Source organism: Erythrolamprus reginae, chromosome 3 (assembly GCF_031021105.1).
Source record: "Erythrolamprus reginae isolate rEryReg1 chromosome 3, rEryReg1.hap1, whole genome shotgun sequence".
Classification (NCBI taxonomy): Eukaryota; Metazoa; Chordata; class Lepidosauria; order Squamata; family Dipsadidae; genus Erythrolamprus; species Erythrolamprus reginae.
This window is the reverse complement of record NC_091952.1, coordinates 129,235,937-129,524,294: the sequence shown is the minus strand read 5'-3', so window position 1 is coordinate 129,524,294 and position 288,358 is coordinate 129,235,937. Positions and strand designations below refer to the sequence as shown.

At 41.0% G+C, this 288,358-nt stretch overlaps 4 protein-coding genes, 1 long non-coding RNA gene and 1 pseudogene across 5 annotated transcripts; 2 read left to right on the top strand and 4 right to left on the bottom strand.

Annotated features, from left to right (window-relative positions):
- The first annotated feature begins 29,769 nt into the window (after positions 1-29,769).
- LOC139165804 (uncharacterized) lies at positions 29,770-31,401 on the top strand. The gene is made up of 3 exons (XR_011558812.1): positions 29,770-29,815; positions 31,140-31,166; positions 31,336-31,401. It is a non-coding gene; the product is annotated as an uncharacterized lncRNA (long non-coding RNA).
- A 31,591-nt stretch (positions 31,402-62,992) lies between these two features.
- LOC139165803 (mucolipin-3-like) lies at positions 62,993-73,129 on the bottom strand (annotated as a pseudogene).
- An 8,086-nt stretch (positions 73,130-81,215) lies between these two features.
- On the top strand, positions 81,216-141,554 carry DNAI3 (dynein axonemal intermediate chain 3). The gene is made up of 23 exons (XM_070746627.1): positions 81,216-81,330; positions 94,612-94,925; positions 99,610-99,651; positions 105,522-105,703; positions 106,068-106,172; positions 107,041-107,181; positions 109,937-110,136; positions 111,429-111,545; positions 113,437-113,627; positions 117,018-117,142; positions 117,267-117,356; positions 117,923-118,006; positions 119,327-119,455; positions 120,795-120,868; positions 122,235-122,382; positions 124,956-125,043; positions 126,399-126,538; positions 128,402-128,465; positions 130,721-130,851; positions 131,345-131,549; positions 133,738-133,829; positions 138,571-138,693; positions 141,131-141,554. Exons 2-23 carry the CDS (start codon positions 94,625-94,627, stop codon positions 141,278-141,280), a joined length of 2,922 nt encoding a protein of 973 aa, XP_070602728.1. The 5' UTR covers positions 81,216-81,330; positions 94,612-94,624; the 3' UTR covers positions 141,281-141,554.
- A 2,666-nt stretch (positions 141,555-144,220) lies between these two features.
- On the bottom strand, positions 144,221-208,656 carry SYDE2 (synapse defective Rho GTPase homolog 2). The gene is given in 8 exon segments (XM_070746626.1): positions 144,221-148,971; positions 154,567-154,798; positions 162,193-162,374; positions 172,453-172,579; positions 175,890-176,986; positions 194,132-194,836; positions 205,494-205,511; positions 205,514-208,656. Coding segments are annotated over 8 exon segments (4,335 nt in total). The 5' UTR covers positions 207,003-208,656; the 3' UTR covers positions 144,221-148,486.
- Positions 208,657-248,183: 39,527 nt separating this feature from the next.
- On the bottom strand, positions 248,184-255,186 carry C3H1orf52 (chromosome 3 C1orf52 homolog). Its single transcript, XM_070749036.1, is given in 5 exon segments — positions 248,184-248,755; positions 250,700-250,907; positions 254,726-255,079; positions 255,081-255,116; positions 255,118-255,186. Coding segments are annotated over 5 exon segments (750 nt in total). The 3' UTR covers positions 248,184-248,672.
- A 3,851-nt stretch (positions 255,187-259,037) lies between these two features.
- On the bottom strand, positions 259,038-267,256 carry BCL10 (BCL10 immune signaling adaptor). The gene is made up of 3 exons (XM_070746625.1): positions 267,067-267,256; positions 264,204-264,492; positions 259,038-261,962 (listed from the first exon to the last, which is right to left on the bottom strand). Exons 1-3 carry the CDS (start codon positions 267,136-267,138, stop codon positions 261,607-261,609), a joined length of 717 nt encoding a protein of 238 aa, XP_070602726.1. The 5' UTR covers positions 267,139-267,256; the 3' UTR covers positions 259,038-261,606.
- Between the last annotated feature and the right edge of the window lie 21,102 nt (positions 267,257-288,358).

Genomic DNA, 288,358 nt, shown 5'->3' with positions numbered 1-288,358 from the left:
ACTGCCTGAGCGCTTTCTATTGCTGCTTTTTTTATTTCTCTAAATTCTCCCATCGCATTACTTTTTACTAGTACTGCCATTTCCTTAGTGATTGTCCATTGTATATTTAACATTCTATTGATATCCTCTTTCACTTTTTGCCAAAATTCCTGCACTATCGGGCATTCCCAAAACATATGCATAAACACTCCTTCATCTTGACAACCATGCCAACAATTCCCCCTGACATTCTGCTGAAAATGTGCAAATTGAACGGGAGTGAAATACCACTTATGTAATATTTTCCTTCTCATTTCCCTAATTCTTGTATTTTTAATTTTCCTTATATCTTCTACTATATTTTCCATTTCTTGTACCTCTACAAATATCTCATTTTGCCACCATTTAGTCAATCCATCAATCGTGTCCCCATCTGACTGCACTAGCAGTTTGTATATATTAGTTGCTTGCGCCTTTATCCCCTCACTTTTTTCCTCTTATTATTTTCTCTAACCCTGTCTCCTCCCACCATAATACTTCTTTATTCTCCCTTTCATTTAGATATTTACATATTGCATTTATTTGTAGCTACCTTCCCTTACCTAACCACCATTCTATACGATTTCTACTTGGCCTGCCATCCTTCTCGTATAACTGTTCTATCTTAGTTATCCCTTTTCCCTTCAACTCTCCTATAACCCTATTTAAGTTAATTTCGTTTTCCTCTATTTATTACATAAAGCGATGACAGTTTAGATTTATATAATCCTATTTTCCCTTGCCATTTTTTCCAAATTTCCATAGTCCCTTTCATTGGGCCTATTAATTTACCTATATCACTCCTATTCCACTTCCTAAAAATTAATTCTCTATTGTTCATCCCGTTTATCTGTTTTTCCAATTTCGCCCATTTATTTTCACCTAATTGCAACTCCATTAACCTTTCCATTTGAAAAGCTTCCCTATACAGCTCCAAACATGGAACTCCCCATCCCCCCTCTTTTTCATTCGCAATTAACCACTTTTTTCTTAATCTTGGTCTCTTGTCTTCTTCAATCCAATAATTTAGTTTTTTGTCCCACTCTTTAACCTTACATACCGATAGCCCCCCCGACAGCACCTGAAATAGGTACATCATCTTGGGAGCTATCATCATTTTTAAAGCTCTTATTTTAGAGAGTCTCCTTAGATTTTTATCTTTCCAGCTCCTCATCTGTTTCAACATTTTCCTCCATATTAATCTATAATTAATCTCTTCAATTTTCACTGGGTTTTTCAATAACCAAATTCCCAAATATTTTATTTTTTTAAGTCCTAATTTCAACCTTGATTCTTTCCTAATTTCTATCTGTTCTCTCGGATCTATATTTAAACACATAATCTCTGATTTTTCCATATTAACCGACAGTCCTGATTCCTGCTTAAACTCTTGTAAAATATTTATTATACCTTTAATCATCTCCATCAGGGTCTGGGTCAATATAATTGCGTCATCTGCAAATAAATTTATTTTCATTTCTAATTCCCCTATTCTATATCCTGCCCAAGTGTTATCTTGTCTTATCTTATTAGCTAAGATCTCTATTGCTATTACGAATAATTTTGGAGACAAAGGGCATCCCTGCTTGGTGCCGTTTAATATTTTAATACTCTGCGTTCTTTGTCCATTCACTCTTATATATGCTTCATTTCCTTTATAAATCTCTTTTATAGTTTCACAAAAATTTCCCCCCATATTTAATTCATTACATAATTTATATAAATAACTACGGTTAACTTTATTGAACGCTTTATAAACATCTAATTTCAAAATTCCAAATTTCCTTTAGTAGCGGTAGCATGGTGCATCACATTCATTACATTTCTAATTGGTTCACTTATTTTCCTTCCCTTCACGAATCCATATTGATCCTCTTCAATTATTTTTGGTAAAATATTTTCTAATCTATTTGCCAGTATTTTCATAAATATTTTATAATCCTGATTTGCCAAACTGATCGGACGGTAAGACCCAGGCTCTCTTAAATCTCGACCCATCTTCGGAATGGTAACAATTTCTGAAAGCTTCCATGTCTGCGGGATATCACGATTTAACAATATATTATTAAACAATTTCCCCAAATGCGGCAACAACACATTCACATAAGTTTTATAGAATTCCCCTGTAAACCCATCTGGGCCCGGTGCTTTGGCTTGTTTTAACCCTTTAATTATTCTAGCAATTTCATCTTGTGTAATTTCTGCATTCAAAATTTGTTTATCTTCTTCACTTACTATTTTTCCAACCTTGAGGACTCCTATTTTCACTTGCTCCTCTTTATACAAATCTTCATAATATTTCCTCATTATCTCCTCTAACTGGTCATTACCATATCTAACCACTCCACTAGTGTCCCTCAATGCTAAAATACATGATTTTTCTTTCCTCTTCTTCAGATATCTCGCCATTTGCTGCATTGATCTTGTCCCCCAGCTCTGTATTTTTTGTCGCATCGCCATTCTCATCTTATTCCATTTAATCTCATCATACACCATCAACTGTTTCTTTTTCAATTTCAATAAACTATTGCAATCTCTACTTTTCGTTAATCTTAACTGCTCTTGTATCAAATCTATTTCCCTTATCTTCCTTTCCCTCTCTCTACCCCACCTCTTCCTAATATCTGCTTCCATACATATACATTGTCCCCTCATTAAGGCCTTACATGCATCCCATACAATTGATTGTTTAATACCACCCACATCATTAATTCTAAAATATTCTGATAACTCTGTTTGCAATTTCTCTTTATCTTGTTCCCTAGCAGTTACAACTGCATTATATCTCCAAATTCTTTGATTTCGTTCCTGACCTATTTCCAATTCTGCCAATAGTGGGGCATGATCTGATATCCATATACTTTTAATGTCTACTTTTTTAACTTGTATATTGCCTCCCCTATTCATTAATATGTAGTCTATGCAGCTAAATGTGTGATATCTTGCTGAATAATATGTAGCTCTGTTTAAAATATCTGCATGTAAATCCACCATATTAAGTCTGTTTAAATGTAACATCCTACTATTTGCAGTCCCATTTGTTAATTGCATATTAAAATCTCCTGCCAAAACAGTTGAGCCCTCCTTAAAGTTGTCTAACTTCTTCTTAGTATTTATTATAAATTGTTTTGTTTTCACATTTGGGGCATAAATTGCTGCTAATGTCAGCTTCTTTTGATTTATTTTCCCTTTAACAAATATCCACCTTCCTTCTCTGTCTTTCTGAATTCCCACCTCTTCAAAATTAACCCTCTGATGAATCAGAATCGCTGTGCCTCGACTTTTTTGTGTTCCTCTCGACTCAAACACCCATTTCCAATTTCTATCATTAATCAAGTTATCCCTTCCTTCCCTTCTTTTATGTGTTTCTGTCAAAATCATAATATCCACCTTGTATTGCTTAGCCATCCTTAATATCCTAAAACGTTTCAAATCCGATCCCAAACCATTCACATTTAAAACCATTATCTTACACTCCATCATAATATACCAAAATCACCCTTTTCCCCTCTTGTTTTGCCCTCTGTTTATTTTTCCCCCTTTCTTTACCCCTATTACCCCCCCCAACATGCCTCCCCCTGTGCTCCCCCCACTGAGAGGGGAGAAGACAAGAAAAAACCTTGCCCATACATGAGGCACATTATCTGGATTGCGTTCCCACTCAACTAGCTCCTCTTTCAACCCTTTTTAATTTTATTAAAGAGAAAATTTCTCCCCCCTCCTTTCTCCTTTAAATAATTCCTTCTTTAATTTTAAATTCTTAAACCACCTTTTTCTCCCCCTTAGACTTCCCCCACTGAATGACAGATATACAGGAATCCCAAGGCATCTCCAAGAAAAATAATAATAATAACAACAATAATAGTAATAGTAATAGTAATAATTCTTTTCCTTCCCCCCCCCCCCCCCACAACAAGACAAGGGACCAAACACCATCACTTTCTGGCTCTCTTCTCACGCAGAGCCCGTGTTCTTCTCTGCTCCTTTCTGATGGCCTCCACCTGTCCGCTTAACTCCGTCAGCTGCTCTTCCCTTCGTCTTTCCTCCTCATCTGGGGTACTCCGACCGTCAAAAGCCTCTTCTCCTTCATATGCTAGTGCTCCAGTTTCATCAAACTTAATCCCCAGTTGATCCAATAAAGCCTTTCCCTCCTCCAATGAACGTGCTCTGTACATTTTATTGTCCTGGAACACCAAGATGGCCACTGGGTAGCCCCAGCTAAATCTGGTTCCACTTTGATATAGCCGGCTTGCAATTGGTTTCAACACAGCTCTCGCTCTCAGGGTTTCCCAGGAAAGATCCCTCAGAACCCTTATCTCATTTCCATCTTGTTTAAGGCTCGTAGAAGTCTTCAAAGTTTTATAAATCATCTCTGCTTTTTTTTCACTGAGGAAAGCGATGATCACATCTCTCTGTCTGCCGTCTCTTCTGGGGGCTGCCCAGTGAACTCGCAACAACTCCTCCACGCTGACATGCACGCCTGTCTGTATATTTAACCAAGCACAGACAGCTTCTGTTAACTTTAAATCAGAGGCCGAATCCATTCTGAACCCCCGTAAACGCAAATTCCTCCTTCTCTGTCTGTCCTCCAAATTTGCGATTCTATCATTTATTTGTCTTATTTTTCCATCGTAATCCATCACTTGTTTCTCAACTTTGAGTATCTTTCCAGCAGAGGAATCTCCCTCCTTTTTAATTTGCTTTACTTCTAAGTCCAGCTGTTCCATTTTAGTCTCAACTTTATTAAATCTCTGTTCAAATCCACTGCAAATGTCCAGCAGTTTATCCAGGTTTTTTTCAATGTTTGCTAAGCTGGAAACGTCTTCTTTTTTCCCTCCCTCTGCCATTTTAAGATTTATTGTACTCACTTATCACTTCCTTGTTACAGCGAAGGCACCTCCGTCTTTGCTTGAAGTCGTAAATCTTCAAATTCTCTTTGATGCCGACGGATTCCTGTATCTCCTATTTTTTTCTAAGGAAGATTTATAGTCTTTTTAAGGGGGAGAAAACTCTTTACATTTTATATTTATTCGGAGCCAGAGGTGAAATGACTAGAAAGCAATTCGGCGCATGCGCAATCACTTCCGCTGCTTCGTTGACTGGACATGGAGATAGCTGCCTTTGGGCCAAATAAAAGGTGATTGGAAAAATGGAATTATATTTTTGTTGTTCCAAAACATAAAATGTTGGCTTCTAGCTGATGTGGAAATTAGCCAGAAGTCATGAGCTTAATGATCATGTATTTATTCAGTTTGTATAGTAGTGTAGCTCAACAAATCACTCTTAGTGGTGAACAAAATTAAAATAAAAACATTGCAAAAATTAAAATACAAAGCAGTTGAAAAACATCCAACCCAAATTATTAGTACAACAAAGAAGCTGGTTCCCTGAGCCCAGAACCAGGCCTTCATGGCTTTATGAAAGGCCAACAGGGTGTGGGGCCATCCTGATATCTGGAGGAAGAATGTCCACAAGGTGGATGCTATGGCAGAAAAGGAATGTCCTCTACGTCCAGTGGTGGGCTACGAGCCAGAATGCTAAATTGTGCTCACCGCCGCGGCTCATATGTTCTTCTACCTTTGGAGGTAGCAAAATTGTGCATAGGCCGCAGGTGTGCCTATGTTTCGGTGAGGGTTTTTTGCTTTCACGCATGCCGAAACACGGGTGCATGGGTTTCACCTAGTCTGTACTTGTACCTTTGGTTTTTTTTGTTGACATTAGCAGTGGTGGATTCTAAATGGTTTTGTTACCAGTTCACATGCTCACTCACGTGCACAATCCTGAGTGGGTGGGCGGAGTCTCCCACTGCCACTGCTACCAGTTCAGACAACCAGGCTGAACCGGGAGCAACCCACTGCTGGACATTAGACCAGTGAAGGGCCGCACTTACCTTCTTTCCCTACCGTATCAATCCCGGATGCCGATGTGGGTGCACACACTCCCGTGCAAGAATTTGCTTCTGTGCATGCGCAAAGGCAAAGAAATCGGTGAAAATTGCCAAAATCTCAGGTGAGGACATTCACATGTGAGAGATTTCAGCTATTTCTTTGCTTCCGCACATGCGCAGAAGCAAAGAAAGGTTGAAAATCGCCAAAAATCACCGATTTTTGCCAATTTATTTTGTGCTTCAATGTGACCATCTTTGGAAAAAGCAACTTTGAAAGGCAACTTTATCCTGAATAAATAAGAGTAGAAGGCAATCAAAAGAGAGATAAATATAGTCATAGAGGGGGGAAATCAACTAATGATTTATTTTTGTAATGACCACATAAAACCTCCAGGATTAGAAGAAATGGGATTTCAAATATGGGTATGGATTGCAAATATGGATTGATGGAGAATATCAGCAGATGGAACCTGTTGCTTCTGTGTGCTGCTTACAGAATACATTGAGAGGCTTCTGACTGGCCATAGTGGAAACATGATCCTGGGATAAAAGTGCTTTTAGTCTGATCAAACAGGGCTCTTACGATTCTTTTTCATTTTCTATCTGTCTGCCTCACAGTACTGTAATATAGAGCAGGTCTTCAGCCAGAGGTAGTATTCAGATGTGAGCGTTCTTCCAACATTGTTGCACATGATGGTGACTCCAGGATTGCTGGGTTTACTTTGAGACCACAAGTTGCACACAAATGCAGAGCATTATATCTGTGGAGAAAGTAGCAGATGTTTGAAAATCACATATACATGATCATATATCTTAGAGACTCCAGGTGCAGTCTATGATGTGCTTTGTGATAGGAGCAGGGCCGCCGATAGACGGGTACTACTGGGAGCGCCGTACCGAGCCCGGGCAAATTGGGGCCCGCAGTCAGCGGCTCCTTGCACATGCCCAGACTGTACCCTCCCTCTTTTGCCGGCTGCCTGCCTTTACCCCACTCACCGGCTTCCATCGATCCCACTGAAATCCCTGCCGCCGCCAGTGGCAACTTCGCCTAGCAGAACCGCTCTCCGAAGTTGACACATTTGGGGCAGGGCCCCCTAATTGGCTGGCACTTCCGTCGCTCTGACTGGCCAAGCTCCGCCTTCCTCCGCCTTGATAGACAACCCCGCCCCCTCTTCTCAGCTTTTCCCTCCTTGCCCCCTCCCACCCCCTCCACCGCCGCTGCTTGGAGTCCCCATGGGCGCTATTGCGGCTGGGCGCCTTTTTTGGGGCCATGTGCGCTACGCCCGGATGTTCGACCCACGGCCGGCCGGGAAGGGAGAACTTCTGGCAACAGGTGGGTTGAGGTAATGCCGTCAATCAGAGCTTCCCTTCGGTAAAAGAAAAATAAACCGGATGAATGGACGTGAGGGAAACTCGAGGCGCCTTCCCAAAGCAAAAGAAGGGAGGCTTGTTGTCATGTGGGGCTGGTCTTCAGAACCCGGTTGTAATTTATACAACGATAGAATCCCTGTATTATCAGAGGGTCTCCAACCTTGGTGACTTTAAGACTTGCGGACTTCAACTCCCAGAGTTCCCCAGGCAGCTTCGCTGGCTGAGGAACTCTAGGAGTTGAAGTCCGCAAATCTTAAAGTCGCCAAGATTGGAGACCTCCTGCTCTATCTACAGTGTAATCTGCCCAACGAGGTCTTTTAACCGGCCCGCCGCAGCTCACGAGATTTGAGGGACCGCTTATCCAGGTGGGCGTGGACCGGCAAGCCGCCCTCCGCTCTCTCTCTTTCTCTCTCTGTTGCTGGCATGGTGTATGAGAGAGAAAGAGAGAGAGCGGAGGGCAGCTTGCCGGTCCATGCCCACCTGGATAAGTGATTCCGCATGGCCCCAGTGCCGGACTCCGCCGTTGATCTCCGCCCCCGTTCGGCTCTGCAGCTGAGAAGCAGCAGCCACGTCCACCCCTTCGCCCTCCCCCCCGCGTCCCCGGCACCAAGCGTCTGGCCCCACACCGCCTCCACCACCCGGTAACGCGCCCGATCTCTACCTCTCTCTTTCTCTCTCTGCTGCTGGTGTGGTGCATGAGAGAGAAAGAGAAAATAAGGGAGAAAGAAAGAGAGAGAAAGGAAGAGGAGAGATAGAAAGGGGAAGAGAGAAAGAGGGAGAGAGAAAAAATAAGGGAGAATGAAAGAGAGAGAGAAAGGAAGAGGAGAGATAGAAAGGGGAACAGAGAACGAGGGAGAGATAGAGAAGGAGAGAGAGAAAGAGAGATATACAAAGAGAGTGAGAGAAGGAGAGATAAGAGAGAGAAAGAAAGAGAGGGGCAGAGAGAAAGAAAGAGGGACAGAGAAAGAGAGGGACAGAGAGAAAGAAAGAGAGGGACAGAGAGAAAGAAAGAGGGACAGAGAGAAAGAGAGGGACAGAGAGAAAGAAAGAGAGGGACAGAGAGAAAGAAAGGGGGACAGAGAGAAAGAAAGAGAGGGACAGAGAGAAAGAAAGGGGGACAGAGAGAAAGAAAGAGAGGGACAGAGAGAAAGAAAGAGAGGGACAAAGAGAAAGAAAGAGAGGGACAGAGAGAAAGAAAGAGGGACAGAGAGAAAGAAAGAGAAGAACAGAGAGAAAGAAAGAGAGGGACAGAGAAAGGGAGAGAGAGAAAGAAAGGTAGAGAGAAAGAGGGAGAGATAGAAAGAGAGTGAGAGAAAGAGAAGAGAGAGAGAAAGAAGGAGAGAGGTGGGAGAGAAAGAGGGAAAGATAGAGAGGGAGAGAGAAAGGAAGAAGAGAGATAGAAAGGGAGAAAGAGAGAGAAAGGAGGAGACAGAGAGAGGGAGAGAGAAAGGGAGAGATACAAAGACAGTGAGTGAGAGAAAGAGAGAAGAGAGAGAAAGAAAGAAAGAGAGAAAGAGAAAGAGAAGACAGAGAGAAAGAGAGAGAGAGAATTAGAAAGACAGAAGGACAGAGAGAAAGGGAGAGAGAGAGAAAGAGGAAGAATAAATATTAAATATTGTATTTGTTCCCATTTTGTTTTTTACTTTAAATAAGGTATGTGCAGTGTGCATAGGGATTTGTTCACACATTTTTTTAATAGTCCGGCCCTCCAACAGTCTGAGGGACAGTGAACTGGCCCCCTGTGTAAAAAGTTTGGAGACCCCTGATCTACACTGTTCAAAAAAATAAAGGAAACACTTAAACAACACAATATAACTCCAAGTAAATCAAACTTCTGTGAAATCAAACTGTCCACTTAGGAAGCAACGCTGATTGACAACTTGGAGTTTATATTGTGTTGTTTAAGTGTTCCCTTCACTTTTTTTTTGAGCAGTGTACTTTGAAATTAACTTGGATACCACGGGCTCGTTCAGACCTGCGTTCACCGATGGGCGTAAAAACTAGATCGAAAAGGATATTGAGATGTGAAGCAATATGAAATTGTATTTGGTTTTTTTTTAACAGCTCCTATTTTAATACCACTGATAACTACACAACCCCCTGGATAATTAGAATAGAATAACAGTGGGAAGGCACCTTGGACGTCTTCTAGTCCAACCCCCTGCTTAGACAGGAATCCTACACTACTTCAGACAGATGATTTTCTTAAAAAAAAAGTAGTTATTATGTAAACATTAAAAAAATAAGATACATAATCTATCATTTTACAATATACTTATTTGTTTGTTTAAATTTTGTATTTGCATTTTATAAGACAAGCAACAAAACAACACAACATAACAAACACCACCCCCGTCCCTTTTGAACTGTTATCCTCACAGTTCCTTCTTTATATAGTTATACGGCCTGTAACATCAGCGGTTATTATATGATTATTCTATAGTTCCAGTAAAACTAAGGTCAAGTTGTTGCTATCATAATCTTATGAATAAAGTTAATTCTGGGAACATCGGGTTTTATTTACAGCTATTTTCAGATGATTATCTAACATCTTCTTAAAAACTTAAAAAAAGTAGTTTTAAAATGGCGGGGGGGCAGACACTTAGGCTGTATGGGCCCCCAAAATTCCTGATGGCGGCCCTGGATAGGAGTACACCTATTTTTGTTAAATACGTAAGCAAAAAGTTCCAATGCAGAAAAGTAGATATATGTTGTGGCACGCACACACCCAGCAGCTTGTGCAGCTGGTAGCGGATCCCATCCGAGATGACGCCAATGAGGTGTTTGGATGACTTGATAGTGTTTGGATGACTTGATAGAAGCAATCATATTTTCCAATCTGTGGGTTATTTCAGTTCCTTATTGTCAAAACAATAATCCTTGTTTCTACAATATCCTTTTTTTAATTTTCTATTTAGGAGCATTGAGCATTCTTGTGCGTTTCTTCCATTTTCTGAAATCTGCTGTTACATCAAATTTAGTACTTACTTTGATGGGATGTCTGTCCTGTAATATGCAGTTTCAGGAATGACATCCGAGCAAACCTAAGGTCTTTTAATTAAATGAATGCTAATGCTAACCTCAAAGTAAGCTAATGTCATTCCTGGGAAACTTTGGAAAGAAAACTTGTTTTCGTCCAATTCTGCCATGTGATGTAGACCATCTCCACACGATGGTGCTACAATTATTCTTTACTCTTATTCCCCATTAATCTGGCCATTCATTTACTGAGGAACAAAACAACCATCTCAACAGACCTGTGGTTTCTGACCCTGACATTTAAATAGTATTAAATGGCTATTACGGTATGTAGGGCCACGTAAAAAAAAAAAATCCTTATCCACATAACAAATACAAGCAGGCTTCCACAGCCCCATAACTGGAGACCAAAAACGATCAAGGGTGTTTGAATCTTCATAGGAAGGCTGTTTATAAAGCAGGAATCTTGAGACAGAAAGCACACTTCCTAAATCCTATCTGTAAGCCCTGCGTGGAAACCAAAACTGATGGGACACAGAACTTATCCACCTTGCCTGATAGAATAAAATAACATTCTTGTGATCAATGTTCCCTCTAATTTTTTTTCGGTGTGGGCGGAAAAGTATAGTGTCTGAACGGCAGTCCCCTTGGGACTGGGCCGCATAGAAATAAATAAACAAACAAACAAGAAATAAATAAGAAAAAAATCCCTTCTTTTTTTATTAAAAGAAATTAATAATTTAAAAAAACCAAAATCCATTACTATTAAAACTAAAACAACTAGCAAAACCAAAAACATAACTATTAATAAAAACAGGTGAGGGCTGGGTTTTTTTCCTCTGTTATTATTTAAGTGCTTTTACCATATGCTTTAAATCAAGAGTCACTTCTCTCTCTGTTTCTCTCTCTTTCCTGTCATTCTAAGCCTCAAATATTTTCTCATTTCTCTTTTTCTCCACTTTTTTCTATAATTTCTCTTTCTCTCTCTCTTCCTTCCACTCTTCTCTCTCTCTTGCTTTCTCTGTCTGTCTCTCTCTTGCTTGCTTTCTTCCTCTCTCTCACTCTCTTCCTTCCTCTCTCATCTCTCTCTCTCTTTCTTTCCCTCCCCCTCTTGCTCCCTCTTTTTCTCACTTTCTCTCTCTTGTTTTCTTTCTCTCTCTCTCTCTTGCTTTCTCTCTCTCTCACTCTTTCTCTCTTGTTTTCTTTCTCTCACTCTTTCTCTCTCTTGTTCTCTCTCTTGCTATCTCTTTCTCTCCACCCTTTCTCTCTCTCTCTCACTTTCTCTCTATCTTGCTCTGTCGCTCTCACTATCTCTCGTTCTCTCTCCGTTCTTCTCACAGCGGAGACCGGCGAAGGTGATTTTCAATGTCGGGCGTGTGGGCGGGCGGGCGCACTCCCCATCCCCCTGCCAGTCTGCCCGGAACATTCAAAGTAAGAAAAACCTTCTTTGGAAAACGGGACTCAACCCTGACTTTCTCGTCGTTTCTTCAATATTTCAATTAGTTTTAATTTTAAACAAGTTTTACAATTTGAATAAAAAAACCTAAGGGGGCTAACTTCACTCTGCTCTTGATATTTTACAGGAAAATTAGTTCAGAGAAATAAGAGGAGATTGAAAAAATTATGAAACAAAATGAAAGTCTCAGCTCAAAAATTTAAAAATATGTCATCGAGAAAGTAGAGCTCCTCCACGAAAATATTGAATTGAAAGGACTGTATAGGTGAGAAATTTTTATTTTTATTTTATTTATTTTATTAATTGGATTTATATGCCGCCCCTCTCCAAGGACTCAGGGTGGCTTACAACATATAAAAACAAATGCAATACAAATACAATAGCAAATCCAATTAAATTAAAACTATAGAGACAATCTAAAAACCCCAATTATGTTAAAAATCAGTCATACCCATTCAAACAACAGCCATACAAACATTTGGTTGGCCAGGGGGACTGAGATATAACTGCCCCAAGCCTGGTGGCATAAATGAAGTGGGGGGGGCAGAGCAAATCTCCAGGGGGAGCTGATTCAGAAGCCACCACAGAAAAGGCTCTTCACCTACGCACCACCAAACGACATTGTCTAGTTGATGGGACCTGGAGAAGGCCAACTCTGTGGGACCTCACCAATTGCTGGGATTGATGCGGCAGAAGGCGGTCCCACAAGTACCGCCAAGTACCGATGCCATGTATGGCTTTATAGGTCATTACCAACACTTTGAATTGTGTCCAGAAACCAATCAGCAACCAATGCAATCCACGTAGTGTTGGAGAAAGAGGGGCATGTCTAGGAATGCCCATGACCGTTTGCACGGCCGCATTTTGCACAATTTTAATTTTCCAAACACTCTTCAAAGGTAGCCCCATGTAGAGAGCATTGCAGTAGTTGAATCTCAAGGTGATAAAGGCATGAGCGACTGTGAGTAGAGACTCACGGTCCATATAAGGCCGCAACTGGTGCACCAGGCAAACGTGCCCCTTGCCACAGCTGAAAGATTATGGTTTCTTCCCCCCCAGAGTAATGGACCAGCAGATGGAAGTATCCTCTGAAAGCTTTCTGGGTCCATCAGGTGCCTGGGAAGGAATCACCTAATCAGTTCCATCTCCCTGCAGAGGAGGATTGAAGCCTTGAAATCAAGCCGTAGCAGAAAATGACAAAGGCAAAATATTTAAGACCCTTAATTTCAGATCATTGCTCAACTGCTCTGTGGGGAATACCATGTCAGGAGCATGCCCCCCTCATGAGTTGCACCCTAAATTACTTCGGTCAGGTCCATGGTTGCCATGGTGGCCATAAACTCCTGCACCAATCCAGAGGATTCTCTGAGCAACAGGTTAATGTCCACCAAGACAATAAGCTTGGGGAACTCCACTGCCAGCCCAGCTACCTCCTCGAGTAGCGCAGGCAGGGCTGTTGACACGCAGCTGGGAGGCAGGTACATGAGCAACAAGCCCACCTGAACCCCTAGGTCCAAATTCACAAAGAGGGCCTCACAACCCGTAATCTCAGAAGCAGCGAGCCTGCGTAGGCTGAAGGACTTTTTCACTATAATAGCCACTCATCCCCCCACCTTCCCTGGAGTCATGGCTGGTGCCACACCTGCAACCCAGCTGGGCACATTTCAGAGAGAGGGACTCCTCCTTCTGGGCCCAGCCAGATCTCAGTCACACATGTCAGGTCAGCCTCCTCATCTAGGAGTAAATCCTGGATGAGGGGAGCTTTATTTACAATCGACCTGGCATTGAATATCAACAGCCTGAGCCTAGGGTCTGAGATTCGCTTGTCGCCAGTACCCCGGGCTAAGCTCATGGGGCCGGAACAAGGGATCGCTTTCAAGCAGCGAGCTCTTGTTCCCCGAGAGCAGCCTACCCCATGTCTCCCATCATATCTGCCTCTCCCCAGCATAACCGGGATATTCCGGCCCTGTGCCACCCTAGATATGGGCTCCTCCACTCCTCCCGCCTCTACATTGCAAGAGGGCTAATATTTCTCTGGTCCTTATATTTTACAGGAAAACATCAGTAATTGAAAAATTAACAAGAGAAAAAGAAGAAATGAAAATGGAGAAAATCACGTTCCAAAACATTGACTTAATGGATAAAAATGAGCAGCTTTGCCTAGACTATTATGAATTGAAATGGAGGTGAGAAATTTTTAGATAGACACCATAAACTTCCTGGTCCAGAATTTTGTATTAGGTTCTCCTTAACTTAGAAATTTCAGAAAAATCTCACATTCTCCTTATTTTAGAAAAAAAAAAAAGAATTATAGCTCATTATAATTTTACATCTATAAATCTAGTAGATAGCCTCATTCAACTCCCACTGCCCAACTATAGATATATACTTTAGGAATGAGAATTTCCTGACATCAAAGCAGTTCCCATTATTTTTAACTAAGAATACTTCGTTGTTGGTCCAGTTCATAGCTAACCTTCTGGTTTTTTTTGGAGAAGAACTACAGAGGAAAGGCTCTTGCCCATTAAGGAATGGAAAAACTGAAGAAAAAAGAAAGCCACATCAGCTCAATAAAAAATGGCTGAAAATGTCAGTGGATGAACTTAAAACAAAAAACCTTAAGAAATCCATTTCAAATATGCTGAACTGGCTTCAAAAAAAAAAGAGAGAGAGAATTCGTGTAAGCTGTCAGGGTACACCCTGCCCCAATGGCTTAATGAATGCCTAACCAACCTGCCAACGGAATGTGCCGAGGATGTGAAAGGTTGGTTAGGCATATCACTAAGTAATGTCCAAGAAGAAGGGCCAGAAACATGTGATTTAGATGTGCGGGGATGGCTTGAAGCATCAATTATAGGCATTCAACATCTACAAAAGTCCAAGTCAGAGTTTCAAAGAAGCCGAAAAAAGAGATGGCTTGAAATATCAGCAAAAAACCCCAAGCAGCAATGTCCTGAAGAATCTGTGAATATATCAGAATGACTTCAAGAATCCTTAGAAAGCCTCCCACTATCTGGAGAACCTACCATGTTTCCCTGAAAACAAGACCTCGCCCTAAAATTTGACTAGCAGTAATTGTGTAGAGCTGTGGAGTTTCCTGTTTCACTCAGAGATCCCGTGGAGGACTGTGATTTTTGAATTTGTGCCACCCTAGATATGGGCTCCTCCACTCCTCCCGCCTCTACATTGCAAGAGGGCTAATATCTCTCTGGTCCTTATATTTTACAGGAAAACAGCAGTAATGGAAAAATTAACAAGAGAAAAAGAAGAAATGAAAATGAAAATGGAGAAAATCACGTTCCAAAACATTGACTTAATGGATAAAAATGAGCAGCTCTGCCGAGACTATTATGAATTGAAATGGAGGTGAGAAATTTTTAGATAGCCACCATAAACTTCCTGGTCCAGAATTTTGTATTAGGTTCTCCTTAACTTAGAAAATTCAGAAAAATCTCACATTCTCCTTATTTTAGAAAAAAAAAGAATTATAGGTCATTATAATTTTACATCTATAAATCTAGTAGATAGCCTCATTCAACTCCCACTGCCCAACTATAGATATATACTTTAGGAATGAGAATTTCCTGACATCTAAGCAGTTCCCATTATTTTTAACTAAGAATACTTCGTTGTTGGTCCAGTTCATAGCTTTTCGCACGCACATTCCAAGACATTAGTTCCAGCGTTCCCACAATCAGGAATTCCTTTGACCTGCTTGAGCTCTTTTCCCCATGCAGGTAGGTAGGAAAATTTCAATTGTGGGATGAAATCCTGTCAGCTTTTAAATGGATCCTACTGATCTTTTTAGAAAAACCTTCCAGATGAAATGTTGTTTTGAGGGGTGGGATCAGATGCAGTTGTCCTTCTTTCTACATAAGGTAACTGGCATCCTGCCAAACACATTCCTTGCTATAGCTAAAGTTAATTTGACTTTCCTTTGAAAAAAAGGGGAAGTTTTTCCAGATTTATCCTGATCTGAAAATGCCCAGCATAATCGCCAGCACATTTTTGGGGGGTCCGCCCATCTGCTCTGTGCACAGGATTAATTGCCACTGTTTTGGGGTAGGACTAACTTTTCCTCCAGGGTCTTTGGTGGAGAAGAGATGTCCCAACTTGCGTGAGATCTAGCCCCACCTGGCTGGCTCTTTAAGACCAAGAAAGCGGCCCTCTTGCAGGTCTAAATTGGGGTCCCCAACGAGATGAATTCTGTTTTAGCTCAGGGGTTGGAGAGAATCCGCGCAATGGAACAAGGCAGAAATGGACCTTTTTGGGACCTTTTGGTAAGAATCTGCCTTCAAACTACTGAGTGCCACAAGATCCATCCAGGATGTGCCTTTGACTAGATTGACACAGCCACCTCACCTTCCAGCTGATAGGCCATCAGAAGTCGGGGCAGAGCCAAACTCAAACTTGGTATCTCTGAATCCCACTCACTTTCACGAGGGATCCCTCAACCTCTCACTCCTGGTTTCCACCAGGGCGCTCCTAGCAGCATTGCCAGCAGTGTCTTTCTTACAGAGAAATCATCCAGGCCACTGATTGTCCATGGGGAAGACCGGGGCACTCCGACACTTGCTTGGCATGCTGGGAAGATATCTTAAAGACAAGATTCCATCCTGAGCACCCAATTTTTCCCAAAATCACTGGATCAAGTGGAAAAGAAGCCTTAAAGGAGGGCTCTTTAAACTTAGCAACTTTAAGACTTGTGGACTTCAACTCCCAGAGTCAGCTATGCTATGTCAGATATGCTGGCTGGAGAGTTCTGGGAGTTGAAGTCCACAAGTCTTAAAGCTGCCAAGTTTGAAGACCCCTGCCTTAAAGGAAAGAAATTACTGCACTTACAGGAGATTGTGGCTAGGAGGGGAGAAGACTTCCACTCTAGCAAACCTCACCTGGACTGCGGCCCCTTTCTAAAGATCCCGACTCATTCCGAGTGTCCTGTCCCCGCCCCCCATTGTAGCCTGCTAACAGGAGGAATCTCTTTCCTTGGGATGCTGCACAGCAGCCGCCACCTAGTGGTCCCTGCCTGCTACTGCAGCCTATCCTTCAAATCGGAGGGGAGATTAAAGGAAACGTTGCCACCCACGCTCCCCAGGAATTACTATGGGAAACGTTCTCTTGCGCATGTTCCATTAGTCCTCTGACGCTACCGAGAAGGTTGGCTTCTTCTGGGCGTTCTGCGCATGATACAAGAAGACTTCCCGTTGGCTGGAGCGTGGGTGTGTCTCTGTGAGGAATATGCAATGCAAATTGGCCCGGAGCTCAATCACTGATGGGAAGCATGGCAGGATGACTTGACCCCTTCCTCTCCCTGCTTTGAACTCCTCGGATGTGTGGAGCGCCCCCTGGACGTTGCGCACAGGAATTGTCATGACTTTCAGCCGGTCCTGGGGTTGAGCGGAATCAAACAGTCTTTCTGGATTTCCTCTTTGTTAATTGGGTGGTGGGGGGGTGGAGAGTCTGCTGCTGCGTTAGTCCCCACTGAGGTGCGAAAATATGCCCCTCCCCTTGAGGAAGGAGCAGTGAATTTTCCCTTGCTGGCACAGCTGGTAGACTGGTCCTGGGGTGTGTGTGGGCATTGGTGTGGGTTTTATTAGGGATGTCTGGATTCTGTAGTGTAGTACAGGCTAGGGCGGATTGCTACTACCGGCTATTACCGGTGGGGTGTGCACGCAGCTTGGATTATCTCATTGTGCATGTGCATCCCCAGCATGATTTGGCTTCCGCGCATGGGCAGGAAGCAAAAAATGTGCTGAAATCTTGCAAGGGAACACGTGTATGTGTGTTTTTGGTGATTTTTAGATGCAAAAAATCACCAAAATCTTGCACGCATGCGCCTCTCCTCACAAGGTTTTGCTTGTCTGCACGAAGCAAAAAAAATGCAAAAAATTAAAGAAAAAAGATGGTGGTAGCCCATAGGACTGGCACCAGAGTGGTTGCCTGCAGGTTGCACAATTTGGCGGCTGCTATTGATGCGCAGTGGCAACCCATCCCTGAGTACAGGGTCTCCAACCTTGGCAACTTTTAAGACTTGTGGACTTCAACTCCTAGAACTCCTCAGTCAATTTCAACTCTGGGAGTTGAAGTCCGCAAGTCTTAAAGTTGCCAAGGTTGGAAACCTCTGGTCTAGTACAGCTGTTGGAGGTTAGGCTAACACTAATGTTCCCCTACCCTTCTCTGTCTCTGTCTGTCTCTTTCTTTCTGACTCTCTCTCTCTCACACACACACAAAATGACAAATTGTACAGTAGAATTTTAATAACTACTAAATCTAACTGGCGAGCATAGTTATGTCCTTCTTCCACATCTGCAGGAATCCCAAAGTTTCTCTTCCTAGCTAGTACTTCAGTGGGAAGGAGACAGGCAGTGAGGGGTTACCAAAATTTTTACTACCACACTGTGGGCGTGGCTTATGCATTTTGTTTCAACATATTTCAGTGCAAATTGGGTGTTCCGGGGTGGAGTTCCATTTTCGCTACCCCACTGCGTCCCACCCCCCATCCGGGCAGTAGCCCACCCCTGATTATCTACTACATAAAGTGTATGTACACACATGCACACACAGCTCTTCTAAAATTATACACATTCAACCTAATTTATTGCGACAGGAAAAACATACCCAGAGCCCAGAAGGGAAAAAAGAAAAGAAAAAAAAATCAAAATTTTGCTACCGGTACTGAGTACCTGACCATACCCGTAGGAGCCCATCACTGGAGATAGGTGAACGTTATTACAGGTAATCCTCAACTTGTTACAGTTTGTTTAGTGATCCTATGGAAAGCTAGCACCCAACCCTGTCTTAGAAGAATGAAATATTTGGAGAAATATTTAAAAGGTAGAATATTATATTTCCCTAAAGGAGAAACATGCTCTTGGAAAACAGCCCCCACCTTTCTTAATAGCCCCAGCAGGACTGGACCAGCCTATCTACAAGACAAAAGACCTTCAGCCTCAGTGATGCGATTAGCCCTCACGAAAGATCTAAACGAGGGCAAAATCATTCAGCCGCAATAGGACAAGCCCCTTCATTTCATTAGCAAGCTTCAACCATGCCTGAGACTCAGATAACTTACAAAGTTAACTATGACTGCTGCATAACCTGGGAGTCTGACAAGCCAACAGAATACATTTCTTGCACAGGAACAGGAAGCTTAAGGGCAAGGCCCAAGAGAGGGTATAAATACCTCAATCTCTCTCCTCCATATGTTGCCCAGGACCTCAAACCCATGTGGTCCTGTTCACCAATAAACCATCTTTCCAATCAGCCTCCATGTTTCCAGTGTCTTTCTCCCCACTTGGAACTGAACCATCTGGATACAGTATTTTGCAGGGGGAAAAACACGCTGGGACATGCACACCGCATGCAAGAGAACCAAAGCTGCGGGTGCAGCACTCCGGTAGCTTTGATAATCGCAATCTGGCCCTGATTATGTCCACATGCCCATCACATCCCACACTGACTTCATGTTGGGGAAGTAGGGCAGTCCATGGCTACCTGCTTATTCGAATGTAACCACATTTTGTGGGTGGGGACACGAGGTTGACATTTGAAAAACAGGCTGGTTGCAAAATATCCATTTCTGACACAGAATTCACTCTCATGTTCCGTCAGCTGCAGCAAAACATTCTTGTTTGAGGGATACATTCTCATGACATCACCTCCATCTCATTTCACTCTTTTTCTAGAAACTAAACAGACGATTTTAATCTCTTTTTACCAAGTTGGCAGGCACTGTTACCTATAAGCTGCGCGGGTGCGCGCCCGTGCAGCCATTAAAAACCCTCTGCGCAGAAACATTTGAAGTGGCGCAAAGCCACGCAGTCCCAGATCACTCACTTCTCCAGCCAGCAAAGCCGGCTGCCCGGGAAAGCGGACGCTTTTTAAACATGTGGTGGCACGTAGAACCATATCAGAAGGTACACAAGACATTGCCCTATGTCAGCTCCAGTGCGTGTGTGTGCGTTGGCCATCTGAGGCTAGGCTAGGCTAGGCTAGGGCTAGGGCTGGGCAGGGGCTCTAGGGCTGGGGCTGGGGCTGGTTTCCTGTTCTGTCCTGAGGGACTGATGTCATGTTACCTCATTACAGTTTCATATTGGTCATTTACTTTCATATTCAAAATCCATTCACACTACAAGAAGTCTTCACTTTTGTTCTTCATGTTTTACTATAGTTTTTTGATGTACCCAATTCTCAATGACTTCAACTTACTTCTATGTCTCTGACTGGCCTACTTACTTATTTATTTTTGCCCTTCTCTGCAGACTCAGGGTGGCTCACAACAAAATAGGTACAAAAATACAATGCATAAGAAATCTAAATTTAAAAATCAGATCTAAACCCCCAATACATTAAAACAAGAATACACACTCATCCCATGTAGATTCCAATCCGTTGGCCGGAGCTAGGCATCACACTCAACGGCCCCAAGCCTGCTGGCAAAGGTGAGTTTTGAAAGCCTTGCGGAAGGCCAGGAGGGTGGGGTCAGTACGAATTCCTGGAAGGAGTTGATTCCAGAGAGCCAGGGATGCCAGAGAAGGCTCGTCTAATAGGCCCTGCCAGGCGGCATTGCCTAGCTGACGGGACCTGGAGAAGGCAAACTCTGTGAGACCTAACCAGCCCCAACTCTCACTTCAACTTGGACAAAAGCATATTATTATGTCTTCTGCCGGGCTTCTCGTTGCGAGCCCCCAATTAAGTCCAAAAAGAGAAATTCAAACACAGATGTTTGTAAAGGAACTATTATTATTATATTATATTATATTATTATTATAATTATGCATACTTATTTTCTCCTCAGCCAACAACATGGCATGATTTGCATTCAAAAATACACATCTATTCATGTTGCCAATCAAACACTTTTAACATGAGAAACATTTGTTATTAAGCATTCAGGGGGATATGACGTTATTCCCTCAATGTTGAAAAATTTGCTATGGAAGAAGGTTTAAAGTATACATGAAAAGTGATATGGAGGAGATTTTGAGAAAATTGAAACATTATGATCTAATTAATTTGATGTGATTAAGAATAGTAACAGGCTAAAATGTATATTGGCTAACAGTTTTCTTTCTTTCTTGTCATATAAGGAATTGGAATAATTATTTTTTGTTCAGCTGTCAAATGGTAAGGAGGTGGCATTGGTTAATCTATGTATACCGAAATTGCAAAAATGATATACTATAATGTAACTTAAAATTAATGGTATCTTTTTTTCTATACACATGATTAGAGAAGGAAAATTTAAAAAAAATTACCCCCCCAAAAGAAAAATTTACTAGCCTTTCCATTTATTATCACGCTTATTTCCATCCTATACTGTTCTCATCGCACTCAGTAGCCAAACCTTTGCCTCTAAATGCAGTCCTCATTTAATGACCATTTATTTATTAACAGTTTAGGGTTATAATGAATAAGAGGATTTATGACTGGTCCTCAAGGTAGCAGTCATTGCAGTGTTCTTGCAATGAAATTACAATTGGGTGCTTGGCGCACAATTATGAGAGTTACAGCATCCTGCAATCCAGGGGGCGGGTTCTGAGTTTTTTTGCTGCTAGTTCACTCCTTGCTGTGCGGGCGCTTCACACACGCATGCATAGTGCTAAAAAAACCAGCTTACGCGCATGCACAGAAGCAAAAAATAAGATGACAGAACCTGTGGCACCGAGAACTGGAGAAAAGGAGAGGAGAAGAGGAGGAAAGTAGGGAGAGGAGGAAATGAAAGAGGAAAGAAGGAAGGATAGTTTTGATTGTAAACGGGGGATAAAATTAATTTTAAAAATTAATTGAGCTGGTATTTTAGAAATAGGCTAAATTCGGATCCCCCATCAGAATCAAAACTGCTGAAACCATTTCAGAGGTGGGACTTTCAGCCAAAAAGCTGATGAGGTTATCATGTATATGAGGAGCCATGGCGATTCTAGGACAAAGGTTTGCCTTAATAGGATAAGTCATGAAACACTCATTGTGATAATTGACTGCTACATACATATATATATCCAAGATCCCAATCCTTGTGCTGAGGCGTTTAGTTGAGGAGTGGAGGAGTTGAGGAGTTGAGTTGAGTTGAGTTGAGTTGAGTGGAGGAGTGGAGGAGTGGAGGAGTGGAGGAGTGGAGGAGTGGAGGAGTGGAGGAGTGGAGGAGTGGAGGAGTGGAGGAGTGGAGTGGAGGAGTGGAGGAGTGGAGGAGTGGAGGAGTGGAGGAGTGGAGGAGTGGAGGAGTGGAGGAATGGAGGAGCGGAGGAGCGGAGGAGTGGAGGGGCGGAGGGGCGGAGGGGCGGAGGAGCGGAGGGGCGGAGGAGTGGAGGGGCGGAGGAGCGGAGGGGCGGAGGGGCGGAGGAGCAGAGGAGTGGAGGAGCGGAGGAGCGGAGGGGCGGAGGGGCGGAGAGGTGGAGGGGTGGAGGGGCGGAGGGGTGGATGGGTGGAGGGGTGGAGGGGTGGACGTGCTGAGGATCTGAAGTGTGGAATTGCTGAAGTGCTAAGGCGTGAAAGACCTGAGGATCCTGGTAAGGACACGGTTTTGGAAGAATGACCCAGTGGGTCCCACTTTTAGAGAAAGCACTGAGATGTCATTTCCCATCTTGCACCAAGCCTTGATGACACGTTTGCATTCAGCATTTAGTTTTTACATCGAAACTGAGAGGCAGACTTTTTGGTGAATGTCTATAAAATTCTGTTGCTAATCCTGTTGCCAATCTCCATTTTAAAGGCAGATAAATTATAGACTAAATATAGAATACCAAAAAGACATCTGCTATTTGTTGACCTGCATTCTGATCAAACTTTGGAGAAAAAAAGCTGCATATATAAATAGTTGAGCTTGTGATTCATATGAAGCTCTCATCACTATTGCAAATTTTGTTAAGGCAATTGTGATGTCACGCAACCTCACAAAAAGGGTACTGTGAGAAAGCAGCTTGTTGGCCTACTTTGGCAGATTGGCATTTGGGAACAAAGTGAGAACTTTTCCCACACACTAAATCAAAAACATTACCTCTAGAAATTGTTTTGAATATTTCGTGTCTGTTCTGCTATGAAAGAGAAAAATATTCTTTGAATTGAAAGGCTCTTCATGGGGAACATTCACAGCCAAGTACTATGATAGATCCATGATAGTTCAGCAGGTCCATGGTTACATCCCTTACACAGAAGGATTCACATTTTTAAAACTGTTGCATGACTGTTGATGTTTCCTTTTACAATCTGTTAATGTTTTATTTCACTTAGTTACCAAGTATTGCCTTTAGATAAGGCAAGCCACATATAAATAGAAAATGTGTTTCAGCAGACACTGAAGTCTGCAGGAGATACGCAGAAACTCCGCTGCTCTTGAGACTGAACTATTAGGCCGATGGGAGATGGTCTTTTCCTGCATCATCTCCAGAGTTTACAAGGCAGTCTTGAGGCAGCTGCATTTGGCTACAGCTCTGTCTTTATAAAATCCATAGAACACTTATTTTAGTATGGTCTTTAGGGGCCCATGTTGTTATGGTTTAGATTTTAATTTACCAGTCACATTTTTCATTATTGTGTCTATTCGTCTAGATCTTTTAGGACAGAAATATTATTTATTTGCTTATCTTTTTATGTTACTTATGTTCAACACCTGTCCTAAAGGAAAGGTAGCCAGATTTTAACATTGGTAAAGCAGGACACCATTGACCGGGGGTGTTTCTTGATTAAAAATTTGGTCTATATGGAGCAACAAAAAGTTTCATAGAACACAAAAATAGTATTGCAATATATATATTTTAATTTTAAGTACAATTTACAAATATAATACATTAAAAAGTTATGCATAGTATTATTTTATTCTTTGCCATATTTAATGCCATATAATGCTCGCTACTATTTCAGCCATTATTTTCTTCTTTATTTTCCTGTATGTTCTGGAACCTCAGAAAGAAAGCAGGTTTTTCAAGTTCCGTCCTAAGTAAAACTTCTTCCATATTTTTAATAGTTGTCATCCTGTTAGTTTCTGTTTCTTGCATTTTTGCCTCCATCTTTTCACTCTTCTCTTCTATTTCTTTTATTTTTGGCTCATTCTTTGATAATGTTTATTGAATAGACTCTATTTTCCCATCCATTTTGACTACTCTATCCTCTACTCTTTTAATATTACCCCTCATATCTTCCATGTTTTCTGTCATCTTTTCATAATTTTGATTGATTGATTGCTGCATCCTTACCATGGATTGGAATGTAGTCGCTGAAGACATCGACATTTTACTACATTCCAATACAAAACTGGCAAAAAGCCAGTTTTAAATTAAATATTTTAAATATTTCCAGAATATAACTCCAATTAACCATATACTTCTATTATATTTATTTAAACTATTTCAAAAAAGAGTTGCTATGTGTCAGGTTTGTCTATTAATATCTCTGCCTCTCAAATATTGAATAGTTAATGTAATTAAAAATTAAAGATCTAATAATTAATAATAATAACAAGCAAGCAATCTATCACTATAGTAGGTAATAAAGTAAATCAATCAATGACAGTTCATTTACAAAGCAATGTTAAATAAAGTAGCCAATAAATAGTTAAGTAATTTTGATTAATCAGGTTTGATCAGTATTTATATTAATTCTATATTTAATATGGAATCAATTGTAAATGAATATCAGAAGAGGAAAGAGAGAAATAGGAATTAGGATATACCTAGACAGTTTTACATTGATTATTAAATAAGATCAGTTTTGAACTCTTAATGTTATTAAGTTAGTTAAGAACCCAATTGTCTTCTAATTAATGTATCAGTCTGACCCAATCCTAAATTAATTCAACAATGTTCCTTATTGGTCGTCAAGTTGCTTATAGTTCTAATCCGTTTATATCCAAATTAATAAACCCGCTGAGCTGGTGATACTCCCTTTATTTTCAGCGTGGGGCTTCCAGTTTGCCTAGTCACCTCTAAGTCTTCTGTTCTTTCAACTTGCACAAAACTTCATATACATTCAAAAACACCACCTTGCCCTTTGCTATTCAAACAGCTCGTCCGGAATGATTCCCAAGTAGGTCTAAATCTGGTATTAGGAGGAGGGAGTCTGTGGCTGGTCTCCTATCTCCGAGCTCTGATTTCCGATCTCCAATCACCCGTCCGCCACTTCAACTCTTTCTCCTCACCCATCTTTCAAGTCCTCACTGTTCCTGATGAAATGCAATGACTGCTGCGTTGCCCCTTGGAACTCCCGATCAAATCAAATACAATCAAATCAATCCAACCAGACAGCATCAAGGGCTCCTCTCTCCAAGTCATTCTACTATTACCACCTCTCACTCCGAACCTTCCCACAAATCTGCAATCCCCATCCGTTTTAGTCCCTTATTTGGCTTATTTTGGCTGTTATTTCTTGCTTCCCTTTTAAGTGTCAGGTAGCTGCATCAGCTGTGTTTCTGAGGGTATTTCTCGCTCTCTGGGGGATCACCTTAACGCCACAGGAAGTTCCTCTTTAAGTTGTGGAGGCTCTCCAAGCTGCAACCAAAAAAGCTCAAAAGCAGAGAACAGACCTGGAGTTCACTGGAGGCTGCCCTGCCATGATGCGATGTCAAGTTGGAAGTAAAAAAAAAATAATCAGGACTTTTTAAAAATGCTGCGGGATGTGGGACAAATTGTTAAAAATTGGGACTGTCCTGCCCAAAAGTGGGACATCTGGTCACCTTACCTAAAGGATCAGAGTAGAGGAATTAGAGGGGAAATATAATTTTAAAATTATGTGCTATTCTGGACACTGTCTCAAGTTTAGATTCCAATTTTGGAAATAAAAATGTCAAGGCTGTTCTGCATTCTCACCTATTACTTTGTCTTCTAGTTTCCATTACTGATTTTGCGATGGAAAACAATTTGTTGACAAAATTAAGAGAAAAGATGAAACGTCTCGAAAGGGAGGTAAGAGAAAACATTTGTTCATACGCTGTCACAGTAAATGTGTGATGGAACATATAGAAATTTTAGGCAGGTAGCTAGGTAGCTAGGTAGGGATAGATAGATAGTATAGAGAGAGAGAGAGAGAGAGAGAGACAGACAGACAGTCAATCAGACAGACATATAGATAGAAAGAACAGTAGGTAGTTGGAGAAACACAGATAGACAGACAGATAGAATATGAATTGTGATTTCTGTTTATCCTCAGTTGACCATTTTGGTTTTTGTTTTGACCTTTGAAATACATAGTTAGCTTGCATTAGCAACCCAAGAAAGCCAGTTTGGTATCGTGGTTAAGGCATCACCCTGCGCACCCAGTGACCGACATTCCTTGCCCCACTTTAGGCACAAAGCCAAGTGGGTGACCCTGACCCAGTCACCTTTTCTTCCCCTAGAAAGGAGGCAACATCAAACCACTTCTGAAAAATCTTGTTAGGAAAACAGCAGGAACTCATCCAACCGAGAAGAAACTGGACTTTCCCTTTCCTTTGCTTGGGTTTTTTTTGAAAATATTTAGACCATAATCCAAGAAGTTTCTTCAGTTTTGGAAGAATAGTAAAATGTTATTTTTTTCAGTAGTGGGAATTTCCAGGCATGTGTCAAAGATTAGATGGCAGAGATATAGTTGGTACCCCAGATTTGAAGAGGAAACAATGTTTAATATCATTTAGAATTGTTGATAGAAAAATTAGTGTCTTTAATCACTGTCAATTTGCTTTTTAAAAATAGGGTATTTTGTCTCCGGATGAAGAAAGTTCGAGACTTCCTCTTCTGGCACAAAGACATGCTGAGGTATATAATGTATACTTGCAGCTCACCTTAGAATATAATTATGAGAAAAATGAAAATAAATGATTTTTTCACAATTGGTAATGGTTCATAATGCATGTGCAGCATATTTTATGTAGTATATATATTTGCTTTATATTTCTATTGCATATATGAAATCCATACACACATCTATACAGACTAGTTTATTTGTAATTTCTGTAAAAGAATGGCAATTATCAGAGCTGATGCTAATTCTTGGTCGGTTCCTTCTTTGCTACATTAGCTAGTTTCCTTGGCCACATACAATACCAATAGCAGTGAAATAAAATTTAGATGATTCATAATTGTTTTGAACCACTGTGTTTTACATTTCCTAAAGAAATTAACTAAGACTACTTTTTTTTCTAGCCCACCATAAAGTTGCGTTCCCATCAGGTAAGCAATCTAGTACATAAGGAACCTGTTGAGTGTGCATGACCGAGACATAGTTCATATCATAAAAAGAGGGGGGAAAGCCCAGTGTGACTGATTGGGTAGTGAGGGGTAGCAAGTGGGCTGCTACGGAAATATATTCCTGACTTATGATCTATTTTGGCTTCTCTAGATTTTTCAGACAAAAGCGCAAAGTTCAGATGCTGATTTGACGAGAGTGAAGGAGCAGAATTATATGTAAGTTTTCACATAGTTCATCAAATCTTTGCACAATCCTATTAATTTTACCCTGTCTGTATGACATTCATAATTTCATAAGGTATTTTTAATGTGTATTTAATAAAAAATGAATAAAAAGGTTGATAATTCAAGTTAAAAAAAAACCTGGGGGCTAATTTCTCTCTGGTCTTCATTATTTGCAGCATGACAATGAAAATTTCGAAACTGTTAACGGAAAAACAAGAATTAGAAATAAAAAATAATGAACTTTTTGAGGAAAATAAGAAACTTTGCCAAGAAAAAAATGAAATTTGTGAAGACTTTGAAGAAAAGTTGAGGAGGTGAGAAAATTTTAGATAGCAACCCTGACTTTCTCGTTGTTTCTTCAATATTTCAATTAGTTTTAATTTTAAACAAGTTTTACAATTTGAGTAAAAAAAACCTAAGGGGGCTAACTTCACTCTGCTCTTGATATTTTACAGGAAAATTACTTCAGAGAAAGAAGACGAGATTCAAAAAATTATAAAAGAAAAGGAAACCCTCAGCTCAAAAATTCAAAAATGTGCCATGGAGAAAATAGACCTCCTCCATGAAAATAATGATTTAAAAGAAGAACTGCGTAGGTGAGAAATTTTTATTTTTATTTTATTTATTTTATTAATTGGATTTATATGCCGCCCCTCTCTAAGGACTCGGGGTGGCTTACAACATATAAAAACAAATACAATACAAATACAATAGCAAATCCAATTAAATTAAAACTATAGAGACAATCTAAAACCCCCAATTATATTAAAAATCAGTCATACCCATTCAAACAACAGCCATACAAACATTTGGTCGGCCAGGGGGACTGAGATCTAATTGCCCCAAGCCTGGTGGCATAAATGAAGTGGGGGGGGCAGAGCGAATCTCCAGGGGGAGCTGATTCAGGAGCCCCCACAAAAAAGGCTCTTCACCTACGCACCACCAAACGACATTGTCTAGTTGATGGGACCTGGAGAAGGCCAACTCTGTGGGATCTCACCAATTGCTGGGATTGATGCGTCAGAAGGCGGTCCCACAAGTACCGCCAAGTACCGATGCCATGTATGGCTTTATAGGTCATTACCAACACTTTGAATTGTGTCCAGAAACCAATCAGCAACCAATGCAATCCACGTAGTGTTGGAGAAAGAGGGGCATGTCTAGGAATGCCCATGACCATTTGCACGGCCACATTTTGCACAATTTTAATTTTCCAAACACTCTTCAAAGATAGCCCCATGTAGAGAGCATTGCAGTAGTTGAATCTCAAGGTGATAAAGGCATGAGCGACTGTGAGTAGAGACTCCCGGTCCAAATAAGGCCAAATAAGGAGGATTGAAGCCTTGAAATCAAGCCGTAGCAGAAAATGATCTGACCATGACAAAGGCAACATATTTAAGACCCTTAATTTCAGATCATTGCTCAACTGCTCTGTGGGGAATACCATGTCAGGAGCATGCCCCCCTCATGAGTTGCACCCTAAATTACTTCAGTCAGGTCCAACTCCTGCACCAATCCAGAGGATTCTCCGAGCAACAGGTTAATGTCCACCAAGACAATAAGCTTGGGGAACTCCACTGCCAGCCCAGCTACCTCCTTGAGTAGCGCAGGCAGGGCTGTTGACATGCAGCTGGGAGGCACATGAGCAACAAGCCCAACTGAACCCCTAGGTCCAACTTCACAAAGAGGGACTCACAATCCGTAATCTCAGGAGCAGCGAGCCTGCGTAGGCTGAAGGTCTTTTTCACTATAATAGCCACTCATCCCCCCACCTTACCTGGGGTCGTGGCTGGTGCCACACCTGCAACCCAGCTGGGCACATTTCAGAGAGAGGGACTCCTCCTTCTGGGCCCAGCCAGATCTCAGTAACACATGTCAGGTCAGCCTCCTCATCTAGGAGTAAATCCTGGATGAAGGGAGCTTTATTTACAACTGACCTGGCATTGAATATCAACAGCCTGAGCCTAGGGTCCGAGATTCGCTTGTCGCCAGTACCCCAAGCTAAGCTCATGGGGCCAGAACAAGGGATTGCTTTCAAGCAGCGAGCTCTTGTTCCCCGAGAGCCGCCTACCCCATGTCTCCCAACATATATGCCTTTCCCCAGCAAAACCGGGATATTCCGGCCCTGTGCCACCCTAGATATGGGCTCCTCCACTCCTCCCACCTCTATATTGCAAGAGGGCTAATATCTCTCTGGTCCTTATTATGTTACAGGAAAACGGTAGCATTGGAAAATTTTACAATAGAAAAAGAACAAATGAAAAGGAAAATCGAGAAACTCAAGCGTGTATGTGCTGAAGTGCTAAGGCGTGAAAGACCTGAGGATTCTGGTAAGGACACAGTTTTGGAAGAATGACCCAGTGGGTCCCACTTTTAGAGAAAGCACTGAGATGTCATTTCCCATCTTGCACCAAGCCTTGATGACACGTTTGCATTCAGTATTTAGTTTTTACATCGAAACTGAGAGGCAGACTTCTTGGTGAATGTATATAAAATTCTGTTGCTAATCCTGTTGCCAATCCCCATTTTAAAGGCAGATAAATTATAGACTAAATATAGAATACCAAAAAGACATCTGCTATATGTTGACTATTTGGAAATAAAAATGTCAAGGCTGTTCTGCATTCTCACCTATTACTTTGTCTTCTAGTTTCCATTACTGATTTTGAGATGGAAAACAATTTGTTGACAAAATCAAGAGAAAAGATGAAACATCTCCAAAAGGAGGTAAGAGAAAACATTTGTTCATACGCTGTCACAGTAAATGTGTGATGGAACATATAGAAATTTTAGGCAGGTAGTTAGGTAGCTAGGTAGGGATAGATAGGATAGATAGATAGATAGATAGATAGATAGATAGATAGATAGATAGATAGATAGATAGATAGATAGATAGATAGATAGATAGATAGATAGATAGATAGATAGATAGATAGATAGATAGATAGATAGATAGATAGATAGATAGATAGATAGAGACAGTCAGACAGACATATAGATAGAAAGAACAGTAGGTAGTTGGAGAAACACAGATAGACAGACAGATAGAATATGAATTGTGATTTCTGTTTATCCTCAGTTGACCGTTTAGGTTTTTGTTTTGACCTTTGAAATACATAGTTAGCTTGCATTAGCAACCCAAGAAAGCCAGTTTGGTATCGTGGTTAAGGCATCACCCTGCGCACGCAGAGACTGACATTCCTTGCCCCACTTTAGGCACAAAGCCAAGTGGGTGACCCTGACCCAGTCACCTTTTTCTTCCCCTAGAAAGGAGGCAACATCAAACCACTTCTGAAAAATCTTGTTAGGAAAATAGCAGGAACTCATCCAACCGAGAAGAAACTGGACTTTCCTTTTTCTTTGCTTGGTTTTTTTTTGAAAATTTTTAGACCGTAATCCAAGAAGTTTCTTCAGTTTTGGAAGAATAGTAAAATGTTATTTTTTTCAGTAGTGTGAATTTCCAGGCATGTGTCAAAGATTAGATGGCAGAGATATAGTTGGTACCCCAGATTTGAAGAGGAAACGATGTTTAACATCAACCCAAGTCATTTAGAATTGTTGATAGAAAAATTAGTTTCTTTAATCACTGTCAATTTGCTTTTTTAAAATAGGGTATTTTGTCTCCGGAAGGAGACATCGTCTTCTGGCACAAAGACATGCTGAGGTATATAATGTATACTTGCAGCTCACCTTAGAATATAACTATGAGAAAAATGAAAATAAATGATTTTTTCACAATTGGTAATGGTTAATAATGCATGTGCAGCATATTTTATGTAGTATATATGTTCGCTTTATATTTCTATTGCATATATGAAATCCATACACACATCTATACAGACTAGTTTATTTGTAATTTCTGTAAAAGAATGGCAATTATCAGAGCTGATGCTAATTCTTGGTCGGTTCCTTCTTTGCTACATTAGCTAGTTTCCTTGGCCACATACAATACCAATAGCAGTGAAATAAAATTTAGATGATTCATAATTGTTTTGAACCACTGTGTTTTACATTTCCTACAGAAATTAACTAAGACTATTTTTTTTTCTAGTCCAGCATAAAGTTGCGTTCCCATCAGGTAAGCAATCTAGTACATAAGGAACCTGTTGAGTGTGCATGACTGAGACATAGTTCATATCATAAAAAGAGGGGGGAAAGCCCAATGTGACTAATTGGGTAGTGAGGGGTAGCAAGTGGGCTGCTACGGAAATATATTCCTGACTTATGATCTATTTTGGCTTCTCTAGATTGTTCACACAAAAGCGCAAAGATCAGATGCTGATTTGAATAGAGTGAGGGAGCAGATATATATGTAAGTCTTCACATAGTTCATCAAATCTTTGCACAATCCTCTTAAGTTCACCCTGTCTGTATGACATTCATAATTTCATAAGGTATTTTTAATGTGTATTTAATAAAAATTGAATAAAAAGGTTGATAATTCAAGTTAAAAAAAACCCTGGGGGCTAATTTCTCTCTGGTCTTCATTATTTGCAGGAAGACAAAGGACATTTCTAACCTGCTGACTGAAAAAAATGAATTAAAAATAAAAATAAATGAACTTCTTAAGGAAAATAAGAAACTTTCCCAAGAAAAAAATGAAATTTGTGAAAACTTTGAAGAAAAGTTGAGGAGGTGAGAAAATTTTAGATAGCAACCCTGACTTTCTCGTCGTTTCTTTAATATTTCAATTAGTTTTAATTTTAAACAAGTTTTACAATTTGAGTAAAAAAACCTAAGGGGGCTAACTTCACTCTGCTCTTGATATTTTACAGGAAAATTACCGCCAAGTACCGATGCCATGTTTGGCTTTATAGGTCATTACCAACACTAATTGTGTCCAGAAACCAATCAGCAAACAATGCAATCCACGTAGTGTTGGAGAAAGAGGGGCATGTCTAGGAATGCCCATGACCATTTGCACGGCCACATTTTGCACAATTTTAATTTTCCAAACACTCTTTCTTCAAAGGTAGCCCCATGTAGAGAGCATTGCAGTAGTTGAATCTCAAGGTGATATAGGCATGAGCGACTGTGAGTAGCGACTCCCGGTCCAAATAAGGCCGCAACTGGTGCACCAGGCAAACGTGCCCCTTGCCACAGCTGAAAGATGATGTTCTTTCCCCCCCAGAGTAATGGACCAGCAGATGGAAGTATCCTCTGAAAGCTTTCTGGGTCCATCAGGTGCCTGGGAAGGAATCCCCTAATCAGTTCCATCTGCCTGCAGAGGAGGATTGAAGCCTTGAAATCAAGCCGTAGCAGAAAATGATCTGACCATGACAAAGGCAACATATTTAAGACCCTTAATTTCAGATCATTGCTCAACTGCTCTGTGGGGAATACCATGTGACATGAGGAGCATGCCCCCCTCATGAGTTGCACCCTAAATTACTTCGGTCAGGTCCATGGTTGCCATGGTGGCCATAAATTCCTGCACCAATCCAGAGGATTCTCCAAGCAACAGGTTAATGTCCACCAAGACAATAAGCTTGGGGAACTCCACTGCCAGCCCAGCTACCTCCTCGAGTAGCACAGGCAGGGCTGTTGACACGCAGCTGGGAGGCAGGTACATGAGCAACAAGCCCACCTGAACCCCTAGGTTCAACTTCACAAAGAGGGACTCACAACCTGTAATCTCAGGAGCAGCGAGCCTGCGTAGGCTGAAGGTCTTTTTCGCTATAATAGCCACTCATCCCACCTTCCCTGGGGTCGTGGCTGGTGCCACACCTGCAACCCAGCTGGGCACATTTCAGAGAGAGGGACTCCTCCTTCTGGGCCCAGCCAGATCTCAGTAACACATGTCAGGTCAGCCTCCTCATCTAGGAGTAAATCCTGGATGAGGGGAGCTTTATTTACAACTGACCTGGCATTGAATATCAACAGCCTGAGCCTATGGTTTGAGATTCGCTTGTCGCCAGTACCCCGAGCTAAGCTCATGGGGCCGGAACAAGGGATTGCTTTCAAGCAGCGAGCTCTTGTTCCCCGAGAGCAGCCTACCCCATGTCTCCCAACATATCTGCCTCTCCCCAGCAAAACCGGGATATTCTGGCCCTGTGCCACCCTAGATATGGGCTCCTCCACTCCTCCCGCCTCTATATTGCAAGAGGGCTAATATCTCTCTGGTCCTTATATTTTACAGGAAAATGGCAGTAATAGAAAAAATTACAACAGAAAAAGAACAAATGAAAATGGAAATGGAAAAAGCCACATTCCAAAAAATTGAAAATATTGATAAAAATGAGGAGCTCTGCCGAGAACATGACAGGTGAGAAATTTTTAGATAGCCACCAGAAACTACAGAGGAAAGGCTCGTAAGTCTTCACATAGTTCATCAAATCTTTGCACAATCCTCTTAAGTTCACCCTGTCTGTATGACATTCATAATTTCATAAGGTATTTTTAACGTGTATTTAATAAAAATTGAATAAAAAGGTTGATAATTCAAGTTTAAAAAAACCCTGGGGGCTAATTTCTCTCTGGTCTTCATGATTTGCAGGAACACAATGGAAATTTCAAAACTACAGAATGAAAAAGAAGAATTACAAATAAAAATTAATGAACTTTTTAAAGAAAATAAGAAACTTTGCAAAGAAAAAACTGAAATTTATCAGGAGCTTGAAGAAAAGTTGAGGTATTTCCGTTTGCGTCGAGGCTTGTAGACCAGTGATGGGCAACCTTTTGAGCTTATTGTGTCAAAATTCGCCAAAAAACCGAGCATAACTCGGGTGGTGTGTCACCTTGAGGAAAAAAACATAATTTTGTGCTAAAAGTGTCTGGTAACCGATTCCAGGCACTCCAAATTTCCCGTTCATAGTGGCACTCCTCTTGATTCTCCAAGCGACACCTTTCTACATTCTCAAGCTTTGACCTCAAGTCAACAAACAAGCTTCTCCAAGTCTTATTTTCACTTTGTGGAATAGTCCCCGGACTCTTTTTTTAAAAAAAAAAACTCCTGCAGGAGAGGGAGGGGCGCCCTTGCCCCAAAGACTCACTGAAACGGCGAATTCTCACGTGAATTGCAGGTTATTTCCAGAAGCCTGAGACAGATATCCTTGCAAAGGTTTGACAGAAAAAGCAAGCAAAGAGCAAACTTCAAAAGAAGGGAAATGACGGGAGGGAAGGAGGAGACGAAAGGAGGAAGGGAGGGAGCAGAGGGGAAAAGGAAGGAAGGGAGGAAGGAAGGAAGGAGAGAGAGAGAAAGAATGGTAAGAAGGAAGGAAGACAGAAAGAAAGAGGGAGAGAGAAAGAGGGAGAGAAAGAAAGGAAAGAAAGAAAGATGGTAAGAAGTTAGATAGAAAGAAAAAGAGAGAGAGATGGAAAAAATGAAGGAGGGAAGGACGGAAGAGAGAATGAAAGAGAAAAAAAGAAGTAAGGAAGGAAAGAAAGAAAAAGAAGGAAGGAAGGAGAGAGAGAAAAAAGAAAGGTAAGAAGGAAGGAAGATAGAAAGAAACAAAGTGGGAGAGAGAGAAAGAGAGAGAAACAAGGAAAGAAAGAAAGATGGTAGGAAGACAGAAAGAAAGAGACAGAGAGAGAAGGAAGGAGAGAGAGAGAGAAAGAAAGAAAGAGAAAAAGAGACAATGAAAGAAAAAAAAAGAAGAAAGAAAGATCCCATGGGCTTTGAAAAGGGGGGGCAGCCCAGCCTCTCTCTTTCCGGTGAGAAGCGGGAATAGCCCAAGGAGCAAGGCCCTCTCCAGCCTGTGCCCAGCTGAAGCTGCGGGAAGAAAGCAAAGGCCGCTCCGCCAGTTGCCTCCGTTGCCCAATTCCTGGCATAGAAAATCGAACAGAGGGAGGGGGAGCTTCATCCGGAAGAGCGAATGGAAGAGCTACGGGAACGTCCCCCCCCCCCACGCGCGGGCGCCCCAAATCCCTCCATGTTTGAAATTTCTGAACCGCAGTTGGTTCGAAGATTTAAAATCCGGTCGAGGTCGACCTGGATCTCGAGAAGTCCCACATTTTGTGCAACATCTGACGGCCCTCTTTCACCTACCCACCCCCAAACATTGGGAAGCCGCGCGTTCCCCGTAATGTCTTATGCTGGAGACTTAACGATCCCCGAGAGACAGTAAGACAAAAGGCGGCGACTTCGTTCTTAGAAGACCCATTTTCTGCGCGAGCGATGAATGGGATCGTAATGCCATCTGCTGGACAAACCGCAGTATTGCTCCCTTGGAAACGAGTAGAAAAACCCCTTCGGCCCAGCTCCGTTCCCGGAAGGGGCTCTTTGGAAGGAACAGGTTTCATTGTAATGGAAAGAATCGGCTCACTCAATGAAAGAGAACACGAAGCGACGATATTTCTTCCTCTGGAAAAATGGACACCTGACTTCCTTAGTGGCCGCATGTCACTGAAAATGGCTACGCGTGTCAGTGCTGACACGCGTGTCATAGGTTCGCCATCACTGGTGTAGACGCTCCGCTGAACTCTGAATGCTCCTCAAATGAAAAAAATAAACTTTGGATTTTAAACCCCATTGAACCTCTTGGAGTCTCAAATAAACTGGACTAAGTAAAAAGCTAAAACTTTGGAACCTGGAAGCTAGGAGCCAGATGCGTCCGATAGCAGAAGCTTTGTTTAAGGGAAACATTCGTTTCAGCTGGCAATATCCGGCAATTATAATGGTCTTTCGAGAGGGGAAAATGTACCGAGCAAAGTCGTTGGAGGAAGGGAAGGAAATGCTGGGAAAACTTGGTTTGAATCCGGATTTAAAGCAACAGGCAGAAAAAGCAACAGAGGCGATTGAAGAGGGGGCTGCAAGAGGAGGAGAGGGGGTTAAAAACCTTTTTGAACTTTTGCAATCAACATTCCCCATTAAGGAGTTCTAATTGAAAAGGCAAGCTCTTTTGGAGAAAGAGAAAGAAGCACCAGATTCTTCCAAAATGGAGGCAAGAGTTACGAGGCAAAAAAAGAAATGAAATGTTTGTAAAATATTTTTGTTTTGATTGTTTTATATATTAAGAAAAAGGTTAAGGTTTGGTCCTGATTTAATTTAATATTTGTTTTAATTTTAATCAAATTAAGGGAGACTTGGGGAGGGGAGTGTGGGGTTTTATTTCCTTTTTTAAAGAAAGGGTGTTAGGGGGAGAGTTGGTGGAATCGTGCCCCCAGTGGTGCCTGATCAAAACAGCGGATTTCCCCCCCGCTTTTCTCTCATTGTGAGAGAAATTCGGGGGGAGGCACCTGGGTGGGAAGATTCTTTTATAAAAATGAAGAATTTAATAGAACTCTGGGTTACAGGAGGGAAAAACGTTAAATGGAAATACTATGAGTGATCGAACAATTATGGCATTAAATATAAACGGTCTTGCATCGCCTCTAAAAAGGCACAGACTATTGAAATTAGTGAAAGAAAATCATGTCAATTTTTTATTTCTTACTGAAACCCATAAGAGACGGAAAAGAACGGATAAACTAATTGACAGTAATGAATGGAAAGGTATTTTCGAATCTAGAGGAAAAATAAACAGTAGGGGGGTAGCTATATTAATAAATGAAAGGAACCCATTTCAGGTGATACAAACAAAAGGGGACAAAGAAGGAAGATTATTATTTGTAAAAGGAAAAATAAACCAAATTACAATAACACTTGCGGTAATATATGCTCCAAATGTAAATGCTAACCAATTTAGTATGAATGCAAAACGTAAATTGGATTTATTTTCAGAAGGGATGGTGATATATGCTGGGGATTTCAATGTAGAAATAATGGCTAACAACAAAGAAAAGAAACAACTAAATTTAAATAGGTTAAATATGACAGACCTACATGCTGATAATTTAAATAGAGGAACATATTCTGTAAGACATAATAAGTTTAGTTGTATTGACTATATATTTATGAATAAAACAGGAAATATTCAAATAAAAAAAGCAGAAATTAAGAGTAATTGGATATCTGACCAGGCACCCATAACAGCAGTTATAAAAATAGACTCCATTAGTAGACAAAGAATTTGGAGATATAACACAATTGTTTCAATAAGTTAAAAAAATAGGGGAAAAATTCAGAGAGATATTCAGGAATTTTATAATATAAATGAAAATGGTGAAATGAGGCAATCAGTTATCTGGGACACGAAGAAAGCAGTTATTAGGGGTAATTTAATCAGTATGGAGTCTTATATTTAAAAAAGTTGGGGAATGGTAAGGGAAAAAAGAATAAGGGAAATAGAATTAATAAGAGAAGATTTAAGAATAACAAGAAATAAAGAATGGAATGATTTGTTAAAACTTACAAAGACATTTGGAGAGATTGTATAATAATGTCCTCACAACATTAGATGTTCCACAAACATGGAAGAACTCCAAAATTGTAACAATTCCTAAACCAGATCGAGATTTAAAAGAACCCGGTTCCTACTGCCCAATTAGTCTACTAAATCAGGATTATAAAATTTTGATGAAAATTTTAGCAAACAGATTGGAAAATATACTACCAAGAATAATTGGAAAGGATCAGTATGGATTTATAAAAGGAAGAAGAATATATGAACCTATTAGAAATATAGTGAATGTGCTGCACCATGCTACTAGAACTAAAAGGAAAATGGGACTATTAAAGTTAGATGTTTATAAAGCTTTTGACAAAATAAATCATGACTATTTATTTCAATTATGTAATAGCCTGAATATGGGGAAACATTTTGTCAAGTAATAAAAGAAATATATAAGGAAAATATAGCCTATGTTAGAGTGAATGGAAATAGAACGGAGAAGATAGAAATAAATAATGGAACCAAGCAAGGATGCCCCCTATCCCTGATGCTTTTCGTGATGGCAATTGAAACATTAGCTAATAAAATTAGAAAAGACAAACAATGGAAGGGATATCAAATAGGGAATATGGAATTAAAATTAAATCTATTTGCAGATGATGCTATAATTACAGAGACACCAGTAGATATGATTAAGAGAATGATTGTAATACTTCAGGAATTTAAAGACCAATCAGGGTTAAAAATAAATATGGAAAAATCAGAAATTATTTGTTTAAATACCGGGCCTAAAGAACAAATTGAAATACGGAAGGTATCAGGTTTAAAATGGGGGAATAAGAAAATGAAATATTTAGGAGTTTGATTATTAAAGAACCCAGAAAATATGGTGGAATTTAATTATAATTTAATATGGAAAAAAATTCAGAAACAAATTAAGAATTGGGGAAATAAAAATTTGAGAAGATTGGCTAGAGTAAGAGCATTAAAAATGATGATTATCTCAAAAATGTTATACATTTTACAGGTAATGCATGGAACCTTCCCAATAAGGAAATTAAAAGAATGGGATACTAAATTAAATGCTTGGAGAGAAGGTAATAAAAGACCAAGAATTTAAAAAAAAATGGCTGATAGCCACGGAAGGCGAGGGAGGTTGGGGAAATCCAAGTTTGGAGTATTACAGGGATGCATATCAAATAGATAGATTAATGGAATTACAATTATTAGAAGAGAAACCATGAGTAGAATTAGAGAAAGGAATTAATGACATTAAGAATCAAGAATTATTATTTAGGAAATGGAACAAGATAGAAATAAATAGATTAATAGATCCAACTAAAGCGATTATAGAAAGTTGGATGAAATGGCAAGGCAAATTAAAAATGACAAATTCTAAATTAGCGACGCTGCATGTGATAAATATAAAGAAAGAAAGTAACCTCACAAAGATAATATGGAAATTAAAGGAAAAAGGTATACAGAGAATTGAACAGTTATATGAAAAGGATGGAAGGATCAATAGAAATGAAATAGAGAGATGCCTTGGACAACAAAATTGGTTACAAGTTAACTCAATAAGTACGTATTTAAGTAAAAGGGAAAATAAAGAAATATTCCTCAAACAAGAAACAAATTTAGAGAAAAGAGTAAGAATATAAAAGCTGGCTTTCCGGCAAAGCAGCGTGCTTTTCAAATGCGCTGCTTTCCTGCAACTCTTTCCTGAGCAGGGGGGGGAGGAGGCCACTCCCCCCCCCAGGAAAGAGGTGCAGGAAAGCAGCGTGTTTAAAAGGCACGCTGCTTTCCTGGAAAGCTGGCTTTCCTGGCCGGCACAGGGCTTTCCCGCCACTCCCCCCCGAAAACACAACGGAGACAGGCAGGGCGAAGCGGCGTCATGAGGCTCAAGCAGGCAGCCTCCGCGCTTTTCTTGGAAGAGGAGGAGAGGGGGCGGATCGGGCGAGCGGGGGCAGCGCCAAGAGGCCAGGGGCACGCGGGGGCGGGAGGCATGATGGGGAGGCAGGGGAGGCCGCGGCTCCCTTTCCTTCTACTGTTGGCGCCTCTCCGTCCCCGCCCCCCCCCCGGCAGGCTGGCAGGGGGATGGGGAGCGTGCGCCCGTGGAAAAGGGTGTGCGGGGGTATTTTGGGGCACGCGCATGCTCACGCGCGCAGCTTACGGGGAACGGTGTCTTCTTCCCCACTTTCCTCCCTCACTTCCTTTTGCTTTCAGAGGGAGAGGGAAAACCAAATAAAAACAGGAAGGAGGCAAGGACAGAAAATGGTGCATGGCTGCAAAACAGGAGAAGGGCATTTTTCAGCTACTTTCTGGGACTGAAAAGTTGAGGGGACCCAAGCAGAGGCGGGTTCTAACTTGCCACTGGTTCGCTTCCTCGAGATGGTGACGGCATACACAGTGCTGGAAACTGGGCTTCTCCACATGCTCAGAAGAAAATAAAAATAAAAAATAAAACGAGGGCTGTGCCCATGGACCGACACTGACCAATCCGGTTCATTAACATCATCATGACATCACCAGTGGGTCGCTATCGGTTTGGGTGAACCGGTCCAAGCTAGGAGGGACCCATCCCTGCTCTGGACTCACAACTGCTGCTGGAGGAGCAGTTGTTTATCTGTGGCTAGCTGGCTTGGCACAGAGTCACCTCCTCCCATTTGTTCATGGTCCCTCACTACTTGGTCCCTTCATAATTGCACTCATGTAATGGGCTGTATATCGAGTCTTCCTTTGGCTATCATGCTGCATGGACTTTTGGGTTTTTTCTCAGGTTTAAAATAAGGTCGTCACTTTTCAAACCATGAATAGCACAGAGCCAGGATACTTGCAAGGCCTCTCTCTGTCTGAGACAGATAAGAATGGGTGTCTCCGGGTCCCCTCGCTTAGACATCACCCAGTGAGACCATAGCTGCCCCTGCCAAGTGGTAAGAGGATTTTCTATGACATTCAGCATCCCCCCTTCATCCCCTTATTGGGTGAAATGGACTCGTCAAACAGTTGGTTCTTCCTCTAACGTATAGGGTAAGTTGAGACTAGAATTCAGAAGGTGTGGAGGGAGAATGATTTTGTTGGTATGATACGCTGCACGGTTTGTGATTACTATCATTTTGTTGGCTTTTATATTTTATTCTTAAGCACTGACCCGCCCAGGAATGTTGGGCATAAGATGGGTGTCCACATTAGTCTCCTAAATAAAAAGAAGGGATTACTATGGTGTGATCTGCTGCCCAAGAACAAAATCAAGCCGATCCCAATGAATGAGGAATTTGCATTCAGCTGACTAGGAAGGGAACGGGGAATAAATCTCTTTGATTGAAACAGTTTGAGTGTAACAGAAGATGGAGGCAGTTGGGAACTTCTGGGACCTCACATCATTCAGGCAATCCAACCCTGATGTGACCTGAGTTAGATCCTCCAGAGAGATTTTCCCTCAACAATGTGGCTGTTGGGAGGAACTATGCAGATTCCCTCCTACTTGGCATGATCACCTCAGTTGTGGGCTTTTCCCTTGGGAGCAAAGAAAAAAGAAGTTGGAGGACAACACACAGTAAGGACTGAAGTCTCACTTTCTGGCATTGACATTTTGCCAGCTATGAACAAGCTGGAAGAACAGAAATTATCAGGGCAAAGCAAAGGAATGATTACCCAGAGGGAGAGACCTTTTTGTGGTGTTCTTAGAAAAGACTAGTATGGAGGCGTTTTTAAAAATAATAAATGATAAACTATTAAAACCTGTTTGAATATTTTTCACTTTCAACTCCTTGTCATCTTCCTGGCTCAGGAAACAGATCTCCACTCCACATTCTCAAATTCATCTCTGCATCACTAGGAATAGGATGGGCAGGAACTGCTACAAAACCCTCCAGTCCAGCACCTGAATTTCCAGGGTTTTTTCCTGAGTTTAGTCATTGATGTCAATGATGGTAGAGGTGGCTGCTATGTTCCCAGGACCCCTTCTGCTAGCACAACTCTCTGAAGTGGTGATGTTATAGACCAAAATATTTGATTCCTTACCTCTGGTTGTTGGTCTTGATGCTTGTCTAGAATTTCCCACAAAGCCCAAACAGAATGATTGGAATGGCTGGGAGGTTCCCACCTCTGACAGAGTGCACTATTTTATGGTGCTGAAAAGTTGCCGCAAGAAATCTCTTTGGATTTGCGCAGGGGAAAGTTCTTTCTTAAGATCAGGTATGGGGTTACGGAGGCTCGCAGCTGGCAACTGACTGCGCGTTAGTCACAAAATAAATAAATAAATAAAATAAAATAAATCCAATTGAGAGAAAAAACCTCGGACAAGAAACTTGAAAACAACTTTTTCTCCTTGGTGAGACAACCTAGATTCAATTCAGGATGACCCTTTTATTGAAAGCAGACACAGAAATGCAGGCTTCTACGATGCTACATTTCACATGGGTCTGTTACACCAATTCAAATTCATAACGTATTAAGCGTACAAAATATAACCAATAAAAATCACACAACCTGGGCTACATTTCAAAGTGCTGATTCATGAGAAAAAGAAAGCGAGAGCGAGAGAAAGGTCCCATCAGCCCACCTAGTGATATACAGTAATACCCCGGTTATTGCGTCCCCGACCATTGCGAACAGGGTAATTTGCGATTTTTCAACCCGGAAGTCAAAACACCATCTGCGCATGTGTGCCCTTTTTTTCTATGGGCACAGAAGCGTAGATGGCGCCCGGCAGATCAGCTGCTGGGCGGCTTCCCTGGGTCTTCCCCCTCTTGCTGGCAGGAGGGCGAGCAGCGGGCATCAGCAAGGAGTTTCCCCACCGCCCACGCAAACTCCTCGCTGCCGCCCGCCCTTCGCCCGCCCACGCCGTTCATTCTCGCCGCTTTCGAGCTGAGTCCTGAAGCGAATTCGCTCCAGGACTCAGCTCGAAAGCGGCGACAGCCAGCGCGGAGAAGCCGTTTGCTGGCGCTGGCTGTCGGCGCTTTTGAGCTGAGTCCTGGAGCGAATTCGCTCCAGGACTCAGCTCGAAAGCGGCGACAGCCAGCGCGGAGAAGCCGTTTGCTGGCGCTGGCTGTCGGCACTTTTGAGCTGAGTCCTGGAGCGAATTCGCTCCAGGACTCAGCTCGAAAGCGGCGAGAGCCAGCGCCAGCGAACGGCTTGTCCGCCGCCTGCCTGCCCGCTAGCGAGGAGCCGAAGATTGGGGGCGGCGCGGCTGTTTTAAAATGTCGCCGCCGGCATGGGGGGCTTGCCAGCACCCCCCGGACCCCCAACCCGGGTTTGGGGGGCTGCTAGGAAGCCCCCCATGCCGGCGGCGACGTTTTAAAACAGCCGCGCCGCCCCCAATCTTCGGCTCCTCGCTAGCGCTGCGGGAGTAAAAACACCATCTGCACATGCGCAGATGGTGTTTTTACTTCCGCAGCGCTACTTCGCGAAAACCCGCTCGTTGCGGGGGGTCCTGGAACGGAACCCTCGCAACGAGCGGGGGATCACTGTATAACGTTTGCACTTTTCTTAGGCTAGCAGCAAAGAAGGCAAGACAAGAGTGCTGGGAAGGAGAATGTTGCTAGAGAAACTGGGTCATCATACGTGTCATGCTCAAGGTCTATGCTTTTCGCACGCACATTCCAAGACACTAGGTCCCGCGTTCCCACAATCAGGAATTCCTTTGACCTGCTTGAGCTCTTTTCCCCATGCAGGTAGGTAGGAAAATTTCAATTGTGGGATGAAATCCTGTCAGCTTTTAAATGGATCCTACTGATCTTTTTAGAAAAACCTTTGATGAAATGTTGTTTTGAGGGGTGGGATCAGATAGGATGCAGTTGTCCTTCTTCCTACATAAGGTAACTGGCATCCTGCCAAACACATTCCTTGCTATAGTTAAAGTTAATTTGACTTTCCTTTGAAAAAAAGGGGAAATTTTTCCAGATTTATCCTGATCTGAAAATGCCCAGCATAATCGCCAGCACATTTTTGGGGCCCTGCCCATCTGCTCTGTGCACAGGATTAATTGCCATTGTTTTGGGGTAGGACTAACTTTTCTTCCAGGGTCTCTGGTGGAGAAGGGATGTCCCAACTGCGTGAGATCTAGCCCCACCTGGCTGGCTCTTTAAGACCAAGAAAGCGGCCCTCTTGCAGGTCTAAATTGGGGTCCCCAACGAGATGAATTCTGTTTAGCTCAGGGGTTGGAGAGAATCCGCCCAATGGAACAAGGCAGAAATGGACCTTTTGGGGGCCTTTTGGTAAGAATCTGCCTTCAAACTACTGAGTGCCACAAGATCCATCCAGGATGTGCCTTTGACTAGATTGACACAGCCACCTCACCTTCCAGCTGATAGGCCATCAGAAGTCGGGGCAGAGCCGAACTCAAACTTGGTATCTCTGAATCCCACTCACTTTCACGAGGGATCCCTCAACCTCTCACTCCTGGTTTCCACCAGAGAGCTCCTAGCAGCATTGCCAGCAGTGTCTTTCCTACAGAGAAATCATCCAGGCCACTGATTGTCCATGGGGAAGACCGGGGCACCCCCATACTTGCTTGGCATGCTGGGAAGATATCTTAAAGACAAGATTCCATTCTGAGCACCCAATTTTTCCCAAAATCACTGGATCAAGTGGAAAAGAAGCCTTAAAGGAGGGCTCTTTAAACTTAGCAACTTTAAGACTGGACTCCCCCTGGACGTTGCGCACAGGAATTGTCATGACTTTCAGCCGGTCCTGGGGCTGCTATTGATGCGCAGTGGCAACCCATCCCTGAGTACAGGGTCTCCAACCTTGGCAACTTTTAAGACTTGTGGACTTCAACTCCTAGAACTCCTCAGTCAATTTCAACTCTGGGAGTTGAAGTCCGCAAGTCTTAAAGTTGCCAAGGTTGGAAACTTCTGGTCTAGTATAGCTGTTGGAGGTTAGGCTAACTCTAATGTTCCCCTCCCATTCTCTGTCTTTGTCTCTTTCTTTCTCTCTCTCTCTCTCTCTCTCACACACACACACACACACAAAATCACAAATTGTACAGTAGAATTTTAATAACTAATAAATCTAACTGGCGAGCATAGTTATGTCCTTCTTCAACATCTGCAGGAATCCCAAAGTTTCTCTTCCTAGCTAGTACTTCAGTGGGAAGGAGATAGATGCAGTGATGGACTACCAAAATTTTTACTACCACACTGTGGTCGTGGCTTATGCATTTTGTTTCAACATCTTTCAGTGCAAATTGGGTATTCTGGGGGTGGAGTTCCATTTTTGCTACCCCACTGCCTCCCACCCCACGTCCGGGCAGTAGCCCACCCCTGATTATCTACTACATAAAGTGTATGTACACACACGCACACACAGCTCTTCTAAAATTATACCCATTCAACCTCATTTATTGCGACAGGAAAAACATACCCAGAGCCCAGAAGGGGGGAAAAAAAGGGGGAAAAAAATCAAAATTTTGCTACCGGTACTGAGTACCTGTCCATACCTGTAGGAGCCCATCACTGGAGATAGGTGAACGTTATTACAGGTAATCCTCAACTTGTTACAGTTTGTTTAGTGATCCTATGGAAAGCTAGCACACAACCCTGTCTTAGAAGAATGAAATATTTGGAGAAATATTTAAAAGGTAGAATATTATATTTCCCTAAAGGAGAAACATGCTCTTGGAAAACAGCCCCCACCTTTCTTAATAGCCCCAGCAGGACTGGACCAGCCTATCTACAAGACAAAAGACCTTCAGCCTCAGTGATGCGATTAGCCCTCACGAAAGATCTAAATGAGGGCAAAATCATTCAGCCGCAATAGGACAAGCCCCTTCATTTCATTAGCAAGCTTCAACCATGCCTGAGACTCAGATAACTTACAAAGTTAACTATGACTGCTGCATAACCTGGGAGTCTGACAAGCCAACAGAATACATTTCTTGCACGGGAACAGGAAGCTTAAGGGCAAGGCCCAAGAGAGGGTATAAATACCTCAATCTCTCTCCTCCATATGTTGCCCAGGACCTCAAACCCATGTGGTCCTGTTCACCAATAAACCATCTTTACAATCAGCCTTAAAAAAGGCATTACATAATGTATCGTACGTTTGCTTATTTTGACTGTACATGTCTTGAAGTACAGAACAACACAAACTGAGAGAACATAACCCTAATCCTCGCCCAAGTCAGTTCTTTCTTAATATGTGTTTGCGGCCTGTAACAACAGCGGTTAAGTTCTCTCTTAATATTTAAACAATATAGTGACAGTCTATCTATCTTTTATGCATGTTCAGAAAAAGAGAGATTTCCCTCAAGCAAGCGGGCATGTATATCGCCTCGCCTGAATTTCCTCCTGATTTGTTGAGAGGTTCAAAACAAAATCAGGGGCAAATGTAGTTTTTTTAGTTGTAACTGAATTTGAATTATTTGGATTTCGATATACTGTATATTGCCTTTTTTATATGTTGTAAACTGCTCTGAGTCCTCAGAGAGGGGCGGCATATAAATCCAATAAACTTAAACTTAAATTGCTATTACCGTCCGCTGCTACTGGTGTGCTGCGTATGCAGCTTTGGTTGTCTTGTGTATGTGTTATGTGTGCATGTCCCCAGCATGTTTTTGCTTCTGTACATGCACAGAAAGCAAAAATGCGGTGAATTCTTGTGAGGAGACACTCTGAGTCTCCGGAGAGACGGCATACAAATCTAAATAATAATAATAATAATGATGATGATGATGATGATGATGATGTCTGAGGGAGGGAAAAACACCTTCCCCTCTGGAGGCCGGAAATGGCCTGTTTCACAAATTCTGGTGGGCCCAATAAGCTCTTGTTTCACTCCCCAGGCTCCAAAGGCTTCCCTGGAACCGGGGAAGGGTAAAAATGCCTCCCCATCCCCCAGGAGGCTCTCTGGAAGCCAAAAACACCCTCCCAAAGCCTCTGTGTGAGCCAAAAATCAGCTGGCCAGCATACACCTGCATGTTGGAGCTCACATGCCAGCAAATATGGCTCCGCATGCCACTTGTGACACCCATGTCATAGGTTCGCCATCAATGCCTTAGACTGTCTACAGTCGACCTCACCGCATTCCTTAAAGATCTATAAGGGGGCGTGCATAAGCACACCATCGTGCCTACCATCCTTGTCTTACTGTCCTATTGTCCAAATTTACCTGTACCTACTTTGCTTTCGTTTATATTTATACCAATACCTGCTATCTTGTATGTATAGACAAATAAATAAATAAACATCTGGAAGACAGCAGTTCGGGAAATGCTGGGCTTGATCGTGATTGTAAATCTTGGGGATCTCTTTTGCGCTAAACTGATGCACAATTGCGATGTGCACACACCTGTTCCACTGTCCTTTCACAGAATAATAATAATAATAATAATAATAATAATAATTATTATTATTATTATTATTATTATTATTATTATTATTATTATTAATTCATTTATTTATAATGCCCTTTTAACAAGGGGAATGACAGCAAGCCATATACAACTAACAAGGACAGGCAGTAGGCAATACACACACTTAGCTGAAACACAACTAATAAAACCACAAAACTTATTAAAAACATTCCCAACCTCTCCAATTTCTTCCCCTCTTGCTGATCCCCAGAACAAGGCTGTTTCAATCTGTTGAATCAAAGAGGAATGTCTTTAGTGCCGTGGTGAGTGAGGCTACTCAGGGGCTTCTCAGCTCAGGATATTTTATCTCCCAGTATTACTGGCAGGAAAACATTTCTCTCCCCCTCCCCCAAGACTAGATCTACCATATTTGGGCTGTAAAAGGTTTAATTTAATTTAATTTAATTTAATTTATTTATAAGCTGCCCAAATCCTTCAGGACTCTGGGAAGTGTACAGCAATTTAAAACAATATAATAACAATTTAAAACCCCAAGAAAATAAATCATTCATCCTTTTAGCCGGAGCTAGATGGTATAACTCATTGGCCACAGGCCTGCAGGCAAAGCCAAGTTTTCACAGCCTTCAGGAAAGCCAGGAAGGTAGGAAGAGTGCGGATCACAGGGGTCAATTGATTCCAGAGAGTGGTCACTAGATGGCAGCAAAGAGACCTTTTAGTATCTTGCCTATTTTGTGGGTCTACAAAAAAAAGAAAGCTTATTGAATGATCAGGAGAACATTAAGGAAAAGTGGTTGAAGTCTTGATGGCTAACTTTATTATTTTTATTTAATATTTAGGTAAGGATTATTTTGCCTTTACGTCTGCAACAAAATAAGCAGCAAAGCTAAGAGAACTGAACCATATCTGACTGCAGAAATCTAGATTGACTACTAGATGATAGCAGAGAAATGTGAAAAGATTATTTTGTCCTGCCATGTGGATGTTTGCAGACCAGCTTACCTAATCTTAAACAAAGTAAGGGTGGGAATGATTTTGCTCCCTGTAAAAAAGACTGCTCTTCGCTGATTTAAGAGATTTTGGTAACTAGATTGAGAACAGTTGTGATTTTAAAACTGGTTCATGGGATTTGGACGGTGACAGTAGTGGATGTGAAGAAGTCAGAAGTGTCCATACACATAGTGAAGGCAGAACAAGAAACTGCCCTGAAGATCACAAACCTCTCTTGCTGTGCCTTCAACAAACTTGATTGCATGGATATATTGGCTGCAAAAATCACAAGAGTTACAGAAACCCCAAGATGTTTGCCACTACCAAATAGTCCTCTGGATATTTGCAACCTAAATATGCTTCTTGAAGCATAGGATGTGCTTATTAGGCAAAAGGAAGGAAGATGCCAGCCAGAAAAGACTGTCCCATTACAAAAGACATTTTGATGCTATGTGGTTCAAAAGCTCCAGAATCTGTCAGACAAGTCCTAGCCCTTAACTTCTCAAACTTGGAAAGCTGCTTCACAATGGGGATTAGCCAGCTTGTTTCATTTCCCCCAGTTTTTAAATGCACCCCATGCCATCTCATCCCATCGGATTACCATCTGGCAGGTTTTATCTGTGGAAGCCCTATGTGTAGCGATCATCTATCTATGTATCTACACTATGTTGTCATTATAGGTAGTACTTTCCACATGTAAATGTCATCTGAATCTCTTCAGTTGTATCCAAGATTCGTCAGGTTTTATTACACAGTGATTAGATTAGATTTAATGGATTTATATGCCGCCCCTCTCCGCAAACTCGGGGCGGCTCACAACAATAATGAAAAACAGTACATAATAAAAATCCAATGCCCACCAATCTAATTACAATTTAAAATTAGTAATTTCCTAAAACAATCCCAATATATATATAAAAAACAGGCACACAGTCAATCAATCAACAACACAACATAGGCAAGGGGGAGGTGTTTTAGTTCCCCCATGCCTGACGGCAGAGGTGGGTCTTAAGGAGTTTACGAAAGGCAGGGAGGGTGGGGGCAATCCTAATCTCAGGGGGGAGCTGGTTCCAGAGGGTCAGGGCCCCCACAGAGAAGGCTCTTCCCCTGGGTCCCGCCAGACGACATTGTTTAGTCGACGGGACCCGAAGAAGGCCGACTCTGTGGGACCTAACTGGTCGCTGGGATTCGTGCGGCAGGAGGCGGTCCCGAAGATATTCTGGTCCGGTGCCATGAAGGGCTTTATAGGTCATAACCAACACTTTGAATTGTGACCGGAAACTGATCTGCAACCAATGCAGACTGCAGAGTGTTGGAGTAATATGGGCATACTTAGAGAAGCCCATAATTGCTCTCGCAGCTGCATTCTGCACGATCTGAAGTTTCCGAACACTTTTCAAAGGTAGCCCCATGTAGAGAGCGTTACAGTAGTTGAGCCTCGAGGTGATGAGGGCATGAGTGACTGTGAGCAATGACTCCCGGTCCAAATAGGGCCGCAACTGGCGCACCAGGCAAACCTGTGCAAACGTCCCCCTCGCCACAGCTGAAAGGTGTTTCTCTAATGTGAGCTGTGGATCGAGGAGGACACCCAAGTTGCGGACCCTCTCTGAGGGGGTCAATAATTCCCCCCCCCAGGGTAATGGACGGACAGATAGAATTGTCCTTGGGAGGCAAAACCCACAGCCACTCCGTCTTGTCTGGGTTGAGTTTGAGTTTGTTGACACCCATCCAGGCCCCAACAGCCTCCAGGCACCGGCACATCACTTCCACTGCTTCGTTGACTGGACATGGGGTGGAGATGTACAACTGGGTATCATCGGCATATTGATGATACCTCACCCCATGCCCTTGGATGATCTCACCCAGCAGTTTCATGTAGATATTAAATAGCAGGGGGGAGAGGACCGACCCCTGAGGCACCCCACAAGGGAGAAACCTCGGGGTCGACCTCTGATCCCCCACTAACACCGACTGCGACCGACCGGAGAGGTAGGAGGAGAACCACTGAAGAACAGTGCCTCCCACTCCCAACCCCTCCAGCTGGCGCAGAAGGATACCATGTCGATGGTATCGAAAGCCGCTGAGAGGTCAAGGAGCACCAGGACAGAGGACAGGCCCCTGTCCCAGGCCCGCCAGAGATCATCCATCAACGCGACCAAAGCAGTTTCCGTGCTGTAGCCGGGCCTGAATCCAGACTGTTGAGGACCTAGATAATCGGCTTCTTCCAAGGACCGCTGGAGTTGAAGTGCCACCACCTTCTCAACAACCTTCCCCATGAAGGGAAGGTTGGAGACTGGACGGTAGTTATTAAGCATGGCTGGGTCCAGGGAAGGCTTCTTGAGAAGGGGGCGCACGAGTGCCTCCTTATAAAGGGGCGGAAAGGACCCCCTCCCCAAGGAGGCGTTGACAATCTCCTGGACCCAGCTCCATGTCACCCCTCGACTGGCCGAAACCAGCCAAGAAGGACACGGATCCAGTAAACAGGTGGCGGAACTCACAGCTCCAATGGCCTTGTCCACTTCATCAGGTGTCACCAAGTCAAACTCCTCCCAGACAGATGGACAAAGACGTTTAGCCCCAGTTACCTCGAATGACTCATTGTCAGTCGACTCTGTTTTACAATTGGAGTCGAGGTCCGCTCGGATCCGAGCGATTTTATCAGCGAAAAACGTGTTAAAATCCTCAGCACTACTCTGCAAGGGCTCCCCAACTCCCCTCTGATTAAGAAGGGAGCAGGTTACCCTAAACAGAGCGGCCGGGCGGGATTCCGCTGATGCAATCAAGGCGGCATGGTACACGCATCTTGCCGCCTTGAGCGCCACTTTGTAAGTCTTAATATGAGCTCTTACAAGTGTTCGATCGGATTCGGACTTACTCTTCCTCCATCGCAACTATAGGACAGGAAATGGCAAGAGACAGGTTGAATAGTAGAACTATCAATCACTAGCCAGTATGGTTGAAGAGGACAATTCTTAGGTTGTAAGATCCAGTATAATTCAACTTTATCCAGAATGGAAAGTTTCGGGATAGATAATGGTGGTATTATAGTCGCAACAATTTCCATAGGCAATTTCAACATGAGGTAAATATAGCAATGGTCTTTACTAGACTGAAGAAATGTGTTCAAATTGGATTGTACACTTTACTCTTGCACAGGGTCTTTTTGCTCTTTTTTATGTATTAAACAGAAATTTTGTTGCTAAAAAGCAACAAAAGAGAAATTAATTAGAGGTGGATATTGCCTGAAATAACTGAAGATAGTAGTTTGTGGCTCAGAAATGTTAATTCTAGCCTTCCCTGTTACCAACTTTATTAGGTAAACCTTTAAGGGGAGGCTACTTTTAACATTTAAGTTCTGAGCTTCAATATTCCATGGTTGGATTTGACACTCAGTTTAATTTGAATTGGGGAAAATACACCTCAATTTTATTTGTATTACTTTCTCATAAAACCATCACACAATGTGACATATCAATTCACTACTGCTAATTACTTAAGGTAGGACATAGATAATTGATAAAAAGACTTTTAAGTAAAGCAGAAGAAAATATAGTCTGCAACTTTATATTCTCCTTCCTTGGGGAGTTGTCTAGGCCAGTGATTTTCAACCTTTTTTTAAGCTGCGGCACATTTTTTACATCCACAAAATCCTTGGGCACACCACCAACCAAAATGACACTCTAACACAGTACATATTATACATATAGTTAATAATATACACCATCAGGATAGACATAACCATCTGAAGCTGAGGATTCATCTAGTGGTGGCAACATTTACCTCCAGTCCTGACCAGGATTAGAAATCGGGACCATGGGGAGGAGTAGCAGCTTCAACTACTCGCCATGGCCACACAATGACAAGTTCGCGGCAGCCCAAGTGGTGACCTTCCTGGGTGTAGATGAGAGGCGGCCTGCTATTGGTTCATCACTAATGATCGGGATGAATCCTAGAAGGTGATTGGTCAATGAGTGTTCCCTGTGCTTCCACTCTTCCTGTCGCTGATAGCTGGCGGGATTGTGAGGGGAAATGTTTATGATCGGATGGAGGCGGCTGGCCGGATAAATGGCCTACATGGGCTGTATCCGGCACGCGGGCTGTAGTTTGGGGACTCATGTTTAATTTCCCCACGGCACACCTGACCATGTTTCATGCATACTGGTTGAAAAACACTGGTCTAGGCCACTACTCACTCTCTCTCTCTCTCTCTCTCTCTCTCTCTCTCTCTCTCTCTCTCTCTCTCTCTCTCTCATACACACATACCACACACACACACACACACACACACACACACATCATTTTTTAAATTACACAAAGATATTACCGGATAAAGAAATATTTATTTCTAGTGTTAATATTATGTACCATTCAATATAATATTCAGATGTACATTCAAAATAATATATTATTTTCTACAGTATCGATTTACAAATGAGAACAGCGAGCATGTTTCATACTTTCCAAAAGTTTGTACACAGTACATTATAATATATTGTTTTGCCTTCTGCCAACAGTTTGTGCTGTAATTATTGCTTCTGCATCTGAAAATTTCAGTCTAAAAATAGAATTTATTTTTCAGATTTGCTTTTCAATATCACATGACAAATTAGACATCCATAAAAATCAAGTTTCATTTCAAGATTTTTTTACAATTATTTAACAGTTCTAAGACAGAAAGTTAAAAACTATAATTAAGCATATTTCATGTTATGCCCATTCTTGCTCTACTGCAAGCAGATAGCATTTACTTAATATAAAGATTTGAGAAACACATTGCACTGATGATACATTTATTATATACTATAATAAAATATTCAGTTCTCTATTACTGAATGATCTCTTTTTATCTAAGAATAGACCAAAGAATTCAAATGTGTCAATCCAATTATTTCCATCTACTGTAATTGGAAGAGCATCAAATAAAGTCAGTACTGAACTTTAATGACTGATGTGGTAGAAAACCTGTGGATCACAGGTGGTCTCCACTTTGTTTTTTCCCTCTAAGCACTGGAGCTCTCTAAAATTACTATGCTAAATCAAGAAGTGAACTACTGAATGACAGCCCTAAAAGTTTCCAGGGGAGGCATGAGAAGCAATAATTAAAAGAGTATGTTTGTCTTCAATAGTTTGATGTCATTTTTACTTTTTTGAAAAAAAAAACCTTCAGAAAGCTTCTTGAAAGGATGAAAACCCAAGCTTGGTCCCTCTAGTAACAACCTCTCCTGTGGCCTTTGCCAAAACTAGGACAGCATATTAAAGACAAGACAATAGCCATTAAAATTGGCTGTAATTGGATTAAAACATTATTTAATCACATTGGTTAATCAAAAGGAGGACACCTGCCTATAAAGATAGAAACCCAGACATTTCCTGCTTTGTTGCCTGTGGTCTGTTAGGAAATTTGTGGTCTAGAGCACAGGCACTAAATGCCAAAACCCAGCACTGTCTAACAAATACTTATTGTGAAAGTCTATGAGGGAAACGATTTCTTAGGAGCAAATACTGCAAGTTTCTTCTTTCCTCTAAGTAATTTTAAACAGAGATTAAACCAGGATAAAGCTTAGGTTTTAACGCTATGATCTAGGGCAGGTGTGTCAAACTCACGGTCCGTGGGCCAGATACGTCACACGCTGACCACGTCCACCCATGGTTTAGTGAAGGGGAGAAAAGTTGTGATACATCACGTGACGATGTGTCATTGTGAGTTTGACATCCCTGATCTAGGACGACTATAGGATTTCCGCTCTAATGCAAACTCTTCAAGATCCAGTCAGATTCTGATGTCAATGAACCTTGACTTCAGAAAGAACCAGAAGAGGGCTGGCTCATGGAAGGGCCATGGATCCAATGCTGTGTTGATTCACTAACATTTTCACTATTAACATTAACTTGTAATGTATCTATACAGGCAGTCATCAACTTACAACAGTTCACTTAGTGACTGTTTGAAATTGAAAAAAGTGACTTATTTTCACACTTAAAACCACTGTAGCATCCCCATGGATCACATAGCATCAAAGATCACGTGATCCTCTTTTGCGAACTTCTGACAAGCAAAGTCAACAGGGAAACCAGATTCCACTTAACAAGTGTGCTGCCAATTTAACAGCTGCAGAGATTCACTTAAGAAATGCTACTAGCTAACTTTTAAAACATGTCTGTGCATTTCTTAAAAGAGAAATATATTAAGTTAAGAATGTTTTTCTGGTACAAAGTACCTAGGGCATTAATAGTGGTTAAGGCACCAGGCTAGAAACTAGGGGCCTGTGAATTTTAGTCTTGCCTTAGACATGAAAGCAATGGATAAGAGACTGTTTAACTTCCAAAAAAGGAAGTTTTTCATAAAATAATTAGAATAAATAACAAAGCCAACCATCTTTATGTTGGCTGAAGAACTAACAGATTCACAAATTCAACAGATTTGACAAACAATAAACAATTGGGACTCAAAAGTCCTTTAGTGATGTCTCAAATCACAGAGAGAAGATACTGAAACCATTTGCTCTCTTTTACTTTTAAGGTAATTTAGATACCTATAAAAAACAGAGAAAATCTTGTATGATTACCGTATTTTTGGAGTATAATATGCATATTTTTCCACCCTAAAGGAGGCTGAAAATTTGGGTGCATCTTATGCTCCGAATGTAGCTTTTTCCGAAGCTTTTTTTTCAGCCCTAACAAGATGCTAATTATCTTCCCAGGTCTGACCTTGCTGGCTTTTTCATTGTTACTTTCTCTGAATAATGTTTTTTCCAGCCCTAAGTCTTTGCAGGCTTTTTTTCACTGCTCTACTTGCTCCAAATAAGTTTCTTTCCAGCACTAACGAGGCACTAATAATGTTCCGAGCTCTGACCGGCTGGCAGGTTCTTTCATTGTTACTCTTTCCCAATAAGGTTTTTTAAAGCCCCAACCAGGGGATAAAATAATGTGTGAAACCGACCAGATTAAGGACACTAGCCAGATGAATATCTGGCAGGCAGATTTCCCTCCCTTATTTTCCTCTCCAAAAACTAAGGTACATCTTATACTCCGAAAAATACAGTAATTTACGTAGAGAGTTATTCATACATTGTGCCTGTAACATAACATAGTAAGAGTAATGATAGTACATCATAATATGTTTTTCATAAAAAGTTTAAGCTGTGCATTATATGGTAATTAGGACTCAGAATTAACATAATTACCAGCACATATTTTTGAAACATAAATGTTTCAAAAACATTTATGACAATTTTGTGCCTCTTATATTTGAATTTCCTCTTTGATGATTTCTTACTGAATCTGTGATGATTGTCCAGCTCCAGAATCTCCAACTACTTTCAGCAATTTTTCCCAATGTTTTTATTAAGACCTAAAGAAGGGAAAAAGGTACAGAGATGTTATCCAGCTGCACAAAAATATAATAAAGAAATCAAAATGGTCCCATTTTATAAATCAAACAAGATCTATTGATCTAAAGAAAATAATTTTAATAAAAATAAGTCACCCTGAATAAGAAGTGCAAGGTTAGAAATCGTATTGTTATAAAAAAATCCAAAGAATTAGTGGGGATAATCACAATTGCTCACTTTAGAAAAGTATAACTAATACCAAAGTTATCTTATGCACCATTATTTAAAAGGTTCACTGATATCTTCATTCCTCAACCCTCAGAAAGTTTAAAATAAATCAGTAATTGCTTTCACTTTTAAGAATTTGCAATTCTGAAAAACGGGTATCCATCCATCCATCCATCCATCCATCCATCCATCCATCCATCCATCTATCTATCTATGACATTGGGGGTCATGGGAATCCAGAGCAGCTTTCAAACCAGTGTAGGGTCACTAGGCTTATGAGGAAGTGCCTACAGTTTCACTAGATTCAAGACTGATGTTCTGTTAACCTGCTTTCTGTTCTCTTAGCTGCCAACTTAATTTAATATTGAAGAAACCAAGCTGTCAGATGATGCAACTGTCACCCAGGCCTTTAGTCACCAACCTTTTACAACAACAGAACATATTTATAGGACTCTCCTCTTCTAATCTGTATGTTCCAGAGTTTGGCAGGTCTTTGCACTGGGCTATGAATGAATGAAGTTCTGTCTCTGGAAAGCCTTCAGGCTGGTAATGCTAAAAAAAAAAAAAAAGAGTTGTTATGTAGAACAACTCCAGTGGATATTATATGGCTATTAAATACACAATTTTTAAAGAGGGGTGAGGAAAAAAAGGAAAGGTCAGGTTTCTCCTGGTGAGTTAGAAGCCATTAAATAAGTAGAAAAGTGAGGTTCTTGCACCCTAATTTCTCATCCACTTTCCCCCAAGTTTCCACATGAGATTGGGAAATTAGGGTGGACTTGTAATCTGCATTTTATTGGTCTTTAAACCCTGGTAGAAATGACAGGGGAACACAACTTTGAGCCTCAGGATTCCAGGCAGACTCTAGTAGCCTTGGAGGAAATATTCAGATGTCTTCCAAATGATGCTGCCAAATTATAATTTTTCATATGAGACAAGAGGAAAATTCTGAAATCAAAGAGCAAAGCCATCTTCTCTGGACCCTTGTGATTTACATGGATACATCCATTCAGTTTTATTGCCCAGGAATGGTAAGAAAGTGATGTGATTCTGCCATCTTCCAGGATGGGTTTTCAACCTCCCACAGCACTAGATTTTTTTCAACTTCCAATATGAAAGCTAACCAGAGCCAAATCTGCTTTGTCAAATCATACGTTAGCTACCTGAAGATGCTGATGGCTGCTAAGGCAATAATTAAATAATAGAGAGGAAGCAAGGCCTTTGAAATATGGCACTGGAGAAGACTTCTGCGAGTCCCTTGGACTGCAAGGCGATTAAATCGGTCAGTCCTAGATATCAACCCTGACTGCCCTTTAAAAGGCCAGATGCTGCAGATAAAACTCAAATACTTTAGCCACCTAATGAGAAGGAAGGACTCACTGGAGAAGAACCTAATGCTGGCAGAGATTGAGGGCAAAGGAATAAGGGGATGATAGAGCAGTGTTTCCCAACCTTTTTTGAGCCGCGGCACATTATTCATATTTTCAAAATCCTGGGGAACACTGAACGGGGGGGCGCGGGGGGGCGCGGGGAGGCTAAAGAAAAGTTTGGACAAAAAAAAAATCTCTTCCTCCATTTCACTCTATTTCTCCCTCCCTCTTTCTCTCTCTTCCTTCCTTCCCTTCTTTCTCTCTCTCCATCCCTTTCTTTCTTCCTCTCTTTTTTGCTCTCTTTCTCTCTCCCTCCTTCCCTCCCTCTATGTCTTTCTCTCTCCATTGCTCTCTCTCTGCCTCTCTTGCTATCTCTTTCATTCTCTCTCTTTCTTTCTTTCTTTCTCTCTCTTTCTCTGTCTCTCTTTCTCTGTCTCTTTCTTTCTTTCTCTCTCTCTATCTCTTTCTCTCTCTCTTTCTCTGTCTCTCTCTCTGTCTCTCTTGCTGTCTCTTTCTCTCTCTCTCTTGCTATCTCTTTCTTTCTCTCTCTCTGTCTCTCTTTCTCTCTCTTGCTATCTTTTTCTCTCTCCTTCTGTCTCTCTTTCTATCTCTTTCTTTCTCGCTCTATCTCTTTCTCTCTCTTTCTCTCTCTCTCTCTCTGTCTCTCTTGCTATCTCTCTCTCTCTCTCTTGCTATCTCTTTCTTTCTTTCTTTCTTTCTCTCTCTCTCTGTCTCTCTCTCTTGGGCGTGGGGGGGTGTGGGGGGTCTAAAGAAAAGTTTGGACAAAAAAAATCTCTTCCGAGTGCGAACTGCGGGATGTGGCAAAGGACTCCTTGCCAACCAAAAAAGGGGTGGGGGTGGCAAAGGCAAAGCCTGGGAGGCGGGGAAGGGAAGAGCGGGAGACCCCCAGACAGAATGGCTGAGGGGAAGGAAAGACGGAAGGAGGGGGGGATTGAGAAGCGAATTCAGGGAGGGCTGAGAGAAAAGGGGAGCGGCGCGCGCACGGGAGAGGCGGGGCGGGCATTCCCGAAACGGACAGAGAAAGCCCTCTCTCGCAGCGAAAGCGCTCCCAGGCAGGGGGCTGTGAGAGAGGGCTTTCTCTGTCCGTTTCGGGAAAGCCCGCCCCGCCCCTCTCGCAGCCCCCTGGCTGAGAGTGCTTTCGTCCTGAGGAGCTGCAGCCACAGCCGCCGCGAGAGAAGTCGCGCCCCAAGGCAGGGGGCGGCGGAGGAGGAGAGGGGGCAGATCGGGCGGGCGGGGGGCAGGGCTGAGAGGCCAGGAGCGCGAGGGGGCCGGAGGCACCATGGAGAGGTAGGGGCGGCCGCAGCTCCCTTCTACTGCCCGCACCTCCCCGCCCCGCCCAGCTGGAGCTTCCCTAAGAGCTTCGCGGCACACCGGTTGGGAAACGCTGTGATAGAGAATGAGGTGGCTGGATGGAGTCACTGAAGCAGTTAGCGTGAGATTTAATGGACTTCAGGGAATTAGGAATTGTGTTGAATTAAATATCCTTGTAATTCAATATAAACATAAATTAACTTAAAATCTTGTCTTGCTCCTGGGGTCTTCTCATGTCAGTATTGCAAGAAGAGTGCTTGACGGCTTTTCATATTTTTTTTGTCTTTAGGGCCTACAGAGGACATTAGGGAGTTGGAGCACCCAAACTATCTTCTGAAGAGATTCCCTCATATTATAGGCAATGGGAAGGGAAAAACAACTGTTATCATAGTACATGTCCTCTTGCCCAAGGGAAATTAAGCATAGTAGTTCAGATTAAAGTACAGTTGGGAAATTAAGCAATAGTTTATAGCCTGAAACCTTATTCCATTAAAGAGAAATGGGCTAAAAATGTCAGGGCTGTTTCCTGGTGGACAAAGAGCACAAATGCATTGCACAGCAAATTAATAGACTTTTGATGATATGCACAGATACTGCTCATTTCTAATTTCTAATGATATTACCATGGATAGGTAAAATATACAGCTAGAAAAATGCCTTCTCTGGAGCAGCAGTTTTCTCAATGTGACCATTTTCCCCACTTGAAGACTCAAGTGAACTATACAAATAACAAAATTCAGGTTGGTCAATAAGATTTCAATTGGGACTTCCAAAACTGGAACACAGGCCATCTAATCAGCATTCAAGTCAGTTACCTTAGCTTGTATCTCTATCTTTAATGTAGAACCAACTATGGTAAGAAGGTCACTAACGATGATCATGATATACCATCCATTGAAAAATTCCATTAGATCAGAGAAAGATACTTCTTTCTTATAGTGATGTTGGAAAAAAGTCACAAATTCCTAGGATATGTGAGAGGGCAAGAAAAGAGAAATTGATATTGAAAAGCTGCAATTAAATTTATTAAGAGATACTGACAAACATAAGCTTACCCTTTGTAGATAAATTCCTTTAATTACAGATCGTGTGCAGAGAATCAGTGATGCAAGACATGTCAGTATGACAAAACCATCAAAGATCATCATATAATGGGTATTCTTCTGTACTGGGAAAAAAAGACTGATTTACTTCTCTATGCATAATAGTTAACCTGATACACTCATAGAACACATACTCATTTGTTTCTGAGGGGAAATTTTCTTCGTAAAATTGCCTTGAGAGAGTGCTAATAATGGAGAAGAGGCCTCCATCTTACTTAATTTTTCAATACAGGGAGAGGTGGATAATTAAAGGATTCAAAGCCATCAAAAAGAATGAATGCTTCACACTTTTGGTAGTCTAAAGAGGACCCCTCCTCCCTCAAGTTGTGTACTTATTTGCACTTGGGGCAAATTTCCCATTGTGGGGAATTCCCTTCTAATATACTGTAAATCAGAAGTGAAATTCAGCAGGTTCTGACAGATTCTGAAGAACCAGTAGCGGAAATTTTGACTAATTAGGAGAACCGGCAAATACCATCTCTGGCTGGCCCCAGAGTGGGGTGGGAATGAAGATTTTGCAGTATCCTTCCTTGCCACGCCCACCAAACCTCACCCACCAAACTGGTAGGGAAAATTTTTGAATTTTACCAGTACTGTAAATATTAACCATATAGAAAGAGACTTTTTTAAGGACTATAGGTGAAATGATGTAACACACATTCAAATTGCGTGCTCAGTTGACAAACATACTTTAAAAAATATAGTTACTGCAGATTATAGCAAATACTGTATTTAACTTCATGCATCACTAGGCCTTCAATAAAACCTAATAAGCACTAAATAAGTAATAACAAAAGTATGTTTTTTAAGCTTACTTGATCCAGAAACATGCCAGTCTTTACATTCCTTGATGGCAATATCATTGTCTAGGCTTATTTTAATTCTTCCACTATGAGCTTTGTTATCAAAGAGTATCTGTAGATATTGTGGAGATAGAAAAGATGCTATTATTCTTATTTCTAAACACTCGTTAGTTCAGATAAAATCTGAATAATTTATGCCAAATGCTTGGTAATAAAATCAAAATCTCTATCTATCTATCTATCTATCTATCTATCTATCTACCTACCTACCTACCTACCTACCTACCTACCATCCATCCATCTATTTATCTATCTACTATTCTTCTCAAAAAAGCCATAAAGTCTTATAGTTAGCTTGAAGTATAACTTTGAAGCAGTGATGGGATATAAAAAGCATGTTTTGTAGAAAACAGAAAATGCTTGGGGTTAGTTTAGTTCTGTCATTTTACCATTCTCCCCCAAACCTAAGCAGTTTAAAAATAAGGTGGAGAAATAGAATAAAGGAAGAATATATCTGAATAACCATCGAACAAAACTTAACAAGAGAACATGACCCAATGTCTTCATCTTTTTAATATTGTTTCAGAAATATTTCTATTCTTATCACTATTTGGGTTTTATTGCACTTTTCCATCTGAGGAGTATTCAAGTTGACCGCCAGGCACAGTCAACCAAAAATAAATAGAAACAAATTTTAAAATGTACAATACAATTACGTATAAGCAAAAGTATTAATATTATTGTTCATATTATTGTCGAAAAGCTAATACTATACAGAATTATGTTTTGAACTTAACTAAAAGGAGAATAAGTGAGTTACCGCGAGAATTAATGTGAATTGCAGGACACACACACACACACACACACACACAAAGAATAGCTGATTTACCAAATGGGTATTTGCAGCTGTGGGCAGGCAAATCTCTGGTAGCAATAAATCATTGGTGCCTGCCTCTTGATTAGCTTCAGCGTTATCATTTCACTTCATTCTCTACTTCTAAGTTGCTAATGTATATACTGCAATAGTCCACTTTAAGAAGAAGCTGACACAATCTCGACCCATTTCTCCCATCCCAAACCTGCCCTTCAGAAAATGACTAATTACAAGTCTTCATCAGTTCAATTTTTTTTACTTGCTTCCTAGTTTATCTGCACAAAAACAACCAAGCTCAGAAAGTTCCAAGGACTCCACCTCTATATTACTGTTAGTGTGAAATCATAGCAGTCTGGGAGTTCATGTTGTCGAATGGTCTGGAGATTAATGGCCTTCAGTTTGAACGTGAGTGTCAGAGTTACAAGTCTAGAACAGAGACCGGAGCTTTATTTCACCATTACCAAAAATGTTCAAGAATGCCAGCAACTTTTATTTCTCCTCACCTCTGGAAGTCCAAAGTGAAATTGAAAGGAGTCTTCCTCAGTGTCCCATTTTCCAGAGGTAGTATTGGCTCCACATAAAGACACTCTGTGGGAAGACAGATGCTTTACGGCATATAGAAAATACTCAATATTTAATAAGATGATGAAATCAGAAAATCAGTAATAAGGAAATTAAATCCAGTCTGGTCACTAGTAGTCTTATCTAAATAATACGAGATGTAAAATCTTTCTTCATACTTGCAAGAAAAAAGCAGCTATGTTTTTTCATTAATTTAATGCATATATTTACTGAACTTCTGCCTTATGGGAATTCGTATTTGATAAAGAATCCCTGGAAATATCTGCTAGTTAAAAATGAACCCAAAAAGGAAATTTTATACTTGATCCACAGATCAGTACCCTAATACCCTAATTTCTATGGTTACAGGCCCTTCTACTTATGACTGTAGAATGATGCTTCAATGCAGTCATAAATTACTTCCATTTGAATAAAATGAAGAAACAGTAATTCAGAAAGTTCTTGTACTGTAATTATTTGTATATGTTACACATCGGTTTAAGTAATTGCATACATATATCAAAAAAAGACCCTCAATCTTTCAACAGTCCTTTAATATCTTTCATACCCAAGAGGTTTAAGCTAAGATATCCAAGAGGTTTAAGCTAAGATATCCTAAGAATTCAGCTTCTGGTATTGTTTGGAAATGTTGTGCACATATGTTTACTACATTATTTCGGTAAGAGATTATTATTTATGTCACTATTTCCAAACTCTAAAAATAAGTCACAATGCTTCTGAATTCTCATAACAGACACTACCAATAATTATCTACGTTCAGTAATCAATATTCATGTTGAACAGTTAAGACTGTCCTCTCAAATTTATTCACAAAGTTTCAGTGGCCAGTAGAGTCAGCCAATATATTTCGGTATTTGCCTGAAGCACATAAACATGAATGGCTCAGGCAGGTAAGCTAACTGGATTTGTAAGTGCATTGTAAGGTGACATTTTCTTCAATACTTCAGGGCAAAAGTAAGAGCGCAAAATAATCCACACAGCAAACATTTATGTCATCCAATAGGTTACTAATGCTTTCTATCTCATGTCTGCAGTCTGAGGGCACTGCCTCACTTTTCCTAATAGTAAAGTTCACCCTGAACCTGAATCACCAATTAGTGTTGGTGATGTTTGCAATGTTGAGTTGGCAAGACACTTTTGTGGATGAGGGACATCAATTGCTTCAATTTTGATTATACTACAGTATCTTGCAAGTAGATGCACCCTTAACTCTGTTCAGTAATTACCAGTATGAAGAACCTGCTTCAGATACAATAAAGTCAACACACTGGGCTATGAGTCAGCCATTTTTATCAGCAGGGTATCAGGCCACTTGGAAACTAAACCATGTACACCCTAAAGGTGCTTTTTCAAGAGGCACCTGGACTTTCTGGTTTTTCTTTGAAGATGTTCTGTTTCTCATCCATGAAGCTTCTTCAGCTCAGAATTGAAGAAGCTTATTGGATGAGAAGCAAAACATCTTCAAAGAAAAACCAGAAAGTCCAGTTACTTCTTGAAAAAGCACCTTCAGGACAACCATAACCGAGATGACTGAGAATCTCCATAGATATAAACAATGTACATCTATATGGAATATACTAGGTCTGACGGAAGCTGACATCATTTGAGTGAAATGGGGCAAGGAATTAAATGAAGCACCACTACTGCAGTTTTCATGACTTAAACAAGACTCTAATGTACAAGTAGTCCTCCGTTACTAATCACAGTTACTAAGTGATATAGTCATAAAGTGAAACATCACACGATAGTTCCACTGCAGTCATTAACCAAATCACCTCAGGTTGTTAAGCAAAATGGCATGTGACTTTTGTGACTTCCTGCCATTTTCCACAATGATTCTGCTTGTTGGAAACAAGCTGAGAAGGTGACAATGGATGTTGCAAAAGCTGCAAGTTCAGGGATTGGTCTTAAATATACCTTTTCACTGTTGTCGTAACTCTGAACTGTTACTGAATGAAGCAATTGCTAAGTGAGGACTATCTGCAGTAGTTGAATTTCTTCCTGTACAAATAAAACATCTGAAGTGTCTACCCATTATATTGTAATGATACTGGAAATTACTATGTGTTTGCTTTTAAACACTATGACTTTGCTCAAGTTGTCTCTCTTTCTGACCTCCGCCCACCCCACTCTCATTCTCCTTTCTCTCTCACACACAGAAACAATCTATCTGATTTGAGTCGTTCAGTATATCACCAGTTTCAATTTCTGGGTCAATATCGAAAGTGTCATTTCCAGGGCTGATAATTCCTCTCTTGTAGAAGTACTGACATATTGCCATGGGCGTCTCTTCTGATCCTTTCTTTTCGTAGGCGTGATTTCCAACCGAATTAGCACGCAGCTGTAAGAACTAAGCGACAAGGTACAACCAGTTAATGGAGCTGCCTGATAATAAAAACTGAACTAATTGGAGACGCAAGAGAATGTCTGCGATGGAACATACTGCTTTTCAGATTTATTGATCTCATGAATAGAATTACAAAGACTAAGGTTCAAATAAAACTCGGTGAAATGGATTCAGTCATAGAAAACCTCATTTTTATGGGCCAATTGCCTGTGTTACCTTTATCTCATGAGGTTATTATGGAATTAAAAGGTCTGTATCTCTTGCCTCATTAGAGCCAATGCAAGCCCCATGGCAGTGTTTGCCAACCTTTTTTGAGCCGCGGCACATTATTCACATTTAGAAAATCCTGGGGACCATTGAGCGGGGGGGGGGGGCGCTAAAAAAAAGTTTGGACAAAAAAAATCTGTCTCCTCCTCCCTTTCGCTCTATTTCTCTGTCTCTCTCCCTCTTTCTCTCTCTCTCTCCCTTCCTTCCTCTTTCTTTCCCCCTCTCTCTCCATCTGTTTCTCTCTTCCTTCCTCTCTTTTGCCCTCCTTCTCTCTCCCTCCTTCCCTCCATGTCTTTCCCTCACCCTCCTTCCCCCTCTTTCTCCCTCTCTTTCTCTCTCTCCCTCTCTTGCTATCTCTTTCTCTTTCTCTCCCCCCTTTTCTCTCTTTCTCTCTCTCCCTCTCTTGCTATCTCTTTCTCTCTTCTTTCTCTCCCCCCCTCTCTCCCTCTCTCTCCCTCTCTTGCTATCTCTTTCTCTCCCCCCTTTCCCTCTCTCTTTCTCCCTCTCCCTCTCTTGCTATCTCTTTCTCTCCCCTCTCTCGCCCTCTCTCTTTCTCTCTCTCCCTCTCTTGCTATCTTTCTCTCCCCCCTCTCTCCCTCTCCCTCTCCCTCTCTTGCTATCTCTTTCTCTCCCCCCTCTCTCCCTCTCTCTTTCTCTCTCTCCCTCTCTTGCTATCTCTTTCTCTTTCTCTCCCTCTCTCTCTCCCACTCTTTCTCTCTCTCCCTCTCTTGCTATCTTTCTCTCCCCCCTCTCTCCCTCTCTCTTTCTCTCTCTCTCCCTCTCTTGCTATCTCTTTCTCTCCCCCCTCTCTCCCTCTCTCTTTCTCTCAGCAGTGGCATTGGGCAGTAGCCGTGGGGTGGCGGCAAGGTCGTCAGCTGTGAGGCGGAGCTCCGGAACGGAGGCACCGACGGCGGCGGCTAGACGTGTTGCTAGACGCCGTATATGCTGACGTTGCGCTGGGCATGGACGTGGGGCTGGAGCCTCCGTCCCGGCCCAGACAGCAGGCAAGTGCCAGCCACGCAATTCTAGCATGTCCAGCCGCCGCCGCCGGTGCCTCTGTTCCGGAGCTCCACCTCACAGCTGACCACTCTGCCGCTGCCCCATGGCTACTACCCGCTGCCGCCGCCATCACCCTCCCGCTGCTTGCCGCCCTTCCGCTGCCGCTACCCTCCCACCAGGCCCCAAAGTTCACCTGCTGCCACCGCCAGGGAAGCTCCAGCCGGGCGGGGCACTGCAGTTGCCGGAAAACTTGGAAGGCGCAAAGAAGGAAGCTCAGCTTCCGTTCTCACAACTTTCTTCTCTTCACAAAAAGTTTCGAGACCAGAAGCTGAGCTGCTTTCTTCGCGGCACACCTGACCATGTCTCGCGGCACACCGGTTGGGAAACACTGCCCTATGGTATAGGAAACCAATGTGATTTTCCTTCCATTCATATCTTTTTACATATACTGACTTGGCTTTTTTCAAGCTTAGTTTAAGTTCAATGTACAATATTTTATAAAATACTAGCTGAAAACCCAGCGCTACACAGGTATTTATAGACGTCAAAGCATTTGTCTGACAGGGAGCCATTGAGAAGGGTCTTTTTGCCCCCTATTCCCATGCCTATCACCCCTGCCCTCCCACTTCCCATGCGATCTTCTTTCCCACTCTTTCTACAATCTTGGCACTTTGCCCTAAATCCACCAGGGGGCGCCGTCTGCCTCTGACAGGGAGCCATTGAGAGGGGCCTTTCTTCCCCCTACCCCCTACCCCCATGCCCATCACCCCTGCCCTGTCCCTCCCCCCTCCAATGCACTCCTCTTTCCCACCCTTTCTACAATCATGGCACTTTGGCCCACCTTCTGTCAAGAGAAGGGAATATCAAGTGCTTTCCCATTGGTCCAGTGGAGGGCGAATGTCATGGCTGGCTTTCTAGAGGAAGCTGTGACAGAAGTGACATCACAGACAATGTCCACTCTAGGACGCTGCACTCGCTCTCATTAATGGCCCAGGTGTTTCAGAGTTATGCTGGAACACACACACACACTAAGGGGTGCTAGGGTGTCTTACTCTCACAGTATTTGTTTCCAGAGGGTAAATCATCTGTGTACCAAGTTTGTTTAAAATTGCTTGTCATTCCAGACTTATGCTGGAACATACAGCCGATGGATGGATGGATGGATGGATGGATGGATGGATGGATGGATGGATGGATGGATAGATAGATAGAGATAGATAGATAGATAGATAGATAGATAGATAGATAGATAGATAGATAGATAGATAGATAGATAGATAGATAGATAGATAGATAGATAGATATTACCTGGTTTATTGCGAAAGAGATCTGGTCATAGACCTCTGTTTGCGTGTACACTGCATAGGTGTCATCCATGCTGTCCATGGATGCTTAAAGTATACCGTGTTTTCTTCTTTAAATGTAACCACCATTTGATTGCTTAATCCAAAAACTACAAGCTGAAAATATCAAGAGAAAGGGAATTCTTCAGCTAAAATACTCAAAAAATCCATTCTGACCACAAGTACATTACATTTTTTAATTGATGGAGCATTCGTAGCTACCGTATCTTTCAGAGTATAAGACACACTGTAGTATAAGACGCACCTTAGTTTCGGTATTCATCTGGCTAGTATCAGGTATTCATCTGGTTAGTGTTCTTAGTCAGTTCAGCTTCAACATATTATTTTATCCTCTAGTTAGGGCTGAAAAAGCCTTTTTCAGAGGGGGTAGGAATGAAAGCAAGCCTGCAAAGACTTAGGGCTGGAAAAAACCTTCTTCAGAGGGCATAGGAAGCAGAGAAGATTGTCAGCACCTTGCTAGGGCTGGGGGAAAAAGCTTTGAAAAAGTAACATTCAAAGTATAAGTCACACCCAAATTTTCAGCCTCTTTTAGGGAGGAAAAGGGTACCTCTTATCTGTATAGTCCGAAAAATACAATAGTTCTGCCACCATTCCCTACTCATTCTCTTGGTAGTTTCATTTTACTCTGAGAGTGTGAAAGGTAAATAAATCAGGAATTGAACATATAGGAAAAAAGAGCTGGGTACCATCCTTCCGATTTTACAACTTTTATTTTCATTCAGTGGTCAAAGACTCCTCCTATATTTATGTAACTATATTCTTGTTACACAGTTCAATATCATGACTATTTTATTCTTTTTGATCTTGGATCTGTTTTGCTGAATAATAATAATGAATCGAGGCTGCAGTTCAGTTCCAAGTCCAGCCCCGCTCTGGCGCACGTCACATTAACGCAGTTCGCAAATGCTCCTCTTCCAGTTCTAGTTCAATATTAGTATAGTTCATATTGGACATTTTCATACTATATTCTGAACACACAGATTTCCTTATAGTTGGTGAACAATGAGCATTTAATTAGTAGAAGGCTGAAGAGTGACATATATAATACTGAAATGAAACTGCAACTATAATCTTGATATTGTTCATTGTCTCCACTTGACTAATAGCCTATTCTGTTCATTACCCCAATCCACCATCCATCAAATATTTGGACTAAAGTTCTATAATTCCTAAACGAGATAGCTATGTTAGCTGGCACTTATGAAAGTTCTTCCCCAACACAGAGGGAGAACATATGATGAAGATACATATAATATTATTAAATTTGCCAATACTAAATACAGTAATACCTCGTCTTACGAACTTCATTGGTTCCGGGAGGAGGCTCGTAAGGTGAAAAGTTCATAAGATGAAACGTTTCCCATAGGAATCAATGGAAACGCCAATAATGCGGGCAACCCCATTAGGAAAAACCAAAACATTAAGGCTTTTTTAAAAAAAATAGCTGCGGGCAAACGAAGCTGAGGCGAACGGAGTGGGGGGAGGGACAGCGAGAGGTGGCAAGAGGTGGCAGTCCCAACGAAGCAAGGCGAAAAGAGCCTCTCTTGAGCTCCATGGGTCTTTCCGTCCTGTTTTTGCCCATCCCGTTCTGCTCATTTTCCCCACACCTTTCTCCTCTTGAGCTCCATGAGTCCCTCTTGTTTTTGCCCACCCCATTCTGCTCATTTTCCCCACACCTTTCTCCTCTTGAGCTCCATGGGTCCCTCCCATTTTTTGACCACCCCGTTCTGCTCATTTTCCCTGCACCTTTCTCCTCTTGAGCTCCATGGGTCCTCCCATTTTTACCCACCCTGCCCTGCTCATTTCCCCACCTTTCTCATCTCTTGAGCTCCATGAGTCCCTCCCGTTTTTACCACCCTGTCCTGCTCATTTTCCCCACACCCTTCTCCTCTTGAGCTCCATGGGTCCCTCCCGTTTTTACCCACCCTGTCCTGCTCATTTTCCCCACACCTTTCTCCTCTTTAGCTCCATGGGTCCCTCCTGTTTTTACCCACCCTGTCCTGGTCACTTTCCCCACACCTTTCTCCTCTTGAGCTCCATGGGTCCCTCCCATTTTTACCCACCCTGTCCTGCTCATTTCCCTACCTTTCTCATCTCTTGAGCTCCATGAGTCCCTCCCGTTTTTACCCACCCCGTTCTGCTCATTTTCCCCACACCGTTCTCCTCTTGAGCTCCATGGGTCCCTCCCATTTTTACCCATCCTATCCTGCTCATTTTCCCCACACCTTTCTCCTCTTGAGCTCCATGGGTCCCTAGCGTTTTTCCCCACCCTGTCCTGCTCATTTTCCCCACACCCTTCTCCTCTTGAGCTCCATGGGTCCCTCCCGTTTTTACCCACCCTTTCCTGCTCATTTTCCCATCTTTCTCCTCTCCTGAGCTCCGTGAGTCCCTTCCGTTTGTGCCTACCCTATCCTGCTCATTTTCCCACCTTTCTCCTCTCTTGAGCTCCATGAGTCCCCCCGTTTTTACCCACCCTGTCCTGCTCATTTTCCCCACACCTTTCTCCTCTTGAGCTCCGTGGGTCCCTCCCATTTTTCCCCACCCTGTCCTGCTCATTTTCCCCACACCGTTCTCCTCTTGGGCTCCATGGGTCCCTCCCGTTTTTACCCACTTTTCCAGCTCATTTTCCCATCTTTCTCCTCTCTTGAGCTCCATGAGTCCCTCCCGTTTGTGCCCACCCTATCCTGCTCATTTTCCCACCTTTCTCCTCTCTTGAGCTCCATGAGTCCCTCCCGTTTTTACCCACCCTGTCCTGCTCATTTTCCCCACACCTTTCTCCTGTTTAGCTCCATGGGTCCCTCCTGTTTTTACCCACCCTGTCCTGGTCACTTTCCCCACACCTTTCTCCTCTTGAGCTCCATGGGTCCCTCCCATTTTTACCCACCCTGTCCTGCTCATTTCCCCACCTTTCTCATCTCTTGAGCTCCATGAGTCCCTCCCATTTTTACCACCCTGTCCTGTTCATTTTCCCCACACCTTTCTCCTCTTGAGCTCCATGGGTCCCTCCCGTTTTTACCCATCCTATCCTGCTCATTTTCCCCACACCTTTCTCCTCTTGAGCTCCATGGGTCCCTAGCGTTTTTCCCCACCCTGTCCTGCTCATTTTCCCCACACCCTTCTCCTCTTGAGCTCCATGGGTCCCTCCCGTTTTTACCCACCCTTTCCTGCTCATTTTCCCATCTTTCTCCTCTCCTGAGCTCCGTGAGTCCCTCCCGTTTGTGCCTACCCTATCCTGCTCATTTTCCCACCTTTCTCCTCTCTTGAGCTCCATGAGTCCCCCCGTTTTTACCCACCCTGTCCTGCTCATTTTCCCCACACCTTTCTCCTCTTTAGCTCCATGGGTCTCTCCCGTTTTTACCCACCCTATCCTGCTCATTTTCCCCATACCTTTCTCCTCTTGAGCTCCATGGGTCCCTCCCGTTTTTCCCCACCCTGTCCTGCTCATTTTCCCCACACCGTTCTCCTCTTGGGCTCCATGGGTCCCTCCCGTTTTTACCCACTTTTCCAGCTCATTTTCCCATCTTTCTCCTCTCTTGAGCTCCATGAGTCCCTCCCGTTTGTGCCCACCCTATCCTGCTCATTTTCCCACCTTTCTCCTCTCTTGAGCTCCATGAGTCCCTCCCGTTTTTACCCACCCTGTCCTGCTCATTTTCCCCACACCTTTCTCCTGTTTAGCTCCATGGGTCCCTCCCGTTTTTACCCACCCTGTCCTGCTCACTTTCCCCACACCTTTCTCCTCTTGAGCTCCATGGGTCCCTCCCGTTTTTACCCACCCTGTCCTGCTCATTTTCCCCACACTTTTCTCCTCTTGAGCTCCATGAGTCCCTCCCGTTTTTGCCCACCCTGTCCTGCTCATTTTCCCACCTTTCTCCTCTCTTGAGCTCCATGAGTCCCTCCCGTTTTTACCCACCCTGTCCTGCTCACTTTCCCCACACCTTTCTCCTCTTGAGCTCCATGGGTCCCTCCCGTTTTTACCCACCCTGTCCTGTTCATTTTCCCCACACCTTTCTCCTTTTGAGCTCCATTAGTCCCTCACGTTTTTACCCACCCTGTCCTGCTCATTTTCCCCACACCTTTCTCCTCTTGAGTTCCATGAGTCCCTCCCGTTTTTGCCCACCCTGTCCTGCTCATTTTCCCACCTTTCTCCTCTCTTGAGCTCCATGAGTCCCTCCCGTTTTTACCCACCCTGTCCTGCTCATTTTCCCCACACCTTTCTCCTCTTGAGTTCCATGAGTCCCTCCCGTTTTTGCCCACCCTGTCCTGCTCATTTTCCCACCTTTCTCCTCTCTTGAGCTCCATGAGTCCCTCCCGTTTTTACCCACCCTGTCCTGCTCATTTTCCCCACACCTTTCTCCTCTTGAGCTCCATGAGTCCCTCCCGTTTTTGCCCACCCTGTCCTGCTCATTTTCCCCTTTCTCCTCTTTTGAGCTCCATGAGTCTTTTCTTCCCGTTTTTTCTCACCCCACTCTCTTAATCTCCCCCACACCTTTCTCCTCCCTTGAGATCCATGAGTCTTTTCTTCCTGCTTTTGTCCCCCCAACTCTGCCCGTTTTTGCAATCCTGGGATTTCCCTACAGCATTGCGTTTTTGCGATCCTGGGATTTCCCTACAGCATCGCGTTTTTGCGGAAGTCAGGAGGTGGGGTTTCCCATGGAGGGGAGCCTCGGGGGATCCCAGGATCGCAAAAACCTGGAACAAAAGTCTGGAGGCGGGGCATCCCAGTAGCTGTGGCAGGTTCGTAAGGTGAAAAAAGTTCGTAAGAAGAGGCAAAAAAATTCCAAACCCTGGGTTCTTATCTCAAAAAGTTCGTATGACGAGGGGTTCATATCGTGAGGTACCACTGTACTTGACGAAAATATTTTCCACCAAAATATTCAGTGTGTAAGAACACAGGTCATTCAATACTTACAGATGGTACTTGATTTACAATCACAATTATGACCAAAATTTCTGTTGCTAAGCAAGGCAATTATTACATGAGTTATACCTGATTTTATTTTTAAAAATGTTGAAGGGAGGCGCATGGTTTTTAAATGAATCACTGCAGTAATTGATTGAATTATGCTAAATAAATCCAGCTTTCCCTATTGACTTTGCTTGTTGGAATGACTTTGCTTGTTGGAAGCCAGCTGGAAAGACTGCAAATGCAGGTCACATGTTTCTAGGATGCTGCAACCATCATTAGTATATGCTGGCTGTCAAGCGCCCAAATTCTAATCATATGACCATTCCCTTGTAACTTTAGACAGTTGCTAAACAAATGGTTATAAGTCGAGGACTGCCTGTATTAAGGTCTGAAAGTTTCAAATACCAACCGTACAGATGGTTCTAACAATACAAGTCTCTAAAGCAGCAGTAAATCAGAGGTTGTCACTCAAGTGGTTATAATTTCTTGAATTTCTTTAGCAGTAGCTAAAAATGTGTAAGTAAAAATTGTACTGCAGCTGTGTATCTCACCTGGATAGTGACCATAGCTATTTTCAGAATTTGTATGCCCAGCTTCCACGGTTTCCTTCCTTGGGCCCAGAATTTTTCACAGGGATTCATAAAGAAAAATTTAAGTTTTCTTCTTAACTGACCTTCCAGAAGCTGGCACATTGATGCATGATGTTTTACACTGTATAAATGTTCACCACCCTGAGTACTGCAGCTGCCTACAAGCACTTCAGGATTTTCCATTGCTGGAACAGAAAAAAACATTAGCAATATTGGAATGATTAACCAAAAATGCTATGCATGTATTTGTGAGCATATCTAAAACTCAAGGTGTGATTGTCTCCTTTAACAATGATAGTTTCAACTCTAACCTACAAGTATTACAGCACCTTCCATGCCAACTTATAGCCCATCGATGTTATTTCATCAACTAATCACAGCAGTGAAAAAGATATTAACAGTGAAGAAAAATGAGTTCTCCCACAGTTCTCATGTTCCTATCATAGAAAGCACTATTTTTGGAACCAAACATAAGGAGGTTTTTTCCATAAACACATTATTTTGTTTATCAGTTTTCCTGTTAAGATTTTACAGGATATTGTTTCAAGAGTTATTGCTCAAAAAAATCTTCCACATTTCTCCCATCCTCCCCCTCTCTTACGTGCACATTTATCCTTGGCTCTTGCTTGATTTCTGCACCATCATAAAATGGCTGAGAATCACGGCTTCTGAATGGTCTAGAAGTCCAATAATGAATAACTGTGGGTTCTTTAAGACATGTGTATTATATGGAACTCCATTCTATGTCTTACCGTCATACAGATCACACTTTCAGAGAAAAGTCACAGAACAAACCAATTTTTAAATCCAATTCCTTGAGCTAAGAAACTTTAGCACATTGAGGGAGTTCCATAAACAACTTCCTGGGGTTTTTAGTATTAGGAACCCTAGAAATTACAATATATTCTGTTTGCTCTTAGAGTACAAATGTCACAGAATCTGCTTAAACTTCCTTCTAGTTCTATTGACCCTCTAGTTCCACAGAAGTCATGTGAATTATTTAGTTCTGTATTTGCAACATTGGCCTTAATGTATTACAAATTGTTGGTAGAGGACAACAACAATGTTAAAAGCAGGTGTAGCTCCATTCCAAAATAAGTGTGCTCAGAGGCAGGTCTCTCATCTGAAAAATGGAGCTTTCTTCCATTCATGTCTGGGTAGAAAGACAATAGATAGGAAGTAGATCTACTGTGAGAATGAAGACAAGATATTATCAGCATCTTCAATACTGAAGATACCAGAAAACCAGGTTAACTAATTTCAAAGAATTTATTATTGAGAATTGTATGGTGCTCAAGAAATATAATTGCATTATTGGTATTGCTATGAAAAACAAAAGAAGCAATATTTGGGGAACAGATTCCTGCGCATATGAAGGACAAAGAAGTTAATCTATAAAGCAGTAGCTCACTTACCTTCTCTTTCCCTTCTCTTCCCTGGTCCAGGATCTATATTATATGTGGCAGATTCCTCAATTCATCTCTTTCTCTTTCAAAAAGCACCAACGCACAATTGATATATTAAGATAAATGGGAGGAAAATCATTGTTATCTCATTTGACACTGGCATTTAAACGGGAAGTGATTTTGTGCTCATTCTAAAGCAGTACAAAATATTTTCATATATTAAATTATTTTGTGGGACCTATCATATTTGTGCAAGGTGACTGTCTATTCTACAGGATTATTAATGTCATATCGATCCTGTAATACTGCCAACCCAACAGGGATGCTCATATCTCATAAAATACAGTAAAACCCATGCAAAACTGGGGCTAATTTGGGCCGATCCCAAATTATTTATATAAATGTTGCATGGGCGCGCAGTCCCCATCCCCCTGCCACCCCGCGGGGGGGCGGGGGCGGGGAGGTGCCGGCAGCAGAAGGGAAGGGATCCGCGGCCGCCCCTGCCTCCCCACGGTGCCTCCGGCCCCCTCGGCCTTTCGTCACTGCCCCCCGCCCGATCTGCCCCCTCTGCTCCTCCGCCGCCTCCTGCCTTTGGACGCGGCTCCTCCCGCACCCGGAACGCACGCCCTGCCTGTCTCACAGTCCCTTTGCCGAGAGCACTTTCATCCCGGGCTCTCAGCAAGGGGGTTGCGGGAGAGACGGGGCAGGCGTTCTCTCAGCGGAGGCTGGCGAAGGTGATATTCAATGTCGGGGGCGTGCGCGCGGTTGCGCAAGCTCCCTATCTCCATACCAGCTCACTAGGAACATTCAAAATAAGAAAAACTTTCGCCGGCCTCTGCTGAGCGAACGCCTGCCGGCGAAGGCTTTTCTTATTTTGAACATTCTGAGTGGGCTGGTATGGAGATAGGGAGCGCGTGCAACCGCCTGCGCGCCCCCGACATTGAATATCACCTTCGCCAGCCTCTGCTGAGAAGAACGGAGAGAGAAAGAGAGTGAGTGAGAGCAACAGACAGCAAGATACAGAGAAAGTGAGAAAGAGAGAGAGAAAGGGGGTAGAGAAAGAGATAGCAAAAGAGAACAAGAGAGAGAAAGAGTGTGAGAAAGAAAACAAGAAAGAGTGAGAGAGAGAGAGAAAGCAAGAGAGAGAGAAAGAAAACAAGAGAGAGAAAGTGAGAAAAAGAGAGAGAGCAAGAGGGGGAAAGAGAGAGAAAGAAAGAGAGAGATGAGAGAGGAAGGAAGAGAGTGTGAGAGAGGAAGAAAGCAAGAGAGAGAGACAAAGAAAGCAAGAGAGAGAGAGAAGAGTGGAAGGAAGAGAGAGAGAGAAATGATAGAAAAAAGGGGAGAAAAGAGAAATGAGAAAATGATTGAGGCAGAGAATGACAGGAAAGAGAGAGAAACAGAGAGAGAGAAGTGACTTGATTTAAAGCATATTGCAAAAGCACTTAAATAATAACAGAGAGAAAAAACCTAGCCCTCACCTGTTTTTATTAATAGTTATGTTTTTGGTTTTGCTGGTTGATTTAGTTTTAATAGTAATGGATTTTGGTTTTTTTAAATTATTAATTTCTTTTAATAAAAAAGGGATTTTTTTCTTTCTTATTTATTTATTTGTTTGTTTGTTTGTTTATTTATTTATTCTATTCCGCCCAGTCCCAAAGGGACTGTTGCTCAGACACTATACTTTTCCGCCCACACCGAAAAAAAATTAGAGGGTACATTGATTAGAATAATGAATATTTCCATTAAGTCAACATAGGCTTCCACTGATGAATTAAATTAGTTTTTAACAGTCGATCGCTTCTATACACATTACTATTGGAGTGAAAGTATAATTTCTGAAGGAAAAAAGGATGCCACCTTCATGTTTAGATGGCATATGCATTTACGCCCAGAGTTCTTCAGGAGTTGGGCATCATATTATTTATTTCTTATTTATTAATTGGACTTTTATGCCACCCCTCTCCGAGGACTCAGGGTGGCTCACAACACATAATGGAACAATATATAACGTCCCAAATCCAGTTAATTTAAATTATAATCTTAAAAAAACTCCAAACCATAAAAAGTCAGTCAGTCAGTCAGTCTGTTAATCAATCAATCAGCATGCAATTTTAGAAAAATCATTCCCTTCAGGTAGCAGCAAAAGTGGGAGGATGCAAACTTAAGAGTTTGTCCCAAATAAAGCATCCCTTTTGAGAAAAATGAACAAACATTATATTAAATAAATATTAAATTATTCTTATTCTTATTTTAAAAATACTCAAAAAATCACCCAATTAAGAGGGAGAAGAATTTTTTTAGTTCAGCAGAAAGGCTTAGAAAATTTAAATTCAATTCAATACCTTGTTCTCTTCCTCCTTCCAGCCACAGCTCTCAGTCCTGGAATTTTACCGCTTCGTCCTTTATCGGTCCTTCGTCGAAAGATTATCGGGGCCACCACAAAAAAGCAAGCTCCGTCGCCGGGAAGGGTCTGCCTTAAAAACACGGCCAGACCCTCTCGATGGCCTAGATCCCATCCGAAGCAGCCCCATTTTTTTCGCCTCTCTCTGTGCTCAGGAAGCCCCTTCCTCCCGCCATCCCAAGGAAGGACAGAAGCGCCCGCCGACCCCAGACTCACCTTCCCAAAAGAAAGGCCGCCCTTTGAACCCCTTGAGCCGGGCAGGGGAGGGCCTTTTTTAAAAACTCCTACTTCAGCCCCAGCAGGTGAAGCTGGTTCCTCGAAGCGAACGAGGGAGCGAGCGCCGGGGTTGCCTTACATCGCCGCCGGGCAGAAGAGTCACCTGAGCCGCGCGGCAAAGGCGAAACGACGCAAGATGTTGGCCGCTTCGGCCTGACTCTGCTGCCACAAAGCCGCGCCTGGGGAGCATCCCCAGAAAAAGCCGGGCGATGAGCAGCCGGCGGAAAATTGCAGGCGGCAGAAGCTGCTCCTCTGCGCCGGCACCACGTGACCAAGGCCGGCTTCTGCCGCCCGCCTCTTCAGCCTCCTCCTCCTCCTCCTCCTCGCCCAAAGGCAAGGAGAAATCCGAGGCCAGTCAGCCTCCCCGCCCGGGCGCAAACCGCAGCAGGCGTGACGGGTTGTTTGGAGAGAAGGCGGCATCTGAGTTCCCTCGCCCCGATTCTCAGCTGCCTTTGTCTCTCTCCAGACCAAATCTCAACCAACAAATGTTCTGTCCTACACATTGGCAAAAAGAACGAGATCACCAAATACAAGCTGAATAAACAAGACCTTGTAAACAACCGTCACTCGTTAAGAACCTTGGAATTCCAAGGCTAGTATGAAAGGCTAGTATGAAAATAAGGAACATAATATCAGTCTGTCAAATATAAATTGAGTGAGGATAGGAGCCACTCTGGAAATGGACAAAATAAATAAATAAAATAAATAAATATTAAATGGCCTAAGTGTCAAAGCCCACTGCAAGGACATCGCCAAAAAGGCTTCAAGAGTTGTTAACCTAATCCTACATAGCTTCTGCTCCGGTAATCTCACACTACTAGCCAGAGCATACAAAACTTTTGTCAGACCAATCCTTAAATACAGCTCATCTGTCTGGAACCCGCATCACATTTTGGACATAAACACTCTAGAAAATGTCCAGAAATACTTTACTAGAAGAGCCCTCCATTCCTCTACTCACAACAGAATACCCTACGCAACTAGATTTACAATCCTAGGTTTAGAAAGCTTAGATCGATGTCAGCTAAAACACGACCTAAGTATAGCCCATAAAATCATCTACTACAATGTCCTTCCTGTCAATGACTACTTCAGCTTCAAACACAACACATGAGCACATAACAGATACAAACTTAAAGTAAACTGCACCAAACTTGACTGCAGGAAATACAACTTTCATAACCGAGTAGTTAATGTATGGAACTCACTACCTGACTCTGTAGTATCATCACCTAACCCCCAAAACTTTACCCTTAGACTATCCACTGTTGACTTCTCCTGATTCCTAAGATATCAGTAAGGGGCGTGCATAAGTGCACCAGCATGCTTTCTGTCCCCTGTACTAATGTTTCTCTCTTATTAGTATCATGTATATAAACATTGTTATATCTTTGTATGCTACCAATATGTACTTGACAAAAACAAACAAATAATAGAATAGAATAGAAAAGAATAGAATAATAGAGCTCCACAAGAAATGATAATTAGTTAAAAAAATTAAGCTATAGCAATATTTTAAGAATAAAAATTGAATTAATTGGTGGTTGGCCCAGGAGACAAAACTAGGGGATTAGGTGACATTAGAGTCATGTAACATATGCCAAGGTTGTAGAAATTATAAACATAGCAATGAAACAAAAATAATAATTTGAGAAGTGGCACCGCTAGTATGAAAATAAGGAACATAATATCAGTTTGTCAAATATAAATTGAGTGAGGATAGGAGACACTCAGGGAACAGTATTAGAGGGAGGAAGAGGAAGTAGAAGGGGAAGTTAGAGGAGTGAAAAGAAGTAGAAAATATAGAGTGTTAATAGAGGATGAATGGAGGGAAGGAGAAAGGGGAGAGAAGGAGTAAGAAAGTAGGAAGGGGATGAAGGTTGAGAGAGAGGAGTGTTGGGTCAGACTGAAGAATAAGAGTTGAAAAAGGTGCAAAATAAGATATTGGTTTATGAAATATTGAAAATGTATATATCTCTTATTGATATATTTTAAGGCATATATGTTTTGTTATAAAATGGAATTTGTGAAGAGAAAAAAAATAGAATAATAGAGCTGGAAGGGATCTTGGAGGTCTTCTAGTCCAACCTCCTGCTTAGGCAGGAAAGCCAACACCACTTCAGACAAATAGTTAACAAATCTCTTCTTTAAAACTTCCAGTGTTGGAGCATTTACAACCTCTGGAGGCAGGTTGTTCCATTGATTGTTTTAGGTATCAGGAAATTTCTCCTTAGTTCTAAGTTGCTTCTCTCCTTGATTAGTTTCCACCCATTGCTTCTTGTCCTACCGTCAGGGCTTTGGAGAATAGCTTGACTCTCTCCTTTGTGACAGCCTCTGAGATATTGGAACACTGCTATCATGTCACCCCTAGTCCTTTTCATCAGACTAGACATACCCAGCTCCAGCAACCATTCTTTGTATGTTTTAGCCTCCAGTCCCCTAATCATTTTGTTGCTCTTTTTTGCACTCTTTCTAGAGTCTCAACATTTTTTTTAAATTGTGGCGACCAAAACTGAATGCAATATTCCAAGTGTGACCTTACCAAGGCATTATAAAGTGGTATTAACACTTTGTATGATCTTGATTCTATCCCTCTCTTTATGCAGCCTAGAACTATGTTGGGTTTTTTGCTCACTGTAGCACTCTGCTGGTTCATATTTAAGTGATTGATCACTAGGACTCCAAGATCCCTCTCACAGTTACTGCTGTTGAACAAGGTACCGCATGTACTATACCTGTGCATTTTATTTTACTTGTCTAAATGTAGAACCTTACTTTTTTCATCATTGAATTTCATTTAGTTAGATAATGTCCAAATTCAAGTCTATCAAGATCCTTCTATATCTTAAGCTTATCTTCTGGAGTGTTGGCTATTCCTGCTAGCTTGGTGTTGTCCGAAAATTTGATGAGTTCTTCATCTATACCCTTATCCACATCATTGATGAATATGTTGAAGAGCACTGGGCTTAAAACAGAGCCATGGGGTACCCCACTATATATTTCCCTCCATGTAGATGCAGTTCCATTGAGGACTACACGTTGAGTGTGGAGTACTGACTTGTGACTTGTCATTAAACATGCGGCTAACCCTGTTTGGCTAGCCTTACTAGTGCCCATCTGAAATTTGCCCCTGGTGTTTATGGGTTTTCTGCTCTATTGCTCAGTGTTGGTAGACTTACACAATCTAGAACAAAGGAGTACACTTTCAAGCAACTAATGAAGCCTAGGGGTTTTTTTTAGAGAAGCTGTACCCAATCTGGTGGCCTCCATGTGCACTGAACTTGTAACTCCAAGACACATCATACATGAAGGGAATTCTCCATTGTAGAAGCCTGTTCAAAAATATTGAGGACTTTCATCTTCCTGAAATGCCCAATGAGCCATTGAGGCTCTGAGCTCTTTTATGGATGAAACATCCCAAAAAGGCAGATCAGAGAAATGCAAGGTAAATAAGGCCAACAGAGTTGACTTTTTCCTGTCCTGTCCTGGATTATAATTCCCATACTCAAATGAAAATACAAATTATAAAAGTGGAATTCTTCAGGCAAAATAAATGGTTTTGGGGACTATTTAACCTGCTCATATTGCATTTTAGGAATTGAATGTTTGACTCATCGTGCACACAAAGTTCCATATAATTCCAAGAAATTTTATTTTATTTCAGATCTTTGGAGCTAGACTTCACAATGGTTATTGAATGGTAATGAAAGACACATTATATTATAATTACTATTATTTTCTTTGGATTATCACATTAAACCAAACCAATATCTGTGCCAAAGAGCTTATAAACGTTCAATCTTGAATCTTGGCAGAGTTAAAAATTGATTGATTGATTGATAGATGTGTTCAGTGAAGGGCTACCAAAATTTTTACTACCACAATATGGGCATGTCTTATGCAGAACACCCTGCATTTTCTTTCAACATCTTTCAGTGCAAATTGGGTGCTCTGGGGTGGAGCTCCATTTTCACTACCCCACTGTGTCCCTCCTCTCCCCATCTGGGCAATAGCCCACCCATGGATGTGTTGCCCATCTCCTTCCACTCCAGACTGGGGGCGCTGTTAGATTTGCTATAGCTTCTGGGTGTTCAAATGATAGCATTGTCTATTTTATATAGCAGATAACTCAACATAATCTTACACTTGAAAACTATAGTTATTGCAAGACCTGTGAATTAAAGCCATATATTGTGAACTGTAGTTTTTCCATTTTTTTCTAAATCCAATTGAGAATTCTAGTTCTTACCAATACAATTATAAATATTTTAAGACTAGAATTTCTGAAAAACTGTTTCCACACATTTGAATCTGAATGTAATTTGGAGCCCAGTTGCATACATCAATTACCAAACTGGCTAAATTGGGATTAGTGGAAAACACCTTGTTGAAATTTCTTTCTCAAGGTTGATAGATAATTAATGATAGGCAGCCCAGTTACTTCTTGGCTACATAAATTTGGTCAATCAATCAATAAAATAAATCAGCATTCTCCAAAAGGACTCTTGTATCTTGGCACTTTAATTTCTCAATTCCCAGCATCAATTTCTGACAATGTGCAATTTAGCCTTTTAAATATAGATTATTTCAAGTGCAAATTGAACAGAAAAGCAATTTTTATAACAGCTCAAACATTACAAAAGGGTTTAGAAAACAGCTTCGTTAGCATCACAAATCATCTTGTTAATAAGGGCTATGAATTTTAAGTATGGCTACTAAATGCCATAAGAAAAGTATCCTAAAATTTACTGATGTTATACAGAGGCTACATATTGCAGTGTTAAAAAAATTTAAAGAGAATTTGCCAATCTTGATTGATCATTTATCAGTGATCTCTTGTGGCTGTACTATGTTGCATAGCAATTTGTGAGTCTAATGAAATCTTGTTTTAGCACTGAGATCTACTGTACTGTTCTATCTTTGACTGTATCACTACAAGTGAAGCCAAAATAGAGCCAAACTGTACTTAAGTTATTAAAGTGATTAGATCGGTTTAAAGGAAAAAGACAGCCATGTATCTGAAGAGATTTCCCCCCAAAAGAATTATTAAAAAACTTATTATAACGTTTTTTAATAATTCTTTTTATTATAAATTATATTAAAAAAAATTTTTAAACTAAAAAACTTAAAATGTTTTTTATCCTATATCCTATATCGAGGGCTGGCAACAGAACAGAGGAAAATGATTACTGGAAAGCAACATCGGTACATTCATTTCGCACTTAACAGTGATCCAAATCTTACATGGATTCAGGATCCAACAAAAGTGAATAAGCAGAGTTCGCTCTTACACACCGACCGTTCATCTGCATGCTAAAGGCAAAAGCATGCTGGAACCTGTAGTTCGCTCTATGCTTTTGGCTCCTTTCTGCAAGAGGGGGTGGGCTAAGCTTAAAGAATGTTCATTCGTTCTTGAAGACGCCAATCTTGGGTGGCTGTTGACCCTAGCAACTGAACGACGCCTGAGCTTGAAGAGCCGAAAGAGGAAAAAGAAAAAAGAAAGAAAGAAAGAAAAGGCCAGTGTTAAAAGACGGACAATAACTTCGTAAGCGGTAAGTAGTGATCTCTGAGAGAAGGAAAAGTGGCGTACTGTGAAAGAATCCCCCTCGGGAGTTATGAAACCACAAACAAACTTGTGCAGAACTGAAGCATCCTTTCCCCTCTCGAAAACGACACGTTCACAAGCTGCCTTAACTGGGAATTGTGAGCGTTGTAGCCCTGTTCCAAAGGAAGGGACTCAAGACTGGCAAGCATGCTTTCAACATTTTATTTCCATTGTGCCAGCACTGAACCTAGATATTTATTCATGTACCCATTGCATAGATAGGGAAATGGTGACTTCCTTCCACCTTAAAACAGTGTCAAACAGCTGAATGAACCCTGAGACTCGCTGGTAGTATTTTTGCAGCATTGCTGGCTTTTTGTCAATGGGACTCTAGGGCAGTGTTTCCCAACCTTGGCAACTTGAAGATATTTGGACTTCAACTCCCAGAATTCCCCAGGAAGCGAATGCTGGCTGGGGAATTCTGGGAGTTGAAGTCCATCTATCTTCAAGTTGCCAACGTTGGGAATCACTGCCCTATGGCATATAAACTGCTCAAAAAATAAATAAATAAATAAATAAATAAATAAATAAAGGGAACACTCAAATAACACATCCTAGATCTGAATGAATGAAATATTCTCATTGAATATTTCATTTGCACAACTATTCCATTTGCACAACAGCATTTGAAATTGATTGTCAATCACTGTTGCTTCCTAAGTGGACAGTTTGATCTCACAGAAGTTTGATTTACTTGGAGTTATATTCTGTTATTTAAGTGTTCCCTTTATTTATTTATTTTTTGAGAAGTGTATAAGAAGCTGAAACAAAAGAGTTGGTTCACCTTGATCAGGACCATCCTAAGTCATTTTGCTACCTAAAGTAGAGCCTATTTGCTATCTAAAGTAGAGCCTATATGTCCTTCCTTTGCCGAAGGAAGGAAGGAAGGAAAGAAGGAAGGATGGATCATGGCATTATAAACCAGCTAATACTGTAGCTTATTAGGTAAGCCGCCTCGAGTTTTCGGAGAGGGGCGGCATACAAATCTAATAAATTATTATTATTATTATTATTATTATTATTATTATTATTATTATTATTATTAAACTGAGATTTCAAATTCCTGACTTAAAAGTGTTTCTTAACCATGGCAACTTCAAAGTAAATAAACTTCAATTCCCAGAATTCCCCAGCCAGTATATTCTGGGAACTGAAGACCATCAAGCTTAAAGTTGCAAATATTGAAAACCACTGATTTAGTGTGATGTGTGAACCCAGGTGTTATCTGGCTCTGACGGAGTTGAATAAACTGACAATCAAGTGGCAATATTTAGCTGACTTGGGGCCTGGTGCGTATTTGGATGGTAGCCCACTGGAAAATCCCAGGGCTATATGTTTTTTCTAGGAGGTGGGGAAATATCTTGGAGAAGACAGGAACAAATCACTTCTCTATTACTGATGAGACCATTATATAGACATTTTCCTGGAATCATCAGGAGTCAAATGTGACTCAAAGATGACTTTACATTTTCCTTAATCGAATGCAATTGATTGTATTAAAAGTCCTGTCAAGACCATTTCCTTCTGATTGCTTATTACCTCCAAGATGGAAAGGATTTGTGCAATTTCTAGATGTTACCTTCATCTTCTTCAGGAAATATCTGGAGACACAGATGAGGGAAGAAATATGAGGAATTGGGCAAATTCTGCAGCATTTTATAGCATATTGAAAGCTACATATAATAAGAAGGAACAGTAATTTTAAAGTAGGAGACTAGAGTAGCATCCATAGGAGGGGTGGGTTGGGAGGCGGGCTACCAAACACAGTCCTACCGGAACACGCTGGGAGTGCACCACTGCAAGCGCACCCAGCATGCACCCATGCCCGGTTCACGATTTGGCTTCTGTGCATGTGCAGAAAGTAAATATTGTGCAAAGACGTGTGCATGATTTCCCGGGTTTTTTGCTTCCACGCGTTCTCCCCTCGCTGCACCGCTCGCCCTCACTCCCCCGCTGCATTGCTCACCCTCGCTCGCTGCGCCGCTCACCCTCGCTCCCTCCGCCGTGCCCCTTGTCCTCACTCCCCTCGCCAGGCCCCTCGCCCCGCTTACCTGGATCACCTCCTGCAGGGGCTATGGCACAGGGAGCAGGGTGGGTAGCCCCAATTCTAGCCACACGGCCTGTTCTGTGCACTGCAGGCATCTCTCCTGCGGCCTGGGAGATCAAAGAGCAGGCCACGTGGCCGGAGCTGGGGCAGGACGCTTTTGCTGCTGGCCCCAGCTGCTGCTCTAGGTGTCGCAGCGAGAAATCTCTTTCTGCATGCGTGGAAGCAAAAAACCAGTTAATTTTTACCAGAATCGTGCCATTGCGCGTGCACAGCGCATGCACATCTGACGGCAATGGAGTGAGCCTACACGCTCCATTTCCGTCAAGGGAACGGCATGCCCCCCGTTCCGCCTGGGTGGGTTCTTCCCGGTTCGGACCAGATCACCCAAACCATTAGCAATCTGCTGGTAATGTAATTTAGGCATCATAGATCAGATTCTGTCTCTGCCGGTCTGTGCTTTCACCATCTCTCTTTTTTTGGAATTTTCGGTGATTTTTTTGGTTGCTGTTTGCATGGCTTCTTCTCCTCTACTGTGGAGAAAGTTCCCCCTTCTGCCCGCACGTTAATACCCACCTGTATTTCTTCATCCGAAGCACAGCTGAGTGGGTCCACAGCTGTGTTTCGGCCTGAAACCACCTTCTCAGCATGTCCGGAAGTGAAATTGCAGGAAGGGACACGCGTGTACGAGTGTGGCATCTGCATGCGTACAACATCACGATGCGCACCGGTAGCGAATGTAAGTGGAACCCGCCCCTGATCCATAGATATTCTTAGTTTTCCCTTTAAAAAATAATACAGTGGTACCTCTATTTAAGAACTTAATTCGTTCCGTGACCAGGTTCTTAAGTAGAAAAGTTTGTAAGTAGAAGCAATTTTTCCCATAGGAATCAATGTAAAAGCAAATAATGCGTGCAAACCCATTAGGAAAGAAATAAAAGCTCGGAATTTGGGTGGGAGGAGGAGGAGGAAGAAGAGGAGGAGGACAGTCACTGCCCAGAGTGAAGGGAGCATTTCTTTTCTCTGGGCGCTGGCAGAGGTTTATTCCTTGTCCAAGCGCCCAGAGAAAGGAAAATGCTTCTTTCACTCTGGACTGCCAAAGCCTCCTTAAGCGCCACCGAAAGGTTCTTCTGGCAGTCCAGAAAGCTCGAGATGGCCAGGATTAAAGGGGGAATGGCAGGAAAGTGGCCAGGCCTTCGTGCCGCTCTCAAATTTCCTGGAAAACTTTTCCGGGTTCGGGTTCTTAAGTAGAAAATGGTTCTTAAGAAGAGGCAAAAAAATCTTGAACATCCGGTTCTTATCTAGAAAAGTTCTTAAGTAGAGGCGTTCTTAAATAGAGGTACCACTGTACTTAAATGTTGGCATTTACTGAACGCCCTAGTAACCTCTACAGAACAGTTAAAGTGAACCCACTTACAAAATTGCCACCATTTAGAAACAAAGTAAAAAAGTTTTTTAAAAATGTAAATGTAACAAAAAGCAATAATTAAAAGAACTTAATACTAGACCCTTTTTAGATTTGGCCCAAGAGCAGGTGGCATCTATCCAGTGGAACAAACAGGGAACCCTAAAGGCTAAAACATCTTTTTTTTCCTGAAGTTCTGTTGTTGTTGTAACTGGCTTTTAGGGTTAAGACGGGATTTATTTTACACCTGTGTCTTTTGATTATTCAGGGGTTTTTTTGCCCCCCCCAAATTGCAATCTTTAATCTCTAATGAGTAAAGTGCCTACATGGGACATTAAAGCAGTTCAATCTCAGTGCTAATTTATCATTCTTCCTTCCTGGAACAAACAACATTCATGTCTTTGCTGTTAACTAATTAACTATCCCCATCCTTGCATACTTAGCAACATGCTGGTTCAGTTGTGTAAAGTTAAATATTTTACCTCATTAGCTAATTACAAGAATGTGCTCTTACTCTATTTCTCCCCCCTCTTTCTGGCCTAAGATAACTGTCAATTTTCTAGCACAACAACCATCTGTCAGTCATTTTTCAATACTGGAATGAGGGACGCTGAGTGCACAAATCAGTCCATACCACTTTACAAAGAAAACCAAAAAGATAGCTGCCTTTGGGCCAAATAAAAGGTGATTGGAAAAGTGGAATTATATTTTTGTTGTTCCAAAACATAAAATGTTGGCTTCTAGCTGATGTGGAAATTAGCTAGAAGCCATGAGCTTAATGATCATGTATTTATTCAGTTTGTATAGTAGTGTAGCTCAACAAATCACTCTTAATGGTGAAGAAAATTAAAATAAAAACATTGCAAAAATTAAAATACAAAGCAGTTGAAAAACATCCAACCCAAATTATTAGTACAACAAAGAAGCTGGTTCCCTGAGCCCAGAACCAGGCCTTCATGGCTTTATGAAAGGCCAACAGGGTGTGGGGCCACCCTGATATCTGGAGGAAGAATGTCCACAAGGTGGATGCTATGGCAGAAAAGGAATGTCCTCTAGGTCCAGTGGTGGGCTACGAGCCAGAATGCTAAATTGCGCTCACTGCCACGGCTCGTATGTTCTTCTACCTTTGGAGGTAGCAAAATTGTGCATGGGCCGCAGGTGTGCCTATGTTTCGGTGAGGGTTTTTTGCTTTCACGCATGCCGAAACACGGGTGCACCTGTGGCTCCATGCACGATTTCCCCTCTCACAGTTCCTGTTTTTGAGCCAGGTTTCACCTAGTCTGTACTTGCACCTTTGGGGTTTTTTGTTGACATTAGCAGTGGTGGATTCTAAATGGTTTTGTTACCAGTTCACATGCTCACACACGTGCACAATCCTGGGTGGGTGGGCAGAGTCTCCCACTGCCACTGCTACCGGTTCAGACAACCAGGCCATTAGACCAGTGAAGGGCCGCACTTACCTTCTTTCCCTACCGTATCAATCCCGGATGCCGATGTGGGTGCACACACTCCCGTGCAAGAATTTGCTTCTGTGCATGCGCAGAAGCAAAGAAATCAGTGAAAATTGCCGAAATCTCAGGTGAGGACATTCACATGTGAGAGATTTCAGCTATTTTTTTGCTTCCGCACATGCGCAGAAGCAAAGAAAGGTTGAAAATCGCCAAAACTTGCCGATTTTTGCCAATTTATTTTGTGCTTCAATGTGACCGTCTTTGGAAAAAGCAACTTTGAAAGGCAACTTCATCCTGAATAAATAAGAGTAGAAGGCAATCAAAAGAGAGATAAATATAGTCATAGAGGGGGGAAATCAACTAATGACTTATTTTTGTAATGACCACATAAAACCTCCAGGATTAGAAGAAATGGGATTTCAAACATGGGTATGGATTGCAAATATGGATTGATGGAGAATATCAGCAGATGGAACCTGTTGCTTCTGTGTGCTGCTTGCCCAATACATTGAGAGGCTTCTGACTGGCCATAATGGAAACCATGATCCTGGGATAAAAGTGCTTTTAGTCAGATCAAACAGGGCTCTTACGATTCTTTTTCATTTTCTATCTGTCTGCCTCACAGTACTGTAATATAGAGCAGGTCTTCAGCCAGAGGTAATATTCAGATGTGAGCGTTCTTCCAACATTGTTGCACATGATGGTGACTCCAGGATTGCTGGGTTTACTTTGAGACCACAAGTTGCACACAAATGCAGAGCATTATATCTGTGGAGAAAGTAGCAGATGTTTGAAAATCACATGTACATGAGCATATATCTTACAGACTCCAGGTGCAGTCTATGGTGTGCTTTGTGATAGGAGTACACCTATTTTTGTTAAATACGTAAGCAAAAAGTTCCAATGCAGAAAAGTAGATATATGTTGTGACACGCACACACCCAGCAGCTTGTGCAGCTGGTAGCGGATCCCATCCGAGATGACGCCAATGAGGTGATGCGCAAGGGGCCTGTACAGCTGGCACCCGAGTTGGATAGTGAGGAGGCTGGTAAGGATTCGGTGCCAGTGGCAGAGGTTCAGCCAGGCCTTCAGAACCTCCAGCACCTCACAGCAGTAATGAGGAAGAAGAGGAGGAATCCCTTCTTAATGCACGTGTGCTAGGTTTTCTCTGGTCTGTAGTTGAGGCGGAGCAATATAACAATTAATTGTGGCACCACAATACTTGTATTTTTAGGTTGCTAGCCAGTACAGGCCACACTGCGTACCGGTAGCGAAAAATGGGAGCTGTGCTTGCAGCTCTGTGTTGCCGGCATGTGTGCTCCCCAGTGAGATTTTGCTTCTGCGCATGCGTGGAAGGAAAAAAAAATTACTGAAATCTCACGCGCACATGCCCTTTCATGAGATTTTGCTTCCTTCCATACTCAGAAGCAAAATCTCGCTGGGGCATGCGATCGTGCACACTGGCGACGCATACCTGCACACGCATCATACCAGTAATGGCGGTAAGTACCAACCCCACCTGCACTGCAACATTGTTTGAGCTAGGAAGTAGGCAAGGTAGGACCTGGTCAATACTTGATTAAGAAATTTCTAAAAAGCTCAGGATCTAGTTTAGGATCTAGTCAGAAAAAAGATTATAATGGTAAGAATATTATAAATACATAGAGTAAATCCTATTTTCCTCTTGTTTCATTTCATTCACTAGATTTTATTATAGTCCATAATCATCTGCTACTTAGTAAGTTTATTCTAACTTGTTATCTAACTTGACTCATGTAAAAGTTTTTACGTGTAACTTAAGTTATTCTGAAAATAATTCATTTTAACTATGTGAGAGCAATCCCGTAGGAATAAGTAGGAACTTTCTGCATGGTTTTGCAAATTGCTTTCTAAAAATAGCTCGGTGATTAATCTCTGAAACTACAGTGTTGTCCATGTGACTCAAGTGTTTGGATGACTTGATAGAAGCAATCATATTTTCTAATCTGTGGGTTATTTCAGTTCCGTATTGTCAAAACAATAATCCTTGTTTCTACAATATCCGGTTTTTTATTTTCTGTTTAGGAGCATTGAGCATTCTTGTGCGTTTCTCCCATTTTCTGAAATGTGCTATTACATCAAATTTAGTACTTACTTTGATGGGATGTCTGTCCTGTAATATGCAGTTTCAGGAATGACATCCGAGCAAACCTAAGGTCTTTTAATTAAATGAATGCTAATGCTAACCTCAAAGTAAGCTAATGTCATTCCTGGGAAACTTTGGAAAGAAAACTGGTTTCCGTCCAATTCTGCCATATGATGTAGACCATCTCCACACGATGGTGCTACAATTATTCTTTACTCTTATTCCCCATTAATCTGGCCATTCATTTACTGAGGAACAAAACAACCATCTCAACAGACCTGTGATTTCTGACCTTGACATTTGAATAGTATTTAAACAACCATCTCAACAGACCTGTGATTTCTGACCCTGACATTTAAATAGTATTAAATGGCTATTACGGTATGTAGGGCCACGTAAAATAAAAAAATCCTTATCTACATAACAAATACAAGCAGGCTTCCACCGCCCCATAACTGGAGATCAAACAGGATAAAAGGGTATTTGAATCTTGATAGGAAGGTTGTTTATAAAGCAGGAATTTTGGGACAGAAAGCACACTTCCTAAATCCTATCTGTAAGCCCTGTGTGGAAACAAAAACTGATGGGACACAGAACTTATCCACCTTGCCTGATAGAATAAAATAACATTCTTGTGATCAATGTTCCCTCTAATTTTTTTTCGGTGTGGGCGGAAAAGTATAGTGTCTGAACGGCAGTCCCCTTGGGACTGGGCCGCATAGAAACAAACAAACAAACAAACAAACAAACAAACAAACAAACACCTACCTTGCCTGATAGAATAAAATAGAATTCTTGTGATTGGACACACAAGGAATTTGTCTTGGGTGCATATGCTCTCGGTGTTCATAAAAGAAAAGATACATTTGTCAAGAACCATGAGGTCATAGGGGTCAAATAAGCAATCAGGAAACAATATTAATATACAAATCGTAAGGATGCAAGCAACAAGTTACAGTCATATGTGGGAGGAGATGGGTGATAGGAATGATGAGAAAAAATAGTAGTAATAATAGTGCAGACTTTGTAAATACAGTGATCCCCCGATTATCGCGAGGGTTCCGTTCCAAGACCCCTCGCGATAATCGATTTTTCGGGATGTAGTGGTGTGGAAGTAAAAACACCATCTGCGCATGCGCGCCCCTTTTTCCGCTTGCCCGTTCGCCCGCCCGCCCGGCTGCTCGCTTGCCCGTTCACCCGCCCGCCCGGCTGCTCCACTTGCCTGTTCGCCCGGCCGGCCGGCCGCTCGCTTGCCTGTTCACCCGCCCGCCCGGCCGCTCCGCTTTCCCGTTCACCCGCCCGCCTGGCTGCTCGCTTGCCCGTTCACCCGCCCGCCCGGCCGCTCCGCTTGCCCGTTCACCCGCCCGCCCGGCTGATCGCTTGCCGCTCGAGAGCAAGAGGGGGAGAGATAGAGAAAGAGAGAGAAGGAAAGAAAGAGATGAGAGAGGGAGGAAGAGAGTGTGAGAGAGGAAGAAGCAAGATAGAGAAAGAGAGAGAGAAAGAAAGATGAGAAAGGAAGGGAGTGACGTCATCGGGTGGAAAAATCGCGATATAGCGTTTCGCAAAGATCGAGATCGCAAAACTTGGGGGATCACTGTAGTTTGATAGTGTTAAGGAAATTATTTGTTCAGCAGAGTGATGGCATTTGGGAAAAAACTGTTCTTGTGTCTAGTTGTCTTGGTGTGCGATACTCTATAGCCGTGTTGGCGAACCTTTTTTCCCTCAGGTGCCGAAAGAGCATGAACATGCACTATAGCGCATGTGTGAGTGCCCACATCCATAATTCAATGCCTGGAAAGGGTGTAAATAACTTCTCCCGTCATCCGGAGGTGGACCCAGTAAGCTCGTGCTTTGCCCTCCCCAAGCTCCAAAGGTTTCCCTGGAGCCAGGGGAGGGTAAAAACGCCCTCCTACAACTCCAGAGGCTCTCTGGAAGCCTCTGTGTCAACCAAAAATCATCTGGCCAGCACACATATGCACATTGGAGCTGAGCTAGGGCAACGGTTCATGTGCCAGCAGATATGGTTCTGCGTGCCACCTGTGGTACTTGTGCCATAGGTTCGCCATCACTGCTCTATAGCAACATTTTGAACGTAGGAATTGAAACACTTTATGTCCAAAATGCGAGGGGAAAGTCATTATTTTCACAGCCCTCTTTTTGACTTGTGCAGTATACAGGTCCTCAATGGACAGCAGGTTGGCAGCAATTGTTTTTTCTGCAGTTCTGATTATCCTCTGAAGTCTTGTTGGGTTGCAGAACCAAACCAGATAGTTATAGAGGTGCAGATAATAGACTCAATGATTCCTCTGTAGAAGTGTATCAGCAGCTCCTTGAGCAGTTTGAGTTGACATATTTTGCTAGAAAACACCCCCCCCCCCCAATTTCAGGGCTTTAATTATATGCGCAATATAGGCATGCATTGTTCTTCCAGGATCAACATGGCTACAATTTTGTGTCAAATTAGAATGCTGGTATTAGACATAAAGTTAGTATCCACATAGATGCATTGCAATGATTACCAGCATGTGGTAAAAGATATGCTCTAATAATTGCCTTTTAAAAGAAGGAACCATCCTGCTCTCCTTCAGAGAGGCATTCATGTATCAATTAAGGCATCCCCAATAACCCAATTCACTCCTTCATTTTACATAGAAGCATAGAAAGATAGAAAGATAGACCTAAACATTACCTCTAACATTTCCAAATTGTATAGTAGTTTTATTTAAAAAATGTAATTACAATAATACTAATACAAACTAGAAAAGAAAAGGAAAAAATAGGTTCAGAAAATAAAAAGGAGAAAAGCAAGAAAAATAAGAATGGAGAAAAAAAAGTACATAAATATTTAAAGGAATGACTTCCCCCTCCCTCAGAAATAGTAGTCTTTGTAAGTTAAATTTAGGTGGTTCTCCTTTAATTGAAATCTTCAGTTTCTTCTACTTCCCTCTAGTGTCCAATCTTTGCAGTGGCGCAATGGTTAGAATGTAGCACTGCAGGTTAATTCTGCTGACTGTTGGCTGCCAGCAATTCAGCAGTTCAATTCTCATTGGCTCAAGGTTGACTCATCCTTCCATCCTTCTGAGGACAATAAAATGAGCACCAAGATTGTTGGGGCAATACGCTGACTCTTAGAGAGGGCTGTAAGCAGGGATGGGCAACAGTTGGAACGGTCGGGGACACTGTTCCCGGCAGCAGCAACAGAGCGCGTAGGCCCGCTCCGTTGCTGCTGGGTGTGCACGTGCCGTGCACAGGCAGGCAGCGCAATTCCGGTTAAAATTACCAGGTTTTTGCTTCTGCACATGCAGAATTTTTATCCAAATCTCGCTGCTGCAAGAACATCAATGCGAGATTTCGTCTGCTGCACATGCGCAGCAGCCGAATCTGGCTGTGGCACCTAGAGTGGCAGCTGGGGCCAGCAAGCAACAGCTGCCTGCCTGAGTTCCAGCTGGGTGGCCTGCTCTCTGCTATCTCGTGCCGCAGGCATCTCTCGACACACGTGGGAGAGCAGAGAGCTTGGGGCCACCCTGCCTGCTCCACGCACCATGACCCATCGACCAGGAGATCGAAGGTAAGAGCCGTGGCGCGGTGGAGCGGGTAGGCTGCTCGTGGCGGTGTCAGGGGGTGAGGGGCGTCGTGGTGGTGGTGGCTGGCAATGCGGTGGGCAGATGGGAGCTGGCACCTCCCATCGCTCATGCTGGCGCAAGGGGCGGGGGGGGTTGGCAGCACGGCGGGTTGATGGGGGGCAGCGCGGTGGCTCGGGGAGCAGCGCAGCAGGCAGGGGGTGGCGCAGCACGGTGGCTCTTACATTATTTTGCCAGTCGTGAGCGACCGGCAGCTCTTGTCTCCAATTTCCACATGCACGGAAGCAACCCCCCCCCCCGGAAATCGTGCATGCATGCCTCTTCATGCACTGAGCATGGGCACACACACAGGGGTATGCTCCTGGGGCATCCCGGTAGAGCTAAAATTGGTAGCCCGCCCCTGGCTGTAAGGCACTATGAAGCAATATATACCAGTAAGTGTAAGTCAGTGGTTCTCAACCTGGGAGTCAGGATACCTTTCACGGTCAAATTATCATTTCACAAGAGTCACCTAAGACCATGGGAAAAGACAAATTTCTCATGGCGTTTAGGAACTAAAGCTTCTATTCTGGCGTCTTGGAACATATTTTTACAATCCGACCAATTAGGCGTTTACAGTGGGGGCGTTCCTCTGACCTTCCTGCCAATCAGCTTAAAGCTCTGTTGGGAGAATTGGCACTAGGCCTATGGTTGGTGGACTATATTAAGGAGTCATGGCATTAAAAAGGTTTAGAACCACTGGTCTAAGTGCTATTGCTATTGTTATCTTCAAAGTTCCAGTTAATCTTTTTTCTAAAAGAATTCAAAACAAAAGCATTTTTCCATGGGAAATCTTTTTATAATTAATTCCAAAATCGTATTTCAAATCCATTCCTATCCTTAGTTTATTTGTAACTTGTCAAAATCAAAGTTTTAATCACTTTGCTGCAATTTTTTTTTTTTTAAATATTGTTTTTAAATCCTCAACCTTGTATTTAAAACTTCTTTTGCTAAGGATCGAAGGAAATTAACCCAATGATTTCCGACTTGTTGATCCAAATGTTCCAAATAGCTACAAATCAGCTAACAAGCAATTTCCAAAAGTGATTAGAAAAGGAAATATGCGAACTTAGTTTCCCATTGAAGAGGCTGACCATAGTTTGAATAAGATTGTTATTCCTTCCTCTCCCAGAACTCTATAACCCATGGGATATCGCTGTCTTGCAGTCTTTCTATGAGGAGCAACTATCTGGAGCACTTATGGGCATTCTCAAGTCTTTCTTTGTCCAGAGAAGAATTACAAAGAGCTTGTCTCTTCATTCCACTACTCTGGACATTTCCATTTTTGTGAATCTGTCTTCAATTTATCATCCCGCCCCCAAGTTCTGGCTTTTCTAGTTTAAATTTAGATGTAAGATCATATTAACAGAGAACTGAGAATTGATAGCATTGAAGAAAAACACTGTAGAATATTTTGCACATCAGCCGCATTTTCAAGAGGAGTGTCAAAATCTGAAAGATAGCAGGCATTGTGGCATAATCAAAGCCCTTCACTTTTAGTACTTGTGCTGTCTTCACACATACAATATAAAAGGGACAGGGCTTGGGTTGTAACACTTTGCTAACCATCTTGCAGATTTTGATCCCTCTCCCTGCAGAAATCTCTGTAGAGCATGAAACTTGGGGAAACCTTTTAGCATAAAGTTTCTATACTAGTTTGAAAAATGGTTCCAGAACACAATATTCCCATAACAGCACTGGCCTTGGCAAGTTGAACCAATTTATTTCTGGTATACAGCTGAACCTGAAATGTTCAGTTAAATCCCCCCTTGTTTTCAGTTTTAGCCAAGACAAAATATTACCGGTAAGTTAATTAGTTTAATTTTCCCCTTTTGTGTGGAGTGAGAATAAAGGGACCTATAATAGTTGGGGTAGACAGTGATTTTTCTCTTTTTTCCCCCCAGGATTTTAATTCTACGGAGAGGGGCGGCATATAAATTAATAAATTATAATAATAATAATAATTATTATTATTATTATTATTATTATTATTATTAATTATTAATTCTGAAAAAAATAAATAAAAATTAAGGTAATCACAGATAACTTCCTAAAAGCTTTTGAAGACTTGGGAAATGAAAATGGTGATCATAAGACATAAATGGAGAGTGATGGTGAAGAATATATTCCATCTGTGCATTGATTAGTAGTTAGCACTACATGTCATACCTCTTTTCGTTCTCATACAACTTATTCTCTTCTGCTTTAACTTTCAGGAACAAAATGTAAAGATAAATTGGGATGAAAAGCACAAATAATTCAAACACAATTGGGCATATACTGTAGTATTTTCAAGAATCCCAACAATATTTCACTCAAGATATCTTTCAGAGTTCCAAATGAACTCTTGAATTTCTCACACCTTAGTCAACTGAATCTTTATTTTTGCAAAACCAATTCTAAGTTGATCCAAAACCACCTTCCCATTGAAAGCAATGATGAGATTATCTAGGTAACTCCTATTTAACTCCAACTTAATATAAAGTTAATCATAATCAACTAGCTTAGTTATAAATGCAGATACTGGGAGGCATCATTTCAGTTCTGTCTCTTTATCTGATTTTTATGTTGTTCACTTTTCAGAAGCATTTAAAAGATGGATGAAAGTCAAACACCTACGGAACTGGGTATCTCACCTGATAATGATGCTTCAGCCAAGAAAGGTAAAGGCAAAGGCAAAGCTAAAGGATCACCCAAAGAAAAAGGAAGCCCTAAGGGATCACCCAAAGAAAAAGGAAGCCCTAAGGGATCACCAAAAGGAAAAGGAAGCCCTAAGGAGGCGGCCAAAGGAAAAGGAAGTCCTAAGGGGTCAGCCAAAGGAAAAGGAAGCCCCAAAGGGTCAGCCAAAGGAAAAGGAAGCCCCAAAGGGTCAGCCAAAGGAAAACCTAAATCTCCTGGTAAGTGTAATATTATATAAAACTGAAGAAAGTTATTTGTCTTAATCTAAATATGAACATAAACATATTCAAGAATGGATGAATGCAACTAATACTTTGTCAATGTGTGTGTGTATTTATTCAAAGATTTTTGGATATCCTCCCTCCCTGGTATGTGTGGCGGAAGCCATGGAGCTAGCCGTTCCAGGGGAAGGAGGGATCGCTGCTTAGTAGCGATCCCTTCTTCCGGCTCCATTAGCTTAACTCAAGGCACTGGTGATGAGTGTAATTCTGGCCCTGGGCTCAAGCTGTTGCTACTCAATGCCAGGTCGGTGGTAAATAAAGCTCTCCTCATCTGGGATTTGATCCTGGATGAGGAGGCCGACCTGGCTTGTGTGACCGAAACCTGGCTGGGCCCGGAGGGAGGAGTTCCTCTCTCTGAAATTTGCCCTGCTGGGTTTCAGGTATGGCACCAACCTCGACCCCAGGGAAGGGGGGGAGGAGTGGCGATTATAGCCAGGGAGAGTCTTGGCCTGCGTAGGCTCATTGCTCCAGAGGTTGCGGGTTGCGAGTCCCTCCTGGTGAAGTTGGACTTAGGGGTTCAGGTGGGCTTGTTACTCACGTACCTGCCTCCCAGCTGCATGTCAACAGCCCTGCCTGTGCTACTCGAGGAGGTGGCCGGGTTGGCGGTGGAGTTCCCCGGACTTATCGTCCTGGGGGACTTCAATCTTCCGTCGCTCGGCGGTTCCTCTGGACTGGCACAGGAGTTCATGGCCACCATGACAGCCATGGACCTGACTCAAGTAATTCAGGGTCTGACTCACGAGGGTGGACACGCACCCGATATGATATTCCTCTCTGAGCAATTGAGTAATGATCTGAGATTTAGGGGCTTAGAAGTGTTGCCTTTGTCGTGGTCAGATCATTTCCTACTGCGGCTTAACTTCCTGGCTCCAATCCTTCCCCACAGGGAGGCGGAACCAATTAGGAGGTTCCACCCAAGATGCCTGATGGATCCAGAAGGTTTCCAGATGGCGCTTGGGGTTATTCCAGATACACTCGTCCACAGTTCGGCAGAGTCTCTTGCTGAGGCCTGGAACAAGGCTGCAGTGGAGGCTCTTGACCAGATTGCGCCATTGCAACCTCTCCGCGGCACTAGACCCCGTAGAGCTCCATGGTTCAACGAGGAGCTCCGGGTGTTGAAGCGCCAGAAGAGATGTCTGGAGAAGCGATGGAGGAAGAGTAAGTCCGAATCCGATCGAACACTTGTAAGAGCTCATATTAAGACTTACAAAGTGGCGCTCAAGGCGGCAAGATGCGCGTATCATGCCACCTTGATTGCATCAGCGGAATCCCGCCTGGCCACTCTGTTTAGGGTAACCCGCTCCCTTCTTAATCAGAGGGGAGTTGGGGAGCCCTTGCAGAGTAGTGCCGAGGATTTTAACACGTTTTTCGCTGATAAAATCGCTCGGATCCGAGCGGACCTCGACTCCAATTGTAAAACAGAGTCAACTGACAATGAGTCATTCGAGGTGACTGGGGCTAAACGTCTTTGTCCATTTGTCTGGGAGGAGTTTGACTTGGTGACACCTGATGAAGTGGACAAGGCCATTGGAGCTGTGAGTTCCACCACCTGTTTACTGGATCCGTGTCCTTCTTGGCTGGTTTCGGACAGTCGAGGGGTGACACGGAGCTGGGTCCAGGAGATTGTCAACGCCTCCTTGGGGAGGGGGTCCTTTCCGGCCCTTTACAAGGAGGCACTCGTGCGCCCCCTCCTCAAGAAGCCTTCCCTGGACCCAGCCGTGCTTAATAACTGCCGTCCAGTCTCCAACCTTCCCTTCATGGGGAAGGTTGTTGAGAAGGTGGTGGCACTTCAACTCCAGCGGTCCTTGGAAGAAGCCGATTATCTAGGTCCTCAACAGTCTGGATTCAGACCCGGCTACAGCACGGAAACTGCTTTGGTCGCATTGATGGATGATCTCTGGTGGGCCCGGGACAGGGGCCTGTCCTCTGTCCTGGTGCTCCTTGACCTCTCAGCAGCTTTCGATACCATTGACCATGGTATCCTTCTGCGCCGGCTGGAGGGGTTGGGAGTGGGAGGCACTGTTCTTCAGTGGTTCTCCTCCTACCTCTCCGGTCGGTCGCAGTCGGTGTTAGTGGGGGGTCAGAGGTCGACCCCGAGGTTTCTCCCTTGTGGGGTGCCTCAGGGGTCGGTCCTCTCCCCCCTGCTATTTCATATCTACATGAAACCGCTGGGTGAGATCATCCAAGGGCATGGGGTGAGGTATCATCAATATGCCGATGATACCCAGTTGTACATCTCCACCCCATGTCCAGTCAACGAAGCAGTGGAAGTGATGTGCCGGTGCCTGGAGGCTGTTGGGGCCTAGATGGGTGTCAACAAACTCAAACTCAACCCAGACAAGACGGAGTGGCTATGGGTTTTGCCTCCCAAGGACAATTCTATCTGTCCGTCCATTACCCTGGGGGGGGGGAATTATTGACCCCCTCAGAGAGGGTCCGCAACTTGGGCGTTCTCCTCGATCCACAGCTCACATTAGAGAAACACCTTTCAGCTGTGGTGAGGGTGGCGTTCGCCCAGGTTCACCTGGTGCGACAGTTGCAGCCCTATTTGGACCGGGAGTCATTGCTCACAGTCACTCATGCCCTCATCACCTCGAGGCTCGACTACTGTAACGCTCTCTACATGGGGCTACCTTTGAAAAGTGTTCGGAAACTTCAGATCGTGCAGAATGCAGCTACAAGAGCAATTATGGACTTCTCTAAGTATGCCCATATCACTCCAACACTCCGCAGTCTGCATTGGTTGCCGATCAGTTTCCGGTCACAATTCAAAGTGTTGGTTATGACCTATAAAGCCCTTCATGGCACCGGACCAGAATATCTTCAGGACCGCCTCCTGCCGCACGAATCCCAGCGACCGGTTATGTCCCACAGAGTCGGCCTTCTTCGGGTCCCGTCGACTAAACAATGCCGTCTGGCGGGACCCAGGGGAAGAGCCTTCTCTGTGGGGGGCCCGACCCTCTGCAACCAGCTCCCCCCCTGAGATTAGGATTGCCCCCACCCTCCCTGACTTTTGTAAACTCCTTAAGACCCACCTCTGCCATCAGGCATGGGGGAACTAAAGCATTTCCCCCTTGCCCATGTTGTTTTGCCATTTGATTGGTTGACCGTGTGCCTGTTTTTATATATTTTGGGACTGTTTTATGAATTTATTAATTTTAAATTGTAATTAGATTGGTGGGTATTGGATTTGTTATTATGTACTGTTTTTTATTATTGTTGTGAGCCGCCCCGAGTTTGCGGAGAGGGGCAGCATATAAATCCAATAAATCTAATCTAATCTAATCTAATCTAATCCCTTCCTTCCATCCATCCATCCATCCGTCCATCCTCCCTTCCTCTCCCTCTCTCCCTGATTACTTTCAGAGTGGGAGGGCAACAGTCAGAAGTTTATATGAATGGCTTTAAGGCGATCTGCACATTTGGAATCAGGACATTAACATCTTATGAGAACCGAGACCACAAACCGTAGAGACCAAATAGCAGCAGGGAATGAAAATATTATGACTGGCTCAAGTATAGATATATACAATTTTTTAAAAAGTTTTTAATTTAATTTAATTTTCCATTTCATATTCATACAAATATCAGTTTGTTGCGACTGATGTATCTGTTACTAAGACTCAGGATTTACTGGAAAGGAAACCATATCAGGCAGTAAAAATTGATTCCAGAATATATAGTGTGTGTAAGCCAAAAGTATGGTTATGTGTGTGCACACACGTATACACACACACACACACACACATACACACTTAGTATTTATTATACACATATAATTTTATTATTTTTGGGAAGAAATATGTAGCCATGAAAACAGTGATCAGAATTTTGCGAATCCGACAACAAACAAGTGTAATAAATCATCATCACATCAAGATATTTTATTTATTTTATTTATTTATTTATTTTGTCCAAAACACAATAATACACAATGAAGGTTATAGAGGATACACTCGAAGTAAAATATATCAGAGAAAGGATAGAAGAGAAAATATAGGAATAAAATATATCAATGAGAGAATAGAAGAAAAGATATAGGGATAGAAGAGAAGATATAGAAACCAACTCCCCCCGGAGATTAGAACTGCCCCTACTCTTCCTGCCTTCCGTAAACTCCTTAAGATCCACTTTTGCCGTCAGGCATGGGGAAATTAAACATCTCCCCCTGGGCACGTTTAATTTATACATGGTATGCTTGTGTGTGTGTCTGTTAGTATATGGGGTTTTTTAAATCTTTAAATATTTTAACTAATTGTATTATTATGATTTGTTTCACTTGTTGTGAGCCGCCCCGAGTCTTTGGAGAGGGGCGGCATACAAATCCAAATAATAAACAAACAAACAAACAAACAAACAAACAAATAAATAAATAAATAAGAAAGAGATACAGTACTAGGCTACCCTCTGCATAAGGAAAATTTAAAATGTTTGCAACTTTTTAGTTTTGTGATGGAGTGAGGGGGTAGTTTTTTCAGCCCATTAGCAGAGGATAATGTTCACCAATGGGCTGCCAGTCCTGCTAATTATCATTTGTAAAATGAAAGTGAAATTAAAAACACAAAACACGCCCTGCCTGATTCAGAAAGATTTACATTAAAATCTCTTTCTTTCATTTCAGTTAAAAAAGAAGAGGAGCCTGATCTATCTATGGCAAACATGGGTAAGTTCAATACTAAAGAAAAAAAATAAGCAGATACATATGCATAATCATGCCAGCATATAAACAACATGAACGATCAACAAAAAATATTTTTTATTCAGTCTTAGTGGAGCATCGAACAAAAATAATAAAATTGCTTATCTTTGCCATGACATACAGCAACCTAAGATAAGCCAAAATAAACATAGTTTTTCACAAGAAGCTATTCATTTGTATAGTTAATTCCAAAATCATATTGTAAAAGTCAATATTACAAATTTAACTTGACCCTTGACCCATTTATAATTTTCATAGTTCAAAATCTTTTTTGGCTTTTGCCAAATAATTTCTTTTTTATTTTAAATTCTTTAAGAAGGATGGAATAATCTTGCTGAAGGAATGCAAAATCCTATAAGGGAAGAAAAATGGCAATTCAGTCCCCAAAAAAAGAGATAGTGTGAGAAATAATCTCACCTTGTTTCCATCTGGTTTAAGGTAGGATAAGGGAGAGCTCTGGCTAATAGTATTCCTGTAATATTCTTGGAGATTTGGCCTACTTCAAAGGCTTAAAGTTCCCTGGGACTGAAGTAATTGAATTGATGATTTTATATCAAAATATAGTTTTCTGTAGTTTTCTGTCTAAGGACTAAGAGTGAAATAAACCCAGAGGCAGGGTTAGGTGAAAACGGTACCTTTATTCAGCTCAGAAAAGGTAAGTGACTTTCAGCTAGTACCGTCTGCTTTGCCTGGGAGAAACCGCTCCTTTTATACATTTGCGGTTCCCGCCAAAGCAAGAGCAGCCGCGTCTGAGCCAATCAGGAGCGACTTCCTGATTCTAGCTCAGACAGCGCTTTAACAAGGAACAAACTATTTACAGAGATACAAGGTAGCCATTACAGGATACAACACCCCTCCCTCCTTAGTTTGGATACATCCATCACGAAAGCCATGTGACGAAGTCGTCCAATCTGCCTGGTCTCCGCGAGGCTCGCTCCGACCTGCGCAGTTCAGTTGCGTCCTCGCTGCCGACGGTGGAGGTCGGCTCGCTGTTGCTCCCCCGGCGCGGCTGGGGCCTGTTTTGGGCTCCAGCCTGCTGATTTGGCCTGGCCGGCACAACGCTGACTTCGGAGGAGGAAGATGGTTCGGCGTCACTGGAGGATTCTCTCTGACCCGATAAGTCCATTTGGATGTCTATAAAATCGGGTTGCGGGTTAAAGTCTGTTGAATTGGGAGAGTCTGTGTCAGCGGTTTGCTCCAGGGAGTTTTCCATGCGTTTTCTTACGTGGTCAATGTGCCGCTTCCACAATCGACCATCCTCCAGTTTTACAATATATGTTTTAGGAGCAGTTTGTTTAACAATAATTCCCTTCATCCAGTTTACACCTCCATCAAAAATTTTTACAAACACATTTTGACCCAAATACATTTGTCTTTCAGGGTTTACATACATTTGATTATTTGTACAAAACCTTGGGTGTAACCTATCTAGTGGGGACCTTAGTTTTCTCCCCATTAGTAACTCAGCAGGGCTTATATGCGTGTGAGTGTTTGGGGTAATGTGCTGGGTTAGCAAAAACTGGTCCAAATTTTGTTGTACATCTCCAGGGCCTGATCTGCGCAATGCTTCCTTTGCCACGCGAATGTAGCGTTCTGCCAAACCATTAGCCCAGGGCGAGTAAGGCGAGATGAGTGCGTGTCTGACCCCAAGACTATCTAAGAACAATTCAAACTGCCTGGCCGTTAATTGTGGCCCATTGTCAGACACTAGGATATCAGGGCAACCATGGGTAGCAACCAGCCTGCGCAGCACCTTGATGGTGGCACTTGTAGTTATGTTGTTCATTGCTATGATTTCCACCCATTTGGAAAATGCATCCACTACTATTAGGAAATATTGTGACCCCACTGGCCCTGCAAAATCAATATGGACCCTGGACCATGGCCCGGCAGGTTGCTCCCACTCTGCTGGAGTTGTTTTGGGGGGGTTAGGCCGTGATTCTTGGCATGGGTCACATTTGGCTACCCAGTTTTCAATATCAGCATCCAAACCTGGCCACCATAAGTGCCCTCTGGCTAGGCCCTTCATCCTGACAATCCCAGGATGGCCCACATGTAACATTTCGAGTACTTTTACCCTTAGGCTTTTAGGAATGATCACTCTATCCCCCCACAACAGACAACCTTTTACATATGACAATTCAAGTCTTTTGGTTTTGAAGTCACACAATTCAGGTTTCACAGAGTCATTTTGCCATCCCTTAAGTACACAATTTACCACCTGTTTTGGGATTGGATCTTGCTGCGTGTGTGCAGCCACCTCCCTTGCAGTAGTTAGTGGGTTGTCTTCGAGCTCTATCATTAAGACATCAGCAGATGGGGCAGGGTCCTCCACTAACTCTGCCATGGGGCACCTACTGAGGCCATCTGCGTGGTTGATGGTTTTACCCCCTTTATGGATGAGCTCGTACTGGTATCCTGAGAGGAAAAGGGCCCATCTGATTAATCTTGGGGACATAAATGGAGGAGTAGGCTTGTTGGGGGCTAAGAGACCCAATAAGGGCTTGTGGTCGGTAACCAATTCAAAACTTCTTCCAAAAAGGTAATTATGAAACTTCTTCACCCCTGCCACTAAAGCTAGAGCCTCCTTATCTAGTTGGCTATAATTTCTTTCAGTATTGGTCATCGTTCTGGAAAAGAAAGCAATTGGGGCCTCTGTTTTGTTAGGCAAAACGTGAGCCAAGACTCCTCCCACGCCGTACGGGGAAGCGTCGCACGTAAGCCTGATAGGTAGCGAAGTACTATACTGGACTACCACACTTTTAGAAGTTAATAATTGTTTTATTTGTACAAAGGCTTCGTGTTCAGTTCTCCCCCATGTCCAAGGGGTTTCTTTCTGGAGCAAGCGGTGTAGAAGCTCTGCTGCTGTTGCCTTCTGTTTTAAAAAAACGGAGTAAAAATTAAGAAGGCCTAAAAAAGCTTGCAATTCAGTCTTATTTTGTGGCTCTGGGGCTTCTCTAATAGCTCTCAGTTTCTCAGTCGTGGGGTGGATACCTTCCTTATCGATTTTATAACTAGGAATTCTACACTGTTGGTTCCCCAGACGCATTTATCAGGCTTAATTCTCAACCCTTTGTCCTGAAGTCTCTGAAGTACTTCCCTTATCCTTTTGTTGAGCTGTTCTTGGTTTTCCCCTGCAATTAAGATGTCATCAAAATAGGAAATGGCCCCTTTAATCCCTGATAACAATCGTTCCATTATGCTTTGGAATATCCCTGGGGCTATGCTTACTCCAAACTGTAATCTGGTACATTTAAAGGCACCCCTGTGGGTCACAATTGTTTGCGCGTTTGCTGTCGGTTCATCGACAGGTAATTGTTGATAAGCTTGCGCGAGATCGATCTTTGCAAACCTTTTCCCTTCCCCCAGGGAGTGCAGGAGTTGTTGTACCACCGGAATGGGGTAAGGGTGATGTTGGAGGGCCTTATTTAGCGTGGATTTATAGTCAGCGCAAACTCTTAAGGAGCCATCCGGTTTTAGAGGCGTGACTATGGGTGTTTCCCATGGTCCCTGCTCCACAGGAACTAAAATGCCTTGGCTTATGAGCTTATCCAGCTGCAGGTCAAGTTTGGGAAGGAGCGGAAGGGGTACCCTGCGAGGTTTGAGCCGGACAGGCGGGACCTTGGGGTCAATAGAAAACGAGATAGGGGGTCCTTTATACGATCCCAGGGTGGGGCTAAACACTTCAGGGAACTCTTGTAAAAAGTTAGGCATGCTATCACAGTTAACAGTACAAATACCAGAAATTTCAATTCCCAAAGGTTCCATCCAAGCCAACCCCAGGAGAGAGTGCTTAGCCCCTGTAACAACAATCATAGGCAGGGTACATTTAAAATTCTTAAACACGATAGGTACATTCACTTTGCCCAGAACAGAGATTATCCCCCCTTGAAAATCTCTAATTACCAATGAGGTTTGCAATAGCTCAGATTTAGATAGGCTAGGCATGTACAATTTAAGCTTTTCCCACGGCATAATGGTGTATTTAGACCCCGTGTCAAGCTCCATAGAACATGGCTTGTTGTTTAGAAGTAATGAAATAACAATTTTGCCCCCATTTTTTGTTGCCGTGTTATTCACGGAAAATTGAGTGTTACCTCTTGAGTAGTCGCGGTTAGCGGCTGAGTAGTTCTTTCGGCCCGAAAAACGGAAAGGTCGGTTTTCTCGTGGTTGAGGTGTTTGATTCTGGGGTCGTTGATGGCGCGGAGTGGAGAAGGTTTCCTCCGGTGCAGATGCTCTGCAGGCTTTGGCGATGTGGCCGCATCGGTTGCAGCGGCGGCATATGGCGTCCCGGAAGGGGCATCGTTGGCGCTGATGGTTTCCTCGGCAGCCGGCGCAGGGGGCGGCGGGGTGAGGAAATCTGTGTTGTCTCGGCTGGTCTTGCAGCAGGAAACAGCTGTCCTCGTTGCGAGCTGGTGGGCTGAGGTCGTCTGGGTCCTCGGCGCGGGAAAACGTGGAGTCTATCTTGGCGATGACTTCTTTCCTTTCGTGATCCATCAGCTCTTTAGCAGCGGCGTCGGCGACCTCTGCGGTTTGTGCTAGCTTAATCACTGTTTGTAGGGTCGGTTCGTCTTCGGTGAGGAGTTTGTTCCTGACCGAGGCGTTTCTCATGCCAAAGACTAAGGCATCGGTGAGGCGAGCTTCCGGGTTGTCAAACTTGCATTTCGCAAGCACCGTTCGAAGTCGCCTTGCAAATTGGTTGATTGATTCCGCTTCGCGCTGAGCCATTCTTGAGAACTGGTGCTGGAAAACCATGGCTGGTTTTGTTGGCTTGAAATGGCTCGCGAGCTTGGCTTGCAGGACGTCCCAAGCGACGGATCTTGCTGGCAGCGGGTCGGTGAGAGTCTGGGCGAGGGCGCGGATTTCTGGACCGCAGTAGTTTAGGAAGATGGCCCGTCTCCGATTGGCGTCGGCGTCCCGTATTCCTGCTGCCTCGAGGAAGATCTCGAAGTTGGCTAAGTAGTCGTCCCAGGAAGTCTTCTCGGGATCGAAGAACTCAGGAGCCCGGCCGATTTGGAGGTTGTTCATGTTGGACGCGAGGTTTCTTCCGTCCGTCGTCGCCAGTGAAATAAACCCAGAGGCAGGGTTAGGTGAAAACGGTACCTTTATTCAGCTCAGAAAAGGTAAGTGACTTTCAGCTAGTACCGTCTGCTTTGCCTGGGAGAAACCGCTCCTTTTATACATTTGCGGTTCCCGCCAAAGCAAGAGCAGCCGCGTCTGAGCCAATCAGGAGCGACTTCCTGATTCTAGCTCAGACAGCGCTTTAACAAGGAACAAACTATTTACAGAGATACAAGGTAGCCATTACAGGATACAACAAAGAGTTTCTTAATTAATTTAGTCAACCTTTTCTAAAGAACATTCTCAGGCAGCTCTAGATTTTTATATGAAAATAATCACCCATGGGAAAGACAACATTTAGTTTCCATTGAAGTCCATGATTTTCTTAATAATACAATTAACCAGACACACACATACTGTACACATTCACACTTCAGTACAGTATAAATTTCTTCTGGAATGTAAAACACGCCTCTTCCATTTTCTTGGCAATTTTCTCTTTTTTTATAATATCAGACGACTGGCCATAATTTCATTTTGATGTGACTTCACTGAAGACAGGGTCCTTCAAAATGTAGGGAAAGTCTATATTGAACTTATTGAGAAATAACACTATCATTTTAGAATGTTTGTGACATTGTGGAACTTTAGAGCAAATACGGTAGTCAGTTTCTCTCTCTCTCTCTCTCTCTCTCTCTCTCTCTCTCTCCCTCCCTCCCTCTCTCTCTCTCTCTCTCTCACATGCTCACTGAAGAAAATTTTTGTTTTTTTAGGCCACCCAGAAATATTTCCCTTGGTCCTCACTGAAAAAACACAAGAAATATTTAATTGCTCTGCTGATGTAGATGTAACAGCTGAAAATCCTTACAAGCTCATTAAAAAGGAAGATATTATTAATGATATGAAGACAAGAGCTGCAATTTCTGACTTCCACCCTATCAAAAAAGTTATACTAGTAAGTTACCGTTCAAGGCATGTTGTATGTACAAGTCTCTGTTGGAACTTTATGCTTGACTATATCAATTATCCTACATTGCATTGGATTGGGGTTTTTTGAGATCGTTGGATTAGAAATGGTCAGCTGAAACAAGCGGGTTAAAAAAGTACACTATATTGCAGAAGAGGATATATATCTCTGTTATGCATGTGAAAAATATATATTCAAAAGCCAAAAATATTGGACAATTAAACAATGGGTAGTAACTGATATAGGGTCAAGATACAAATTCAATCTCTTGCCCCTCTTCTCTTTTCTAAGTTCTATTTGGAGGTTAGTATTTTTTCTAATTACAAAAATCCATTTATCTATATTTACACAGGATTATCCTGGCGAAGAACTCCTGCTAGTCTTTGACAAAGAATTGAAATATGGACAAGTTTTTTATCTTATTGCAACCGAAGAAGCCAAGGAAAATATTTTAAATGTAAGAGATTGTTCAGTTATTTGGCATGTACATGATAGAGGGTCAAAATAGTATTCTGAATAGAGAGTAATATATTTATGTCACAATACTCACAGTCACTCATGCCCTTGTCACCTTGAGATTCAACTACTGCAATGCTCTCTACATGGGGCTAAGTTTGAAGAATGTTTGGAAACTACAAATTGTCCAAAATACAGCTGCACGAGCGGTCATGCGCCTTCCTCAGCATGCCCATGTTTCTCCAACACTCCGCAGACTGCATTGGCTGCCAATTGATTTCTGGACACAATTCAAAGTGTTAGTAATGACCTATAAAGCCCTAGATGGCATCGGGCCAGATTACTCGTGGGACCGCCTTCTGACGTATGAGTCCCAGCAACCAGTTAGGTCCTACAGAGTTGGCCTTCTCCAGGTCCTATCAACTAGACAATGTTGCTTGGCAGAGCGTAGGGGAAGAGTCTTCTCTATGCGGGCCCCAGCTCTCTGGAATCAGCTCCCCCCTGGAGATTCGTACTGTCCCCACCCTCCTTGCCTTCCGTAACAGTCTTAAGACTCAGTTATGCCGCCAGGCTTGGGGCGATTAGACCTTAGCCCCCTGGCTCACTAATGTTATGTGTGGTTGTTGTTTGAATGGGTATGATTGATTTTTAATATAATTAAGGATTTTAGAGTAGTTTACTTAATTTTACTTAGTTAGATTTAGCCTGTTGTATTTTATTGTTTCTTTTTATATGTTGTAACCTGTCCCGAGTCCTCAGAAAGGGGCAGCATATAAATCCAATAAACAAACAAACAAACAAATAATATACTGTACATCTTTTTAAAAAATTAATACATTAAATATTAAAACCCTTACTATTTTTCTTAGCCACCAGAACCAGAGGAAGAGGAAGAAGTAAAAGAAGGGGTGCCTGAAGAAGTTTATAAACCTCCTGTGCGCAAACCTTGGGTTTCACTTGGAAGTGAAAAGGAAATTGAAGAAGAATCAGTCAGGGAATCAGTAAGAAGGGTGAGAAGACTTAATTTTATTGAGCAAAATCTAAGGGAGTAACCTTGTAATACTCTGTAGAATTAGATTCTAGCTTCAGTGGTACCTTAGTACTCAACTGCTTAGAAACTCATCACATTTGGTATTCAGTACATTTTGATATGAAAATTTTGTCCCTCATCATTCATTAATTTGTTAGAACTTATTAGTGTTAGCTTGCCTTGTGACTCACTACATTATTCCTTATGAGAAAAAAAATTGGTATTCATTGTTTTTGGTACTCATTGCAGCTCCTGGAACTAATTAACAATGAGTACCACTGTATTTATGAGGAAGTTGAATGGGCACCTTGAAAATTTCAATACATTGGTTCCATTACAAGCAAACCTTGAGGAAACTGCATTTTATCTACCATTACATATTCCATTTTCTTTCTTTCTTTCATTCATTCCTTCTTTCCTTCCTTCATTATCTATCTGCCTGTCTGCCTGTTTCTGTTTCTTTTCTTCTTTCCTGCTCTTCTCTCTTCTCTCTTTTTTCTCTCTTTCTCTCTCTCTTTCTTTTTGATAATTTTGTACAAGTATTTTTTTTTATAATTTTTTTATTAATTTTCATAAAAACAAACAAATACATACAAACAATAAACATAAAGTGGGGGTGTATTTCCCCCGCTTCTTATGAAAGTATACATTCAAATGTAGAAAAAGAATACATAATTAAATATATGTTAACTATTATAGAAAAAAAATTAATAAATTTGAGTTAAAGTTTTACAAATCTTAATTTCGATGTAGGTATCAAATAGGGTTAGTATAACATAATTGCCAAAAAATACCTTTAATATAATCGTAATTACTATAGTAAAATAATGTCAAACCTTCAATCCAAACAATTAAGCTAATTTCAACTATTATACATCAAAGATCTTAGTATGTTGCTTATACTTGTACATACACTACTATATCATAATCGTCAAAAAGTACTTTTAAACTAATATTAATATTGTTATCACCTAGGTAAAAACTAATACAAAAAAAAACAACTAAAAATCAATCTATATGTCTTATTTTTTCTTATCTATCCATTTATAAACATTGTTCCATGTTTCATAAAATTTAGTATCCTCTTGATCGTTTAATCTTCTTGTCATCATGTCCATTTCAGCGCAATCTAATATTTTGGCTATAACCTCTTCTTCCTTGGGGATTTCCTCCCCTTTCCAATTTTGCGCATATATTATTCTAGCCGCGGTTAATATGTGTATAATTAAATAAAAAATTTCTTTCTTGTAGGTCTGATTTGTAACACCTAGTAAGTAAAATTCCAGGGTATTATCTATATCTTGCTTTATTATTTCTTTTAATATTTTTTCAATCATCTTCCAATATGTTTTTGCTTTACCACATGTCCACCATTGATGATAATAAGTTCCTATATCCTTCTTACATTTCCAGCATATTGGGGATGTTTTGGGAAACATTTTTGCTATCCTATTTGGTGGGAGATGCCATCTATAAAACATTTTAATTTGATTTTCTTTTAGTGAAACTGATTTAGTCATTTTCCAATTATTAATCCACACTTTCTCCCATGTATCTATATCTATTTCCTTGCCAATATTTCTACACCATCTTATCATAGTATCTTTTAAAGTCAACTCTATATTTTTATGGATAATTTTGTACAAGTATTTATCTAGGCAAATATGGATTACTCTTCATGCCATTTTTGAAATAGTTTAATAATCAAAATCGCAAAATTCATTTCAAACTAATTTAGGAATATAGTCAATTAACGTCTGAATATCTATGCATAAACTTGCTGTTAATTGTATAGTGCATAACACAGGAAACAATGTGCAATATAATATTATAGTTAGATTTTACTTAACACAAAAAATTATCCTTATGTACATTTATTATTTAAATAGTTTTAAAGTACAAGTAGTAAATATTTCTTCTGGTATAAGAAGTTATATACACTCCTCTACTTGCAACAGAATACCCTAGGCAACTAGACTTACAATCCTAGGTTTAGAAAGCTTAGAACTATGTCGCCTTAAACACGACCTAAGCATGTCCCATAAAATCATCTGCTACAATGTCCTTCCTGTCAACGACTACTTCTGCTTCAACCACAACAACACGTGAGCACACAACAGATACAAAGTTAAAGTAAACCACTCTAAACTCGACTGCAGGAAATACGACTTTAGTAACCGAACAGTTGATGCATGGAACTCATTACCAGACTCTGTAGTATAATCACCGAACCCCTAAAACTTTACCCTTGGACTATCTACTGTTGACCTCTCCCAATTCCCAAGAGGTCAGTAAGGGGCGTACATAAGTGCACTAGAGTGCTTTCTGTCCCCTGTCCTAATGTTTATCTTTTACTAGTATCATGTATATAAATATTGTTATATCTTTCTCTACTACCAATACGTACTTGACGAAAAATAAAAATAAAGTATGTTGTCCTATATGATCTGAAAGTTCAGTTATTTTGCCCATGGGAGATAAGAAAAAAAATCATTGCAATTCTTTTTTTTAGATTCCGATCAAATAACGCTACCTTCCTGATCATATGGACTATTATAATGACCCCTTATGTCTTTTGAGCTGTCCTATCAATGCAGCATTTTAAATATAATACCAGATCAAAAGGAAGCACAAAAGGCCAAGTCATATAATGTAACCATCAGATCCTGACCCCTAGGACTGACACTGCTCCAAAGCAATCCTTTCATTAAGAAGCATTTTTATTGGACTTTCAGATTAAATATATGATTTCTCGGCCACACAAAGAATTTGGGAGTCGGATTAAATTCCAAAGCAGAAATGCGTCACTTGACAAACATGCCTATGTGGAGTGCATGCCCTATCAAGACAAGAATTTCACCATTCGGCAGCTAGAGAAACATATTGGCGTCCAGGTAGTTCCAGAAGAAGAAAATACTGGAACTCAGACAAAATGGTAAAAAACTCATAATTTAATTTTTATTTTAAAAAGGGAAGAAAATTTCTGTCCTTTTTTTGAGAGGAATTTTTTGGGCAGGGGGGAAAGATAATAACAACTTCTACTTTCTTGCACCTAGAAAGCATGTGCATGAGAGATTTTATATACTGTATATTAATTTCATTTTATTCTGTCTTTGTCTATGATAGAATTCAGAACAATGTAATGGAGTTCTGGGTGGCTCCCCATTCAGTGGTTACCGATCACACTCAGATTTATTTGAATTACAGTAATTAAGATTGCTTTATTATGGGAATTCAGGGTCTGGATCATGCCCAATAAAATAGACTATTAGTCTTTAGCTGGAGATTTTGGAAATTGAAATCTAACCTATCAGGGGAGCATCAGACAAATAGCTGTTGTTGGCTAAGCCATATACCTCCCACATTGATTTAGCACTAAAACCAACCACATGTAATCTCAAACAAAAAATAAATGAACCCACAACCATTGCGCTACAAAAAAGGCATCCATATTTCTTCTTCTTTTTCAGTTAGATTTGCCTATGTTTCCTCAATCCTACAGAATCAACCAATACCAGGGTTGGGTTTGTCAAAATTCTGCAGAATTAGTAGATGCTATAGGACTGTGATGGCGAACCTATGGCACGGGTACCACAAGTGGCACACAGAGCTGTATCTGCTGGCACGCAATCCGTTGCCCTAGCTCAGTTCCAACATGCATGTATGTGCCGGCCAGCTGATTTTTGGCTTGTACAGAGGCTTATGGAGGTCACTTTTGGCTTCCAGGGAGCCTTTGGGGGGGAAGGGTGTTTTTACCCTCCCCTGGCTTCAGGGAAGCCTTTGGAGCCTGGGGAGACCGAAACACGAGCCTACTGGGCCTACCGAAAGTTAGGAAATAGGCCATCAGAGGGCCTCTGTGGAGTGAGGGAAGCTGGTGTCACCCTCCCCAGGCATTGAATTATGAGTGTGGGCACTCAAGCATGTGTGATAGCACGCGCCCACACTCTTTCGGCACCTGAGGAAAAAAAGGTTTGCCATCACTGCTATAGGACATGTGTGTCAAACTCGCAGTGTCACATTTCCGTCATATTGTGATGTTTTTCTGCTTCGTGTTGGAGCTGGAGTGGGTGTGGCCTGCACATGATGCATCTGGCCTGTAGGCCAGCAGTTTAACACCCCAGCTATAGGACAAACATCATTTAAATTATGATAGCCAGACTTCAGTGTTGGGAAGTCCTTTTTCCTCCCACTCTCCATTTTTTAAACAACGGAATTCATGTGCTTTAGGACCTATCCCAAAAATGCAACGACACAATATTACCCGAGAGAATTTACAGAGTATGAAAAGGAGGTGTCCTTGTCATCAGAAGACCTGAAACACTTTATCGTGTCTGTGGCTTTACGGTTAGTATTGTGCTTCACTAATGTAATGTGCTGAGATATAGGCAATAATATGCAAACAAACAACTCTCCCCACACCCCAAACCACCCACATTCTACACACTGCTTTAGTGACAGATGCAACTTGTATATCTGTATGTATGTTTGGTTTTTATAATAATGGGTTTTTAACTGTTTTTAGTATTGGATTATTATTAAATGCTGTTTTATTACTGTTGTTAGCCGCCCCAAGTCTGCGGAGAGGGGCGGCATTCAAATCCAATGAATGAATGAATGAATGAATGAATGAATGAATGAATGAATGAATGAATGAATGAATAAATAAATAAATAAACAAATAAATAAACAAACTTTTCAGAATCCATTCCTTGTATTTGAGCAGTGTCAGTTGGGTGTGATTTACAGTTATTAAACTGATGAGACATCCCCTTTAAAAAAACGATTTCTACATAGCTGCCAATAAGCTGGCTGGGGTGAACCCTACCTCTGGTTTCCAGTTTATAGTAAGCATTGATGGATTCAGACCCATTACTAATGACCATTTACTAATGGAATAATTGAGAGAGAAACACCAGGTTGTCTGCTCAGATGGGGACACACCTTGCCCAGCTGCAGCCCAAAATAGGGAATTTGCAGGGTATTCACATGCTTGGCAGGATGGCCTTACCCTGGAAATTTTCCTCATAACCAGTGATGGACTCCTATGAGTATGGTCAGGTACACAGAAAACGGTAGAAAAATTTTGAATTTTTTTTCTTTTTTGGGTACGGGTATGTTTTTCCTATCGCAGCAAATGAGGTTGAATGTGTATAATTTTAGAAGAGCTCTCTGTGTGTGTGTACATACGTATACAGTTTATATAGTAGATAATGTATATTTTTGTGTGCCTGTGTGTAATATGTATGTACACATATGGCATATACAGTGGTCCCTTGACTTTCACGGGGGACACGTTCCAAGACCGTCTGCGAAAGTCAAATTTCCACGAAGTAGAGACACTCCCTTCCTTCCTCCCCCTCCCTCCTCCATTCCTGGTTTTACTTACCCCCAGAACTCGCAGGGGCAACGGGGTGGCAAGCTGGGGGCTTTGCTGCGCTCGCTGCCCATGTCTCTCATGGAAGCGGCGGCAGCATGGGTGCTCAGGGTCAGGGCAGGGGAAGAGGAAGCTCAAGGCAAGAGGAATCCAGGCCAGGACTCGAAGCCAGGCTGGTCAGCTGGGAAGTCAGACGCTACCACTAGGCTAAGGTGGGTGGGGGAAGAAGAGGTGGCGGCGGGCAGCAGTAAGCGACGGCAGCAGAAAAAGAGGCTCCGAGAATTAAAGGGGAGGGGTCAGGAAGCTGGGGAAGAAGCAGAGCTTTTATTTAAAGAAGCAGGACAGCTGGGGTGGGGAGGGGAGGAAGAGAGTTAAAACACACAGGGAAAACATTCAAATGTTAAAAAAAAAGGGGGGAAGTATTTTTTCCATTAATATTTTTTGAAAACCCTTGGTATAGCCTTTCCGTGAAAGTCAGACCCGCGAAAGTCATGGGACTAGAATTAAATAGGATGTTTTGGATGTTCAGTAATAGTAAATAGATAGGGAAATTGTATCTCTTTGAGGTAAGGAGAGGCCAGGCACATTAACCCTAACCCAAACCCTTGACGTGAGTGACATCAAGATGGCCACCTTTAAGCCAGTCACATGACCTTTAAGCCACCACAGTCACATGATCGTCAAGCCACTCCCACCTGGTCACATGACTGGCAAGCCACATCCACAAAATAAGCCATATCCACAGTGTGGTGGTAAAATGTTTTGCAGCCCTTCACTGCTCATAACCCATTGATGCCTGATGTAGATAATTCTTCAAGTATTTTAATTTCTCCCTCCCACTCTCCCTCTTCCCTGCCACAGAGTTGAAATTGCACTGCAACAAAATGAAATCATGAATGTTTTTTTTGATGACTGGAAAGCTCTTGCAGAAGAGGAAAGTGGTTTTGCAGGTAAATCTGATGTTACCATGAAGGAATATCAGTCCTTTACAGATCTGCATTATCTCAAGGACAGAACTGTTAGCTGCGTCTGCTGGCACCCGACCATTTATGGTAAGTGTTAAGTATGCTACATATGGGTTACTGGGGAGAATTCAAAAGTTCATGGTTTTGCATGATCTGTTCTGATTGGTTCATTGCTTCAGCGCCAAAATTGTAACACTGTCAAAGTTGCCTGTTGCTAGGGCTGTTTAGTATAAATACTTTGAGACGCTGCATATGTTCACTCACGCCTAGATTTGTTAATTAGAATCCGTTTAGCAATAGTCTTCCTGTCAGACAATAAACTTGAGAAACTATATCAGCCTTGTTCGAGAATCATTTCACTGGCGACGAGGAGGTCGAACCTCTGCTTTAAGTGCCATGACTACCCCTTCTGTAGTTCAACCGCTGGAGTTCTTTGATCCGGAAAAGACAACGTGGAAAGCCTATATGGCTAAATTTGATATTTTCCTAGAGGCGGCTGGAATGAAGGACTTTTGTAAGGTTTACAAAACAATGGTTCATATTTACAACAATTGTGGTGGGTATCTGGAAAAGGCAGTGGCTCTTATATTTTATTTAGTCTGTTCTCTGAAAAAAAAACAATCAATAGCAGATAATTTATAATACTGTGAAATTGGAATCGCCGTCTTAACTAGGGAGGAGTGTTGGCTGATTGGGTACACCTTTTTCTAAAACACTTGATAAATACTCAGAGCAGCTGCCATGTAAAATCTAGAGATAACCTTTTCTAAAGAGTGGAAACCATTAAATTTAGGAAATCAGCAAAAGTAACAATATTTTTGTTCTAAAAATAAAAAAACCAGAAATAGGCACTTGCGTGAAAAGAGATATGACATCGAAGCTTACAAGAAGGTCACTTCTTATGTACAAAACTCATTCCGCTTCATAGAAATCATAAAGGAACAAAACCTACAACCCAGTGACCTTCTTGTAAGCTTCGATGTCATATCTCTCTTCACCCAAGTGCCTATTAAAGAAGCCCTGACAGCCATCCAAAATAAATACAACCCCCCAAAGCACATCTTAGATCTGACCAACCACTGCCTGATGAATACATACTTCATCCACAATGGACAAAGATACAAACAGATAGAAGGAGCCCCCATGGGATCACCCCTCTCACCCGTCATCGCAAACGTATACATGGAACATTTTGAAATCAATGCCTTGGATAAATCTGAACCCAAACCCAAACTCTGGCTTAGATATGTAGATGATACCTTCGTAATTTGGCTACATGGGAAAGAAAAACTGGACAGCTTCCTCACACATCTCAAGAGCATACACCCCAAAATACAATTCACCATGGAAACAGAAACCAACAACCAACTTCCCTTTCTGGATGTCCTAATCTACAAAAAACCCAATGGCTCCCTAGGACACACCGTCTACCAAAAGAAGGCACACACCAACCACTACTTGAACACTAAATCCCACCACCACCCTGCACAGATCAATTCCGTAGCCAGGACCCTCATCTCCAGAACCACCTAGCTGACAAAGACCACGTGGAAATTGAATTACACAGTCTCACAAATGTATTAATTTCCAATGGATTCCAAAGAGAGGCAATCACCAAGCTAATCCAAAAAGAGACACCCCCCAAGAACCAAGACACAGAACAGGACAACTGTATTGTCCTCCTCCCTTACATCAAAGGCACCACAGATAAAATCAGCAAAATTCTCCGCAAACACAACATCAAGACAACCTTTGGCAACATCCTAAAAAATCCCAAGGACAAGATCCAGCTAGAAAACCAAGGAGTTTATCAAATACCATGTAAAATCTGCCCAGCCACATATATTGGACAAACTAACAGGAGAGTAAATGCATGTGTTGCAGAACATAATAATGCATTAAAGAAAAAAGAAAAAACCTCCTCCCTTTTCCAACGCTTCAAAACTACAGGACATGAAATTGATTTTGACAGTACCAAATTAATTTCCAAAACAGAACATTACAGCAAAAGAATAATCATGGAAGCCATCGAGATAGAAAAACATCCCCAAAATATGAACAAGCGGGATGATACCTCCCGTCTACCAAACATCTGGAAACCAGCCCTCAAACGTATCCCAGCCATAGAAACCAGACTCAGAACACACATTGCAAAACAATCAAGTAGCCTGCAAGCTCCAACTACTCAGGATATCACGCCTAATCTACAACCATTAACTAATCAGCATACCTCAGCTACATCAACGACCCCAGGTGTTTACCCCACTGACTCACCAGGAAGTTTCTACACAGCAGGCAATTGCTGAGCCATCAAACCACACCCAGCCACCAGTATTTATAGAAGGAAGGCAGCTCAGGTCTCCCTGTGTTTGCCCTAGAACAAGGACAGAAACACCAGCCTGAAGATGACGAGTGGGACCTCGTCGAAACGTTGCCAGAAATGTCCAAATCCTACACAGGAAGAAACCCGAATATACCAAGACCATCATATCTATATCTATATCTATATCTATATCTATCTATCTGTCTATCTATTTATGTAACATATTTTACATGTAACATGTGATACATATATATATATAACATATTTTTACATGTTATTTACATATTTGAATATACCAGGATAATTTGACAGAAAAAACATATGTGTGTGTGTGTGTGTGTAGTGTATATGTATGTGTGCATATGTTTATATATATCAGCTCCATAATCACGGCCTGTTGATGATGATGATGATGATGATAATAATAATAATAATAATAACAACAACAACAACAATTTATTAGATTTGTATGTCGCCCCTCTCTGGAGACTCGGAGCGGCTCACAACAAAAACAACAATGTGACAAATCCAATATATTAAAAGACATCTAAAAACCCATTATTAAAACCATACAACACAATCATACCATACATAAACAATATAAGCCCAGGGATACCTTAATTTCCCCATGCCTGACGACATAGGTGGGTCTTCAATAGCTTACAAAAGGCAAGGAGGGTGGGGGCGGTTCTGATCTCCAGGGGGAGTTGATTCCAGAGGGCCTGGGACGCCACAGAGAAGGCTCTTCCCCTGAGGTCCGCCAGATGACATCATTTAGTCGACGGGACCCGGAGAAGGTCAACTCTGTGGGACATTATCGGTTGCTGGGATTTGTGCGGCACAAGACGGTTCCAAAGGTATTCTGGCCCGATGCCATGTAGGGCTTTATAGGTCATTACCAACACTTTGAATTGTGACCGGAAACTAATTGGCAGCCAGTGCAGGCCGTGGAGTGTTGACGAAATGTGGGCAAATCTAGGAAGTACATGGGCAAATCTAGGAAGGATAAGAGGTGACCATGCTTGCCGCCTCCTGCATGTCAAAAAAAGGAAGACATGGTCGAAAAGAAGTCCTTGCCATTTGATCAGCGATGAAAAGAAAATACAACTGGGTCTTATTTTGGGTGAAACACGGTATATATTGTCTTCATACAGGAATAATTGTCGTAGCAGTGACAGAACGGCTCACTTATGAGGAGCGAGTAGCCCAAACTGGGAAATTGCTCTTATGGAAAGCCCCAATTCTGTTCTGGAGTTTTGCTGACCCAATTCATCCTCAGGTATTCTTTGATTTTGAAGACTTTATTATTTCTGAACTCTGCTTAACCAAAACAATCACTTTACTTGGTGAAAATTTTGTTCAAAATTGATTGAGCTCTCCCTCTCTCTTAATGTTATTTCTAGCTGATGCTGGAGTGCCCTGAAGATGTTTATTGTTTTGAGTTTTCTCCAAATGATCCCAACATCATTGTTGGAGGCTGTCTGAATGGACAGGTTAGCAATTGTATTTGTACACTTCTCTCTCCCTCCCTCCCTCTCTCTCATTTAAAGTCAGCACTGAGCTATATGTTTGTATGCATCGTGTATCTTTTTTTCATTGTGTAATAAGTTACACTCTCTTCCCCAAATTTTTCCTAATAATGTTTAATGGAATTTTAAAAAATTGAGAGAATCTGGGCTGCAGATGACCAAAATGTGCTCTCAAATTTCCAAAACACATAGTCCAGATAATAGAACTGTGAATATCCTTACTATATTTCCACATCTGGGGTTCAGTCTGCTACTTTTCAACTTTCATAACTTCTACCTTTCTGATATTGAAACAAAAAAACAATTCCTTCCTTTCTATGCTTACACATATAATCCTAGCATTGCAATTTTTCACAGAGTCAGGAAAATCTGTCTCTTAATGTCGCTTGAATTTGGGAAATTTAATAGTCTCAGTACAATTGGAGGGGAACATTCATGGGGGTTGGGTGGAGTATTAAGTAGAAGAGACGTGTTTCAAACACCTGTCCTGCACTTGATTTATCAAATCTGCTGTTCTGCTCTAATGCCAGGTTGTATTGTGGGACATTTCAGAATACGAAGAAAGGTTAAGAACTGCCAAGTCGGGTACCACTGTTGGCACAACAGTTAATCTGGTGAGCATTCCATATTTGTTATTCTTCCCTAATATCAATTACTTACTCCTAGATAAATAAATACTTCTATGTGAATAAGTTTGCAAGAGTCTAAGTTTGGTGGGTCTCCTACACCTCCGATAGGGCTAAGTAGATTTGAGAAATTTTCACTTGGACTTTCAAACAAAGGTAAGTTTCATGTTTGGACTAAAATTGGCTCACAGCTTTAATTCGACCATGGTTTCAGAATAAATTAGAAAATCAAGGGTCAGGTGTATGGTGCTATTGTTTAAACAAATCTAAGTTTGACCCGACAGAAATGTGTGGTTTATTTAAAACTAAATGTTTCAAAGCTTATGGCTATTGGACAGGAAAAGGAACCAGCTCCCCCCGGAGATTAGAATTGCCCCCACCCTCCTTGCCTTTCGTAAACTCCTTAAAATCCACCTCTGCCGTCAGGCATGGGGGAATTGAGACATCTCCCCTGGGCCTATACAGTTTATGCATGGTATGTTTGTGTGTATGTTTTGCTTTTTAATAAGGGGTTTTTAGTGACTTTTAATTATTAGATTTGTTATACATTGTTTTATTATTGTTGTGAGCTGCCCCGAGTCTGCGGAGAGGGGTGGCATACAAATCTAATTAATAATAATAATAATAATAATAATAATAATAATAATAATAATAATAATAGAAGAAAGAGAGAAGGAAATTCTGTATATCTGTGCCAGAGGTGAGTTACTCCCGGTTCCGTCCGGTTCGCCTGAGCCGGTAGCAACCCGCTGGTGACATCATGATGATGTCACAGAGCTGGTTCAGTCAGTGCCAGTCCATGAGCGCCACCATTTCTTCTTCTTTTTTTTGAATTTTTGAATTTGTCCCCCCAAATATTTCCCCTGGGGTTTTTTCTTCTTCTGTGTATGCATTGCCATCTTGTTGGCTTTTGGGAGGGATTTGGAGGGGGATTTTTTTGCACTGCGCATGCACGCATAGTTGACGCGCCCATACAGGATGGGAGGAAGCGAACCGGCAACGAGGAAAGTCAGAACCCACCCCTGATCTGTGCCCATATTACAAGAAATAATGACTTCATTACGTTTGAATGGCTCAGCCCTCCTCCCCCACTAGCTAATGTATTTTCCTTATTCCCTCCAACTGATGATGCCATATATCATTAATTTCTGTGAATATTAGAATATCATTATATTTTAAAGAGAGGATTTATTTGTTTGTTTATTAAATTTATATGCCATCTATCTTGCCTATAAGATTAGTTTTGATTTTTAAAAAGTGTGATAGCCAATTTCTTCTTAAGTGTTAACATGTCATGTTCAATTTTAGCCCAGTTTCATGCTGGAACAACAAATAGGGAAGGAGCCACACTTGGTGAGGTACTGTGCAGTCTCATCCATAGAATATGGCCATAAATCTATAATAACAGATATACACTGGCTGCCAGATTTTTTTGAGGTAAGATTCAAATATTACTTTTTCCTCTTGAGTCACTGAGGGGGGAAAAATACAAACACCACCAGATTCATTCAGTCTTCTTACTTTAAAAGGTGGCTATTGTGAAAGCAAAATGAGTGAAGATTCGGCTATATACTGTTTTGAGGAAGTATTGGATATAAATGTATTCTATATGCATATTTTTCATAGAATATTTAATGGGGTTTGCAAATCATGGGTTATGACCCCCTCAGGGGTATCATGAGCAACTTGGAGGGAGTCATATAAAAAAGTCCAAACCCTATTGGACTTATGCAGGAAATGGACCATCAAATGTGGTCTTGATTTGTTTGGAGAAGCCTAGGCTAGTTTTGAGAAAAGCTTAAAGGAATAGTACATTCACAGATTGTGGGAGTGTTTGCTTATTTTTCTTTAGGTATATGGTGTGGGATTTTCACAAATTTACTTATTACTATGGGAGTTCCAGATAATTCCTAGATTGGGGTACTAGAAGAGGTCAAAGGAACCTAACATCAGATCCATACGCAGTCATGGAAGCTCTCTTTTGTATCTTCAATGTCATCACTATCTCGCCCCTCCTCCAAACAACTTCCATGTGTTTTGAGATCAGCCAGACGACATAGTGTTCTCTCGGCTTCTTCAGATTCTTGAAACAAAAATTGGGTTATAACTTATAAACCTAACAAATAAATACTTAAAATACAGTCTGTGTGTCTCGATTTGCAATAAATAACAACCCCAGCATTATTTACTCCTGTGGAATCCAAGGGCTGATTCACAAGAACATTTCTTTCACCAGATGTGTAAGAAATTTTGTGGAAGAAAAATTACATATGTATAATTTCAGAAAAATGCTTGTAAATCATTTGGATGATTTTCATTTGTGCCCAACTACAGTGCTCATTAAGTAATATGCAAAATGTTCACTTTTTATTTTCTCAACTGGGAATTGATATTATTTTTACTGTACTTTCTACTAAAGTAATGTACGAGTGAACACTGTTTGGCTGCTTAAGAAATTAGCAAGCCTGTTAGAAAACTAGTATTTCTAAATATGCTCAATGAACATGAACATTTCTGTAATATCTGTGTAAGGGTTTTTACTTTCTTTTAATTGGAAATATTGTGCAACCTTTAATAAACCTGGGAGAATGTAACACTGGCCCAAACCCCCCCCCCCAAAACAAAACCACACACAATTTCCACATTTGGCCGCTACCTCCTCCAACTTCTGAGTTTGTCCACCCTGAAACATTTATTTCTTTGTAGTGTTTTGTAAAAAATATTGGGTTTTTTGCTGTTTCTAATAAGAAATGGTATTTTGCTTAATCTTTCTTAGGTGAACAGGATGGGTACTGTTTTTGAAAACAGAGCTGGAATCTGTGTGCAACTTATGACCTGTTCACCAGACTGGTAATATTTTATTCAAAAATTTGTTATATCAAGATCGAGTTATATGTTTGTGTGTTCCCACTTTCTATTAGTTCTGTGTGCCCAGATGAGGAAACGTATTCTAGATTCTTATATGACTGTTTCTGGTGAAAATAAATATTAATTATTTAATAATAATAATAATAATAATAATAATAATAATAATAATAATAATAATATTACAATATTTAAATCAGGATTGTAACTTATTGAAGCATGATGCCAAAATTGGGAGGCAGGATATAAATAATCTCCATTATTTCTTTGATCAGTCAAGGCACTGCTGAAAGCACCCAAAGCATCCTATTCACACTCTGGTCATCTGATACAAATGTCACCTTAATTATTAAATGTTGAAGGAACTACCAAGATGGTTGTTAAGATATGTGCAGAGTAATCCTTGAGTAAAAAGGGTATGCAGACAGAAACCTTTATGAGAGTAGTTATGAATAAATACACAGCCACACACAGACTAACTTGACTTAAAGTTTACTTTAAGAAGTAGCACAATCCGATAAATAGTCCAGGTCATACACATAATAGTCAGAGTAACTATTCTGTCCAAAGAATATTATATTACAAAGTTTCTTACCAGTTTTCTTTGACATAAACAGTAAATAGACACCAAGCTTAAACACAGTTTAGCTACAACAGAGACCAGAATGTCTAACAAAACATTTTAGAGAGAATATCAGAGAGAGCAAGCTATGATCAGAGAGAAAGAACTGTGATCTCTAGCTCCCTCTTGTGGCAATCTATATCACCATCAGTCAAGCAAACAGCATATAAATAAAGCTACATTACATACATTGTTGGTTTATATATTGCCAATCCAACTGTTTGGACAGAGTCATAACAATGATTACATGGGGCATGAGGCATGTGAAGAGCAGAGGTCCTTTCGAAAACGCCACTATTGTGCTGCCCTCTTACATAGTGCTACTAGACGTGACCTGTAAAAGTCTGGATGATTGTACATGGAACAAAAAGAAATTAAAATAGACCCCTCTTCTCTGCTGCCATCAAATGTTCATCAGAAATTTTGCAGTTCAGATTTGTTAACCCTGCTCATAATGTGAAACAGATTGAGGAGGAATCAAATTATTGGTGGTTCCAGAATCTTGAGACAACAGCCTAGAGTGCATTAAAGACTAGTTGGCAGGACATAATGAAGGCTACTAATGTCCTTTCTGACTGTCAAACAACACAGCATAATTTCCACACTGTATTTACTTAATTTGGGTACTGATTAGATATGGTAAAAACTGCTCAAATACTCAAATTTACTTTAGATACAAAAGACAACCCTGCGACTCTTCCAATTTTATTGTTATTCCCATCTACCTAGCACAATATATGTTTGGGATCTTCGAGTTTACAGGGCTACTTTACAATCTTCAGCTGAGAAGAAAAAGGAAGAGGGCATTATTAATGTTCCACCTGATGTGCCCACCACCTTCAAACACCTAGACCTTGCCTGGAAACCTATCATAAAGGTACAGCAGAGTTGTGCAGAGAATTTTAAACAATGATCAAGATGGAGGGAAGATGCATCATTAATCTTCTCATCTCCTAAAATATGGAATTTGGTTCAAATAGGAATATCTTGAAACATTGCTACAATGGAAGATCATTTGTGATCTCCAAATGCAAGAAACTGGGAAGCTGAATCTTACTTCCCCAAAAGCATCAAGGAAGAAGGCAATGCAAGTTTTGTCTTTTTTTAAAAAATTGCCAGATGGTGTAGGTTTTTTTATAAAGCAATTAAAGATATTTTAATGTAATTGTTTTATAGAACCAGGAATAACAGGTCATCCAGATAATTATGGGGTTTTGTCAATTTATATCTAGAAACAAATTGGGGGGAAAACCCCTCAATACATTCATATTGTATTATCATTATCATTATTGTTATTATTTCATATTATTCATATAAATTCAAGTAAATTCAGCCACCTCCAAATTGGAATGTTCTCCACGCATATCACCAGAAATTTAACTTAATGGAGATATGGAAACAATTTAATTTAGTTGTCAATTTAAAATATGCAAAATGATACATTTTCTGTGTCCTGTGCATGGCACTATTCTTCAAAATCTCAGTCGATGGGTATTTTGTTTGAAAAGTGCAACATTTTTTCAGTTTAAAATTATGATTATCCAATAGGAAAGGGAGAAGGAAAATTCCTATTGTTGGAAATGGTGTTTTAGCCTCCTTTTCAAAGAAAATAGCTGGACAATTCCACATTGCAGCTTTAAGCTACTTGTGTCTCATATTTGTGCCAGCTGGATTCTAAGACTGTTTAGGAGAATTCTGTCCTGCTTGGGACATTGTGGTGGTGCTATTCTCAGGCACAAAGGATCAAGATCACAGAATAAGTACTAGTCAAATTGATTTATTGTTCATGCCTATGCCCAAGAATCTAGACAACAAATAATCAGCACTAAATTGGTGCTAGAGCTGCTCTGAGTCTCCAGAGAGGGGTGGCATACAAATCTAATTAATAATAATTAATAATAATAATAATAATAATAATAATAATAATAATAATAATAATAGAAAACATTTGGACATTTGAAAACCATCGGAATTGACAAAATCTCCATCTGTCAATTGCAAAAGGCCGCTTTACTGGGATCGGCAAACATAATTCGCCGCTACATCACGCAGTCCTTGGTGCTTGGGAAGTGCCCGACTGGTGATGAAATACGAAATCCAGCATAGTGATCTCGTTTGCTGTGTTGTATTGACATAATAATAATAATAATAATAATAATAATAATAATAATAATAATAATAATAATAATAATAATAATAGACAAGATTTAACAGAATTCAAGAGAGGTTGAACTTAGATTATTTATAGGAACGTAATGACTCCCCTTTTGACACCTCCTTTAGGTTCAGCCTGCCAGATATACAAGTACTGTATTCAGTCTGGATTACCAATTCCTGTAGTCCTCATTGGACAGTTCCCCTGATGCTGTTTCTCCTACTTTCCATGCCAGGAAATGAACTAGAAAATAAATGTTGTTTATAAAATTAAAGTATCAACATGCCAACGATATACACCCAGAAATCAGCTTTATAATAAATATATTTCTTGTATTTTCCCAAAATTTGCTCTCTAATCTCAGTACAACTAGAATGAATTTCATTCTAATATAGCAGCTATAACATTTACCGAATATAGAGGGAGCTATGAATTTAAAAAAATATATTTTGGTTTGGGCTTCTTTCAATGCTATTATTCTTTCTCTGAGGTATCCTGACCACTTCTTTTTTAGAGCAGTTTTTTACACATGAAGTTAAAACCAGCTCACAATATAAAATTAATCATTAAAACATCTTGTACCATTTAATGTATTAAGAAGATTAGATAACATGTTTTGTGTATTGGTATTGCAAGAGATTTCTCTAACTCATATGGATTGGTCATCCCCTTTCAAGACTCTTTTTCAGTTTCAAGTTATTACCTATGTTAAATCTTTGTTTTGTTGAGTGTAAGTTCATGCCTTCCTTTCGAAGCCAATAATATTTTTATATGAGTTATATAATACACACACACACACACACACACACACACATACATATATATATATATTTGTGACATTTAACTAATGTAAAATATTTTTTTAAAAATAATATAATCATATCTTTAAATGCAATGCACCAAATATAGCTTTATCTTAACAGGAAATAGTCAACAAGCCCCCACCCCAAAGTACTTAAACTGATACTGATCTTAGAAGATTTAATAGCTTTAAATCCCTCTGAGTCCTTTCATATTGTTTTAAAAATGTATTGTTAAAAATAAAAACAAATCAAGCAATCAGATGTAATTACAACAATTAATAGTGTATCTATAGTTATTGTGAACTAGGACCCATAAATTATCTTAGAATAATATTGGTTGGTTTGTATTCTATATTTGCAACCCAGACACTTTGTTTTTTAAGAGAATTGTGTTAGCATAAATAGGTTTCTGGCATTATTTTTGAATGAACATACTTGTTTTTTCCCCCATTATGCATTTTGTTAAATGCCTTTTCTAAAATCCTAAACCAGATCAATCTGCCCAAGTCAGATACAAGTGCTGACTATAGTCCATTAAGATTTAGCTTCAGAGAAGAGCACCATCACACCAAAATTCAAGGTAAACAATTTTTATGTTTTGGGGAAATTTATCAACAATGAGCATAATTTAGAACTGGGTGGCAGAGTGAATAGCAAAAGAGACAAATCTTACCCAAATGATCAATATGGGTTTCTAGTAGAGACATCTGATACAACATAACTGTCAGGCCGAAGCCATCATTTGAAGTTAGAGACTTTGGCCTGCCACAAAAGAATAATATTGTGGTTACTGGGAGGGGTAATTGCATGAGAGGGAAAGTTACTAGCCACAACAAATTCCTTTCTTGGAGTCCAAGGTCATTCTTTGTTCTGTAAGGAGGAGGTTGGTGGAATCCCTGTAACCAGATTGGTCCTTGTGATGAACTGGTGGATGTGGGATGAGGGATGAGGGATGAACCTCAACCTGGGTGGGGTACTGGAAGGAAGTTAGTATCGGGATGGCTACAGTGTAACCAACATGGCTCTGTTTATCAATCGAACCTTGGATGAGAGAATTTCTCAGATGCTATTTAGAGCGCTGACCATAACAGAGGTGCAAAAGACACAGAGGTTGTGTTGCATCAGTGCAATTTCACACTCATCATTTGACCTCTTGATTCCGTCTATGGATGGTTCCATTTCTTAATAAATAATCTGAGTAGTTTTTGAACATTTGTAAGGTGTGATGGAATATATACACGCAGTAGAGATTTGGGAGACTTTTGGCATCACAGAGTTTTCCAAGATAGAGAGGCCCAGATTAAGAGACTCCACAGTCCTGAGTAGGAAATTGGTTCAGGGTAGCCATATGCTAGCATCTCTCAGAGTATATCTAGTAAGTTAGATGGTTATAGCTTGGATTTGGCAAGATTTTATCCACTAGGTCTAAGCAAATAAAGGATTGAACTCTATTGGATCTTGATTGTGAACTTTGGTTTTATTGAGCTTGTTTCTAGTAGATAATATTAAGTACAATTTATATTCCTAGAGTTTTATACCTAATAGTTAATCATTGTCCGACACCCAGAATCATTAATTGTATGTTGTCCAGAGTCACACACATCAGACATAGGTAGTTTTATAAATTTGATAAATAAATCCACAATACAGAAGTATTTTATAACTCTTCTAAACTGAAGATTGTGAAGTTTCTTAATTTCAGTTCTCTACCAGACCAGAAACCTGTGTGCTTCTCTGAAACATTCAGCTAATAAGCCCTCAGTTTATGCAGAGATATTTATGTAGTTGAATAAGAAAGTTACCATAATCAGTTTCCCATTCATTTATGTCATTTTTAAAACATCTCTCTTCCCCCAGTTATCTAACCTGCTTTGATGAATGAGAAAAATACAGTAATTCATTACTCACAGTCATTTTATTCCAATTCTTTTGTAGACAAAACAATCTTCCCCCCAAGCAAGCAAAGCAAAGAAGCACCCATAGAAAAGATTCCATATACGGAGATTCAGGGCACAACGATGAAACCTCTTAAGCTGCTGGAAAATATAAATACCAGCTTTTTTGTTGGAACTGAAGTACGTTTTTGGGGGGGGTGTCTGCAAATTAATTGCTTATCTTCAGAAAAATGGGAGAACTGGAGAATGCTGGACAAAATAATTGTAAGCTAGTCAATGAATTCCTATTAAAAAGCAGCAGCATTAGAAAAATGAGTTATAAATCTATTAAACACAAACCCGTATATGGGTTTGATTACCATTGCTAGAATTCAGCATGGGCTTAGATTCTATTTGGCTGGCTTTTTCTATAAACGGTGGAGTTACCTCTAAAAACAGTTACCCTGGATAAAAGTAATTGCTGCCTTTATAATTCTATTGGAAAATCTAAAGCAGGTGACGTTATTATTGAGCTTATAAAACAACTCCCATTTAAAGTATGCATCAACAAATACACAAATTAGCAAAGAAAGCAAGAAGACAACATAGATAGAATAAAATATAATTCTTTATTGGCAAGTGTGATTGGACACACAAGGAATTTGTCTTGGTGCAAATGTTTTCAGTATACATAAACAATATATATAGATTTGTCAAGAATCATGTGGTACAATACTTAATGATTGTCATAGGGATCAAATAAGCAATGAAGAAACAATATTAATAAAAATCTTAGGATACAAGCAACAAGTTACAGTCATACAGTCCTAACATGATGGTACATTTGGACTTTTCTGGTTAGGCCTGTACAATTGGAAATTTGTGGAAATGGTTTTTATAAGTGGTCACTAAAGATCAGCTTGTAGTCACACTAGATCTCATATTTCATGTGAAAAACGCTAGGGCAATAGTGATCCATTTCTTGGGAATGGGCACGGGATTCACCACTTTGATCTGTCAGGACATACAGTATGTCTTTGTAGCAAGTATGGTTTATCTCTCTCTTTCTGAAATACCTTTGCTGACATGTTCTCGTAGGAAACTTGGTTTAAATCTACTTTAGTTAGACTATTGTAATTAGTCTACTATTAATTTAGTAGACTAGATTGGATAGTTGGAATTCCATCTGTAGGTTCTCTGCATGAACATAGAGACTAACCATGCTAATTGTATCCACTGTGTGTAATTATAAGAAATATAGTTCAAAACGTTGTGTGAACACTCAAGTTTAAAAGCCTTTATACTTGAGCATCAAATATGTTCATATTCTGTGAAATGATATGATTTTTGCAGTATGTAGAACCTACATTTTCATTATCACAATGCAAAGAATTAATAAAGAAGAACGTTGTCTATTTTTTAAAAAGCATAAGACTAAGACAGCCCTCTCTTCTTTCAAAGCTATCCCTTCCATGAAGTCTTTGACTAACTTCTGGCTATAAATCTCACTGTATCAACCTCTGCATTTGTTTTTCACAGAACACAGTGTGATTGACTTCCATATGAACATGAAAAACATGATACAGTACTGTAAATATAAGTAAAATAGGTTATCTCATCCTGTTAATTTTTTCTCATACTGCTTCCCATTTAAACAAACAATAGCAAAAATTCACTATTCTAAAAATGTGATGTTTCAGAAATATAATGGAACACGTTAAATAGCTGGTGAGGATGTATCTAAGATGAAAAGAGCTTTTTATCAGATTTAAGAAAACTGAGTTGTTAGACAGTCTATAGAATAGATTAAATGCTTTGTTATTTTGATCATAAATACAAGTATCTTGCCAAAAAAATTCTTTTTAAAAAAGAGATTGTATTATAAAGCATATTTTTAAAGTATCGGTCCTGGTAGACTGCAAACATCCAAATGCTAAGAGAATGATGAAAATACTTTCCATTCACAAGAGTTTTATAAACTTCAAAGGCGATTACATTCTGTAACCAATATTTCATTTGAACTCCTGCTCCTCTTGCTAATTACATTTTTGTGGCATTTTGCAGGACGGTGAAGTTCTTTGTTCAGACTGGAAGATGGAAAAAGACGGTGACTCAGGAAGATTGCTTAGTATGTCTTAAATTTCTCAATAGTTCTGTAACGGCTGTAGGACCCAGATAGTGAGTTTTTCACAAGAAAATAAATTGTAAAGCACAACATATATGTTGGGTTTCTGTAGACACGGATCATCTTGTTTTGAATTAGTATTTTAAAACATGGTTGTCCAAATACACTAGTCATTGACTTAGGCCTGGTTATTTGAGGAACAACCGGTCCCTGTGATTTCTACCATCATATGATATTCAGAGAGATCAGTTGGCTAGCCACCCTTTAAGGTCTCATAAATCAAGTTGTGTCAGCTAATGGGGCCAGAAGCCAAGCTTTCCTTATGGAATGATCTCTCTCCAGGGATTCCCGTGGCTGCCCCCAATTACATTCTTTTTTGAGTGGTGGAAGTCTTCAAGATAGACATTGTTGTTGTTTTTTAACTTCTCCTAACTGGACTAGTCCTGCAGTTTACTCAGCAAAGTTTTTTTTTAATAGTTGCCATTATCGAGTCTACGGAGAGGGGCAGCGTACAAATCAAACAAACAAACAAACAAACAAACAAACAAATAAATATCTTCTAGAGTTGAGAGAGAATGACGGCCCAAGATCACTCAGCAGGCTGTAAGACTGGAACTCATAATTGTCTGGTTTCTAGGCTGGTTCCTTAACTACTATACCAAACTGGGACTCCTAGTGACATTAAAGTTATTAAAGATTGGGTTTTTCTCCCAAGCAATGAAAGTTGAAAACCATGCTGTGGGTGAACTTTCTATCTCTTTTTGCACTTGCAAGTGCCCAGAACCATAGATAGATGATTGTAATGGAATATGGGAATGCTCTAAGGCAGGGGTAGGCAAAGTGGGCTCTTCTATGACTTGTGGACTTCAACTCCCAAAATTCCTGAGCCAATCATGCTAGCTCAGGAATTCTGGGAGTGGAAATCTACATGTCATAGATGAGCCAACTTTGCCTACCCCTGCTCTAGGGAAAAAGGAGAAAGAGGTGCTGTCTAAGAAACGATCAGACAAGAGACGCAGGAACCCCCAGTGGCTTAACAGTCAGAGAATGAAACTTAGGAAAATCTACCCTAACCCATCCAGCAGTTAAAAGTGGCAATGGGAAGTCTGTATTTTCAGACTGTTAATGTATCCTTAGAATAAAATAGATTGAGCTCATCTTATTTTGTTCTCTCTCTGGTTTTACCCAGGTGGGTTCACGACAGTGATAGATAAATAATAGAATAGATATAGATGGAATAGTTAGATGACAGATAGATAGATGATAGACAGATAGGATAGATAGATGCAGTAGATAAATACAGTAGATAGATAGACAGAGAGACAGACAGACAGACACGATAGAGGATGATAGAATAAAATCAAAGGGTGATATATAGAGAGATAGAAAGAATAATAATTAAAATACTTCTTATAGCAGCTTCTCCCAGCCTGCTGTGATTTAGAAGTGGTGGATTTTCAATCCACATGATCTCACAGTCAGCATAGATTTGAAATTCAAATGGTCAAGTTTGTGAAAACTGATAATTAAATAGTTTTCAAATCACCATGGATCCTATGGAAGGACCGAAAAACAGTAGAACAAAGAACATTCAGTATAGTATCTCTTTTTAAGACCACTGCATGATCAATGTCTTTTGCTACAGTCCCAAGGAGTCTAGAGTAGAATGAATTGATAATCCATTTTTGCGTTACTTAATCATCAATTAAAATAAGTGTAATGGTACTAGAGGCTAATGTGAATGAGAAGTCCTCAACCTGATTTCTCTGGATGGGGAAATTATTTATTTATGTGGTCCATGAGCTTGGTTATTGTCTTGGAGATGTTTCATTACCCAATTAACTAACATCGCCAGTACTAGCAGCATTACATTGTTGGATAATGAAACATCTGCAAGAAAACAAGCAAGCTCAGAGAACACCAAAGACCCCATAGTTCAACCATGAACTACAACTATTTTCTTCTATTGGTACCTCAACTATGCTGAACATTTGACAACAGCCATGTGAACTTTGGAAATGAATTGAGTGAATCAGAATATAATGCTAGCTTTTAAAGGACTGAATTAGGAATAAGGAGGTAAGGGTTATCAACATTCATCCTCAGCCAGGAGACTCATTGAATAAATATGGGCCAGCTTCTTAGCCCAACTCTGTGAGAGAAAATTAGATGTAACAAGTACAATAGAAATGAAAAAAAATTGTTATTTGTGTACAAAAGCTTACCTACCCCCCCCCCCCCCCCCTTTCCTGCTTCAGGTCAGAAGCCATCTAACATACACAGCATCCATGATGGACTTGTTCACACTGTGCAAAGATCACCATTTTTCAAAGATATTATTCTCACAATTGGAGGCTGGAATTTTGCAATATGGAAAGAAGGAGTTACGGTAAAGATTTCTGGAATCAGAAATAATCTCCAAAAAGAAATTGTAGATCAGAGTTTTTAACAGAGGGCAACTCAGAGATGCACAAAAACGTTGCAGCCTCCTTCGGACTTAGGAGTAGCTCTGCACCATAAAAACATACTTAAACTTTTCACTATAGTACAATCCTTACAGAGGAGGTAGCAGAATTGCTGTCAATTAAATCCTTCAAGATTTTAAAAACAGATATTGCTTCTTGCTGGGGCTTAATTTTCTTATGTATTGTGTATGTTTGTGTATGTGTAGTGTGTGTATTATGTAGAAGCAAGCAGCTTTGTGTTAAGAGTGGTTTCAGGCCACTTAATTTTTGCCTTTCTCACTAAATTAATTTTTAGAAACCTCTTGTCTTAAGAATAAACCAAAATTTATAGAACTTAAGGTGTTACAATTAGATGAGCAATATAATGGCAAATAGTTAAGAAAATATTAAGAATTGTTTCTTTTGTTTTTAATTCAGGGTGGACCTCTCCTTAAGTCAAACTGTGCAGCAAAGAGGTACACTGTTGGACATTGGTCTTTATCAAGACCAGGAGTTTTCTTTATTGGGAGAGAAGATGGAAATGTTGACATTTGGGATCTACTGGAGAAAACCCATGAAGCATCTCAGACTCAGAATATCAGCATTGCACATATTACTTGCATTAAGCCTTGGATGTATTCTTGTACGTCAGTAGAGTTTGCTATAATTGTATTTTGACTGGAACAAAAACTAAAGACTAAAATATGATTTTATAAAGACAGGACATTTAACTAGACATCCTGTAAACCAGAGGTCCCCAACCTTTTTAGCACCAGGGACCGGCTTTAAGTTAGACGAGTTTTCCACGGCCCGGTGGGGGGGGGGCTTTGGTCATATGGGGGTGGGGTTATGGAGGGGTGGAGCTTAGTGACGCAGCCCTCCACACTTCTCCACAGGGCGGGGAGAATCAGGAGGCTCCTTTGGCGGCTGGGGGCTGCCTGGCTTTGTGATTTTGGCTGGGGGGGGAGTTAGGAAGGTCCTACTTCTCCCCCCCCAGCCAAAAATTCAAAGCCTATCTGCTGGATACGGGCGATGAGTGGGACAGAGCGGCGCGGAAGCCTCTTGCAGCAGCTGCCACAGCCACCGGCTTCGGCGCCGCTCGTCCCGCTCATTGCCCATGTCTGGCAGAAGCTGCTGCCCGAGTGCTCTTGGCCGGCGGGATTTAAAGTGCTGGGGTGGGGGGTGTCCCAGCGGGAGGCGAAGCACTGGGGTGGGGGGGCTGTCAGGACACCCCCACCCCAGCACTTTGAATCCCGCCGGCCAAGAGCACTCGGGCAGCAGCTTCTGCTGGATACGGGCGATGGGCGGGACGAATGGCGCCGAAGCCGGTGGCTGTGGCAGCTGCTGCAAGAGGCTTCCGCGCCGCTCTGTCCCACTCATCGCCCGTATCCAGCAGATAGGCTTTGAATTTTTGGCTGGGGGGGGAGAAGTAGGACCTTCCTAACTCCCCCCCCCAGCCAAAATCACAAAGCCAGGCAGCCCCCAGCCGCCAAAGGAGCCTCCTGATTCTCCCCGCCCTGTGGAGAAGTGTGGAGGGCTGCGTCACCGCCCGACGCCCCACCCCGTCCTGCATAATGTTCTCTGCCGGGAGGGCAGCGCCGCCGCGGACCGGCTGAAAACCCCCAACGGCCCGGTCCTGGTCCGCGGACCGGCGGTTGGGGACCTCTGCTGTAAACAGATATACTGTAGATGGTGAGACTCATTACATTTATTAATGGTTCATCATTCTGGTTTAGTATTTTTATTTCTTTATTTTTATCCTGCCTTTATGATTTTTAAAAATAACTCAAGGTGGGTGGACTTCAACTCTTGGCAGTCTATTCATCGTAAGGTTTCCAAGGTTGAGAAACATTACTACAGTATAGACTGTAAATCAGATTTACTTATCATTGGAATTATGTGTAAGAAATTTAACTATGAGCAAAAAGCTGCCAAATCTATTTCAAAGTTATGAACCAATATATTTTAGCAGGTTATATCAATCTAACAGGTTTTAGTGCTATTTGCTTGGGAACAAGTGAAAGAATGTATTCTGGAAATGAGCATTTCACACCTATTCACCAACATCAGTTGTTATGGTTCAGCCTGAGGCCGATCAGGGTCCAGCTGCGTCTTTGCTGGCTCCATGCTCGGAGGAGGATGACAGCGAAGAGGAGGGGGCTGAACAGTCGGCCGGGGGAGAGGAAAGTCACGAATGGGATGAAGGAGAACAGCATGAGAGCCCTGGGGGGGGGCCTCTCCCCAGCCAGTAGCTTGGAGTCATTAGGTGACGAAGCACAAGCCGTCATTGACATGCGACAGAGACGTTCAGATCAAAGAAAGGAGCAATTAAAGAAGTATTATCAGCACTGAATTAGGAACAGCTGGGCTTGGGTGTGGTCCTCCTTAGCAGGGTTTAAAAGGCAGGCAAGCCCTTGAAGCCATGAGGAGTGTTATCAGTTGGAGTTACAGTGTCCTGCTTTGTTCTCAACGTCTCTGTTCCTGGCTTGTGGCCCAGCAGTTTGGAAGACCTGTGGGAGGTGTAGGTCTGCTATCTACAGCCTCGTCTTGGCAGCAAGAATCCTGTATTGCTGCATGGACTTTTGCCTTCGTGGATATATCTGAAGATACAGCGTTTTCCTGTTTGTAAGGACATTTTCTGTTACCTGTGTTTTTCTTGAATTTTATAAACTGCCTTTGCCTTTTACCAGTGTGTCTGGCTTCTCTTTTTGGGTTGGTCTTGGCTTCCGGAGTGACCCAGACAGAACATCAGTAATGAAAGCAAATATTGTACCAATTATTAGAAGTTGTGCGTTTACACCTGCTAATAATATTTTCTGTCTTCTCTACAGCAAAGCAACACTTCCTAGCGGTTTCTGATGACTTTGGCACCTTGCATATTTTAGAAATTTCATGGTCATTAATTCATCCTTCCAGCAATGAGGTTTGTAACTTACTTCATAAATTTTTGTGGGTGGCTATTAAAAGTTGCAAAATAGAATAGAATTGGGCAAACAAAAATGAGATGTAGACTGGAGGAGAGGGCGTGGCCAAGCACTGTGAAGACACGGAGCTGCTCACGCTCTGTTGGGGAATCTCAAAATCCATGTCGCCTGGGGGACCCGGCTTGACCTGGGGAACCTGGTTCGCCCCTGGAGGGGTGTTGAAGAGGAGAGACATCTTTGGAGACTTGGGAGGAGGCAACCTCCACCCCAGGAGCTGACAAAGAGCTCTCAACCGGCGGCATCGGAAACTGACTTGCAAAAGTCATCCTAGCTGTGGCGGCCACGAACAGTCTGATTGACTTGCTTGAAGATTGGAGATCACCTGGAAAGGAAATTTCAAGATAAGTGTGGGAGAGAAAATTAGAAGAACAGAAATTGTAGCTGGTGAGTTATATTGCTGAAGAAGAGTTTTGGGATATTTTTTATTATTTACTTATTTATTAATTAGATTTATATGCTGCCCTTCTCCGAGGACTCAGGGCGGCTAAGTCTAAAGCCTAAAAGGAGAACAAAAGGATTGAAAAATAATGAAGCAGCTATCTAGCAATAGAAGACTATAGAGGAACAATTTTAAAGAAGGCAGTAACTAAAGCCCAATTTTTGGAAACTTGGAGAGCACTGATTTAATTTTGAATTAAGAAAATACATGTATTTGGTTTAATCTTAACTGATTTGAAAATATATAAAAACATTGATGAACAGGAAGAATAGATCTGTGGGATTAATGAAGAGTGTCACCTTCTGGTTGGAGGAACCATTTTAATTCTGGAAGATTTTTTTGTGGACATTTGAACTGACCTGGAACTGGAATTATTTTGGACAGTTTGAAAAGATACAAAGCAATGAATAACTTGTTTTTATCTTAACAAAAATATTATTTACATCTTCTGGGACTGAATTAACTTTGGATGAACTTTAATATATCACAGCTGGACTGACAATAAAGACTTATGAACCGTGATTTTCGCAATATAGAGGCATTATATTATGAAGAGTTTGTAGCCCTTTTTAAGGGCTTTAAAGACTGCTGGCAAGAAACAAAGAGATGCTTTTCAGAGTTTGCAGATGGATTTTTAAAAAGAAAAAGAAAATATTAGATGATAATAAGGACTTTGGAGACATGATGGTAAGGAATAAAAAACAAGGCAGCAGAGAGAAATAAACAGAAGTGGAAGAGCTGGAGAAAGAAGACACAGAATATGACAGAAGTAAAAGGGATGATGACTTTGAAAGTGGACAGACCAATGGTTATATTGAATTCTATTTTGATGATCACACTGAGGTTAACAGTGGCAAAAAAAAGATAAGGGCAAGGAAGCCGGGTGAAGGGACTAAGAAGAGATAAAAGAACATTAATACAATTAAAGTGGAAAAAAGGAGAGTGGGAAAGAAATTGGGGGCACAAAACTACAAGAAAGAAAAATGGGGAAGCTAAGAAAAAGAGGATGGAAATTTAAAGAAAATGGATGAAAGTTATATGATTACTATATAATATCTTTCTTTTTTATCTTTCATTTGTGTGTGTGATAAAAAGTATTAATAGTGTGTGGGGGGTAGAGTTGATGAAGAGAAACAAGGTTTTTATCTTTTTTTCTTTCTTTTACACAGTATATTTGTGAATATATTTGATGATGATAAATATTCAGATATGAACAAGATTTACTTAAATACTTAAGCATTTAATACAATTATTAAAATAACCATTGATATAATTAGTTGGTAATTCCGGAAATCATAATTATATTACAGATTAGTGTAAACCTGATTTGATGGATTAAATTTAAAATTGGTAAACATATATTTGTATCACTAGGGAAATTATAATAAAAAATGAATGAAATTATTTAATGCGAAAATTTTGGAACTTGAATGATTATTATTTTTTGGTGGACATAGTTGATGATGATAATCAATATTGATAATGAACAAGTTTTTAATTAAAGATCTAAACAATTAGATATAGCTATTTATATAACTTATGTAACTTATATTACAGATTGGTATAAATCTGTATATAAATATTACATATATATTATTAAATATATATTACAGATTGGTATAAACTAGACTTGTTGAATTAAATTTAAAACTGGTAAACATATATTTGTACCACTAAAGGGAAAGATAAATTATAATGAGCAATGAATGTAATGAATTAGTGCTTGGAAATTTTGGAATTTGAACAATTACTATTTGTTTCTTCACTATACAGGATATTAATTTGAAACAATATACAAATAAATAAATAAGAATTGATATTGCACTGTTAATATAAGTAAATGTGGAATTTTTAGGGGGTATTTAGTTAGAAGGGAAAAAGCGGATTAAGAAAATGAATGGTAACTAAAGAAAATAACGAAGAAAATGAAGCACTATGTCTTAGATTTAAGAAGTAAGAGATTTAACAATTAGCAGAGGAAGCAAGCAATAGCAGTAAACCTAATTGGAAGATAAAATAATTGGTGTAATCTAGGTGACAACACTAGACAATGGAGACAGCACAGGATAAATAACATATACTGAAAGTAAAGATATAAACAGAATACAGATATCAATGATGATCATAAAGGGTAAGACTCAAAGAAGCTTTTCAGTCTGTCATGGAATAGAAGTAGAACTATCCACTTAGGGAAGGATTCTGAGGGCATAAAGGGAAATAGGAAAGAAGGAGAGAGAGTGGAGAAGGAACTGGAGATGTAAGAAGAAAGGAGGGGGAAATAGTAGTAGAAAAGGGAGAAAGAAGGTGCAAGGAAGTAGGGGAGAGGCAGAATGGCTGCCTGGGATAGAAAGAAGGGAGTGGTGAGAGGAAAGATCGAGACAGACTGAATAAAGGAAAGCAAATTGGAATATAACCTGTTCTGTCTGGGTTTTCCCAGACCTCCACACCCACTGAAAAAACAGCCAGACACTCTGGTAAAATCCAAAAGTAATTTATAGCAGGAAAAAATAAGCATAAAGGAAGACCTGTCTTCACAGCAGACAGGTTACAATACTTTACAACAGGGTCCTGATGTCCAGTCAATTCCAAAAGCTTCTTGCTGGCACACACCCCCAAGGTTTCAAGAGTCCAAGGCACAAACCAGGATTGTAGCCACCAAAGTTCACAGACAGGTCTCACGAATCTCCAAGATAAAACTCCACAAGCCAGGAAGGGTGGGGCCACCTTTTATCCTTTCCCAAGAGCACCACACCCAAACCCAGCTGCAACCACTAATGCTGGTAATACCTAGCCAACTGCGTTCTTCTCTCGTTAGCTCTCCTCTGTCGCATATCTATGAAGTCACTAGCATCCTCCCCCAGGGAATCCAGGCTGCTTGCTGGGGAGAGCTCCCCCTGGTGGAACTCTGGCTGTCCTTCATCTTCAGCCTGGGATTCAGCTTCTTCGTCAGTCTGCCCCTCCTGGTCCTCAGCCTCTGAGCTGGACACCGACAGCAAATCAGCCATTCCCGGAGGGGTCCCAGGCTGAACCACAACAATAACCTAAGTTATTATATTTAAGAGATGATTTATTATTCAGTTGTATTGACGGTATATGATGTTGTATGTATGTTTTTGTGTGGAGAAAAATAAAAAATAGTAAAAAAATGAGATGTGGACCACATTAGGCAAGAGTCATCCAATTCAAGAAAGAAATATTTATTACGGTAATTGAACATAAGAACATAGGAAGAGCCATGCTGAATCAGGCCAAAGCCCATCCAGTCCAGCATTCTGTGTCACAAAGTGGTCCACCAATTGTCCATGGGGATCTTGAGCAGAAAGAGAAGGCAAGACCCTCCCTTTCCCCTGACCCCCAACAAATGGTACTCAAGGGAATCCTGCCTGCTTCAACCAACATAGAGGCGGCACATGAACATCCGTTTCAATAATTCAATAAATTGGACTTCTATGCCACCCCTCTCTGAGGACTCAATAGGATGGTGCAAATGCAGCTTTGCGTTCCCCATCAGCAAATCTGCAATGCCACAGATTAGTTGCTAAATTCATGAAAGATAAAAAACTTCATTATATATAAACCATAGTATCAGTCAGCTATGGAGTAAGAAAGTGACTGAATAGTATTTGGAGAGCTTCAGAATAATCAGTAAAATGATCACATTGGCAGGGACTGGATTTTATTTTTTTATTTAAACCCTGCCTTTATTGTTTTTATAAATAACTCAAGGCAGTAGTCATACCTAACAATCCTTCCTCCTCCCATTTTCTCCAAAACAACAACTCTGTGAGGTGTACTGGCACTGAGAGAGTGTGATTGGCCAAAAGTCACTCCATTGTCTCCATTTTTTACTAGAATTCACCATCTCCTGTTTTCTATTCTGGTGAACAATTACAATTCTTTGGTTTGGCAAATGGCACTTTCCAGATATTCTGGATTTCAGCATCCATTAACAACTTTACTGGCAAGACTTTTGTTGAAAACATCCGGATGGCATTGGTTTGCCTGTTTACCAAGCCTAACAAAAATATTCATTCATTTTTATTTCTCACATTTATATATATTTTTATTTATTAAATTTGTATGCTGCCCCACTCTGCAGACTATCCTACCCTTACATTGTAAAATGCAGGCAAGATAGTATTCAGGTTTCTTCAGTTCTTGTAATTGTATAAAGTTAAGTATATTTTTAATGAATGGACAAACCATGCTCATCATAATTAAACATACATTGGAAATGTCAGCGTTCCAGTGTTCTTCATTACTTTGAGCGAGAAGTCAAACATCTGGAGTATTTTGAGCAGCGGCAGGAATTCAGAAATGAAGAAAGGGTGGCATTGGAACATGAAAAGATGATGAAGAGAACGGTAAGTTCTTTAGAGACAGAAAAGCTAAGATAATGCATATTATTTAATTTACAAACTTCTTAGGCAAATGAACTACGAAAAAGTATGATTAAAATAAGTGGGTTTACGGCGTAGAGGATTTTGGCCAATTCAATATGTATTTTATTGATTGATTGATTTTGTCCAATACACAATGGGGTTTTTAGTGGGTATACACATAGTAAAATACATAATGAGTTATAGAGGATATACTCATAGTAAAATATATCTAAGAAAGAATAGAAGAGAAGATATAGGTATAAAACATATCAATGAAAGAATAGAAGAAGAGATATAGGAATAGAGGAAAGGTATAGGAGATATAGGAGAGCAATAAGACAGGACGGAAGGCACTCTAGTGCACTTGTACTCGCCCCTTACTGACCTCTTAGGAATCTGGATAGGTCAACCGTGGATAATCTAAGGGTAAAGTGTTGGGGATTTGGGGATGACACTATGGAGTTCGGTAATGAGTTCCACGCTTCGACAACTTGGTTACGGAAGTCATATTTTTTACAGTCAAGTTTGGAGCGGTTAATATTAAGTTTAAATCTGTTGTGTGCTCTTGTGTTGTTGTGGTTGAAGCTGAAGTAGTCATTGACACAGGACGTTGCAGCATATGATCTTGTGGGCAATACGTAGATCATGTTTAAGGCGTCTTAGTTCTAAGCTTTCTAGGCCCAGGATTGAAAGTCTAGTCTCGTAGGGGATTCTGTTTCGAGTGGAGGATTGAAGGGCTCTTCTGGTGAAGTATCTTTAGAAATTTTCATTGCACCTAATCCTTTATTAATCATGATTTTTACAAGGTTTTCTATCATCCTCTGTACCCCAAAACATTCTGAGGTAGCTTACAAACCAAGACAAACTTAAACATTCCTTAATCTTAGACTTGCAATCTGTGAAAAGCAATTATGAGGAAAGGGGAGGATGGGTGGGGAAATGCAAGTTTTCACTATTTTAACTTTCTTCAGCAACAAGAAGTTTCCTATATATATATTTAAAATAGCTACCATACTATATTTTAATAAATTCAAAACCAAATAATAGTTTGAGTTAGTTGCTGTTAACCCATACTTCATTTTGAATTTCTGGAAGCAGAAAAGCCAAAAGTGGTACTGAGTCTCTGGTAATGTTTGAGCAGAGCAATGCTTGTTTACCAAGGTTGTGTACACACAGAAACATTTTGATTGAGATTAGTTGTGAATAACTATTCAGCCAAACACAGATATACTAACTTGAATTAAAGTTTACATTGAGAAATAACATATTCAGATAAACAGTCTAAAGTCATACACATAATAAGTCAGAATAACAATCCAAATCTTACCAAGTACATAGTCTTCCTTACCAGTTGTCTGTCATAATCAGTAAACTAAGGTATCAAGCCTGAACACATTTTAACTATAATATATAACTACAATGCAGAGAAATTGCAGAGAAAATGCACAGCAAATCTAACAGTGAATAGCCAAAGAGAAATAGAGAGGGTGACTCAGAAAATAAGCTATGAACTCTCGCTCCCTCTTGTGGCAGACTGCAACACCGCAGCTAAACAGCCATAGCTCAGTTATAATACATATTGTTGGTTTATATATTGCCAATCCAACCGTTATGGACAGAGTCCTAACAGTCTCTAATCTGCTCTATTTTATTCTTTTGCCCCTATAATTGTCTCTATCAAGTTGTACAGATAGTTGTTGATTTACAACCACAATTGAGACCATAATTTTCATTGCTGAGCAAGGTGATGATTAAGTGAATTGTGCCTGATATTAAAACTTTTTTGGCAGTTGTTAAAAGAATCATTGCGGTGGTGAAGTTAATAACTTTGCTTGTCAGAAGTCAGCTGAGAGGGTCACAAATTGTGTGACAACATGACCCTTGGGTTGTTGCAACTGACATAAATACATGCCAGTTGCTAAGGGCTTGAATTTTGATTACGGTACTGTGGGAATGCTGCAATAGTTGTAAGTGTGAGGACCAGTTGTAAGGCCCTTTTTTCAGTGCAGTTGCAACTGGTTGTAAGTCGAGGGCTACCTGCACAATGCCCTGCAGCCAAAGTGGAACTATTACAGGTATGATCTCAAGAGGCCTATCCCATAACCCTGTTGCTTAGGAATTCTGGAAGTTGTATTCTCAACACTTCTGAGAACCTCAAGCTGGGAAGGCTGTTCTAAAATATTACTATGACTTTAAATTTATTAGAGCCACCCAGTCTCATAGGACTCCTCTCGAGTGCTAAGTTACTTTAAAAATAACATTTAGCATATGATATTCCTGGCTATTTTGAAAGTAGATATTGTCTCAGGAATGTAAAGATGGAATCTGGTAAGACTCAGGAAAAATGTCTCTTTTGTAGGGTAACTTATCATTCCTCTCTCCCCCCCACTCCTCCTTCATCCTTCTCTTCTCTTTGCAGAAAATGGTTGGTGGTCAGCGATCAAGAGAGTTAATGGACGAACAGGCCAATCAAAATTATGTAGAATTTTTGGACTTGGAGAAAGCCATATTGGTTCGACTTGGATTAATGAAGGGACCAGATAAATTTACTCCCTCGAGAATTGTGTAATTTTACCACTACTTAGCAATAATAAGCGACTTCAGAATAGCCGTGACTCCCAACATATATAATTTGTACTGCAAGGCTTTCCATGAAACAGATACCCAGATATTTTTATTTCACTGCTAATTATGCCTTCCTCAGTGAGAATGGCCAAAGATAGCAGACAGAAATGAAGGTGCTGTTCTTCCCTACCCCTATATTATGTATAATAAATGCATATTTATTGTTAATTTGCTGTAGTGTCATAATGCAGATTTAATAAACATCTATTTGTAAAACATGGCATTGTGGAAACTATGGTATTAAAAGAAAACAAAAAATAAAGCCAGCTCAACGGTGCCCCCAAGGTGTTTTTTAAAGAGGCAACTGGCTCAGAACTGAAGAAACTTTTGGATGAGAAGTGAAATGTCTTCAAAGCAAAACCAGAAAACTCGTTACCTCTTGAGACAACCATGACATAGATATACAACTCAAGGGTGCATTTTGTATTACTAACTTACATGCAGGTCTCACCTTTCGCCCAGGTCAACATTCTGAGTTTGCACCCAGCCATGCTCATATTATTTTTCACATTTGAAAGTGTAGCAGTAGGTAAAATCCTGGACGATAGTTCAGTGTGGCTACTTTAGCATAAAGAATGGAGCCACTTTTGTTTTGAAAGCATCACTGTACCACATTTCTTTCAGAAACATAGAAACATAGAAGATTGATGGCAGAAAAAGACCTGATGGTCCATCTAGTCTGCCCTTATACTATTTCTTGTATTTTATCTTAGGATGGATGGATGTTTATCCCAGGCATGTTTAAATTCAGTTACTGTGGATTTACCAACCACATCTGCTGGAAGTTTGTTCCAAGTATCTACTACTCTTTCAGTAAAATACTGTAATATTTTCTCACGTTGCCTCTGATTTTTTACTGATCTTTTTCTGATCTTTTTTCTATTTTTTTAAAAAAATAATTTTTACTAAACAGTTTTATCTTTAAAAACAACATTAAAACAACCACAAAAAGAAAAACAACATAAAAGAAAACAAAGCATACCATATAAAATCATTTTCATTTTACAGCATTCCGTATCGGTGCACATAGTTTGCTTTTGTAGCTCTTGCTCTCTTTAACTTATTGTCAGGCTGAAGCCATTTTAGTGGGGGTCTTTGGCCTGCCACACTGTATAATATTTTACTGTGCATTCTTTTACTGTGGGAATTTGGGGACAATAAGGGGGCAATAAGGGGAATTTGGGGACAATTTGGGGACAATAAGGGGAATTGCATGAGGGTTGTCTGTATGTAGCCATAACAAATTATTTCTAGAAAGTCAAGTTCGTTCTTTGTCTTCGCACTCCTGCACCTGCATAGATGGGTGGATCTGCCAGGCTGGCGGTTGGACATTGGTCAATGTGATGGACTTGGGGTGGGGGGTGGGGACAAGTACTTGAACTTTAAACTGGATGGTGAACCCCAAAGGACTTCAGATTCGGGATTCACCCAGGTGTACCAACATGGCTCTGTTAATAAATTGGAACTTTGAGGAAGCAATTGCCTCTGACTCTAATTTTAGATGCTATTTGGAACCCTGACACTTATACTGTTTGTACATTTCATAATTTGCCATTCAGCAGGGAAATTGGGATGCTGCATTAAAATAATAATAATAAATAATAAATAAATAAATAATAATAATAATAATAATAATAATAATAATAATAATAATAATATTAGATTTGTATGCTGCCCCTCTCCGAGGACTTGGAGCGGCTCACAATAGCACAATAGCACAATGCACAATATACAAATCTAATAGTTAATTAAAAAAAACTTATAAAAATAATCATACAGCTCAAACAAACCATACATCAATTATAATAGCTAAGGGGTATATTAATTTTCCCATGTCTGGTGATATAGATGAGTTTTCAGGATTTTACGAAAGGCAAGGAGGGTGGGGACAATCCTAATCTCTGGGGGGAGTTGGTTCCAGAGTGCCGTGGCTGCCAGAGAAGGCTCGACGGGACCCAGAGAAGGTCAACTCTGTGGGACCTAATCGGTCACTGGGATTCGTGTGGCAGAAGGGGGTCCCAGAGGTATTCTGGCCCGATGCCATGTAGGGCTTTATAGGTCATAACCTACACTTTGAATTGTGACTGGAAACTGATCGGCAGCCAGTGCAAGACGCGGAGTGTTGACAAGACATGGGCATATCTGGGAAAGCCCATGATTGCTCTCACAGCTGCATTCTGCACGATCTGAAATTTCCAAACACTTTTCAAAGGTAGTCCCATGTATAGAGCGTTGCAGTAGTCGAACCTCGAGGCGATGAGGGCATGAGTGACTGTGAGCAGTGACTCCCTATTCAAATAGGGCCGCAACTGGTGCACCAGCTGAACCTGGGCAAACGCCCTCCTCGCCACAGCTGAAAGATGGTGCTGTAATGTTAGCTGTGGATCGAGGAGGACGCCCAAGTGAAATCCACTTACCTTCTCTACCAGCTCAAATCCCCAAAAAGGGATGTAATGATGTTGGTGCGAGTTTGTGGGGCTTTGTGCAGTCAGCCCTACCAGCTCAGTTAGAACCAGTTGTATTTCACCCGACTAACCTGATAAAAGAGCCAATTGTGACAGATTTGCCCCTCCATATTATCACTCACCAGGGGTAGGCAAATCTGGCTCTTCTATGACTTGTGGACTTCAACTCCCAGAATTCCTGAGCCAACCATGCTAGCTCAGGAATTCTGGGAGTTGAAGTCCACCTGTCATAGAAGAGCCAACTTTGCCTACCACTGACTCAAACAGATATATTAGATTAAGCCTGTGTTCTTCCCACTTCATAGCGAAGCAGACTTAGCAATCCTGGAAATATAAATTCTTTTCACACAGGTTTATCTTGACTTATCTTTAAAATGTATTCTTAAAATAATAGCATTTTACAAAAATACAAAATCAAGTTATTTTCAATTTTGGGTTTTATTCAGAATTAACATAGTTCAAAAATAATCACTTCCTGTACATATGCTTTAAAAAAATACATCAGCTTATCAATAAATGCTTCAGGTTAAAATATATGCTTTTAACTGTATCACTATATTGAAATGACTGTAGTTGTGTACTGCCACTCTAATTATCATCGTCATAATAAATTAACCAGACTGTATAAAATGCTGAAATATTTCTTTAAGGAAAATGCGGCAAAAATCATGCACCAAATTCAGTCATCCTATTGCCAATAAATAAGCTAAAATAATTATAATAGTCAATATCAAGGAACAAATTAAATAGTACTTGTATCAGATCCATAACAAGAGAGAGAGAGAGAGAGGGAGGGAGGGAGGGAGGGAGAGGAGAACTGATAATGTGAAGAAATGGTGAGAAAACCAGAATTTTCTTGTCCTCCAGCTATTTTAAGACTATAATTCCCAGAATTCCTAGATGGAATTGTGGAAGTTGTGATCTACAAATAACTGAAGATATCAGTTGATGAAGGTGAATACAAGGCAAATAGTGTTCAAAACTCTTTAAAAAATAATGGCTCCCCCTGCTTGCTAACTTTTTTTTCTAAAGCAATGCCATTTACCACATACTCTACTCCATTGCTCTCTTTTTTAAAGAGGTACCTAGTTGCAATTTATTGCTGCTTGGGTCTTATGGCCTGACTGCAGACAGAACTTAAATTTGCATCAGGCTTGTATTTACTTTGGTTTAGAGTGAATATAAAAAATCTGCAGACTAATCCAATCAGGATTTATTAAATTTACCTTTCTTACAACAAACTGGAAAAGCTGCTAATTTTAAGAAACCTGGCAGGATAAACAACACATTGATCGTCTTAGCACTTAAGGACATTCTTGGAATGTTTCGGGCCATTTGAAACACATTACTTTAAAAGACACTTTCTACATCCATGGCAAGAGGGGGGCCTCCCTAGAATTCAAAAAGGTGTAGAAATGTATTAGGGGGACATGTTTAAATTATATAATAAATGGTCTTTATCACAAATAAAGAAGCAGCATGACTATCTAAATTGAGGAGCTTCCCATTAGCATAGCATTGGTGTCAGCAACCCACGGCTCCATGCAGCTCTTTCGTCCCCTTGCTGTGGCTGTCAATTGAACCCACTGCCGGCTGGCCCCGCTTCTCCCCCTCCCTTCCCAGTCACTCTTTGCCTGGCCTGAGATGTTAAGGGTGACATCAGAGGATGGAGACTCGCTACATATTCCAGAACGGGAATGTATCGCCCCTGTACTTGCCTCATCTTGTGAGTGTTTCTTCTGACCCTTGTTGGTGCTGCATGCATCTCAGTTTCTTGGATATTTGCGACTTGCTTTCAAGAGTGGACAACATGCTTCACAATAGTAGATACCGCATCCCCTCCGCCCATTATGACACAGCACATCGCAGCTGAGCGGCCCAGTGTCTCAGGGTGGAGAGCAAGTCGCGCATCTCCCCAAGAGACTGAGATGTGCACAGCACCAACAAAGGTTGGAAGAAGCACCCGCGAGATGAGGCAAGTACAGGGGCGTTTCACTCCCGCTCTGGAATATGGACCGAGTCTTCATCCCCGGCTGTCACCCTTATCTTGTGACTGGGAGAGGAGAGCAAGGATCGGGTCCGGCCAGTAGTGACTTCAGCTGACAGGGAGCCACAGCAGGGGGATGAAAGAGCTTCATTTATCTGGAAACCTGAAATGACCCTTGATTTAAGCCCCAAAGAAGAAAGAGAAACATCAGCAAAAAAACAAAAAACCCAGCTCTCGCCTGAGGGACCACACACACACACACACAAAAGAGAGACAGAAAGACAGACAAGAGACACAAAAAGATACCTGCTTCTCACAGAAAGCACTGGGAGTCACAAAACCTGGGTAGATGTGGCTGGGTGGAAGTGAGTGATGTTCAGTTGGCCATGCCCACCCAGATTTTGTGGCTTCCGGTGTTTTCTGTGTGAAATGACTCTTTGAGGGTTTAAGGTTGCAAACCCCTGGCATAGCAGAAGGGAACTGATGTACAAAGTTATGCTTCTATATTTCCAATATATATATATATATGATATAATAATGCTTAAGCATGGCTCACTATACAGTATTTGGAGATGTTTTAACATAGTCAGCACCCTGGATGGCATTGATTATTGCCTATGCACAGTGTTAACATTAGGCTGATTAGGTTAAATATCTGCATTTAAGGCCATTACATATTTTTAAAATATGCATATTTGTGGACAATTCGGTAGAATAATTCTGTTGAATTACAATAAAAATTGTTTTGATTTGGTAGAATAGCTGCTATGGTTTCTGCCAAGCAATCAAGTCTCAAAGCATCTCTAGAAAAAGGTTTTTTCGTTTCACAATGAAAATTTCAGAAAGTTGTGGCAAACAGGCCAGTGTGTCTAGATCAGGGGTAGGCAAAGTTGGCTCTTCTATGACTTGTGGACTTCAACTCCCAGAATTCCTGAGCCAATCATGCTAGCTCAGGGATTCTGGGAGTTGAAGTTCATATGTCATAGAAGAGCCAACTTTGCCTACCCCTGGTCTAGACAACTTGTTATCCTGGATACTTTAAAGTAATTTGTATGCTTTTAGTTGCAGCCTTTAAATATCTCATTTTCTTGTCCAGAGTATCCCATGACTGCTTATGTGTGATTGTTTGACCACACAATAGGCAAGTCTCTTTTCAGCTCTCTTTAGTCAGAGCTAGATTGGGCCAGGTGGGCACAGGGCTGTCCCGTGGAGTCCTTGGTGCTATCTGGGCTTGCAGATCTTTCGTTACCCATTAAAATGCTGATGCTATTTTAGCTGGATAAACATTTGCAAACAAACAGCAAACTCAGGAAGCATCAAGGACTCCACAATTCAACACAGCTACATGGATTCTTTTCTACAGTGCTGTCATGTATAACATCTCCAGTATTAATATTGATTGTTTCCTTATTTGACCCCTAGGACAATCATTAAGTGTTGTACCTCATGATTCTTGACAAATGTGTCTTTTTCTTTTATGTACACTGAGAGAGCATATGCACCAAAGACAAATTCCTTGTGTGTCCAATCACACTTGGCCAACAAAGAATTCTATAGGGCATAAAAAAATACTAAATCCCCCCCCCACCGCATCAACAGTTTTACTTGATTAACTTATTTATCCAAATTCCCTTTATTTTATGCAATTTTATTGTATTTTAACCAGTCGCAGTTTTATGACGACCGATGTGGTCACTATTTTTGCTTTGATATGGTCGATTGACTAATCAAATAAAATTGATTGTTGTTGTACTTGATTGGCATGGGGGGGGGGCAAACTATAGAAGTAGTGCACAATCACCTCATTTTATACAATCATCTAATGCAGTGCCAGGGCCTGCTGCCTAGGAAATGCTAATCTACCCCCAACTTTTGGACTCTTAATTTCTCTCTCTCTCTCTCTCTCTCTCTCTCTCTCTCTCTCTCTCTCTCTCTCTCTCTCTCTCTCTCTCACACACACACACACACACACACACACACACACACACACACACACCACCACCATCACTACTATGCTAACATAAGTTCAGAACACCAGGTTAGAGGAGAGAGAAGAAACTCTTATCCTGCACAATGAAACGTACCTCAACTAGAAAGGCCCAAATGTTTTTCACGTATAAATATCTGCAAGACAAGTGTTAGAAAAATGTTTTTGCAAGTTTTAAGTACTGTAGTTGCTTTAAAGTGTTACCACAGAAATACAATATTCATATAAAAAGCCCCCCCCCCCCCCAATAGCAGCCTTTGCATTAAAAGTGAAAAGGTGTCAATACAGAACGTGATCTACATAGAATTTGTGCCTCGTGTTATACCTTAAGTAGCAACATTAATCTTCTCTCTCTTGGGAGAATATCCGTACCAGGGCTAAGATTTCAGGAACAAAGTGTACTGTTCCAGTGTAACAAAGATAAAGATGAGGCCTTATATATCTTTGATAAACTGTTCAAAATTCCTAAGTGCATAGTACCTTGACGAGGAATATTGCAGAATTGTTTTATAAAAAGTAACATGTTTTCAAATGGTGGAGAAAGGCTGTAATATGGATGCCTAACTTACACAGTGATCTCCAACATTACCCAACGCAATTATAATACAGACCCCACCTCCCCAATCCAAAACTCATCCTTTTCCTTATTCTTTCCTGGTGGAATACAACAGAAGGGAGATACAAAACTGGAGACATGGCAAAGCGAAGTGATCAACAACTCATATTGAGCTTCTTTTTATTGAGTTCCCGTTCCAGGTTTCCTATCAGTGTATCAATGCTTTCTTGCAAGTTTTTGAGGTTTACTTGATGGTTCACTGCAGAATCCATTGTCTGCATTGTCAGATAGGCCTGAAAGGTGCGTTCTTTGGACACACAAATGGGCCGCCGGAGCAGCGTTCTGGAAGCATCCACTTTGCTGCCATCGTCCCCACTTTCTGCCTCTTCTAAAGGGACATCATCGTAGTCTGCTTCGCTCAGAGCTTCTTTGGGACTGACAAAGTAGTTCTCCCCACAAGCAGTCCAGTCTCCGGCATAGCGGTTGCTTGAAGGGCTGTCCAGTCTGGCTGGCCTGGATCGCAAGATCCCAGACACTTCGCTTAAATTTAACATTTGAGGCCGCTGTTTCTTAGGCCTCAGATAGTTCACAGAGGACTGCTGCTCCTGGAAGGCTGACTCTTCAGTTGATGGATGTTGCACTATGATAAAGCATAATTGGAACTCGTGTTAGCTTAACAGTATGCCTTAAAAGAAAGCCGCAATATGACATTTTATTTTTTCCCACTGGTCTATGACTTGGGAACATGCATTTATGCATGCACACTGAACAGCCAATAATTCTATTGTACTGATTTTGGTACCAGACAGTCAAGTTATATTGAAAAGAAAAAGCCAACTAATTAACATTTCATCTTAAAACTACCATGCCTTTGTCTACTGCCGCTGGAGGAATCTATTAAAATGGAAATTTAACCTGATTAACTCTGCAAGTTAATTTTGCAAGTTAATCGCAGTCCAAAATCACAGTACAGTTCGAAGAAGAGCTTCCAAATGCGATCTACAATCAGCTATGTAAGAAAAAGCAGGCAGAACAAACACACATTTGGCACTTTTGTTACCTGAACTCATGGTTTTACAGCTCTAGAAACTAAGTCTCCTCTTGTTATCGCCTTCCTATGGTAAACAGTACAAATGTTTTATTCACCAACAACTGCTACATAATTCAAAAGTTTCTTTTCCAAGCATCCCTCTGTAGTAATGGCATTATTATTATTATTATTATTATTATTATTATTATTATTATTATTATTATTATTATTGGTTCTATTATTACGATTTTTGATTCTACTATTATTGTTGATTCCATTTTTATTTTTGCTTATAGCAATATTCTGATTGCTTACTGGCACACAGAAAAGATGTCATTCCTACGTGTTTAAAAGATGTTTAACTCTTGTCAGTAAGACTTGACAAGGAATGAAGAGAAAATGGCAGCAGAGATTAATGGAAATTAGGTCCTAAAGAAGCTGGGGGGGGGGGGCACCTTTGAATTGTTTCAACAGTACTGGATGGAAGGAGTTGTATCTCCCTAGGTAGACTTGTCAAAAGATGCAAAAAATGATGAATGTGCAGGCGAAACTTGTTGTAAAGAATGTAGAAGGAATATATTATTATTATTATTATTATTATTATTATTATTATTATTATTATTATTAATTAGATTTGTATGCCGCCCCCTCTCCGCAGACTCGGGGCAGCTCACAGCAATAATAAAAACAATATACAGTAACAAATGTAATATTTAAAAAAATCTAAGAACCCCTTATTTAAATTTAAAAGCAAAACATACACATAAACATACCATGCATAAACTGTATAGACCCGGGGGAGACGTCTCAATTCCCCCATGCCTGAGGACAGAGGTGGGTTTTAAGACGTTTACAAAAGGCAAGGAGGGTGGGGGCAATCCTAATCTCTGTGGGGAGCTGGTTCCAGAGGGTCGGGGCCGCTCTTTGCCTGGGTTCTGCCAGATGTCATTGCTTAGTCGACGGGACCCAGAGAAGGCCAACTCTGTGGGTCCTAACTGGTCGCTGGGATTCGTGCGGCAGAAGGCGGTCCCGGAGATATTCTGGTCCAATGCCATGAAGGGCTTTATAGGTCATAACCAACACTTTGAATTGTGACCGGAAACTGATCGGCAACCAATGCAGACTGCGGAGTGTTGGTGTAACATGGGCATACCTAGGGAAGCCCATGATTGCTCTCGCAGCTGCATTCTGCACGATCTGAAGTTTCCGAATATGAAAAGTAAAGATCTTGTAAAAGCCATAAGGAGAGAAAGAAAAATAAAAGAGTGAGGATTCAGTGCCATTGTAGTGGGTAGACAGTTAAGCAAAAGAAGAGTGCACTTTCCAAGACTTAAATTTATACAGGGAGTCCTCAACATATGGCCGTTCATTTTAATGATTGTTTACATCAGCGCTGAAATAATTGACTTAGGACCAACCTCGAACACTTTCTGCCATTGCAGCATCCCTGCAGTGATGTGATTTAATCTCTAATGCTTGGCAACTCTGGCGCATATACAATAGTGGCAGCATCCTGTGGTCATGTGATTGCCCTCTGTAACCTTCCCAGGTGGCTTCTTACAAGCAAAGTCTTGTGAGCCGCCCCGAGTCTTTGGAGAATCCAATCAATCAATCAATCAATCAATCAAGTCAATGGGGAAAACCAGAAGGGAAGATCGCAATTCGGGATCATATGATATCTTGCTTAACAATCTTGCCAGAAAAGGTCTTATAATGGGGTGCAACAAATTATCTAGTCCCCACTGTGGTCATAAATCGAGGACTACCTGTATATTTCACCTCTTAGGTTGCAGAAGAAAAACAGTACACCAAGCATAACTATCCTACTGGGTTGGCCTATCTATCCTGTGAGGCATTTTGAGTCTCACTGGCTCAAGCTTTTCTCAGCCTTCCATCCTTCCTAGGTCGGTAAAATGAAGATCCAGATTGTTGGGGGCAATATGACGACTCTGTAATCTGCTTAGAGAAGTAAAAGCACCATGAAGCAGTTCATAAGTTTGACTGCTATAGCTATTTATGTGATATCTTTCTTCAAAGATCATCCTGAACTGCAGTGGCTCTGTCATTTCTAATTGTATCTGCCAGGGGTTATATTATTTATGCATTCAGTATATTTAATCCCGCTTTTTCCTTTAGAAGCAAAGGAAGCTTGTAAAAGATAACTCCAGCATATAACAAGGCAGAAGTCAACAAATGCAACCTGCCAGTAGCTCAGATAATCAGATGACTAAACTTTCACTCAGGCTCAAATATCTCCCTGGAAGTAGTATATCTTACTTGTCTAACAATTCTGGTTTCTTGTTTTGAAAAGATGAGGAAACATGTACATCAACAAAAGTTCTCCTGATTAGGATTTTTTTTCTTTGAAACAAAGGGCTCGTGTGTTAAACCTTAAATGCCAGCATTATTAAGTTTTCTGAATAAACAAGGACCATTATTTTTTCAATTTATAAATAAACAGATAAATGAAAAGCTGTAGTTAGTCACAATCATTGTTATCAAGTTTTCTACATTCATCAGTGGATTGATGTTTGGCTTTACTCCTTCACAGGAAAAGAGTTCATTCCACAATGTTTAATTAAATTTTTGAAAAGCCAAAAAGCTTGGCATGATACCCTGTAGTTACAGAAGAAGCTGAAGTACTTAAGATTATGCTAGTTCACTTCTTAAACAATATACATCCAGTCACCTTTACAGAGAAAAACCTTCTTCAAGGACTTAATTGTTATTAACTCCATTTTGAATCACCAATCAAGCAGCTATATTTTTTATTTCTGTATGTTTTATCTGAGCAGATAATATCAGGTGTCCGCATTCAGGGGGAAAAAGCATCTTGTCTTTCGTTCAACTAAACAATCTGATCGTTGTGCTAACTATGAGTCTTCAAAAAGCCCTGGTGGCAGTACTGTAGATTACTTTTGCTGACTGCCAATAGTTCAACTGTCACTGGCTCAAGGTTGACTCAGCCTTCCATCATTCTGAGATGGGTAAAATGAAGACCCAGATGCTGACTCTGTAAATCGCTAAGTGGTGTATAAGTTTTAAGTGCTATTGCTAAGTGCTAAAATAAAGCTGGCATTACACCTCTGACCAACAGAAGATGTTATTGCTAAAGCAGAGATCAACTGCTTCAAAAACACTTGGGGTTGTTCCGTGTAACGTAACCTATTCAGATCTGTCTAAAAAATTAGCTGCTGAAAGTTACACCCCTATGTGACTGAGAGAAGTTATAGACCAGTGATGGCGAACCTATGGCACAGGTGCCACAAGTGGCACGTGAAGCCATATCTGCTGGCACGCGAGCTGTTGTCCTAGCTCAGTTTCAACATGCATGTGTGTGCCGGCCAGCTGATTTTTGGCTCACACAGAGGCTCTGGGAGGGCGTTTTTGGCTTCCAGAGAGCCTCCTGGGGGATGGGGAGGCATTTTTACCCTTCCCCGGTTCCAGGGAAGCCTTTGGATCCTGGGGAGAGTGAAACACGAGGCTACTGGGCCCAGCAGAAATTGGGAAACAAGCTGGTTCTGGCCTCCAGAGAGCCTCCGGGGGGGGGGGGGGAGCTGTTTTTGCCCTCCTCGGGCATTGAATGATGGGTGTGGGCACTCACGCATGCACAATAGCATGCACACAGCCTCTTTCGTCACCCAAGGAAAAAAAGGTTCGCCATCACTGTTAAAGATAGAACCAAGGTTATCCAATAATAAGCATAGAGAAAGAAGGAAATGGCAGAATCCCCAATTGTAATGACAAATAAAAGGGGGGGGGGGATTAGGCTCATGAAAAAGAAATAACAGCCAGGAGTATAGTCAATGTTAAGTCAATGGGGACACTTCAGGACACTGGTAGTAAACACACAGTTCCAGTTGTTTAAGATCTTATCTTGTTACTATGGGTGCAAAAAAAAATATTCTCATTTATCTTTATTTTAAAGAAACTTAAGGGCAAAATACACAAGTCTGGAACAGATGCAAAAGTAAAAGGGTACATTAGCAAGATATTATTTTATATAGATTTATTAGATAAGATTTATTAGATTTGTATGCCGCCCTTCTCCAAAGACTCGGGGCTAATTAAGTGAAAAAATTGTTACAGCAGCATGAAGTTAGAATGTAATTGATATGCCATAATAACAGTTACAAATAATATGGCATAATAAATTGGTCTTTGTAAGTTTATGCTACAATAAAAGTTTGAAAAAGTTTGAACAATGCATGCACTGTTTTTGCTGCAACAGATTAATACAGTGATCCCCCATTTATTGCGTCCCCAACCATTGCGAACAGGGTACTTCGCTATTTTTCAACCCGGAAGTCAAAATACCATCTACGCATGCGTGCCCGGGGCACGCATGCGTAGATGGCAACCGGGAGATCAGCTGCTGGGCGGCTTCCCTGAGTCTTCCCCCTCTTGCTGGCGTCAGCGAGGAGTTTCCCCACCGCCCACGCAAACTCCTCGCTGCCGCCCGCCCTTCGCCCGCCCACGCCGTTCATTCTCGCCGCTTTTGAGCTGAGTCCGGAAGCGAATTCGCTCCCGGACTCAGCTCGAAAGCGCCGAGACAAGCCGTTCCTTGCCGCTTGCTATCGGCGCTTTTGAGCTGAGTCCGGGAGCGAATTCGCTCCCGGACTCAGCTCGAAAGCGCCGAGACAAGCCGTTCCTTGCCGCTTGCTATCGGCGCTTTTGAGCTGAGTCCGGGAGCGAATTCGCTCCCGGACTCAGCTCGAAAGCGCCGAGACAAGCCGTTCCTTGCCGCTTGCTATCGGCGCTTTTGAGCTGAGTCCGGGAGCGAATTCGCTCCCGGACTCAGCTCGAAAGCGCCGAGACAAGCCGTTCCTTGCCGCTTGCTATCGGCGCTTTTGAGCTGAGTCCGGGAGCGAATTCGCTCCCGGACTCAGCTCGAAAGCGCCGAGAGCCAGCGCCCCCCGGACCCCCAACCCGGGTTTGGGGGGCTGCTAGGAAGCCCTCCATGCCGGCGGCAAACAGCCGCGCCGCCCCCAATCTTCGGCTCCTCGCTAGCGCTGTGGGAGTAAAAACACCATCTGCACATGCGCAGATGGTGTTTTTACTTCCGCAGCGCTACTTCGCGAAAACCCGCTCGTTGCGGGGGGTCCTGGAACGGAACCCTCGCAACGAGCGGGGGATCACTGTACATCGCTTTGAATGAAATTAAATGTTATTCATTGTGAGATGTTTGGGTTGTTGTTTTTTTACCTGGCCACAACTGGAGCAGATAATGTAAAACTTCTATATGTTTCTTGAAATCCAAGGCACTGGCCAGCTCTTCTGAATCAGTGAACACTCTGTTGTTGTGGCTGGTAGTTTCCTGCCACTGGCTAAGTAATACAGGCCCAAAACACACAGCTAAATTCTGGCAAGTCATTCTGTTTACTTCATGGTATGAAGCCACCAGTTTCAGATGGTCTAAGAGCATCTTTAGAGTTGCCTAAAGAAAAAGAGGAATCGTGTTAGTTCATTAATCACAGGGGAAAAATGTAATTAAGAAGAGAGGCAGTAGCAATATTATTGAAGGTCTTGTTCCTTTAATTCCATCACAACATTGTCATTCATGCCCACTAGCGGTGTCCACTTAAGATAACATTTCAAGAATACCTTTTTGTGGAGCAGAAGAGCACACAGATCTGAGGATTTTGCAGCTGCTCAATACTCTATACATGCCCTTAAGCAAATATTTTGCAAGGGCCAGCAAACTGCAATTTTCTGCATACTTACCTGGAAGTAAACCACACAAAACACCAATCCTCAGCTTGGAGAAAGACTTTAACAATCAGCCTAGTCCCACGAACCAATTTAATAGCCCTGCATTTAATTAAACTAAATAGCATGGAAATTCTGTCCCATAATTGGTACTAAATTAAATGGCTGGAAATATTTGGTTGGGGCTTGTCTCTCTTGCAATTCCTTACCTCTGATTTGTTTGTCCTTTGGGGTAACAGGCAAACTTTCTATGAAACTGAATTTTTTCCTGGGCCAAAACCAACAAACATACTAAGATGTTTCCATCGCTTCACTAAGAACACAGGAAGCTGCATTACCAAAATTGGAATACCACATAATCGAGCTCATAATTATTATCTGATTAGACCCTCTGAGGTTTCAGAAAAAATGTCTTTCCCATGGATTCTTTTGTTTTTGGCTTTTCTGTGATTTGTAGTTCTTTATTTGCAACAGCTGTTGCAGATTGCAAGTATGTGTATATATATATATATATATATATATATATATATATATATATATATATATATATACATACATACATACATACATACATACATACATACACATGTGATATATATATACATGTGATATATATATATATATATATTTGTTTTCGTAGATTTTCACAGGTACAGGTATGACGGTCTTGGCATATTCGGGTTTCTTCCCGTGTAGGATTTGGAAATTTCTGGCGACGTTTCGACGAGGTCCCACTCGTCATCTTCAGGCTGGTGTTTCTGTCCTTGTTCTAGGGCGAACACTGCGAGACCTGAGCTGCCTTCCTTCTAAAAATACTGGTGGCTGGGTGTGGTTTGATGGCTCAGCAATTGCCTGCTGTGTAGAAACTTCCTGATGAGTCAGTAGGGTAACATCTGGGGTCGTTGATGTAGCTGAGGTATACTGATTAGTTAATGGTTGTAGATTAGGCATGATATCCTGAGTAGTTGGAGCTTGCAGACTACTTGATTGTTTTGCAATGTGTGTTCTGAGTCTGGTTTCTATGGCTGGGATACATTTGAGGGCTGGTTTCCAGATGTCTGGTAAGCGGGAGGTATCATCCCGCTTGTTCATATTTTGGGGATGTTTTTCTATCTCGATGGCTTCCATGATTATTCTTTTGCTGTACTGTTCTGTTTTGGAAATTAACTTGGTACTGTCAAAATCAATTTCATGTCCTGTAGTTTTGAAGTGTTGGAAAAGGGAGGTTTTTTCTTTTTTCCTTAATGCATTCTTATGTTCTGCAACACGTGCATTTACTCTCCTGTTAGTTTGTCCAATATATGTGGTTGGGCAGATTTTACACGGTATTTGATAAACTCCCTGGTTTTCTAGCTGGATATTGTCTTTCGGGTTTCTTAGGATGTTGGCTATTTTTTTATCTGTACCAAAGGCTGTCTTGATGTTGTATTTGCGGAGAATTTTACTGATTTTATCTATGGTGCCTTTGATGTAAGGGAGGAGGGCAATGCCATTGTCCTGTTCTGTGTCTTGGTTCTTGGGAGGTGTCTCTTTTTGGATTAAGTTGTTGATTGCCTCTCTTGGGAATCCATTGGAAATTAATACATTTGTGAGACTGTGTAATTCAGGTTCCAGGTGGTCTTTGTCGGCTAGGCCTTTGGTTCTGGAAATGTGGGTCTTGGCTATGGAATTGATCTGTGCAGGGTGGTGGTGGGATTTTGTGTTCAAGTAGCGGTTGGTGTGTGTCTTCTTCTGGTAGACGGTATGTCCTAGGGAGCCATCGGGTTTTTTGTAGATTAGGACATCCAGGAAGGGAAGTTTGTTGTTGGTTTCTATTTCCATGGTGAATTGTATTTTGGGGTGTAGGCTGTTGAGATGTGTGAGAAAGCTGTCCAGTTTTTCTTTCCCATGTGGCCAAATTACGAAGATATCATCTACATATCTAAGCCAGAGTTTGGGTTTGTATTCAGATTTGTCCAAGGCGTTGGTTTCAAAATATTCCATGTATAAGTTTGCAATGATGGGTGACAGGGGTGATCCCATGGGGGCTCCTTCTATCTGTTTGTATCTTTGTCCATTGTGGATGAAGTATGTATTCATCAGGCATTGGTTGGTCAGATCTAAGATGTGCTTCAGGGGGTTGTATTTGTTTTGGATGGCTGTTAGGGCTTCTTTGATAGGCACTTGGGTGAAGAGAGATATGACATCGAAGCTTACGAGAAGGTCACTGGTTTGTAGGTTTTGTTCCTTTATGATTTCTATGAAGTGGAATGAGTTTTGTACATGAGACATGATGGATTCTGCATAGGGCTGGAGTTGTTTGGCAAGAAATTTGGCAAGATTCTGTAGGGGTGAGCCTATGGAGCTGACTATGGGTCTGAGTGGTGTTCCTTCTTTGTGTATCTTGGGGAGGCCATAGAGCAGTGTTTGCCCTAGAACAAGGACAGAAACACCAGCCTGAAGATGATGAGTGGGACCTCATCGAAACGTCGCCAGAAATTTCCAAATCCTACACGGGAAGAAACCCGAATATACCAAGACCGTCATATATATATATGTATGTATCAAATGTTTTTAGCTGAAATTTTAAAATTAAGGGAGACTAGGATGGTACCATTTCGGCCTTGTTCTGGCCTCATCAGCTAGCCACACCCTTCCTTACTGGGATTCGATCTGGCAGCCTCTGCCTTGTAAGGCAGAGAGTTAGCAGTTGAGCTACCAGACCTTGATCCCTCCAGCTCTGTACCAGGGAGGGGCTATATGTTTTCTTTATGTCGGATCACCCTGGTATATTGAAGGAACGTCACAACTCCTTTTTGCCTTTAGGCCCAACCCAGGACCATTTCAAGGCAGTTAATTTATTCATAGCCGACAACTATATTCTGTATGTATCAAATAGATAGATAGATAGATAGATAGATAGATAGATAGATAGATAGATAGATAGATAGATAGACAGATTTATATATACATATACATACATACATACATACATACATACATACATACATACATACATATATACATATATATATATATTTGTTTTCGTAGATTTTCACGGGTACAGGTATGACGGTCTTGGCATATTCAGGTTTCTTCCTGTGTAGGATTTGGAAATTTCTGGCGACGTTTCGATGAGGTCTCACTCGTCATCTTCAGGCTGGTGCTTCTGTCCTTGTTCTAGGGCGGAACACCCTAGAACAAGGACAGAAGCACCAGCCTGAAGATGACGAATGAGACACTGCAATGAGAGAAAATAATTTAATGAACATTTGGGAAGGGGGTTTATTAGCCGAAAGCAATAATTTATGCAATGCACTATTATAACCAAAAATACTTAGAAAGGGAAATATATGGTTAAGTAACAGGTCTAGCGTTAAATACAAAGCATAGTGAAAAAGAAGGAGAGAGATGCTGATGATAAATAAATTCATCTTTTTGGAAGATCTGAGGGAAGTAACTCTGCTTAGAAAAATGTTTTGTCTAGCTGCCTGCCCATAGAAGGCTACAGCTGGTTTCCTTCACTAGATTCTCTGCAACAGACAAAGATTCCACATTGTACTTCAGCACATTATGACCCCATATACAATTAATTAAGGAGCATGTTTCAGGCATAAGTGCCTGAAAATGGTAGCTTGCCAGGAGAAAAACCTTGTGTATTGTCTAGAGTAGCTGGCAGTTGTACAGCACACAAATTTAATAAATTATTATTACCAAATCAAGAGCGTTAGAGTCCTTAATTTATGACAACTAGAACCGGAATTTCCCTTGCTAAACAAGACAGTTGTTAATTTAATGTAATTTAATTTAATTAATTTGACTTCTATGTCCCCGCAATCCTAATGGGACTCAGGATGGCTTACAACAGTAAATAGTACATACAATAAACAAAGTTAAATGTTAGTAATAAGAACAGTAAAAACCTATAATAAATCCTAACCAAAAATAATTTTACAATTATTTAGCACGAGCACCGATTGTAAGTCAATGTATTCATGTAACTTTGAATAGTCACTAAATGAATAATTGAGGACTAGCTGTATTGTTAATAACATTAAATAAGTATTCACTGTGTTCAACTTTGTTTCTACCAATAACTTTGAATTAAATCTTTCTGTATTATTTCACAAGTGTGCAAAAAATGTGAGTTGGAGATCGGATTTAAATATATTACTGTCACCAAATTGATCTGATTATTTCATTGCTTTGCATATGCATAACAAATTTCTCCTCCCTATACTGCCCAGGATAACTGCTTTCCAATCCAAATCCATAAGGTTTGCTATAGTTTGGATTCTTGATGAGAATTGCCAAGTGGGAGCCCTTAAAGGCACAAATTCGCATTCATGTGACTCCCTTTGCTTATTATATGAGACTGCTGTGTGGAATAATGGAAAGGTACAGAAAAAATGAGATTTCTGGCAGTGGATAAACTTAGCAACAAAGTTAAAAGAGCCTGTACAAACTGAGGCACCTGCACAACCAGGCTAAAGGATTAAAGGGGTCCAGCTGATTGTGTCCCTTGGTTTAGGTGCTACTGTAGGATGGCGAACCTTTTTTGGTTCGGGTGCCAAAAGAGTGTATATACATACGATAGCCTGTGCATGCATGCCCACATCCATAATGCAATACCCCCCCTGTGCTTGCACACAATCCCCGCACTGCCTGCCACGCATGCACACAACCCCCCATACTGTGAAAACAGCTGAAAAGGAGGCTGAAAATCAGTGGAACTGACCTAGGGCAACGTGCCATAGGTGCGCCATCACTGTGCTAGTGCTTACTTCCCATTCTCAGCCTAATTTTCAAAGCATTCAAAACATTAAACTTCTATAATCAGGGGGGAATGACCCCATGCCTATATCAATTTATGGTGTCTTGAACTCCTAATGATGCCTCTTTCCCTCAACCCTAGCATATCTATACTTTTCTAACATCAAAAGAGGTTGAATGAAGTGCCCCCTCCCCAAATAATAAGCTTGCCAAAAATGGAGTGGGAGGAATCTACTGCTTCGCATTTGCTTTGTGGCCACTGTTCTCTTTATCTCTCAAACAGAACTTTATTTTCTTGTTTTTCTACCCATATTCAAACCCCAGACAGACAGCTCACAATTTGCTCTACCTGAAGATATCTGATTTGGACTACAAAACTCCACAGAGTTTCCAAAAGACTAAAATAAAGCCAAGCGAGTTAGTTTGAATGCCATATCACGGTCATCTTGATCTAGATTGTAGATTTCTCAACCCTTGTTCTAATTTACCAGCAAAATCCAACTTGCCTGAATAATTGGACAGCTGTATTAGTGTACTGCCGGCCAATCTGCTATTATCAGTAGCTTCAGGCAATATTTTGGTGTTGATCTATATCTTTTTTTTTTCCTGGAAATTGCAGCAGCAAACATTTCAAGAAGAGAAATGGTTATATAACTGTCTACCTTTAGCTGGCATCAGACAATAGCAGCAAGGGAAAGCCCCAAATCACTGTTCACATCACTTCCTCGTACTTGTTAGGGAGAAGGGAATTAAACAACTTACTGAGGGTTTGGAAGGATTAAGATTAGGCAGACTGGTGAATCTTTTTTCAAGGAATACTTAAGTAGTCTTTCTTTCAATGCGACCATATGCAAGTTTCGTGCTGCATCTATTCTGCTATACACACACAGATTGGCTTGATTATAGAATAATTCCAGCAAATCTTCTTAATAAAGTGACTTTGCAAACCTAATGGCAAAACTGAGTTACTGCCAGAACTTGCTCCTATTCTGCCTGGACAAGTCGCCAGCCAACCTGCCCAGTTGGCATAGAGTAAATTAAATATGGTCTAATGGCTTTCATGCGCAAAGCTGGATCGCTTCTGGTGATTCTGTCTGGACAAACCAACAGCTGCTTTGTAAAAGCAACACCAAAGCAAATTCTGACAATCTCCAGCAAAAAGGCACGCAAGCCCAGCTCCGAACTAGCTCCCTCTACAAGCTGACAGAGGAGTCCCCATTTTCTCCAACTGCTGCTACAAAAAGCAAACATCAATTCAAAAATAATCATAGAACATAGCGGCTTTCTCAAAAATAAACTCCACATTTGCAACCAAAATGAAATTCATCTTTCCCATCAAAAGTAGGGTTTTATATGTCATTCATCATTTCAATGAAAACTGATAGTTACAAAGTTCTATTTCTTTTTATAGGATATAGAGATTAAATGTTAATTATTAAAAATAATATATTTTTGCCGAACTGTTAACATCAATTAATCAATGAAATTATTATTATTATTATTGTTGTTGTTGCTATTGTTGCTATTATTATTATTATTGTTGTTGTTGTTGTTATTATTATTATTATTATTATTATTCAGAGTACAAATATATTTATTTTATCAGATCATAGTATCACAAATGTTGAGAATCTCTGATGTGGTCTTAACATCTTGTGAATCAATTCATTGAGCCAACTTAGCTGAAGTCATTGGAAGTCAAGTTTTATTCTGAAGAGGAAAAAAGGAGAGGGAAAGTGATAGTGATAGTGATAGAGATATTCCTTGACATGACCACAAATGACCTCAACATTTCTATTGCTAAATAAGACAGTTGTTCAGTGAGTTTTGTCCCATTTTATGAACTTTTTTTCAGTTAAGTGAATCACTGCAATTGTTAAGTGAATTGTGAGGTTGTTAAATGAGTATGGCTTCCCGCATTGACTTTGCTTGTTGGAAGTTGGCTGGGAAGATTACAATGGTGATTTTCATAAGCGTGAAAACCTTTTCCAAGAATATTGTAACTTCAAGCAGTCACCAAATGAAAATAGTTGTAAGCCAAGGAGTGCCTGTACTCCTTAAGTCAGGGGTCCCCAACCCTCAGGTTGCAGCTCACCACTAGGCGGTGGCCTATTTGCAACTGGGCCGTTCAAGTGCAATGGCTAAGTTCCCTTCTCCTCCTCTCAGCCAGGCCAAGCTGCAAAGGTTGGGGACCGCTAGCCTAATTTGGAACTGGGCTCTTCAAGTAGCTAGCCAGAGCACGCACAAGTATGTGCTGGCCTGCTGCTCTTGAGGGCCAGTTCCCCTCTCCCCACAGCTGGGCAAAGCCACAAAGGTTGGGGACTGCTGCCTTAAGCCATGCACTCATTCAACAGGTTAACAAATACTTACTTTCTCAACTTCTGGCAGGCAATCCAAGAGAGCCGTTGTATATTCTGAATCATTACAATCATTTTCACATCCATTTGCTGTCATTTTCAAAGGTCTTTTTACCATGGCCTCTAATACTGCTTCATAAAGTTGTTTAGTTATCAATGGAGAAGGCAACTCCCTTAAATAATCTTTGAGGATACCTAAACAAGACATGCGGGGAAAACAAAGTATAATAAATTTACCAGAAGATGAGAATAAATAATTTTCGTGCAGAAATTATCTCAAAATTGGATGTCTTATAATAATAATAACAACATAGTTGGAAGGGACCTTGGAGATCTAGTCTATCCCCCTGCTTGGGCAGGAGAACCTACATTACCTCAGACAAATGGTTGGAGACATACACACAAACAAACATACACACATTCACACATATTGTGTGTTTGTGTGTGTACATATATATTTCACTCTCAAATCTGAAAATCATTTATTCGAGGGTCCCCTAGAAAGTAATGTACCACATTTTTTTTCTCAGCCTACAGTAATGGTATGAATGCGAAACATTACTTACAGACACCATTTTAAAACACTGCTGCAGCTACGCTGTCTGAAGAAATGCAAAATTTACACACACACTCCTGACAATTCAAATAATGTACAGTATATCTAAACTTTCGCATTCGTACCATTATTGTCAGCTGAGAAAAAAAATGTGGTGCATTACTTTCTGGGTGACCCTGGGTGACCCTCATAGCTTGTTTCTTTTATTCTATCTACGTGTGTGCTCCTTAAAGGAAATGCCAAAATTAATATAAAACTTTATTGGGGATAGCAATCATAGCATCACATCACTTCTAAATTTTAATACACTTAACATTTTATCAGAATGTTTTCAGTATCATGCATCATAGTAGTCGCAACCACAAGTGAATACAGGTTGTTCTGTCCCCAGCTCAGAATCTTTATTGATTCCAATTTACATATGTTAATTCCACTGTGTCTCATGTCATTTAAAACAAAATTTCAGAACTGGACATTAAGGACAAAGATGCTGGCCCCCTCTGTTGTAATGTCTTAAGTCCCTTTCCTTCACACATACATCATCCACTCCACTCTATTCCAACCATATGCAGCCCAGTAGCATTTTTTAAAAAGCTCAATGCATTCACTGCTGCCCAATGCCACTGCCCCAGTAAAGATTTGCAGCTGCCACTTTGATTGTTTCCTTACATGGACAGCCTGACCCTGTCTCCCCCCAAAAATTGTGCAAGCCGCTCTAATGCATAATCCACAGTTCTTGAATCAAATGCAGTCCCTCTCAGATTTCAAGAGCTGTGGTGGTGCAGTGGTTAGAATGCAGTACTGCAAACTAACTCATTGTTCACTCGAAGAGTTCGATTCTAAGGGGCTCAAGGTTGACTCAACCTTCCATCCTTCCAAGGTTGGTAAAATGAGGACCGAGATTGTTGGGAGCAATATGCTGACTCTGTAAACTGCTTAGAGAGTGCTGTAAAGCCCTAAGAAGACGTATGTAAGTCTAACTGCTATTGCTATCATGAGTATGATTGCTAACAGTTTACAACAGATTATTATTATTTATTTAACAGAAGTTTGGCATTATTAACAATATGGGAAACAGTCATGTGTGTTGGATTTACTTAATTTAATTTCCATTAAATTAAGTTTTCTGTGGAGGAGGATATTCAAATGCCACGTGTAACCTTTAGCTGAAGGTGGGTATAAATTTATAATTATTTTAAGTATTTGTTTTGTTTTTGTAGTATGCTGCCCAAAGTCACATGTCTGTGAGATGGGCCTCTATATAAATTGGATAAATAAATAAATGTTATACTGAGGCATTCAAGCCCAACCAAGCAGCAGACGTCTTAGAAGTTAAACAGCAAAGTAGGTGAAAGTAAAAGGAGGCATAAATGAGTCCATGATGTTAATTACGATTAGTTAGATATTTTTTATCTCAGTGGCAGCATATGTTATATATTGATTTGTTATAATGTTTTAATTTTGTTTTTAAACATTGCTAGCTACTTGAGTTACATATTTGAGGTAGGTGGCTGTACAAATTGAATAAATACAGATGGACAAACATAAACACCACAACTAGTTCCCTCCTCCAAAAGATAAAAGAAGCAGAATAGATCTTTCCGGGTGGGTGGTCCGGCACAGAGGGGAAGGGGGTGGAGGGGGATGATTTTGTGCGAGGGACAGGTGCACACATGTGTGGACATGGCTTCATTTGTGTGAGTTTGTGCATATGCCCTCTATTTGTATGAGTGGGGCTGTGAGCGGCCAGCCAGCTGCTCGCATGAGTTGGACTGTGAGAGGGCATGCATGCATGAGCTGACCCATCATCACATGGCCCGATTGCTAATACGACATGGCCTGGTAGTGGGCCATGAGCCACAGGTCAGGGACCCCTGGAATAGATCTTATCAAGTGAAAAAATGAATTAGTTTGATTATTCCCTTAACATTAAAAAGTTGTTCTTGATGGAAACACAACAAAGTCAGATTTTTAAAAATGGTCTACCTCTTTATTTATTGTCTTTTTTTAAAAGAGAGAGAGAGAGATTAAATTAAGGAAGAATTCAAAACTGTATTGAATCACAGCCTTTTAATTCAGAAAAATCTGTGTAAGAATGGGAACAGAGATTTACCATTAATACTGGTCCTGGTGAACCCAACCTTCCCTTTTACTCTGATAGTGGAAGCAGTCTCATTTCTTCTTGGCTACCATACCACAAATGCTACATTACTTTATTTTAATCAGATAATAACATTTTTATTACACAAAGAAGTTTTGAAAGGTAGCTGATAACATCACTAGGTAAATGTCTTCAGGTCCTATGTGCAATATAGTTCCTGAGGTCTCTTCAGCCTACTTTTTACATTTACGTGTCCCTTTTATCTTTTATAAAAAATATCTGATTTTGATCAAAATAAATTGAATTAATTGACTGCTTCTTTCCTATTACTAGAAGGCATCCACTGTTTACTTGAAAGGTTGAGATTTGCACCTCTGGTCACCCTCTCCAAAATTGCCCACCATCATTGTAGGCAAAGCAACACAATCTTTACATTTGTGTAGTTTAAACTACAACATCCTGTTTATTTCAGGAATCTCACCAATCCCATGCTATAAAATGGGCTATAAAATTTCAAGACACAAAAAGACATATTTTTATGACAGTCATTTTTCTGAAATATTAAAATCTAAACTCAGATTTTAATTGCTTTGATCCTATTTTGTTCATGCAAGCCGCTAAACATAAGCTGAGCCTTAATAAATCGTACTGTTTAATGCAGAATGAAAACAAAGAGCTGAAAGTAGGAAGCTGAGATACCAAGTTAAGTATCTGGCAAATAAAGGCCTTGTTAATCCCCAAACCATGACAGAAATACCACTGCTGAATTTTTCTTAACAAAGCAAGACTTGTTGCAAGACTCAGTGTGCCTACCACAAATCCTACCCTGTGACCCAACTGTAATGTGAATTGTGTTAACTGGAGACTCTGTTAAGAGAGCAAAATTTTTAAGATTAAAGCAAGGGTCTCCATTTCTACTCTTCATAGAAGCGGATTCAGAAAGTTACTGGGATTACATAATTTCAGTGTCACTCTCAGAATCTTGCAGGTCAAAAAATCTGTTTTTTGTCTAAGTATTTCGAGGAAAGACTGTCCACAAATTGGCAATCTAAACCAGCCTTTCCCTCAACCTAATGCTATGCAGCCTGCTTCAACTAACCTTCCTATAATTTTCAGAGTACTGTAACCCAAAAATTTATATCAGAGCTGTCCAACCTTGGCAACTTTTAAGACCTGATGACTTGTACTCCCAGAACGCTGGCTGGGAAATTCTGAAAATCTTAAAGTTGCCAAAGTTGGAGACCTTTAGTTTAGAAGTTTAGGAAAGACTTAAATTAACAGCAGGATCAAATACTGGAACTTGTAAATTACACTTCTGGGCTTTCAATATTTTGCAGTTTAGGAGTAGGAGAACTAATCACGAAAGTGTTTTGCCATCTTCCTAGCAAAGGAGCTGCTCTGCAGCCAGCACAACATACAGCACTCTAAAGGAAAAGGAAGAGGAAATGTGTCTGCTGCGCATTTTTAAAAATACTCAATAGGAAGGCACTTCTGGAATGTTTTTTCACAGGAGCCACACTGAGCTCTGCAATCAAGTCGCCCGCTCTTTCCTTTTCAAAACACTTTCTCTCTCTTCATTCCTGTACAAAACAAATTGTCAGCCTTCTGACCCTACACTGTTCTTCATTTAGAGACCTTTAAAGAGAGGGCAGTCTTTTTTTTTATGGACTGGCATCTCCTGACAACTTTATTTTTTTTGTTCCAACCATCCTTGGCACAGAATATAGGCAGTAATGAGAGAAAACACATACTTCTCCAATCCACCTCATTAATTTCTCATTTTTCTAACCCACTGAACTGTCAACTATACGGTATACTTTTCTACGAGAGAGTTCACATGGCTGGAAGCAGACACGATGCAGAAATATCAGAAATCAGCCAGCTGCTAAATTTGCTAAGGCACATTATTCTGAATGGCATGTGCATTGCACTGTAAGCCAGTGCCAGCTACAGAAACATTTCTGACTCAAAGTTTAATAGTTAAATGTGCATTTCCTGAGCAACAGAATAATTCTTCAAAAGAGCAAGGAGATAAACCTTTAAGACACAGACTTGAAAATGTGTTCTTGCTTCGTATTTGACTTTAAAACGAAAATGTTAAGTCGTTTTTCATGGAAGAGGAATTCTGAAAATTGGCAAATTGCTAGAACAATGCCTATTACTTTTTTGGAGATAAATCTCTTAACAAGGTGCTTCTCTTTCAATAAAGTGCCATTTGAAAGACCTTCCTCAATATCCAGAAGCCACTGCTCGATCTGATTCAAAACTCTCCTAGAGTAGCTGACAAAACAAAAATCTAATACAGTGGTACCTCTACTTAAGAACGCCTCTGTTTAAGAACTTTTCTAGATAAGAACCGGGTGTTCAAGAATTTTTTGCCTTTTCTTAAGAACCATTTTCTACTTAAGAACCTCAGGCCAGAAAAAATTCCCAGGAAATTTGAGAGCAGCACGAAGGCCTGGCCAGTTTCCTACCATCCCCCCTGGGTTTCTTTCTCTGGCACAGTGTATGGGAGGCAGCCTTGCACTGGGTTTATGGGAGGCGCATGCTCCTCCTCGCCCCTCAGAGTCCCTCTTTTTTTTTTAAGCCTTAAAATTTTGGATTTTTTTTATTCTCCTCACCTCACCTTCTTCCTTTGGCAGTAACTGTCCTCCTCCTCTTCTTCCTCCTCCTTCTCCCACCCAAATTCCAAGCTTTTATTTCTTTCCTAATGGGTTTGCATGCATTATTTGCTTTTACATTGATTCCTATGGGAAAAATTGCTTCTAGTTAGAAACTTTTCTACTTAAGAACTTGGTCACAGAATGAATTAAGTTCTTAAGTAGAGGTACCACTGTATTATACGCCAGTTTAACTTTTACAAATGTAAATATTGACATGTCCATTCTCTGACAGTGCTCATTTTAATTAGATCAGCAAAGATATTTTTCTCTTTACTTGCCCAAGTCAGAGACATATTCTAAGAACAGGATTTATACTTTGGTGTCACAGGCACCTTTGAAGTTGGGAAAAGTCTGATTCCTTGGCATTCTCAGCAAAGAGCAGAATTCTACTTGCTATGACAAATAATCATCAAATTAACTTGTTCCAGTTTCTGAGCTTTCAACAGGTGCTGTTTGGGAAACTAAGATTAATGATGACTGAGAGGTAGCTTTTTAAACTTGAAAGCTGAGATTTTTAGGACACAAAATGCAGCAGCTGATTCCATTTTCCATGATTGCTACTATATAAAACTATTCCAAATAAATCATAAATAATGGACTTTTAATATTTACAAAACAAGAATAACAATTAGTACTCTTATATATTAACAAGCATTTTAATATGCGTGGCAGGCAGAAAACATTATTTTTACCCATTTTCAGCTACAAAATCTATTTTGCTTTAGGGATAGGAACATCTGCACTGACTATAGACTTCTGAGAACTGCAGGGACCTTTTGATATCACTTGTCTGGGCCAAATGTTTTAATGTTGTGTTTTCAAAGCACAAAAATAATTGTGCTTAACCTCACAGATTACATGATGACTATTAGACTACAGGGCTTTTAAAAAGGTTTATATAACAAAAGTTACTGTCTAATAACTCTGTCATATAACTTTATCATGTTCAGAGGTGAATAACAGAGGCAAAGGACATGCAAGGAGTGTAGTCTATTCCTCAGAGGTGCTCTGTGTAAACTTCCCACAATAATTGGCTGGTCACTGATGAAAATAGGATATGAGTTCTAAAGATGAATGCTTGTTTTAAGGCAGAAAAACTCATTACGGGGAGCACTACAATTCAGAGTCTGTGCATATAAATAAAAGCAGCTGTGACCGCTCAAACCAAAAGAATAAAGAAGACAAGAGACTTTTAAATTCCAAAACAGCTGTACTTCAAACAACGTTGCTTGAAACTGTCCATCCCCACAGGAAATTCCACTCTGGAAACCTTCTTTGTCATCCAAGAAGTGTAAAACAGGCAATTTCCTTAAAAAGGAAGTTATAAATTTTATTTTATTCAACTAAAAGCACAGAGAAAGTTTAGCAGATGATTCAAGATGGTGTCCCATATTTCTATTCCTCTATACTGGGGGTGTTACTTCAGAATGTGCAACAAAATGTTTTTGAGGATCCTCCATTTGTTTCTTGCCTGCACAGACACACATCACTTCTGATTTGTACTGTGTAAACTCAGTCCTTACTTACTTTCTGGAAGCAAAATCCTATTGAGCTGTTTCTACCACCAACACCTTTTGAATCTGCACACCTATGAACTCTCTAACATCTCTTGAATATTTTTGAGGTACATAAGCAATGGCATTCAATAGTCTAAACATTCCAAATTAAAGAAATAATTAACTTTTTTGCATAAGAAATGTACACTTTTCTGAAATAAACATACTACTGCACAGACTTAAGTACAATAAATATTTAAGAAAGACTTCTGCAAACCTATTGCAAAGGGCAGGAAAGCTATTTGGGGCATAATATGGAATAGAGTTACAGGATTTACATTTTACCCTTCTTGACCAAAAAAGTAATTTCAATTTATAGAAAGCTTACATTGGTTTAAAAAAAAAATACACTGGTTTATTGGTTCAGTAGAGTAAGCTCATTTCCTAGTTACAAAAAATAAATAAATGAAGAAACCTACATGTTCAGCTGCCACCCTCAGACAATGTTCAGTTTGGAACTAGGGAGAGGAAAATAGGGAGAAGGAAACAGCCATGTCTGGAGCCCTAAAGCAACCATCCTTCTCCTCTCTAGCTTTATCTACCATGCATGCTTTAAGCAATCCAATGTCAGAACCATGGGTGAAGAAAGGAAAGGTTATACATATACAGTATTAACATTATATATTAAATTTGTCTGCTTCCCCTCTTGCCACAAGGTGACTCTAGGTGGCTTACAACATTAAAGTGAAACCATAGACTATACAAAAGTGAGATGGATTTATTAGTTGATCAACCACCTCCAGTGTGAAATTCCCCCATCAGGGCCCCAAGCCAACCAGCAGAGCAGCTCTCCAGGCTGTTATGGAAAATCAAAAGAGTGGATGCCAATCTAACCTTGGGGGGGGGGGGGGGGGCGGCTAGATGCTGCAAAGGGTCGGGGCCACAGCAGAGAAGGCTTTTTATCCAGGATCCCGCCAGCCAAAATTCTTTGAATGACAGGGTCCACAGCATTTATCATAAACAATCTATTTTCAGTTTCCCATCAGTGTACTGGGATTGGCAATTGAAATCAGATGGCTCATTGATTCATGCCTTTAGAATATGTTTTTTATTGAAATATGAACAAATTCCCACTTTCTTCATTAAAAATGGGATGTATAACAACCTTACAGCTGATTTAGCCTTTCTATCAAGATGTGATAGCTATTTAATAGTAATTGTTACAAAGGTTTTGTTTTAATTAAGCTGTGAATGTACTGACAGTAGATACAATGAAGCACTTGCCATGGTTTCTTCAATGTGATCCATTCATATATATTGACTAGAATCTAGAACAGCATTTCTCAATCTCAGCAACTTTAAAACATGTGGACTTTAACTTTCAGAATTCTCCAGCCAGCACTCATCTGGAAACAAAATTATTCCAGAATCCAGAACAAACGTAGTAACTGTGAGAGGGGTCTTGAAGTCCCCTAGTGGACAACCATTTAAATATGAGCCAGCAGTGTGCAGCAGCTGCCAAAAAAGCCAACACAGTTCTAGGCTGCATAACTAGAGGGATAGAATGAAGACCACGTGAAATGTTAATGCCATTTTATATTGGCTTGGTAAGGATACACTTGGAATACTGCATTCAGTATTATTATTATTATTATTATTATTATTATTATTATTATTATTAATAATAACAAGATGAATAATTTATTAGACTTGTATGCCTCCCCTCTCCGAAGACTCGGAGCAAAATAGAAACTCACAACAAAATAGAAACAGTACAGAGAAGACCAACAAAGATAATTAGGGGACTGGAGGCTAAAACATATGAAGAACGGTTGCAGAAAATGGGTATGTCAAGTTTAATGAAAAGAAGAACTAGGGGAGACATGATAGTAGTGTTCCAGTATCTCAGGGGCTACTGCCACAAAGAGAAAGGAGTAAAGCTGTTCTCCAAAGCCCCTGAGGATAGGACAAGAAGCAACAGCTGAAAACTAATCAAGGAGAGAAGCAACTTAGAACTAAGGAGAAATTTCCTGACAGAACAATTAATCAGAACCAGTCAGCGAAGCAGTGGAAGTGATGTGCCGGTGCCTGGAGGCTGTTGGGGCCTGGATGGGTGTCAACAAACTCAACCTCAACCCAGACAAGACGGAGTGGCTGTGGGTCTTGCCTCCCAAGGACAATTCCATCTGTCCGTCCATTACCCTGGGGGGAGAATCACTGACCACCTCAGAGAGGGTTCGCAACTTGGGCGTCCTCCTCGATCCACAGCTCACATTAGAGAAACATCTTTCAGCTGTGGCGAGGGGGACGTTCGCCCAGGTTCGCCTGGTGCATCAGTTGCGGCCCTATTTGGACCGGGAGTCACTGCTCACAGTTACTCATGCCCTCATCACCTCGAGGCTCGACTACTGTAACGCTCTCTACATGGGGCTACCCTTGAAAAGTGTTCGGAAACTTCAGATCGTGCAGAATGCAGCTGCGAGAGCAATCATGGGCTCCTCTAAATATGCCCATGTCACACCAACACTCCACAGTCTGCATTGGTTGCCGATCAGTTTCCGGTCACAATTCAAAGTGTTGGTTATGACCTATAAATCCCTTCATGGCACTGGACCAGATTACCTCAGGGACCGCCTTCTGCGGCACAAATCCCAGCGACCAGTTAGGTCCCACAGAGTGGGCCTTCTCCGGGTCCCGTCAACTAAACAATGTCGCTTGGCGGAACCCAGGAGAAGAGCCTTCTCTGTGGCAGCCCCGGCCCTCTGGAACCAACTCCCCCCAGAGATTAGAATTGCCCCCACCCTCCTTGCCTTTCGTAAACTACTTAAACCCCCCCTCTGCCGCCAGGCATGGGGGAATTAAGATTTCTTCTCCCCCTAGGCCGTTACAATGGTATGCATGGTATGTTTGTATGTGTGTTTGGTTTTCTATATTAAGGGGTTTTAATTTGCTTTTAGTATTGGATTATTATTGTATATTGTCTATGATTGCTGTTAGCCGCCCCGAGTTTTCGGAGAGGGGCGGCATATAAATCCAATAAAACTTGAAACTTGTATCAGTGGAACAGCTTGCCTCCAGAAGTTGTGAATGCTCCAACACTGGAAGTTTTTAAGGAGATGTTGGATAACCAGTTGTCTGAGGTGGTATAGGGTTTCCTGCCTAAGCAGGAGGTTGTACTAGATGATCTCCAAGGTCTCTTATAACTCTGTTATTCTATTCTAAAAGTGAATCTATATCAAAACTGACAATATTGTTCTTATAAAGTTAAAAATATCCTCACCTTGTGTTTAGTGACAAGGCTTCCACAGTGGCCAGATGTTAATTCAAAAGGCTCAATTTTAGGATCTTATTTGTTAGAAACCTTTAAAAATATTTACTTATATAATACAATGCACAATAAAGCCCCAATAACATTCTGAGGATTTATTTATCCTTCTATAAAAAGAAAGTTTGTTACCTGTTATCACATTTATATCTGGGTACTGAGTTTCACACAGAGTAACTGCTTTGCTATCCTTCTCAAATGCCTCTCGGAGCTCTTTCTTCACAGCTGCTGACCCACATAAACGGTAGAGCCCTACAACCTAGAAATAAAATATAAACCTTACAGAACAGCCTCATTTAGTTTAATAATTACTTAAATATAAATCAAATAGTCAACAGAAATACAAATTTAAATATACTGTAGTCAATATAAAAGGACTCTAAAAGGACTAGGAGGAAACCCTGCATGAAATAAAATCTTTATCAGAAAAAAGCAAAATTATCCAAGTTGCATTAAGTATATCAACTTTAATTGCAATGAATAGAGTTAAGGTAATAGAACAGGAGGCCAAAGTCCATCCATATTCAGCCACATAAGATTACAGCTTGTAAGCTTTCACAGGGACCTTACATTCAGTCCTAGTCATCAAACTGATAGATTAGGTCCATCTTACATTCAGCATTGTCTAACCTAGTAGAACCTACCTGCCTATTCTATTAGAATCCTTCCCCAATAAGTCAAGGAAAAATATCATAGAGGAGCTTTCTTAGGGATAAACACTCATTTTGAATCAAAGGTGCTTTTCAAATGGTAACTGGACTTTGTTGGTTTTTTTCCTTGAAAATATTTTGCTGCTTATCCAAGAAGTTTCTTCAGGTCTCAGTTCAGTTCTTCAGAACTTTGTGGTTGAGAAGCAAAACATTTTCAAGGGAAAAAACCCAAGAAGGCCCAGTTGTCTTTTGAAAACCTTGATGATTGAGAATCTCCATAGACACTTACTTTGAAATACAGGGAAGATGGACTCTTTCCTATTTCAAATGTTATCTGCACTGAGTGTGAGCTGTAAATATGATTGTGAGACCCAGATATTTCCAAAATATCATATATTTACCAAAAACTGTAAACCCAGTTTTTATTCCCTAAGTGCAGCACACCTGATATAGATATTCTTACGAGGAGAATATTGAAAAGGGAACACTGTACCATTGTCTTTTAAATAATAAATTGTTTATATTAATTAAATTATGGTGATGCATTTTTATTGCAATTTGGACTGACAAAGATGTTTTGTCTGTTTTTATAGAAGCAAATATTTTTCTTCTGCATGGTACAGCTAAATATCACATGAGTCTCAAGAAATCATGTGCAGGCAATTTGCTAGCAGTGAAACTTATTTAAAAGACTTTTCTGATTAGGAATTCTTCTTATTAAGTATATAGGCTTTAAGGAATGGACCAACATAGTTTCAGTACACACACACACACACACACACACACACACACACACAAACACACACATAAATCATACCATGAAAAATCACTTCCTTCCTAGCAAAAAGTAGAAATAATCTCTTAAGAGTTTTTTTCAAAAGGAAATTCCATTACAGCTAACAAAAAAGGGAAAATAAGTTACAGCAAGAAAGTTGTATTATCTTAGCATTTTTAATGGACGCTGGAATAGAAATTTAACTTCTTTAATGGACACTGGAATAGAAATTTAATAACAACAGCACCTCATGTACAAACTATGTGTAGCACTCACTCTTTTAGATGAATGTTACAAATGAATGTTATTTCAGTTGCAGGATGAAGTATTGTTACTGCACAATGCAATGTAAGGGAGTAAAACACTGAATATATCTGCCATTATTTTTTAAAATCCAAATATTTCTCATATAAATACATCCTGTTACAGTGCTATAGTCTAAACCAGAACTAAATGTTTACATGCTACTTGAAATTCAGGATTACATTTTCTCTAACAAATGGAGAAGTTGGGTAAACAATTCTTTTATAATATAAACTAAAACAGTATAAAAAAGCTTTAGTCATCAACATTGAATACCAAAGAGTATTATGGCACTTTATATACTAACTGATTTATTACATTTTTCTCCACAGCGCGGTCCACAAAAGCTTCAACCACAATATATTTGCTAGTCGTTTATTTTTTTAATCCCCTTTTGGAAGTTTCTAGATTGAAGTTCTTTAAAAGCACTAAATTCCTATGGGCAAAGGGACAAGGTAAAACACATTTAAAATTCGGCTGCATTTAAAACCTGAGATCTAAAAGGCTTAAACACGAGGCATTTAGCTTTCCCATAATAGGAAATCTTGCACACAATGCATAAAGATTTCCAGTGATACTCATTGGCTGAATACGGGGGTGAGATTTGTGGGTGTTCCTAGACTCTGTTACCCACTTATATTTTAACCCCATATATTCAGATATATCTTTACATCTAAGGCTGTCCTGGAGCATCTTCTTAATCCTGTGTTAATCCACACAGTGATTCTAAAGGCTTGCTGGTTGATAGGCTACCTGTTATACTAAAAAATAAATTTCCTACTACTCATGCCAAGCATTTTTACAGCCACGTTAGACATCTTTTTAAAATCAACTGGCTTCCCATGAATTTCAGGAAGGCAGGAAGAAATCATTCTAATGGGCTTCATGATTTCTGAGATTTTGAGATGGGGGGGAAATCAAATGAACATTGCCTGAAGTTAAACTAAATACCGGTAATCTTATTATGACTGAATGATGAAACAGTCTGCTGTGATACATCTCTAGGGCAATATAACATCTGTAGGGCAATGCCTACAATTCCCACAAAAACAACATATACTTTACCAAAAAACCTCAAATCCCTCTACCCTCAGTTTTATTTAATTACAATTTTTGAATTTCACATTCTGTTTGAGATTTTTCTGCCCTTATAAATACAAATGCCATCATTAGACTAGAGGTTTGGAAATCCTAAAGGCTAGTCACCTAAAATTTGGCAAATACAAAAGGATTATAGACTGCATAAAAGATGATTTTTTAAATTCATCTCATCTTGTACCCTAACGTTAAGAAGACCATAATGATGGCCAGCTATCCAAATGAAGATGATGAGGGACTACAGGATGTTGTATTCTTTGGATTTACCGCAAATAACGATACACACACACACACAGGGAGGGAGGGAGGGAGGAAGGGAGGAAGGGAGGGAGGGAGGGAGAAAGAGAGACACACATATATATACTGCTCAAAAAAGTAAAGGGAGCACTCAAATAACACATCCTAGATCTGAATGAATGAAATATTCTCATTGAATATTTCATTTGCACAACAGCATGTGAAATTGACTGTCAATCAGTATTGCTTTCTTAGTGGACAGTTTGATTTCACATAAGTTTGATTCACTTGAAGTTATATTCTGTTTTTTAAGTATTCCCTTTTTTTTTAGCAGTGTATGTATGTGTATATATATATACACATACATACACTGCTCAAAAAAAATAAAGGGAATACTTAAAAAACAGTATATAACTTCAAGTGAATCAAACTTATGTGAAATCAAACTGTCCACTTATATATATTATATATATATAAAATCACAATGCAAAATTTTACTTCTTTACCTGGCAACCTCTTTTTTCAATCTCCGTAATGCACTTTTTAATCAAGAGTGGAACCATCAAACCTTCATTTTCCTTCTCAACAACTTTCCGAGCATCAACTCCAAAGAGTATAGGTTCTCGTTCTCCATCTCTTCCACAAAGAGAATTCTCCCACTGTTCCAGAAGAGTTAGCTTGACATAGATAAGACCTCTAGGCTCCAGTTTGACTGCCAACTGATGAGTCTTTGTCACACGAAAAAGAGCAGGAAGAACTATTGTACCATGGCAGCAGACCCGGTTTTTCCTTGGCATGGGTTCCCAGCTGAAAACCACTAATTTTAGATGCTGAGCATTTTCTATCTCTATGTTGAAAGTGTGATCCATGTCCAAAAACGTTGTTCTGCAAGTCAGCAAAGCAGTCCTTGCTTTATTTACTGAATCTACCTGAATTGCACAGAAGACATCTTTTGAGTCCATCCGCGGTGGTTTCAGATCCTCTGCACCATAGAAGTGAATGCTCATGAGTCCAGATATGTACTGGGAACATTTGGGTTGGTCAGCAAAAGTGTAGTGTCGAAAGGCATCAATGTCTATTTCTGATTTAGTACCCATGTTACCTGCAAGTACTTCCTTTCCTTTCCCGAACCTGCTTTCAGCTGAGTATTTCCCTGATTTTGCTATAAGCTCAGGAGAGTCTCCATCGCTGAGGTAGCCCCCTTTGCTGGAGGATTTGGAAGTCCCCCTGTTTTTCTTTTTATAACTGTGTTGGGAGGATACACTGCTATCAAGATGATACCGGCTTATAACATTCCTGCTAGCAGCTGCTGTTACATTTCCAGAAGAAGCTAACGGTGCATGGCTTACCTCCTGGCAATTATTTTTAAGCAACAAAGAATTGTCTGAGCTATTATGGCTTGAATTTCCTTTGACACTGAGCTTCCTGCTGAGTTCAGGCAATTTTTTCATCTTCATGGAAAGTTTCCTGACTGTTCTTGGGGATTTTATTTTATCAGGGAAAGGCCAGTTTATCGAGCCACTTTTTTTCAATGGGTTTGGGCTTGGAGGAGAATACTCTGCTGTTCCTGTCTCTGCCTTGTTTGCAGACATGATTCCATGACCTTTGAAAAAAGAAAAGAAAATGAAGATTAAAAAAAATACTTGGAAATAGAAATACTTCTTTATCGTGATCTGAAAAATGTCTATTTAGAAAGACGCTGAGTACAATCTACATTAGAGTTCCCCAATCTTTCTGACTTTGCGGACTGGGGAATGGGGAGAGAGGGTAGATTCTACAAGTGTGACAGGCATTGCGCATGCAACTCCATTGCACAAGTAACAGGAATGCACAAATGCTTGCCCACCACTTGTATAAGTAGGGCTACGCATGCTTACCCACCTCCTCTGTGGTTCGGTTCTGAAGAGCTGGTGTCCCTGTAGTAGGCTTGGGTGTTGGGGACTCCGATCTACATTATTCCCATAAATACCCCTTCCTGTGTGCCAGAATAACCAAGATCATGTGTCCCCCTTTCCTTAAAAGAGACAAAGGAGGGAGATGCTAACTAGGAATCACTGACCCATCCCTCTGCTGATGGACCATTCTGCTTGTTTGGTTGTCTTTCATATGTTAAATTGATATCTTTCAAAGGAGAAGCTGAATGGAACTGTTTTATTTCAGCATCTCTTCTGGAAATAAAATTCTACAATATGTTTTGCCTACACTCTTAAATTCTGGGAAAGATTGGAAAAAGAACTGGAACTACAGTACTTTGCTTTAGGGCTCCTGTACATTTCAAAGGTGGTATATTTTCACCTTTACTTTTTTCTAGTTTTTCTTTTCTTCACAAACACACATGTATGCCTCTTCTCATTATGGCAGAGTGAATTTATGAAATATTTGGAATAAATTCTCCACAAATCTTCAACATGAATCCACTAATTCATCCTTTCTTATACGTTTGTTACATTTTATCAAATAAAATAGGCGTTGATTGCTTACCTGAACGCCTCTTCTCGTACGGTGAGCGGGTACAGCAGTCACATGGGGTTGCTCATGTCCAATCCGGTGGAACTGAGCCTAGTGTTAAAAAAGCTTGCCGGATCCGCCCCTTCCCCAGAATTCGCGAATCCATAGACTAGGCTCAGCAGTGAAGCTCTGTAGTGTTCAACTCTTGTTGTTAGAGGAAGAAAGGTTAAAGGAAGGTAAAGAAGACACATACAAGGGCGGGAAGTGACTGCTGTACCCGCTCACCGTACGAGAAGAGGCGTTCAGGTAAGCAATCAACGCCTATTCTCCGTACTGAAGGAGCGGGTCCAGCAGTCACATGGGACATACCCAATAGATGGTCCCTAGGGTGGGATTAAATTGCTATCGTGTGAGATAACGGATTGGAGTACCCTTCTGCCGAAGGCAGCGTCCGCTGAAGCATAAGAATCAATCTTGTAGTGCCTGATGAAGGAATTTGGCGAGGCCCAAGTGGCTGCTTTGCAGACCTCCTCCAACGGGGCTTGAGTCGCCCAAGCGGCCGAGGTGGCTGCGCTCCTGGTGGAATGCGCTGTGATGTTCCTTGGAACTGAGAGGGAGGCCGACTCATAGGCCTTAGATATAGTCCCTCTGATCCAACGGCCTATAACTGTTGAAGACACTTTGGCACCCATGACTCTGGGGTGATAGGCTATAAAAAGTGCTTCTGACCTCCGAAAGGGTCCTGTGCGTTGGATATAGATTCTCAGCGCTCTAATGAGATCCAGGGTGTGCCATCTAATTGCCAAGGGATGGTCTCGTTGGAGGCAGAAGGAAGGTAGGACAATATCCTGAGTCCTGTGGAACATGGAACTGACCTTGGGTAAGAAGGTGGGGTCCAGTCGCAAGACTACCTTGTCCTGATGAAATTGACAAAGGTCCTGCCTGATTGAGAGGGCAGCCAGCTCCGAAATGCGTCGGGTGGAGGTAATAGCCACCAGGAATGCTACTTTAAAGGATAGGTACCTGAGGGACGCCGATTTTAGGGGTTCGTATGGTGCCTGCGTGAGGGAATGGAGAACCCGTGGCAAATCCCAGGATGGATACCTGTGGACCTTGGAAGGTCTGAGGTTGGCTATGCCCTTGAGGAATTCCTGAACCTCTGGAAAGGATCGGAGAGGCTGTCTGCGGGGCCCCCTAGGACAGATGAAATGGCTGCCAGATGACGCCGGAGAGTGCTGATAGAAAGTCCTTTATGGAAACCTTGCATAAGGAAGGAAATGATTCTGTGTATGGGAATGCACAGGGGAGAGAGGCCTTCCTGTAGACACCACTGGTGAAACTTGGACCACGTGTGGTCGTAGATTCGATTGGTCGAACCCCTTCTGGCCTTTAAAATGACCTCCACTGTATCGGGGTCGTGACCACGCAGTTCTAAGTCTCTCCTGATAACAGCCAGGCGGTGAGGTGGAACCACTCCGGGTCTGGATGGAATGAGGCCCCCTGCCGCAGCATATCCCCCGAAACGGGGAGTCGCCAAGGGTCCTGGACGGACAACTGTTGGAGATCCGCGAACCAGGGCCGGCGGGGCCAATGAGGGGCGATTAAGATTACCCGGGCCCTCTCGGTGAGGACCTTGTGAATCACGTCCGGGAGAATTGGAATTGGAGGGAATGCGTAGAGTAGGCCTGGAGGCCATGGGCTCCGGAGAGCATTGATTGCTTCCGCTCCCGGGGATGGAAATCTGGAAAAGAAGCGAGGGAGTTGGGCGTTCGCATTGGTCGCGAAGAGATCCAGGATTGGTAGGCCGAATCTGAGACTGATTTGATGGAACAGGTCTTGATGGAGGTTCCACTCTCCTGGGTCTATCGTTGCTCGGGATAGCCAATCCGCCTGGACGTTGAGGCTCCCCGAGATGTGGTCGGCCAGGAGCGACCGAAGATGTTTTTCCGCCCAAAGGCCTAACTTGAGGGCCTCCCTCATGAGAGCCTTGGATCTCGTGCCCCCCTGTCTGCAGATATGGCTTTTTGTGGCAATGTTGTCGGTGAGAATGAGCACGTGCCGGTTGGGAATGCGAGGAGAAAACTGCTTCAGAGCCAGGGAAACGGCTCTTAACTCTAGCCAATTGATTGGCTTGGAAGCCTCCTCCGGGGACCACGTGCCTTGGGCTATCATCCCTTGGGCGTGGGCGCCCCATCCCGATAGACTGGCATCTGTGGTGATGACAAATTGATCCGGGCACCTGAACGGGAATCCTTTGTCCATGGCCGGAGATTTCCACCACTTGAAGGATCTGCGAACCATTGGTGGGATGACAATGCGACGATTTGAGTTGCTGTGCCCCGATCTCTGAAAGGGTAATAGGAGCCACTGAAGTTCCCTAGCATGAAGGCGAGCCCAGGGAATGATGCCTATGCATGACACCATCTTCCCCAAAAGGGAAGACAGGGATACTATGGATACTGAAGGTTTAGATAAAATGGAAGAGATTAACTCCCCTATACTGAATTTTCTCTCGGGAGAGAGAAAAACCTGGGAGGATTCTGAATTTATAATGGCTCCCAGGTGTAAGATGGATGTGGAAGGTTGGAGGTGACTTTTATCAAAGTTGATGGAAAATCCATGGTCCTGAAGGACTGACATGGTGGTAGAAAGGTCTGTTTTTACCTTCTCTAGGGAGTTCCCATGAATCAAAATATCATCAAGATAACATAAAATGTGAATGGGAGACGCCCGGATATAGGCCGCCAGAGACCCCAAGAGCTTTGTAAAGACCCGAGGGGCCGAGGAGAGGCCAAATGGCATCGCCCTATACTGGAAATGCCTGCCTTGAAAGGAGAAACGTAAAAATTTTCTGTGGCATTTGGCTATAGGAATGTGGAGGTAGGCCTCAGTGAGGTCTAAGGAGACCATGAAATCTCCCGTGTGGATGGCGGCCAAAATAGATGATAAGGAGTGCATCTTAAACTTCCTATATTTGATGAATAGGTTCAGCTTCTTTAAATCCAAAATAGCTCTCCAACCTCCGGAGGATTTTGGAACCATAAATAGGATGGAATAAAAACCTAGGCCCCTCTGACCGGAGGGAACCGGTTGAATGGCTCTGATGGACAATAAGTGGGAAATGGCCTCCTCCATACGGTTACAATCTGAGGAGGACCTGGGAGAAGGGCAGGAAATAAAACGTTTCGGGGGGGGAGAAATAAATTCTAAAAGAAGACCTGTTTGAACAGTGTCAATGACCCAGGGGTCCTTGGAGGTGAGACGCCAATTAGAGGCGAAATGGGCCAGGCGACCACCTATGGGAATTGAGGGAAAATTACCATCTAGGTTTCTTTGAAGCCCTGTTAGAGGACGCTCCCCTTTGGAAGCGAAAACCTCTGCCCCTGGAGTTCCTACCTTGGGAACGAAAGCGAGGGGAATACTGACCTGGAGATCTCTGATAGGAAGCCGCTTGATCTTGCTGCCGCCCTGGGCGACGAAAGGACTGCGTTTTGGTAGCCTTTTTGGTGGTTGGACCCAAAACTTTCTTCTTGTCCGTGGTTTCCGTGAGGAGTGGATCCAGAAGATCACCGAAAAGAAGGTCGCGCTTTAGTGGACCCAGGGATAACTGCCACTTCTGGCGAACTCCCGCTTGCCAAGGGCGAATCCATAGGAGTCTTCGGGCCGTTGTAGAGGCTGCAATAGACTTAGCTGAAAATCTAGTAGATTGTAAAGTGGCATCAGCCACGTACTGGGCAGCTGCAAAGACCTTGTTGAAGTCTTGTTGACCTCTCAAGTCATCGGGAGGAATATGCTGTTGAAGTTGGCGAAGCCACAGAAGCATGGCTCTGGAGAAAAAGGAAGCCGCTGCAGAACTTTTAATGGCCCAGGAATCTGCGGTGAATCCTCTTTTGAGCATTTGTTCAATCCGCTTGTCCTCTGGGCGGAGGACTTCCTCTGCTTCGCCTGGCACAGCAGCCGCTGAGTGAAGGATCTTGACAGGTTCATCCGGTTTAGGAAAGGATAGGAGCTCCTCATAGGAAGAGGAAAGTTTGTACAATTTTCTGTCCTTGGTTGAGGGATTAAGCCCAGAGGCTGGGAAATCCCACTGTTTAAGTAAGGCATCTTTAAACAATTTAGGCATAGGAATTACCTCGTTATCCTCCTGTTCCTCTGTGAAGTAAGGTAAATTCTCCTCCGGGGGGTCAGTGGATGTGGAGGCCTGTTTCTCCTGGGCCGCCAATCCCGTAGAAATTCTAGCTTTGAGGAGGAGAGATTTGAACAATTGAGAAGGAAAAATAGTAATTGGAGAAGGAACCTTTATTTGGGATTCCTCATCATCTGAGAGACCTTGAAAAGGATCCTCATCCTCCTCCATATCCTCATATTCGTCCTGAGAGGAATCTGAATCATCCTGAATAGGAACTCTAACCGCTGGGGAAGAACCCAAGGGGCGGGAGGGACGAGGAGGAGGAGGAGGTAAGGGAAGCTCATTGATGGTAGAGAGTTTAGCATCAATGGCCTTGGACAACACAGAAAAAATAGATTGGAATTCAGGAGGTAAACTAGAAATATCAGCAGGAATGGCAGAAGAATCCCTGAAGGCCTGGGAGGATCCTGGCTGGGGGGAATCTTCAATAATATCTGGTTCCTCTGGCCCTATTCCCCATAGGTTAGGTTGGGGTCTGTCTAGGTTAGGCTCATCCAGAGATAACACAGGGACCCCAGAAGGAGGCAGACTAGAAGCCTCTGGGGGGTCTTGACTACTGAGTACTTGGGCCTGTACTTTCAAACGCTTTGCTGATTTGTCATGGATTCTTTGTAGGGCTAGGTCCCTTCTCTTCTCAGCCCTGGTGACCTTGGTCGAGGGGCGGGCCCCTGAGGAAGAGGAGGTCGAGGCCTGGGGGATACTGGTAATCTCATCGCCTGTAGGCCTGGCCTCTCTGGGACCTTTAGTTGTGCCTCTCTTGGGAAAAGTAGCCATAGTCTGACAATTAACAGAAGACCAGGCTGAGCCAAAAAACTGAATAATTAGGGAGAAGAATTACAAGCTTTCCCAAGAGGAAGGATCCTGCTCCGAGGCCTCGGAGCTGCTGAGACTTGAGGGCAATCTGGGCAAACCCAGAGTTCGTGTCCCCAGATCCAGCGTGGCCAGCCTCCCTAAACTTTAATTAAAGTAAACCAAGGCACTCTGGTTGGAGGCTTAGCCGGTGGAGAATTAAGCCTGAGCGTCCCAAAGCCCACTCCGGGATCCACGCGGTGGACTGAGGCCTACGCGGCTGGCAGGAGGCCAACACGAGAGGCCTAACTTTAAAAAGGGCGCGAAGGCCTTCGCGCCGAAAAATCGCTCCGTAATAAAATTCTTAAAGGGGAAGCGATCGACTAAGTCCAGGAGACTAGAAACAAGCGTCTCACTCCGCAGGAGGTTTTCTTAAGCCCTTTTACAATAATACAATAATAATTTTATTTTATCAATGAATCAATACTTGCACCAAGACCTCCAGGCCAAGGGATTAAAGGAATCCACAAGCGGCAGCGGGGATCGTAAACGGCAAAACAGCCGGGGGAAAACGAAACCGCAACTTCTCCCAAGGAAAAAAAGCCGAGCCGCAAACGGCTGGCGCTAATAGTGCAAGTAAATAAATAAGGATAAACAATTCTTACTACTTTTGAAGGAAAAGATCGAAGGGAAGGTGTTAGAATGTTGAACGAGCTATCACAATACAACCGCAGGATATGCGAACTGAGCGAATTCTGGGGAAGGGGCGGATCCGGCAAGCTTTTTTAACACTAGGCTCAGTTCCACCGGATTGGACATGAGCAACCCCATGTGACTGCTGGACCCGCTCCTTCAGTACGGAGAACTGAATTTCATAAACAATCAATGAAATAAGTTAATCAATATTGGATTCATAATTAGTTATTTGCATATTCAAAGTATTTTGTAAAAAAAATAACAGTTTAATAAGAGGAACTAAATAAAATGCAAAACTGGAATACAGCATACAATCATATCAATGTACACACCATAGTTTTTCATAGTGAAAGATGAACTTTTGTTCATGAGTTTTACCTCACGGAGGTGGAAGGCTCACTTAAAACATCTTCACATCATTTCCCTGTTTACTGTCTAAAAAGTCTTAGTATTTACTTACTTACTTACTTACTTACTTACTTACTTACTTACTTACTTACTTACTTACTTACTTACTTACTTACTTAAATGCCACCCTTCTCCTTAAACTCAGGGCGGCTTTCAACATGTTAGCAATAGAACTTTTTAACAGAGCCAGCATATTGCCCCCACAATCCGGGTCCTCATTTTACCCACCTCGGAAGGATGGAAGGCTGAGTCAACCTTGAGCCGGTGATGAGATTTGAACTACTGACCTGCAGATCTACAGTCAGCTTTAGTGGCCTGAGTACTGCACTCTACCTGCTGCGCCACCTCGGCTCACTTTGTATATTACAGATATACAATAACTCTACTGTTCCAAATTCAGCAATTTCATAATCTATTCTAAGGGTTAAAAACAGATGTCCAGTAAAAACTGTCAACTGTAATTTAATATAATTGGGTGGGGGGGACTTATCTTCTAGTTTCCCAACCTTGGCAACTTGAAGATATTTGGACTTCAACTCCCAGAATTCCCCAGCCAGTGAATGCTGGCTGGGGAATTCTGGGAGTTGAAGTCCAGATATCTTCAAGTTGCCAAGGTTGGGAAACACTGCACTAGATCAGTGTTTTTCAACCAGTGTGCCGTGGCACACTAGTGTGCCGCAAGACATGGTCAGGTGTGCCGTGAGGAAGGAAGCTCAGGTTCCAGTTTTGCAACTTTTTGCTGAGAGCAAGAGAGAGATTGAAAAAGAAAGAAAGAAAGAGGGCAAGAGAGAGAAAGAAAGAAAGCAAGAGAGAGAGAGAAAAGGAGAGGAAGGGAGAGAAATGAGCAAAAAGGGGAGGAAAAAAGAGAAATGAGAAAATGATTGATTGAGGCAGAGAATGAGAGGCAAGAGAGAGAAACAAAAGAGAGAGAGAAGTGACTCTTGATTTAAAGCATATGATAAAAAGCACCCAAAGAATAAGAGAGAAAAAACTCCCAGCCCTCACTTGGTTTTGGAAATGGTTCAAGAGTGTATACACACACACACAAGTGGGGGAGAAGACAGGGATGGAAAAAGAGAGGAGAGTGTCTTAGAGTGTCATTTTGTGTCATTTTGGTTGGTGGTGTGCCCCAGGATTTTGTAAATGTAAAAAATGTGCCGCGGCTCAAAAAAGGTTGAAAATCACTGCACTAGATCACACTCCCAGAATAAGGAGAGGGGAAATTGCAGACTTTCCACCATGCAGTTTTTCCAAGTTGGTATTTTTATATATATGTTTCAGCAATAAAGGGATTTTGGAAAAAATTATGGACACATTTTACTTTATACCACAAAATACAAAGCCATTTTTTTCCTGTAGACAATAAGAAGCAATTATTCTTTAGGTTTTTTTCCTCTAGCATTCTAAACTATACTCAAAGGGACAAGAAATAATATCTGGAAAGCCCAGATCCTAACCTAATCAGTCGATCAAAGGGAGCAGAACCATCATCTGCTCATTTGTACCATAAATACTACAGAGAGCACATTTAGTAATAGCACTTAGACTTATATACCACTTCATAGTGCTTTACAGCCCTCCCTAAGCAGTTTACAGAGTCAACATATTGTTCCCAACAATCTCGGTTCTCACATAGAAGTAAAGCAAATGTGCATCTCATTCTTAATTCAAATTTTCTTTCCCACCCAACAACCAAACTGGTTTAACTGCGTAGTTTAGGTATTCAAAGGAAAAATAATCAAAAAAAGTCTAAGCAAATGCTTATGGAAACACTTACCAAATCCCCTTATCACTACTTAGATACTGTACCTATATTATGATCTGGAGTGGCCTTATAGGAGAGCTGTATTAAATAATTAATTAATTAATTAATTAATTAATTAATTAATTAAATTTTAGGGTGTTGCTGACAGTAGGACCTCGTTGCTTAGTGACCAAATGGGCATTGTGTTTTTTACAGCATCACACAAATCATTCCATTTTTTTCTTTCTGCAGCCCACCCAATTAGAAACTGAGATTCAAATAAATATCACCGTATCCACATTCTACAGAACTCTGTTTTTTTCTTAAACCGGAACAAAATCATTCTCTTTCTTACTGGAAATTAACAACTAGGCCTTTGTTTTTTAAAAAATTATGAAGACGGTTCTACTGCACAAAATATGTTTTCCAGAGCCTCAGTGAAAGTTCTTGCTTCGCTCAACTGCTTTGCTTCTGTTGAGGCTATTTCCTTACATGGAATGGACTATTTCTAGCACACCCGCTGTGTTTTTCTGGCAACAGCTCATAAAAAATGTGGTATTTGATAAATCTGGACAAAGGCCTCTCTTGTACTGCAAATCACCACACAGTCTCACTAGTGGGTTGCACTGAGGCATTCCATAGTAATCAGGACAAAGTTTTAATTAATTCACATTAATCTTTCTTTGTCAGAAGCCTCTGGCAAAGGATTAGAAAAGCAAGCCAAAATATAAAAAAACTGAAAAGTCAATCTAACATTCCTGACATTTTATCTCAAACTTCCGGTGGCTTCATAAAGTCTTCCTATTCTTTCATTGTTGGAACGATAAATAATTTCAAAAGGACACTGGAACCTTTCTTGGGATTATAGCAACCATATATTACATACACAGAAGGAAGAGACAACTTTTTGAAATCCACTGCAACTATTTACTGACCAATAATTGCCAGTGATATTGTCACTATAGGCTGTCAGCAATGGGTATTTCTAACTCTGTATTACATTTTACAATTATTTTTAAATCCTATTGAAAGGCTGCCATATGGTCATCATTGATCAAGTCAAAAAATCTCCTTTCAGCATAAACAATTTTGAACAAAATATATTAAATATTGTGCAATAGGTATGCCTGTTCCTTCTCCACACACTATGATTTCACTTATTCAATAGAAGACCTATTATTTTTAAGGATTTGAACCCATCACAGCCTCTAAAGCAGTGTTTCCCAACCTTGGCAACTTAAAGATACTTGGACTTCAACTCCCAGAATTCCCCAGCCAGCAAATGCTGGCTGGGGAATTCTGGGAATTGAAGTCCAGATATCTTCAAGTTGACAAGGTTGGGAAACACTGCTCTAAAGGCTAAAACTGTTTATGATTAACACTGATAAATTAATCACACAATGTAAACTTATGAAATATTCTCAGCACTGCTTTTTGTAGTAATTCACATTTGTATTAGCAAATATTTATTAATTAAATGTATGCTACACAATTTCATTGTTGAAATTTCTCTGGGGGAAAATAAACTATGAAAAGTCCTTTGTCACAACTTTATTACCAAGCAAACCGCAATCTGTCCAATATACTGATCCTAAATCAGAAGTCTATATAAGTGATGTCTTCTATATGCCTGTTTGTCTATTTATCTATCTGTCTATCTGCAGTGCTTCAGAATTTGTTCCAAACAGTTCAGTTTGCAACTCTTTAAGTAGCCACATTTTCCCCTGAAACATCCGGTAGTGCACAAGGCAATTGTTCACGCACCTGAAGTATCTCTTACGAATTATTTCTAAAGCAATATGGCTTCTTTGCTGGTGTATCAGAGGTGAAATGTGAAAAATTTCCCTACCAGGTCTGTGGGTGTTGCTTATTTTGTGAGTGTGGCTTGAGGTCAGGTAGGCGTGTCTTCAGGTGGGCATAATTTGGTGGTCAGTTAACTGAGTGAGCGTGGCCAACTTATAAAATGTGATGAAATTCTCTTAACAGTTACAGCGCTCTTGCTTAGCAACAAAAATTTGGGGCTCAAATCTTTCTTTCTTTCTTTCTCTTCCTTTCTTCTTTCATTCTTCCTTCCTTCCTTCTCTCTCCCTCCTTCCTTCTTTTTCTCTTTCTTTTTCTTTCCTTTCCTTTCCCCTTTCTTTCTTCTTCCTTCTTCTTCCTTCCTTTCCATCCATCCATCTCTCCTCTCTCCTTCCTTCCTTCCTTCCCTCTCTCTCTTTCTTTTTTCCTCATTAAAGAATTTGCTGCAGTTTGCAGAGGACAAATCATACAAGAGCAACAAGGATGATTAGGGGACTGGAGGCTAAAACATATGAAGAACATTTACAAGAACTGGATATGTCTAGTTTAATTAAAAGAAGAACTAGGGGAGACATGATATCAGCGTTCAATATCTCAGGATTGCCACAGAGAAGAGGGAGTCAAACTATTCTCCAAAGCACCTGAGGGTAGAACAAGAAGTAATGGGTGGAAACTAATCAAGGAGAGAAGCAATTTACAACTAAGGAGAAATTTCCTGACAGTTGGAATAATTAAGCAGTGCAACAGCTTGCTTCCAGAAGTTGTGAATGCTCTAACAATGGAAGTTTTTAAGAAGATGTTGAATAACCATGTGCCTGAAGTGGCGTGGGGTACCCTGGCTAAGCAGGGAGTTGGACTAGATGACCTCCAAGGTCCCCTTCCAACTTTGTTATTCTCTTCTAATTCCAGGCAAAGCCCCCACTGCTAAGGATGTACAGACAGGTGCAATGCCTTACACACAAAGCACCTCACAGCCTTTTACCATTATCCAAAATACTTCAGTCCTAATTTCAAGAGGTAATTGTAACAATGTTTTTTTCTTTTCTTATAACCAAAGTCAGTTCCATCAGGAGCCTTCACCTCCAATCACCTAAATTACATGTGAATACTAGTGGTCTATCTCCATGTGTATCCACGTATATCGTGGGGCTTCCAAGATCTGCCCACGTTTCACCACACTCCGCGGCCTGCACTGGCTGCTGATCAGTTTCTGGTCACAATTCAAAGTGTTGGTTATGATCTATAAAGCCCTACATGGCATCGGACCAGAATATCTCTGGGACCGCCTTCTGCCACACGAATCCCAGCGGCTGATTAGGTCCCACAGAGTTGGCCTTCTCCGGGTCCCGTCGAGTAAACAATGTCGGCTGGCGGGATCCAGGGGAAGAGCCTTCTCTGTGGCGGCCCTGGCCCTCTGGAATCAACTCCCTCCAGAGATTCGAACAGCCCCCACCCTCCTCGCCTTCCGTAAAATGCTGAAGACCCACTTTTGTCGCCAGGCGTGGGGATAATTACCATCTTTCCCCCTTTTTATTATATTTTTGGCCTTACTGCATGATAGATTAGGTTGAATGTGTGTGACTGCATAGTTAGGGGTTTTATTATGTTATTAATGTCTTTTTAAATGGATTTAATTTTTTATTATTAGATTTGTAATGTATTGTATTACTGCTATGCTGTGAGCCGCCCTGAGTCTTCAGAGAGGGGCGGCATACAAATCTAATAAACTAAACTAAACTAACTGTATGTAATAGTTATGAGTTCTGGCACTCCTCACTGTGAACAAGCATCTCCTGACAAGTTTCCAGTGGGGTAATGTGGCTAAAAATGCTTTCCCATTATTTCAGAAGGCCAAAGCGATACATTTCTACACCCACTTTTAAAGCCTTAAAAATTCAAAAGGACCACAAATCTTGTGCAAAAAAAGGAAACGGTATGATAAAAATTACAAGCAATATAAACTACTAGACTTCAGGAAATTCAGTACAGATTCTAGTTCATTTCTGTCCCTCCTTTAACTTAAAAAAGAACCTGCTCTAATTTTCTAAAGGAAGCTGAAAAAGGAACTAGGTATAGTTCTATAAACATTGTCTCCAAAAACCTCATCATCAAGTACTATAGTTAAGATGGAAATAGCAACTGCAATGAAAAGACAAACTTATTTCGAGAAGCTTGCAATTGCCTAAAAAGGGGTGTTTTGGTTTTTTCTAGGACAAGCATGTTTATAATTTTTCGATAAGAAAAAGCTGCTCCTTCCTTCCAGAATGCTTTCTAATGGCAAGGGGAGAAACTACTGTATTAGAGAAAATAAAAGGAGTGTTGGCTTACTTGAACGGTCATACTACAGAACAATAAATTATAAAGAAGTCTGTAGCAATTTAAGCACTGTGCCATCTTCTGAGAATGCAATTCCTGAAGCACTTCTGTGACATGTAATTTAAAACTGTTTTTATTAATCCTAAATGTGGCACAGTTCTGGTGCCACATTTAGATATCCGCACAAAGTCACAGCATCCAAAGAGAAAACTACAGTCCTTTTTTTTAAAGGAGTCAGTAGGTCACCTTAGTAAACAGAACTTTGTAGGTGAGGATGGTAGGTGCAGAATCGACAACAGCAAAGAAGGAGTAAAAGGGAGCAAGGGATGAAAGATGCATTGTTACGTTACTAAGCATAAATGCCTCTTTGAGACTTCCTGTGTAATGCTGCAATGCAAGTTTTTTTTTAAAAGGACAGAGCTTGCATCATAGTGTCACCACTGCAGCTTTTGTTATTTTGTCATCATTATAACTGGTTGTGGATGGGGCATAAGGAAGAGAGAGGGGAAAGAGTAGAATAGAGCCCTGTTTCTCAACCTTCCCAACTTTACGATGTGTGGACTTCACATTCCAGAATTCCCCAGCTTATGTTTAAGATAACATGCTAAAATTAAGAAACACCAGAATAGAGTAAGTGGATAAAGCATGATGAAAACATTCATTATTCTACAATACAGGTAGTCCTCGTTGAGCAAGTACAATAGGGACCAACAACACTATTAATAGCAAAGTGTTCACTAAGTGAAGCCACAAATATGCTTAGGAGCTTCCTTGGTTTTAAAGGCTTGCAAAGGTGGCAAATGTAAGGATTATTCATAAAGTCAAAAAATGAATTATTTTCCCCTTTTTCATTAGTATTGTAACTGTAACCCAGCACATAAAGTGTGGATATTATAATGATTCTTACTGTGTTTAAAATATCTGTATTTTACTATAGCAAAATAATCATCAGTTCCACCATCAATCCATATAAGTCCAACAGCTTTGCATTCATATAAGGTGAGCTTGTTTGGCCTACTGTCCTTTATGTAGTCATTTTGTCTAGATAAACTATCAATTTCAGTTTAACTAACATTAATTGTAAATACCTTAACAGGATTAAATGAAATGTTAAGTATTCCATAGCAATAAAGCCAATTACTTAACAGTAGGAAGTCTCATCAATTATTTAATTCAAAGAGATCCTCATTCAACTCACACAAGCCCCAAGAGGCACCTAAAATAGCTTCATTAACTCCATAAAGAGACAGTGTAGGATAAACTTATAAACAATGTCACCAGAGTTCATTATTATCTCATAATCAAAACGTTCAATAAAGCAATGACTTTTTTGCCTGTGATATGAAAGCTCCTATTTTAATTTTCTCTAGTAAATGAAGGCATGTGCTACAAACCTCAACTGAAACAAATGGAGGGAAAATAACTTAATTACACTGCAATATAAATGCATACAATTTACAATATTCTGGTTAGTAAATAAAATCCATTATTAGCTTTTTAGCAAAATGTTATAAAAATAAAAACGTGCTAAGAAAAACATTAACAGTGCTGCTATAGCACATATAAACCCCCTTAATGTTAATCATCTTCCCTCAAACACCACAACCCTAAGACTACAGTACTAATTTCATACATTAAGAGTAAAGTTTCCAGCTTATGAAGAAATATATATTTTGGCTAATAACATTGAGTTATTATATTATAACCTTTGTTGTTCCAAAGTATAACTAAAGATATACCGTAGTATCTTCTCTAATGGAATGCAAAGATTAATTAAAAGACATTTGTTTCCAAACCAATGGATATAAAAACCTAATTTGAGGATTGTTTTGCCTTTCTATAAGAGGAGAGGTGTAAAGATAAAACTCACAGATTGCTATGTGACTACAAAGAGAGGACATAAACATTTAGAATGAATAAGAGAGAGCATAAATATGAGGCTTCCCAAAACTGGTGCATTCTTACCAAAGTTATAATTGATTTAAATAATTTACTGAAAGACATATTTTAAAATGAGAAAGATTCTTCCCTTCTGGATTCATTCAGGGTGTCACATCTTTTTCCCATTCATGGAAACCACCCTGGCTGCATGTGTGTACAAGTGCATACACAGACACTTTGCTAAGGGAAAAAATGAAGGGGCAATTCATTTACACATAAGAAGTTATCTGGAAATATTTCCAAAACAATCATATAAACCTGGAAAAAGTCATGCTGTTTATATGCATTCCAAAGCATTTTTGCTGAAACATATGCAGAGATGCATGTTCAAGATTATATGAAGTGTTCAGAAGTCAGCTGATGGTGTAGCTTAGTGCTTTATGCAATTGTGATGTATACTAGACTATATTAAGCAATTTTCCTTCTGACCTATTTGAAAATCAGGATAGCATGTAGAAAACCATGTAAATTATCCTGATATACTGTATTTCCATGGACATCCTCTCTTTAATATTGTAAGATAAAATGTGAAGTCCATGAACTTTCATACTTGAAGCCAGAACTTTACAGACATATCCAGTCCTTCAAGCTTAAAATAATTTACAGGAATAATATTTAGGCATGTGATTTAAACTTTACTGCGATGTGATCTCCCTCAAAATCTATCCCCAAAGCCACAATTTTAAAAATTGTGTTGGACACTGCTTGTAAGTTCAAGCTTGAGTTATAAATAGGTCTTAAAATTAATATATATATATATATATAAACTTATCTTAAGGCAGGTAAACTGTCAAATGTTAAAAATAAATGAATAGAAAAAGTAGAACATCCTATAGAAATTAAGATTCAAAAAGAGAGATTGATTACAGGTAGTTGGTATTTAATAAGATAAAATATGTGCACTAAATTATTATTATTATTATTATTATTATTATTATTATTTATTAGATTTGTATTAGATTTTCCTCATACTTTCTTTTAGGATAAGGGATTTTCCCATCCAGAAACCTTCTGTTTCTTATAGCACAGGATAATGGCCAGGGTAAATTAACTCATTTCTTGATAATGTTCATGGTTTCTTCTACTTTAAACATAGAATTATATCTCTTGTGTCACTTCAAAAGCAACATTTACTAAATAGTATGGTATTTACATTTCACCAGCTTGAAGCTCCAATTTGAGTAAACTCCAAAATATTTTTCTATTTGCAAAGTTTGATTTACAGACCTCATAAATGATTAGAGAACAATAATAGTAAATGTATTTTTTTAAAAAAATAAAGGTAGTAGGTAAAATGAAATCCAGCTTAATTTTGGAGGTAAGCTGCTAATACTCCAAGTTACCTGTACAACAAATACAGGAAGTCTGTGCTTAATGTACACTTAGACAGTTACTATTCAAAGTTATGACAAAAGGGGCCTACATCAGGTCGTTCCAGTTGCAACAGTCGCAGCATCTCCATCATCACATCAGTACAATTCAGGCAATTGGTTTGTAATTATGGAACCATAGCCTCCCACTGGAACAATTGCCATTTTCAATTTTCATTGCTGGCTTCTGACAAGTAAATTAATGGGGAAGCTGACTAGTCACATATAGTGATCACATAGCCATGGGAGGCTGTGACCTGCTTTAACAACAGCAAATGAGACTACCGGAACTCTTCCTGTAAGTCAGGGATGACAAACTCGCAGCTTGTGGCCCAAATGTGTCACGTGCTGGCCATGTCCATCCCTGGTTTAGCAAAGAGGGGAAAGTCACAATATGTCATGTGAGTTTGACACCCCTGCCGCAAGTCAATGAAATCATTAACACACTGCATCTTCACTGCATCATTTAGAGATTCCTGACCTCAATTAGCATTGGTAAGCGAGGACTGCCTATTTTACAAATGTAATTTATCTTTCCTCAGGAGAAAAAAAATATCAATATTTTTGTAGCAGTTATTGATTCTCAATGTACCACTTCACAGTAATGGCACCAAATAAATTTCTTTTCGTCTCTATAGAATAGTTACAATTTAATGGTTTTTATAATCTTAGCATGCTAAACAATAATTTGCCACCTTAATGCATGTGTAATTTAAATTTTAAAGAATGAAGCCAGGAGTTAATATGAAGCCTAAAAAACCAGCTGTGATTCAGATATGCTTCCTGCCCACTCCGACAGAGTAGAACGTTAAGATTTCCCGCAGGTCTGAGATATGGTGACATCTTATAAAAATATTCTCTGATGAACACACATTACTAGAAATGCATATACTGTATATACAAATAATTATTTTAGCTGAACATGATATTCATACAAAATGGACATCTACAAATCTACCATAAGTAAGTTGTACAAATTTTCAAGTTAAAATTTGAATTTTCACCTCTCTAAAACACGACTGTATCGCATGTTTACATTGCTCTTACCTCCCATAGTAGCTTTAAGAAGGCCATCATCCACTGCAGACCCAGTGAGAGTGTTGCATACAGGCTTTGGCTTTTGTGTTTGCAAATATTCCACTGAATGCACATTATCTATTTGACTGGTTTCCCTGGGCTGACCATTTCCAGAGCAGTCTACAACTTGAGGAAGGCCTTCATTATGCCCTGTGACTTTGATTAAATCATTCCCAAGTGCTACTTTGTAATTCAAAGCTTGGGGGTCCAAATGATTATTATGGCCACTTAGAAAACAAGGGAACTCGGGCTCATCATCTTCAGGGATAGGATTGTACCATATTTCTCCTTCATCATCTGCATCATTATCTTCACCAAAATCTAAAGTAGAGTTTTGTGGTGCCAAAGGTCTTGTTCCATTCTCAGGGGCATGTGCATAACTGACTCTTCCTCTAGGGTTTTCCTGTCCTTGACATTTGGAAAAAGTCTGAGGCATTTTTGGCTCAAAGAAAGGACTGGAAGATTTCAGTACCTGATAATTTTCTCCTGAAAGTTTCTTGTAAGAGTTTCCTTTTTCTGAACTAGGGACTCTCAGAGAACCTTGATGTAACCAGTTCCGCTTCTTGGACACAGTAATGCTAGCAATCTGAGGCCTGCACTCAGAAACTTCACTGGATTTCAAGTTCTTAAGTTCTCTTCTGCTCACAGAAGGTATGTAAACATTTTCAATCAGCTCTGTAAAATGGAAGAGGGAATAAAAGAGCGTGTTAGATGTCATCAAGTGGTCGTTATTGGTATCAGGTGTGCGTAAAATATTGTAGCATAAAAAAGAGGCAGAAAATGACACGATGCGATCAGATTTCATCCATGATGTGCAGTTCATCCAGTTGCAAAAAGGTGAAACTTATTCTGTCCATGTAACAGAATCATGAGTGATATGATTAAATACTCTATTGTTCAGAGTATAAAACACACTTCCCCCACCCCCAAAAAAAGAAGCTGAAAATTTGGGTGTGTCTTATGCTCCAAACGTAGCCTCGCCCACCTGCAATCTCCCACCCTTTGGCCTCTGCCTCCCAGCAATTTGCCTCCTTGCAGCAAATAGCAAACAGCCTGTTTCAGTTTCAGCTTCAGCACAGCCTGATTAGCACAAGCAGCTGACTGTCAGTTGGATTGGCCTTCCGACCAATCAGCTATTTCAGGCTGCTTGGATTACCAATGCCTATTTCCTGTCTCCCCCCCCCCCCCCCAAAAAAAAGGTAGGTGTGTCTTATAGTCTGGAGTGTCTTATACCCCAAAATATATGGAACTACATGATAAAATGCGCTGAAAGAAATATAGCAAGCTGTTTTAAAGTCCAAATGAACCACAGACTCCCCAGAAAAAGAACTTGCAAAGCTAATCATGTAGCTCCACCCACCCACTGGCTCCTACCCTTCGGCCTCCGTGCATCCTCCTCCTGGCTGCAAATTGCCAGAGACAATAGATTGAATTTTTGGGCTCCATGCCTCGTGCTTTCAGCCTCCAAGCACTCTGTTTGAGAGTTATTCAAGGCTGCGGGGATCGCCAAAGCACATTATTGCCAATCGCTGCGCATTGCATTTTAGGCCTCAGTATACCCTATTTTTGGCCTCCGTCGCGTTATATTTTAGGGTGGCGATCAGTGGCGATGGGCTTTGGTGATCCCTGCAGCCTAGAACAGCTCTCAAATGGAGCATTTGGAGGCTGCAAATGCAAAACGTGGAGCCCAAAATGGCAACCTGGAACAGCTGCTGCCTTGCCTTGCTGCTTCACCTGCCTTACTCACTATAGCTCCCTTCAACAATCAGCTGTGCGATTGAAGCTTAGCAGCCCCAACGAGGGAGTGTACGAGCAAAGTGAGCGCCCTCCAGTGATCAGCTGTGCTTTTGAAGCTATTTAGCAGCCCCAACGAGGCACATGCAAGTGAAACAAGCATACACACTCACAACCAACCAATGTGCTGAAGTTGACCAGGCTAAGGACCCTGGTAGACAGATGCAGAATCCCCCTTCCCCCCTTTTCCTGCCGTAAAACTAAGGTATGTCTTATCCTCTGGTACATCCCATACTCCAAAAAACACAGTATTTGTCTTCATTCATAAATATTATGAGCAGTCACAAAATATGTTTATAGCTGAAGGCAGTTTAGCTTCCTTTAAAACCTTAATAGTCCTTCAACTCCCATTAAACTCACTGGGATTTAATTCCAAGGAAATGTTGAGTAAAATCTGGACTAATACATCTGTAATGCAAGAATGAAATATGTATGGCCTGAATGATGTTGAAAAACTACAAATGTCCCTACATACATATCCTGCATATAATGAAGTTACTGGGAAAGGTATTTCAAAAAATACTTGGAAAAACAGATTGCCCAAATCACTCTATATTTAGTTAGACTACATTGTATTAGAAGCCAATGAATGCGAGAATCAACATGTCACACCTACACATTGTGTTTGGCATGTTTTTCATGCATTATATCTATTTACTATTGAGATCACTATGGATACATTTCAATGCATGTGAATTTATTTGTGTTTCACTTCATTTTAAAATAAATGCCATTAAATTGATTACACTGGCTAGAAAGGATTTTTTTTTTAAATAGTGAAGGGCAGTATCAACCCACAATGATAAGAGAAGCAGCACATCACATCTACCCAGAAAATCTAAAAATGCCACTTTTACATATAAATTCAAACTGGCTGGTAGTTTCATTTGCAATACTTATGAATAGGCACCAAGTTAAGAAGAGGCAAGCTTGATTGAAGAATCATGCAATCTCTTGACTTAAGAGAAACTATATAACTACATTATGAATACACTACGTAGCTTGATATATTGACAGCAGTAATAGACAGGATATAATTACGGTACAAATGTTATCAGTATTTGTATTATTTTCTAAGAATACTGATGATGCCAAAAAAAAAGGAGAGGACTACCCCTTTCCCCTTTGCGTTAAAAATGCAATCAGAAGTTCATTAATAAATGCTCACTTAGTAAGGAAGCTTTGCTTCAACCCGCACAACAGTATTATTCTTGAATGGAATGGCTCTTGCTTTTCTGGAAGTAAGATATTCCCAGCTAGCAAGACCTATTTAAGATGGATTTTTAATAAATGTATTCCTCCTGTTTCTAATCAAACAATTACGGGAACATATTCCTTTAAAAAATATTTTAAAATCTGTTAGTCACATGATAGAAAAATAAGAAAATTGTATCATAATCTACAGCAGGATTAGACAAACTTTTTTTTTGAGCCAGTGCACACAATTCTGGTCTTAGTTATATAGGTCCCATCTGATCTTAGAACTAGTTCAGACCTAGTTCAGACTCCAAAGGGAGACCATAAGAAAAATCTCAAGAATTTGGCCTAGATCAGGAAAAAAAGTCTCAGAAAAAACTACCGGCAAATCTCCCTTCCACCTTTTTGCCAAGAATACTGGTTATGTCCATGAAATTACTTAGAATTATTCTTAATTGAATTACCATGTCCTCTGGAAGGGTAATATGGCATACATGATGGATCTTCTGTACTTTTATCTCCTAGACAGGATAGGCAGAGAATGCATGGCCGATTCAATGTTACCCAGTGAAGTCTATGATTTATCAAGGACTTGAATCTGCATCTTCCAAGTTTGATATCTTAACCATGAAACAGGAAGTTCATCTCTTGTTCTGATATTTAATTCAGTGAGCTCTTTTAACTTAATTGCAAAGTTTAAGGTTTCATGATATTACACTTATCTAAATTCAAGTAATAGTTTGCATTATTTCAATGAAAGCTAAGGCTGTTTTTAATAACTTATAGCTCTATACACAGTGATGGCAAACCTATGGCACAGGTGGCACAGGTGGCACGCGGAGCCATATTTGCTGGCACCTGAGTTGATGCCCTAGATCAGCTCCAATGCGCATGTGTGTGCCGGCCAGCTGATTTTTGGCTTGCACAGAGGCTCTGGTAGGGCATTTTTGGCTTCCAGAGAGCTTCCGGGGGGGGGGATGGGATGTGTTTTTACCCTCCCCCACCTCCAGGGAAGCCTTTGGAGCCTGGGGAGGGTGAAACACGAGCCTACTGGGCCCACCAGAAGTTGAGAAGCAGGCCTTTTCCGGCCTCCAGAGGGTCTCCACGGAGTGGGGGAAGGTGTTTTCGCTCTCCCAGGCATTGAATTATAGATGTGGGCACTTGTTCATGCGCGATAGCACGCATGCATGCTCATTCGGCACCCGAAGGGAAAAAGGTTCGCATCAATGCTCTATCCCCTTCAAATTCTGTTTATCAGGATGACTTGGGGCATACAATAGAGTCATGTCCAATATACAAATTTCTGCTTGCTGTTTTCAAGAGATTAGTTGTTTGGTCTGGGACTGATTGATTGCTCCTATTCATCATCATATTTGTAGGAGGCAATTCCCATTTCATAATTTGAAGTACAAAATAAACAGCTTTCACAACTGTACAGTATCATGTAAGACCCTTGCTTTAATCAGTATCATTACTCTTATTAAAATGACCTGATCCTTTATTATCTATCCCGCATTTGTACTGCATTGGTTTTAGGATTAAACTCGTCTTTAAGCCTCATGCATAATGCCCACCTTTATTCTTCAGCTTAAGAAAACACTATTTCACATCTTCATTGTCAAGTATCAACTCATGGATTTTGATATTACCTTGTCTTCTTTGTATTTTTCTTTCTGTTTTTATTCTCATGAAGTCTTCAAAGTCTCCTTTAAAGATGGGGAATTCCTCATTTAAATACAATCCATTCTAAATTGAACTTGCTATCATTTAATTGCTCACTGTGCTACTATTTATATTTTGCTTTAAATTGTAATACTAAGAGAAATCTGTAACTCCACATGCTTCTCTTACTTTGCCTATTCAATTCTGCATAATTAAAAGGTACATTATAATTATATGCATTGTAACCTCCCAATGCCTGTAAAACAATATGTGAAATACAATAATAATATTTTGCAACCAATACTTAGAATGCTTTTGCTAATTATATTTTTCTGAAGAAGTGTTTTGTAATAAATCTAGGAGGATTTAAAGCAATGAAACTTCAAACCTGGTATAATCCTAAAACAGAACATAAAACAAAATGTGGCTGCATACTTGAAAAGCATTTTCTACTACAGTAATTTAGTATGTACTTACATTGAAAAGTTGTAACATGAAAGAAAAAGAAACCATACTAAAATGTAACTGATTCTACAGTTAACTAGAGACCACACACTGCTAAAAGGGCATAAGGAATGCCTATTAATGCAATTTAGTATTTCTTCAAGCATTATGGAAAGTATAAACACCTGTAAGGAGCCTTTTCACCTTAGCATAGTAATGTTGGGGGATGGGTCCTAAATACTTCTTGGATTTTCCAGCAACACCCAGAGAGAATTTATACAAAGGTGTGTAAAATTCCTGGAAACTCAACAAACCTTAGAGGCAATGGTACTAGCTGGTATTTATTCCAATTCCTTTATGAAGAAAATATGTATAATTTGGGAAGACTAAGCAAATATTTGTAGTATCTCTCTCACACACAGCATTTAGTAAAGCAGTTAATTCAAGCTAAGGTAGCTTGGAAGTCATATTTCTCTTCTCACTGAAGGAATCAGAGGGTGGATATGGAACACCCTTGCAGTACAACTACTGTACTACTTAACTGATTTTATTATTAAGCATGGTGGATTATGCAACTTGAATGCTTCTGAGATATGGACAATCAACCGGATGTTCTCCAGGTATTTTGAACTTATGAAATTCAATGTGTATGTAATACTGAATAAAATTCAGTATATACCGTAATTCTGCCTGGATTGGCACTAGGGAGACTGATGTTCAAGTCTACCCTTGGCTATGGAAACTTCCTAGATAACTTTGGTCCACTCATTCTTGCTTAGTTCAGCCTATGTCACAGATTGACTGCTGTAGAAAAAAGGGGAGAATACTATGCTTGTCGCTTTGAATTCCTAACTGAAAGATAGGATACATATCTAACAAATGCATAAATTCCACTAAACTTTTATATGCTAACTCATAGGAATTGAAGTTCAAGATACAAGGAAGTCGCCAAACTGGCTAATTCTATAGTAAGATAAATATCTCTATATTTGAAGGCAATATAACAATATAAATAGAAATAATTGTGTGGGTTTTTTTACTACTTTTCTTTTGGGGTGGTGGTATAAAATTGTCTTTATTTTTCTCCAACATACAATAAAAAACAGCGTATGCATTTTTTTTTTACTACTTTTCAATTCTGTCCAATTATTGGACACTGTCTGGTGAAGTCCCTGCTGTTTTCTTGGCAAAGTCTTTCAAAACTGATTTGTCGTTCCTTTCTTTAAAGAGCTGAGAAAAAGTGACTGGCTCAAGATCACCCAGGGCTTTGTTCCTAATGTAGGACTAAAGCTCATGATCTTGTGGTTTCCAGCCTGATGCCTTAAGCACTATTTCAAACTAGCTCTTAATCTACAGATCAGAATATATTAAAATAGAAGATGCTTATTCCTACATTATAGATGTCTGTGTTTCTGAAGAATGGATTCTGAACACAGAACTTGTCTCCACAACTGTTAACACATAACCACACATGTAAAAACTAGATTTAAGACTAAGTCTAGTTCTTAAAAAAAGTAATTTAGCTGATTCAGAAGTCATTTAATAATGCAAGTGGTAGAATTAAAGGTTTGGTAAAGCTACACATTTCTCAGATAGCCCTCCTTGCCTACTATATAGGCATGCAAGAGCAATGTGGTAAAGTACCGTATTTTTCGCTCTATAAGACGCACCTGCTGATAAGACGCACCTAGATTTTAGAGGAGGAAAATAGAAAAAAAATATTTTGAGCCAAAAAGAGGAGAGGAAGAGAGGAAGGAGTGAAAGAAGGGAGTGAGGGAGGGAAGAAGGGAGGAAGGAAAAGGAAAGCAAGAAATGGAGGGAGGAAAGGAAGGAAGGAAAGAAAGAAAGAAAGAAAGAAAGAAAGAAAGAAAGAAAGAAAGGGGGAAGGGACAGGAACAGAGGAAGGAAGCAAGGAAACTTATGAAAGGGGAGAGTAAGAGAGGAAGGACTGAAGGGAGGGAGGGAAGAAGGTAGGAAGGAGAAAGAAAAGAAGAAATAGAGGAAGGGAAGGTAAAAGAGAGAAAGAAAAAGAGCAAGAAAGAAAGCAAGAAAGAGAGAAAGAAAGAAAATGAAAGAGAAATAAAAATAGAGAGGGGGAATGAAAGAAATGGAATGAGGGAAGGAAGGAGAGAAAGAAAGCAAGAGAAAGAAAAAAGAATGAAAGAGCAAGAGAGCAAGAGAGAAAAAGAAAGAAGGAAAGAAAGAAAGAAAGAAAGAAAGAAAGGCAACTTCAAAGAAAGGCTCACTGAGCATCTCTCACTCTCTCTCTCTTTCAATCCCTCTTTCTTTCTTTCTCTTCCTTTCTCTCTCTCCTCTTTCTTTATCTCCTCTCTCCCTCCCTCTCTCTTTCTCTCCCCCCTCTCTCCCCCTTTCCCTCTCTTTCTCTCTCTCTCTTGCTATCTCTCCCCCCTCTCCCGCTCTCTCCCCCCTCTCCCTCTCTCTTTCTCTCTCTCCCTCTCTTTCTATCTCTCCCCCCTCTCCCACTCTCTTTCTCCCTCTCCCTCTCTTTCTCTCTCTCCCCCTCTCTCTTTCTCTCTCTCTCCCCCTCTTTCTCTCTCTTCTTCTCACTTTCTCTCTCTTGTTTCCTTTCTGTCTGGGCAGATGGCTGCCTTCTGCCTTGGGGCGCGATTCGCCCCCTCTCCTCCGCCGCCGCCGCCTTCTGCCTTGGGGCGCGATCCGCCCCCTCTCCTCCTCCGCCGCTTCCTGCCTTGGGCGAGCAATCCCGGAGTCCGGGACTGTGTGGCTTTGCGCCATGAAGAGGAAACGGCTCCGGCAGCAGGGAAAAGTCGGCCGTTTTCTCTTCATGGCGTAAAGCCACCCTGTCCCGGACTCCCGGATTGCTCGCCCAAGGCAGGGGGCGGCGGAGGAGGAGAGGGGGCGGATCGCGCCCCAAGGCAGAAGGCGGCGGCGGAGGAGAGGGGGCGGATCGCGCCCCAAGGCAGAAGGCAGCGACGTTGGAGAGGGGGCAGATTGCGCCCCAAGGCAGGAGGAGGCAGCAGAGGAGAGGAGGCAGATTGCGCCCCAACGCAGGAGGTGGCAGAGGAGGAGAGGAGGCGGATCGGGCGGGCAATAGGGCAGCGTGGAGAAGCCAGGGGCGCATTTGGCCGGAGGCACCGTGGGGAGGCAGGGGCGGCCGCGGCTCCCTTTACTCCTACTGCCACACCTCCCCGCCCCCGCCCACCTCCCCGCGGGCTGGCAGGGGGATGGGGAGCGCGCGCCCGTGGAAAAGGGCGCTCGGGTGTATTTGGGGGTGCACGCCTGCTCACGGGCGCAGCTTACGGGGAACGGTGGGCCAGGCAGCAGCTAGCCAGCCAGCCGGCGGGATGGCTCTTCCGAATTCGCAGCCTCCCCCCCCTCCCTGCCTGCATCTTCGCTCCATAAGACGAGGCTGATTTTTCATCCTACAATGGGAGGAAAAAAAACTGCGTCTTATGGAGCGAAAAATACGGTAATATCACTCTATAATGCCTTAGTTAGACTACACCTAGAGTACTGCATCTAGTTTTGGTCACCACACTACAAAAAAGGCATTGAAACTCTAGAGCACACCTGGGCAGGGGGCGGCCCATGGGCCGCATCTGGCCCGCCCACTGTCTGTGACTGGCCCATCCACTATCTGTGACCAGTCTGCAGAGGTCGGGGTCCACTCCAGTGCGAGGATGAAAGAGCTCTCCGCGTCTGCCAGGATTCCTCCGGTTCCTGCTTTCCTGATGAATCATGAGGAAAGCAGGAATGGGAGGAGTCCCAGTAGACGCGGTAAACTCTTTCATCTTCACACTGGAGTGGACCCCGACTTCCTACCAAGAGCAGCTGAGCACAGAAACCACACAAATATTTCAGCGCAGTGACTGTGGTGCACTGCGTTGCTGTAAAGCAAACAATTAGGGATCTGTAGAGTGGGTCTGGGTTTTTAGGTCAGGCCAGGGTCTGGGTCTTTACAGTATTGGGTAGAACTGAGTTAATTATATTAGTCCTGCCCTCTAAAACCATCCCAATTTCTCATGCGGCCCGATGGCAAAATTAATTGCCCATCCCTGCTCTAGAGAAAAGGCAGAGGAGATCAACCAGGATTAGGGCACTGGAGATTATAACATACGAAGAGCAGTTGCAGGAACTGGGCATGGCCAGTTTGGCATAGAGAAGGACCAGGGGAGACATGATAGCAGTGTTCCAATAGTTGAGGGGCTCCACACAAAGGAGAGGGTCAGACTGTTTTCCAAGACACCAGACAAGGAATAATGGAAAGAAAGTGATCAAGAAGACTTCAACCTGGAAATAAGGAGAAACTTTCTGACAGTGAGAGCGATCAACCAATGGAACAGCTTGCCTGTGGATGTTGTGAGAGCTTCAATATTTGAGACTTTCAAGAGGAGATTGGGTTGTTTGAAATTGTGTAGGGACTTCTGTTTGGGGGGGGGGGTTGGACTAGATGATCTACAAGTTCCTTCCAACTCTAAAGTGCTCAAGGTGTTGAAGCATGGAGATTTAGATTCTGGTCCTCCCATAGGCACAGAAGCTGACTGGGTGATTTTGGGAAGTCACTCTCTCTCAAGCCTAGTCTATAAAATCTAAGAACTAGAAGTAGACCAATAGATTTGGTTCATAATGTTCAGTGCAGATGCCTTCATATTGTAATGAACTGATTCAGGATGATGATGATAAGATAGGCATATATAAGTTTAAAAAATCATTATCCCAATAAGTCAGATTGTCATTATAAAAACTTACAACTTCTAATTTCTGCACATAAGAATAGAACAGGTCTGGCGCCAAAGCATTAGTAAGGGAGGTTCTCACCCATTTTCCCTCCTTCAATGTAATTTTGTCATTAAAAGATAGTTCATTCTACTTTGTCCCATCTTCCTCCCTGACCCTTTATTAAGATTTAGTGAGATTCAGGCTTATGCCTGAACTATTGCAATGTTGGGTTAAAAAAAATAAATGGAGTGAGACTTAGAAAGATTGCTTCACATATGGGTACTTGAATGAGTGAGTTATTAACTCACTTTAGCCACAGACAAATACTGTAATATACAAAAGAAGCCATTTTCTAGAAATGGCCATGCTGAGTTGGCAGCTCTTCCTAGAATATTTCACCCCTCAGAATAGACCGAATAAAATCAGGTCACAGGGCTTCACCAGACCCATGTTTTTTGCAATTTCTGCTGCTGCTTGAAGCAGGGCTTTTGAAAAAGAGATGTGAAAAGTATTTATGTATATGTCACTGATATTTCTAGGCCAATGAAAAGGAAACAGTCAGTTCAGTTTTGAAAAAGTTCCTATGTAGGTATGAAAAAGATCTAAAATAACCAAAACCAATTTAAATCAGATCGGTTTATCCAAATCAGCTTTTTGAACTGAATCTGAAAATTCCTGGTCACATTTAACTACAGTATGCTCAATTTAGAGGTGATCCAATTAGGAAAGGTCAATGTACACATATGGGGTTCACACATTGTGAACTCATATTAATTGAGAGAAATAAGAAATAGGTGTGTGGAAACCCTAACTCTCTTCAAATTCAAATTCCTAAAACAGTAGTATTGTTACATGTGACATGTTAGAGTATACATTGTTGTCGTGGCAAATTTGCACCCTTAGCAACAGGAGTTCCGAGCGTAACACCATATGCTTCAACCTCTAATGCAGGCAAAGAAAAACACATTTAAGCTGTCAACGTTAAACAGAAGCAGTTTACACAAGTATTAACATTTAACTAGACTGTAGGTTATGCCAAAAGGAACTCAAACTGTGGCACGTTCCCTGTGGAAAATGTCTAGCTCTGCTCTACAAACATGGACAGAGACTCCTTTTCTCCTGCAAACTTAGCCTGCTATTCACATTTTAGGATTTTGGCATAGGAATGTGCATACCTTCTGGGTTAAAAATTAGGAGAGCAGTATAATGTTGTGTAAACAAGGTCCAATCAACTTCACTGCACAAATCATGTATTCCAGGCTGGAAAAATGAAACTACCTTTTCTTTTTTTGCCTCTGGAAGCTACTGAAGAGATAAACCAATAGGGAAAAGACCATAGAGTACATGAGGTTTTGGTATGGTTATCAGCTTTCAAAATGGCTGGTTCCTAGGCTTAGCAGAGGTTCAACAAAGCTAAGTTGTTCACAACCAGGGAGTAGCAAGAAAAGAGGGGAAACTCCTAACAGCAAAAGTGGGACAAAGCCCTTAGGTTCAGAAGGCCCCTGAAAGGAAAACAGGAGACCACCGAAATCATTACCTGTCAGCAAGATTCGTGGTCTGAAGGGGATACTCGGGCCTTGGCCCCTGGGCCGTTCAAGTGAGCAGGGGGCGAAAGTGTGAGCCCCTCTCCTCTGCCAAGAAGTGGCCTGTAACTCCCAGAGATCTTGGTGCGGGAAGATGGGGGAGACATCCCAGCTGTCCCACCCCGGCCTTTCATGCCCAAGGAGAGCAGGCGTCCTTTGTACATCCACTTCTGCAGCTTCCGAACAGTCACGGTGGGCGGCTTGAAGGGACCCGGGGAAGCATCTTCCTGGGGGTGCCGGGATCTCCCCTCACGGCTACACCTGGGGGCTCTTGCCGGATCCAACATTTTGCCCTGGGTTCCATTCAGCTCAGGGGCCAAGAGCTCCCCTGAGTCTTCGCGGAGCCCTGAAGGATGTGCTTCACCACCAAGGCCCCGGCTGCTGAGGCTCTTCTCACAGCTGCTGCCACCAGAGCCTTGTGTGGCAGCTGCAGGGCTTGTGCCAAGTTCCTGAGGTTCTATCAGCAGGGGCTCTAGCGGCTCTTGGGGCCCAGATTGGAGTGCACCTTCGCTCCGACATCTGGGCAGGAGCAGCAGCTTGGTAGCTGAAGGCTGGGCAAAGCAGAGGCTCTCCAGACTTTTGCTGATGCCCTGGCGCCCGATGGGATTCTCGGCTGAGCCTGGGGCACTGGGATCGGATCTTTGCAATGGGGAGCATCCGTCGGGGCAGGATAAAGACCAGCGCAAAGCATCCCTCCCTGCAGCCTCAGAGGCGGGCAGCAGATGGCTAGCGGGCTGGAGCGAAGCTCCTCCAGCGGTGGGGCTGGCCGGAGGCAGGTCGTGCATGGCGTGGATCAACAGGTAATAGGCCTCCTGGAGCTGGCTTCGCAGTTTGCCGGCGCTTTCTCTCGCTCCGGCCCCGCCGGCAGCAGCCGGACCGGCGGCCGCGTTGCCTTCCTTGTTTCCCCGCGGTGCTTCGGACGTGCGATCCGTCCCTTGGCAGCCCCAGCCGGGCAGCCTCTGGTTATCGTAATAGTCGTCGTCTTCGCTCCCGCCGCCACCGCACTCCAGGGCCGGGACGGGTTCGGAGCCCCTGGGGAAAAAGGAGGACGAGGAGAAGCAGAGCTCAGCGGCGAGCGGAGGCGCGAGGAGTTCCGGAGGGCTCGGCTGCTGCGCCCCCCTGCCTTCCGCGCGCTTTTTCGGAAGGCGAGAGCGGCCCACGGCGGCTCTCTCTCCCGGCATCTCCGCCTTGCCACACCGGGACCAGGCGGCCGACTCCTCCCGCGAGTCCGGTCCCTCCAACGGGGACACGAGGAGCACTTCGCAACTCGCCACTTGGCTTCCCAACCCGGCCGCCGCGCCGTTTTCCAGGCGAGGGTGGTGATGGAGGTGCAGGTTGTGCTGGGGTTTCCCTCCGACGCTCCTGCCGCCTCTCTCGCTGTGGTCCCCGGCGGCGCCGGCGGCTACTCGCTGCGACCTCCTACTTCGCAGCTTGGAGAAAGTCCTCCGCAGAGGGTCAGCCATGCCTGGCCGTCTCCCTTCAGTGCGCCGCCGTCGAGCGCAGCGTGGGGGCCGCTGCTTGGTGGCGCCTGGAGCAAAGCGGAGGCGGCGGCGGCGGCGGCAACGGCGAGCGCAACAGCTTGGAGCGCGGCTGCCTAGGAGAGCGCGCCATGATCTCCTCTAGAGTCGGTCCTTGGGCGCCTCTCGCTCTTTGCCGCCGCCGCTGCAGCTCGGGCTCTCACATACTTGGCATAACTGAGAGGGGTGAGAGGGCGCTCCGCAATGCGCATGTGTCGCTGCCAGAGCAGCTGGGCTGAGGGCGCTTTTTCCCCCCTTTTTGACCGCGGCCTTCCTCGCGTTCTAGCCCTGAGGCTGCCGAGACGTCGAGGGGGGAACAACAGGAGAGAGAGAGGCCAGGTTTGCCCGGCTCTTCCCCCCCCCCCTTCCTCCCGTCGCCGCGCGCCACCTACACACGCGCGAGCGCGCGCGCGGGGGTGGGGGGCGGGGCGCTGAGGCGAACTCTTCCAGCCTTCGCCTCCTCGCGCTTCCCACTTTTTCAAAATTAACCCTTTCCTCCGCCCTCGAATGAAGGAAATAGGGCCGTCGGTGCCTGAAGCCCAAGCGAGAAGCCCAGTTGGATGAAACCCGGTTCAATCCTCAATCTGAGTATTGTATTGACAGTTCTGTGCTAGCAAAAACTTCGGAAGAGAAGGATTTAGGGGTAGTGATTTCTGACAGTCTCAAAATGGGTGAACAGTGCAGTCAGGCGGTAGGGAAAGCAAGTAGGATGCTTGGCTGCATAGCTAGAGGTATAACAAGCAGGAAGAGGGAGATTATGATCCCGCTGTATAGAGCGCTGGTGAGACCACATTTGGAATACTGTGTTCAGTTCAGGAGAACTCACCTACAAAAAGACATGGATAAAATTGAACAGGTCCAAAGACGGCTACAAAAATGATGGAAGGTCTGAAGACTTAATGAACTAAATCTGTATAGTCTGGAGGACTATTTTTTTTATTTATTTATTTATTTATTTATTTAGTTAGTTAGTTAGTTAGTTAGTTAGTTAGTTAGTTAGTTAGTTAGTTAGTTAGTTAGTCCAATACACAATGAGGGTATATATATATGCACATAGAAAAATACATGATGAAGGTTATAGAGGAGATACTCATAGTAAAATATATCTAAGAAAATAGAAAAGAAGATATAGTAATAGAACATATCAATGAAAGAATAGAAGAAGAGATATAGGAATAGAAGAAAGGTAAGGAGATATAGGAAAGTAGTGGGACAGGGGACGGAAAGCACTTGTGGGTTTGGTATAAAACCTTAAAATGTTACCGTGCTCCTCCACAAATAATGCTGTCTATCACTTGTCCTTTTTGTGGCTATTCAAATAATGTGACTTAATCAACTGAAAAAGAGTCCAAACACCTACAGTATTTGAAAACTTATTTTGGTCGGTAAGCCACTGCCACCCAGTCACATGACCCTTAAGCCACCCTGGTCACATGATTGTCAAACCACTCCCACCTGGTCACATGGCCAGCAAGCCACTCCCACCCGGTCACAACACCATCAAGCCACACCCACACAATAAGCCAAGCCCACAGTGTGGTAGTAAAATTTTTTGCAGCCCTCCTGCCACCTTTGATCGCAGTTTGGGTAAGAAAACAAAGCAACAAATGAACTTCTTCCTCCCACTTGCTGGTGCTCAAAAAAAGTCCTCAAAGTTGAAGTGTGCAGCTGACAAATACAAGGAGTCCTTGACTTACAACGGTTCGTTTAGGGACCGTTCGGAGTGAGAAGGGCAGGGAAAAAATATGCATGGGAAAAAATATGTATGAAAGATATGCATGTTTTTTTGAGTTTTTTAATTGTTAATGGTGGGTTGTAATTATTTTGTACTATTTTTAGGGGTGTTATATTGTATTTTATGTCTACTTGGCTGTGTCCTCTGAGAATGGGGTAGCATATAAGTCCAGATAAATAAATAAATAATAAAAGTAACTTATGAGCATTATTTCACACAATGTGTTCATTTTCACACAATGAACACAGAAGCATCCCCCATGGTCCCGTGATCAAAATTCAGGTGCTTGGCAATTATGAAAATGGGACATTTGTTTTCCAACTACAGTGATACCTCGTCTTACAAACCCCTCGTCATATAAACTTTTTGAGATACAAAACCAGGGTTTAAGAATTTTTGCCTCTTCTTCCAAACTATTTTCACCTTACAAACCCAAGCCGCCACCACTGGGATGCCCCACCTCCAAACTTCTGTTGCCAGCAAAGTGCCCATTTTTTGCGCTGCTGGGATTCCCCTGAGGCTCCCCTCCATGGGAAACACACCTCCGGACTTCCGTGTTTTTGCAATGCTGCAGGGGAATCCCAGCAGCGCAAAAACGGGCGCTTCGCTGGCAATGGAAGTCCAGAGGTGGGGTTTCCCATGGAGGGGAGCCTCAGAGGAATCCCAGCAGTGCAAAAACGGATGCTTCGGCTGGCAAAAGGGGTGAATTTTGGGCTTGCGCACATTAATCGCTTTTCCATTGATTCCTATGGGAAACATTGTTTCGTCTTACAAACTTTTCACCTTACAAACCTCGTCCCAGAACCAATTAAGTTCGTAATACGAAGTATCACTGTATTTCATTCAGTTTGCTTGGAGCGACTCAGAACGATTTCTGGGTGTGCGTTATGCAGAAACTAAGAGATAAGGTTCAGAAAGTGGAAATGGCCTCTTTCAACTACAGAGATTTGATTTGTGTCCCATCAAGGCGTTTTCTACTCCTTTATGGATTTTCTCTGTTACGATCAATATTGCGCTCCTACCTGGATTGGGGGGGGGGACGGGCATTCCGGTAGGAAAATGGGCACAGCGTGCGCAGATACCAGTGACGGGTAGGCGAGCATGCACATTGGAGAGAGATTTGGCTTTTGCGTATGCGCGGGAAGTAAAATCTCACACGAGGATGCACAGATGTGCGAGATTTTGGCGATTTTTGATGGTTTTTTGCTTCTGCTTCTACGCAGAAGCAAAAAAACCTGCCAAAATCTCATGAGTGTGTGTGTCCCTTTGTGAGATTTAACTCCCTGCGCATGCACAGAAGCAAAATGTCGCTTCGGCGTGTGTGCCCATCGGAGATGCAGAGCTGCGTACAAAGTGCACCGGTAGTGGCCGGAACCGGCAACTCTCCACTGGTGACGGTCTATCTCTAAAGCAGAGGTCTTCAAACTTGCAGTGTCTTGGGATTATGCAATCAGATTTTGCGATCTTCTGACAAGCAAAGTCAATGAGAAAGCTAGATCCAATCATGTTACTAACTTCACAAATAAAATGATTTGCTTAATAACTGGAAAGAAAAGTCGTAAAATAGGGCAAACTCCCTTAACTCCATTACAAAGTTTGGGCTCAATTAGAGTTGTAACTAGCAGACTACCTATACCTTCTTCTTACTCAGTGAATGTTAGAGAATCAGTGCAAGAGATTGTTCAATACTTATTTTAAAAACATCCATGTGTCTTGAAGAATGGCAGTTAGGTAACTTGTTCTGATGGTTAAGACCTTATATGTAGCCTCCCTCACACAATCCATATGTATGTGCCCCTCACCCTACTGCAATTATGAAATGGGACATTTGTTTTGCAAATATTTTATTCAGCTTGCTTGGAGCGACCCAGAACCATTTCTGGACTTGCGTTATGCAGAAACTAAGAGATGAGGTTCAGAAAGTGGAAATGGCTTCTTTCAACTACAGAGATTTGATTTGTGTTCCATCAAGTCATTTTCTACTCCTGGCTACCCTATGGATTTTTTTCTGACAAATTACCTCGAAACCAGATCTTCAAACTTGGCAACTTTAAGATTTGTAGACTTGAAGTCTTGTGGAGTTCAAGTCCACAAGTCTTAAAGTTGCCAAGTTTGGGGGGGCCTGTTCTATACCCTTCTTTCAAATTTCTCAGGGGTGCACTCATTGCCATTTCCATCCGCTTCCTGTTGCTTGTCCTGTTCTCCTTCCTTCCAACTTTCCCAGCAGTAGATCCTTTCCCAGACAGCTGCCTTCTTCACATTATGTGTCCAAAGTGCGATTGTAACTATAAAGAAAGAGAAAGCTAAATTTCCCCCTCTCTCCCCCACAGTCACACCCCAGCTGCACAAATCAGAATAGAATCGTGGTCCTTACATTTCAAAATGAAAAAAAACCCCATCAGTCAGCTTTTGAAATAACTTATTATGCTCCTAAACATAGGACAGTCTATTCGATCTCATGCTCTGGAATCCACTGTGAATCTGCAACATCCTCTTCTCGTTAATCACTGTCAGGAAAAGGGTCTCAGCTGCCTTTGGTTCTGCCAGAAAGCCTTTTTTTTCATATTGATAAAAGCAGCTTGCCAACCAGAGGAGTTGGCCAGGGCATTTACTGTTTCCTGTCCCTTCCGAGGTTAAGTAAGGACGCTAGGATCAGATAGCATTTAAAAAGCTGGAATCTTTGTGCCAAAGGAAACTGCAAGGTAAGGACTGAACTAATTTCAAACGGAAGTGAATTATACAATAGTAGAGGTGGGCAGGACAAGGTTTTTCCAGTTTTCTACTTTCATTGCTTTTGTGATCTTCCTCTCCCTCTCCCCCTCTCTCTGTCTCTCCCTCTGTTTCTGTCTCTCATTATTATTATTATTATTATTATTATTATTATTATTATTATTATTATTATTATTATTATTATTAGTCCCCAAAGTTAACTGATCATTTTGCGAGGCCCAGACCTCCAAAAAAGAGTTTCACTAACTATGTGACCTATTACTAAATTAAAATTGTTTTCCAGTTGACCTCCAAAATTGAGAAAAGATTAGAGTGAAACAGTTCTCCTGGCAATTGTCACAGCTATAAAATTATGGATAAACATATATCCCCCCTCCCTCAATAATTTGGAATGTCATTTTTGGTAGGGTAACAACATATCCAGAAAAATCTCAAAACAAACAAAAATAACATACATCCAATATATATATATGACTACTCTTGTACTCTTAACATCCACAAAGGATATTGTAAAGGATGGTTTTTTAAAATATTTTCTCCTTTCTTTATTGGCTCATTCATTAATGCACTATGCGTATATGCTGGTAAACCTGTTGCACTATAATGTAATATGAATTAGACCTAATAAGTACACAATGTACTCTAAACATGATGCAACAATTAGTTCTTCCTGGTATTTAACTTTCAAGCCAGATCTTTTCCCTCCCACACCTACACAAAAGAAAGAATCATCAGGCGATGGTGGAGTTTCATAAAGTGTGTGCGTGTGCTTTTCTTGTTTGCTTTTGTGTGAGGATACTAATGAAGAAGACAAATAGATGCAACAGCTGGCTTTGTGTCGCAGGAAATGTGCCGTGCAATTGATCACAATATGGTCTGGAGAAAAAAAAAATTTTGAACAGGCTTCACAAAGCGATCTTAAAAATTCTGTCAGTTCTGTCTGTCACGGGCACAACTTCATCATGAGAGATCATTTGATTGAAAACAACCTTGAAACAGGACACCAGATGTCCCCTATTTAAAATGGATGGCCTTTATAGAATGGCCGGTCTTTCTAGATAAACACAACATCTTCATAGAACACCCTGTAGCCTGCTGATTTATCTTCATCTGATTGGAACATTTAATATAAGCTAAAATGCCAGCTACAAAGAACAACTTGCTTGCCTTGTTGCATTCATTGAATGCTCCTTGAATGGGATTTTTTTAAAAAATGAAAGGAATTACCAACTTTGTGATACAGATGAGAAAATAAACCACGTCAAATTTCACTGAGAAATCATGAGATTGGATCACTTATTTTTAACCCTGTAAAGTATATGGAAAAATAGATATGCTTATGTATTTGAAAGAATAATCATTTGAATGAATAGCAATCATGCTGATCTGTCACTACTCTTAGACTGAAGATGATGTTTTTGATAGCCACATAAAGGTGTTTCTTTCCTGTCCTAGATATAGAAATATTTAGTTAGTTAGTTAGTTAAACCACACCCAGCCACCAGTACGTATTTATAGAAGGAAGGCAGCTCAGGTCTCGCAGTGTTCGCCTGAGAACAAGGACAGAAACACCAGCCTGAAGATGACGAATGAGACCTCGTCGAAACGTCGCCAGAAATTTCCAAATCCTACACGGGAAGAAACCTGAATATACCAAGACCGTCATATACACACACACACACACACATATATAAATTGGGCTGGTCCAAGAGCCCTTTTTTATCTGGGCTGCTCTCACCCAATTTAATGTAGGGAAAGTCAAGATTGCAATTAGTGGATTCTCTGTCAATTTTTTTAACCTACAGTGATACTTCTACCTACAAATGTCTCTATTTACAAACTTTTCTACATAAGAACCGGGTGTTCAAGATTTTTTTGCCTCTTCTCAACAACCATTTTCCACTTACAAACCTGAGCCTCCGAAACTGTAACCAGAAAAGGCAGTGAGAAGCCTCTGTGGGGGTCTCTCTAGGAATCTCCTGGGAGGAAATAGGGCCGGAAAAGATGGGGAGAAGCCTCTGTGGGGTCTCTCTAGGAATCTCCTGGGAGGAAACAGGGCCTCCACCCTCCCTGTGGTTTCCTCAATCGCACGCATTATTTGCTTTTACATTGATTCCTATGGGGAAAATTGCTGCTTCTTACAAACTTTTCTACTTAAGAACCTGGTCACGGAATGAATTAAGTTCGTAAGTAGAGGTACCGCTGTATTTATACAATGTCATAAAATATAAGAGTTTGCTTTTCTGACTATGTGCTATGGCAAGCTTGGACTTCCAAGCCTTAATTTTTTTTTTTAACTTTTGTATGCTTTTTTGACAAAACTGTTGATCTCTCATAAGACTGATAATCCTGTGAAATTATTTTCTGGATGTTTAAATTTACAAGTTATCAGGATTATTGCAGGGCCTGGCAGTATTGATAATACTCTTAAATAAATAGAAGATTGAGGCCCCCTCCAGAAAAAAAAATCCTGCCTGAATTATCAAAAAATCTCAGAAATCAGAGATCCTGCAATATTTTTCAGGCCTAAGTGCCTTTCTTTTCTTTCTTTGTCTCTCTCTCAAAGTCAATTTCCCTGGGATTCATTTTTGCTCATGGAGGTTTTGCTTATCATTGTATGTCCTATGTACTTTCCCTGCTTTAGGGACTTCCCAGCACACACACTACGCACACAATCAGCAGGAGATTTCAAACTGTCAGATCTCTCAGTGGTCTGGGCTTTTGAGAATCCAGTGTAAAGAAAATGGTTTGTCTTGCAGTCAAAAATATTTGCTGGGTGAACTGGAGCACAGTAGATTATTGTCCCATCATTTACTTGTTTAGAAACTTATATGGCTAACTATCTTACAGCAGATAATTCAAGGCAGCTCACATTAACATTAAATAAAAAGAGCAAACAAATCCAGTAATACCACATATCTCAAAGCTCAGCAGTAGAACATCATATAGCAGTGATGGTGAACCTCCAGGTCCCATCGACTAAACAATGTTGTCTGGAGGGACCCAGGGGAAAAACCTTCTCTGTGGCGGCCTTGACCCTCTGTAACCAGCTCCCCACGGAGATAAGGATCGCCCCCACCCTCCTTGCCTTTCACAAACTTCTTAAAACCCACCTCTGCCGTCAGGCATGGGGGAACTGAGATAGCTTCCCCAGGCCTATATTGTTTATGTATAGTATGTTGTGTGCATGTTTTTTAAATTAGAGCCTCGGGAGGCGGGATGGGGGAGGGCATTTTTACCCTCCCCTGGCTCCAGGGAAGCCTTTGGAGCCTGGGGAAGGCAAAACATGAGCCTATTGGGCCCACCAGAAGTTGGGAAATACGCCATTTACAGCCTCCCGAGGTGCCTCCAGGGGGGTGGGGAAGCTGTTTGCACCCTCCTCGGGCATTGAATTATGGATGTGGGCATTCATGCATGTGTGATAGCGTACACAAACACGCTTTCGGCACGCGAGGAAAAAAAGGTTCGCCATCACTCTCATATATAGTCACGCTCTGACATTTGTGGGGCTCACTTCTATCCTAGTTCAAAACATGGGTGAACAGCCAGGTCTTCGCAGCCCTCTGGAAGTTAAATAGAGCGGTGTTTCCCAAGCTTGGCAACTTGAAGATATTTGGACTTCAACTCCCAGAATTCCCCAGCCAGCAACTGCTGGCTGGGGAATTCTGGGAGTTGAAGTCCAGATATCTCCAAGTTGCCAAGGTTGGGAAACACTGAAATAGAGGACTCTGAATCTCAGGGGGCGAGGCTGTTTTAAAGGGCTGGGATAGCCACAGAAAAGGTGTGTCCTCAGGACTCATTAGATTGTCCTCACAGGACATTTTGTGCTGGAAGAAGAAGAAAAACATTCCAAACTAGAACAATTAAAAACTATTCTAGGCTGCCTCAACTAAACAGAAAGGTTTGGGTTTATTTGTTTTTTCACACTCACATAATACGGTTTGAGAAAGAATTGCTGTTGGGGAAAAAAAATTAGAGCACGATCCAGGTTAAGCATTTTTGCTTGATTCCAGTAAGAAAGTTCAGCACGTTTAAATTATTTCTACTCAGCCTTTAAAAAAAAAAAAGAAACACCTCTGGTCTGTGATGGTAATATCTATCAATCATAAAACAAATTAACTTTAGATGTTCTCTTTCAATAGATTGCTAACAGGAAAAAGAGTACATAAAACTTAATTGCTATTTTGTTTTGCTTGGCTTTTTTTACAGATACCAGCTCATACCCTAATCTAGTCTTAAACTGGTTTGAATGAAATAATCCAGAATCTTACCATTACATATTTGATAGAGTTTGTGCAAACAAACAAACAAAAATTAATATCAACTAAGGGATGCCAGGATGCTGTTTGGGAGACACTGCAGGAGCTTGGACTGAATTCATTTATATACACTGCTCAAAAAATAAATAAAGGGAACACTCAAAGAACACATCCTAGATCTGAATGAATGAAATACTGTATTCTCATTGAATACTTTTTTCCATACAAAGTTGAATGTGCTGACAACAAAATGAAATTGATTGTCAATCAGTGTTGCTTTCTAAGTGAACAGTTTGATTTCACAGAAATTTGATTTACTTGGAATTATATTCTGTTATTTAAGTGTTCCCTTTATTTTTTTGAGCAGTATATTAACATAGCAGTGCTAAAAATCTAAATGAATATTCAGTCGCGTATTTTTTTCTAAGAAGTTGCAGATCGAGCCTTGCCAGTTTCAACCAAAATCTCAGCTTGCATTTATGAAGTGTCTCAGCTATCAGGTACAGCAGTAATCAGGTGGGAATATTAATGGCTGCCCATGGGCAAAAGATTCAAGGCTTGTCATTGATAAAATTCCCTCATAAAGCAAAACTCCAGTCATACAGGAGCAACCTAAAATTGTGCATTCAAATTGCAGCCTAAGATTTCAGCTCAAAACACTTGGGAATGATTCTTTAGGATTGCTCTGAAAGTAACTACGGTATTTTTTCAAGTTTGCAACCAGGATTCAGCATCCTGAGAGTATTATCTGAAGCATTTCAATTAAGAGGAATTAGAATTTGTGACCAGCCAAAGGCAACAGGATTGAAATAATTTGCATCAACAAAAATTCAGCTGAAGAATTGGGGGGAAATAGTGGTTTGTTAAGAAAAATTGACAAATAATTCTGGTTGATTATGCTCCTAGGATCAGGATGTCATTTTATTATGGTTCAGACATTTGATGCTTATATTTCTTGATGTTCCATCATCTCAATTACATTAATTTATTTAAAGTGTTTAAATTTACAGTTGTGCTTTATTTAACTTCTATCAATCTATTACACTTACACACACTATCTTCTATCACCCTATTATACTAACACACAAATCTATTCTCTCTCCACCACTGAAAGTTCTGAAAGTGCAGCAAGATATAAATGCAAACAATTTGGAGTTGGAAATATAAGTAGCAGCCTTACCTTATGTCACCTTTCTGGCTGATCTTAATCTGTTATAGGAATCATAATCAGTTTTCCAAAATAATGCAAATACTCTTTTAAATCCATACACGGAACACCTCATTGTGTTACTGATCCAATAATGCTTTGGTTGAATTTTAAAATACAGTAATTGTCCCAATTATTTGTGGTGGCGGCTGTTGTAATAATCAGACTAACATTTCTTCCTGGGCTGGGTTGCACAGTATAATTTTACATGAAGATGCAGCAAAAGGAAAACATAGTAACACCTATTGCAATGCCATAAAGGGTACCTAATAACATAACCATTAAGGTATCTCAAAATGTGTTGCAACTACTTTTGAACAGTCCCGCAGATATAAAGGGTAATGATGGCTAAAATACAGACAAGGGAATAACATTACAGAGCATTTTTGCTGGTTGACTTCCAATGTTAGCATGGGCATCCAAATGGGGCCAAAAGAGCAGTTGACATGACCTAATCTTGCAATAATTTCATGAATGTTTGACGTGACATTACTGTGAAATGGCTTTTACTGGGCGCTTTCTTTCTCATCATCTCTTTACCTTTGGGTACTTCTATCATTCAATGGCTTTGAACCCAAAGAAAATTAAACTCAATGAAGATACCCCTAACAGAATATCAAAGAAATTCTCCACAACTAATTGTCCAATTCACATAGTAATGCCTTTGAACCTTGACTGACTAGCAAATGGGAGGACCAAATATTAGGACTTTGAATCCATGTAACTACTACAGTGGTCCAAAGTAGAGTCTCTACTGTTTTCGTGCTAATCAATATTCTATTACACACCACCTGATTCAAACTGTAAAATAGATTGATATTCTCCACTCTAAGGTGTTCTGTCTGGGTCGCCCCAGAAGCCAACACCAACAAAAAAGAGTATCCAGACACACTGGTAAAAAGCAAAGGCAGTTTATATAAGTCCAAGCAAACACAGGTAACAAAAACTGTTCTTACAGACAGGGACACTCTGAAGCTTCACAGAGGTTTCACGAAGGCCAGGCAATAAAACAGGATTCTTGCTGGCAAAAACAACGCTGGAGATAATAAAACCCACGCCTCCCCCAAGTCTTCCAGACTTCTAGGCCACAAGCCAAGATCAGAGACGCCAAGAATCGAAGCAAGGTCACAGGACTCCCAGTTGATAACTCTCCACAAGACTGTAAGGGTGGGCCTGCCTTTTCAACCCTGCTGAGGAGAACCACACCCAAACCCAGCTGTTGCCAATTCAGAGATGTAAATACCTTTCTAATTGGTCCCTTCTTTGAGCTGCACGGCGCTGCCTCATGTCTATTATAGCCTGTGCGTCTTCATCCAATGAATCCAGGCTACTAGCCGGGGAGAGCCCCCCCCGGGGGGTCTCAGGCTGCTCTCCCTCCTCCTCTTCCTGACGTTCCTCTCCCCCATCTGCCTGATCCTCCCCCTCCTGTTCACCGTCCTCATCCTCTGGGCATGGATCCGGCAGAGATCCAGCCGGTCCCTGAGGAGCCGCAGGCTGAATCACAACATAAGGTAACTAAAGAATGGTTGCTCAGGCTGCAATAGACCTGTTGGCAGTGAAGGGCTACCAAAATTTTTACTACCACGCTGTGGTTGGGTGTTATTTTGTGGGTGTGGCTTGATGGTCATGTGACCAGGTAGGAGTGGCTTGCCAACCACGTGACCAGGTGGGAGTAGATTGACGATCATGTGACTTGACCAAGGTTTTTCCAAGAACCTTTCACAGCCTAAGTGAATATCCCAAAATGCATAACAGTCTTAACCCTCCTTCCTGCAGACTACCAAACAAAGTCCAGGTTTCCTGCAAAACATTAGGTTTCAAGCATTATTTATTTTATTCTCTAGAGCAGGATCCCCAAACCTGGCAACTTTAAGACTTGTAAATTTCAACTCCCAGAATTTTCCAGCCAGCTATGAAGACCTCTGTTCTAGAAAATACTATAGCTATTCAGAAAGGAAGGGAGGCAAAAACCAGATCACATAGAATTCATTCCACATCTTATCTCCTTATACTTTTTCTAGACAGTTTTGTCTGTAGCTGAATCACTGGCTTTGGGATTTTTAAACACTTCCGGGAAGAACGCAGAGGCTGCCCAAAGAAGACACCCTGCATTTTCTTTCAACATCTTTCGGTGCTAATTGAGTGCTCAGGGGTGGAGCTCCATTTTTGCTACCCCTCTGTGTCCCATCCCCCCGGTCTGGGCAGCAGCCCATCCCTGCCTGTTGTGGACACAAAAAACAAACCAATTACACTAAGGTTACACTTTTGCGATATGAAGCTTTTAAATTTTATTTATTTATTATTAGATTTCTATGCCGCCCTTCTCCTGAGACTTAGAGTGGCTTGCAACAAGACAAGTACAAAATATGTGAGAAATCTAACATTCAAAATACTAAAAAAAAACCTGCAAATCTAGAATCACAGAAAAATCTAGCAAGAGTCATATTTTGAAAACCTAATTAATTTTTTAAAAAATAATCATCCACATCCATACTAGCATACACTATCAATTTAATCATAGGCCGGGATAGATATTAAAAATTCAATGACCCCAAGCCTGTGGGCAGAGGTGCATTTTTAAGGCTTTACGAAAGGCTGGGAGGGTGGGGACAGTACGAATCTCCAGCAGGAGTTGATTCCAGAGGGCCAGGGCTGTCACAGAGAAGCATTGCCTGGCTGACGGGACCTGGAGAAGGCCAACTCTGTGGGACCTAACCAGCTGCTGGGATACATGAAACAGAAGATGGTCCAGCAAGTAATGTAGTCCAATACCATGTAGGGCTTTATAGGTCATAACCAACACTTTGAATTGCGTTTGGAGACCAATTGGCAGCCAATGCAACACTTATGTCTAATTCTATTAAAGTTTCATCTAAAAACAGAGCCTACACCTCAATCCTACAAACTAGATTTAAATTGCAGTTGAGCGCTATAAACATTAAATTCAGAATGGAAGCTTCATAGTGTAACACAGTAATTTTCAACCGTTTTTGAGCCGCGGCACATTTTTTACATTTTAAAATCCTGGGGCACACGACCAACCAAAATGACAAAAAATGACACCCTAAGACAATCTCCTCTCTTTTTCCATCCCTGTCTCAGCCCCAACCTTTTGTGTGTGTGTGTCTTGAACCATTTCCAAAAACAGGTGAGGGCTGGGGGGGTTTTCTCTCTTATTTCCAAAAACAGATGAGGGCTGGGGGGGGTTTTCTCTCTTATTCTTTGGATGCTTTTGATCATATGCTTTAAATCAAGAGTCACTTCTCTCTCTATTTTGTTTCTCTCTCTTTCCTCTCTCTGTCTCAATCATTTTCTCATTTCTCTTTTTTTTCCCTCCCCTTTTTGCTCATTTATCTCTCCCTTCCTCTCCTTTTCTCTCTCTCTCTCTCTCTCTTGGTTTCTTTCTCTCTTGGTTTCTCTCTCTCTCTCTCCCTCTTGCTTTCTTTCTCTCTGACACTTGCTTTCTCTTTCTTTCTTTCTTTCTTTCTTTCTTTTTCTCTCTTTCTTGCTTTCTTTCTCTCTTTCTCTCACACACACACACACACTCTCTCTCTCTCTACAAAAAGTTGCAAGACCGGAAGCTGATATTCCTTCTTCGCGGCACACCTGACCATGTCTCGCAGCACACTGGTTGAAAAACACTGGTGAAACACATAAGCAGAAATAAATTTCAGGAGCTTCGTGCCCCAAGTTCAAGGTTTTAAGAAGGACGAGTTAATAATGATATTCTTTGTTTCTAGTTTTTTTTCCTCTGTAGCATCATTTCTTTACTCCAAGGCCTGCAAGCTATTTTGAAGCTGGCTTTATAAGCATCTTCATCCCAAATCCTCAAAATAGAGAAGACAGGCAGGCAATGCCAATTAGCCAGAGTTCCCGCTGTGAATGTGGAAAAAAATAACCTTCAGTCATTCCACCCAAAACACACTGCAGGTCCTTGAAGCAACAAAAATCTGCTCATGCCCCTTCCCAAGCAAATAAATAAATACATGGCACTTTTCCAGAACATATTATGTATGTTTGACCTTTTGCAAAAAACCCAAAACAAACACATTTGCTATAAAAGCGTAGTTACAAAGCCATGATTTCTCTCACACATTTAAAAGCCCTAAAACTAGTGTTTTTCTAGGGTGAGAGTCTCATAGTAGTAAATGGCCCTTCATTCTTCCCTACCCCATGGCTCCTGCAGAAAGGGGGTGTAGTATTTTATTTTTATTTCTTAGTTTTGTCTAGTACATAATGTAGCTATGTGAAGATATAATCATATTAATATACATGAATAAAAGATTAAAAAAACATTGGAAATAATAGTATTCATGTACATGATGCTAGTAAAACAAAGAGACAATAAGACAGGGGACGGAAGGCATGCTGGTGCACTTATGCTCACCCTTTATTCTGATCAGTTTCACACCAGCCCCTCTTGAGAAGAGTTGCGGTGCTCTGCAAAATGAAAACAAGGCAAGTCAATCCCTACGGTATATTGTAGTGGAATTACCATGTGGTGGTATGCATTTGTTTGACCATCTACAGAAATTCCTCTGGATTGATTGTTGGTGGGGAGGGAGACCCTTGAACATGACATTCCCAAAGATTCTCTAAACACCTGAGAAAGGGATGCTTCAGAGGCAAAAGCTCAGGAAGATTCTCATTGGTGGCGGCCCCGATCCTTTGGAACCAACTCCCCCCAGATATCAGAGTTGCCCCCACCCTGCTTGCCTTTCGTAAGCTCCTTAAAACCCACCTCTGTCATCAGGCATGGGGGTATTGAGACTTTCCCTCCCCCTAGGCTTATAAAATTTATGCATGGTATGTTAGTATGTATGATTGGTTTCTAAATTGGGGTTTTAAATTAACTTAAATATTAGATTTGTTTACATTGTATTGTTATTGCTGTGAGCCGCCCCGAGTCTGCGGAGAGGGGCGGCATACAAATCTGATTAATAAATAAAAATAAATAAATAAACATGAAACAGATTGCATGCTCAAACCCCTGCAGAGCTTCATTATTGCAAAGGGAAAGATTGCTTTGGGAGAGAGACTGGATTCAGCAATAACAATAGCATTAGCGTTTAGACTTATATACTGATCATACCACTTTACAGCCCTCTCTAAACTGTTTGTAGAGTCAGCATATTACCCTCAACTAGCTGCGTCCTCATTGTTCCAACCTAGGAAAGATGGAAATCTGAGTCAACCTTGAGCCAATCAGGATCGAACTGTTGGCAGTCTGCATAACCTCATCACTATGGATGTAGTGCAATATAGTTGGAAATGAATTCAGTTGCTGAATATAGCCTTCACTAGAAGAACAAAGAAGAACAAAGAAGAACAAAGAAGTCCAAAACTGATTTTGGAACACTCTAGGGCTTGGATGCTGTCTATAGATATAGGTCCTTTACACTCCAATAAAATAAATTGGTGGGCTTGCAGCAGATTTTCAGAGAGTTATTTCTATATCTTCAAACACTGAAGCATCAGAGCTCAACATGCATTCAATATACTGTACAGTGATACCTCTACTTAAGAACGCCTCTACTTAAGAACTTTTCTAGATAAGAACTGGGTGTTCAAGATTTTTTTGCCTCTTCTTAAGAACCATTTTGTACTTAAGAACCTGAGCCCGGAAAAATTTCCCAGGAAATTTGAGAGCGGCACAAAGGCCCAGCCAGTTTCCTGCCATTCCCCCTTTAATCCTGGCCATCTTCTGGGCTGCCAGAGGAGCCTTTCAGTGGCGCTTAAGGAGGCTTTGGCAGTCCAGAGCGAATAAGGCATTTTGTTGCCTCCCGGAGCATCTGGACATGGAAAGGCAAAAGGGGGTGCTTCGCCCTGGCCGAATCAACTTGGCTTCAGCCAAACCGAGGAGTCACCACACTGAAAGAAAGGTGCTGGCTACAAAGCAAGCAAGCGAGAAAACAGAGGAGCCCTTCAGCATGGGAAGGAAGAGGAAGCAGGTAGCAGCAGCGCCAGTAGCCACCTTTCAGTCAAAGGAGCAGGAGGTTCCCCCCTCTCGCCCACCTGGGTTTCTCTCTCTGGTGCAGTGTATGGGAGGCAGCTTCACGACGGGTATATGGGAAGCGTGTGCTCCTCCTCGCCGCCTCAGAGTCCCTCTTTTTTTTTTAAGCCTTAAAGTTTTAGATTTTTTTTAATTCCCCTCACCTCACCTTCTTCCTTCAGCAGCGACTGTCCTCCTCCTCTTCTTCCTCCTCATCTTCACACCCAAATTCTGAGCTTTTATTTTTTCCTAATGGTTTTGCATGCGTTATTGGCTTTTACATTGATTCCTATAGGAAAAATTGCTTCTACTTACAAACTTTTCTACTTAAGAACCTGGTCACGGAACGAATTAAGTTCTTAAGTAGAGGTACCACTGTATGTCTTTCAAAATTAAGTGCAATACAGGTAGTCCTCAATTTTAAAACCACGATTGAGTTCAAAATTTTGATAAAGTTGTTAAATGAATTTTGCCCCATTTAACAACCTTTCTGGTCACTGCTTTATTATTTTATTTATTGATTTATTGATTAATATGCCGCCCCTCTCCAAAGACTCGGGGCGAGTCTTAATCGAATCACTGCAATTGTTAAGTAAGTAACAGCGTTCTTAAGTAAATCTGGCTTCCCCATTGACTTTGCTTGTCAAAAGGTTGCAACAGCTGTTCACATAACCCCAGGATATTGCAACCGTCATAAATATGAGTCAGTTGTTGAATGTTGGCCACACCACTAAGGGGTTGCTGCAAATAGTCGTGTTACTTTTTTCAATGCCGTTGTAACTATGAATTGTGAACTGTTGAAAGCTGAGCGCTACCTGCACTGATGTCTGGTTTTTTTTAATGTAGATGCTGATATTCCTAGTATAGAAAGATCAGCGTTCAGGGACTGTGTTTCTCATTAATAAATAAGATAATAATTTTGTTGAGGATTCTATGGACTATTAAACCCTGGCATCTTTCACTGGATCTGAAAGTGATCCTAGAGTTACCTAGATCAGTGTTTCCCAACCTTGGCAACTTGAAGATATTTGGACTTCAACTCCCAGAATTCCCTAGCCAGCGAATGCTGGCTGGGGAATTCTGGGAGTTGAAGTCCAAATATCTTCAAGTTGCCAAGGTTGGGAAACACTGCCTTAGATAATAAATGAATTGAAAAACATATATTAGCACATATTCCAATTTTACCAGAAGAGGTTTAGAAAAAAGATCCGATCTAGAAAAAGTCTAACATACATTTTCAAAAAGACAGGACCTTGAGGCACTGATGCTTTAATCTGAGTTTGATCCAACAAAAGTGCTCCGGTTTGGGATATGAAAGACACACTTTGTAAATGGCCCGTCAAAAGGCTTTGTTCATAAAAACAAGAAATGTTGTCTGTGATGGAGAGGTGACATAGGTCAGATACCTTGTTATGTTTAATAAGTAATTTGCTCTTGGAAGGCTTATGGAACTGAAGTCAATTTAGGGATCAATGTTGTATTATAACAAACCTACACTTTTCTTTTCTTTTCATCTTGGTCAACTGGGAGATATAAAATATCCAAATAGTTTGATTTGAGGTGACACCTGAAGAGTCCTCATGCCAACTTTACAATGATTCTGCTTCCATTATTTCCCTGTTTTATTAAATAGGGATTTTTTTCACCCAGGGCTTGTTCTGAGGCAAATTTCGGCAACCCACACACAAGGATGATAAACCAGACAGAGAATTACAAAGCCAGCTAGCAAAGTCCAAAACTTCAACTTAGTCTGCCTTGGAGGCATGTGGAATTCTACTCTATGTCTGTTTACTCTGCTGTGCAATTAAACAAATGAAATATTTTACATGTGAGTCACCCCCTAAGTTACACACGTAGGTACTTTAAAAAAAAAAAAGCTATTCTTTCACTGCAATCAGAAGAAGACCTTATTCATTCTTTGACTGTAGGTACTTCTGCTTCTGTGCAAAAGCTACATTTGTCCATTAACATACTGGATGATTACGTTACAGGTCTTCTATGTTTTAACTATGGACCTCAAAGGTAACTATGATGTGGCTCAGTGAAGGGCTGCAAAAAAATTTACTACCACACTGAGGGCATGGCTTATTGTGTGTGAGTGGCTTGATGGTCATGTGACTGGGTAGGAGTGGCTTGCCAGCCATGTGACCAGGTAGGAGCGGCTTGACAATCATGTGACCAGGGTGGCTTAAAGGTCATGTGACCGGGGGGGGGGAGAGTGACTTACCGACCAGAATAAGTTTTCAAATCGGTGCTTGGACTCTTTTTCAGTTGATTAAGTCACATTATTTGAATAGCCACAAAAAGGACAAATGATAGACAGCCTTATTTGTTGAGGAGCACACAGTAACATTTTAAGGTTTTGTACTGAACCCACAAGGTTCAGTATGATAACAGATTGGGCAAGTAGCTCAATTTTCTTTAATTGCTATAAAAGTTCAGTTCCAGATAATGATTAAAATGATAAAAGCGTTTATGGGTAAAAACATACTATTTAATTATTTCCTATTTTAAAAGTAATTACGTATCATACTAAGATACTAGAGAAGGAAGGACAATTAAAAAAACCCTATTAAGTATTCAATAAATAGTGCATAAACATACTACATGCATTGCGTCTCCCCTTGGGGGCAGCAGCCCATTACTGATATGGCCAGAAGGTTAGTGATAAAAATGTGTGATGATGGTCATGATCACCATAATTAACAAACTAGAGGAGGTTGATGGCCTTCATCTTCCTTAGTAATCTAGGTGAAGTTTCTGGAATTATTAATACTTGGAGAGCAGATCACTATGAAATACTACTGCTTTAAGCTAGTCTGGAGTGACAAAAGATATCTCAGAAGGGAATGGTAAACCACTTCCCTCTTATTGCCAACAAAATTGTATGGATGTTTTCCTGAAGTCATGAAAGTTTACTTTTCTTTCCCCCTTGAAATGAGCTCCTGTGTTTATTTTTCCACATAATCACCACCCTTTGCAACATATTTCTGTAACGATGGAGAAGCTATGTAAAGCCGTGGTGAAAGAACTCCACACATTATATCTCTTCAGCCAAGTCCTGACAGTCATTTCCACTTTTTCATTTGAATCACAAACAGATGTCCATGGTTCCTTGAATTCTGGGAAAGCAGAACTCACAACATGGCTCCAGGTCTGTATTGAAAGGTGAATGAGGTAAGATAGTGCGAGTCAACTTTGCAATTTGCCTCCTGGGTGGCTTGCAGGGTGCAAGGCTTAACTTTGCGAGGCAAAATTTCCATGTTGTGTTTCTAAAATCTACTTAATTGTGTTTTCAAAGTTACAGGTAGTGCCAGTGAAGGGATACCAAATGTTTTACTACCACACTGTGGGTGTGGCTTATGCAAGACACCCTGCATTTTCTTTCAACATCTTTCAGTGCAAATTGGGTGCTTTGGGGTGGAGCTCCATTTTTGCTACCCCACTGCGTTTCCCCACCATCCAGGCAGCAGCCCACCCTTGGGTAGCGCCTTGACTGATAGGGATACCAGATTCAAGAAAATCCACGTGAATAATATCCATGTCTCAAAAAACCCTGACCATTCTGCTGAAGCCTGGATTTTGAATTTTGTTTTGTAGAAGCTTTGCGATATTATTCCATGAACTATCACTTCATTTCTGATCATAATGATGACCCTATGTTTCATTAGCAGTCCCAATCCATACTTTGATTCTCATGACATGACAAATGGCAAATTTCATTTAACTGGCAAATTTCAGCTTCTGAAACTTACATGCTTGCTGCCAGTTTCCAACAAACCAATCTTGCCCAAATCTTTCAATGTGGAAGAACATCAATGTGAACTACGTGTTCCTGTGAAATATCAACCTGCATAGCAATTTCACTCCTGAACCAGTTCACCTTCTTGTTATGAAACTCGTCAGTTGCTGCTTTATTCTTGATCATACAAATCTACTATTCCTGGCTCACCATCTTTATACAGTATATACAGTGGTACCTCTACTTAAGAACTTAATTCGTTCTGTGACCAGGTTCTTAAGTAGAAAAGTTTGTAAGAAGAAGCTATTTTTCCCATAGGAATCAATGTAAAAGCAAATAATGTGTGCAATTGGGGAAACCACAGGGAGTGTGGAGGCCCTGTTTCCTCCCAGGAGATTCCTAGAGGCTTCTCCCCATCTTTTCTGGCCTTATTTCCTCCCAGGAGATTCCTAAGAGGCCCCACGGAGGCTTCTCCCCACCTTTTCCGGCCCTGTTTCCTCCCAGGAGATTCCTAAGAGATCCCACAGAGGCTTCTCCCCGCCTTTTCCAGCCCTGTTTCCTCCCAGGAGATTCCTAGAGAGGCCCCACAGAGGCTTCTCCCCGCCTTTTCCAGCCCTGTTTCCTCCCAGGAGATTCCTAGAGAGGCCCCACGGAGGCTTCTCACTGCATTTTTCGGTTACAGTTTCTGAGGCTCGGGTTTGTAAAGGGAAAATGATTCTTGAGAAGAGGGGAAAACATCTTGAACACCCGGTTCTTATCTAGAAAAGTTCGTAAGTAGAGGCGTTCGTAGGTAGAGGTACCACTGTACACAGTTACACAGGCCAACACGATTAGCATAAATAGCTTACATTGTGTGGTAAATTTCAGCTGGGAAAACTCCCACAGTTTTTTTAAAAAATCAAGTATGGCATATTGCTTAAAGCATTGTGACAAGTTTTTGCAGGCTTCTGTTTCACAAACAATAGCAACACAATATTTTCAAGAAACAACTTAGTCTCAAATGAAAGAGCAGATGCTAAAGAACATGTCAGATTTTTTAGCACATCAGTACTGCCACCTGTTGGCAGTTTATAAATATTGGAGGCATTACTTTTCATTTGGTCCTCATTTCATTTATATGGGAGGAAGGTCATTTGGATCATCATTATTTTAGCCCAAACATGTATTCACATGCCCATAGGCATATACAGAAAATCAAGTGTATGAAGCTCTACTCACCACCCCTTATGATCGGCAAACTAAACCTGCTCTGCTGGTGAGGATTTGATGTTTTAAAGGTCAAGGATATTCAAAATATTTTTATTTCCCCTATGGATAGAAACACTGGTTTATTCTATGTTGTTTCTAGCAAAGTTAGTCCTCTTTCAGCATAATCTTTCCTATTCATTCCTAAAAACACTACAGCACTTCAGTATAATTTTTTTTAAAGGGGCTGTGCTGGGTAGCCCAGGGTATGTAGTAATTCACTATTTATAAGCTAGTGTGCCATTTTAAGGTTTAAGGCTGCAATCCAGAAATCACTAACTACAAATAATCCAGATGGCTTCTCTGGTGAATAGCTTGTTTCAAGCTTGCATATACAGTATTTTGTAGAACTGCTGTTAAGTCTAGTAATCAAAATCTGTTTCGTAAGTAAACTGTCCAAAGATGTCTAGGAATGGCTCAGGATTGGAAATACTATTCATTTTGAATAGTATTGAAATTGTTTCCTGACATAGCACAAGTTTGACTTGAGAAAAAAACTGGGGGTGGCATTCCAATAAATGGGTGAGGCCAAGATAAAACAACAGGTAGGGTAATTAGATAGTCAATAGATTAGTCAAAACAATAGTCAAAAGGTAATGGAACAGTCAAAGAAATAGTCAAAAATTGAATTGATTTAAAATGTAAATATGTTATTCAGTTGCTAGGTTGTTTCCTACCCACATGGACCATAGCACACTGTGCCCCACTGTCCTCCACTATTACCCAGAGTTAGGCCAAATTCAGGTTCATGGCAGCAATGACCCTATCCAAATACAGTGATACCTTGTCTTACAAACTTAATTGGTTCCGGAATGAGGTTCTTAAGGTGAAAAGTTTGTAAGATGAAACAATGTTTCCCATAGGAATCAATGGAAAAGCAATTAATGTGTGCAAGCCCAAAATTCACCCCTTTTGCCAGCCAAAGCGCCCGTTTTTGCGCTGCTGGGGTTCCCTTGAGGCTCCCCTCCATGGGAAACCCCACCTCCAGACTTCCGTTGCCAGCGAAGTGCCTGTTTTTGTGCTGCTGGGATTCCCATGCTGGGATTCCCCTGCAGCATCACAAAAACACGGAAGTCTGGAGGTGGGGTTTCCCATGGAGGGGAGCCTCAGGGAAATCCCAGCAGCACAAAAACGGGTGCTTCACTGGCAACAGAAGTCCAGAGGTGGGACATCCCAGTGGCGGCAGTGGGTTTGTAAGGTGAAAATAGTTTGTAAGAAGAAGCAAAAAAATCTTAAACCCCGGGTTTGTACCTCGAAAAGTTGTATGACGAGGCGTTTGTAAGACGAGGTATCACTGTATCTCATCCTTCTTTTGCCTTCTCTCATTCCCAACACCAGAGTCTTCCAATGAGTAAATCAGAGATTGGCTCCTCCCGCTTTGGACTGGTTCTATGGAACCGGCGATAATTTGGCGACCTGGGTCGCTGGAATCGGCAGCAACTCAGACCTGCAGCGCCCCCCGGACCGACTCTCTTGGTGCCGTAGATGCCGCCATTTTGTTTTTTGCTTCTGCGCATGCACAGAAGCTGGTTTTTTTAGCAATGTGCATGTGCGTGTGAGGGGTGCATCAAAGAGCAAACCAGCAGCGAAGAAAAACAGAACCCACTCCTGGAGTAAATATGTTAATACAATAGGTAGTATGGTATATTCCCAATATATTTAATGCTTTTCCTTCTGTGGTGTCAATACAATATTTACCTTGCAGCAATTTTTAGAAGTGGTTGGAAACCAGACTAAATGTTTTGAATACCATATGTGACTGTAGGATGTTGTTGGGATGCACATAATGAATTCTATGCATTTAACCTTTTTTTTCCCAGTTGAGTAAGAATACAACATTGCACAAGTATTACATAGCCACTTTGGCACAGCGGTGACTAAATAAAGGAGCTGCTTATTTTAAAAATAAAAGGAAAAACCAAATATGTAGTAAAAAGATAATTGGAATTCGGAATGGAGGGTGATCTCTAACTGAATATAGTGGGCTCTGTGTAGAAATACTGAGTAAAATACTTTAGACTTTCATTCTCTTTTGCTGTTGTATTGAATAATTTTTCCCATTGGCCAAGAAAGCAGTAACCTAATTACACCTGATTAAACTTAAAAAGTTCTTAAAGTTCTCTCACTGTAGAGCTGAAAAGGACTTTTCAGGTTCTGTAAAGAAAACTTGGTCTCATAACATATTCAGGTATTCTTGTGGGTGGTATTCCTACAATTCAGTCTGGTACTTTCCAAATTGGAATACACTCCCTGAAGCTCCCTTTCCAATGTTGGCAGAGTTGATTTCTCAATTTCATCACGAGATATTTGTCATGAGAAAGCTATTTTCCACAAATGTGATTGGGAAGGAGAGCTAAAGAAGGCAGTCTTACCCACCTGGTTCTGTAGCAAGGGGGATCGATTATTTGCTTTGGAAGTTCATCCATAATTCCATCCACCCAAAAGGAATATCTTTGCTTCTCCAGAGAGACTAACCTTACACATTAAATACAGGAGGAATAGTATGGCCTGAAATGCTTAACTTAAATGCATGCCAAACAATTTTAATCCAAGAAAGAAACTGGCTGGGACATGGGAACATAGAAGATTAATGGCGGAAAAAGACCTTGTGGTCCATCTAGTCTGCCCTTACTTTATCTTAGGATGGATATATGTTTATCCCAGGCATGTTTAAATTCAGTTACTGTGGATTTACCAACCACATCTGCTGGAAGTTTGTTCCAAGCATCTACCACTCTTTCAGTAAAATAATATTTTCTCATGTTGCTTTTGATCTTTCCCCCAACTAACCTCAGATTATGCCCCCTTGTTCTTGTGTTCACTTTCCTATTAAAAACACTACCCTCCTGTTCTGCTCTATGGTATGAGTCTCCCAAAAATTCAAGGGTACAAATTTCAGACACACACACACTCTTGAAAGTTCAAAAACAATGTTCTTTATCCCAAAAATTCAAAAGAAACAAAGCACCCTTTTTGTATTGCAAAGAGCACTCGTCCCAAAACAACCTGGTAGTCTGTACAATCCCCTTAATCAGTCCTTAAGTACTTAGCTAGCAGCTGTGAAGAAACGTCACAGCCCTCCTTCTTCCAGGAAGTGAAACACACACACTTTGCTCTACTTTGGTTTCAAAGTCGTAAAAAATCAACAAAGTCCGGAAACAGCAAGGCACAGTCCTGAAGAACAATGATCAGATAATCTTCCACAAAGGCCCAAGCCAGCACACTGCTATTTATATCAGCAGCTCTAATTACTGGAGCCCCACCCAAACACAGGTGCCGTCTCTTATCTCCTGTAATATTTCCTCAATTGGTCTCTTCTATGCATAATTCTGCGCCTGAGTGGGTCTAACACTTCCTCATCCGAATCAACCGAAGATAATGGAGATTGGCTTCCTGGGCTCTGTGCCAAGCCCCCCTCTTCCAAGTCACCCCCACCTTCTTCTTTGTCCGAGGAAACTGCACTACCTGACTCTGTCGGCAATAAAACAGGCCTATGACATGTTGATGTTCCCCTGCATCCACCTTCATATTCCTTGGGTCAGGAGCTGGGCCAGAGCCAACCACAACACCTCCTGAAACATATTTAACCCTTTAACATATTTAAATGTTTCGATCATGTCCCCCCTTTCCCTTCTGTCCTCCAGACTATACAAATTGAGTTCATTAAGTCTTTCCTGATAAGTTTTATGCTTAAAACCTTCAACTATTTTTGTAGCCCATCTTTGGACCCGTTCAATTTTATCCATATCTTTTTGTAGGTGAGGTCTCCAGAACTGAACACAGAATTCCAAATGTGGTCTCGCCAGCGCTCTATACAGTGGGATCACAATCTCTACTAGGACTCTAGCAGGGACTAGGAATTATCTTTACAGTCATATTTACAGAGTTCTACTGCACATCTACTGCACGTCTATACGACTTTCATTCTTCATCTCTACAATTTGAAAGTAATTTGGCTTCAAGAATAGCTAACACAATCCTATAAAGGAGAGACTTTGATTGCAGTCCCAAGTACACCGGGGGCACCTTCTTCAAAGCAACATGGCAGGTTTAAATGGATTACAAATACCTACACAAATGGCTTAAGAGATGTGAGAATTCCCTGCCAACCAATGACCAACAAGAAAAACCCAACTCTTAAACTTCACCCTGGCTTGCTGTTTAGCTTCACTCCTACAGTATAACACTACTGTATTTTGCTTGTGGGCAAAGCTATGTGATAAGGGACAAGCACTGCATTGCAGGGTTTTTTTCTGATTCAATATAGTTGCATACCTGTGTGACTGATGGGCCCCTGTTTGGGCACCTCTTAGCAGGTCAAAGCCTGCAGGTCTTGAGGAATCCTGGAGACAGACACACACAAATGCATACTCTGTCTTAGACAGCTTAAACCCGTTCAACCTGTTCTGTAGTGACTACTCACTATTAAAGCAGTCAGGTAAAACTCCAAGGGAGAAGACTCAGGATTCTTCCATATACACAGCCATTTGATTGGCCGGGTCTAATTTCACAATCGAAATGCAGCAGGGATAAAATGGGCTTTTCTCGCCATATTCTCGCTATATACCACAAAAACTCTCATGCTTGTTACCTTTAACTGGGAGAAATTGCATATCAACCAAAGTACATCAAATGGGCTACCTTATTCAAAATCCAGAACCCACAACTCTTGTGGAACTGAAATTTGGCAAACATTGTAAAACTTTTTATGCCATAAAAATAAAGTATGTAATATTTCTTGTAGTCAACTGCTGATGCTTCTGCTATATAGCTCAAAATGGGCTATTTTCAAGGCAGATAAATCTCTGAACATGATATGCCCTGAGGATATACTATATTTTTCAGAGTATAAGATGCACCAGAGTATAAGATGCACCTTAGTTTTTGGGGACGAAAATAGGGAAAAGAATCTGCTTACCAGATGGCTAACGTCCTTACCAACTGGCTAACGTCCTTAGTCTGGTCAGTTTCAGCACATTATTTTATCCCCTGGTTAGAGCTTTAAAAAAACCTTATTTGGAGAGAGGAACAATGAAAGAGCTTGCAAACCGATAAGAGCTGGGAACATTGTTGGAACCTGGTTAGGGTTGGAAAGAAAAATTCTGAGCAAGTAGAGCAATGAAAAAAAACTGCAAAGACAGGACTTGGAAAACATTTTTGGCAGAGAATAACAACGAAAGAGCTTGCAAGCAGTAAGAGCTGGGAACATCATTAGCACCTGGTTAGGGCTGGAAAAAAACTTACTTGGAGCAAGTTAGAGTAATGAAAAAAACTCTGCAAAGACTTAGGGCTTGGAAAACATTCTTCGGAGACAGTAACAATGAAAGAACTTGTAAGATAAGAGCTGGGAAGATCATTAGCACCTAGTTAGGGCTGGGCGGAAAAGCTTCGAAAAAAGCTACATTCAGAGTATAGGACGCACCTGAATTTTCAGCTCTTTTAGGGAGGAAAAGGGTGCATCTTATACTCTGAAAAATACGGTAATAGTTATTTCCATGCCACACATCTGCCAACTTGACAGTCAACCAGAATATGACTTTTCTAGATGTCTCAGCCACTCGTTTGTTCAGCTATTGCATAGCTAATAACTGAGTGTTTCATCTCAACTGTTTCATTTTGTATATAAAAATAAATTCCTTCCATCTCAATCAAGTAGGAAAAGAGTATAAATAAAGTAAAATTATGGGAGGGGTATTTCCTATATTTTTTGCAATTTATATAGGCCTGCCAACTTGACATCATGCTAAGAGAGCAGCCACTTAACCAACTTGGCAACCTTACACAAATAATTGAAAGCATTTCTATGACTGCAAATGGTTCCCCATTTAGCCCAGTAAAGAATGCTGCAGTAGAAAAGAGACAGCAATGGCATCACCATGTTGGCTATGAAATTCTGAGAGATGAAAACCACCCAACTTAATATTGCCAAGTTTGAGAAGCACAGGATTAGAACTTCCAAAGACACCATAAAGGAGAAAGCTGTATTAGTTAAATCCCTACAATAGAATAGAATAGAATAGAATAGAATAGAATAGAATTTTATTGGCCAAGTGTGATTGGACACACAAGGAATTTGTCTTGGTGCATATGCTCTCAGCGTACATAAAATAAAATATACATTTGTCAAGAATCATGTGGTACAACACTTAATGATTGTCATAGGGGTCAAATAAGCAATGGAGAAGCAATATTAATAAAAAATCTTAGGATATAAGCAACAAGTTAAGTCATACAGTCAACATGGGAGGAAATGGGTGATAGGAATGATGAGAAAAACTAGTAGAATAGAAGTGCAGATTTAGTAGAAAGTCTGACAGTGTTGAGGGAATTATTTGTTTAGTAGAGTGATGGCGTTTGGGGAAAAACTGTTCTTGTGTCTAGCTGTCTTGGTGTGCAATGCTCTGTAGTGACGTTTTGAGGGTAGGAGTTGAAACAGTTTGTGTCCCGGATGCGAGGGGGTCAGTAAATATTTCCCCCGCCCTCTTTTTGACTCGTGCAGTATACAGGTCCTCAACGGAAAGCAGGTTGGCAGCAATTGTTTTTTCTGCAGTTCTGATTATCCTCTGAAGTCTGTGTCGGTCCTGTTGGATTGCAGCACCAAACCAGACAGTTATAGAGGTGCAGATGACAGACTCAATGATTCCTCTGTAGAACTGTATCAGCAGCTCCTTGGGCAGTTTGAGCTTCCTGAGCTGGTGCAAGAAGAACATTCTTTGTTGTGCTTTTTTGAGGATGTTTTTGATGTTAAAAAAGCTTAGTACAGGTAGCAAGGTACAGTTAATTTTTGACTTACAACCATTCATTTAATGACTGTTCGAAGTTACAACGGCACTGAAAAAAGTGACATGATTATTTTGCACACTCAGCATCCCCAGGGTCACACCAATAAAATTTGGATGGTTCATATTTATGACAGTTGCAATGTCCAGTGATCCCCTCTTGCAACTTTCTGAAAGGTAAAGTCAATGGGAAAACCAGGCTCACTTAACACCCATGTTGCTAATTTATCAACTGCAGTGATTCATTTTGAACTGTTCTGCAGTAGAACTATGCAGAGGGATTATTGAGTCTGTCACCTGCACCTCTATAACTGCCTGGTTTGGTTCTGCAACCCAACAAGACAGACATAGACTTCAGTGGATAATCAGAACTGCAGAAAGAACAATTAAACTGGACTTTCTAGTTTTTCTTTGAAGACATTTTGCTTCTTATTCAAGAAGTTTTTTCAGCTCTGAGAAGCAAAATGTCTTCTAAGAAAAACAAGATAGTCCAGTTGCCTCTAGAAAAAGCACCTTTGCGACATCCTGCTCCCCTGTTTTTTGTAATATTTGATTATTGAAGAATTCTACATCTGGATGTTTAAATATTCTAGACAGGCAGTTTTAGAACAAAGGTATTTCATCAGCTATGGATTATGATTTGTTTACATTGACCAAAATGATTACGATCCTTTTTTAAATTAATACAAATATGTATCCTAAATAACTCCTTTACGAAGCAAAACAAGAACTTTAATTTCGTCCTTCTTCTAAGTAAATCTACTTGTTCCAATGTAAATCTACTTATTCCTTCTCCCCCTTAAGAATAGGTGGTCATGTTCCATGGTATGATTTTCAAATCACCAAAGGGATTTTTCTCACATTAGAGAAACATCTTTCAGCTGTGGCGAGGGGGGCGTTTGTCCAGGTTCGCCTGGTGCACCAGTTGCGGCCCTATTTAGACCGGGAGTCACTGCTCACAGTCACTCATGCCCTCATCACCTTGAGGCTCGACTACTGTAATGCTCTCTACATGGGGCTACCTTTGAAGAGTGTTCAGAAACTTCAGATCGTGCAGAATGCAGCTGCGAGAGCAATCATGGACTTCCCTAGATATGCCCATGTTACACCAACACTCCACAGTCTGCATTGGTTGCCGATCAGTTTCTGGTCACAATTCAAAGTGTTGGTTATGACCTATAAAGCCCTTCATGGCATCGGACCAGATTATCTTAGGGACCGCCTTCTGCTGCACGAATCCCAGTGACCAGTTAGGTCCCACAGAGTTGGCCTTCTCCGGGTCCCGTCGACTAAACAATGTCGTCTGGCGGGACCCAGGGGAAGAGCCTTCTCTGTGGCGGCCCCGACCCTCTGGAATCAGCTCCCCCCAGAGATCAGAATTGCCCCCACCCTCCTTGCCTTTCGTAAGCTCCTTAAAACCCACCTCTGTCATCAGGCATGGGGAAATTAAGATATTCATTCCCCCCAGGCCTATACAATTTATGCATGGTATATTTGTGTGTATGTTTGGTTTTTAATAAGGGTTTTTAGTTATTTTAAATATTAGATTTGTTATATATTGTTTTATTATTGTTGTTAGCCGCCCCGAGTCTACGAAGAGGGGTGGCATACAAACCTAATAAATAAATAAATAAATAAATAAATAAATAAATAAATAAATAAATAAATAAATAAATAAATAAATAAATAAATAAATAAATAAATAAATAAATAAATAAATAAATAAATAAATAAATAAATAAATAAATAAATAAATAAATAAATAAATAAATAAATAAATAAATAAATAAATAAATAAATAAATTGCAAACTCTGAAAAATTGTTACCTGCAAATTCTTGTCCATAAATTGACTTAAGAAACCAAACTGAATTCCATGTTTTGTAAGTGTGTAATAGTTCCTTTAATGAACCACAACAAAGCTAGAAATAGATTCTATTAGTAGTTTGTTTATGACTCTTTATAGATTCTCTTAATCAGTTAAAATCAACTGAAATGCACTCATTAATTATAAGGACTAAATTAGATCCATTATTCACATTTGTAATCATACTTTTAAAATAGCTAATATGAAAAGCTGAGCCTTAACACCCACATGCTCCAATCTCAATCAAAGGCCTTGTTATCTGTAGGGAGGAAAAAAGCTCCTGGTGGTGTGTAAATTGCACTGAATTTCAATATGAACCAACTACAACTAATGTAATCTGAGCCCATCCCAACTATTTATTAATTTTGAAAATTGCTGTAGGTGTTTAAAGCAACATGACCTGTCGTTATACAGACTTGTTATGAATCTGCTGAACAATTAATTATTGCAGTTTTGCAGTTATACTGTACACCAGCAAGTCTCTTCCATACTCCCAAGCTTTAATTTCTGCTGAACATTTCTCCCAATTATTCCATCAAGAGTTTCCACTCTATCCCATCAGAACTGAAGAAGCTTCTCAGATGAGAAGCAAAACGTCTTCAAAGAAAAAACAAGAAACTCCAGTTGCCTCCTGAAAAGCACATTTGGGACCATCACTGGAATTTCCTTCCTCCCCCAACACTCCTTCTTTACCCATAGGTGCAGGGTCTGCTTTTCAAATCAACAAATGCCATAGTTATGTCCACGTTAATTGTGTCCTGCCACCTTTGCTTTGGTCTTCCGTGTGGCCATTTGCCATTGATGTTAAAGTGGTAGATGGTACATGTTGTGGTTAGCTCTGGCCCAGCTCCTGCCCCAAGGACTGTGGATGTGGGGGAGACATCCACATGCCGCAGGCCTGTTTTTCTCCCGGTGGAATCTGCTGATGAAGGCTCCTCTGACCAAGAAGACATGAGTGACAGGGAGGAGGAGAGTGTGGCAGACAGCTCAGAAGGAGATCAATTATCTCTCTCCTCATTGGATTCAGAACAAGAGTTAATGATACAGCCACGCATGTGGAGAGTGATGCATAGGCAGCAACAACTGAGTGATTATTATCAAAGAAAATGAGGCCACCTGTGGTTGGCTGGGGCTGTGGTAATTAGTGAGGCTGCTATAAAGAGCAGCGTGTGGGTTTGGCCATTGTGGAGGATTATCTGATCACTGTGTTTTGTGCCTGCCTTGCTGACTTCGACCTTGCTGTGTTGCTTTTTCCCGCTTTGAAACTAAAGCAGAGCAAAGGGTGTTTCACTTTGTGAAAGAAGGACTGTGAATTGCCTCACAGCTGCAAGATAAGTATCTCAGAACTGATAAGGGACTTGTACAAATTACCAGTTTGTTTGGAGACGAGTGCTCTTTGCTATACAAAAAGAGGGCTTAGTTTAAGTGAATTTTCGTTATAAAGAACATTGTTTTGAATTTTCAAACATGTGTGTTTCTGAAATTTGTATCTGAATTTTCGGGAGGATTCTGCCAGAGAGCTCGACAGAACAGTACAGATGTTGGTTTGGGGTGCTACTTGTATAACATGGTCAAACCACTATAGGCTAGTACAGTGATGACGAACCTTTTTTTCCCCGGGTGTCAAAAGAGCATGTGTGAATGCCCATACTCAATATTCAATGCCTGAGGAAGGCGAAAACAGCTTCTGGAGATCAAAAACATTGTGTTTTCCAATTTTTGGTGGGCCCAGCAGGCTCATGTTTCACCCTCCCCAGGATCCAAAGGCTTCCCTGGCGCTGGGGGAAGATAAAAACACTCTGCCCCATCCCTCTGGAGGGTCTCTGGAAGCCAAAAACAAACTCTGTACGAGGCAAAAACCAGCTGCCCGGTACACACATGCACGTTGGAGCTGAGCTAGGGCAATGGCTTGTGTGCCAGCAGATATGGCTCTGCGTGCCACCCATGCCATAGGTTTGCCATCACTGGGCTAGTATATAATTATTTTATGACTTATTCTTTGCTTTTTCCCATATTTAAGAGACAAGGTTCCAAATGTGTCACCCCTTGCAAGCATTGCCAATATTCAAGGATGGTAGGAACTCTAGCCCAACAAATCTAGAGGACTACAGGTTGACCATACTTGGCAATGCTTAGAATACAGAATGAGAGGGATTTCATATATGCTAAAAGCAGATGTTTGTAGCACATTATGCTTATTGTGTTTCAGTGTTTCTGAGTCCCCCTTCTGCTGCTTCAATTTGGAATATTAGCCAAGTGAAAAGAGTAGGAGTTGTCTCCTTCCATCATGTTCCAATTCTCTCCATTTTTTGGTTCTTTTCCCACATTCCTTTCCTACAGATCAACACAAGAAGAGAGTTGAGCTGCTTGCTATGTTTACCTTGCTTCGTGGCTGTTCAAACACACAAATAGTGAATTCTTTGCAAGGGCCATAAGCATAAATCCAGTTGATAAACCAGTAAAAGGAAGGAAAAGATGTTTTGTTCAGATGTTCAATTACAGAACTGCAAAAAGAAAAATCATAATAATGATAATTTGGAACTTTGAAGAAATATTTGACGGGGGCAATTAGTACAAGCCTGCCAACCTCTTCATATCCTTATTATTCTCTTGAGGAAAGAGATGAGAGATAAGAGTAGATGGGTTCTGGGTACAGGTAGGAAATGCATCTTCTCCTTCAAGGAAATTACACTATGGGGACTAGCGGTGACATGATAAAAGTATTCCAGTATTTGAGGGGCTGCCACAAAGAAGAGAGGGTCAACTTATTTTCCAAAGCAGAGGGCAGACCAAGAAACAATGGATGGAAACTAATCAAAGGAAAGAAGCAAAACAAAATTAAGGAGAAACTTCCTAACAGTGAGGACAATTAATCAGTGGAACAGCTTGCCTTCAGAAGTTGTAGATGTTTCATCACTGGAGATTTTTAAGAAAAGACTGGACAGTCTCCTACCTGAACTGGATCGAAGGCTTACTCTCGGTAAACCGTTTAGAGAGGGCTGTAAAGCACTGTGATGTGGTTTATGTCTAAATGCTATTGCTATCTCTTCCAGGTCTAATCTGATAAAAAACTTATTTGTGTGTGCCACAGCTAAACATTGAACATATAGCCAGTAATGGGCAGCCAAAAGTTTTACTGCCACACTGCGGGTGTGGCTTATTTTGTGGGTGTGGCTTAATGGTCATGTGACTGTGTAGGAGTGGCTTGCCGTCCATGTGACCAGGTGGGAGTGGCTTGAACAATCATCATTGTTCAAGTGATCTGTTAAGTCCTTGTCTTACAACCTTACCAGTGTCGCTCGCTGGGGTGACAATTTCCTTCGCGTTTCCCGTGCTCTCCTTCCTGGGTTGCCCCCTGCCTCAGGCTGGGTAGCTAGGCGAACAGGTGCTGCCAGAAGCATAAATGCTGCCAGCGCAGCTTCCACCCACACCTTCTGCTTGCATCTCAGGCAGGAGGTGGCTCCGTGAGGCTGGAGGGGAGCTGGGCAGGAGAGAGGGAAGCTCATCCGAGGCCAGGAAGGAGAAAAGAGGAAAAAAGGAAGGAGTGCAGACGCAGCAGCAGCAGCAGGGAAAAAAAGGAGAGCTTAGCTGAGGCCGGTAATCCAGGAAGTAACAGCCGCCAATCAGCTGGAGTTGCGCACGCATCTTCATTTCCGCTGGTGAAACTGTGTTCCACCCCGTCCTGCCTGCTGCCCACCCTTGCATATAGCTCACAAGCCAAACAACCTGACCCAAGTAACTGCTAGAGCTGCTTTAATATGCAGCCATATGCTGACTCTGCAAAAGCACTGTGAGGCTGCAAATAATAATAATAATAATAATAATAATAATAATAATTATTATTATTATTATTAATTAGATTTGTATGCCGCCCCTTTCCGTAGACTCAGGGCGGCTCACAACAGCAATAAAACAATTCATGACAAATCTAATAATTTAAAAACATTTTAAAAAACCCGTTATTAAGCAGACATACACACAGACATACCATACATAAATTGTATAGGCCCGGGGGAGATATCTCAATTCCCCCATGCCTGGCGGCAAAAGTGGGTTTTAAGGAGTTTACGAAAGGCAAGGAGGGTGGGGGCAGTTCTAATCTCCGGGGGGAGCTGGTTCCAGAGTGTCGGGGCCGCCAGAGAAGGCTCTTTATGCTGCCCATCTCCGAGGACTAGGAGCGGCAAAGTGCTATTAATAAGTGCTATATGTATGCATTTTCCCTGAATATGTTTTTCTGGGTAAATATTTCATTTACCCTTGGCAGTTTCATCATCACAGAACTACCCTTTTTCCCTTTGTGAGAGAATTTTCACTTTCATACTGAGGAAGTGTTTTTCTCAAGATGTTCTTACATAAAAAGCAAAGGGTTGTGCTCAAGGCCTGGACTACAAAACCAGAGGAGGAGCAGATTCCCAGCAAATGTTTTGATCCAGCAAAGGAAATATAATTCAAAGTCTACTGCAAACACACACACACACTTCAAATAAATAAGGGTTGATGCTTGTCATTTATGAATACTTTTATTAGTATTGGCTTTATATTTGTGCTTGGTACTTGCCTTTGAAATTGCAACTAAATTATTTGATGTACTGTACACACTTACATGGATATGCTTGATTTTTTTCAATTGATAGGTATTTCTTCTTTGATGGTGGAATGTGAAACGGATTTTTTTTTCAGATTTTCAGAAAAAACTTCTAGACAAAACTGGACATTAAAGATCTGGACATTTTGATTGTTTGTTAATGTAAACCTATACTATATGTGTGTGTGTAATGTACTGACACAAACATATTCTTCATTAATTCATTACATTTATTTTATGATTTCAAAATTGTAGACTGCTTTGATGATGTTTCTCTTTGGAAGTATAAAAAGATACATAAATGAAATATGTACTCCATGCTGAAAGCAAAATGCAAATAAAGAACTAAGGCTGGAAGAAGCTTGAATCCCAAACACTTTTTAAAAAACTTCCTCAAATGGCTAAGAGTTAAATCATTATCTATACATATTTTTTTCAGTTAAGAAATGCAAACATGCCTAATTGAAATATATAAAAGACATTTTAAACAAGTAGCTAGAACAAATAAAAAATGTAGTGGAGACTGTTAAGCAAATTTCTGGGTCATACTTGCATTTAAGATAACACAGTTCTTGGAAGACTGTTCAGTAATAGTAGTATAGCTACCGTATTTGCATTATGAAGACTTTTTAACTAAATAGGAAAATTATTAATTCAGTAACCAGCACCCTCTAGTGGAATACATTTCCTCCTAACATGCTCTAACAGTTTGGGTCATAATATGTAATATACAGTATTTATTCATTTATCATCTTTAATTTGGTTATTCGTTTATTATACCGCATTTCATGTTGTAAATCCAAAATGCCATAGTATTCAAAGTCACTGTAGGTTCAGAAGCAAGCATTTTCTACTTGGTCAGTGATGGCAAACCTTTTTTTCCTCAGATGCCGAAAGAGTGTGCATGCGCGAGTGCCCACACCCATAATTCAATGCCTTGGGAGGGCAAAAACAGCTCCCCCCCCCCCCCGGAGGCCCTCTGGATGCCAGAAACGGCCTGTTTCTCGACTTCTGGTGGGCCCAGTAGGCTCATGTTTTGCCTTTGGGGGCAAATGGGGGCTCCGAATGGAGCCAGGGGAGGGTAAAAACGCCCTCCCCCATCCCTCCGGAGGCTCTCTGGAAGCCAAAAATGCCCTCCCAGATCCTCTGTAAGAGCCAAAAATCAGCTGGCCAGCATACACATGCTTGTTGGAGCTGAGCTAGGGCAACAGCTCGTGTGCCAGCAGATATGGCTCTAAGTGCCACCTGTGCCATAGGTTGGCCATCACTGTACTAGGTTATGTAGTTGAGAGTCCCATCTGGTTGAGCCGGTCATCTAACCAGACTTTGAGATACAACTTTTTCAGTTTTACAGAGAGATGCAAAGAATTGAACAAGATATATTTTTCTGTACAAAAGAATAGAATTCTTTATTGGCCAAGTGTGATTGGACACACAAGGAATTTGTCTTGGTGCATATGCTCTCAGCATACATAAAAGAAAAAGATACATTTGTCAAGAATCATGTGGTACAACACTTAATGATTGTCATAGATGTGGATAATTAACTAATTCCTAGCTAAACAATATTTCCCAGAAATTAATTTTTGTATTTTTCAAGTGGAAGGAGTGTACAGTCATTTTGAAAGTTGGCCGGTAGCTTCTTATTGATGCTTAAAAGAGCACAACAATCCAGGTTATTTACTACATTTATTGTTCTCTGAGAACCCAGACTGCCCAAGGAGAACATCTGTCACTTCCAAATGGGCCAAGTGCAAGCAGTTGGCATTTTTGTACAAGCCAGTTTCCCAAAATTGGAGTGCTTTCATCAGGCTTCTTTTTAGCAAAGGCATATGTTACACGAATGAGAGTTACTTTTACAGACATATTAGCATTTCTATTTACTCTTGTTTAACAGCTCCAGAGGGAGAAGGAATTGGGCATTCATGCAGGAGGATGTATTTCCGGTAGGAAAAAGAGATTTGTTACTCAGTAAAGTGATCTGTTGCATTTAGAACAGTTCCTGCAGTGATTTTAAAAAGGCAAATGTGATACTCCATCCGCAACTTTTGTTTAAATCAATGCCACAAAGAATACATAATGGGTGCATTTAAAAGTTTCTTTTGTTCTCAGCAATTCCATCCATCCATCCATCCATCCATCCATCCATCCATCCATCCATCTGACTTAAATGCCACCCAATTTCACGGGACATGGGGCAGCGTATAAGGGCAGTATATATATATATAAACTCAAATGTAGAAAACCCTGAAATAGTTTCCTAAATCATCTGAAAAAATGAATGAAATTAATAGCTAAGTGAAGCACTCAATATTTTTTATGTTTTAAAAATAAAATTCAGGAAAAAAATCTCCTAATTTATTTTTGCATTGCAGTCCAACACAGAAATATCTGGTCATTATTAAAAAATAATTTACTTCACTTTCCTTATATTTAGATTGTATCTCAGAAAATATCCAATTGTCTTTCAGAAATCTGGGTCATTTTTTAAAACTAGGATATTAAAGTAAGATATTTAACGACTGGTAGGCATTCACCCTTAGTCTATTTATAACTTACTAAAATCAACAGATTGCCCTCTTGTTAATTCCAAAAATAAATAAATAAAATAAAACAAAATAATAAAATAAAATAAAATACTCTTTCATCACAAATTGAAAGAAACTCAGCCAGTGAATTCCAACTTTCTGTTCCAGAGGTTCCTAATATTTGAATTAGAATTACAATAATTTCTCTCCGACCCATATAAAAAATTTATGTTAAGAGGTATCCAAATCTAAACTATGTACTGTATAGAGTTATAATCCAAAAAAGATTTCCAACTTGAGTTATATTCAGTTACTTTTGAAATATGGTATTATTTTAGACATCCATATGTGGCCATTCTTTTGCAATTACATTATTCCTTGAAAATACAAAACATGCTTTTAAAAAGTCTATTAAATCATCTGAAAGCACTTATATTAACATTAACATTAATGTTGCCACTTTCTTGTATATCATTTAGAGTCTAGAATATTTGAAATTGATGCAGTTTATTAAATAAATAAATGAACAAACAAGATAACAATTTACATGAAAATCCATTTGGATATTTTCTACCTATTTAAAAACAATTCACTTCAGAAAATATACAGGTACAATAAATATAAAACATACATCAAAAGTATGGAAGAAATAGTCCCTGGTAATGTTATATATCAATTTTCTTTGTCAATCAACAATTGAAGCATCTTAATCATTTTACTATATATAATTGTATTTCTATTTCTTATAGAATTCTATCCCCAAAATGGGATACAGTATGAAAGAAGTAGGAGCAAAGTTTATTTTATATGCGGGCTTATAAAAAGGGAGAAATATCAAACATTTTTTTCTCATTACATGAAGTGCCCATAAATATTGTTAATTGCTCAATCTGTTCTTAACATGGTTTAAACAGAAAACCAAAGCTTTGGAGACTGACATACCAAAAAATAAAGTTGGAAATATAACAAGAAAAACTGCAACTTAAAACTGCGCTAGACCCCGTAGAGCTCCATGGTTCAACGAGGAGCTCCAGGAGTTGAAGCGCCAGAAGAGACGTCTAGAGAAGCGATGGAGGAAGAGTAAGTCCGAATCCGATCGAACACTTGTAAGAGCACATGTTAAGACTTACAAAGTGGCGCTCAAGGCGGCAAGATGCGCGTATCATGCCGCGTTGATTGCATCAGCGGAATCCCGCCCGGCCGCTCTGTTTAGGGTAACCCGCTCCCTTCTTAATCAGGGGGGAGTTGGGGAGCCCTTACAGAGTAGTGCCGAGGACTTTAACACGTTTTTCGCTGATAAAATCGCCCGGATCCGGGCGGACCTCGACTCCAATTGTAATACAGAGTCGACTGACAACGAGTCAGTCGAGGTGACTGGGGCTAAACGTCTTTGTCCAGCTGTCTGGGAGGAGTTTGACTTGGCGACACCTGATGAAGTGGACAAGGCTATTGGAGCTGTGAGTTCCGCCACCTGTTTACTGGATCCGTGTCCCTCCTGGTTGGTTTCGGCCAGCAGGGAGGTGACACGGAGCTGGGCCCAGGAGATTACCAACGCTTCCTTGGGGAGGGGAGTTTTTCCATCACTCTATAAAGAAGTGCTCGTGCGCCCCCTCCTCAAGAAGCCCTCCCTGGACCCAGCCGTGCTTAACAACTACCGTCCAGTCTCCAACCTTCCCTTTATGGGGAAGGTTGTCGAGAAGGTGGTGGCACTCCAGCTCCAGCGGTCCTTGGAAGAAGCCGATTATCTAGGTCCTCAGCAGTCGGGATTCAGGCCCGGCTACAGCACAGAAACTGCTTTGGTCGCGTTGATGGATGATATCTGGCGGGCCCGGGACAGGGGCCTGTCCTCTGTCCTGGTGCTTCTTGACCTCTCAGCAGCTTTCGATACCATCTACCATGGTATCCTTCTGCGCCGGCTGGAGGGGTTGGGAGTGAGAGGCACTGTCCTTCAGTGGTTCTCCTCCTACCTCTCCGGTCGGTCGCAGTCGGTGTTAGTGGGGGGTCAGAGGTCGACCTCCAGGTTTCTCCCTTGTGGGGTGCCTCAGGGGTCGGTCCTCTCCCCCCTGCTATTTAACATCTACATGAAACCCCTGGGTGAGATCATCCAAGGGCATGGGGTGAGGTATCATCAATACGCCGATGATACCCAGTTATACATCTCCACCCCATGTCCAGTCAGCGAAGCAGTGGAAGTGATGTGCCGGTGCCTGGAGGCTGTTGGGGCCTGGATGGGTGTCAACAAACTCAAACTCAATCCAGACAAGACGGAGTGGCTGTGGGTCTTGCCTCCCAAGGACAATTCCATCTGTCCGTCCATTACCCTGGGGGGAGAAACATTGATCCCCTCAGAGAGGGTTCGCAACTTGGGCGTCCTCCTCGATCCACAGCTCACATTAGAGAAACATCTTTCAGCTGTGGCGAGGGGGGCGTTCGCCCAGGTTCGCCTGGTGCATCAGTTGCGACCCTATTTGGACCGGGAGTCACTGCTCACAGTCACTCATGCCCTCATCACCTCGAGGTTCGACTACTGTAACGCTCTCTACATGGGGCTACCTTTGAAAAGTGTTCGGAAACTTCAGATCGTGCAGAATGCAGCTGCGAGAGCAATCATGGGCTTTCCCAAATATGCCCATGTCACACCAACACTCCGCAGTCTGCACTGGTTGCCGATCAGTTTCCGGTTACAATTCAAAGTGTTGGTTATGACCTATAAAGCCCTTCATGGCACCGGACCAGAATATCTCCGGGACCGCCTTCTGCCGCACGAATCCCAGCGGCCAGTTAGGTCCCACAGAGTGGGTCTTCTCCGGGTCCCGTCAACGAAACAATGCCACTTGGCGGGGCCCAGGGGAAGAGCCTTCTCTGTGGCGGCCCCGGCCCTCTGGAACCAACTCCCCCCAGAGATTAGAACTGCCCCTACCCTCCTTGCCTTTCGTAAGCTACTCAAAACCCACCTCTGCCGCCAGGCATGGGGGAATTAAGACTTCTTCCCCCCCCTAGGCTGATACAACTGTATGTATGGTATGTTTGTACGTATGTTGGTTTTATACATTTAGGGGTTTTAAGTTAGTTTTTAGTATTGGATTTTTTACTGTATATTGTTCATGTATATTGTTCATGACTGTTGTTCGCCGCCCCGAGTTTTCGGAGAGGGGCGGCATATAAATCCAATAAATTGAATTGAATTGAATTGAATTTTTAAAAAAATCAAAACTTAGAGATATTTTGCAGAGCCAATAACCTAAATATGAATTGAAATAAAAATCATAAGAAAGCTTTGAATACACCATTGTATGAGTTAATTCCATAGAATTGATTCATACCTTAAGAAGTAGTTCTGAAGTTCCTAGGATATTAATAAGGTGCAATCACTTTTATTTCTTTAGAGATATATTTTAGTACTTTATCAAAATTGCCTAAACCAGTGATGGCAAACCTATGGCATGGGCTCCACAAGTTCGCCATCACTGCTGGCACATGAGCCGTTACCCTAGCTCAGCTCTAATGTACATGTGAGTGCCGGCCAGCTGTTTTTTGGCTTTCACAGGGGCTCTAGGAGGGTGTTTTTGCCTTCCAGAGAGCCTCCAGAGGGATGGGGGAGGGTGTTTTTACCCTCCCCTGGCTCCAGGGAAGCCTTTGGTGCCTGGGGAGGATGAAAATGAGCCTACTGGGCCCACCCGAAGTTGGGAAACAGGACATTTCTGACCTCCAGAGGGCCTCTGGGGGTGGGGGAAGCTGTTTTCACCCTCCTCAGGCATTGAATTATGGGTGTGGGCACTCACGCATGCGAGATAGCACATGCACCTACTCTTTTGGCACCCGAGGAAAAAAAGGTTTGCCATCACTGGCCTAAATAATCTTGGGATAATTTTTGGACAACAGCAAGTCAATTTGCAATATAAAACCAAAGGAACAGTATATATAAAACAAATGGGTTCATAGTAGTGGTGAGTTTCTACCGATTTGCCCTGGTTTAGGAGAACCGGTAGCAGCAGCGTCGGGAGGTTCTGCCCACCCACCCATCATGGACATTCTGCACGTGCGCAGAAGTGTCGCAAGTGCATGCTCCCATTTCTGAACCAGTAGCAAAGGTAAGTAGTTCACAGCCAGAAATTCTGCATAAACATCAAAGATTTGATCCATGATTGCAAGCCAAGACAGACCTCAGGGGAAATGGCAAGTGGGGTTTAGGGCAAACCTAACTTAAATCCTGTTACTTAATATCATTGAGAATATTTCCTATCTCCCTAAAATCATACTTTTATTTGTATCGCTATTAGATTGTTTCTAGATTTAGCTAACTGTGCTGAACTTCCTTGAAAACTATGAAGGAAAACATTTCTGAATTTAGTCTTCAAGTTATCACAAATTCAACTTAGATGTAGTAAACACGTTTATCTAATACTCCAGAGAAATAGTTTTCAGTTACAATTTCAATCAGTGAAATTTGTAATAAATGTACCTTTGACACATGCAGCTTTATTTTAAAACTATTTACAGACATTTCAAAACAATTCATTTTACCACAATGCAGTTAAAAACTCTCCCTCCCCCCAAAATAGCATTTTATTAAGAAAAAAATCTATCACAATAGTAGTCCAGTAAAACAATGATTACATTTACATGTCAAATATCATTATTATTCATGTGTAGTACTTGGCTTATTGCTCCAAATATTAATCTTAAAATGCCAACAAATTTATACCTTGTATGTTAAGGTTTATAGTGTCACAAGAATCTGTCTTAAAAAGGAAGAGACTATGACAAACTTCCAAAGTCTTTATGAACAAAAATACTGTACTTACCACAACATGTATAAATAGTTGTGTTTAATTAAAAGGTTTCCACTAGAAACAGTTGCATTAATAGACTTGACGTATACATCAAACATCAATCAAACCAGAACTTTGACAACTTTGATTGATAAATTCATCAGTCTTGGTACAATTCATGATTGCTTTTTCTTCTTTGGCTGCTCATCAGAGTTTAATTTGCGTTTCTTAGCTGAGCTGGGTTCATCGTTTTCACCATCTTCAAAGAAGATACAGTGTATGTAAGCCAGAGTTTTCAAAAGCCACATGTGGAAAATATTATCAATGATATCTGCTTTTGATGACTACATTGGCCTGGCATCCATGCAGTTTTATAGGCATCAATACAAAGGCAGTTCAAAGTTGTTGCCATTTCCTGGATTTCCCCCGCAAATCCCCCCCCCCCCAAATGACCATATCTAGATTGCAGATGTGGGAATTTTGTAATAATCAATCATCCAAGTATTAATCAGGTCCAATTCTTTTTAGCCTCTTCATCATTGAATTGCTTTTATGATTAAGAAGTTACAGGAATGGAGATTAGGGAAATTTCCTTAGCCATAATAGTAGTCTAGCTATGAATTCAATGACTAAGGGCTTTCCTTCAATGGTGATATTTGAAAAGAGGCTAAACAGATCACTCGTGGATATTTGAACTAAGTCTTCTATAACTTGGCTTACAACTTGTGGATTTCCAGGTATGTTAGACCAATATTTCTCAAACTTGTCAACTTTAAGGCTTCAACTGTGGGGTTGATGTCTATATGCCTTAAGGTTGAGAAGTTTGAGAAACATAGTGTTAGATTTTAAGCACAGCCAGGGGCTGAGACTGGGACAGGCAATTTCAGTGCCAAGGTGGCATGAGCTTTTGAATCTTCCCCTTATCTAAGAACGTATTGTTTAATTTAATCTTTAAATTTTGTTCCTATTTATTAAAGCCATGTTCAATTTCAAATAATTCATCGTCTTCAGACACTGGTAGATAAGGTTATCCTTAGACATTAAACAGCAAGACCTTTTATTAGTTGTTAGTAAAAACTCCCTAGGAATAGAGGAATTCCATCTAGGTGCTGACGTATAAAATTGAATGTATTAATCATGCCAATCAAAATACACATAAGAATATGCCAAGAAAGATTTGGACTTTCTACATTTCATACGAAGCTGCCATTAAGTATAAGATTAGGTTTGATACCGGTACTACTAACATTATAACTGGATTCAAAACTACCACATTTTTAGGAGTATAAGACACACCTTTTTACCCCCCAAAAGAGGGTGAAAACTTGGGTACATCCTATACACCAAATGTAGCCCCACCCAGCCAACTTTGGCTTGTGTCTCCCTGCAATTTACCTCCTTGCAGCAAACAGGCAGAGCTTGATCAGCACAATCAATTGAATTGATTGCCTCCCGACCCACAGCTGATTCAGCACAGGCAAGCCATGTGTTAGAACTGAAAGTGAAACTAGCTGTAAGGAGGCAAATTGCTGGAGGTGGACTGCTGGCAATGTTGGACTGCTGAAACTGCAAGGAGGTAAGTCAATAACTATAAATGTCTATAGAATGTTTAATTTATTTTTTAAAGACTACTTTATTATTGTTCTAGACAATGTAACAAATGAAGAAGCTTTTTAAAATAAATGGTTGAGCTGAAGAGTCCCAGTGCTATTGTATCTTCTTTTAAATAAGAGAGAATAACAATACTTCCAGCAAGCCACATCAAATTTAAAGATCTATAAATGTATAATCTGAAATGTAAGTGTCCTGTTTAGTATTAAGATAAGGCAGCTGAGTTAAACCCTGAATTAGTCATGTTAGGAGTAGACCTATTTAAATAACTACATTTAAGAAAACTTTCTGGCATTAATATACTGCCATAATGTACATTTCTCCATTCTTTGCCATTTCTATGGGTCAAACAAACATGCACAGAAATATACAGCAAACAGTGTATATCATCTGTAGTGTTTTCTGTTTGGCAAATTGCTGGGAAGCAGAGGCCTTTTTTCCTTGTTTTTCTCCCCCAAAACTAAGGTGCGTCTTATACTCTGAAAAATACAGTATTCTACACAATTCATGTAAGAGATACCAATCTTCAAATAGAGAAATATACAAAAACAGCCAACATTATTTATTTTTAATGAAATTGAATACTATATACCTGATTCAACAGTTTCTTGTTCTTCTTCTGGTAAGAAATGTGCATTGTTTACATGCCTTGGAGCATCATCTCCATTATCTTCATAGATATTTGACCATTTGATTGCCATATCACGTTCAGGAGGAGGTGGAGGCTTTTTTTCTTTGATAGCATAAGTCTCAGGGAGAGGCACAGCGTTTGTGGTCCATGCCTTGAATTCCTTAGGAGGCTGTTGAAAGAAATATGAAAAGACCAGTACAGGAAAATTATATTTCAAAAGTATGACTATAACAGATACAAAATACACTTACATCTGAAAATCTAGCCAAGATGTAATAAACATTTAATCTTTATGCTAATTCGGTTTAGGTATACAAATAGCTTAAACAAAATATTCATTGTAAGAAAGGTACTCACTGTAAGAAAAAGTGAAAATAATAAGAAATTAATGTAAAAAAATAATACTAAATTCTGATCACGTAGCAACTAACTAAGGTCACTAGAATGGAAGGCTGATGGTGCCAAGCTTTCTTTCCTAGAAATCTGGCTTTATGACATTCTTTGCAGCTGTGGTTTGGTATGTCCCATGTTGATCACCATTTTTCCTGGGGGGGGGGGGGATTCCATTTGCTGCCATCTTCTATCACTAGTGATTGAGAGGGAGATGCCACAAAAACCACAATCTTGTACTAATTTTCTAACAATTAAAACATCAAGATATATAAAGTGGTAGTGCCTTATCCTTGTTATGTCACATGGAGGTTGGTAAGTAAAGTGTTTTATGTCTTCCTTTCCCCAGCATTGTAAAACAATATCAAAACAGATAAGCAAAACCAAACTTTATTTTAAGCAGTAGATAAAAAAACTAAAACCCCTTTAAAATTGTAAATATTAAAATGCAAACATGCAATGTAGAAATAGACCAATTATCATTTTTAAAATTACAATATCCTGGACCAGAGATCACTAAACTCTTCAGTTCACCTAACCCTTCATGAAGTTTCAAATTGTTCACTGACTCCCACATATTATATGAAAATAATAGAATAAATATTATTGTAACTAATAACAATACAAGTGACAATAATAACAACAATCTTTAGGGGTTGATATTGACTACTTTAGGAAATACCATATTAGTGCTGGCAGCTAAAAATAGATGATTGTCTCCAAGTACAATATCTCACAGGTTCCAAGAAGGTTCTGAAGAAAATATTGGAGACTTTTCTGTCTCCAACCAAGGGAAGGGATGAAGAAACATGATCAAGAGCCATATCTCACGAGTGATGTTTACTGTGTCTATGCTTGTGCTTTTGATTGAACGATGGGTGGCTATATAAATGGTTTAAATAAATGAAATAAAATAATCTGGCAAGCACAGAATGATCGCCTAACATCCTAGAAGATTGGAAAGTTTCATGTCCCATATCCCGCACAAAGTAATAATACTGAATGGAAAAAATTGAGCTTTGGTGGTGCAGTGATTAGAGTGCAGTACTGCAAACTACTTCTGCTGATCACAGGCTGCCAGCAGTTTGGCAGATCAAATCTCTGTAGGCTCAAGGTTGACTCAGCCTTCCATCCTTCCAAGGTTGGTAAAATGAGGACCCAAATTGTTGGGGGCAATATGCTTACTCTCTGTAAACCATTAGAGAGGGCTGTAAAGCACTGTGAAGCAATATCTAAGTCTAAATGTTATTGCTAAAAGTCATTCCAATTGATTTAGCCTTTTGAGCTATTCAATAATGTGTACCACAGGGACAATATTTTTTGTGTGTGGGCTGGGCCTTCAAGGGAGAGCCAGCTTGGTGTAGTGGTTAAGGCATCAGGCTACAATTGGGAGATCCTGTGTTCTAGTCCCACAAAACCACTACTTATTTCATTGATGCATGAAAAGGAGATGCACGAAAACCTATCCTATTATTATACAGTTACCCTAGCCAGATCAAATCCTTTGGCTGCAATTGGCTAAGAAGGGGCATCCTTCTCTCAAGCCTGCCTAATCCTAGGACTTCCTTAACCATGGGGGAGCCACTCGCAGTGGCTAGAGTGCAGCACTGCAGGCTACTTCAGCTAACTGATAGCTGTCCTGCAGCAGTTCAAATCTCACCACCGGCTCAAGGTTGACTCAGCCTTCCATCCTTCCGAGGTGGGTAAAATGAGGACCCAGATTGTTGGGGGCAAGATGCTGATTCTGTAAACCAAGGGCTGCAAAAGCACTGTGAAGCGGTGTATAAGTCTATATGCTATTGCTATGCTATTTGCTACTGCCAGGAGAAATACGGACTAGAACAGGGGTCGGGAACCTATGGCTCGCGAGCCAGATATGGCTCTTTTGATGGCCGTATCTGGCTCGCAGACAGGGCTCCTAGCACTGAGCTCCCGCTCGCAGCTGTCCCCTGGCTCCTGCTCGATGCCACGGTTTTTGGCGCTGTCCTGCTGGGCCCCAAAGACGGAAGGCAGGAAGAAGGAGAGCTCCATTCTTCTCGCCTTTTTCCCGCCTTCCGTCTTTGGGGCACAGCAGGACAGCGCCGAAAACCGCGGCATCGAGCAGAAGCCGGGGGACAGCTGCGAGCGGGAGCCCCAGGAGGGAAGTACCGGCAGCGCCCCGCCCAGCTGAAGCTGCACTGGCGTCGGCGGCAAATGTCCTTTGTGGCCTGGTGGGAGGGGGGGGGATGCAGCGGCCGCAGGCAGTCGCAGGGAGATGGCGGCGGCGAGAGGGAGCTCCAGCTGGGCTGGGGGTTCGGGGGGGCCATGAACGCCGCCCGGAGCCAATGGCTTCTTTTGGGCTTACTTGAATTCCTGCTGCTGGTAAGCGCGCGCGGGTGGCCGGGTGGGAAGGGCGAGGCGCGAGGGGGAGGCAAGTGGAGAAGCGGAGAGAGAGAGAAGTGGACCAAAAGAAAGAAAAGGGAAAGAGAGGGAGGGAAAGAGAAATGGAGAGGAAGGAAGGAGGGAGGGAGGGGAGGGAGGGGAGAGAAGGAAGGAAGAGAAAGGAGGGTAGAAAGAGAGGGAGAGAGAGAGGAGAGAGAAAGGAAGAGGAGAGATAGAAAGGAAGAGAGAGAAAGAAAGAGGGATAGAAAGAGAGAGAGAGTGAGAGATGCTCAGTGAGCCTTTCTTTGAAGTTGCCTTTCTTTCTTTCTTTCTTTCTTTCTCTCTTGCTCTTTCATTCTTTTTTCTTTCTTTTGCTTTCTTTCTTTCTCTTTCTTTCTCTCCTTCCTTCCCTCCTTCCATTTCTTTCATTCCCCCTCTCTATTTTTATTTCTCTTTCATTCTTTCTTTCTCTTGCTTTCTTTCTTTCTTGCTCTTTTTCTTTCTCTCTTTTACCTTCCCTTCCTCTATTTCTTCTTTTCTTTCTCCTTCCTACCTTCTTCCCTCCCTCCCTTCCTTCAGTCCTTCCTCTCTTACTCTCCCCTTTCATAAGTTTCCTTGCTTCCTTCCTCTGTTCCTGTCCCTTCCCCCTTTCTTTCTTTCTTTCTTTCCTTTCTTCCTTCCCTCCCTCCATTTCTTGCTTTCCTTCTCCTTCCTCCCTTGTTTCCTCCCTCATTCCCTTCTTTCACTCCTTCTTCTCTTACTCTCCCCTTTCACACCTTTCCTTGCTTTCTTTGCACCCTTCCTCTGTTCCTGTCCCTTCCCTCTTTCCTTCCTTCCTTCCCACCCTCCGTCCATTCATTCACCCATTCCTCTCTTGATCGCCCCTTTTACCATTCCTTCCTTCCTTCCGATGTGGGCCTGGGCCAGCAGAGTAGTTTGCTTTTGCACCCCGTCTCGAGCTCCCTTGGTGCCAACCCGGCCCTCCCCACTTCAGAGAGAAGGGGGAGAAAGAGAGAGAGAGAAAGAGAAAGAGAGAGATAAAAAGAGAAAGATAGAGGGAGGGAGAGAAAGAGATAGAAAGAGACAAAGAGAGGGGGAGAGAAAGAGAGAGAGAAAGAAAGAGAGAAAGGGAGATACGTACGGCTCTCGCGGAATTATATTTCAAAATATGTGGCGTTTACGGCTCTCTTAGCCAAAAAGGTTCCTGACCCCTGGACTAGAAGAACCTTTGCTTACCTCTTCGGGAGCTCGCAGGACCCGACTCTCCCAATCGATCTCCTTATGCAGCGGGTTATACAGGAAAGCCGGGCGATTCACGCTGCGGAAGAGCTCGTCGGGCCCAGGCAAGCGCGATTTCCCCTCGGGGCTGCCGTTCTGGGATTGCTGCGAAGACCCCTTGGCCCCCCGGCCGGCGCCTTCCTCGTCCTCGGCATCCGAGCCGCCGCTCGAGCTATTGTCGCTAGCGTACGCCGCGAAGAAGCCGAGCGGATCTTTCCCCTTCGCTGCTGCCATGGCAAGGATTGGTGCCACCGCAACACCCGTCCTCGGGAAACGGCGCACGCGAGACGAACGTTCCGAGTTCGTGCCATTATGCGGGAACCCTCTCTGGTTCCCTTCAGCCTGTATGTACTACCTGCCAGGGGTCCCCGGGCCGGATTCGTGCCTCCGCTCGGAAGAATTCCCTTCTTCTCGCCCATGGATTTAATACGGACATAGCTTTATTAAACTCTTGAGTTTAATAACCCATTTATATTTTAATTTTAAATAAAAATAATAAAAAAGAATATTGTATCTTTTCCCCGAACCTTCAGTTTGATCATTTATCCATTCTAAATGTCGAAAAGCATCGAAAGACGGCTGCCGTATAGGCGGCAGAGATCCGGACCGCTGCTAAATGAAAACACGGGTTTAAAATTCTTCATCGCTCCTTGTAGTTGTCCTCATTTTTGCAGCCCAGATTAAAAAGTATGCAAGTCAGTTATATTTTTCTGCACGTCTCTGTAAACGGGTGGTATGAAAAGTTCTCGCTGTATTCGTTTGAGTAGAACTGAAGAAATCCCCTTATTCCTTTACAATATTTACCAATAAGATCCTTCCATATATACACTGCTTCTTCCATATATACACTATATATACACTGCTCAAAATAATAAAGGGAACAATTAAACAACACAATATAACGCCAAGTAAATCAAACTTCTGTGAAATCAAACTGTCCACTTAGGAAACACTGATTGACAGTCAATTTCACATGCTGTTGTGCACATTCAACTTTGTACAGAACAAAGTATTCAGTGAGAATATTTCATTCATTCAGATCTAGGATGTATTATTTAAGTGTTCCCTTTATTTATTTTTTTATTTACTCAGGAGTTGTGTGGAAGCAGCAAGGGATGATCACTGTGGTCGAAGATAAAATTGGATAGCAAGCACTAAGAAATGAAAGCATTTTATTGCATTATCAAGAACAAGCAAGTAATTATTAGCAATTTTTATCAGAAATTGAACAAATCCAACACATAAATTTGCCATTTTATGTGGATGCAGCAATAAGAGAAAATCCAGACATTTCCAGAAAAGATATTCTGTAATTCTAGAACAATTTTATTTTGTTGCTTGTTTGCCTGCTTAAATGCCATCAAATCAGTGACAATTCTTAGTGACTGCAGTGTGACAATTCGTACTTTGACAGTGTCATAGCCAATGACATTCAAGACAAATCCTTTTGAATATCTTCCCCAAAACTTGCCTTAACCACCACATAGGTTGGTTTTCTTTAGGATGATTGCCCCTTCGCCCCAATCAGATTCTTCTGATTTTGAACCCATTGCTGCTTTAATTGAATTCATTGACCTTGCTGCTGATTGACTTCTGCTCTTTATTTCTATCTTTCCTAACACAATGAAATTCTCTAGAGCACTAGGTCTTTGTTGAATGTCTCCAAAGTGAGCCTGGTCTTTTGTTTCATACAGAACAAGTGGAATAAGCCAAAACACATAGACTTGAATAAAAAATATACATACATAAATGTCAACAGTTTTTAATAATAATTTATAATTTAATAATAATAATTTATTAGATTTGTATGCCGCCCTTCTCTGAAGACTCGGGGTAGCTTAAAATGATGGCTTAAAGTGATGGCGTACCTTAAAAAGTGATAAGCAACAAGACTTTGAATACAATGGCAACTTCTTATAAAGAAAACTTATATGTCTTATAGATGGCATTTACCACCTGCTAGATTAGCCAAAATGTTCAAAAATGTCCAGCAATGTTGGAAATGTAACCAAAAATCTGGCACATATTAACATCTGTGGTGGACGTGCTAAAGTAAAAATATTTTTGGCATCTGTATATGTATCACAATCTTGGTTTTGCCTTTCTTTGGGGGGGCATTTTTTTGGACCTGAGCAGGTGTGGGCCCATGATGCACGGCCAAGTGGTGCAGGAGGAAGCAAACTGGCAGCAATGTAAATTAGAACCCACCTCTGCTTCAGTCAATAGGAGAGTAGGAAAAGCAGTACTGTATTGGCATACAATCCCCCAAATGATAAAATGATCTCAGTCCGAATCCAAGGCAAACCATTCAACATCACGGTAGCCCAAATCTATGCCCCAACTACTGGTGCTGAAGAGGATGAAGTTGACTGGTTCTATGAAGCAGTCAACTTCTAGAATTAACATAAAAAATGATGTCCTAATCACCATGGGGGTTTGAAACACTAAAATAGGAAGTGAAAAGATAACCAGAATAACAGGAAAGTTTGACCTTGGAGTACAAAACAAAGCAGGGCACAGGCTGGTAGAACTTTGTCAAGAGAATATGATGGTCACTCTTTTCCAATAACCCAAGAAACAACTCTACACATGGGCATCACATCAGTGGAGGGGACAGTAGTCCAGCTGAGATATCCAAAATCTTAAAAAATAATGCAGTCAATTTTCAAGCAAATTTGTAAAACTTTAACAGTGGCCTCAGGATTGGAAAAGGTCAGTTTACATTCCAATTCCAAAGAAGGCAATGCCAAAGAATGTTCAAACTACTGCACCATTGTACTCATTTCACATACTAGTAAAGTTATGCTCAAAATCCTACAAGCTAGGCTCCAGCATTATGTGGACCGAGAACTAGAAGTACAGGCAGAATTTCAAAGAGGCAGCGGAATTACAGATCAAATTGCCAGCATACTCTGGATCATGGAGAAAGCTAGGGAGTTTCAGAAAAACATCTATTTCTATTTCATTGACTGCTAAAGCCTTTGATTGTGTAGATCACAACTAATTGTGGCAAGTTCTTAAAGAGCTGTTAATATCAGACCATCTTATTTGTCTCTTGAGAAACCTATTTGCGGGTCAAGAAACAATAGTGAGAACTGGACATGGAACCACTGATTGGTTCAAAATTGAGAAAGGAGTTCGGCAAAGCGGTATACTGTCACCCTGCCTATTTAACTTATATGCAGCGCATGTGATGAGAAAGGCTGGGCCAGATGAATCACAAGTTGGAATTAAGATTTCCGGAAGAAATATCAACAACCTCAGATATGCAGATGATACCACTCCAATGGCAGAAAGTAAAGAGGAGCTAGAGACTCTTGATGCGGGTGAAGGAGGAGAGTGCAAAAGTTGTCTTGAAATTCAACATTAAGAAAACTAAGATCACGGCATCCGGCTCTCTCAATTCCTGGCAAATAGATGGGGAAGAAAGGGAGGTAGTGACAGATTTTATTTTCCTGGGCTTCAAGATCACTGCAGATGGGGACTACACCCAAGAAATTAAAAGATGCTCCTGGGGAAAAAAGCTATGGAAAACCTAGACAGCATACTAAAAAGCAAAGGCATCACCCTTCCAATAAACGTGTGTATAGTCAAGGCCATGGTTTTCCCAGTTGCAATTTATGGCTGTGAAAGTTGGATCATAAAGAATACTGAGTGCAAAAGAATTGAATCCTGCGAGTCGCTTAGACTTCAGGATGATCAAACTGGTCAGTCCTAGAGATCAACCCTGACTGCTCTTTAGAAGGTCAGATCATGAAGATGAAACTCAAATACTTTGGCCGCCTAATGAGAAAGAAGGACTCACTGGAGAAGAGCCTAATGCTGGGAAAGATTGAGGGCAAAAAAAGAAGGGGACGAGAGAGAATGAGGTGGGTGAATGGAATCAATGAAGCAGTCGGCGTGAGATTTAATGGACTCCGAGGGATGGTAGAGAACAGGAAGGAACATTGTCCATGGGGTCGCAATGGGTCAAACATGACTTTGCAACTAACAACAGTTCATACAAACGCTTTCTTAAAGAAAGTATCTTTAAGATAGTTTAAGCCTGTTGGGAACCAGGCAGTGAAAGAGGTAAGTGAGTGAAGTTTCTTCTGTGCATGCACGGGATCTAGGTTGCATGCAAAACCATCTTGTCCTTGGATGACAAATTTTAATCCAAAACATCCAAAAATTACAAAGTGACCTGCAACAAAGGACCTGTTTTGAATGTATTTATAAAATACTTATTTTTAAAATTGCTTCCTAATAGTATAAGTAAAACTATTGAACGTTTTTTAAAAAACCAATTAAGTTTATTATATAAATGCTTCACAGATTGCTCACTTGTAAATATTTGTAAAGCATTAAACAGCAACCAAACTTCCAAATATTTTTTCAATTCAACATTGTTTTATATAAAGTATATATATTTAAAAATATGATTTAAGAATATAATGATTTTCAAAGACATTAATTTAATAGAACAGTATGTTATTTCTCATTATGTATCTATAATAATTCACACTGGTTTTGGTATACATAAAAAAGCACAATAGAGAGAGAGAGAAAACCCTGATATAATTTCAGTACTAAGGCACTAGGAAATTTTTAAAAGAAAATATGACAAAGTAATAGGGACAATCAGTCTATAAGTATGCAAATACATTATTTTCTTATACATTTGGCAACATCTGCAGTTAGTAGTCAAACAAGGAAATTCATCCTCTATAAAACATAATGGAAGTTTGAGCTGAGGTAGCATTTGACATTAAAAGTTGATAACAGAAATGGTCAATTACAGACGACCTGAAAATCAATTAGATTTGATTGTGGCTTGACAGAGTTTTGTATCCTGAAACATGGGCAGTGCACTCTGTAACACAACTTAGCACCAATCTGAATTCATATAGAACAGATTTCAGCTCTGGATATCTAGTAACGTGACCCCAAAAGGTTATAAGCTTTTAACATTATATGATTTATATACATTAAGTATATATTTTATATTTGCTCTAAGACAATTCCTCTTTACTGAATGTGGCCCAGGCAAGCCAAAAGGCTTATCACCCATGATATAGTCTTCTTAAAATACTGGGCTGTAATCTTATGCATGTCTAACTGGGAACAAGTTCTAAAGCACCGTGAGATAGATTTCAAAGCTACTTATTTGATTAATTTAGATAACTGGCTGCAGTTTCATCCAAAATGTTGTAGAAGAACATTTTAAAAAGAAAATGTTTGCTGTTCCAGAAGCCCAATGGAAGTTGTTTTGCTTTTGGCTAGTAAAATTTAAATTTAATCTAAAAATACTGTTTCCTGTTGGCCAAAAAACAAAAATGGCAAAATATAAAAAAGAAATGCTTTTATGCTACCCTGAAAATAAATATGCTTTTAAACGAATCTCCTCTTTACAGTGTTGCACCTCAATCAAGCCATGAGGAGAAAAAAAATGAGATATGATTTTATACTCCCTGAGATGGCATAATAGAAATTATTTATCCAACACAACATTGTTTCACCTTGAGAAATAAGCATGGAAATTGAGAAGTTTCATTATACAAATATTCTCAAGATTGTAAAAGTGCAAACTTAAAATATATCCTCTAGAAGTGAGCTCCACTGAGCTCAAACTGACTATCAAGTAAGCATGCTACAAATATTTTAAGCTCTACTTCTTAAAGGACTGTACACATTTAATGCCTAGCATCTTATAAACTCCCTAATTCAAAAGGGATTTCTTAATGGCTATAGTTTTCCAAAAGTATACTCGGAGAATTCAATCATTCAGAATAAAAGAGTCCTTGCTTAAAAGCAGTAATTGGGACTTTTCATCAAGTGATGCAATTACATGACCATGGTGTTTAGTTATCCGCAGTTCCAGAAGTCCCTAGTTACACTGTTAAACAAGGATGTTAAGCAAGGACATCAAATTATTGCAACTGCCAACTCCCTCGACTTTGTCAGAAGCAGGCAGGCAGCTAGCAAATTGGGATAACATGGACTGAAGGATGCAGTGATGATTGAAAATCTAGGTCAGTTGCTGAGTGCCTGGATTACATTCAGGTGGCTGTAGGGGTGCCACAACAGCCAGAATTTCATGGATTGGTTAAGTACCACTCATTTAGATGGTCAGTGAACAAGCAGTTGTTAAACAAGGAGCACCTATATGAGACCAATCAATCTTCATAGATATTTACAGTACTGTAATTCCGAAGATATTTCCCCCTCTTTCATTACTTCCTGATCCTTCTGTTCAAACAGAATGCAATATTTTCTAAACATTAAATGTTCAGTTGAAAACTTTATTCCAATGTAATAACCCTAAGAGAAATAACTCCAAACATCAATCTGGAGTTTCTCTTGTGCTAAATAATTGTCCACATGATTTATTTGAATAATCAGTTAAATCTTTTAGTACAGGAATCAGGTATGTATATGACATAATTTCTGCAACTATTTTGTCTTCCATTATGGAAGAAGAAAATAAGTTGCCTGACATTATGAACTGAATGAACGTAGTAAACTTTTGACTAAAGTGTAAAAATATTAAATCCTTTAAGTATTCCCATATTGTTTTTCAATATAGCAATGCCACTGTTTACTTACCTATAAATCCCTTTGAAATCAGTGGGGGCTTACTTCTGAATATCTATGTACAGGATTGTGTTATAATTTGCATAATACAAGCAGCTTCATGATTAGTTAAACGTGAATATTTTTGGAAAACACCTACTTTCAGTTTTCAAAAGTAATGCAACCAAGTACAATAAGACATTTTAAAGATGAAACATTTTCTGCAGAATTATATAAGGCAACATGTGGCATGTTATCTTTTCAAAGTTATTCAAGAAAAATAATCACTATGGAAGAACTGAGCGGGATCGTAAAGGTAGAAAGGGACTGTCACTGGAAGTGGTGGATATTTCCTCTTGCTCACTCTGCAAATCTGTTGGAACAGGAGGCGCTCCAGGATCTCCAGGTCCCGGAAGAGTAGAGAAAACTGAATTTTCCATGTTTCCCACCTCTGTAATAGGTAAATTCATTGAACAAAGAGAAGAGGCAGATACAAAAGCAGCTGTACTATATTCTTCTGGATGAAGGTAGGTGTTTTCTCTGTCTCTCTGTTTTTCAAAAAAATTAGAGTCATTTGACTGCGATCTAGAGAGATTGTTTGCTTGCTCACATACTGAAGCCATGCAGTTGTTACAACGTGTTCCTGTAAAAAAAACCACCCAACTGGATTATTTACAGTTATCTTTTAAGTATCTTGTACAAGATATTTTAACTACAGTATTGCTATAACTTGCATCATTTTGACACATGAAGTTTCAGATTCATATAGAATTTTTATCCTAAGATTAACTACCTAGGCTCTCTTGACAATGAGGTGGGTGACATATAAATTTAATAAATAAATAAAATTTAGTTTAAGAAATAATAATAGAGTTTTTCTTGAATAAATGAGATGGTTTGGTAAGAAAATGTCTGGAAACCCAAGTTATTATACAGATTGCCCATACAGTCCTTTGGATCAGGTTGCTAAGTATTTATAAAAAAACATATCTTTGCCACCTTGAAGTTATTAATATGAAATCTTGTCCATGTGGAAAATTGGCAATCAATGTAAATCTTTTAATTATAGGGTTATATATAGGAACAATTTTGGATGGTGCTTAAGAGGAACACAATATATAGTGCACTGCATTAATTAATGTAGGAAGTTACCAGTGCATAGGGTACAAAAAACCCAAGCTGTTTAGGTCCAAGAACAGCAGTAGCTGCCATACTAACCAAAGGTCATGTCTTATTAGTAATGAACTTTATATCCCTGGCATCTTAGAAACAATTAATTTATATTTTTTCCCCTCTGCTGAATAGAGATCAATCCCAACTACCAATATATTTTCAGGAATTTGGAACTAAGCATCCATAAAAATTTCATTTTAATAAAATTTTATCTAACACTGTCATCCAGTTACAGAGATGCCTCTACAGCTTTTTTTGAAAGGAAAAAAAAAGTATTCATGCCATCAACAAAGTGGACACACTGTGCTCCATATGTCCTGGGGACTGCCCCAACTGACTTAACACTGGAGAGAAAATGTGTTAAAATATCTTGTGATATTTCTGGGCAAAACTGCCTGAAAATTCCAAAACACTAACTAACTAATAGAATTACACTCTCTTAATGCTAAATTGTCTGTTTGGCAAACCAAAGTAAAAAAACCAGACTAGAACTCACACTGAAATAGATGTAAATACAGTGTTCCCTCGATTTTCGCGGGTTCGAACTTCGCGGAACGTCTATACCACGGTTTTTCAAAAATATTAATTAAAATATACTTCACGGTTCCCCCCCTATACCACGGTTTTTCCCGCCCGATGATATCATATGTCATTGCCAAACTTTTGTCTGCCTTTAAAAACATTTTTTTAAATAAGCTTTAATAAATAAACATGGTGAGTAATAATCTAAATGTTTGCTAAGGGAATGGGAAATTGTAATTTAGGGGTTTAAAGTGTTAAGGGAAGGCTTGGGATACTGTTCATAGCCAAAAATAGTGTATTTACTTCCGCATCTCTACTTCGCGGAAATTCGACTTTCGCGGGCGGTCTCAGAACGTATCCCCCGCGAAAATCGAGGGAACACTGTAATCAGTTTCTTCTAAGACTAACAGAAACTCAACTGCTATCACCATTTTAATATTTTACGTCCAAAAGAGATATGAACAACTGAAAAAATCTTACTCAATGTTTTAAATCCATTGATTACTCAGTGATGCACTTTTCAAAATCTAGACCTTTACTTTTCAAAATCTAGACCTTTACAATCTAGAGAAGGACTGAAATGTCAGGTTAATTTTACAACTGCAAAGACTTAAAATCTTATTTCTGAAATCTGTCCTCTTGGTCATGCAAATAGTTTTATTTTTGAAGAGCTCAGCAGACTTTTTATAATTCTGTTATAAAACTGATATATATTTACATATATATCATCCCTGAATGTTACTAACCTTTGAACCATTTAAATTAAACCTACATGGTATACTACTAGTAAATGTAATAGAGGCAACAAAAGAAGACCTCTTATTTAGCTACTGTCATACAATAAACATAACAAGTGCTCTATCATTGTCTAGTCTACTTCAACATTTTCAGTGCTTGAGAATCAAAAATATTCTATAAGGATATGATAATAATACATAACACCATTCCAATACACAATAAAAACCTCAAAGCACGATTTAAAAATCATTGTGTAGCTCTTATATTTGAATACATATCACTATTTCTAAATTTGTGGATTCAAAGGCAAATTATTTTGACTTACCTTGTTTGTGACTTAACAAATTCATAGCAACATACTTAAAAGTAAATATGCATAGGAAAAAGGCTATACAGCTACATATTTTATAAGCCCTTTTAAAATATACAATATTTAGTTATTAAACAATACCTTTAAGACTTTCAAGTTTTTCATTTTTTGCTTTCAACACAGCATCAGTTATTTTTTCTAACAGGAAGTTTTGTGTTTTTTCACATTTGATAGATTCTATCAATGTATCCAGTCCTTTTGGATGTTCTGCTAAATAATCCAGCAGTTTCCCAGCCTTTTTCCTACTTGAGGTTCGACAAGAGATTTCTTCAGTATCCTCTCTACTCAATATTTTCTTTGAACGTAGGTAGTCAAAGTGTCTTTCTGCAATTATTTTGTCACACAGATAACGGCGTAATCGTTCTAAAACCTAGCATAAAAATAAAAGCATGTTAATAAAACATTAACTTTATCAATACATAAATTATTCTTTGTATTACTACTAAGGAGCAATGAATCATAAATAATCCCTGGCAAATAAGTTTTAGTTAGACTTTGCAGTACTGTATCTTATCAAGAACGAGTCATTCATGCCTTGGTTTCAAATTTCAATTCTGTTCATGAGATAATGTAATATAAGGATTACTGAACTAACAGTCAAATATCACAAAGTACTAACACTAAAAAAAGGAACTTAACACTCTTTGGTAAAGACTACTAACATATTTTATATTATACTATCCTAGCTATACTCTCACTTCAGTAACATTTAACTGGGTGAAATGGTGCATCTTAGGGCAACCATTTTTGAACTAAGGTTGCTCAAATGGACTAACTTACAGAATGCATCCAAAACATAGGACAACTCCCATCAAACTAAAATTTGGCAAATTTTTCAAAACAGATATGACATATAATATTTATGACATAAAAAAAACCAATTTATGATACAAACATTTGCTATACAGTATAGTTTAAGATCCCGCTCAGTTCTTCCATAGTGATTATTTTTCTTGAATCACTTTGAAAAGATGATGCCAAACTAAAGCCAGTCTGTTTCATCATGTTGTGTCCATACAAAGGCTTCCTGACCCGCATATGGGTTTTAAATGAGATGATGTTCTGGGATTCTTATTTTTTTAATAGGCACAATTGATGCAATTGATATGATAAAGGCCTTTGAATAAACAATGAAGTACATACATAATGACTTTCTCAGTTTTCCAGTGTGCATCAGTGACAATGTTTCATATTTCTTGGCCTTTTTAAAAGCCTACTTGAACATCTGATATCTTCTTCCTACATAGAACTAGAACTCTGCATATGTTAGCATTATTTTGCTAACATATGAAATTAAGAATATTGTGCGATAGGTTGCACGTTCAGTCAAAACTTGTTTTATTCAATTAAATCGCTTTCATTCTCAAAATTTGGTTAGAAACTTTACCCATTCTTTTTTATTATTCAAATAAATTGGAGTTCAATGTATGATTTAATATGGTTATCTGTTTATTTAAAATGTAATATTATTCTCTGAATACAATTCCAATATAAAACAATAAATACAATCTAAAAGATCACAAGAGAAATTGACTCGTGATCTTAAACAAAAAGTGAATATTCTATATATTGTAGATCTATACTTTTTGCTAGAAAAATCGGACAAAGGCAAAACCAACTTCCACTGACTCATTCATGTACAACATTCAGAGATTAGGAAGGGGAATTCCTATAAACACTCCAAGACAACCTGCTATAATAGGAAAGTAGAATTTGGAGAAGACTTTTATCTATTAAGGAAAACAAGGGACATGGAGAATGAATGGAACGCTGAAAAGAAATCTAGTATAGTGTAGCAATTAAAATGTGAAATAAAGACTGTGGAGACCAAGAATCAAATCCATCCTTTGCCATCCAGGTTCCTTGGATGAGTTTGAGCTAGTTGTTATCTCTATGTACTATCTCAGAAGGACCCAATTGTATGAAAATCTATCACACCACCTGGAACTTCTAGGGCAGGCTTACCTAAACTATAAGGTGTATCTACCTTAGAGAGATGAGACAGAATTCAGCAGTGGTATGAAGAACCTCTTTGTTCTACATTGTTACCATAAATCCTCCTTTTCAAAAATACTAGCTTCAAGTGAATAATATAGTGATACAGTACAGGCAAAATTGTGCCCGAAATTTATGTCGCAAAAATTTGTTCAGTGGGTTTCCCTCCATTTTATGACTTTTCTTGCCACATTTGTTAAGGGAATCACTGCAGTTGTTAAATAAGTAACACCATTGTTAAGCGAACCGTTTCCCCATTGACTTCACTTGTCAGAAATTCCCAAAAAGGAGATTATGTGACCTCAGGATGCTGCGACCATTATAAATACGAACTGCTTGGCAAGCACCCACATGTAAATCTACCTGACCATGTGGGGGGGGGGGGGGATGCTGTGATGGTCATGTGTGAGAAAACGGTCCTAAGTCACTTTTTTCAAAGCCATGGTCTTCAAACGACGGTCACTAAGCGAAACATTGTAAGTCAAAGACCACCTGTATTCATGTCACGAAATAAGAAGGCTGCCTTCCCCAAATTGTGACAGATTTCGTCCTTCCGCTGCCAGCAGATGGAGACAAAGCAGCATCCCACCAAGCGAAGCTTTGAGGCTTGAAGCTTTCCAGTCAGCAGAAGGGAGCCCCGCGCGAGGCAGGAATGACGTCAGAACGGCAGGAAAGGCCACACCTGGCGGAATTCCCCGCAACGGCGATGCTCGCAGACCAACCGCCAAACTTGATGCGCCAGCGCCATGGCAACCTGAGCCTCCCCCCCCCCCACCGTTTCCCCTCCAATGTCTGAAGGTCCCCCCCATCATCGCTCCCTTTCTTCCAAACAAGGAACTGCAGGCTCCCTTACGTCGCGCGCGTATTCGCGCGCCCGCCGTAAGTCGCGAGCTCGCCACCGTCAGAACAACCCCTCCACCCCACCATCCAGGCGCTTCGCCTCGCTTACTTCCTTTTTCACCTCCGCCATTTCGTCTTCGGTGAGCGACCGCCCGGCCGCCGTCGGCTCAGCCTCAGCCATGGCGGAAACAGCAGGACGCCAGGAAAAAGGCAACGAGGGAGAAGCGACCCTTCCGCGAAGCCAGAAAGGTTAGGGCCGGAGGTGGACGCCCTCGGAAAGAACTCCACTTCCGGTACCTTGAGGCGAGCGGCGCCACGCCCCTTACTGGCAGGCCCACGCGGAGGAGGCGCGCCTAGTGTCGCGCATGCGCTTTCCATAGGGGGGGGGAAGGCTTCCTTATTTGGTCGTGGGTGTGGATTTCCGTCCCGGGTTGTCACTCAGTACTAAATTTGGAGTTAGGTTAGTAATATCTCAGTGCTTGGTGTCAAGGTGGGTCGCTTTCTCTGTCGCTGGCAGGTCTCGGAAGTGAGGACACGGGAGATTATTATTCCCTTGAAAAACTTTGGAGCTAGACCTTATGTTCGCTTTATAACAATTATTTGAATAACGTAGCTGAATTTTTGAATAATTTCTTTATTTTCTTTATTTGTTTTGTCAAGTGTTTGAAGATATGATAATATTAAGATACATAATACTAGTAAAAGTCAAAAATGTGAAAAAAGAGTATTAGAAATAATAATATTAAAATACACGCAACTGGTAAAAATAGAGAACATTAAGGATGGGATGGAAGGCACACTGGTGCACTTATGCACGCCCCTTGGTGTTTATGTTCGCTTTGTAACAATTATTTGAATAGCGTGGCTGAAACTTTGAATAATTTACATGTAGTTAAGTTTTACTTAACTACGTGTAAATTATTCATTACACGTACAGACTGGTTCCTAATATGACTGGATTGCTTATTTGTACCCAGACTATAGTTGATTCTTGACAAATGTATCTTTTCTTTTATGTACACTGAGAGCATGTGCACCAAGACAAATTCCTTGTGTGCCCTATCACACTTGGCCAATGAAGAATTCTTCTCTACTCTGCTCTGCTCTGCTCTAGTATGATGAGATGAGATAACAACTTTTTTTAAAAAAGATTTTTATTAAAAGTTTTTTTTTAAACTGACACTTATGACATATACAAAAAAGAAATTAGTAAACAAAAAACAGAACAAAAAGAAAACGTACACACATATACACGCACACACACATATGTAACTACAGCATCTTACAGCTCTGCATACTTAAACCAGATAGAGAAAAACATCACAGTTCTGTCATATCGTCCTTTCATACCTCAATACTCAGTGTCTAACTTATGCAGTTATACATATTGTTTTCTTTTTGGACTTCAAAAATTTAACAAGTCTCATTCATCATAGTAATGTGAATTAGCAATTGTCTTTGAGATAAGATAACCTTTATTTGTCACTTTTTTTCTGTGAACACGCTGACACACGTTAAAAATGAAATTCTTATGTCTGCTCTCATATACATATATTCTGTGTGAGTGTGGGTGTACACTCACACATCTAAGGAATCTACAGTAAAGATAACTTTAGAAATCTTTTGTTTCTTTTCTTTTCAAGCTGCTGTGCAGTTTGCTTCAGCATCCATGCATGGTTGGCTGGAGAATTCTTGAGAATTGAAATCCACAGGACTTAAAATTGCCAAGGTTGGGAAAATCCTGAACTTGGTGGATGCAATTATCTAATTTGGGGGGCAACATGATTTATTTATTCATTTGTTCAATTTATATAGCTGTCAATTAGACTCAAGGGAGTGCTTGTTTTGAAACACTACTAAAACAATCAAGAGTGCAAACAGTATAAAAAGTAAATAATTACTATGAGGAAGTGCATAAAGAAATTTTTTCAGTCATCCTTGCTCATTCAACAATATGAGTAAACACTTCAGTTCATGGCCTGTGTGAAAAGCTTTCTATTGTGTTGAGAGCTTTCTACTGCTGAGCGAGACGAGTCCAAGTAGAATTCTGGGAAAATAACATTCTAAGAATGGCAACAGAGAAGGCACATCTCTGGAACCTGACAAGGTAGCATTTTTTAAATCATGGGTGTCAAACTCGCCATGACATGTTTATTATTTATTCATTTATTATTTATTGATTTATTGGATATGTATGCCGCCCCTCTCCGTGGACTCAGGGAGGCTCACAACATTCAATAAAACAATATACAAATTACAATTGGATCCAATTAATATAGGTAATTAACTAAAAATAATATAAAAACTAAATATCAAAATCATTCATTCAATACAACCAAACACAGTAAACGTTCAGTGGCCAGAGGCTGGGTTCTAATGACCCCAAGCATGGCGGCATAAATAAGTTTTCAAGTTCTTTTGAAAGGTGAGGAGGATTGGGGCAGTGCGAATTTCTGGGGGGAGTTGATTCCAGAGGGTGCCCCCCCCCAGGGAAGGCTGTTCCCTTAGGCCCCACCAAGCAGCATTATCTAGTTGACGGGACCTGGAGAAGGCCAACTCTGTGAGACCTAACCGGATGCTGGGATTCATGCAGCAAAAGGCGGTCCCATAGGTAATCTGGTCCAATGCCATGTAGGGCATGCCATGTGTTGCCATCACATGATGTTTACTGGTATTTATTATTGGTATTGATAGTTTATTGGTATATGGGGAAAGGGCATGGCCTGCGCATGATCTATCCAACCTGTGGCCTATCAGTTTGATACCCTGGTTGAAGGGATCCTGCCAGATCTTATATGGTGAGCAGAGGCAATTGGAGAAAGGCAAGTATTGTAGATAATCACATTTAACTTTCTGAATCACAATTACCAATTAGAATTATAACTGGATTATCACTTGTATCTGAGCAGAGATATTGCATGGATGTACTAATGTACATCCTTAATTGTTTCCTGACCACATTCTGGAGCAAGCTTGTAAGGTCTTATTAGACTGCTACTTTCACAAGATGAAAGTGTCTTCTCAGTTGTTGTTTTAGAATCTCAATTCTGCTTAACTTCTACACTAAGGTCAACTGTTTTTACTAGATGTTTTGCAATCTTATCAGTGGATGATAAAATTAGTTACCAAAAATAATTTAAAGCTAGCACAGGCAAACTGGACTCCCTTAGGGCCCTGCTGGTTGTGAATATTGGCAGCCAACTTGTCTTGTGTCATTGGCTCCTGTTTCCATTGTAAAGGCTTTTAAATGAAATGTGTGTTACACATCTTACACATATGGGAAATGTTTTAGAACAGTCTAAAAATGATTATGGCTTATATATAAATCTTGGCATTAAGTAGAATAATATTGTTAAGAATTGCTCTGACATGTTTAAAATAATTAGAGTTTTTTGCATATTAAAAAGGGATAGCTGTTTTTGGATTGCATTTGTCTCCAAGGATTCTAAAGATTGCCATTTAATTAATTTGTTATTGTTATTTCTTTATTTTTGTTCAGAAGCTCTCACAGTGCTCCATCCTCCCAATTTTATCCCATAAAAAAATCTTTGAGGTATTTTTTTAAAAAGAATGACTGGTTTAAAGTCACCCACCTAATTAGCAGCCTTGGCAGAAGATAGATTAGAACCTGCAATCTCCTCTATAGCAATAGCATTTAGACTTATATACTACTTGACAGTGCTTTACATCCCTTTCTAAGCAGTTTACAGAGAATCAACATATTCCCCCCAAACAATCTGGGTCCTCATTTTACTGACCTTGGAATGATGGAAGGTGAGCCAACCTTGAGCCTACTGAGATTCGATCTGCCAAACTGTTGACAGCCTATGATCAGCAGAAGTAGCTTGCAGTACTGCACTCTAACCACTGCACCACCGAGGCTCTATGTTAGTGCAGCACCTTGTAATTGTTAATGTGGCAGAATATTTGTTTAAATACATAGTATTTTGGTAAGATGCTACTGGGAAATGGCAGTTATTTGGAAAGGAATAGTAAAAATGAAGAAGTTTTGTCACTAATGGAATTTGGGAATGTTAAATTTAATACTGCATGTTCTTTTAGAGAAGAGTGGATGAGCTGTTGGGAGGCAAAGTGGAAAAGGACAGGAAGAACAGAAAGCATGAAGTAGAGGGAAATAATCAGATTGGGAATGCTGACAGTGGTGGGATTCAATTTTGTTTTACTATCGATTCTATGGGCGTGGCTTGGTGGGCATGGCAGGGGAAGGATACTGTAAAATCTCCATTTCATCCCCACTATAGGGGAAGGCTACTGCAAAATCCCCATTTTCTCATGATCAGGTGGGACTCGGAAGGCAGAGAATACTACTCAAAATTTCTGCTACTGGTTTTCCAGGCCTGGTCAGAATTTGCTGAATACCACCTCTGGAATGCCAGTATTTGTCACTGGATCAGTGTATTTTCCGGGTTTAAAAACATTTATTTATTTATTTATTTATTTATTTATTCATTCATTCAATTTTTTATGCTGCCCTTCTCTTTAGACTCAGGGCGGCTTACAACATGTTAGCAATAGCACTTTTTAACAGAGCCAGCATATTGCCCCCATAATTCGGGTCCTCATTTTACCCACCTCGGAAGGATGGAAGGCTGAGTCAACCTTGAGCCGATGATGAAATTTGAACCGCTGACCTACAGATCTACAGTTAGCTTCAGTGGCCTGCAGTACAGCACTCTACCTGCTGCGCCACCCCGGCTCTCAGATAATGAGTCATCTGGGAAAATTAAGAGAGCATTAGATGCTTAGAGCCATGTTGTACTGCAGTAGGACAGTATAGATAGTGGGACGGGGTAACACATTAAGTTTAGTTTTTCCCCTTGAGTGAGTCTCATTGCTGGCATTGCTGGCATTGATTACTTATAACTTTCCAAGAAAAAGGGAGACCAAGAAGATGGTCATTCTGAGATCTGTTCTGGGAAAAAGAACTCCATCCAATGAAGGAGTGATATTGGAAGCATGGTAGAGAATCTCCAAGGACTCTTGGTGGGTTCAAAACTTCCCCAAGACAATGAGAAGAAAAGTTGTACTTTTTCGAAGAAATAGAAAAGTTGAAATGGAGTTTTGAGAAGAATGCGCTTGGTTATAAGGCGAAAGAGTGACATCCTTCTCCAGGTAAAAAGATGGATGATCTGAACATAGGGTGGCTCCTGGAATGAGGGACCAAGAAAACCAGGTGAGAGTAGGGCTTGGTGGAGCACAATTGGGGATTTTGGAGAAGATGTCAGGTAATCTGGAAGGAGTTTGAGCCTATTGGGCCTGAGAATGTTGGCAGGGTTCTTGTTGCTGTTCTCTTTTTGACAGCATAATGCCCATTTCAAAATGGGTCCAATGAAGCTAGGATTTTAATAAACAATCTTAAACCACAGATGTTCCAAGAATTATTAGGAGAGGAATCGGTCTGTTTTGGAGAAGGCTGATTTTGGCTTGCCTTAGTCTTTTTTAAAAATATCCTTTTCTATCATTGTGATGTTATATGCTTTTAATTTGTATCCTCTGCCTTGAATTCTAAGGAAAACAAATTTAGTTTTTGCCTTGACTTCATTTACTTTTGGAATGGTGATCCCATAAACGTCATTCAAAGCTCAAGTGCTGTTTTCTCCTGAGAAAAATTAATACAAGTTCTTTGCCTTAAAGATTAACCCTTGCATAAAGTCTAGGAAAGTTATACAGTGGTACCTCTACTTAAGAGCACCTCTACTTGAACCGCCCCGAGTCTGCGGAGAAGGGCAGCATACAAATCTAATAAATAATAATAATAATAATAATAATAATAATAATAATACTTAAGAACTTTTCTAGGTAAGAACTGCAAGTTCAAGATTTTTTTGCCTCTTCTTAGAAACCATTTTCTAATTAAGAATTGCAACCCAGAAAAATTTCCCAGGAAATTTGAGAGCAGCACAAAGGCCCGGCCAGTTTCCTGCCATTCCCCCTTTAATCCCAGCCATCTTGGGCTTTTCTGGGCTGCCAGAGGAGCGTTTTGGTGGCGCTTAAAGAGGCTTTGGCAGCTCATAGTGAATGGAGCATTTTCATTTCTCTGGGCGTTTGGAGAGGGAATAAACCACTGCCAGTGCCCAGAGAAAAGAAACGCTCCCTTCGCTCTAAGCAGCCAAGGAGTCACCACAGCGAAGGAAAGGCGCCGGCTACAAAGCAAGTGAGCAAGAGGAGGGGAGCCCTTCAGCATGAGAAGGAAGAGGAAGCAGGTAGCAGCAGCAGCAGCCAGTGTGTGGGAGGCAGTGTATGGGAGGCAGCCTTGAGCTGGGTATGTTGGAGGCGTGTGCTCCTCCTCGCCACCTCAGAGTCTCTCTTTTTTTTTTAAGCCTTAAAGTTTTGGAATTTTTTTTATTCCCCTCACCTCACCTTCTTCCTTCGGCAGCAACTCTCCTCCTCCTCTTCTTCCTCCTCCTCCTACCCATATTCCGAGCTTTTATTTCTTTTCTAATGAGTTTGCACCCATTATTTGCTTTTACATTGATTCCTATGGGAAAAATTGCTTCTACTTAAGAACGTTTCTACTTAAGAACCTGGTCACGGAACAAATTAAGTTCTTAAGTAGAGGTACCACTGTACTAAGATATCTTATTCTTTAAACCAGCGTTTCCCAACCGGTGTGCCGCGGCACACTAGTGTGCCGCAAGACAAGGTCAGGTGTGCCGCCAAGTTCCGCTACCCAAACCGGAAGTTGAGTGTCCCGGCTTCCTTCTTCACACCTTCATTTTCGCGCCTTTCTTCTTCGTGCCTTCCTTCTTTGCAGCAGGTGAGCTTGGGACTCAGCGGGAGGGCAATAGCAGTGGCTGAGGCTTTCACTTGTGGCATCAGGAGTGCTAATAGCGGCGGCGGCAGGCAATAGCGGGGGGGGCGCGGCTCCTGCAAGTGGGAGCTTCAGCCCTGGAGCCCCCTCGTGCTCATGGCTTCTCGTCGATGCCTCTGCCTGCCTGATCCGCGGGAGTGCTAATGGCGGTGGCGGGAATAGCGGAGGGGCTTCCTGTCCGCCGCCGCCGCCGCTATTAGCACTCCCGCGGATCGGGCAGGCAGAGGCATCGATGACAAGCCATGGGCGCGAGGGGGCTCCAGGGCTGAAGCTCCCACTTGTGGCTGTCCCCGCCCCCCCGATCCTTCCTTCTCTCCAGCTTTTTTGGGGTGCGGCTTCTTCCACAGCGGTGGATGCAGTGGCGCTGGCGATCCGGCCGCTAGCCGCTCCAAGCGCTATGGGAACGCCCACCCCTCTCACAGTCCCATCCCGGGCTGTCAGTAAAGGGGCTGCTTCCCATCCCCCTGCCAGCTTGCTCGGAACATTCAAACTAAGGAAAACCTTCACTGGCCTCCACAGAGAAGAAAGGAAGAGAGAGAACGAGAGAGAGAGCAACAGAGAGAGAGAGAGTGAGAAAGAACAAGAGAGAGAAAGCATGAGAGAGAGAGAGAAAGAACAAGAGAGAAAGAAAATAAGAGAGAACAAGAGAGAGAGACTAAGAGAGAGAGAAAGAAAAGAGAGAGAGAGAAAATAAGAGAATGAGAGAGAGCAACAGAGAGAGAGAAAGAACAAGAAAAAGCACGAGAGAAGAAAAGCAAGAGAGAAAAAGAGAGATAGCAAGAGATACTGAAAGAAAGCAAGACAGAGAGAGAAAAAAAGAAAGCAAGAGAGACAGATAGGAAGAGGAAAGGAGAGAGAGAAATGAGAACAAAAAGGGGAGAAAAAAGGAGAAATGAGAAAATGATTGAGGCAGAGAATGAGAGGAGAGAGAAACAAGAGAGAGAGAGAGGTGATTCTTGAAGCATATGGTAAAAAGCACCCAAATAATAAGAAAAAAACCCCAGCCCTCACCTGTTTTCGAAAAGAATAAAAGAGAATAAAACCCCAGCCCTCACCTGGTTTTGGAAATGGTTTGAGTACACACACACATATAAGAGGGGGGGGGAGAGACAGAAATGAGACAGTAGTATAAATTTGAGGAGGGATGATTGATGATTGACTGTATTTATAAGGGGATGTTACATGGGAGTAGGTAAAATGAGGACCCAGATTGTGGGGGCAATATGCTGGCTCTGTTAAAAAGTGCTATTGCTAACATGTTGTAAGCCGCCCTGAGTCTAAGGAGAAGGGGGCATAAAAATTGAATAAATAAATAAATAAATAATATTTACTGTCTTTTTGTGTCATTTTGGTTGGTGGTGTGCCCCAGGATTTTGTAAATGTAAAAAGTGTGCCGCGGCTCAAAAAAGGTTGAAAATCACTGCTTTAAACCACTGCTAAATGTTGACCTGCCACTAGAGGTCTCTGCAGTTGTGTATATGAATATTTTTCCCTCCAGTTCTCTTTTCAAGTCATTTCTACAGTAGCAGAACTGTGCAATGATCCAGATTAAAAATAATGAGCATGGGCACACAAGTGGCAGCTATTAGCAGCACTTGGGTTTCTTCCATCTAGAAAAGCACATTTGGCTGAAGTGGTTGCCAATAGATTATATTTGCAGGTTTAATTCTTGTAGCAATGAGTTCTTCTTCTTGTACTATACTAATTGCTGTATACCATCTTTTAATAACATATGGTTAAAGAATTTGTGACATACAAATAAGGAAAACAAAGAAAAAGAAAGATACATCATTTAGGGTGCTTTTTATAACTTAAAAGGTGTATTCATCTTGACTCCTGATGCAGCCTTACAGTTTCCTTGGCAGCAGAATTGAAATAATTTCCTATTATCACCTTCTGGAATGATTATTGACCACCCAACTAACTCATAATCCTCTTATGCAAGTGATACCACACATAAATTAACAGGGTATAAAGGAAACAGCGGTTTAGGGTTGGAGATATGTAACGTTTTATTTTTGGCTTTGTAAGTAAGACATATAAAGCTAATTGGGTGTATAAAGGAAAACTGGATATGCATGAAACTCCATTATTACCTGCAACAATATATTCTGTTTATTTAAGCATAGCTGCCTGCATTTTTAAATATTAGACTTTGGCTACTAAACATAGAAATTGGCACTTCCAGATAACACTCTGATGCATTTACTTAATGTTCTGTTCCTTGGGCAGCTGAGCAGATCGGGTCATCTTTCCCACTAAGATGCTTCTGCTTTTTCGTTTAAAGGCGCAAACTCTGGTGCTTTTTGCAGCCAACCAGATTTTTCTTTTTTCTTAATCCAGTGAGGCACAAATGGGAGAGGGGAACATTGGCCATTTTCCCCTTTTATAATTTTTGCAAACATACCCAATTCCAAATAACAATAAAAATGTAATAATTTAAATCAGCATATTACATTTAATTATTAAACAACTATAACAGCACTATAGTAGTAAGAAGAAAAGGAAGAGGTAGAATTAGAAAAATAATCCCAAAACAGAAAATTGCTCATCAGATATGTGAATATTTGAAACATCTATATTCAATATTTCTGTGAAAAATAAAGTTGTACACAAGAGCAATCGTTTAGAAAAATATTATTAAAATAGCTAATAGGTTGAGATCAAATCTGATGAAATCTACTCTCCTTTAATAGCTTTCTGCTAAGTTTACAGCCAAAGCGATTTTTGGTGCTTACAGATGCTATTGATCAATATTTCTTATAATTTGATTTTCCAGTATTTTGCATAAGCAACTAACAACAAGATCCAAATCAATTTCTTATGCGGCAACAATTTGTGTGCATTGGAAAATAGACCCTATGCCAGTTTCAGGATTCATTCATTTATTCAACATTGTTGTGGGCTTTTCTCTCTCTCTAATAACTTTTAATCAAAGCTACCAAACCAAGTCACCATTGCCACCAAAGATGGTCTGTTCTAGTATGTTTATATTCCTACTACTATAATACGGTATAGACCAGTGATAGCAAACCTTTTTTTCCTTGGGTGCCGAAAGAGGGTGTGCACACACTATCTCACATGCAGGAGTGCCTACACCCATAATTCAATGCCTGGGGAAGGTGAAAACAGCTTCCCTCCCAAGGCCCTCTGGAGGCCTGAAATGGCCAGTTTCTCAACTTCTGCTGGGCCCTGTAAGGACCCTCCCAGGCTCCAAAGGCTTCCCTGCAGTTGGGGGAGGGTAAAAACACTCTCTCCCTTCACCCCGGAGGCTCTCTGGAAGCCAAAAACGCCCTCCTGGAGCCTCTGTGTGAGCTAAAAATCAGCTGGCCAGCACACATGCAGGTTAGAACTAAGCTAGGGCAACACCTCGTGTGCCAACACACCCGTGCCATAGGTTCGCCCTCACTAGTGTAGACTATAGAGCAGCGTTTCCCAACCGGTGTGCCGCGGCACACTGGTGTGCCGCGACACACCGTCAGGTGTGCCGCGGCGAGAGGCGGCAGAGGAGAGTGGGCGGATCGGGCGGGCAATGGGGCAGGGGGGAGAAGCCAGGGGCGCGTTTGGCCGGAGGCACCGTGGGGAGGCAAGGGCAGCCGCGGCTCCCTTTACTCCTACTGCCGCACCTCCCTGCCCCTGCCTCCCCACGGTGCCTCCGGCCAAATGCGCCCCTGGCTTCTCCGCCCTGCCCCATTGCCCGCCCACTCTCCTCCGCCGCCGCCTCCTGCCTTGGGGCGAGCAATCCGGGAGTCCGGGACTGTGTGGCTTTGCGCCATGAAGAGAAAACGGCCGACTATTCCCTGCTGCCGTTTTCTCTTCATGGCGCAAAGCCACACAGTCCCGGACTCCCGGATTGCTCGCCCCAAGGCAGGAGGCGGCGGCGGAGGAGAGTGGGCAGGCAATGGGGCAGGGCGGAGAAGCCAGGGGCGCATTTGGCCGGAGGCACCGTGGGGAGGCAGGGGCAGGGAGGTGCGGCAGTAGGAGTAAAGGGAGCCGCGGCTTCCCCTGCCTCCCCACGGTGGCAATAGCAGCGGCTGAGGCTTTCACTTGAGGCATCGGGAGTGCTAATAGCGGCGGCGGCGGGAATAGCGGGGGGGGCTCCTGCAAGTGGAAGCCTCAGCCCTGGAGCCCCCTCGCGCCCATGGCTTCTCGTCAATGCCTCTGCCTGCCCGATCCGCGGGAGTGCTAATAGCGGTGGCGGCGGCGGGAATAGCGGGGGGGGCTCCTGCCCGCCGCTGCTATTAGCACTCCAGCGGATCGGGCAGGCAGAGACATCGACGAGAAGCCATGGACGCGAGGGGGCTCCAGGGCTGAGGCTTCCACTTGTGCCTGTCCCCGCCCGCCCGATCCTTCCTTCTCTCCGGATTTTTTTGGGTGCGGCTTCTTCCACAGCGGTGGCTGCAGCGGCGCTGGCGATCCGGCCGCTAGCCGCTCTAAGCGCTGTGGGAACGCCCACCCCTCTCACAGTCCCGTCCCGGGCTGTCAGTAAAGGGGCTGCTTGCTTGGAACATTCAAACTAAGGGAAACCTTCGCTGGCCTCCACAGAGAAGAAAGGAAGAGAGAGAACGAGAGAGAGCAACAGAGAGAGAGAGAGAGAGTGAGAAAGAACAAGAGAGAGAAAGCATGAAAGAGAGAGAAAGAAAATAAGAGAGAACAAGAGAGAGAGACTAAGAGAGAGAGAAAGAAAAGAGAGAGAGAAAATAAGAAAATGAGAGAGAGCAACAGAGAGAGAGAAAGAACAAGAAAAAGCACGAGAGAAGAAAAGCAAGAGAGAAAAAGAGAGATAGCAAGAGATACTGAAAGAAAGCAAGAGAGAGAGAGAGGAAAAAAAAGAAAGCAAGAGAGACAGGAAGAGGAAAGGAGAGAGAGAGAGAAATAAGAACAAAAAGGGGAGGAGAAATGAGAAAATGATTGAGGCAGAGAATGAGAGGAGAGAGAAACAAGAGAGAGAGAGAGGTGATTCTTGAAGCATATGGTAAAAAGCACCCAAATAATAAGAAAAAACCCCCAGCCCTCACCTGTTTTTGAAAAGAATAAAAGAGAATTAAACCCCAGCCCTCACCTGGTTTTGGAAATGGTTGGAGTGTGTATACATACACACACATAAGGGGGGGAGAGAGACAGGGATGGAAAAAGAGGAGAAGTGAAAGGGAGAAGGAATGAGGGAAAAAGGGAGGAAGAGAGAGAAATGAGAAACATGAGAGAGAAAAGGGGGAAAGACAGGAGAAGTACCCATAAATGAGACAGTGGTATAAATTTCAGGAGAGATGATTGATGATTGACTGTGTTTATAAGGGGATGTTACATGGGATTATATATATGAGGGGGTTATTTATGTATGTATGTATGTATGTATGTGTGTATGTATGTATGTATGTATTTATTTATTTATTTATTAGATTTGTGTCATTTTGGTTGGTGGTGTGCCCCAGGATTTTGTAAATGTAAAAAGTGTGCCGCGGCTCAAAAAAGGTTGAAAATCACTGCTATAGAGTATGCCATTGCTGGAGTGCAGTTTTAGCAAAAGGCTCATTTTTACACTCAATGTTTTATTGGAAAGAATGCAGCTTGGCTGTGGCCACTACCACAATGGTTAGGATAAAAATGTGATCATTTAGACCGACAACTCAGAAAGTTTGTCCCAAAGGTCCTTTTCAAAGGAAACTGGACTTTGTTTTTTCTTTGAAGATGTTTTGATTCTCATCCAAGAAGCTTCTTCAGTGAATATGCTGCAGTCATCGAGAATCTCCATAGACTTTCAAGTTTGGAAAAATGCCTAACGTATTTGGAGTCGCTCTCTTAAGGATTTTCACTTCCAGTTCCAATGTATACTTGGTCACTTTTGCTAGCTAGTATTTGCTATCCAAATGGAAATCAAAACACATGTCCAGATCTGAAATAGGTAGAAAGCAGGTCCTGATCTATAATTTGTAGTAGGTTCATAGCCCCATTATTCAAAAATAGTGAGAACAAAATTACCTTTTGTACACATGCTGCTCAAAAAAATAAAGGGAACACTCAAATAACACATCCTAGATCTGAATGAATGAAATATTCTCATTGAATATTGTGTTCTGTACAAAGTTGAATGTGCACAACAGCATGTGGAATTGATTGTCAATCAGTGTTGCTACCTAAGTGGACAGTTTGATTTCACAGAAGTTTGATTTACTTGGAATTATATTGTGTTGTTTAAGTGTTCCCTTTATTTTTTTGAGCATTGTATCTAGCCTAGGAAGGCAAAGAAAGTTTATCTTAGGGTAGCAGCAAATTGACTTGTGTGTAGAAAATATTGTTTAAGTAAGTTCTGGTTACAATTTTTAGATTCAGTGGTCTCTTCTTAATTACTAAATTTAGGGGTAATTGCAGAAGAAAAAAAGTCCAATAGACTTTCCTCCCACTTATGTTAGGAATTTACAAGCTGTGGAGATTGTGAAACACATTGAAAATTTTAAGAACATGCTGTAGGCAACTCTGCAGTATCTTAAAAAGAGATGGCCATCCACACAATGCCTTGTGACACATAGCCAGTTACAAAGCATTGATTGAATAGAAGCTACCTACTGTCCCCTCTAGTCACCCACCTGGGATGTCCCTGTGAGCATACTTCCAAGCAAAGCACTGACTAACTTTAGTCAGCTGTTTTGTTTGCTAAGAAAACTTATGGGATGGGACCCAAAGGCATACCTGGAGGGTAAAAATGAGGTTGGGAGGTGATGCATAATTTTCTAGTGTGCTGGTTTTCTACTTTTAAAATAAAGTCAGTTTTTAAAGGAAGCCAAATGGAGCTGGAAGGGTTTTATAAATGAAACAATACATAATCCTCATTGTGTAGTGGTTCCTATAGGAGGCAATTTATTTATTAATTGGACTTCTATGCCGCCTCTCTCCGTGGACTTGTTTTGTTTTAATAATAATGGAATTCATTCCTCACTGCCTATGTGATGTTCTACATTTCTATCTTTTCCAAAGCTTCACCTGTGCACTCTCAGACATGATGCTTTTCATGTTAATATACTTCAAAATAAGGAGCCAAATTCTTTTGCGCTGAAGAAAATATGTTTGACTCCAAGCACACAAGATGCCCCAGTATTGTGCCTGGGTATAGCTCTAACTTCATTTACAAGGATGTTGAACCAAATTTTATTTAGGAGTACAAAATCTGAGTACAGTTCTTAGTCTTATCCATGGGTATAATGGCAATTTTTCTGGTTTACCTTTTACACACTGCCACAGTCACTTCAGTGAGATGGGTGGCTACATTAAATAGATGGATGGATTGATGGATGGATGGATGGATGGATGGATGGAGATAGATAGATAGATAGATAGATAGATAGATAGATAGATAGATAGATAGATAGATGATAGATAGATAGATAGATAGATAGATAGATGATAGATAGATAGATAGATAGATAGATAGATAGATAGATAGATAGATAGATAGATAGATAGAATGCATACATTCAAGACTATGTAGCACTTCCGTTTTAGATATACTGTACCATTGAGCAACCTGCAGAACTGGTTTTCCCTCAGAGTGTTTGAATGAGTCCCGATTCTCCCCTTGTCTAAACATAAGTCCATGTTACTTTTCTTCTACAGGCCATTGCATGTCAGTTTTCATTCCCAGAAGAATGATTTATATATTTATATTTTCTACTATTAGTGCTGAGAGTAATTCTTAAACTGAATTGTTCAGCATGAGTTAGTTCTCTCTCTCTCTCTCTCTTTCTCTCTCTCTCTCTTTCTGTGCATCTCTCTCTCTCTCCGTGTGTCTGTGTATGTGTGATATCCATGAACCACTCTTGACTGTACCTTGCTTCACATTTCCCCTGGAGGTTCAAGGTGTATTTCCATGGCACTAAAGTAACTTGATTGCATCTGGAAAAAGCCATACTTCCAATTCATCTTGTCACTTAAGAATATAGGAAAGAGTCTTAAGGAAAAATACATTGTGGATGCAAATGTCTGTGTAAATGCATGTCATATTTCTGACCTTTGTCTGTTCTGCCAAATATATTTTCTTGGAAATGTGGTAACAGCTTTCATCTCTGCGAATGTCATTTCTGCCGCATTAAATTTGACTCTGCATCATAAATGAACCATCTGTTTTTTATTTCCTCTCTGATGCAAAACTCATATTTGTACAACTCAATAACATACCCTTTTACAGCCATATATCCAAAATGGAAATGCAGAAAGTGAATTCATAGGCGCAGTTTTCTTCCACCCTTGATTTACTGCTTCCATCAGACCCAAGCTAGCTCACCAAATCTAGAGCTTCTTGGCATCCCGTTTTTCTTTTGAGATGATTCTGAATATTTAGTGGATATGTTCCATGAATTACAAACTAACTCCAGTCTTATCTATTGCATTAAATCCAGTTTAAATGTAGTTTAAGGAATGAAGTTTGGGGTATTAAGTTTAGTGTGGCAGAATAAATGATGCAGAACAGGAAAGACCATATTTGCTACACTGACCATGGCTTCTTTTTTAATTTTCTTAGAAACTCCTGAATCCAAACTATTTAAAACTTACATTCTGAAACAAATAACATTATTTTTTTAATATCTATTCATTTTTTTTAACTAAATAATAGTACTTAATAATGGAAATGTGAAAACTATAAAACAGAAATGTTACCACAGAAATCAGTAAATGGATCACATGTAACCAATTAAGCCCAACATAGCAGTTAACCAAATTGACACATCAGTATGTGGAATGCTAGCAAAAGAACAACTAAGAACAACTATAGTTTCTTGGTAGTGAAAGAAGCACATTTAATATGCTTGGAAAAACATATTTTATTTTATTTATTTTTTATTTATTTATTTTGTCCAATACACAATGAGGGTTTTAGTGGGTATACAGTATATCTATATACACATAGTAAAATACACGATGAAGGTTATAGAGGAGATACTCATAGTAAAATATATCTAAGAAAGAATAGAAAAGAAGTATAGTAATAGAACATATCAATGAAAGAATAGAAGAAGAGATATAGGAATAGAAGAAAGGTATAGGAAATATAGGAGAGCAATAGAACAGGGTATGGAAGGCACTCTAGTGCACTTGTACTCGCCCCTTACTGACCTCTTAGGAATCTGGATAGGCCAACCGTAGATAATCTAAGGGTAAAGTGTTGGGGGTTTGGGGATGACACTATGGAGTAATGAGTTCCACGCTTCGACAACTCGGTTACTGAAGTCATATTTTTTACAGTCAAGTTTGGAGCGGTTAATATTAAGTTTAAATCTGTTGTGTGCTCTTGTGTTGTTGTGGTTGAAGCTGAAGTAGTCGCCGACAGGCAGGACGTTGCAGCATATGATTTTGTGGGCAATACTTAGATCTTGTTTAAGGCGTCTTAGTTCTACACACACAGGTCTAAAACACAGCTAGCCTTATGAATATCTCCTTAAATGCAATTTCTGTAATGGTGAACCTGTGTCAAATAAGCATTTATAATTCCTGCAGATCAAAATTTTATATATTCTTAGCAGGGGTTCCTGCATAGACCTTAGTCAAACTCTTCTTTGGGAGTGTTCATTTACCCGCAAAAACGGTGCTTGGTTACAGAGAGTAAAATAAGAAACACTACCTTAATATAGTTGCAGGAATACATTGGGAGCCAAAGTAAAGGGACTAAACATAATATAATTCCTAGTCATAAATATTCATCACAAGAATGAACACATTCTGGGTTAGTTAAAGAAGTTCTCTTTAACTGACAACATCATATTAATAATAATAATAATAATAATAATAATAATAATAATAATAATTTATTAGATTTGTATGCTGCCCCTCATCCAGATGTCCATTACAGGATGTGAAGTTTCTTAACACTCTCCCCCTACAAACAGCCCTATAAAGTGAGCATGACCCTACATCTCTCCTTGTTCCCCCACCCCTAACTGTGGGTTGCTCCCAGTTCGGCCCGGTAGTGGTGACAGTAGGAGGCTCTGCCCCCCTGGGACGCTTCTGCGCATGCGTGTGAGCGAACCAGTAGCAACAGATTTTAGAATCCCTACTGTCTTCCCTCCCAAATCAGTGCCAGGCAAAGGGCAACCATTAATATCTCGTTTTCCCTTTGGTTTATATGCTGCCATCCAGTTCTACGTATTCCGGATCATATTCAGAACAGGAAGTGCAGAGAATAAAATTGAATATAGATCTGGATGTCACTGGCACTCTTCAGAAGAATCAATCCAGTACTTGTCATTTTCCATACAAAGCTAATAATTCAGTCAGAAACGCCACCCAGAATTTCTTCCCAATGTGATGCATAGTTCTGGAAGTGAGAAAACCAAGTTTTTTATGCGTTTACGATAAAAGATAATAAACACTTGGCTTAGGTGGGCACATTCTTTCCGTACCATTGGTGTGTTCTTTCCTTGCGATGCATGTCCGGAAACACAGTACGTCTCATAGTCGAACACTGCACATTTTGTAATTTTCAGAATTACAGTCACTTAGAGCGTTACTTTCCCAACATATTTTTCTATTATTTAAATTTTTCTAGCCAGTCGCATTTTTACTGGTATATTTGTTGGAAGCCAATTATTTTTAGCAGCCATATCCAATTATAATTTATTGTGCAATCTTAATTTGGTATTCTTACAAGAATCCTCCTTTTATATTTTTTACTATTATGTAACTGATTTTAATTTCTTCATTCTAAGCCTTCAAAAAACGCATGTTTAGGTTGGCTACCCATGTTTTGCTAATAAAAGAGCCACAGGGAGTACAGCTTTGCAAAAGATGTGTGTCTGCTAATGCAGAGAAAGGGAATACAAACATATTAATCATGCTTAATTTCTGGAATATGCAAAATTGAGATTGGAATTAAGAATTAGTATGCCAAACAATTAATTTATAATTATGCCAAAAATTAATAAGAAAAAGAGATGAAACAAATGTATATCAATAGTATATGCTGTGATTTTCTATATTTTTCCCTTGTAAACCCCTCTTGCTTTGATCATGACCCATTGACTATAATTATCGACTTCTGCCTATGACTTTGGTCAACTGAGATTTTATTTAACACTTTTTATTAATATAGAGAAAGTATGTAGTAGGTTACCAAACTCAATAATGTAGAAAAACATAATTGCTTGATGGTTTAATAATTCCTGCATGTCTTATTTAGACTGAAAAAATAATTAGCCACTTGCCTTTACTGTCTTTTTTAGTGACAATATAAATAAAAAGTCTTAATTTACAAGAAAAGTACTATTTTTGAAGGACTGGCTGGTTAGCCCAATTCCAGCTTAAAGATACATATGAAGAAGAGTGGGAATCTTAAAATTCCCCATTGCCCATCAACAGTTTTCTGATTCATCAGGCACATAGAAATCATCTTGTTGGCCTATATAATGAATGACCTTTAAAGAAATGTAATACAGACTTCCAGTATCATCTCACGTTCCCCCCATTTGGTAAATTTCAAAGAATAATACAATTTTTAGTACTTAGATTAGAGATTCCAGGTTGCCACAAACGCATGAGGTTGCTGGAGTAAAGATAGACTTGTTCCATTTGTGGATTACTAGCCAAAAATATGCCCAAGCTGTATTGTCCTTACACATGGAATACAATAGTGGATATGGCACAGCAAAATGCCAGCCATATTTTATACCCATATAGCTTGTGAGAACAATATTTACAGTACATCAGTGATCACTAGATGGCAACAGATTGTTACCACAAACATCTTTGAAACATATTGTGTTATTTGTCATGTTTTAACAGAATTTAACAGAATTTATATTGCACTTTTGTGCTCCTACTTAAAAGTTGAGTAAATTTCACTGTTCTCTGAGATTTCACTCCAAGTATTACTGGACTTGACTGGAAAGGAATATATACTCTACTATAAATAAATAAATTCTCTACTTGCAAGTATATCGTACAGAGTTGCATATGCAAAATGAAATGATCATAAAATAGGATAGTTTTATTTTCTATTTTTTCTTATATTTTCATTTAAGTACAAGTAGTCTTCAACTTACGACTGGTCAGTTACCAACCATTCGAATTTATGATGGATTGCTTGAAAGATACTTAAGACTGGATTCTGAAATTTTGACAGCTGGGTCTCCTTTGTGGTCACATGGCCATATTTTGGGCCCTTGCCAACCAGCCTGCATTTATGATTATTTCAGCATCTTGCAGTGGCCACATGGCCACAATTTATTATGTTTTTGCCAAAACCCATCCTTTTCTTCTGGTTTTGGCAATACTGTAGCACCCTGGCAAACTCTGTAGTGAACAATGGGTTTGTTTAACAACAATTAATGACTACAATGGTTTATTATGTCCTTAGGGTTTTTTTGTGCGTACCCTTAGAAGTGTTCTTTATGATCCCAAATAGCCATTTTGGGATTTTTAATTTTAAGTCTCTTTGTTTCTCAAAAGCTCCATTTGCACTAGAAAATACTTGGTGATCCGCTGCGAATATGGGAGCAAATCTACCTTCAGAGGGAAAGTTTCCTTGAATTTAGCAAGGCAGCTTCCAATAGCAGCTCATCATACTCTTATAATTGACTTTAATTGATTATAATTTGTTGTTTTCTAACCTTTTTTTAGCTCACAAAATATTAGCAACTAAATTGCATTGAATAGAAGATCCAGAATGAAACTATAGTGAAATTCTTCAAATGTTTTGCACCTTTGATAAAGTCCACTCAGTCTTTCCTGATGAAATAAACAGTCTACAAAGCAGTGATCTAGACTGCAGGCAATAAGTCTCTGTGTTAGCAATGACAGTAAATTATAAGTAAACTTCTCTATGTTCCTAGATGATGGTTCAGAGTTCATCAGAGAAAGAGGAGAAATGAAGCAATGCCTGCTTCACACATTACATCATAGAATTGGTTTTAATCTTGAGTTTGATGAACAATTCATAACAATCTAATTCCTATATACAGGTAGTCCACAATTACAACAATTTGTTTAGTGATTTTTTGAAGTTTATTTATTTATTTATTAGATTTGTATGCCGCCCCCTCCGTAGACTCGGGGCGGCTCACAGCAATAATAAACAATATATAACAAATCTAATAATTTAAAAGAAACACTAAAAACCCCATTATTAAAAGCAAACATACATACAAGCAAACCATAACTGTATAGGCCGGGGGGGGATGTTTCAATTCCCCCATGCCTGACGGCAAAGGTGGGTTTTAAGGAGTTTACGAAAGGCGAGGAGGGTGGGGGCAATTCTAATCTCTGGGGGGAGCTGGTTCCAGAGGATCGGGGCCGCCACAGAGAAGGCTCTTCTCCTGGGTCCCGCCAAATAGCACTGTTTAGTTGACAGGACCCGGAGAAGGCCAACTCTGTGGGACCTAATCGGTCGCTGGGATTCGTGCAGCAGAAGGCGGTCCTGGAGATATTCTGGCCCGATGCCATGAAGGGCTTTATAGGTCATAACCAACACTTTGAATTGTGGCCGGAAACTGATCGGCAACCAATGCAGACTGCGGAGTGTTGGTGTAACATGGGCATACCTAGGGAAGCCCATGATTGCTCTCGCAGCTGCATTCTGCACGATCTGAAGTTTCCGAACACTTTTCAAAGATAGCCCCATGTAGAGAGCATTACAGTAGTCAAACCTCGAGGTGATGAGGGCATGAGTGACTGTGAGCAGTGAGTCCCGGTCCAGATAGGGACGCAACTGGTGCACCAGGCGAACCTGGGCAAACGTCCCCCTCGCCACAGCCGAAAGATGTTTCTCTAATGTGAGCTGTGGATTGAGAGGACGCCCAAGTTGCGGACCCTCTCTGAGGAGGTCAGTAGTTCCCCCCCAGGGTGATGGACGGGCAGATGGAATTGTCCTTGGGAGGCAAAACCCACAGCCACTCCGTCTTATCAGGGTTGAGTTTGAGTCTGTTGACACCCATCCAGGCCCCAACAGCCTCCAGACACCAGCACATCACTTCCACTGCTTCGTTGACTGGACATGGGGTGGAGATGTAAAGCTGGGTATCATCAGCGTACTGATGATACCTCACCCCATGCCCTTGAATGATCTCACCCAGTGGTTTCATGTAGATATTAAATAGCAGGGGGAGAGGACTGACCCCTGAGGCACCCCACAAGGGAGAGACCTCGGGGTCGACCTCTGACCCCCCACTAACACCGACTGCGACCGACTGGAGAGGTAGGAGGAGAACCACTGAAGAACAGTGCCTCCCATTCCCAACCGCTCCAACCCCCTCCCCAAGGAAGCGTTGACAATCTCCTGGACCCAGCTCCATGTCACCTCCCTGCTGTCCGAAACCAGCCAGGAGGGACACGGATCCAGTAAGCAGGTGGCGGAACTCACAGCTCCAATGGCCTCGTCCACTTCATCAGGTGTCACCAGATCAAATTCTTCCCAGACAGATGGACAAGTACGGGCCCCAGTCACCTTGACTGACTCATTGTCAGTCAACTCTGTTTTCCAATTGGAGTCGAGGTCCGTTCGGATTGTCTCCTGCCACACACCTCTCAGAGACCAGTAAGAGCACATAGAGTTGGCCTCCTTCAGGTCCCATTGACTAAGCAATGCAGG

Coding starts and splice junctions, on each gene's coding strand:
- BCL10 (XM_070746625.1), bottom strand. CDS start 267,138: ATGGCTGAGGCTGAGCCGACGGCGGCCGGGCGGTCGCTCACCGAAGAC. Junction 264,493..267,066: donor TGGCGGAGGTGAAAAAGGAA/GTAAGCGAGGCG, acceptor TTTTTATGCTAG/GTTTTAGAACGATTACGCCG. Junction 261,963..264,203: donor AAAACTTGAAAGTCTTAAAG/GTATTGTTTAAT, acceptor TTTTTTTTACAG/GAACACGTTGTAACAACTGC.
- DNAI3 (XM_070746627.1), top strand. CDS start 94,625: ATGGATGAAAGTCAAACACCTACGGAACTGGGTATCTCACCTGATAAT. Junction 113,628..117,017: donor CTGGCACCCGACCATTTATG/GTAAGTGTTAAG, acceptor GTCTTCATACAG/GAATAATTGTCGTAGCAGTG. Junction 128,466..130,720: donor TGACTCAGGAAGATTGCTTA/GTATGTCTTAAA, acceptor TTCCTGCTTCAG/GTCAGAAGCCATCTAACATA.